At 39.8% G+C, this 224,577-nt stretch overlaps 8 protein-coding genes, 1 long non-coding RNA gene and 1 other non-coding gene across 15 annotated transcripts; 5 read left to right on the top strand and 5 right to left on the bottom strand.

The window, feature by feature from the left end:
* Positions 1 to 19,267: 19,267 nt before the first annotated feature.
* Osi17 (DUF1676 domain-containing protein Osi17) lies at positions 19,268 to 110,757 on the top strand. 3 transcript variants are annotated; one of them, XM_072299948.1, is made up of 8 exons: positions 19,268 to 19,687; positions 53,766 to 54,828; positions 74,499 to 74,728; positions 79,647 to 79,896; positions 80,665 to 80,936; positions 104,117 to 104,400; positions 106,530 to 106,676; positions 108,505 to 110,757. In XM_072299948.1, the coding sequence occupies exons 2-7, from the start codon at positions 53,799 to 53,801 to the stop codon at positions 106,669 to 106,671; spliced, it is 2,208 nt and encodes a 735-aa protein (XP_072156049.1). In that variant the 5' UTR covers positions 19,268 to 19,687; positions 53,766 to 53,798; the 3' UTR covers positions 106,672 to 106,676; positions 108,505 to 110,757. The 3 variants fall into 3 exon arrangements, with proteins under 3 accessions (XP_072156049.1, XP_072156048.1, XP_072156047.1); XM_072299947.1 differs by having other exon boundaries at positions 53,769 to 54,828; positions 74,499 to 74,734; XM_072299946.1 differs by having other exon boundaries at positions 19,269 to 19,687; positions 74,499 to 74,734.
* Positions 110,758 to 114,667: 3,910 nt separating this feature from the next.
* Positions 114,668 to 124,164, top strand: LOC109034993 (zinc finger Y-chromosomal protein 1-like). Its single transcript, XM_019048437.2, has 2 exons — positions 114,668 to 114,947; positions 120,787 to 124,164. Exons 1-2 carry the CDS (start codon positions 114,918 to 114,920, stop codon positions 122,143 to 122,145), a joined length of 1,389 nt encoding a protein of 462 aa, XP_018903982.2. The 5' UTR covers positions 114,668 to 114,917; the 3' UTR covers positions 122,146 to 124,164.
* A 122-nt stretch (positions 124,165 to 124,286) lies between these two features.
* On the bottom strand, positions 124,287 to 128,022 carry LOC140224515 (uncharacterized). Its single transcript, XM_072299952.1, has 3 exons — positions 127,819 to 128,022; positions 126,599 to 126,809; positions 124,287 to 125,147 (listed from the first exon to the last, which is right to left on the bottom strand). The coding sequence occupies exons 1-3, from the start codon at positions 128,019 to 128,021 to the stop codon at positions 124,545 to 124,547; spliced, it is 1,017 nt and encodes a 338-aa protein (XP_072156053.1). The 5' UTR covers position 128,022; the 3' UTR covers positions 124,287 to 124,544.
* A 754-nt stretch (positions 128,023 to 128,776) lies between these two features.
* LOC140224516 (uncharacterized) lies at positions 128,777 to 130,179 on the bottom strand. The gene is made up of 2 exons (XM_072299953.1): positions 129,437 to 130,179; positions 128,777 to 129,195 (listed from the first exon to the last, which is right to left on the bottom strand). Exons 1-2 carry the CDS (start codon positions 130,177 to 130,179, stop codon positions 128,781 to 128,783), a joined length of 1,158 nt encoding a protein of 385 aa, XP_072156054.1. The 3' UTR covers positions 128,777 to 128,780.
* Positions 130,180 to 130,188: 9 nt separating this feature from the next.
* Positions 130,189 to 141,882, bottom strand: LOC109035032 (uncharacterized). 3 transcript variants are annotated; one of them, XM_072299949.1, is made up of 7 exons: positions 141,565 to 141,875; positions 137,207 to 137,370; positions 135,810 to 136,082; positions 133,962 to 135,097; positions 133,019 to 133,132; positions 132,159 to 132,311; positions 130,189 to 130,328 (listed from the first exon to the last, which is right to left on the bottom strand). In XM_072299949.1, the coding sequence occupies exons 1-7, from the start codon at positions 141,689 to 141,691 to the stop codon at positions 130,313 to 130,315; spliced, it is 1,983 nt and encodes a 660-aa protein (XP_072156050.1). In that variant the 5' UTR covers positions 141,692 to 141,875; the 3' UTR covers positions 130,189 to 130,312. The 3 variants fall into 3 exon arrangements, with proteins under 3 accessions (XP_072156050.1, XP_072156051.1, XP_072156052.1); XM_072299950.1 differs by lacking the exon at positions 133,019 to 133,132 and having other exon boundaries at positions 141,565 to 141,882; XM_072299951.1 differs by lacking the exon at positions 135,810 to 136,082 and having other exon boundaries at positions 141,565 to 141,869.
* A 1,743-nt stretch (positions 141,883 to 143,625) lies between these two features.
* Positions 143,626 to 154,889, bottom strand: LOC109035029 (cytochrome P450 6k1). Of its 2 annotated transcripts, none has more exons than XM_072299954.1 (7): positions 154,588 to 154,889; positions 151,972 to 152,355; positions 150,575 to 150,804; positions 149,427 to 149,715; positions 146,202 to 146,429; positions 145,082 to 145,333; positions 143,626 to 143,849 (listed from the first exon to the last, which is right to left on the bottom strand). In XM_072299954.1, the coding sequence occupies exons 2-7, from the start codon at positions 152,345 to 152,347 to the stop codon at positions 143,686 to 143,688; spliced, it is 1,539 nt and encodes a 512-aa protein (XP_072156055.1). In that variant the 5' UTR covers positions 152,348 to 152,355; positions 154,588 to 154,889; the 3' UTR covers positions 143,626 to 143,685. The 2 variants fall into 2 exon arrangements, with proteins under 2 accessions (XP_072156055.1, XP_018904035.2); XM_019048490.2 differs by having other exon boundaries at positions 154,657 to 154,888.
* Positions 154,890 to 155,724: 835 nt separating this feature from the next.
* LOC109035036 (luciferin sulfotransferase) lies at positions 155,725 to 182,135 on the top strand. The gene is made up of 8 exons (XM_019048501.2): positions 155,725 to 156,052; positions 166,930 to 167,143; positions 172,612 to 172,711; positions 175,304 to 175,469; positions 176,981 to 177,101; positions 178,024 to 178,118; positions 178,925 to 179,264; positions 181,851 to 182,135. Exons 2-7 carry the CDS (start codon positions 166,936 to 166,938, stop codon positions 179,246 to 179,248), a joined length of 1,014 nt encoding a protein of 337 aa, XP_018904046.1. The 5' UTR covers positions 155,725 to 156,052; positions 166,930 to 166,935; the 3' UTR covers positions 179,249 to 179,264; positions 181,851 to 182,135.
* LOC140224518 (uncharacterized) lies at positions 160,559 to 175,173 on the bottom strand. Its single transcript, XR_011899786.1, has 4 exons — positions 173,976 to 175,173; positions 165,959 to 166,177; positions 163,185 to 163,260; positions 160,559 to 162,095 (listed from the first exon to the last, which is right to left on the bottom strand). It is a non-coding gene; the product is annotated as an uncharacterized lncRNA (long non-coding RNA).
* A 13,506-nt stretch (positions 182,136 to 195,641) lies between the features above and the next one.
* LOC140223774 (uncharacterized) lies at positions 195,642 to 209,573 on the top strand. Its single transcript, XM_072299633.1, has 3 exons — positions 195,642 to 196,869; positions 208,803 to 209,101; positions 209,470 to 209,573. The coding sequence occupies exons 2-3, from the start codon at positions 208,870 to 208,872 to the stop codon at positions 209,571 to 209,573; spliced, it is 336 nt and encodes a 111-aa protein (XP_072155734.1). The 5' UTR covers positions 195,642 to 196,869; positions 208,803 to 208,869.
* Positions 209,574 to 211,640: 2,067 nt separating this feature from the next.
* On the top strand, positions 211,641 to 219,155 carry LOC109034981 (uncharacterized). Its single transcript, XR_011899787.1, has 3 exons — positions 211,641 to 211,846; positions 213,646 to 213,873; positions 217,156 to 219,155. It is a non-coding gene; the product is annotated as an uncharacterized protein (transcript).
* The last annotated feature ends 5,422 nt before the right edge of the window (positions 219,156 to 224,577 follow it).

Raw genomic sequence — 224,577 nt, forward strand, 5'->3', positions numbered from 1 at the left:
TTTTACAACACTGGTAACGAATAAACTTACCCGTCGCCTCTGACAGGCAAGCCGTATCAATTAACCAGTCAACTCTCAAGTGACCTACGCCCCTCCCCGGATAAATCAGATTTTTCTGCACGATTTTACAACACTGGTAACGATACAGTCTACGCTAGTGTCGTCACACCATGGTTGTAAAAGTATATACTATACCCCAGCCCTCGCCGTAAATTAATTCCGATTTTTCTGCACAATTTTACAACACTGGTAACGATAGGTAGGCAACCCGCAACAATTAACCAGTCGCCAGTGACGTCACACCGTGGTTGGAAAATCATGCACCATACCCCAGCCCTCATCCTAAAAAAATTCAGATTTTTCCGCACAATTTTACAACACCTCGTAACATGATAACATTGTTGCCAGATTATCGCGGAATAATTCGGATTTTCCTGCACAATTTTACAACACTGGTAAGGATAGGTAGGCAACAGTCGCTAGTGACGACACATCATGGTTGCAAAATCATCCTAAAATAATCAACATTTTTCTGCACAATTTTACAACACTGTTAACGATAGGTAGGCAACCCGCAACAGTCGCTAGTGACGTCACACCCGGGTCACGTGACATAGGTCCCGTCTTAAAGGTCAAGTCCCGAAACGATAGGTAGGCAACCCGCAACCAGTGATCTCACACCGGGGTCACGTAGCTCCCGACTTAAAGGTCAAATTTGGCGCCATATCCTCATATATACACTACTTGTTTATTCTTTTAATGCAAAAAAGGAAACAATTCGCAATGAAGTTTAAAACCTTTGAAACTGAGTGCGCCCAAGCCTCTTCAATAGCTTGAAGTGCATTTGCGGAAAATAACCTTCAACACTGTCGCTGGTTCATAATCAATGATAAAAACAAAGCGTTGCTTGATTTTTGTGGGTGGAGTGTCCATTTACCCCTTTTTAGAGTCTACTGATATTGAGTGGCTACTGGCAACGCACGATCACCCAGTTATTATAGGGGACCACCAGCCTTTTGGGGGGAGGAGCAAGGAAAGGCCCTCGGGATCCCTCTCGCCTAAACGAAAGTTACGTTTCGATTATATCGGATTAAGTTTAAAATGAAATAGTCCACATAAAGACAAAACGTTCTTTGGAGGATTGAGTGTGACCGGTCGCCAGCGCAACTCACTATCAATGCGCTTTGGATAGCATCATGAGCAAGGAACAAAAAGGGGGAACGGAGTGAATGACTTGTCGGAAAGACCCGGCAAATTATGATAGTTCATTAGTCGTTTAATACGGATGAGGGGGCGGGAACTCGCCGTGTCGGTCAGTGTGTTGGTTGCTACTCGAGAGCGATTTTGATGGCTACTTTGTTTTCAGCCACCAGGTTGGCGTTCGCTCGCTGGGCAGGCTCTAACGGTCTCAACTCTTTCGCCTCACGCCAGCTCCGAGATGTTTCAATTTTTCTAGGCCTCACACGTCCCCTCCGGGCTATACAAGCAAAAGTTGCCATATATCCGGAAACAGATTCGTTGAAAGTCCCAATCTTCCAAAAAAAAAAAAAAAAAAAAAAAAAAAAAAAGCCCAGCAATTTACATTGAGAAAAAAATAATCATTGATCATGCAATGCCCTAGATGTCGGACCTATACTATTTTCCTAGTAGAAGTTACATTGTGATGACAATTATTTAAGTCCCGATTACATTGCAATATTGTTACCGATATCAGAAGTATTGTAATCACATAAGATACATCGAAACTACGACATGAAAAGAGGGGTACACTTGTAATTCACGATGAGCATTGTAAGAGCAACGAGTCTTTCATCTCGGTGTATACAATGAAATTATTGGCGAAAATATGACGAGTGGCACAAGAATGAAAAAAAGAAGAAAACACGCATTTTTGATGTATGGAATGAACTAATGTATTTGAATATTAAATAGAATGTTTTAGTCCCAAAGCATCTAAAATGCTGTAAGGCACTAAAGGGGTTTTTAGCTAAAAGGAGATGGAAGATTATTAGAAGATTTAGAGTGGACGGAAAACGGAAGGCACATACATTGACAGTATCAAGAAAGATGGGGTAATTTAGGTTTTAAAACATTTGAAAATTGGCTCAGTAATAATTAAATTACGTACATAAATAGATAAACGAGTAAACTCATGGACAAAAAAATTTCGTGCGTGGAGTTCAAAGTTCAGGTCATCGGGCTATACGAAGCGATAAAAAATTATGCAGCCGGGCTATAGTTCCTATCGCCGGGCTCTACACTTTATCGCCTGGCTGTTGCTTTTTCGCCATTTATAAAAGGCTATAAGAAATTGTGTAGAAATTCGTGTGCTTTGGAAATCATTAAGTTTGATACGGAACCACCTTAATATTTACAAAACACACATTATATTTTCCTTTAATACATATTTATTTTTCCTCAATTAAAATGAGAATAATTCATACAGGACGTGCAAACATTTCAAAATCATGAGTTGAATAACGCTGACTCCGCCAGATTAAATTTTAGAGCCCAACACAAAGCGGAGTGGCGACGCACTGGCGCCTACAAACCTAACAGGGATACCTCACGCATTGCGCAACGCGTGAAGTATCCCTGTTAGGTTTGTAGGCGCCAATGCGCGTTTCGAGCTGGCTGCCCGCCTGCCGCGCCGCGGCGCGCCGCAGCGTGCCATCCACGGCGCTTGAAGCAACTATTTCACACCAGAGATATTGCACAGTGTCATACGAAACTGAAGGCGCTCTAATATATTAGGAATGGCAGGCATCCATCAAAAGTACGGAGCTTTCCTCGCAAAATAAAGCAAGATTCTACGGCCCAAAAAGAGAGCAGTAGTCCAAAAACTCACCAAGTCCTAGCATCCGTAATTAGTAACGTTTAGCATACACTTTATCGCCTGGCTGTTGCTTAATCGCCATCGGCTATGAAAGGCTACAAGAAATTGTGTAGCCGGCTATAGAAGCTATTGGAAATCTTACAGCCGGCTGTGGGTCTATGGTATTTTGGAGCACAGATTCTACTGCCAATTTTTACCCGGGTACATCCGAAGTATTCCGGAATTTCGGTCGACTTCATAAAAGTTTCAACCAAAGTACCCGAAGTACTTCTGATGCGTTACCTGAACTGCGGTACCTGGATCTCAAGCTCTCGGATGCAGTGGCGTGGCGTGAATTGCGACATATCGATTATTGTGCCATTTAAACCTATGGAAAAGGATCGATTTACAGGGTGTTCGCAGCGAACACCTTAATAATCGATTATTTACCATAGGTTTAAATGGCATTACAATCGATACATCGCAACTCACGCCACGCCACTGCTCGGATGCACGATCAGAGGACCTCAGGAGATCCATATGACTGAACCATGAACCTCACGCACAGAGTTTTTTCTCCATGAAACACCTATGTGGATGGACACAAGTTTTGTGAGAGAACTAAACGATTGTTAGTATATAATAATATTTTTTCACTCCGCTGTAATGTCCTATGCTTTAATCTTTATCGTTAAATGCTCTGTCAGAGGGATTTTAGCAGGCGCACGAACAAAAAGAGATGCTGGCTTAACATCCTAGATTAAAAAAAATCCTACGAGACCTCCAAAATGCTGAAGAATCGATTTGCTGAAGTCCTTCACAACCTGTTACTGCTTCAATTTCAGGAGGTGAAATTAAATGCACTACGGAGATTAATTTAGCAAGTCTTGCACACCTTTCTAATATTTAGGATGTTAAAACAACACTTCACCTTGGTGTCGAAGTGCTTTGATTTGGCTTGAACTCGGCTGTGATTTGAAACTGAGCAAGGAGACTCTAACGAGTGATCAAGAAAGTAAGCTGCAGTAATTCGATGTGCATGTGAGGTTATTTTGTCGTTTTAACTCGTTCAATAAGGAGGTGCCCTATGAATTGTCTAATCCAAATGGCAATAATTTTCCATAACTTTTGCACTTAAAATCACCGATGAGCAAGGGAATAATTAGGTTATTACTTGATCGTGACTGATTGTGAACCGCCTTGTCTTTTGCCAACACATGCCTCTATGTTCCCTTCAAACAAGGGAGCATAGAGGCAGCGAAGAACTTTTCTAATTCTCTGATGACCCGGAATTCGTCGCATGGCTGACATACGGGCGTGACTACACACTGAGATGAGCCCAGAAAAGCATTGAGTTGTGTGGACGACAGGGTTCATTGCAGAGTGCAATTACGCCTTTATGTCAGCCAAGCTACAAATTAATCCCCGCCATCGGTACAAAACTTGTTAATGAACTTATCATAAAATCGGAGATAATGGCATAGGTCCCAATCGCCGAAAGTCGATACCAACGGAAATAGATTCGAGTGACTGATGAATAAGGCCCATTGACCTATTCCCAATCCTATCCGCGCGCGGTGCATCACGATGTAAATGGGGATTTGTGACTATGGCGAGTGACCTTGCTCAGCTGTCGCCGGATTGAGCGCTGAATTTCGGCTTGGATTAGGGACTGGATACGGAGACTTCAACGAGTGGGTAAGACAGCAAACTATACAGTAATGTGATGTGCGTGCGTCCGGTAATTTTCATATTACCGGTAAATTTCACATTTGAACGGTATAATGTAAACCGCAATGTTATCGTGTTATAATGTGTTACGAACGATTAATGATTCTGATAGTAACTTGTGCCTATCAGAAAGATATCCCACAATAATTATTGTAAAGAAGATATGAACTACTCGATCGTTTGTAAATATTTTCTTAATTAAACTGTTGTTTACAATGTGTATGTTTCGTATGTTGAAGAGGCTCAAAATAAACAATAGAATATTTTTTTAAAAAAAACGAAGAAGGAAAAGAAAGATATGTGAATTTATTTACCATTGCAACATAGTTAATCGGTGGGTTAACATTTTAGATGATTATTTTCATGCCTGGTTAGAATGGGAAATGGCTAATGAAAATTGCATCTAAAAAATTGAACATAAAAAATGCATGAACATGCAATGTCAGTTGAGAATAATGGACTGATTGAAACTTAGGAATTTCTGTTTAAAAACTGTTCACGCTGAAGAGTCCCGCACCAGTGAATGATCTAGAATGCGTTTGATTGATCATAGTTCTCCTTCCTTGTTATAATGAACCACTAGACAAGGTACGAATTCAAGCGTTCTAATACATGTTTATTAACCAGAATTTTACGTAGAACACGATTCGCGCAACGTAACACGCGTAACAACGCGCACTGAAATAAACTCCTGACGAAGATATTAACGTTTCTATTACACATTGGTTACGAGGAATTTGAACTGCCCGTTCACAAGAAACTCAAAACTCTACGTGAGTCAAATCGCGCACAACAACGGTTTCAGCAAGCTTATTAATCGAGCAATGTTCAGTTCCCATCATGTGTTATTCAAACTATAAGTAACTTGCCATAGCTGCCGCAAAGCGTCAAAGTTGAGGTCGCTAGATTTTTATATCGCAGAAAATTTCATGATAACGTTTAGCGCGCGATGTGAATCACGTAGAGCATTGAGTTTTCATGAGCGGGTGGTTTGAATTCACGCATCAAGAATCATTAAATATCTTCGTAAGGAGTCGATTTCGGTAATTTTTGTTGTGCGCATCGTGTTTTACGTGAAATTTTGATTAAGAACAATGTTTCAGAATGCTGAAATTCGTGCCTTGTCTAGTGGCCCATTAAGCAGAGTTTTATACGCCACTAACATAGGGCTTAAATGCGCCGTAAGAGATGCTCGACAGTGACACAATTACTCTGTCCACTTTCGGTCTTCAAAGTCCCCATTTTTATTTTCATCGTGGGTCAGCCTAATCGACATTGAGCCGCTGAAAATGAGCAAAAACTAGCCTCCTCCGTGTTGCAAACTCCTTTATCTAATTTGCAAGTTTTGCAGTGAGCATAATGGGATATCACTGATGTTTTCTTGGCGCCGAGTGACGCTGGCACAGCTTGCTCTGTCAATAATAGCGGCGAGGGAAGATAGCTAATGGCAGTGTCTGTTCTGTAGTCACCTCTTTTCTCTTGTTTGCAGAGAAAACAAGAAAATGCGGCACGCGATTTAGAGGTTTAGCTAGATTTGAGTGAACGATCGTTACCTTCTCTCAAATCATTCGTATTAAGTACGATTATTCTTGTTGAAATTTTGCAACGTTTAACTCAGCCTTAAAATCCATAATTTTTAGTTTTGTAGATTTAAAGAGCTCGGTCATGAGTACATGACACAATATTGGGCCAAGAGATTTTGATATGCTAATTGCTGAAAAGTCGCCACGATCTTGAAGAAATAAGGGTATGCCAACTCCCTAAAGGGTTTCGGGAGGATAGGGTACACTGCACTGAAAAAAAATTCTCGGAGTTTTTACCAAGGTCCGTTGGTACCTTTACCATCTCACATTTTTGCAAATTATCGGTAATTTTACCGAGGCAGACTGATAAGCTTACCTAAAAATCGGTATTTTTACTGTTTTTTTTCAGGTAAGAATACCACTTTTATTGGTAATCAATTTCCGGTAACTTTGCCATTTTATCCCGGTAATTCTACCACAGTCGATAAAAAATATTGGCGTTTTTACCGGGGTCCAGTAAAATTACCGAGAAAGTCAATAATTTTACCGAGATTTCTCGGTAAAATTACCAATTCCATAAATGGTAATTTTACCAAGAAAAAACTGGGATCAAATAGAATCCTGAATTCTTGGTAATTTTACCCTTTTCTCAGTAAATACACCGAGATTTGTTTTTTCAGTGTGGCGGCTTGGTGTCATAGAGCTCCAAAGAGCGCTATAAAAGCGGCTTCTATGTATTTATAAAATTTTTCTTCGCGAAAGACGAGAGATCTGACTTTTCTAAAACAGCTATCAGCATGAAAAAGAACGGATCTCGCTCGGATGAAAGTTTATAGCACCCGCGAGATGATGTGGCATGTCGGCGCGTGTTGACGGATGTGTGGTTTTCGGAATGAGTTCGACTGCAGAATTGAAGCGAGCGTTTGTTGTGGTTTACCTATGCCCCTGAAAGTTAAAAACGATGACAGTTGCGCGTTTGTAGAAAATCGATGAAGAGAAAATATCATTTGTGGATGGCGTCATGAACTCATGACCCAACCGGAGGTCGAGAAAGTCGTCATAAAATCGCAACCCGCCGTCGCAACGTCCAGAAAATCTCGGAGGCGCTCAACTTTCAACGGAATGAGATTAGTCGACTGTGGTGGTGAACTTTTCGGAATAGTCAGATTGTACGTCCTCGAGACTGCCAAGAAGTTTTTAATTCCCTATTTACGCGGGATGAGAATTTTAAAATTACCTGTAAATTATGAAAGATTTCTATACATGCATCTGTTGAAAATCGACTTAAAAATTAGTTTTTTAACCGAATGAGCCCAGTAAAGGCTAGCTTCATGAGCATTTAAAAATTATTTTTAGAATCTATAACCAAAAAACCAGACAACCTTACTTTTAGCACTATTTTACAGAACTATTTTCAGAGGGATCACAAGCTAAAAAGAAGGTCGTGATACTTTTGGTACGCTGATTCACGTCCTTCTTATATTCGCAATGCTCCAATCGTTCATTTATGAAATTTCGAACCTCATTGTTCCTTCCTTCAGTTTTAGGATTTACTAGCCGTTCTGGACGCGCTTTGCGCGTCCGTCACGGCCAGCCAAGGGGCTGCGCTCCCTGGACCCCCGATCACTCGCTACGCGAGTGACATTCGGCTCGCTCCGCGAGCCATTTTTCTCAGTGATTGGACATCTGATCACTAAGATGTATACATTTTGGAGACTCTGGAGGCAAAAATGATTTCGTCACAGAACCTTGTTGCCAGAGCGTGCCATCATTTGCACATGAATAGATGTGTGGAGATGAAGCGATGATGGGGATCGATCATTTCTTCAAAAACGCATTTGACTGGGACGTCATCCCTTCGGGTGGCGGAAAAAGACAATCCATGGATCTCCTTTCGTGATTTGACTCGCTGAAGTAGCAAAAGTTCATCTTTACCTCTTAAGAAGATTATCGGTGGCGTAGGGGTCTAAAAACTGCTCAACGATAGTATAGTTCGAGTTCCGAATCGCAATGAGCCCACTCGTGTTTTTTTTCTTATATTTTCATCGCATTTAAATTTCTCTGATGTTTTTGTTTTATTCTCTCTAATTGCATATTAGTTATCATATTCTCAGTTCATTTCCTTTCCCTTTCATTTTTCCTTTTCTGTAGCATCTTGGTCCATTTACAATTATTATTTTAAAATAGCTTTCCCCCAGTATACAATTGATGCTTCAAACGGAATCAATTGTTTTAATGACATTTCCGGCTAAATCATGGGTTTTCCCAGGAAGGCAGCCTCTTGTCCCTCCCGGACTCTACTCTCGCCAGATAAGTTGTTTTTTTAACACTTTTCCCAATTCAAATCCATGTAAAATATTCACATTTATCGCACAATCTGGCAACCTCTCGAGTGAAATAGAAAAAGGTAGAATCGCTGAAAGTCTGAATCCTTCGAAGTTTATATTAATGATAATGATATCGATAAGTCGGTAAAACGGACTCATTCTTTTGAAAGTAGCATACATATTTTTCCACAATTTTGGTGAAAGATGCGAAATTGGCAAGATCATGTAAGTAAATAAATACATTTCAACAGTAAAATGAATAAAATGTGAGGATGACTCAGTAGCTATGCTGAAACACTTGCTACTGAAGATGCGTTTGATACAAGATGAGTCTTAATTTTTCAAAATGAGTCCTAACATTCCTTTCCGAATATCACTTAAACGTCAGTCAATCCTGTATTCTAGTGCCGACTGTAAAATTTAGATTTGATAATATTCATTGCCTTTCTTTTTCCATGCGGCAACATCGCACAGCGCTAATAAAATCGATAGGAATATCAGTCCACATCAATTAAGACCGAAAATGAATAACTAGGACGATGGACAAGCTTGCTCCCAAAGCTAGATCGAGACAAACTGCGCTTGAAGAACAACCGGAGAGACCAGATGCCGGACAGGTTTTTGGTGAGTTCGGCGGATATTTTGTGAAGCCAAAATTTAATCTGGTTTATGCGTTCCTGGTCGCTAGGCGCTTCCGAAATAAATTCCTCGGACACATTTTAGCCCCCGGCGATGCCTCTTCGTTTCATCCTGTTTGTCGGAAAGGGGACCTGGTTCCGGCTTCGCACGGCCCTTACAGCTCGTCAGGAATGTCACCCGCAAATTGTGGGGGGAAAACGAAGAAGAGAAAGAAAAATTGTACGGTTTTACGCATGAAATAAATTGTGTGGTACAAAGCAATCGGGTTTACCACCCCTGGTAAAAATTGGCGATATGAGCTGCGTTTCAAAATACCGTAGGAGTTCTTATAGCCGACTGAAGAAGGCGATAGAAAATCATACAGCTGGCTGTAGAAAGTGGAAAAAATCATACGGCCGGGCTACACGAAGCGATAAAAAATCATACAGCCGGGCTATAGTTCCTATCGCCGGGCTATAGTTCCTATCGCCGGGCTTTACACTTTATCGCCTGGCTGTTGCTTTTTCGCCATCGGCTATAAAATGCTATAAGAAATTGTGTAGAAATTCGTGTGCTTTGTAAATCCTTAAGTTTGTATGGAGTCACCTTAATATTTACAAAACGCACATTATATTTTCCTTTACTACATACCTATTTTTTTTTTCATCAATTAAAATGAGAATAATCCATGCAGAGTGTGCAAAAATTTCAAAGTCATGAGTTGAGAAACGCTGACTCCACGAGATTAAATATTAGAGCCTAACACAAAGCGAAGCGGCGGCGCACTGGCGCCTTCAAACCTAACAGGGATACTTCACGCATTGCGCAATGTGTGAAGTTTCCCTGTTAGGTTTGAAGGCGCCAATGCGCGTTTTGCGCTGGCTGCCCGCCCGCCGCGCCGCGCCGCGCCGCAGCGTACCACGGCGCTTGAAGCAACTATTTCACACCAGAGGTACTGCACAGCATCATACAAAATTGCAGGCGCTCCAACATGTTATAGGGATGGCAGGCATCCTTCAAAAGTACGGAGATTTCCTCGCAAAGTAAATCAAGATACTACGGCCCAAAAAGAGAGCGGTAGTCCAAAAACTCACTAAGTCCTAGCATCCGTAATTAGGAACGTTTAGCATACACTTTATCGCCAGGCTGTTGCTTAATCGCCATCGGCTATAAAAGGCTATAAGAAATTGTGTTTCTAGGTATAAAAGCAATCGGAAATCTTACAGCCGGCTGTAGGTCTATGGTATTTTGGAACACAGATTCTACTGCCAATTTTTACCAGGGACACCAATTTCACGATTGGATTAAATTTTTGTGGTCTTGAATATAGACATGCGGACTTTGGTAACATGAGTAGCGAGGAGACTCGTATGATCAGTGGTTTACTCAGAATAGAGAAATCAGGACGAATTCCCTCATGGAGCCTTGTTGTATTATGATATGAAAGCAAAAAGAGAAAAATTAAAGGAACGGAGAAGAAAAAAGAAAACGTAGGAGGTATTATGTGCTGGCTCCCGAATTTATAGAATTTCCAAGGAAAAAAAAGGTCATGAGATACCTACTTGGATGTAGTACAAAACAAAGGCAAAAAAACCTCCCCCAAATTAGGGGTGATTCAAATGAATTTTTGACCGCTAAATATGAAGGTGGCCACACCTTTTTTTTTTTTCTTCTTTTTTTTTTCTTTTAACATATTAATTTCTCTCGAGACAGGGATTTTTTTTTCAAATAAAAATCCTAGTTTTAGAATTTTCCTACCTACTTTTTTTTTTGGAAGACACATTAATACTGGATCAAGATTGAAATTTTTGAAAATCATTTATGCTGAAAGAAAAAATGTAAAAATGAATACAATCAAAAGGAACAATGCACAGAGGATTTGCATACTTCATGATCCCTCGTGATTTAATTAATTTCTCTAATTGTCCTTTTTAGCACAAATGAATCTATTTACTAATCTGCAGAGATCAAGAAAAAGGCTCCGCAATACTTCCTCCTTTACACTGTGAAAGACGAGAAGTTTTTCGTAAGTTGGGAAACGACCTTCTTCGCATACTCGCACAAATTATTGAATTTTAAAAATTTACTCAACACAATATTCCTTAGAGAGACCCAATTTTTGGAAAAACCGTCGCGTTTGAAAGTAAAATAGAGAAAATTTGTGGCTGAGCCTGTCTGTACTAAAACAATGTTCTGTTGATCGAGAGGACTAAGAAATACGCTATTTTGCAACGGTGCTTGTGACATTAGTCCAGATCAATCGCAGCGATTCAAGGATAGCGGAAGTCGTGTCCTTTGAGATTAATTTTCTACCTGAAAAGTTCATCCTGAAACAAGATAAAAAATTAAAACTAACTCAACGGCACACAGGTCCGGCATTCTGGTGCCCGCTGGGTTGCAAGATTGATTGGGATTAATCTATGATTCCGTAGCTCAAGAAGCTACAATCAAATCTCCCTAGAGCTCCCTAAGTCCGGCGCCAATGCCTGTCCCTGCGCGGCACACATTTTGCGATCCCGCGGCGGTGCGCGACCCCCATGGAGGCGATCAAATTTATGACAGATTCCGATGGAGGATGGGGACTCGGGAGTGGCCAAGACCCCCTTTGCTTGAACCCGTAACCTCTGAATAGTTTGAGAGCTACGAGGTAATAGTTTTGGTGTGCTGACTAACATTCCTCCAAAAAAAGACGGGCACCCAGCGATATTACAGCAGATCTTTCTGAGGATTGGTGTCTACGCGCAGATTTTGGGAACCACCTTGGTTGACGCATAACCTAAAAAATAAATTTAAAAAAGGGGAAAGAAGAAGAAGAAAAAAAACAAGACGACGGTCCCAACGTTAAGACGTTGGAGAGCGTTCACCGTAGCACCTCGTCAATATGTAAAAGTGGTTTTGCGCGGACGGAAGAGAGCGCTGCAAGACGCTGTTGAACTAAACGTGGAGCGTAACCTAGGAAACATACATCTATAAAAGAAATGACTTGTCTTCATAGAGTAAAATATAGGGGTCATTAGTGAAGGGGTACTTAGTGCCCAACAATTTTTTTTAGATCTCCGACAACTATAAATTTGAACGATCCTTGAAAGAGTCATTAAAAAAAAGTACGCTGCAGAGTTTTAAAACGTAAAAATATTAATTTCTCAAAGACAAGCCGACAGACATTACATAAAGTGGAAAAAATAGGAGAAAAAAGGTAGAAATGATACATAAAAAAATTTGAGAAACTAGGTATTACTTTTCGCCACGAAAAGTGGCGCCGATCTCCATGGAGCAGTGCGGGCCTTTACCAATGGATGCATTAGTAAGATACCCGATGCAAAACGACGGGAAAGAGCGCACACTACTAACGTGGTGAACGCTCAAAAAGTAGTTTTGGAGTGCTATGGCTGCACGAAAAAAAAAGCATGGTAAGGTCCGTTAAGAGCTCTTTTTATTTTTGATACAGTGAATACAGAGGGGCCCCAATCTGGACTGGAAGTAATGTAGATGGTAAAAAACTACGTGAGGTCTTTCGAATTCCATCAAATTTTCCAGCTTATTGTCTCTGCTCGAAAGTAACAGTTTTGGCATGTGCTTTTTTGCTAGATGGTCCTTCATGCACGATCTCACGATCAAATCGTACCAGCAATATGGTCAAGAATTGTGATTGGTCCGAATCTATTTCGAGCAGAGGCGGATCCAGCAATTTGGCAACACCGGATTGCCTCCATTTATACCTATGCTAAATAATCGATTCTTGTCGGCGCACCTGGCTCGTCCTAGAATCGAGACATTTCCATAAGTTTAAATGGAGAAAATCCGGTGTTGCCAAATCGCTGGATCCGCCAATGATTTCGAGGAATAGATAGCCGTAGGAATAGATGAATATAGGTTCCTCCTGTCTATTTCGACCCCCTTTTATAATATGATTTTGACTTTCTCGCTCCCCCTGCGGATAGAGGAAGTATTTTTTCTTTGGAGAGAAGGGCGACTCGAAGATATTCGTCATTTTGACGTAAAACTTGCCTTTTTCAGCCTACACTGGCGGCTGAGGTCGAATAATTAGCTTAATGAGTGGCTGATTCTAAGATGCACTCTGCGCAGCGCCGTTGAGCGCCGTTCGGCCGGATTTGGCGCGGATCTGATGAGTGACGCTAGCATCATTCTCATAAAACGCTATTTGTGGAATAGAATCGTCATTGTTTTTGGCATTAGAATAGTTTCTGCGATGCGTTTGTAGTGTGTTAGTATGTTAGTAGTCAGTAATTAGACTCAGCGCCGACTTTTGAGTCAACTTTCCTCACACCAACGAGGAATGCCTTGTGCAGCTGAAATGCATCCTGATGTCTTACGATGTCACCTTGTCTACGATGTCACCTTACGATGTCTCACTGCGGAGGCTCAACTTCCATACTACAGAAAGTTCTTCTCCCAAAAAGATAAAGAGGGAGGATCAACAATATGGATGCAAGAGCGGAGATAGTACGTATTTCATACATTTAGTCGAAAAGTGCATCATACAGATTTTATTCTACCCAAAAACACTTTATATGATCTTTCTAAACGGTATTCGAGCGTTTTTAAGGAAAATGTTTTCATTCAGAGATGCTGTTTTTGCGATTAAAAGTTCGTTTCAAATTGGATCTTTAAGAGACATTCTTTTAAAGTCATGCAAAATTACATGGGACCGTCCATGGATTGCATAAAACACTCAGGGTGAAAAGGGGGTGCGGTTTGGTGGATGGATGGCCTCGATAGAACGTTGCACTCACACCATTTCTTCGCGGGGCATTTATTTAGATAAAGGACGTGGAAGCTTAGTTTTGGACCAATCTTACTAATAGTTTGTATCCGTAATCCTCAAACATCAAAACCCGACAATTGGCCTGGGCGAATGGAAAATTTGCATGCAAATTTTTCATTGCCTAATCTGAAAGTGCTTAAAGAGCTGAATTCACAGTATTTTTTATGATTTTTTTTCTGATATGGGAAATAGTATGAAAATAAATTCCAAAAATTGAGAACATGCACCGCCTATACACTGGAAAAAAAACACATTGGACCTAGAGTCCAGACTCTTAAAAACATCGACAAGAAAAAATACTTTCGATCCAATCGGATTTTTGCTTAGATCAAGAACCAAGCCTCTTAATTTGAGAGGATTTCTTTTTGATCTAAGCAAAAATCTGATTGAATCATTTTTTCTTGTCAATGTTTTCAAGAGTCTGGACTCTAGATCCAATGTGTTTTTTTCCAGTGTAATTACGTCATCTGGCGGCATTATCCCATTTAAACACATGTATTCTAGCAGATTAGATCATTTTGTCATATCTTCTTCAATAGTTGTGCAATTCATGAACCAAGGGTATCCTCGTGTTCAGTTCACTCAGTAGTTAAACACGAAATTCATCTTTCAGAAACCGGCAAATTCTCTATTGTAGTTCAGTGGTAAAGCCAGAAACGGGCGCCGGCCAGGGGCCTTGTCCTCTAGAATGCTCCTGGTCCCCTTCAAAAAGCTACAGTATTTTGCAAAATGACTGCGTGACATTTCTGTCATCCTTCCATTTTAATTTGAGTTGATTTTTTTATATGAAGAGCTCAAAATTATTCCTGAAACGATAACTTCACCATTTTCAAAATTCTCCAGGAACTCTTCCCGGACTTTCCTCAGAAGCTTCCTAAAAATTCGACAAATTCCTTGGTCCGCGCATGTTCCAGCCTGCATGCAACTCACGATTTACCCGTAACAAACATGCATTGGCCTCCGGCTTGTTGCTTCTGGCAGCTTCATTGTGAACGCATTCTGCTTTGGCATGCTATTTTCTTATCGATGATATGCAAGACATTGAATTCCCCCGTGGATCGAAGCTTGAAACTATTTGAAACTGCAACTCATCACGAAGCGCTGACTTTCCTCGAGATGATGCGTTTGGAAGATCAAGCTATTTCGACTCTGAAATTTGACCGACGCAAAGAGGCAGATGCATAAAATCTCTCTCTGGCGAGAACTTTTACACAGCGAATAACTCATTATTCGACAGAATAAGGCCCGGCTGGCGCTCGATGGATGTTTATATCTTCACAGCGCGGCCGCGAGTGTTGCCGAATTAGCTCCTAACCTGGGCTCATGATTTGAGCTCGAAAATTTTGATTAAAATTCATTTCAATACTAGTTCAAATTTTTCGTGGATACGTGTAACTTTACAATACTTTTACCTTATTCCTGCTAAAAACGAGCATGTTGGGGAGTAAAACATGGCACCATTTCGACGCCAACCTGGTATTAACATGTTATCCACATAATACTAGAATGGCACCAATATGGTCGAATTGCCCGCCTGTGACCAAACAAGGTATAATGTAGAGACCAAGTTGGCACCATGTTGAGACCATGTCGGTACAATGTTGATACAATGTTGGCATCAGCATGATTCCAGGTGCCATATTTTAGTCACTGACATGGTCCGAAATTGATCATGTTGGTAATAACATGATCTCAACACAGTACCAATGTGATTGTTTTTAGTAAAGGTATATAATGATTTTTAAAAGAAGGTGCATGTCTTCCTGACATCGGGATTTCTCCATTCATTTGTCAGTTTCTTCATGGAGTGTGGAAGTCCTGATTCGTCCTAAGTATTTTTCGTTATCAAGTCCCGCAAGTTCGATGTAAACGTTTTTTCAAAATAAAAATTGTTATCTTACATTTACTCTTATTACTTTTTTCATTGAAATTGATTTATGAGTCCTCTTGTGGTCTCTGGGTCGTGATCTTTCTCACATGTTTGACATTTCAACATCAGTCGTAGGATTGAAGTAGCTGTTGAAAAGATTACAGCAAGGGAACCAACATAATCGTGGCCAAAGCGACCATAACGTTATCGTGACCATATTCGTGAGCATTGCCCAAAATAAATTCCTATGCGATTAATTGTAAAATTGAATTGATTTAATCGCCCAGGAACAGAATCAACTTTTACTCCAAATGCAGGTATAGTTTAAGAATGAAGAACATCTACAGATGAAACTAGAAGTCGTGTTTTTACACGAAATGGAATTCAATAATTCTTTTCTTTAGAACCTCTGTCCCAAGTTTTCCATCCAAAATAAGTATTGGCAGTTTTCAATTCCGTCTCTGCAAGAATCATTTACATTGAGAATATAGAGGGTCTATTTTGGCTAAATACCGACGCTGCATCTGCGCTTTCACTCGATCATAATGCTCTGACAGTGAATCTCAATGCTTATATCACTGCTAAAACGCGTGGAGCAATGCACGTTAATTTACCAAAACTCGTGAAGCACAAGAAAGGGAATGAGATAAAGTAAATTGAGAACAGATTGAGCATGAAACACTCGCACTTTTACCAAGAAGAATGTACGTGCAAAGGTCATTATTCGTCACCTCTAATTTCTCTTCGTTTAATTACATCCGAAAGTGATTCATCTCATCCATTGTTGTCAAGCTCTGCATGAGAAAATCACTGTCAGACATTTTTATCACACCTTCTGAGTAAAAGCCCCAGTATTGTTAATGGTGACATTTTGATGTCAAATGAATGCGAACATTTGCATTGCATAACCATCAGTGCGCCCGCGGCGCACTATGGTCCAAAACTGAAGAATAGGAAGAAATATGTCGCATACTGACTGAGAGACCACGAAAGTTTCGTAACTGAGTTTTTTTTCAGTCGCTAATTTTCAATTAGATGTCAAATTGCCTACATTTTAAAACCATGACCTATTATTTGTGGGTATTTTTATAGCACGCTGCGGCGCGGCGTGCTGCCATCGCGGGACGCGCTCTGACGCCTTCAAACCTAAGTGGATACTTCAAGCGTTGGGCAATGCGTGAAGTATCCCTGTTGGGTTTGTAGGCGTCAGTGCGCGTTTCGAGCTGGCAGCACGCTGTGCCGGGCGGGTGGGAAACGATTTCTTGCGGGGAGAGCTCCCTGTCGGAGAAACTCGAGTATCGTGAAATTATTTATTTTTTTTTTTAAATTTTTTTTTTTTAATTTCGACTTTTATAATTGAACTCTCAACGCTAGATGAGGTGTAATAATGAAAGGCGGGTCGTTCACCATGCGCGTTGTGGACGACGCAGGGCGGCTCATAAAATTCTCCCCTGTGCTCTGTCGCACCTTGATTGACCTTGAACTCTCCTCGAATTACGCGTGGAACTGCGGAAGCATCGGCAATGATGAATATTGCCGACGATGGAGCGACTCCTCTAACAAGTTGTTCACCTGTGTCGTTTTTGAACCGGGAAGCTCAAAAAAACGCAAAAATCTTACGCAGATTATGAAGTTATGAGTGCATTCCAAACTTTGCCCATGCGCTCATCGTGATTTTTGAGGCATTATTTATAAAAAAACAACTCTTTTTTTTGCTCTGGCAAAATTTTGCAACATGCACATTAAACATAGAATGATTAAAATTTTAACGTTTAAATAAATGATAAGCAATTGAGGAGGAAAGAACAAAGAGAGTTTGTAGCTTTGATGATTAATTCCTTCCAAAATATTGAGAACTCGTGAGATCTTCGTCCTAAATTTACAAAATTTCGTAAACTGTCAGAAATTAAGCCAGGCATTTGACAAAATGCCTGCTTTGACTAATTGCCTGCGAAATATTCATTATCAGCTGAGAGCCACAGTCAGAAAAGGGGAATCGAAAAAATAAAGTATCGATCTGTTGTAAAATACCCCTTGAATGAGTTGATGATAAGCTGCAATAGAAATAATTTGCGTGCGATAAGTTGTATTTTTATCGTCTTAGACTTCAGTTTTCCTCTCTCAGTCACATAGTTCTCAGTTCCTCCTGCTTAAAACCACGCATGCATGCCGACACTATTGATTAGGAGCCAGAATATTCATAAAGTAAACTGAAAAATTGGTCACTCGAAAATATAAATTAATACAAAAAAATCCCCAAAAAACCGAGGAATGGTTTTGAACCATGCACACCCACTAAAAAATTCTGGCGGATGTGTAAATAAGTTGCTTTGGATACCTACAAATTTCGATTGATTCGATTAAGTCGCTCCCCAATTTCGATACGAAATTTGGAATTTCTTGAGTGGTTCAGACTTGTTATTCTTGAGGTTGCAAATTTACGTGAGTGGCATAGATCAGTGTTTCCTTGATGCAGGATTTCGGTCCATCTCCTCTCTTACGTGGAGTAAGTCATTAAGCAGCATTATCAGGTAGAATTAAGTGAAAGCTTTTTTGGTCTTTTCGGGTCAGACGGCTGAATTTAGGCAGGCGCGTTTTTTCACTCGTGCTGAAGCGGACTGCGCGAGAGAGACAGAAGGAGCGGCCAGCTCGTGGGGACAGAGGGGGAACGAGTTTGTTTACAATGACCGCGATTCACAATCTGGTACCTAATTCATTAGAGAGGAATGAGTTTACGCCGGATGAGTGTGCACTGCGGGTTGCCGATGAGGCCGGGGCACGCTCACTGGGTCGAGATGGAGATGGAGTCGTGTTAGACATAGTTGAATCGATCACTCTTAAAAAGACCTTTAAAATATACGAGAAAACACAATACAAAGAAACGTTAAAATCAAACCGTTTCAATTACCCGTTTTCTCATTTAAGAGCTTTTGTGGATTTCTTAGAACTTTTGCAGACAATTTTAGGAAAAATCATTTTATTGAATCTTTGGTGCATAATTCACCCTATAATTACGCAAATATAATAGATGATTTTAGGACGAAGGCACTTGCTTTAATAGAATCTATTTTTTATGCTTTTCGCCTTTTCAGGCATCCCCAAAGTCGTAGAACTTTTTAATTTAACATACACAGAATTAAAGTCCTTAGGTATCTGTATTTTGTGCATTTTAAGGTGAAGGTTTCCAAAGATCTGAAGATACCTGGTAAAGCGTCATGCATAAGTACAAATAATAAATTCAAGTACCTTTGGCTTGATATCATCCGTGTTTAAAAAGTGTTCGTTGAGAATTTTTTAAAAACAGTGAAAAAGAGCGAAAATTTGGAAAGTTGCAATAGGAGTTAAACATATTTTTTGACTGTAAATTTCGGAAAATTCCTGTTCGACTGTAAAATTCGGAAAAAGAGCCCCCAAACATAGTACAAAAAGACGTAATACTACGTAAAAAAAAAGAAATAAGAAAAACAAATTCGTACCTTGTCTCGTGCCTAATTCAAAGCGCCCTATTTTGTGAGATTTATCGTCCCGATCCACTTCGATTCAAACTCCGGCCCACCGGGTTCCGAGGGATGACCGGGGGGAGGGGGAGGGGGGCGCAAGCCCAGCTTTGGAAAGGAAGAGGCCGCAGCGGAAGGAAGCGCTCCTGGCGGCGGAGCTTGGAAGGACGGCGTGGCGGACCTCCGTTTCTTTTGGTCAATGCCCGCGCGCAGCACTCTCACTTTGGCACACCGGTTCCGTGCACCGATCACCCACCGCAACATCCTCAGTTCCGCGCTATCCGCATAGCCGCCGCCGGGAAACCCCCGATTCCAGAATCCCCCAGTGTCGGAATCCGCTCCCATCCCCCAGCAACCCCAGTGCCCGAGGTCTAGGGGGCAAGATGCGAGCCCTCCAACCCCCGCCCCCCGTGCGCGAGTGTTTGTGACAGTGATGGTGAAGTTCAGTGGAAATGGATTTTCTTAGGCCCCCACGGCCGTGTCTCCGCTGAATAGGATCAGGACGAGGATTTGCACTTTTGTACGTATCTATATTTTAGGTTGGTCTAATTTAAGTTCAAGGTTGAGAATTGAATCAGTGAGAACGAAAACACACCAACTCGAGAAAATGAAAATAATCAAAACGCACACAAAACTGCACAGTAGGTGATGAAGAGGTTAATCTAAGAAAAAAAGATTTTTGGCGCCGGAGGATAAGTACTTAGGGACACTTTAAAGGCTCATGTTGGCACAGATGCGCTAATTTCAATGACTTTTTTGAATATTGACTGTCTTTTATGAAAATAGAGTATTTTTGAGTTACCGAGTTGGTGTGTTTTCGTTCTCACCGATTCAATTGGGATTTTTTGCTCTACCTAAAAACGTGAATTTTTCGTGAAATCTGCAGGCTGATGAAAATTATGAGAAAATCTATGTAGCTCCAAAAAGGCAGATTATTATGTCGAATATCTGGAAATATTTTTAAATAGAACCTCAAAAGGGGTTAGAAATCACGAGGAATTTTATAGCAGCCCATGTTCCCTTATAATTTTGGGTAGAGCTGGGTTGCCTCGTTAGAAATTTTAAAAATTGTGACTTTTGAGAGAGAAATAAGCGTTTCATGCGCTCGTAAATCTAAAAGTTCTACTCAAAAAAAGTAAAGTCTGCGCAAGTCGAATTAAATCAATTAGCAAAAAAAAAATTAAAAAAATCAATTAAATCAAATCAATTTAAATCAATCAATTAAATCAATGCTGCTGCTATTATCAATTTAATCAATGCTGATGTACTTTCGCAGCAAAATAATTTTCTGAGTGGCCTGAAATTCCTTTGACAAGTCCATAAGTTCCTAAATTATAGTGGGAGCATATTTTGCGAAGTTAAACAGTGTATTCATGGATGTTTCTCATATTACATCATGAAGGATAAAAGGTAAGTTGCCTCTCAGAGAAGCAGAACGGTGCGATACTGAAAATTTTTTCGATTTTTTTGACAGATAAAGTGCTTCGAAACATGAGTTAACGGTTTACGGACAGTCCAGGGGTCACTTGGTGCGAGAGCTTTTATCACGTTATTTTAGGATTTGAGGGGATATTTTACTCAGTGATAGGAAAGATATTGTACGGTTTTTTGTTTAGTGGCATTATTATTGATATTCTTTCTATTATCATTCAAATTCAGATGAAATTACACGTGTTTTAAGCGCGAATACTGTTTGAACGATCCTCCCTCAGAGAAGTAAAATTCAAGTGGCATTTTTGTAGCTTGACGATTATTCATGGTACATTTACTTCTATTGGTTTGTTTATCTATATTGGCGTCCACCCGACTTAGGGGCGTATAACTACACTCAGCAATGAACCCTGTTATTCATACAATTCAATACTTTTCCGGTCTCATCTCAATAAATGTGTAGTTTACGCACTTATGTCAACCGGGCGACCACATGATCGCCCTTCACAAAAATTGGCTCATTAGGAATGTTTTCGATCGGACACGGAAATAAGCAACTTTTTGTGGATGAAACTAACACATTGGATATCCCAATTCGATCATTAAACAGTGTGAATAATGAAGGATTTTGTGCAACAAAACATAAATTATGTACGCACACTGCGACAGAAAATGTTCCAGACATTCTTGCTGAGGGAAAGCAGAAGGAATGGTAACAAAAAGCATTATTCAACTGACAGTGAGGAGTCAGTAATAATTCATTAAGCCAGGAGCTTAAGTTAAAATGAAAGTTCTTAATACATGCTTTCGTTTATCTTCTTTCCCTTTCAATTGGAGTTTCCGTCATCACTAAAACTCATTGGAAAGTTCCTTCACAAAGCCGAAAACCACAATAATAAGTGAATCCTGAGGAGAAATTGACACACGCATCCGAGTTAAATAACTCAACCGCAGTTTGGAAATTTTCCCGAGATCTCGTGAGTCTACCTCCGATACGGATAAACAGCACATCCCTGAAATCTCCAAATATAAATCTCACTGGAAAAAACACATTGGATCTAGAGTCCAGACTCTCAAAAACATCGACAAGGAAAAATACTCTTGATTCAATCAAATTTAAGCTTAAATCAAGAACCAAGCCTCTTAATTTGAGCGGATTTCCTTTCGATTTAAGCTTAAATCTGATTGAATCAAGAGTATTTTTTCTTGTCAATGTTTTCAAGAGTCTGGACTCTAGATCCAATGTGGTTTTTTTCCAATGCTTGAAATGGCTAAATGAATGATTTTTCTCAGAGGTGAACAACAGTTAGTATGAGTGGTGAGAAAAATGAAGGTTAACGTAGAATGCGAAGTTAGAGGCCGAAAACGGATGAATATACCGCTAATTAGCGGTTGCTGGATGCTTCTCGATCAAGTCGCGTGACGTCTTCATACTTATCCCGCCGCTGCGTTAATTGGATCGACCAGCAAAGGAACCGTCCTACACACCCAGATTCAAACTATTTGATTTGAAGAGCAATCGGAATAGGTATATTTAAAGGTCTGATCATTTGGGGGGGGGGGGACAAAAAAACCCTTTATGAGGAAAATCATCATAAAATTCCTGAAATCCGCTAGGAAAAGTTGTGCTGTTAAGGTCAGCTTTTAAAAATGTTTTGGTTTTTTCCCCATCTTGTGATACCATCGATATAGGTCAAAATAGATTTATTGTTCCCAGTCATAAGTACTACCTTCCCTAGAATAAAAATGTGCAACTCCAATTTTTTCGAAGCAGGTGTGATAGCTGAGTGGTGTCCTTATTTTCAGGTCTATTAATTATAATATACTCACATTTGAAACGAACTAATATAATTTCATACGAGGTTCTAGGTAGCTCTAAGCTGTTTACTGAGAGAAGATAAAAAACTGATCCTCGTGAAAGAATGGATGATTGAATAGTAAAATTATTTTGAGGTAGCGCACTTAAATGTGAAAAATCCAAGTGAAAAATCGATTGAAAATGAAAAGTAATTTATCAATATTCAGTCTTTTCAACCGTCTAAATTCAGTAATAATCCTGATATTACGGAATACGATCGGAGTTAGCCAAAAAGAGAAAACATTTTAGGTGATTAACTTTTATCACTGAATCAATTGGCCCTTGCTGGAATGTACGCTTTAGTATCCAAAAGTTCTACTGGAGTAATCTTTAACTGAATTTTCATAACAATACAAATTATCCGCGAATATTTTTACTTTTCTATCAAATCTCTCCTCGTGAATTTCTTGTATATTATTTCCGTTGTTCAGAGAGCATATAAAACCAGAATATGCTTCGAGACTAAAATTAGCCTTGAAAACAACTCTCTGTATTAAAGCAGTGATTGCTCTGGAGAAAGGAGTCAAATATCATTCTTCACAGTTAGCACAGTGTTACCACTTTCATCATGAAATCTTTTTTTGTCACATTTTTTCCTCCAGGAAAAAATCCAGAGTTCTACAGAAATTGGTATAATTGATCTCTCAAGCTCCGTGTGTCTTTTAGTGCACTTTCTTCCTTCGGTCACAAACCTACATAGTTTTTCATACCTCGAGGCGTGCGATGACCGGGTTTCGCACCAAATATCATGAACGCGTTTGACCAGTTTCTAATAAAATTCGACGGATGGAAGTCATTATCAAATTTCAACTTCCATCTCTGCGACTTTTTCGTTACCTTTGTCTCTTATTTGGATCAAATTCTAAAATTATTTGGATTTCCTCTCGGTTATTGCGAGTTATTAAAAGTTTAAATAAATAAATAAAACTGTTTTGGTTTAACTGATATAAACAGAAATGGTCTGCTGTAGAAAAGTCAGGAGAGATATCTGTAAAGCGATTAACGATAAGTGGAGAAACAATCGGATAGACAGCTTTGCGTCACATAGCCTAAAGCAACATTTTTCAGCTCTTTCAGAGCCTCAATTTCAGAGGTATAATCGAGCAAGTATTTTGGACTTCAACTGACTTTCAATTTCAATCTCAGCGGTGAAGATATTGAGCTTTTTGATGATTCAACTTTTCAGTGACCTCTCTAATTCATATCCTTAAAAATTATCATAATCGAAATAATGATGAAAATTCGCAGACATTTTTGAAAAAAACTTAGGCCATTTTTCAATATTGAATAGACTTTGGTAAAGCGCATAAAATTGAATAGAGTTAGGTAAAGCGCATAAAACTGAATTGCTGTAATTAACTCCCTTCTTTTTTATCAGAAGCGATAAATCTATGTAGAAAATGATCAAATTTGTTTTAATTCCATGCTATAAACCGTCTGCACACCGATGTCGGTCTCACTCAGACAAGCACCCGAGAAAGTATCAGACAATGCCTATGCCTGGACCAGCATGCGGGTTATTGTCCCTATGGTTCATAATATCTATATTTTTTTTTCAAATTTATTAATTGAAGGTAGCAATACTGCGTCAATTCCAGGAAATGCTCTCCGTCTCTTTTTCCCAAAAATCAATTAAATACGGGAAATGTTGTTATTCATATTACTGACGATATGGAATTATCTTCGGTTTTTAAGACCATTGATCTCACGAGTCAATTCTCAATGGCAATAGCGATACCTGGGTTATGACTATTTGAGTGGAGCCCCAGGCACGGTGCGGGACAATCGGAGACCGGCCCAGATAGACTCGTCTGCCATTAAAATCAATCACTCTCGCCTCATGCCGATTCGAATGTATTCCCGCTGATTGTTTTGTTCACGGCGATTCAAATTGCCGAGCAGCTGGCAGACGAATCCGGATGAAAGTTTTTTCTCTCAGGTTTTTTTCTTCTTCTGTTTCACTATTGTCATCTTAATTGCTCTCTAAAGGCATTTGACTCCGCGCGCCGGGCTCCGCGACGTCACTAATTGTTGCAAAAAATGGCCCCGGTTTTGCGAGCCGTTTCTCCGGTCGCATCGTCGGAGAGACGAAGACAAAGTTCATTCCAGAGATTTCGAGGAGAGTGATGTTTTAATCTAATGTTTTAAAGTATGAAAAGCACAAATCCGAATTTCCCCCATCAAATTTGCTACCGCACCATAAGGTGAAACCACTTATAAGCAGAAACCATCGGATTACTTATCTAATTTCTATCCCGTGCTTTATGAGAAAAAAAAAAAAAACGTCTGGAAATGATGAAATTTCAACTTTTTTTTCCCCCTTGCAGGATGACAATACTTCCTCTACCCTAGGGGAGCGAGAGAGTAAAACTTCGCAAATGTCTTGGTATGAACCCTCTCACCGATTGCCAGTTTGGGCATTCAATTCTTAGCGCTCAGCCAATGGGGATAGCGCTTTTTGATTTCAATCTGCCTCATGCAAGAATTCTAGTATACTAGTGGCAATGCGTTCAAATGGCGCATCGGCTCAACAACAAGATGGGGGGCAGGGGCCTCACATATTTAGAATAGATCTATCAGTTATACATTTATTTAATGCTTCTGATATCAAAAAGGGGAGGGCGATACTCGTTCATTTTTTTTTAAACGATAGTGCTCCTTTCTCAAAATCGATGGGTGAAATTTTGGTGAGGCGGGCTCTTTCACTAAACATTACTCATCTTCTGCGGGGAACTTAAAACAAGCCTACGTAGAAAACAGCTAAGTGCTTCTCTAATTGAACATATTAAAGCTTTCCCCCTTTTTTCCATTGACCCGCCGTAAAAACTCAAGGTGACTGAAAATTTCGAGAAAATACTGGATAAGAAAAAAAAAGATTTCTCGGGTTTTGCTCAGTATCAGCCGTCAACCTGTCATGAAGAATTTGACTGTTTTGACCCTCTCCGGGTTTTAAACTAAATGTATGTATAACAGAAATAACTCTAGGTTCATTCTTACTTCCATCGCATGCATATAGAACTGGTAAATTTAAAGCTCACGAGATTAAAGTATCACCATCAACAATTTACTATGAGAAAAAGAATTAAACACTAACGTGTTGATGCAACTATTCGTGCTCAAGGGATGTCCGCGTTGCATACGGAAAAAGATGAAGGCGCTCTGGTAGTTTTTGCCCTCGAACGCGCGGAGTCGCGCTCCGGCCTACTATTATTTTCACACATCGACGGTGTAAGTCGGCAACCACGTAACTCGGTTTGCGACTGCGGTCGTAGACTTCCTGTCATAATTTATTTTTTAAACGGAAAACCACTCAACGGCGATTCCTTAAAACTGCCGTGATTTTTCTTCTCTGTGCGAAGAAAATTCTTCAAAAACTTCAAGGAATGATGTCAATTTGTTCTCCTTTAAAATAAAAACATGGATGCGGAGGTTTTCAGGCACCGCAAACGAGTTGTGTGATTTCCGACTTACACCGTCGATATACCTCGCTTGTTAGATGCTTCTTGATAAAATAGGTCTCTAAATACTCTTCAAACTGCCCATCATTGTGCTTCAGTTTGTCACTCCACTTTCTTCCTCCGCTTTTTTTAGGGCGTTCCGATAGCGAACAGGTGAAAAGTCCTGCCGTTTTGAAAATATACTTTCTTTTAGAAGCATTTTACTTTCACGACCAAGAGATTCATTAGTGACAAAATTGATTGTACTGAAATTTTGAAGGAACGTTAGGAACGTTCGAGCTAGAATGAATGAAAAACCTCACACACGATGGATGTAGTTTCTGGCGAGGATACTGGATACTGTCTTCATTGTTGTGAGGCAGAGACCTGCTACCTAGGAAGAGCTCACCGGCACGGCTTTTTCTTTCTTCGCAAAGGAAGTTGTAAGCTCACGCGTCCGCTGTAAATCAGTCTGATTGGTTTATAGACGGCCAGCAGTTGTAAACCTAGAGTGGGAATCAATGCTTGAGGGTTCATTGTAAATTAGTTTTACAGCTCCTGAGTCTTTGCAATTCTATTAGATACCTCAATGGTAATAGTCATGCTGCACGACTTCAATTTACTTTGAAACTGCGAAGTTTAGGAATTTGAATGGAGGACTTTTACTTCTGCAAACTATTAACAATCCCCGTGTTTTGGCGTCTCGTGGTTGGTGAAGCTGCGTTTTAATAGTACTTAATGTATAACAGGAATCAGTAAACAAAATAGTTTTCAAACGGTAGGTTTATAAATTCGTAGTAATACATCGGCCAAAGCTGTATCCGACGATGCTTAAAATTCTCAAGAACGAAAATCCTGATGATTAAGACCAAAATCGTTTGTTTGAAAAATTACTGTGTACACAAATTCTTCGATGTCTGCCCATTTACAAATCGGCAAAAGAACATTTCTGGCAAAGATTAGAAGTTTTTCTTGTAAGAAAGGAAGCTACTCTTTCAAAGGGCAATCCAAGTGGCATGCTGTCAAAATTTCCACCAGTGACGTTGATAATTTTTGTCATATTTGAAACATTTTAGGGGAAGAGGAATAGCCTTTAGTCGCTTTTGATGAGCCCATTTTAGACCTGGACTCTTTGCCATTTTGTTATTAAACCTCACAGATTAAGAGCAGGAGTTCAATGATTGATTTGAGTAGACTCTTAGACAGCATGATGCGCTGCCTAATATTTTTGATTGATAAATTCAAGCAGCCTGACATCTTTGACAGCAAATTTTGTGGGATGAAAACGAAATCCAAGCGTGGAGGTAGGGACCTTAAAAAACGGAACCATGCCGAGATTTGAACCGGAAACGGCTAAAAAGCGAATTCAGAGTTCAGACACGTCGAGCGGAGATTAAAAGGGGGACCGGTTTACCAGGCACCGCTGAGATCACGGCTGGGGTCAACGGTTAAACTCACCATCACAATTCTTCGCTGACCGTCGTCGGAAGAAGCAAAACTGCATTTCTAGCTGAGCCAAGTTTTAAGTGGCTATCTATGCGGTCCAAGGTTCATGAAAAAATGTATCCAAGAATTCTGAACAGCTGGGGTAAAGAATTCCCATATAAAGTGTGGGATTTCAGACTTGATTTCATCAGACTCATCCTAGATTTTGCCCTGAGACAGCGATCTCTGACATGAATTTTAAAATTTTTTTAAGTGTATTCCAGCTAGTACAAAATCAATTCTAAAACAAAGGGGCTTTTAGGTTTAGGTGCAAATTTACTTGAATGAAAGATATGCTTTTTTCTGTTGTATTAGGTATAACTCTACAAAATTAGCACATGGCAAAATTGAGATAATGAAAATTATGGATATTTTGTAGATGGGAGGCCCAGAATTTTTTTGTTTGATTAAAAAACTAAAATGTCATTAAGTTGTAATCAGAGTTATTACTTCTTATTTTAGAGGCAAAATTATCACATCATTATTACAGAATGGAGGTCATAGCCACCTCTTAGCTATCGCGGCACAAACTCTCATTACCTGCTTTACTAATCAATCGGTGAAGAAATAACTCAGATTTTTAGAAAACACTTGGCAAATAAAATCTTCATTTTGAGCATGCATAAGCTCTTAAAATTGTAAAAGGCATAATAAATGTAACTTCATAGACAATGAGCTCATTTCATCAGGTGACTTTAACGCAACGTTAGAAAAAAAGGAAAGTTGGAAACACCCGACGAAAGTATTCGAATTACGTTATTAAAGGTTGATTCCATGTCATATGGCTATTTGATAGATCTTCAGAGCTAAATAAAAAACATAGAGATCCATCAAATGTTTTCGCGTTTGAGCGCATACCGTACAGAGCGCATACCGTACAGAGCGCATGACTTTTCAATTTAGACGCGCAGCCACAGACTAAAGATTTCAGAATTCTCGCACTGGTAATCCAGACATTGATCTAGGCAAAAGCTGCTCTCGGGTTACTCTCTGTATGGGAAACATAAATCAGTTTTGCCGACAATAACCAACGAATAGTTTTTCTTTCAGCAGTTTGGTGAGTGCATTCGTCAAGGCAGCTCACGTTTGCGAAACAAATTTCCTTAAATTCCACTCAAATTAATCATAACATCAACTTTTTATTATTAATTGATCGATAACCTGCAGAAAAATTTTAATTCCAACTTATTTCTGGTATAAGTGGGTTGAAAAAGATATTATATCCGTAATATTTCAGGTTATTTCAATCTCCTTGAGCATCTATGCAGTGTATTTTCTGCAGTTTTTATTACAGATTGAGCTGTTAATAGAACTTACTTTGGAACCCTCAAGTTTTTTTTTTGTGCCTCTTTTATATTCAGGCATACATTGATAAAATCTTCGAAAAAAATTTTTTATTTTCTTTAAATTGTAACGTATAAAATACTTCATCTCTGTCTAGAGCTTTAAAAAAAAGGCTGAAAATCTGGGTGTCTAACACCCAGATATTTCAGTTTAGACTCAGTTATTGTGAGGATAGCTTGAGTTCCAAATATTGCACGTGGGAGAAGGAGAGTGAATTGGCACAGGACTCGGATAGAGAAGGAGGGAGGAGGCATACTGGTATAATTCGATTTCAGAATAATGTCAGTGTGACGCGAGGATCCTGTTGGCGGATTCCTGCTTGGTTCGCCGTCCGTCACCCTTCCGCTAAGTGGAGTGTCTGACTACATTCCTGGATTTTATCCTATTGCTATCATTTTGAATAGATGCGAGCTCCAATCTGCCAAGCCAAGTTCAACAGCATTAAGCTTGTCTTTCCTTACACTTGTGTGTAAAACTGTTCGATGAAACTGTGTACAAGTGCTCATAAGACTAAAACAATTATTTCAATTATCTATTTTTCTATTCGGTAAATCACTGAACTTTTTGAAGGAGGTAGCTAAGGATGTAGTTTCTCAGAATAGTTTAACAGGAAAACAAGCATTTGGTCGAGAATAGCTACTGCATTATGAAAGAAAACTATTCAAAACCAATAAGTGACAAAAACTCATTAATAATCGCTAGAGAAAGGCTGTTCTTTGGTGCCTTCTTCCACCCATCGATACTGATGAGATAAATAGCGTGAACAATTACAGAATCTAAAATAGGTTCGAAGTGTTTGCCGAGTGCGTGGCATTGCATCCACCTGCGATGCATCCACCCCAAAGACATAAAGACGGAGGGCTAGAAGCAAAAAATGAAGCTTCTAGAGCTTCTTTTCAATCACCTCTACCTACTATTGGCTAGAGGATTGGCGGCGAAATCGGGACAAGTTTGAATTCAAATGTAGGGCGGGAACTAATAAATAAAATTGCGGAAACAAAGTATTTTAGGTTGATTTTTGCCCAAATTCAGGTACACACTCATATTTTTTTAACTTTAGGTTAGTTTTGGTCCGTCGTCGACCGATTAATTTCATTTGGGAGTAACGGTCATCTAGCACTGTAACGGCCTGTTTGAACCTGCAGAACCACCATGAGCAGAAGAAAAACTAACTTTATCTGAGATTACTGCCTGTTACTGAGCAGAAGTAGGTGTATTATATTAGGACGCAGACCGAACTTTCTTAATATAATCGTTTTAGGCATTTAAAACACGTTTAGAAGAAGAAATAAGGAAAAATCAAGAGGACAAGTTCAAATCAAATTTCCGTTTGCCGCCATGGATTCCCGCGCTCATTTACACACTCACACAAGCACCCAGCGCCAAACCAGGCTTCACTTTTTTCCCGTGCTTTTAGATACGAGCACTCCGTCTTTATGTCTTTGATCCACCCTCATCTAACTTCCTAACCTAACTTAACCCAATCTAACCTAACCTAACCTAACCTAACCTAACGGCTAGATGGATGCATCGCAGGTGGTTTTTGCGTTTGGCCCAGATATTCCAGACCAAATTCTCATCAAAGACCAAAAGCTGTCATCGGTGTCAAACTCGCTCCTAATGTAAACAAACAAACGGCGACATAGTCCGGACATAAACAAAGCGAAGCGATCGAGATGTTCCAGACTAATTTTCTCAGCGTTATCGTTTCTTCACCTCGACGAAAGAACTTTTGTCCGCATCCATCTATCCATTTCGTAAAATCTGATATCAGTTACCGCGTTGATCTGTTCATTGTGGTTTCAAGTGAAATTGCAGCGAGATACTCCGGACTCCTAACGTAAACAAAGCGGCCTGTACCTGGTCGAGATGTTCCGGACTCATTTCTTCATTTACGTTTCTTTTCTTCATCTCGACCAAAGAAGTTTCCTGCGCGTCTAAAGTAACATTTACCGGTTCCATTGTTAGAGAAGAAACAAGCCATTTTGCAGTGAGTTAGGATAATATTTGTGTTGATGAGTGGCATGAGCATTGGACTACCTGGCACCTGGCTGCACCTTGCCATGAGCATTGGACTACCTGGCTGCGCCTTGCATGGCAGCCTCTATCTCAAAATGATGGGGTGAAAAACTTATTGGTTGATGTGCAAATCTGAATCCTAAATCTCTAGTAACGGTAGTTGTGAAAACTAGATGGACGCACAATGATAGGTACCTTGCTCCTCACTTACTTTCTTATGGATGTTCTCTGGTCTCTCCAAGGTTCTGGTTTTGCGTTGCGCTGAAGCCAATGCTTCAAAAGTAGCTATAACAACCAGACTTCGGAGATACCAATTAACAATCCTAGCAGTCACCAACTTCTCCAGCAAACCTGCATAGTTGTCTATTAGCAGCTGAAGAAGGAATGGAAACCGTATTTACCTATGACAACAAAATTTTTTCCATCGGAACTCTGACAGTAAGTATGAGGGGGAACTATCACCTTTAAGGCATGTTTCTCCATGAATTTTCTTGTTGTTTGGCATTAAACTAATTAGAACTCAAGGAAAATGAAGCAAGACTTTACAAGTAAACATGTGAGGTTCGTCTGCTGAAAAAATAGAATAAGGTCTAAAATTCCTAATGAACATCACCAAGATGGTTCTGCCACCAGCAGCTCATTTTTTAAGGCACGGATCAAATTACTGTGGTTATCTATTATTCTCACGATGCCCATCAAATTATAGGTAAGAAACCTTGTCCTGTAATAATAATGGCATGGAATGGTGGGCTCTAATTGGTAACTTGACCATCCCCAATAAGTTATCGAAAGAATTTTCTTATTGTAAGATCCTTTGCGAATAAAGCCAAGTAAATAATATGCAGACAAAAGTCCCGTGTGATGTGTGAAGTGTATTTGTATTCAAAGGGAAGGGATGAAATGTTCAAAAGGTAACGTCCAAACTTGCAAAGTTGTAGAGGCTCTAGGCACAAATTGGACAAGGTGCCGCTAAGAAATGACTAGATGAATTTTTTATTGTTATTAATTACGGAAAAGAGGAAAAGAGAATCAGACCGAATGCCAAAATTTGGAAAGTGTAGGAGGGTGGTGTGGGGAGCCGAACCATCTTCGAGATTACGGGCGGCGAGCGGCAACCTGATTGGCTACGAAGATTGCCGAGCACGGCCGAAGGCCTACTCGCCGCTTGGTAGGTGTTGACGGCGGTTTGACAAACAGCAGTTTTTGGTGAAATGTGGTCCGGAATATCTGGGCCAATCTGTTCACTCATCGCAGGTGGATGCAACGTCCTGAGCCCGTGTTGCCCAATAGATGCCGTTTTTAAGATATTCATTAAACCTATCAACGTGTGTTTTAACTTGTTTTGGAATTCTGGAAACAATTTGCGCTTGTTAAAGAATTTCTCTTTAAAGAGCACGAGGAAACTAAATCACCCAACAGGAAGTCTATAACTTCTGAAGAAGCTATCAATGTTCCCGACTAACTTTGGACAAAAGAGGGAATACACATGACGTCATTTGTATTTTATAACGTCCATTTGACATCCGATTCGATTTCCGAACTCCCCGTTGTGTGAATCATTCACTCGAAAAAAAAAAACCACATTGGATCTAGAGTCTAGACTCTTGAAAACATTGACAAGAAAAAATACTCTTGATTCAATCAGATTTATGCTAAAACTAAAAGGAAATCCGCTCAAATTAAGAGGCTTGGTTCTTGATTTAAGCAAAAATCCGATTGAATCAAGAGTATTTTTTCTTGTCGATGTTTTTAAAAGTCTGGAATCTAGATCAAATGTGTTTTTTTTCTAGTGTTTTTAACGTGAGATTTCTATGAGTAGACGTGTTTGAGATTTTTTATCAGTTCAAACCTTGTCTAGTGGCCTTTTGCGTGCGTTAATTTTGCAAAATCCTCCTCTGTGCGCCGGAGCCTGCAACTCGCGTGGAGTTCGCGACACAACGGCGACGGTTTCAAGCAGCTTTGCGTCTGGCGGACTGGGTCACCGTTGCACTCGCGACGTTTGCTTAAACCGCGTTTGTCCCGTGGAAGATGAACAGTGAGAAAAGGCTCCTCGTATGAGGAGGTTATCGGATGGATTAGTGCGGGAAGGCGGCTGCCGATTGTGGTATCGCTTAGCTGAAAATATGCCGCCTCTCATACTCTCTTCTCGCGCACCCATCTGTAAACTCCACAGCCTGATCCTCTTTGCTCACTGCTCAAAATCTGGGACTTCATTTCATCACTATTTCTAGTTGGACCGCGCTAAACAGAAAGGAACCAAGCCACATCAGCTATTGCCAAATTTAATTGGGCAATTTAATTTTTTACATGAAAACGGTTGTGCGGATTTTCCTGCAAATCTCAGTGAAAATTCTCCATGGTACGAAGCAAATTCCTTAAAAATTTCAAAGAAATCCGAACAAACGTTCTCTCGTAAAAAATTTAATTGCCCAATTAAAGTTGGCGTTAGCTGATATGGTTTGGTTCCTTTATGTTAAACTCGGTCCAGTTTATAATCGCCCCATTCCATACGAATTGAAACAGTGCGTATTTCCAACCACTCGGAGTTACATGAATTCGAGATGGATTCACTCTTTATGGTCAAAAAGGGCCTTCTCCCGTCAACTGATCCACTTTTCTCATGAATTCTTGATTCCCTCAAATGTACAGGCGATATAACGATTCTTCGGCACTAATACATTTTACTTACACTGTTTAAGTTGTGGGAGTTCATAGATGTACTATACCCAGTGCTAATCAAAATAATGTGTGGCTTAAATTCTTCGAGGTTGAATGAAGTGAACCGAAAAAAAAGTTACGGGCTATATAGCAGTGCCATCCGTCCCGGGCTCAAAGGCTGAAAGTTCCGGGTGCTACGGAATTGTAGCTTCGACTGCTCCGGATGCTACACCCGGAACTTTCAGCCTTTAGATTTGCTTGAGCTCGGAACGTTGACGGCGTGTCTCTGTCTATATGCCAGGGTGGCAATTTACAGACGAGTCACCCCTCGTGGTGAAGAGAGCCCCCTCATTCCTGGCGGTACACTTGTCTTATGCGCTCATACTTCACTCGAATGCAGTGGATTTCACCGCAACTGGAGTCATTCACCTCGCCATGTATTCTTTTTTTAGGTGACATATTTAATTCCGTGTTGACAGTTCATTTGAAACAGTGTTAATACCCCTCTGAATAATGAAAATGCCTTCAAAATTGCATTCTGTAATGAGCGTCTCCAAGTAAGTCCAAAGAAAATAGCTTAACCGATTGACTCCCAACGCCATGGGTCCACTCGTGACAACCTCAAAGTTCTTCTGACTTTCTCCCGCCGTGAAGGTCCTTGGGTGGTGCGATATGGAAGGGACTATACCTTGACCGTTCGAGCTTCATCGGTGAGCATTCACCGATCCTCGACGCGGTTCATTACGCAACGGCCGATGGTCGGTGAGGGTCGAGATCAGAACTGAATTCGCTTCCGAACAGATGAGAACTGAACGGTTACTGGCCCACGATTGCCTAACCGCGGAAAACCACCACATACTCATACCCAGTAGCGATAGGCTTTCGAGCGACTTGGCAAGCGACTGGCACACTGCCTAGTAGGTAGGACTGGAAATTGCACGGTAGGGGGAAAGCTCCGGGCAGCCGGGCAAATCACAGATCGCACATCGCACTTGAGCACTGGACTTATGTAGGTTATTTGATAACATGCTTACTTGTGCAGTTTATGCTTCCGAGAGTGGACTAGCTCGGAAAAATTATCCAATGCATCGACTTCTAGCCCACGCGCAGATCACTTGAAAATTGTTTCTTGTCTTCTTATTGCGTATACAATAAATGAGACTCTCTAGTATTCCTAGATGCAAAAGACGAGGATATAGATTTTCATCGAATTGAATTGAAATCATGAGTATCTATTATTTATATGGTGTGGTCTGCACAATCCTGATTACTTTTTCGAGCTGAAGCTGTAGAGTATTCTTAGGTCAAATGGAATACTTTTTGGCAACTGCCAAAGTTTGGACAGGACTTTACGGCAAGGGAGGCACGGACTCCTCTGTTTTCAATATAAATCCCAAAAATATATATTTATAAATAAATTAAGATTTCTTTTAAACGCGGGGTGGCGGGATTCTCGATCCAAAACTTGACAGTGCTACCATTTCCCGGCAGGGCTGGATTTACGTACTTGCCGCCCAGGGGCCGCCTGTATTTTGCCGCCCCCTTCTCATTCGTTCTGAAACTTCAATAAAAATCATCAAGTAAACGTGCCGGAGGGGCGCATGTGACCCGTTTACTCGTGTTGGGCACATTTTTTGCGAAAGCCCTGTCAACACTACTAGCAAAAGTTCACGAAACTTGCACGAAAGTTAAGTTTCGTGAACCTATCTCTGTGTGGTCAAGACCTTCCATTTGTAAGAAATGAACGACAAAATTGTGAAACAACAAACATATATTTGGTTTAATAATTTTAACTTCCGCCGCCGCGCCGTGTCTGGCGCAATGCGTTAAGTATTCATGCAGTCTTGTAGGCGCTATACGTTTCACACCGACCGCTGCTGAACGCACTGTGTTTGACGCAGTGCGTGAAGTATTCGTGCAGTCTTGTAGGCGCTATGCGTTTCACGCCGACCGCTGCTGATCTCATTGTGTTTGACGCAATGCGTGAAGTATTCATGCAGTCTTGTAGGCCCTTACATGCCGACCGCCGCGCCAAGGGCTTCTCCTTTTCATCTCAAGTCCTCGTCATCATTTCTCTCTCAGTCGTGCCGTTCCTGGCCAAATTGCGTGTTTGGTTTCTCTCTTAACTCGACTAATTAAAGGTGCTGTCTCTTGTATCACTGAAAGACGACAAAATTAGAAATTACTATACTCTTAGGAAATGGGAGATTTTGTCGCCTTTTCTCGTTTATAATTGTTTTTCAAATCCAAATTTTTTTTGAACCTACATTTAAAAAAACTGCAAAATTTGCTCTAAATTTGCCCCCATGGGCCGCGGCCCATATGGCCACCCCCTAAATCCGGCCCTGTTTCCCAGAATGAATTCCAAATTTCAGAGCTCATGCAATATCTCGGAGCTACACCTGCTTGGAATCTTCAAAATTCCCGAAATATCCCGGAATTTCTAGCTATTTTTGGAAGTTTCTCGAAATTTCAGGGTTTTTCGTAAGTTTGACCGATTATCTGATCGAAGATGTTTTCATTTGTCTCTCAAATTAGACCATCTTTGGAACCGAATCCGGGGGTATCTCAGAATATTTTTCCGGAACTTTCGAAAAAATCGGAATTGCTCTCAGAAATTTTGGAAATCGGAATTATTTCCGGGAATATTTTTCCGAAACTTTTGAAAAAATCGGAATCGCCCTCAGAAATTTTGGAAATCGGAATTAATTCAAGGAACTCTGGAATCTTCGGTAAGATAAAAGGACAGCACTGAACTTGAATGAAGTTGGGAGTTCCAAGCTAGCTGAATCCCTTCTCAGGCCGGATCGGATCGTGCGCGGAGTGTGTGGTAGAAAGCGAAGTGAATCAGATCAGTGTGTCTGTGGGGCTGGGGGCCGGGGGCCGGGCGTCGCGGCGCGGTGCGGCGCGGTCGGGACATGAGAGAATTCACGGCCGCGGCCGCGCGCGGATACGGCGAAACGCGAGAACAATCGGGTTTCGACGCGGAGTGATGACGATTGACGATTGACGAGTGGCGTGTGGCCGACGCCTCCAGGAATGTCAATTACGACCCGCGCCTCTTCGGCCCTCCTTCGATCTCTTTCGCCGTAATTCTATTTCAATTCTATTTCCTAGCTCCGCAAGACGTCATCCCTGCGTCCGTGCCATTGCTCCCGACTCACTGCTCGAGATTATTTTTGCCATCGCTTGATCAGAAATCCCTCCGAGATCTGCTCCATTATGTACAATGGACCACTAGCCAAGGTACGAATTTAAGCATTCTGATACGTGTATCCCCGTTAGAATTTCACGTAAAGCACGATTCGCACAACGAAAATTACTGAAACCAACTCCTAACGAAGGTATTAACGTTTTTATTTCACATTGGTTACGAGGAATTTGAACTGCTCGCTCACAAGAAACTCAAAGCTCTACGTGAATCAAATCGCGCGCACTACAACGGTTTCAGCAAGGTTCTCAGTCGAGCAATGCTCATGTCCCACCATGTGTTGTTCAAACTATAAGCAATTTGCTACAGCTGAGCCAAAGCGTCAAGATTGAGGTTGCCAGATTTGTATATTGTAGAGATAGTGATGATAACGTTTAGCGCGCTATGTGAATTACGTAGAGCATTGAGTTTTTATGAGCGGGTGGTTTGAATTCACGCATCAAGAATCATTAAATATCTTTATAAGGAGTTGATTTCGGTAATTTTCGTTGTGTGCATCGTGGTTTACGTGAACTTTTGGATGAGAAACATGTATCAAAATGCTGAAGTTCGTACTTTGTCTGGTGGTCCATCGGATCGCATTTTGCAAAAAGGAACCAAGAGCGTTCTAATGTTGCTAGGATTGTGCGACTTACATTCTTTGCGATAAAATCAATGGATTCACGCAAAAAATTAAATTTACAAAGGTAATTTTTGGCTTGAATTTATGGTGTATTGATAGTAAAGATATAACGTATTTATAAGTAATCAGTTTTTATTGTGACAAAAGTTGCACAATCTAAGCGACATTGGAATGCTCGTGATTTCTTTGTAAAACGTAATCCAATTGGTCCTTAAAGCCTTAAAGGGCTTGTCGATGTATTTTAAAGCCCCTCTCATTGTTTTGGCCAGCTGTGTGATTCGAGGTATCGGCGAATTTTTTTGGTTGAACCTTTTTCAGGTGCTTTAAGGCTTGTTGTCGAGGAATTCAATTGAAGAATGGTGTATACCTTTTGATCAACAAATAACATGGTTAGAATTCGAACAATAATCCATCATCAGATGGTCTGACTACTGTTTGGAGCGGAGAAAATAATTGCCAGTGTCCGATCGGAATTTATTTTTTTTTTTTTTAAAGAAAACGGAAAAACAAATCGCTAAAGATGCGTAGATAGAGTAAGTTATATCCCATGCTTAGAACTCTTCTTAATGGTCTCTCATGGTATGAAACTCAAGTTTATAGCTTTACACTGATGATAGCCGAGCTATACTAGCCAACCATTTGTAGCTTAATGATATCTGATGAGAGTAATGCGAGGTTCTTGAAGCAATTTGTTTCACAAGCAAGTCATGAAACCATTACTCATCAATCTTTCGTATAGGTTCATTTAAAAGTTTATATGATATGTTACATCTGTAGTAATGAAAGGGTTACACTCAATCTCTCACTGACTCATCGATCGGCGTATTTCTGGCTGTCTCGGATGAGGAATCTGATTTTTGACGCAAGGTGCCGCTTCACCTGCAGAATTTTCTAGAAGTGACCATAAATGTATGCAACATTATGAGAAATAATCACGAATGACCTGATTTGACCTGAAATATCCATTACCAGAAAATTCCAGAATAATCCAGAACGTCCATATAAATTACCAGATTTAACCAGAATGTCCAAAAGTTCCCTACAATGACCAGACATGTCCAGAAGTTACCAAAATAACCAGAACGCATCAAGACGATTGGAAAGGACAAAAATGTCCTGAATGGCCAGAAATAGCAATGTAGCACATCAAATTTCTTCGACGATGACACGATGGTCTGTTGTGCGACACGGCGCGTTAGAAAGACTTGAACGCACGGATAGAAAAGCAATAGGTCCATAGGAAAGGCTGCCATCGGGCCAATCATTGAAATTTTGTGTATTGACTAAATATAGATGACAAAGGTGGAATTCCGTGGTGCGATTAACGTTGGCTGCGTCTATAGGATGCCGATAGGGTGAACAAACAAACCCCCTTAAGTGATATAAATCAGGGGTGAAATCCATCCCGTAAGAGCAAAGCTCACTTCGCAAAAGAGTAGATTTGACTCCGTACTCCGTATCACCCCGCGATCGTTTGGAAGCAATGAAGTCTCAAGAGTAAAATAATTTCCATGTTCCACTCAGAGGTGCACTGGAAAAAAAAAAAAAAAAACACATTGGATCTAGAGTCCAGACTCTTAAAAACATCGACAAGAAAAAATTCTCTTGATTCAATCAGATTTAAGCTTAAATCAAGAACCAAGCCTCTTAATTTCAGCGGATTTCCTTTTGATTTAAGCTTAAATCTGATCGAATCAAGAGTCCTTTTTCTTGTCAATGTTTTCAAGAGTCTGGACTCTAGATCCAATGTGTTTTTTTTCCAATGTTCGTATAATACTGCCGTAAGTTTACGATTTCAATCTCGTTTTTCTCGAAATCAGGAAAACGGCGCTTAAAAACCTCATCCATGATTACTCTCCTCATTCATCTCTCGAAATACCTCGAGGCATGAGAATGCTACACGCTTCAGTCTTATGAGATCCGATCGGAAACTGGATTTATTTCCTCACCGTGCGTTGGCACAGATCTGAGGCGTGCGGATTGGTCGAGGCAGCACAAATGAGTAAATGACGGATGTCAATTGGACGAGCGTCGACCGTGACGGATCAGGAGGATGAGCTAGCATCGCCACCTCGCACTCGCAGTTGCCACCACCGACTCTAGTGACCGACGGTATAGTAGCAACGGTTGTGGTTGTAAGCGCGTTAACAGCTCCTGCTTCACGCTCGGTCAAGGTCAAGCCACCAGCTCCTACACGCCTAATTGTACAGTGCACACTCATACTTCAAGCGATTATAATGACCTAACATTAATACTTGCTTCTGATGAGAATACACGTGTATACTCACACAAAGCCACACAATAAGAAAAAGTAACCGACATTTTGTGTTAATATGGGAAGTAGAACACAAAATAACCTAAGTGGGCGGTTGATTTTTTTTCGGGTTCGTTTTTCTTAGGGTTACATTGCCCAAATCTTTGAGTTGAAAACTTGCAGCCTCGTCATAGATCAGGCACGAGCCGCTAGGCTCAAACCAATGCAGGGATCGCATTGGCGATAGTCCACTGCACTATAGCATTGTTGCCAGATTGTGCTGAAAAATCAACAGTTTTCCCTAGATAATCCGATGTAAAATATCCGAATTCAATGACAATACCTGGCAACCTTGCGCTATAGCCACTCACGAGTCGTAATTCCTGCGTAACGACAAGAGGAGCAAAAGCACATTAGTTCAGTAGGACACGTTTTTCATCTCCAGACATGTCTCAAAGTTTCGTTTGTTTCGGTCGATTTAATAAAACATTTGATGGATCAACCAAGACCTTTTGATTTATCTGATCGAGGAAAAAGTATTTCCAAGTAATTCCAAGTAATCAAAAGTAATTTCCAACACATACATTTTTAAGTGTGCAGTGGCCCATTAAGTGGGTCTATTATAAAATTTTGCTAGAGCAAAAAGAAGAGGTGACTCTTATCGAAAGAGGCTTAAACGTCACGATGAGGACATTGAGATGATCTGAAATTCACTCCTAATTTCACGATCTGCGTGAAATGTTTGCGCGCATTTGAGCTTGTTGCTACAAGAAGTATATTCAGGCAGAGTTATGATAAGCGAAAGATGAGCAACTCTCATTTGACAACCCCTGGTAAAAATTGGCGATAAAAGCTGTGTTTCAAAATAACATCATAGAAATTCTTATAGTCGGCTAAAAAAGGCTACAGAAAATCATATAGCTGGCTGTAGAATGCGGCGAAAATCATACAGCCGGACTATACGAAGCGATAAAAATTTATCCAGCCGGGCTATAGTTCCTATCGGCGGGCTTTACACTTTATCGCCTGGATGTTGCTTTTTTGCCATCGATTATGAAAGACTATAAGAAATTGTGTAGAAATTCGTGTGCTTTGGAAATCATTAAGTTTGATACGGAACCATCTTAATATTTACAAAATACACGTTATATTTTCCTTTAATACATATTTTTTTTCATCAATTAAAACGAGAATAATCCATACAGGATGTGCAAACATTTCAAAATCATGAGTTGAATAACGCTGACTCCGCCAGATTAAATATTAGAGCCTAACACAAAGCGGAGCGGCGACGCACTGGCGCCTACAAACCTAACAGGGATACTTCACGCATTGCGCAACGCGTGAAGTATCCCTGTTAGGTTTGTAGGCGCCAATGCGCGTTTCTCGCTGGCTGCTTGCCTGCCGCACTGCAGCGTGCCAGGGCGCTTGGAGCAACTATTTCACACCAGAGGTATTGCACAGTATCATACGAAACTGAAGGCGCCCTAATATATTAGTAATGGCAGGCATCCATCAAAAGTACGGAGCTTTCGTCGCAAAATAAATCAAGATACTATACAGCCCAAAAAGAGAGCAGTGGTCCAAAAACTCACTAAGTCCTAGCATCCGTAATTAGTGACGTTTAGCATACACTTTATAGCCTGGCTGTGAGTTGCTTAGTCGCCATCGGCTATAAAAGGCTGTAAGAAATTGTGTAGCCGTCTACAGAAGCTATTGGAAATCTTACAGCCGGCCGTAGGTCTGTGGTATTTTGGAACACAGATTCTTCTGCCAATTTTCATCAGGGACTCCACGCAAAACTGGAAATGATCACCGTAATGTTTCGGCGTTTCTCAAAATCATGACAGGTGTCATTTTTCAACATCCTCTCTCTCCTACTCATCAAATTAAATGAAAGAAGTAGATGTTATTTTGTTGTTTGTATCTCTTAGTTGAGCCGTATCACATGACGGTGGCTATGTCTCGATTTGCATATGTATATTGGGGTGTGAAACCAACATGACTCATCCATACCACATCATGTTTTTGCCACCGGAATAAACTTTTTTAACTGGGAGATGCAAATATTTGGATTATTTTTATAAGCAGGTCGTGAAGTTAAGACTGGGTTTTAGACTTTTCCGACGCACTCATTGTGATATTTCGCAATTTGCGTTAGGAGTCAATTCTTCTTCTCGTTTCAACAAAAGTTTGCAGTCTTAGACAAATAATCCGAGATCAGGCAAAGATAGGCCACATCAAGCAAAAGGCACGATCCCAGCGGCTGTGCTTCATGATTTTATCCCCCATAGTCATGGTCTCTGCTTGCTTGCATTTGCATGTAGTGGTTTTCTTTTACTCGATTTTTCGAGGCGAACACCAAAATGAGGACATTTCGACTCTCTGGCTCGTAATCATGTAGCACTCAGACTTGCTGTTCCATATGACCGAGTCTGTATGACGTCATGCTCGATGCCATGCTTTAAGATAGAAACGGTAAATGCATTCGACAGAACTCATCCGAGAGTTATAACATCGCATACATTGACACATATATGGGCCAACCTGCGAACAGGTGATGATATTCAAATGACCGTTTCGTTTGGTATATTATGCGCATATTGGGGACAGTTTGAGTGTTTGATGGCGCCCTTGATAATCACCCGTGAACTCAAATTATTCCGCAGAGGAAATTCGAGCTAAAGTTTTTTTGGTAGCAGTCATAAAATTATGTAATTGTAGCAAAGGAAAGAGGGGATTCGCCAGGTACTATTTAATATAGTAGATCCCCTCACTGAAAAAAAAGTAGCTTGGATCAAGCATGTTGATTCTTGAATTTTTGAAGAATTTTTTTTTCTTGCTTGAAGCTGACTTTTTCTTGATACAAGAAAAATAATGCTTGGGTTAAGCAAGAAAGTTGCTTATATTAACCAGAAAAATGCTTGATTTAAGAAGAAATACTTCTTGGCGGCAAATTTAAGATTCTTTTTTTCCAGTGCTTTTGAAATAAAATAGTTGGTTTTTTTATTTACCTATATCAACCAGTGAGCTTTGAGTTTTGTCAGCATGTTTAATTATTGATCTAATCTTTAATCCTCATCAGTAAACCTGGATGAACCTCAACTTTTTTCATACGAATTTTTAAGTTCTTATCGTCTAGTGATCGTATCCGAAATCGCTGAATTTTACTCGTTGATATGGTTTACTTGAAAATGATCAGAGGATCTGACTTTTATAGATAAATTGATGAAATTCGAATAAAAAAGGGCTTTATCATAAGGCAATTTGGTTCTAGACCATCCCATGATTTGTCTGAACAAATTAAAATAAACTATAGAGAATACTTTTCGACGTGCCACAATGGAAAAAAAGTTAGCTGTAGAGATATTTAAATAGATTTAGAGCCACAGTTTAAATAGTATGTCTACTTTGCAAGATAAGAGACCGCACTTAATGATCAATTTGAAATTTGATAGTGCCGTAAGAGGTCTGCGTGGTCTTTGAATTTAAAGGACTCATTTACTCGCTTGATGTAAACTATATTCATTCTCTGTTGAATCAGATTGAAATAAAACCAAATGATCTGCCATACCCACAAAGTCATCGATTCCGGTTCTTGTTTCAAACGAGATTAGCGCTCGGTCAAATTGAGGGGATTTTTTGAGACGTCGGTCTTTGACAACTGCGAGTAAATTGGAACGAAAGGAAAATCGGAGAGGCAAAAATAATCGGCTAAATCTCATGCTTACACATTACGATCCCGTTATTTAAGCGAACGACAGAATATTTATATGCCCCGGTGAACAGAGGAGGGGGGCGCAAAAAAAAGAGGGCAGGAGGGTGATAAAAGAGCAGCTAACCGGGTCGTCTTCTTTTTTAACTCGTGGAAGCACAAAAAAGAACTTCCTGTTCTCACTTTCCGTAAACTTGGAAAGACAACTCTGCTAGAGCGTGTCGCGGAATCCCAATCAGTTATCAGCTTCGGGCTGTGTTTTACTCTCAATCCCGGTGCGATTGAGAGCAAGAGAGTGAGAAAACCTAATGAGAGTCCTTCCTTTCCTTATTTTATATGGATAAGTATACCCGAAACTTAAAAATTTAAAAGCAGATCAACAACAACATGCTTCGTCCTCCCAAAAGTTACATCCTTTGAATAGCATATAAGGAAAAACAAGATTTTGTGCGGCAAACAGACGTTAAGGTATGTGCTCTGAATTTGATGCAGCCATTCATTTCGCGTATCATTGTTTTACAACGAACATATTTTAGTGGTGTTTGGTACATGCGATAAATTTCCGGTAATTCATTCTGTCCATTAGGACACAAATAACCGGTCGGGTTAAGAAAAAATCATACGGGGCAAATATCATGATTTTACAATTATTTGCGTTTAAAATCGAATCGAGAAACACTTCGGACAACTTCGAGAGGACGTATCGAGTGAGTTTTGCAAATCGGGTTGTCCTCCGCTTTGGAATATTCTCGTGGGACGTCCTTTTTTGAATTATCCCAAAGCGTTCCTTAAAATTCAGAAATGATTAATTGATCGATTGAGTATCAAACTGTTTTGAAAAAAGTTGAAGAATTGAATCAGTGAGAACGAAAACACACCAACTCGGAAAAATGAAAATAGTCAAGACACACACAAAGCTGCACAGTATATGAAGAAATTAGGCCAAGAAAAAGATTTTTGGTGCCAAAAGACAAGCACTTACGGACATTTTATAGGTCCAAGTTGGAACAGTGGCGCTAACTTCAATAACCTTTATAAAAATTGACCGTCTTTAATGAAAGTTGCGCATTGTCGAGTTACCGAGTTTGTGTGTTTTCGATCTCACTGATTCAATTGGCTTCATTACCTCAGAAAAACTATAGGATCTCAGCTTGTGGTACCAAATCATCGAATCACCATTAGATGTAAATCGTGCCTCTGTCGACTGCGTTTAAAAAGATATGCTAATCTAAATGGACTTGACTCTAGGCAAACACTTCATATTGATCATGCATCAATCGCAAATTGCATTCATCACGGCGAAATCTCTACCTCCAGGTTTTATTGAATAATGATCCGAGTGGATGTAATTCTTGAGATAAGAGATGAGATAACTGTTCATAATTTCCTAACTTGCGGCAAAGCATCCTCTCATTTCCCTGTTTCGGCGACCGAAACGAAAGCATCATTCGACGACAGCCCGAAAAACGATCGTCAATGGCCTAACGAGCCTAACTGCTCGAACCCTGCTCGAGAAAGCAATGCGTTACACCTGGGGCTCGTAAGCGAAGGTGGCTTATGCTGATTTGGCGTAGCGTTCGACTATCTAAATTACAGCCGTCAACCACAAAAATCCGAGGCCTCTAACGCACTCCGTCGAAAAAGCGTTTGTTCAACTTCCGGCGTTGACTCGTGATCCAAGCTTGTTTGACACTGTTGCTAGACCTTTTAAACAACCTGCTTTTTTGGGGTAATTAAGCATGAAAATCCACGGTGCATTGCTACAGCGTTGCCAATTCGCAGAATAAATTAGTTTTTTCATGAAACGTCCCTTGATATTTAGTGCAGCTGTGTTCTACAGCTGTAAAAGGGGTACAGTTGAAAAAGAATACAAAACATTGACTCTCATTGTACTTCATTGTTAAAAATATTTTGCGGTGTGAAATACCGAGTAAATATTTCACTTCGAGGTATGGAAAAGCTTAATAAAATATAGCTACAAAAATCCCAAGTGATGAGAATGCGGGACATCAGCTATACTCCTTCGTGGAGTGAAATTTGCTTTTCGCTGAGTCCGATTCATTGCTCACAAAAGCAGACTCCACTCCGCATTTATACTTTAATCTAGATTCAGTAGCTTTACACTCGAGAGTGACACATACGCTCCGGATTTTACACAGAAATTTCTAACAGTGGTAACAATGGAAACATTGGTAAACAAAGCTCAGTATTGTTTAGACAAGTCACTTTGCACATTGTAAGTATGCTTCGTAATACCTCTCACGGAAGTTGACGTCATTTGAGTAAGTCCTTTTAACACACAACAAAGAGTCCATGAACGTAGCAGCATTGTCTAAGAGAATCTTGCTTTCAGGTTCTTAAGCTGCCACAAAGAGTCGTAGAGATTACCTATAGATTTTCAGTGGTCTCGAAGATGACGTACGTGGAATCAAGTAAAAAAGAAGGAAATGGGAGAGAATGAACAGAGAAAGAAATGGAGGAGTTGATCAAAAATTACTTACTTTCATGCAAACGATGAAATCATGCTCATTGGTTCGCGATTCCACAAACTCTCAAAAATTTACGCACTAAATTTTGCTTTTAATGTCAAATTTATTAAGACAATTAGAAGGACTTATGTGAGTACGCACATGTCTTATGGCTTGATTAGCTCTATGGCTCTCTTATGGAGCTCTTATGGCTTGATGAGACAATACTAGCACGAGCACGTGGCAATAACATGCCATTTTAATGATATCCCAAGTGAATAGTCAAATGTTTCACCCAAAGAGTCAGGAAATTGACAGTTTTGATGAGCCGTTGACCTATTCCCAAATTAGTCTTTACTAAAAAAGAAACAATGATTTCTCTGAGCTGGAATCTTTTCGCGGCTTCGAAGCGGGCTCGCGATCAATAAGTGGCACAAATTTCTCTGAACATCATCAATAAGTATCACTTCATTACTTGCAACTTGAGCTTTGTTCGGCTCTTATCTGATTGTGGTCAAAAGTGGGCGGGTAGTCAACTTGTCAGATATCAGGGCTGATTTTGATGGATGTTTCGGCCGAGACCGGCGCAGGATCCTCGAATTTCAGGTACGGCACGGTGAATAACGCGTCATGTCACGTCAATTAATCCCGAAAAATAATTTTTGCCTGCCTGAGAGATTCGCCAATTGAGCAAACATAGGAAGAGTCTTGGTTTTTTCTGCTCAAATAACATTTACAATCTCTCTTTTCAGAAGGGAAACTTGTTTTTTTCATCGCAGGAACAATAACTCTGGTGACAGTCCCTTTACACACAATACTAAACTGGAGAAAAAACATATTGGATCTAGAGTCCAGACTCTTAAAAAAACCGACAAGAAAAAGTACTCTTGATTCAATCAGAATCTAGCTTAAATCAAGAACCAAGCCTCTTAATTTAAGCGGATTTCCTTTTGATTCAAGCAAAAATCCGATTGAATCAAGAGTAGTTTTTCTTTTCAATGTTTTCAAGAGTCTGTACTCTAGATCCAATGTGTTTTTTTTCCGGTGTACTAACACCAGATGAAGGTTGATCTCCTTTTGCTATGCAGATATGAAACAACAAAACTAAATTTTCGACTGCTGCAACAAAAGTTTGAAATTGTGCTCCAGAACTTCAATTTCTAATAAAAAGAAGCATTTTGTAGAACGATTCAATTGTATATCGATTAATTAATATTACATTTACATTATTACATTAAGAATTTTTTTTTAAAATAATGAACCCTTGAAATTCACATGGTGCTGTGCTAAGTCAGGTACCTAGCTAGCACATGTCTGATCGAGGAACAATTTGAAATGACTCCAAAAACAAGCCCCGAGTGAATCTCGCAAATTGAAAGGTAGAACGACTCGCAATATTTACTCGGGACGTGATTTTGGATTTATATTTCTAAATATTCCTCGTTTGAAGCTTGTATGCGAGCGTCTAAATTAGCACAGCATGATGCGTACATAGAGATTTTTTTTTAAAAAAAATTCCTAAAATTCAGAAACTATCAGTAGATTGACTGCCTGTCAAATCATTCTCGTAAAAAATTGAAGATCCAACTAAACTAATTTTTAGGTTAAAAACCTGTGTGGTTGTTTTTCTTGGTCGATCGTTAAAGTCTCTCAATTATTGTTCCGCGGAAACGGCACTATAAAGGTAATATCTATACTATAAAGCTCCGAGACCTCCTAATTTTGCGAAACTGGTAACGCTTAGTTCCAGCGTTCTACCGGGCCGATTTTCATGATTTTTGCGGCTATCGACGGGCAATTGCCTCTAGATAAGCCAACTCTTTTCAGATTTTCAAAATATGGCCCAGGTTTTTTCATATTACGTGGTAAAGTTGCGAATTCTCCCATTTAAACAATGTAAATTTATACTTTTTGTCATAGTTCGTTTGAGCGTTCTACCGGGCCGATTTCCATGATTTTTGCGTAAATCGACAGGTAATAGGCTCTAGATGAGCCCGCTCTAATTAGATTTTGGAAAAAGGACCCAGGTTTTTTTAAAATCACGTTATTAAAGTGAGTGAATTTACAGAGTGCTCCGGGACTGCTACCGCTATGCGCGGGAGGATGCGCAGTGGTCGAGGAGGTTGCGCAGTAGGTGTGTAGCCTGCGCATCAGCTCTACACTTATCTACACAAGATTTCCGCCGATTACCTCAAGACGAGCAGTGGCCGAGTCGTCTACGACGTCGGAAGTGTTCACATTGATGAAGGTGTGGGTTCGATCCCCGCCTCCAGAGAAACTTAATAATTATCCGATTTAATCAGATCGTTGTTTTACTGTAATATTTCATCAAGCAGTTATTCCAAAACGCGTCCTTTTGACTTCAAAAATTTTTTTTTTCTTTATTCATCAAAACCAAAAATTATTTCATTCTATTAAGTATACCTCATATCGAATTTTTTTTAGGGGAAAAATAAAACTAATACTAATAGGAGGGTAAAAATAGGGCCGCGAAGCGGCCCATTGATGGCGCGGAGCGCCTTCGGGGGGTTGGGCCGCGTAGCGGCCAGGGGGCGTAGCCCCCTAGTACCCAACTAAACTAATTTTCAGGTTAAAAATCTATGTGGTTGTTTTTCTTGGTCGATCGTTAAAGTCTCTCAATTATTGTTCCGCGGAAACGGCACTATATAGATAAAAACATCGGAGACTTTGCTGCAGGGTAACTCGTGAGTGTAACGAGCACGGAGCGAAGAGCAAGTAGCGAACGACCAACCGGTAAAGCACACAGAGACTCAAGTAAAAGGGAATGGGAATCTGAATTGATGAGATCGACGTCGCCACATGAGCCGTAATGTTCCATTTATTTTTACTTTGATGGAATTTGGTCGAGCATAACAAATAAATGGGATTCGCTATTTTTATAAAGTTTTATCCCTCTATTGAAATGCATTCTTCTAATTCGGAACTCCACTCTTCAAGATAAATACAATGAACCAAAACCAACGCAAGTGTTGAATGTTGTGTGTAATTAATTAAGGTCTTATGATTCATTGAGAATGTTACAGATCATTTTATTTGACTTCTTTTTCATAACCCTGAATGAACTCAAGGGAACGGGTCAAACTAAATTGACAGCAACTCAACATTGATTCAATACTGCACCATTTGCCGAAGCATCGATAAGTGGTCGTTTACTTAAGTGTAGATAACTGGAGAAATTAAATCACATCAAATAGACCGCGAATTTTACGAAAAAAATAAATTTAACTATTTTAAAATTTGCTGAACAAGTCAACACCACCGATCTAGGAGGCCACTTAAATTTTTCATTGTTTGTGAGCTATAGAATCAAATTTAATTATTTAGAACGTCACTGGTTAGAGATGAATTTAATTCGTCGATACGTATCGATAGTGGGAGAGACTAGATAGTGCTCAAACTCAATGACACTTTAAATAAGATAACACAAGTTCCTTTTTTTTTTTTTTTTTTTTTTTTTTTTTTTATTTTTTTTTTGCTAAAACGAGAATGTCAAGAATAGTTTCAGTTAGCTACTTGGTTATTAACAGAATTAAACGGCAACAGAGATAAGTGTCCGTTCGCGATCAGATTAGTAGTTGGCATGGTTGCCATCCAATCAGTGATCTACATTGCAAGCCTACAATGCGGGAAGAGAGGGATACCATACGATATGTAGGAGTAACCAGTAGTATCTAACCAGTATTATGTGGTATAACGTAACCAGTTACCAGTAACAATATAAGAAATATATAGCCCTATTGCGCTTTCGGGAACGAAAAGATTCGTTGGACATCTGTTGGAAAATGAGAATGCATCAATACGGGTATAATGACAATGCCTACAATTTTTTAACGCATCGTTTAAGAATTTTTCTGATAACAAAAGACTTAGCCACCAGCAAAACTGAAACATAGCGTGTTCAAAAGAAAAGCGTGCCTATCGAGTAAGTATTTTCCTTTGACTAAATTAATGTATCGGCCCAGAGATTTTTGTCATGGTGGATGCTAAACAATTTTTTGAAAAATCACTCATAACCACGAATTGATGGTGCCGCTTTTTATCAAACTTTTCGGAAAAATATGGGCATTCATCGTAGGATCGACGTATAAGCTGCATTATTCAGTAACTGTGCAATGTTCCTCATACTGTATGCAAAACCAAATAAATACTCGTGTTATTAGTTTCTACAAAACATTTTAGTGGCGCCTCCAAATCGTTCAGCTGCAAGTGATGCACCAAGCTCCAAAATCTGCACTAGAAAAAAAAATACATTGTATATAGAGTTCAGACTCTTTAATATATCGACAAGAAAAAATACTCTTGACTCAATCGGATTTTGAACGCAAATCGGATTTTGAATCGGAGACTTGAACGCAAGGATATAAATGTTGTTGAACTTGTTTGAAAAGAAAACTGCTCGCGTAGGGCGTTTTAATATTTCTTCGGGTATTGTATTACATACCCTGTGAATATGATTTTCATTATTTGCTCAGTTTTACATAAATATGGGGGTGTGCCGGTCCCCTGGCCACTCCGCTACTGTTTGTCCTGTCTTATTCCTCGTAAGAGGGAAATTCAATGTATTTTGTCAATTTGCAAACCCTTCATTCCTCTCATGACGAAATGCAGACACTGGAAAAAAAACACATTGGATCTAGAGTCCAGACTCTTAAAAACATCGACAAGAAAAAATACTCTTAATTCAATTGGATTTTTGCTTACATCAAGAACTAAGCCTCTTAATTTGAGCGGATTTCCTTCTGATTTAAGCTTAAATCTGATTGAATCAAAAGTATTTTTTCTTGTCAATGTTTTCAAGAGTCTGGACTCTAGATCCAATGTGTTTTCTTTTCCAGTATGAGCAACACAGTAAAGCTTATCAGTCGTTTCCATGATTAATGACTCAATCACTAAATTACAATATGCATATGATTTCTTAGACATCACACCATTTAATCAGCCAGAGCATGTTCATAATTTACAGGTCAATTATGTGACGAGAGTCCAACCGCTTCCTCCCAGAATACCGGCCATCACCCATGCAAACCTCCCGTTGGCCGTTTCAGCGATTCGCCAAAGCGAAAGGGGATCTTGCCTGAAGAATGGGTGGTGGGGGCAGGGGGGGGGGGGGGGTTGCGTCTCGCCGCCGGTGCGGGCAACGTCCACGCTGAGCCGTGACCTTCTTAGCGAGCATGCAACTTGGCGTTGGACCCCGGCCATGGCCATAAACAGACGTGCTTTCCCCTCTTCCGACTCCGGTCGTCGCGCCGACTTGGACGCCGCCGACGCCGCGCGCCGCTTCCTGACTCATCAATTCAGCCTCTTTTGGCTCCTTTTACCTCATCCCTCAAACCCTTTGCACTTGTCCAATTGGACGTATTTCTGCCAAACAGAACTATGTGCACCATGGCGTGAGCCTTATTATGTGTATATTCTTAGAGATCTCAGGGCTCATGTCTTGTTGCACATAGTTCCGTTTGGCAGAAATAGGTCCAATTCAGGCTGGCAAAGCGGCAAACCGACAGGAACGCTCTTCGCGCATTGCGTGTCCACATTCCCAGACGATCAGATCAGTGGTGTGGCGTGAATTGCGATGCATCGATTGTTCTGCCATTTAAACCTATGGCAAAGAATCGATTATTAAGGTGTTCGCTGCGAACACCCTGTTGGTCGATCCTTTTCCATAGGTTTAGATGGCATAACAATCGATATATCGCAAAGCACGCCACGCCACTGGGTCAGATACCCAGGCTTTACCTTACGAATCTAATGATAAAGTTCCCTGTGTCCGAAACAGGACGATATATTTTATAATATTTTAATAATTGAGAGGTCCTTGTTGGGCTCTTCCTGGGAGAAGACGCAGAGGGCGCCCAATGAAAGGTTGGAGGGAGGGGATTGAAGCGGAAATGTTAAGGTGCTCAATGCCTCAAGATTTGTGGTTTGAAAGAGAGCAGTGGAGGTTAGGAGTCGTAGAGCGCGAGGGAGTGCTGTAAAACGACTTATATGACTTATATGTATGTAAGTTAATTGCCTTAGTTAATTGTTAGTTGCATTGAGCCCTATTCTGTCGTGCTAAGGAAAAACGCCGTATGAACATTAAAGAGTTGCCAAATTTCCTCCGGTTAAATGATTATTTTTGAGGAAAGTCATGAATATGTTTTTTTGAAATTTTCAGAAACTTCAGGTAAAATTGCGAGGAGAATTATCTGAAAAATTGGAAAAAAAATATCAATAAATTCACTAGGAAATTCGAGTTTTATGAAAGGAAATTTGGCAACGCCTGGAGGCTCATACGGCGTTTTTCCTTAGCACGGCAGTAATGTATCTTAGTGTAGATTCTCGAGACTTTGTCGACCCCGTGTTGAATAAGTTTACCTTTTTTCTTCCACTGGTTCAGATTCCGTAACTCCTTGTGCAGTGTGTACGCTAGCAGAAAATAGGAAAAATTAACAGATATCTGTTTACCTTGCAAAGCGGGGCATTAGACAATGTATGAATGTTTTTGTCGTTAAATTTCTCAGCTACGCAAACCCTGAGACACTTGTGATATTTAATTAGGTATCTGGTGCACTCAAATAACTGAATGAGAAAATCCCAATAAGAGCTTGGCAGCCAAGGATTCGCGAAATTCTAAAGTTAAATCGTAGAGTGCGTCCCTGCCCTCATCTAGGACGCAAGCGAGAACGCGCGTCCTTCTTGATTTCGGTCGTGCAACTGTTTACCCTCGAAAATTTTGAGACTAAAAGACATTTTACATGAAAATAATCATATTTTAATTGAAAGACAGCTCTCTCGGTTTCAAGAGTTAAAATAAATCTTGATTAAAAATTTACTCACTCTCAACTTCTAAAATTAATCAAATTTAAAAGTCAAAGGGTTTTGCTAATATATTCAAAACAACCAAAAAAAATGTTGATACCAAATCTTTTGGTGCAAAAAGAGGGGACAGAAAGGAAAAGAAGAAGAAGAATAAAATCAGATATTCGAACATTTGAATGAACAGCATTCGGCACCCGTGTCGCTTCGCTGATTCAACCTTATTTGGCAAAAAGTCAGAGATGTTCAGTGAATTGGAGTGACCTACTTAGCGGCCTCATGTTCACACGTAGCGGAGGCTACCTGCGGGCGAATCCTCCTCAAACAAGGCAGATAAGTTAATGAGCTATTTTAGCTCGTTTATCCGGACAAATTGACGGCATGCTAGAATCACCTACCGATAATAAACACGAATGACTTGTCATCTTCAGGTTTTGTTTTCGCCCTCTATTGAGTAGATTAACCCATTGACAGCCAGCGCGGCAACACATCTTAGGAAGTCGTAACATGGTATTTGCAAGTATGAATCCGGATCTAGAGGCTAAGGTGTGGTCACGCAATCACATTATTTGTGAGAGGAATGTGTTGAACTTTGCGGTTGACGTTGCATATCCTCTTGCAGAGTCAGAGGCCGGAGGCTGCTTGCCAATATTTCGCCCGCTTAACAAATTTTTCGTGCTCAAGATGAGTAATTATTGATAATTGGTTATCACACTGAATGCCTGGTTAATAATTTGTTGATCCAGTCAGCAAATCGAGAGACTCGGATTTTGAATTGAGGCGAATGACTCAGTTGAGTTAGTTGTCCAAAAATACAGGGTAGTCAACTCGAGTATTGACGAGGAGGAGTTAAAGATCCCTCCAAAACCGCAATGATGAAATGCCGCATCCAAGATTTCAACTGTCCACGCTAAAGTTTTAAGTGCACAAAGGAGCAATAGAAAATGACTGCCGTCGGTGCTCATCAGGGAGGAATGTAATTTCCGAACAAAATTGAAGTTTATCATGCATGATATTTTTTTTATTTTTTAAACTGCCAATAAACGACTAAGCGCATGCGTCCAAACGTCTGAAGTTAGTAACGGTGAGATAAACTACCATTGGATAATGACTCTCAAAGCGGAAATATCGTCAATTTAGAATTTTACACATGAATTATTTTCTTTAAAAAACGAAAGGCGTCAAAACTTTTCAGTCACTATTTCCGCTCAACTTTTTTTGTGTGTTTCAAGGTATAAAAACTAATTCGTTTTGTGTATTTTTCTCTCTTGTTTCAGAAGTCCACCCAGCATAAATGATATACTGAGACGATGCACTTGAAAAGACTGGTTAGGTTCGGACGAATCTATGAAATCTACTCGAAACATCTACACCTACTATTACTAATAATACTAGGCCTCATAAATGCTAGTTATAGTATATCTATGTCAACAATATTAGAAAGACTTGACACATTTGCTCAACGTAGATTTTCAAATTCCACAAGTAGTGGGAACCCACTGTGGAACGAACTGATAGATCGATGTGGGAGCACGACGTCCTTCTCCTGCGTTCAAAGTAGTATATTTAATTACCTAGACTCGAGAATACTGAGCTCTAATTTTTTCATCACCGACGGTATATACTTTGTTAGGAACTCAAACAAATATGGCGACCTCCTCGGTCCCCACCACCCTACCACCTCGCAATTTTATAGTGTTAATAGTAGTCTTAGTTTGTACAATAAATCGTCTCTACTTAGTCCGAAATCTAGTACCGCCAACCAGCTAACGACGAGTCCGTTCGTCGTGACGCCAAGCAATGTAGATAGTTATTTAGAATCGATACCAAAAACTAGTATGTTAAGTAATACGACTGTAGGAGACTCAAACGAAAGGGTAGAAAAACAAGCGGGTGACTTGAACGCGGGTGTAGAAAAGCAGGGGAGCACCGAACCTCTTCCGGATGTTGAATCGACGACGTTGCCCACGAATTTTGAGGAGGAAGAGAAGGAGGAGGAAGAGGAGGCAGACACATCATTTGGGGAGTTTGTCGATTCGGTTGAGGAGGCGGAGAACACGATAGGAGGAGAGAAGAGCCACAGAGAAGACCGATCTTTCACGCCTGACGGAGAGTCACATCGATCAATCCACGACCTGAGTGATGTTCTTTACGAGAAGGGGTTGAGCTACTTGATGACACATGATCTGCAAGTGCATCTCCCTCAGATGATGTTTGGTGGAGGTCGCGTCAAGATCTCGCCGAAAGGCTTCGATGAGGACGGCGGGGCCATCATCAAGCTCAACATCGACCCTGATCCAGAACAGCCTGCTGAGGGCCGAATCTTCAAGAAATTTATCCGTAAGTAATTTTTTTGATAGTGTAAGCTTTTTTCACGACTACTCTGAAATTTATTTAGCTCCCTTAAATTTATTATGGTCGACCGATCTTTTTCAACCCGAACCAAACGGGACAGTAACTCTGTACATGAAAAAAAACAAGGGAGGAAAACGGGGAACAAGGCTAAAAATACAACACTATAACGCGAGACGTTTCGAACTTGCGACTCAAAACGTCACGCGTTTTTAGTGTTGTATTTTTAGCTTTGTCTCTTGTTCGTGTTAAATTTACAAATTGAGAGCAGTTACAATGTTGGTAAAATTTTTAGACCCAAGTATATGTAAGCATTTAGTAATCTCGTGTTTCCTCGAGCGAGAATATTTGAACAGTACTATAGAACAAAATAAAGGGGGAACAGTGTTGGAATCATATAGATTGCTAAAATTGAAGAAGCGTGTCGGATCTCTTTTGCGATGTTTCAAAGCCTCCAAATACATTTTATTTTACTTTAAAAAAAACCAAGCATAATATCTCTTTGAATTTTTATGTGAATATATTTGAAAAAATGAAACCTTACAGAAGATCTCATGAAAAACTGCTTGTCACTTCTTTTTGAAAGTACAACTCGAGCGGGGCTAGATTTGCAGCGTCGCAATCGGAGCTACGCATTTTCGCACTTTCATCGTTGATACGGTTTTCTCTTGCCTTTTTTCATTCCAACACGGAAAAAAAAATTACTGATTTAGCCATTCAATTGCTAAAAGCAGTGAGTGCAATGTTTCAATGTAGATTTTAAAACACAAAAATGCTACTTTAACCACCCCCGTGGTTAAATTAGTTTACAATGTGGTTAAAGTAGCATTTTTGTGTTGTAAAATCTACATTGAAACATTGCACTCACTGCTTTTAGCAATTCAATTGCTGAATCAGCAATTCTTTTTTTTCCGTGAATCAGAATAATACGGCTTGCTGGTTAGTTCATTCATAAACGGGGCAAGGGACTCCGTCAAGATCTTGACATTGAGTTTGACAATGACCCTGACACTGACCGACTTTCATAAATGTTCGATAAACCCAAGAAGACTGACAACGTGTGGCAATATCACAGAACAGCAGCATCGGCGATAATGAACGTGACATTGACATTGACCGTGGCGTCGACATTGACATTGGAGCTTTATCCTCGTCCTCGCCCTCGCCCTTGCCCTTGCCATTGAGCTCACGGTCGATTTTTACACACGTGAGACGGTCACGTTTCGCGGATTTGTCGAGTGCCGATATTCTTGGGAGACTTGTCGGGTTGAAGAAACTTTTAGTCCAAGACCAGAGGTCAGCATGATCTCGCCTCCGCACAGATGCCGCTTCTCATCGGTATTGCCAAGAGACAAGAGACCCTCCACTCAGTGGCGTGGCGTGCTTTGCGATACATCGATTGTTATGCCATTTAAACCTATGGAAAAGGATCGATAAATAGGCTGTTCGCAGCGAACACCTTAATAATCGATTCTTTACCATAGGTCTAAATTACATAACAATCGATACATCGCAATTCACGCCACGCCACTGCCTCCACTTGTACCGATCGGCTATGGTGGAAGCTTTTTTAGCTTTAAGCTTTTTTTTTACTTTTGGGACTTCAACATTAAACTGTTGATCTACCTACTTGGTTGATGGTTAACACCGAGTGGGCAGTTTTGTTTTGCAAACAAGCCGACTTGGGAATCTTGTTTGGCTTATGACGTCACCCGAACTCTTCATCCACCATGTAGGTAGGTCAACAGCCGGAAACCTAGTGATGACTGTCGCTCCCTTTCTAATTGGATTGCATTTTACAAAAAGGAACCAGAAGCATTGCCATGTTGCCAAGATTGTGCCACTTCACCCTTTGCGATAAAATTACTGTAATCATGCAAAAATATGAAATTTACATGGTAATTTTGGTCTTAAATTTACAGATTTTAGCGTGTGAAATAGAAAATATTCATAGATGACCAGGTTTTTCTTCCAAGACAAGAGAAGTTGCACAATCTTAGCAACATCGTAATGCTCTTGGTTCCTTTTTGCAAAATTCAGTCCAATTTTCCATGAGGAAGTGTTGAATCCCCGAAAGTAAAAGCCTCCACCTGTCACCAAGAGGCCAGTGGAGGGTCTCTTGTCTCTCTGGTATTATACCTCAACACCCAGGAAACTTAATGCCGGAGGGAGGCTTCGGGACATTGGCGTTTTATTGTGGGCACGGAGTGAGTTAGAGTGCTTCATTAGAGATTAGGGGCACTAGGACCTACGAGGAGCCTTTAGACACACAAAAATGGAGGCAATCTTGGAAAGGATGCGGTCGCCAATTTTTAACGATTAGGGGTGTCGTCAGCTAAGTTGGCACTTGTTTACATTCCGTTTGCAAGCGAACGCGATGCAATCGTCCCAAAGTGATCGAGGATTGGCTGCGCTCACCATCGGTCGCGGTCAACCGTGGATCGCTATTGGACGATTGCATCGCCATCGCTCGCAAGCGGAATGTAAACAAGTGCCAAATGAGCTGACGACGCGCGGCGCCTTTGACATTTACTGTAGTTGCTGAAACAACACATTCAAATCATTTAATTAATGTGCTTACATCGTCCGTCATGTTTCGGCCCCTAGGCAGCTCCACGGCTGACTCAATTACAAATGGATCCCGCTCCGTATATCATCAATGATTCCATGAAAAAGTGACAAAAAATAATGTAATTTAAGTATCGAATGAAGGTGGTCAGCACGGCGAGTTCTGATCAAAATTTTATTTGGACCGCGTTTAACAGAAAGGAACCAAGCCACATCAGTTATGGCCAAAAACCGGGCTATTTAATTTTTTACGAGAGAAGGATTGTGCGGATTCGTTAGAATATTTTAAGAAATTTGCTTCGTACAATGGAGAAAATTCCTTGAAATTTACTCAAAAATCTGCACAACTGTTTTCATGTAAAATATCGAATTGCCCAGTTAAATTTGGCAATTGCTGATGTGACTTGGTTCCTTTCTGTTTAACGCGGTCCATCTAAACGTATTTGTGGAACGGTAATCGGAACTCAGCACTACCTGGAAACCCCCGCGTTGATGAAGAGTTTTGTAATAAAAACCAGAAACATTTACAATGTTGCAGTTTTAGTCTGGCATGATAACACAGAGATAGTAGACTGTCAAAACTTTAGAGAGGCAAACTGTACCTTATAGCCGCCAACAGCCAATAAGAAAATGAACGGCAATTTTAAAAATGGTATTCTTTTTTGGAAATTTTAGTTTAATTATCTCAATTCCTGTTACCATGTTTTTTTGTTTGCTTTCACTTTCTATTTTTTTAGAACGCTTGAATGCACACCTCACCTACAGATTATGACTGTCTCACGCGTCCCTTTTTAATAGTACATATAGGTTCCAGTGTTTTAAACTCTTTTAATAAGAATGAAAGTAATACATTCAAGCTTTCGGTAGCCCACCCACAAACTAGTGGTCATTAGTCATGCATCATCCTCCTTATTATCAATTCGCTTTCAATTAAGGCGCGGGCTACTTCACAGTAGTGACCGCAACGAATTCAAAAGACGGCGCTCAGCTTCCAACGCAATGCTGCCATAGTCGTATTTCAAAAGGATTTGCCTGCTATTAAACTGGCGGGCGCTCTAAAATTTTAATGCTAGGATTGCAACTACGGCAAGTGCTGATAAACGTGGTGAGTCTCCAGTTGAATGAAGAATAAAAGTTTCATGGCCCGTAAATAGTATAAAAAAGGAGCGTAATTCAATGAGAGTGGTCGTAAATGTGGCGAGGAGAAAATACGATTCCCAAAAGATGCTCGCGTGAAAGAGGGGCCGAGAGCAGAAAGTTTTGAACTAGGAGGATATGAGATGCAAAGCACAGCATTGCCAAAATTGAGTGAAAAAACCATCGAATTTTTTAAAACCGGGGCTGATGCTTGGGCTTTAGTTCGCAAGCTTAAGTAAAGATCCATACGTATTACAATTATGCAGATAAACTAGTTTAGTGACTAAAAATTCCATTTAGCCTGTTTGAAATTTCTCATGACTAAATGGACTATCTTATTTTAGCTTCCTCTACGCAGTGGAAGAAAGCAGCAATGCACGCAAGCTCTTCAGTCCCAGTAGGTCTCCCAAAGAAATAAATTGGAAAATGAGTTTCTCTACAAATATTTCACAGAAAGTAATAAAAGTATACCAGGCTTTCACGCCGTTCAAATTCTTGCGGAGACCTTTTGCATCCTTTACCTCGCGGTAAGAACATGGCTACCCGATGCCTCTTCTAAAGCTCTATGCCTCTAAAATACGATTACGACCAGGGCCGGATTTAGGGGGTGTGCACATGGGCCGCGGCCCATGGCGGCAAATTTAGGGGGCGGCAAATGTTGCAATTTTTTCAAATATAGGTCTCAAAGAAGAATCGGATTCAGAAAAAAATTATAAACAGGAAAAGGCGACAAAATCTCTCATTACCTGAGAGTTAAAGTATAAAGTAATTTCTAATTTGGTCGTATTTCGGTGGTGCAAGAGACATGCAGCGCCTTTCATTATATAATCTAGTTGAGAGAGAAACCAAACACGCAATTTGGCCTGGAGCGAGCGCAGAGAGCAATGATGCTGAGGACTTGAGATGAAAAGGAGAATCCCTCGCGCCCTCGAAGCGCCGGTCAGCATAAAACACATATTAGCGCCTACAAGACTGCATGAATACTTTACGCATTGCGTCAAACGTAGTGCCGTCAACAGCGGTTGGCGTAAAACTCATGGTGCCTACAAGACTGCATGAATACTTCACGCATTGCGTCAAAAACAGTGCGGTCAGCAGCAGTGGGCGTGAAACGCATATCGCCTACAGGGATACTTCACGCATTGCGCCAAACACAGTGCGGTTGGCGCGGAGGCGGAAATTAAAATTATTAAACCACATTCATGTTTACTCTTTCATAATTTTTTCGTTCATTTCTCATTACTGAAAGGCCTTGTCCACACAGAGATAGGTTTACGGAACTTGATTTCCGCGCAAAGTTTCGTGAACTTTTGCTAGTGTTGACAGGGCTTTCACAAAAATGTGCCCAACGCACGAGTAAACGCGTCTTAGGCACCCCACCTCCTCCGGCACGTTCACTTGATGGTTTGTATGGATGTTTCAAAACGAATGAGAAGGGGTGGCAAAATACAGGCGGCCCATGGGTGGCAAATAGGTAAATCTGGCCCTGATTACGACAACTTTTGAGCCTCTTTTAATTACAAACAAAAGACATGCGCAGTTGTAAGAGGTACATTCATCTAACTTGTATGAGCGTGTTATTGTAGTTTTACTGATTTTCGACTCCCTCCTTCCATGTTTCTCTTCCTAGGTACCTGAATTCATTTATGAAAGACCTTCCGTGTCTACATTACGAACATTTAGAAACATTACATACGTTACATACGTCACATGTTACATACGTAACATTTAGAAAATCTGCCAAACCTTAGAAAAATTTTCGAAAACAGCTTGCAAATTCCTATTTGTTTTCAAATTTTCCTAACTTATAGGTCTCTGTGATCGCTAAACAGACTGGAAGGTATTATTTTTCTGAAGAGGATGCTTTTATACATGCGTATAAATATTATAAAAGTTTGCAACCTCGGAATTGACCCCCGATAGACTGAAAATCGAACATATGAACCGGCAACGGCCATGTGCGCCACGAGTGGGCATCGGGCAGTTGGGCACTAGGCAAGTGGGCTATCAAGGTCGGCGATGAATGATCAGTGGGTCAGTGGACTATTCACAAACAGTCAAACCGGTCCGCATACTTGCAAGAAAGGAAACGGCCGCTACTACTGGCACTAGCGCTTTTGAGATGAAAACAACCGTGCTGAACTCACTTTCCATCACGGAAGGGGTGAGGGGGGGGGGGGGGGGGGGCTTGACCGGGGCTCAGGTCGGCCGTCCGTCTGCCAACCGGAAACACCCCGGTTTATCTAGACGTTGGCTAACAAGTTCAAGTTTAATAAACTCGCGGAATAATGACCATTGTTGTCAGCTACACATGGAAAACCTTATATTTTCACGGTTTGAGGTTGCTGCGTAGGTGCGGCAGCGTGAAATGTGGCAACACCGGGCCCGTGCGCGTGGCGAAGCTCCAGGAGTTGGATAATACGTCATAATAGCGGGCCCCTTGCCCGGTGGCTATGCGTGAATAAGTGATCTAGCGTGCGGCGAAGCAATTTCGACGTGGTAATTTCGAGTTCGACCGAAAGACACCCTGGAACATCCCGACTGTTGCGATTTTTGAAAGCATTCCGAAATCTTGACGTAAATGTAAATGAGTCCCATACTGCAGAAAGGACACTATTGCAAGGAGCTTAATTTTATCGGAAAAAATATGACAAAACTGATCAAAATTAAGCATGCTGAGTGTTCTTGTTTTTGGTTCTTTAGTGTGCAATGATTCGGCTAACATTTTCTGAAATTTTCATTTTTTTTTTTGAAGTAGTATAAGCATTTGAATATCAGGAATAGTGCTCTTTCTGTAATTTACGCTTTTTGAGAGAAAGTCTACAAGAGGTGATGAACTGTAGCTATAAAACTAGTCCAGCCTCTTAATTTTAAAATCATCATGAATCCAACCGTTGAATTTCTATTTCATCTTTACCTTTTTTTTTTAAAAAAAAATTGTATTAATATTCTTGAACTACCATGGGCAGAAGTTAAAAAAAATACACTAAAAGTATAAATAAGAACTCACCCAAAGTAAAGCTCGACTTGATGCCGTAATCGAGTCCTCGAAAAGTTTCCTAGTTTCTGAATTTTTAGCTGGGAATTCCCGGGAACTTCTTTGAGAAAGTTCCTGTTCTAAAGAACGGGCTAGTTCCCATTTTTGAATCCCTACTCATGAAGTTAGTTCTTCCTCATCAACAAAAAATATCCCATCAAATTTTCTATTTGTAATATATTCTATCAAATGCACGATGGTACGTTCGTTAATTGAATTGTATAATTATTTTAAGTGTAACTGAGGACCCTCCTCCTTCAGTCCAACCACGCCCTTCAATCACGAAGGCGTATACTGGGTAATGACAAAGAAACTGAATGAAAGCTGAGTCCAGTGCATTTTCTTCTCTTCGTACTGCAGTGTCCGGAACCGTGCTTTCTTGCCGGTCTATTCATCTCGCTACTCAAGCTCCCAGATGGTAGTAAATGGTCACCATCAAGGGAAGAATACATCTTGAAACTAGTGCGTGTAGGTGTGCGCACACGTGCCGCACTTGACTAGAAAAATCTTTTCGACTCTTCAACTTTTGAAGCATTGTATTTACCGGGAGAAAATCGTCTTTTCGATCATTGCATATAATTGCTGAAGTTACGAGAGATGCGTATATTCGGGGCGCAAAGATGGAACATTTCAAACAATTGTATGGGAAATTTCTCAATTCTTATTTCTCATGAAATTTTCCAAACATGTTTTTGAAATTTCAGACTATTTTTCATGAAATTTCAGAAACTTCAAGAAACTTCATTAAAACTCCGCGTGAGTTCCAAGTAAAAAAATTGCATGTTTTGAGCTAATGTTCAAAGCTGTTTTATAGAAAAATTAACCAAAATATCTCTTTCAGATGTTCCCTGGATGTTTTTGTGCAAAGGAAATTCTCAGCGAGGCTTAAGATAGTATTAAAAAAATAAAAATTGATCCAATATTTGCAACGCCACAGTTTGAGTTGCGCTTTGTCCGACTTTGGCCACGAATCTAGCACTTATCGCAGTATGACTATTAGCAACTCTGGTCCGATGATTCAGTTGTGCGCAGGGTTGGTGATAACACTTGGATGCAACGATTCGTTTTTAAGGGATGTCCTTGCTGCATACAAAATAAATGAAGGCGTTCTAGCTACCCACGAATGAACATATAGAGCGTCGAAATACTTTTCAAACTAAGTTTGGCTGGTAATAATTGGTAACTTTCGGCCGATGTACGATGACATGAGTCGAAAAACATGTATCTGAATTTGCATCGTTGCAGATTTTTTGCCACATTTTATTTTTTCAAAGGGGAGCCAATGGAGAAGACGAGGAAGAAAAAGAGAAATATGGAGAAGAGGAAAGTAAGAAGAGGATTATGATATCTCTTTTCTCTTCTTCTTCTCCTTCTCCCTCTTCCTCTCCTTTATCTTCATCTCCCTGTTTTTCTTTTTCTTCTTTTTCTTCTATCCTCTTCTATTTCTGAGTTTCCAATGATGCATTTTTCGAATTTTCCTTCTCCTCTCCCTCCTCCTCCTTCTCTTCTTCTTGTTCTTCTTCTTCTTCATCATCTTAATCTTCCTCTTCTTCTAGCTTCCTCCTCTCTTCTTTTTCTCCTCTCTCTTCTTATTCTTCCTGATATTCCTCTCTCTCATTCTCTCCTTTTCCTTCCGCTTATGTATTCTTACGTCCGACCACATTTTGTACTAAGGAACTACTTTTTCTAGCTCATCGTAGAAACAACGTATGTGCCATTAGTATACCAATGCCGACAAGTGCTTTCATCCGCGAGCTAGAAATTGTAGTTCCTTATTGTAAAATGCAGTCCAATTCTAATGCATCTTCCTATTGCACGTTAAAGATCCAAACCGTCAGACTAGGGTAACCGTTAATGACAGCGTGAAAAATGCATGATGAGGAGTTGCAACAGCATCGAAAGTAGTCAAAAATAGGCGGCGTATTTTATGGACGCCCCGGAGTAACCCAAGCAGGACTTTAGTCTAAATTTCATTGGCTCAACGTGGCAGCGGGTAGCGCGTAGCACGCGAAAGAAAATGATTGCGGGCTCTCGCATTTCCGTTTGATGATCTCGACTTAATCTTTATCATTAGCAGGAGCTTGACGCTTGATGGGCGCCACCACGGCCACGCTCCGAACGCATACTGCTCCTTGGCCTCAAGTGTCGACGGGATGCCTTAACAGCTTCCCTTTTAACACCTGATATTAAGAGAATGCGGCCGCGGGATGCTCACAGCCACTCAAGTATTCGTTGCATTTTCCTCCCGGCAGCGTTACCAGATTTCGGCCGGTGGCCTCTTTCATATGTGATGGAGATAGACGGAAAAAAATGAAAAAAAGGTGAAGAAAATGAAAAAAAAAAAAATGAAAAAAAAAATGAAAAAAAGGTGAAAAAAATGAAAAAAAGCAGGAAAAAATGATAAAAATGAAAAAAAATGAAAAAAATGAAAAAAAATGAAAAAAATGAAAAAAAATGAAAAAAATGAAGAAAATGAAAACAATGAAAACAATGAAAAAAAATGAAAAAATGAAAAAAAAAATGGAAAAAAATGACAAAAGGTGGAGCCTCAGCTGAGAGGGGCTAATGGGACCGCGTTGAACAGAAAGGAACCAAGTCACATCAGTTATTCCCAAATTTAACTGGGCAATTTAATTTTTTGCATGGAAACGGTTGTGCGGATTTTCGTGCAAATTTCAGTGAAAATTCTCCATGTTTCGAGGGAAATTTCTTAAAATTTTCAAAGAAATCCGAAGAAACGTTCTCTTGTAAAAAATTTAATGGCCCAATTACACTTGACTTTAGCTGATGTGGCTTGGTTCCTTTCTGTTAAACGCGGTCCAATTTTCCATCATTCTGCGACAAGAACACTTACGAATTCTAAAAAAGATCTGATAAAATGTCCCGACGGAGTAATAATTATTTATAATACATTGAAATAAATCACTAATATCTAGCCGAGGTACACATGTATCACCTTCGCCAGTTTTGATTAATTTTTCTTCAGTTTTGCCGTTCCTGCGGCATAAATATTGATCCTGCTGCATTTTTCAACTTTACATTCTACATTACGATGCGATATAAATCTTCCGTTATTCTATCAAAAATAGATGCATGCAGATAGTTCTGTTTCTGTATATTTTATTATTATAATTATAAGTTTGGTAAAAAAAAAATCAAGAAACTTGTAAAGAGACGAAAATATGTCTTCAGAGCTTTAGGAATAAGGAAATAACAACCTCACAGATTTTGAGGTTCAAAAATTGGTTCCGTAGTAAGAATGAGAACAAACATGGTGTTTTTTCTACGAGGTAGGAATGATGTTAAATGACTGATTGTGAGTTGAATGAACTTCCACATTTTATTATTCGATTTTTACAAGATATGTGAAAGCATTCTTTTCTATCTGTTTTTTACAAACTCTTTTCCATTTGTGTAGACGTTCTTAGGAGCAAACCAATGAAAGCCCATTTGTGAAATTTTTTTAAAATTGACCTCGCATGCAACAATGGCCATCATGCATTCGCTAAGGCTCGAGCACTTGAAGCATTAAATCACCGTACCATACCTAAGATGCTAAGAGACTTGTACGCTGGATATGCGATTTCAAAGCGACTGCATCGTGTTATCATCAGTTGGCCCAGACATAATGTAATGGTCCTTCTTGGCACGCAGGATTGAAAGAATTTCGAACACTTTTAACGGTATCTGAAAAGAGAACAAGAGGTCATCAAGAGGCTTGTGCATGTAGGATTCCGATGGTGCAATTCGAGAGAGAATTGTAATCCAATGATACTGTCTACGGCATTTTTGGCAGTTACTGCCGTACGCCAGTGCTCAATAAAATGAACGCGGGAAAAAGCATAGGTAGAAAAATGACATGCTGAATCCTCTTTTTGATAACAAGTTTTACAATTTGATGTAAATTTAAACTTAAATTAAAACTTTGAGAAATGCTGGCTCACGGGACAGGCAATAGTGATTTTTAGTGCGACCTATATGCTTTACTTGTGTGCCACTTAGTTACTCAATGCATCACTGCAGTCAATTTTAGTTGGTCTGTGAGTACTGATATCCACATTCCAGTTTCAGCAGTGCGCAAAAATATTTCAAGGCGTAAAAAATCATTTGCAAAAAAAAAGTTTTGTAGACTGTCAACGTCAACATCCGCGTGACTATACTTTCGTCGTTTTCGCGAATAATGTTCTCGAACTGTCACGAAAAAGACCATCGTTTTCTGTGACATTAGCCTACTTTAAGGATCTACTGTTAAACAAATTTGAGTTCTCTCGCCGAAGTAATAAAATGCTAGAAAATTATCAATGCTCAACTGTGCGGAAAAGTTAGTGACAAAACAGCGTAAATTAGATCACCTCCTTTCTTTCGAACCGAGGTGCGGTAGTCGCGTGAGGAGCTATACGAAAAGATCTTTATTTTTTATCGAGCTTTTAAATTTTCCGGTCACTCACTTCTCCCTTGCGCAAGATCAAAATTACCTGATGAGAAGAGGCACTTTCTCTGCTACATAGTAGATAATCTAAATGCCTCCATGAAATCATAAAAACTCACTTTATCGCCAAGTTTTTGACACGAATGACTTGGATAATCAAATTTTATAAAAATGAGGGACCACGAGGCGTGTAACTGTCCTTTGTTTGGAGCTTTTCTTTCTTGAGCGTGTCAAACGTCTTAATCGCGGAGCCGGGAGGGAGACATGAATCCTCGTAATTACAAGACACTTATCATTCGAGCATCTTTAGATGACGCTAACGGAACTCTCTATTTACTCGGTTGTTAGAATCCTTCACCGCGGCTTGCATCTTTACTCCTTCCCGCGTTAAAACAAAACAAACAGTAGCTTTGGGCAATCCGTTGCCAGACGGCGACTACTCTTAGGATTTTTGTCTTCGCTCTAGGGTTGCACAATTACGTAACAACCGGCTTGCACTGGAGGGATAACCTGAGGGCACACCTCAGTCCTGTTACTTATCTAGTCATTTTCTTCCGGGTTTTTTTTTTTTTTTTTTTTTTTTTTTTAAGGTTAAACGACAGGTATCCTCCCTCTACGAACATCGTGCCTGCAGAATATCAAAATGATTGCGGTCATTTTTAATCACACCTAATCCTCATCAGTAAGGGCAGTAATGCAACTATATGTATATCTGCTCATACATAATCGATTCCTTGGTTTCGTAGAGATCGGCACTTCAAACACAGGTCATCATTAGATGATAAGACATTTTCAATCCATTTCTTGCGGGCCACGAGATTTTGATGGAATCTACGGGAGAAAACGGCTGTACAGTACACGGGTAGATAGATTGCACAGCTACATTAATAGGCTGTATTGATGATATGACTGTCGTTAATATGGTATTGAAAAAAGGAAATGATATCAGTGTCTGCAAAAAGATCAAACGAACCATGATTGATATCGAACGGAAGAATGAGAGAGATACGGGATATCATGGATGGTAAACAGACCACCATTCGTGACAATATGACGAGATTTTATATGGCATGGTCATGTTCAGAAAATACCAGAGGACAGGTTGCCGAAGGAGGTCCCAGATTGGGTTCCTCCCGAGAAAAGGCACGCAGGGCACCAGGGCCGGATTTAAATACTTGCCGCCCAGGGGCCGCTTGTATTTTGCCGCCCCCATCTCATTCGTTTTGGAACATCAATAAAAATCATCAAGTAAACGTGTCGGAGGGGGAGGGATGCATAAGACGTGTTTACTCGTGTTGGGCACATTGCGAAATCTGCGAAAGCCCTGTCAACAAAACTACCAAAAGTTCACGGAACTTTGCGCAAAAGTTAAGTTCAGTCAACCTATCTCTATGTGGACAAGGCCTTTCATTTATAAGAAATAAACAAAAAAATTAAGAAAGAACAAAGATAAATGTGGTTTGATAATTTTAACCTCCGCCGCCGCGCCGCGCTGACCGCACTATGTTTGGCCCAATGCGTGAAGTATTCCTGCAGTCTTGTAGGCGCTATACATTTCACGCCGACTACTGCTGAACGCACTGTGTTTGGTGCAATGCGTGAAGTATTCCTGCAGTGTTGTAGGTGCTATGCATTTCACGCCGACTGCTGCTGAACGCACTGTGTTTGGCGCAATGTGTGAAGTATCTTGTAGGCGCTAATACATATTACATACCGACCGCTGCGCCGAGGGCTTCTCCTTTTTAAGTCCTTTGTCATCATTGCTCTCTGCCTTGCGCCGTTCCAGACCAAATTGCGTGATTGGTTTCTTTCTTAACTCGACTAATTAAAGGTGCTGCCTTTTGTATCACCGAAAGACGACAAAATGAGAAATTACTATTTTCTCAGGAAATAAGAGATTTTGTCGCCTTTCCTCGTTTGTATTTTTTCCTGAATCCGTTTTTGTATACCTACTTTTAAAAAAAATGCAAAATTTGCCGCCCCCCCCCCCACCCCTAAGTTTGCCGCCATGGGCTGCGGCCCATGTGGCCACCCCCTAAATCCGGCCCTGCAGGGCACACAAATGAAAAGGTGGAGATAGGGTCGAAAATGCTGAAGTAAGGGATATCCGATGAGTTGTAATTTGACAGGGAGCAGTGGAAATTAGGATTCGTAGAGCGCTTCAACATGAAAGTTGGTCGTCGATACCTTTCCGATTGAAGGTAGTAGATAGCACCATTTTTGTGTTCGTCGACAAGGATTTAGCACCGACGACACGGGACAACATTCGTCAGTATCAACCATATGAACACGATACTGAGAATCGTAATCGACTCTTTCGTGGAAGTTCCGATAAACTCTCAATTTGACCGTTAGCGTTCCGGAAAGTTCGAGCCGCGAGGTTATGAAAATGTTCCGACGGATCAGGAAGTAAGCTCCATGAAGTCGGGGCCCAAAAGCGGAGCTGAAAAAGCGAATCGAGGTCTTAATTGAAAAGAAGAAAAGAAGACGGCAAGCACACGCGGTGCACGCCCGGGCAGAGCGAAAGACAAAGAACCCGGCTCCGGATGCGGCCGGTGAAAGTGGGAGGGAGAGAGACAGAGGTGTAGAGAGACGGAGTGACGCAGTGACAGATCAATAATAATTTCGGTACGTGCACCGGAGGCATCGTTGAGCGATGAGCGTTGAGTATTGAGGTGCGCGGGACTCGGGATCGAGCATGGGCCTTGCTCTTCGATTACGTGATCTGTGATACACTATTGTCCATTCCACACGCAGCCACTATCGATACGCTTTGCGTCTCACACTAATCTTCACGCAGTTGTCGCCGTGAGCAGGGAAACTTTGAACAAGGAGCATAGCACCATGGTAGTTCAGGGGACTCGGAGACATTGTCCTGTTGAAAGATTTTCCCATCCTCTTTTCTTTGTCAAGAGCAAAATTCGAAAAAAAGGTCATCGTTCATTTTTTTCAAAAATTGGATACACTATCCAATTTGCTTAAGGGACACTAGCTCGGCCTCTTGGTCTCCTAATCGATCCTGACTATATGCTGGAGGACAGCATCACATCTCGCACGTTCGATCATCCGTCAAACTTTCATCAAAGTTTGTTCACAACGATAAAGCACAAAAACATAGCTCGAATATACGAATAGAGAAGGAGAGAATTAAAACATGATGGGTAAACAAGGCTAAAACATTAAAAACACTAAAAAGCAGGATGTTCCGAGCTGTCTGCCTCGGATGTTCGGTGCTGAATTCCAGTGGTTACGTGATAACGACTGCGGTCAGATCGCCACTCAATTTTTTACTTGTTTTTTGTGTTTTTTTGCAGCTGAAAATGAGTTGGTAACAGCTTGAAACGTCCTGCCTTTTAGTGTTTTTAATGTTTTAGCCTTGTTTATCCATGTTCCAATTCTCTCCTTCTTTATATGTTCATGACTTATTTCAAAAGTTGGAAAATAGAAAATCCATGAGAACCAGAAATGCGTCGACCAACCAGACAGAGGCACTTTTTTTTAAAGATAATGAAACGGCGATAATTTCCCTTCGTAGGTACTCTGTATTTCGAGAGCTACAACTAATGACAACTCCCGTGCTTCTCTGAAGAAGTCAGGAAGCGGAAGTGCCTTCAATTTTTGAGTGTGCAACACGCACATCCTCGGAGTGCGAATAGTTGCATCGGGGCGCCACGATCAACTCGGTCTAGTTTTTGTAAAGCGGAAGCGTCTTCAATGTTCGATTATGTATAACACGCAATCCAAAACTCTGAAGATAAAGGCAAAATCAGAAAAGACCAGCAAATTTTCATTAAAATTCGAAGAGAAATATAAAGAATGGTTGGTAAAAATTACTTACATAAATTCATATTTTAGGATTATCTAGACCATGCTGATCAAGTATGTAGCTATGCGTTAAACATAATTATTGACACTGAGAATATTTTCCTCTTTTCCTATCTTTTTAATTTAATATAAATATTTTGTCTTCAATCTACTCATAAACTCATCAAAGTTTTCCTACGCGCCATCTTCAACAACATAGTCTCTCTTATGATTACGCGTTACAATTTCCACAAACTAATTAGTTTCGGAGGTGCGGTCGCAATTAAATCGAGGGATTAAATTGTGAGGCCACATGTCGGAACATTCACATTTATTGCAAGTTCTATTCGCTCTTGAAATAGAGTCTTGAGTCCTAATACGAGTTCACCGGTCCTTGGAAAATCCCGTCACAATTGACAACACTTCGGCTCACGTGCCTGATTTAAGTACAACCACGGTGCACATCGCACTCGTACGAAAAAGGAGGCCCAACCCAAATCCAGTTCACGCCGTTCCTTTGACTGTAGACCTAGATTTTAGCTCCGTGTTTACAAAATCCCAGCCCACTCTTCTTTTCTAACCAGCAGTAATTCAATTTACCCTCTCTTCCCCCTCCCATCTCATGGGCTCAAGTCCAGCGTAATTGTCGAGACCGCGAAACCACAGACCAAACATATTTATTGATTGCGGTGTAACAGACCAGATTTGTGAGGTGCTGTTTTGTTGGTTCCGAGCCGCAGTTTATCGTGGGCACTAAACCGTCAGAGCTCCCATTTTTGTCAGCAGGAGTTTGGTTTAAAATAACGGCAGTATTGTAGAGTGCCTGGAACATAGCACAGTAAAAACTTCAATTTTTACTCAAAGAATAAAAGCTAATCTTCTTTTTGAAATTTTTGGCAAAGTTTCGTCAAGATTTAATAGAAATTTTTAAAACTTTCGATGGAAAATATTCATCTGTTCGTGTCATAGGAAGGTAATAAAATAGTGCTTGGTCCACACTATTTTGCGGGAAAAGCAGGGCCGAACTGGTACTCAATACAGCTGAAACTTTTGTGACTCTAATTGAAATTTTTGAGCTTTTTTGCCATGTTTTCCCTGCAAAATAGTGTGGACCCAGCACGATTTTGCCACCCTGATGTTACATACAGTTCGAACCACATTCCTCAGCGGTTTTTATGGTATAAGTTGTCAAGAGAAATTTTGGAATATTGCAATACAATTTAACTTCCCTGGCTCTGCATGGTCACCTTTTCCCTCTAAAGCTTTGAAAAATAAGTTATGCTATGTCATACCTGCTACTACTCGCGTTTACGAGTATAGATATTTTTCACTGCAAAACTTCAAGAAAAACGCTAATCTTACGCGCTTTATAACACAGGTTTCATCCGTTATAAATACATCGACAGGTGCCACTGGTGGATCAAATAAGGTACCTGTTAGCAGATTTGCCACGCCAAGAATAGGCGGTACTTAAGGATTTTGATCGGAGGACCATGAAATTGGTGGACAATGCAAATCAGCTTGATGCTCAACTGATTTGAGCCGCTTTGATCCTCTGATCGACGGCCGGCACACGTTTCACTGTTGCCGGTTTTTATTTAAATGTATCGAAAAATGGGCGGAATCAAAATTAATCCGATTGCCTAACAGCAGCACAATAAATATGACCTAAATCAGGGAAAACGTTATATGAAAATATAGATTTTGTTTTTGAGCGAGGCCCACTGTATCAAAAGTTGAGGCGTTGATGAACGTCCTATGTTTCTTCAAAGGTAATTACATATTTTGCGTTGAAATTTGCGTCGATCGATCTGCCCCTAGTGGTCTTGACAACCATTCAACTGGTCATTTTTCATGTTCGATGAATGTATTATCTTACCTCGCTAAATGCAGGGTTCATTCTACTCACCATCCGGCTCAATATCTTTTTAATATTTCACACTCAGATTTACAACTTTCTTCATTAGTTTGCATAACTGGTCCGTCCGACGGAAAGTAAAAGTTTATCTGAAGATATTAGCTCAGACTCCGATTAAAAGAGTATTTTGAGACTGACTTCCTCTCTACCTCATTCAATGGCTCCATAAATGAAATTTTCAAAAGACTGCATATAAGGAGAAGTGTAGGAAAGTACAAAAACCTCGGAATTTGACGACATAAAGCAAGTTAGGTTTGTGCAAATTCTGCTTCGTTCATTTATTGTAAATTTTTCATATTCATTAATCTGGCGCTGAAATAAGGGTAATATATTTGCAATGTATCGTTTCAGGAACTTCCATATGAGGTAATGTTAGTTTATTTGTGGTTTGTGATTTTCTGTGTGAATAAAGGATTAAACACTGCAGAACATACAAATGAGATTTTGCCACCATTTTTTAAGAAACTTTTCAGGGTAAGAAACACCAGAGAATATCAGTCAAGTCGAGTAAATATTACATTGAATTCGAGTTTCAATTAAAGAAACTTATATATATGTCATTGAAAAATGAGAAATGAAACAATTTCAAGTTTTACATTACCATATTTTGGTGTTTAGTGCAATTGGATTGAATCGCGCGCGCTAATATTAAAGCGCTTTAATCATGATAACGATACACTTAGAGCCACTCGGGGGTTGCAAAAATTGTACCAGCATAATGAGTCTATAACTTTCATGTATTGAGCTTGGACAAGTAGTTTTAAAAGTTGAGTAAAACGATTTAGTACAGAAGAAAAAAGCTAAAAATTGTCAGAATTTGCTCTGGAGACTTAAACGCAAAGCTAGAAAAGTTAGACAAGTAATTTCTGTTGCGAGGGGCCGCTCATAAGATACGTAACGATGAACTTCGATCTTTTCAACAAAAAGCACGCATGATGTAAATGCCTGCGCATGCGATACACATTATTAGCACTTTGCTAGAAACTTAAACGCAAGGCTAGAAAAGTTAGAGAAGTAATTTTTGTTTTACACGTATAAAAATATTTGTGTTCTTGTGTTACTTCTAGTTAATAAAGGACGTGAAATACAAGACAACTCAAATTTTGCATCAATTTTGGTACAATTTGCGGTGAATTTATCGCGGAAAACAATGGAGAGATCGAGACTCCCTGTAGTCAACCCAAGGCGTGGGTTATTTAGTGTTTTACTTCACGAACTAATCGAACTTTTATGTTGAGTTTTCTATCTGTTTGAGGGGCCGTTCATAAAAAAAAAAAAGTAATTTTCAATGGTAGAGGAAGAAACGACGATGGACATGTTCGTTAAACGGAAACTCTAGCTTTCCGAAAAAAGGATGGAAGGATTATGCTAGTTTACTGAATAAATAAGAGCCGTGTTGAATAATTGACTGCTTGAAGACGTGCGCGCGGCACGTGCGAACATGAATCGGCTTGTTCACTTGTCCCTCTTTACACGCTTTTGTTCGCTGCCAAGAGTGCAAGGCTTGACATTGAGTCAGATTCTCCCACGGTAAGAGGTTATACTGATCGGTGAATTAAGGATGCGCTAACGTAAGATGTTACACCGTGGGAACGTTTAGTCCGCAGTTGCACTGGTAACATCTATGTAGATCAAAAATTATTTCACAGCAGCGGACTGCAAGATTGTCGATCTGTGCATCGACCGATGATTAACTAATCGGGAATCTTGATAAATGATGGTTTCTTTTCTTTCTTTTTCAAAAGTTTTTCGGTCCTTTTTTGAATTGATGAGGTACTTATGCGTGAGCACATGACCCATCTTTATTCTCAATGCATTCATGCCGACATATGGAATGGTATAGGATTTTTAGACTTAAGGAAAGACGACCTAATTCTCAACCTCTACATGGAATCTTAGCGTTCGTCATGGGAAAAATATCATTTTTAAGATTTTTGATAAAATTTGATCCAAGCAAAAGAGATCCAGTTGATATGCAGAAAATATAAATATGAACAAGTTTAATTAAAAATTAAAAAAGTAAAATTTTTCACATGGGATATAGGGAGCATCGATATAAATAGTTAACTGCAGCACTTTAATCAAACTGTAAGAGTCAGCAAACACATTTTTTACATCCAAAACTCTGACAATTAGTCATAAATTTTCCCCCTACGTTATTTACTGTACTTTTAAAGAAAATTTCCCTGTACATTTATAGCTGAACTATGTAAAGGACATGTAGCTCAATTAGCTACAGCGTTATAAAATCTCCATTCTTCATTTATTCTTTTTAACGCATATCATGGCTACAATATTTTATGCAATAGCCATGATATGGATTTAAAAAAAAAATCCAAGAAATCGTCAAATATAATTTTTTCATTTGTATTTTGTGACACGTGTTCTCAGAGCTTAGCAGGCGGCACTTTTTTTTTTTTCTTTCTTTTTTCTTCAAGAGAAATTATTTATTCGATAGATAACAAGAGATTTTACAAAGATGAATGATAAGCTAAGCTTAGTGTTAATGTGTAAAAGTGTAGTAAGTAATATATAAAAGTATATTCTAGTATTTAGTGTAGTATTGTAAATGATTATACATACATAGTTAAGCAGGAGGCACTTTATATATGGCACTTCATAGTTGATGAAGACTCTTTGGTGATATGGATTTACCTGTTACGTTTGATGCGCAGACAAAACATCTATTTTAACCTGCTTCTTGATTTTTTCCAATTAAGGCTTGTATACGTTTGACACTAAAATTGGTTAATCTTTCTTTACAGAGAAGCTGTTCAAGAAGAAATTGATGTCGAGCTTCATGGCGCTGATGTTGATCATGAAACTTCTGAAGATCAAGATGATGTTCCTGCTGCCTTTGATCGTGGGCGTGGGCACGGCGAAAAAGATCCTCCTCAAAGTCCTTCTCTTCCTCTTCCCCGCCCTCTCCCACCTTTTCAAACTCTGCTCCTACTACCACCACCACGCCGCCAAGTTCCATCTGCACCATCACAAGGTAAAGGTAATTCGCCCCCCTGATTCACTCCAAATTACCGCGACACATGCGTTCATCACAAGCTACCGCAGAGCTCATAACCGTGCCCAGTAGCCAACTTCATAAACTCAAAGATGACCGCTGGATTTCAGAAGATCATTCATCGCACTTTCATACAATCCAAATTTCCTGCTATGGATTTAATCGTAATCGAACCGATATTTTTGACGCGGGGAATACCTTTATGCTCTGTAGTAGATACGGCCACTTACTTTATCATACTGCCGTGCTGAGGAAAAAAGCCGTATAAACATTGGAGAGTTGCCAAATTTCCTACAATTAAATACTTCTTTTTGAAGAAAATAATGATGATTTATTCTTGAAATTTTCAGGACCCTCGTCGATAAGATCAGGAATTTAGGGTCCGAATAAGGTAACGTGCACAGTCTACGTCATATGACATACAGAGCACTGAAAACTAGCAGCAGTCCAGCTTTAATTCTGATTACGCTCTTTAATTGTATTAAGTTGAGGAAGCTCATGACCTATATTTAGAATTTTCAAATCAATTGAAGACAATAGTTCAATTTTATCAATTTCATTACGTATCCGATGCATGTCATAAAGTCATAACAAACAGGGGGCGTTAGTTTTAAGCAAGCATGCACTTTTATCTTCAAAATCCAGCGGTCAGCTTTTTACCAGTAAATTTTGTGAGTAACTCAAATTAAACTCCAGCCATCTTATCGGCGATCTCCTTACACTAATAATTTTTTAATTTTCATGTCCTAATCGCACCGTCTGTTAACTTTCCTATTTGATGCACCTATGATGCACGCGCATCCCTTAAACTGTTTTAATTTTCGATTTCCACGCTAATGTTTACTCTCTTTGCACCTGCACGTTTGAGCTTGTTTGATGTATGCATAGCTGTCACTTCTTTGGAATGAATCTAAAATCACTAAACTTCGTTTTAGTCTAGGTGAAGCATGATCGGCAGAATGTGAGAGGATGTTTCTTCGTAAATGTTTAATGTCACTGAGAAAAAAATAATGTAGTAAACTAAATACTAATGTACAAGTTAATTCCAAAGATAAACATAGTGAATGCTAATGTTACTGGCAACATTTTAGTTCGTGTTAAAGGCATAGTCTTGGTAGGAAAGAGGTTCCAGAAAGCCTATTCGTCTTGAAAGTGATGGCGGAAAACGTTTCAGTAATTTATAAGTAGTTGCACACGGAAAATGAGATATAATCTAAAGTCACGAGGGAAGTGGGGTATGATCGATACATTTTCCTAGAGGAAAAATTCCTAGATATATCGTATTGCGCTTAAATGCCTTGAGCTTATTCTTCGGGTATACCATTTTACATTTGAGTATACAGGGTGAGCGAAAAGTCCCCGACCCCCCCCTCTAACTTTTGAACGAATTGAGCTAAAGAAATGAAACTTTGGGAATATTCCTATCTCAAAGGGGACCATCTTTTGAGGGGGTCAAAATTTTGGTCTCCCCCTCAAGGGGGGACAGGGGCCCCCCAACTTTTTTTTTTCAAATGGCAACCCCTATCTTGTGATACCTCATTCGAAAGAACATAAAAAACTAAGAATTTTTGCGCAAACTGCAGATCAATATCTCAATTTTTGACCGAGTTATGATAGGTCAAAGGTCAAATTTGACCTATTTTCAAAAAATCATAACTCCGGTTCAAATTATCGTAAAGAAAAAAATAAAACGGGAAAATTTACCAAATTGTGTTCGCTTTTACGTAAAAATTGCAGAAATCACTTCGATTTAATTTTAAGGGGGGGCTCGGACCCCCAAATACGTCAATTCAAAGGTCATTCAATTTTCCCGCGAAATAAGCCAATTTCCTCTGGATTTGCCTCCACATTATCTCAGTAAGGTCAAAATTAGTTCAACATTACGTTGGCAAGTCCCCAAATTTCGGGAAAAGTTTAAAAAACGAAATTTAAACGGTCAAATTTAATCACCTTAAATTTCGTTTTTTAAACTTTTCCCGAAATTTGGGGACTTGCCAACGTAATGTTGAACTGATTTTGACCTTACTGAGATAATGTGGAGGCAAATCCAGAGGAAATTGGCTTATTTCGCGGGAAAATTGAATGACCTTTGAATTGACGTATTTGGGGGTCCGAGCCCCCCCTTAAAATTAAATCGAAGTGATTTCTGCAATTTTTACGTAAAAGCGAACACAATTTGGTAAATTTTCCCGTTTTATTTTTTTCTTTACGATAATTTGAACCGGAGTTATGATTTTTTGAAAAAAGGTCAAATTTGACCTTTGACCTATCATAACTTGGTCAAAAATTGAGATATTGATCTGCGGTTTGCGCCAAAACTCTTAGTTTTTTATGTTCTTTCGAATGAGATATCACAAGATAGGGGTTGCCATTTGAAAAAAAACGTTGGGGGGCCCCTGTCCCCCCCTGAGGGGGGGGACCAAAATTTTGACCCCCTCAAAAGATGGTCCCCTTTGAGATAGGAACATTCCCAAAGTTTCATTTCCTTAGCTCAATTCGTTCAAAAGTTAGAGGGGGGGTCGGGGACTTTTCGCTCACCCTGTATAGTAACATTTACCTAGGTTATTCAGACAGATTCATTATCAATTATCAATTATGGAAAATTAAATGATACGATAAGATATTTCTTGAGAATGCTTTAGAATTAGAGAGGTCATTTACCAGCCTCTGGGGCATTGATCAGTCTTGATGCATTGAAACTTCGTTGAGATGAACGGAGGTATTACTGCGATCAGGGTCCTTTCATAAACTAAAAATTTACAAAAATGTCCGAAGAGTCTACCTGAGACTCCCTGAAGCGTATTTACCTGCACCCTTATACTTTGTAGTAAATACAAAATTGGTACATTCCCTCTTTCTGCGCGATCGTTCTTCTCATAGTCTGAAATGAAGTTTAGTGAATAGATTTTAAGTTTGAAACCCCTGTTTGTGTAAAACTCTACTTTCGCGAACTCGGTTACAACTTTTTTTGCTTTTTATGTGTTGGCATGATTTGAAATTTTATGATTTTTTAACAGGTGATACAGCAACAATCAACAGAGGCCGTGAATTACAAAATTATATAGTGCTTTCACATGAAACTAAAAATTAGATCCGGCCTCTCACTATAAAAATAATTCTGATATGTCGGAGCACCCTGTTAAGAGAGCAACTGACACACGCTAATAATACCTACTTTGTGAGTTTGGGCTGTGCTCGCGACAGAACGTTCGGTACCTGGATTAAAGTATTGACATTGGCTAAATTTTACAAATGAGAGGATGAGCACACAACTGGTAGAAAAACAAGGTTGAAAAGTATACTTGAATGATGCCATCGTGTGCTGATGTAGCGCAAACGTCAGTCTTTCACATATGAATTTTTTATTTCAGAGATTTTTGTTTTGTTTTCATGCATGTCACGTCGTACATGAATATTCAATAAGGGGACCTTTAAGTTCTTTAAGGGGACCCTATTCAATAAGTATACCTTCGTATAAAACTTATTAGGCCTTCAACCTGTCAATTTAGTGCTGCTCGGATAATTTTTTGTGTCGCAGCTTATTGGATTGCAATATATGTAGATCAAAGTACAGAAAATATTAAGCTCCGGGACTTACCGTTGCCCCTCTGACCTGCTTGTTCGTCTCCGTTTTTGCATCGAATTCTTCTCAAAGGACCTAGCTGTGTACCCTTCTCTAGAGCATGAATATAATTTAAAATAAACTTCGCACGCTTTTCTTGTAAAAAGAATCATAAACGATCTTGAGCCTCCCATAGTTAGGAGTAAAATATGTTTATGTAAAGCACAGTGTTTTTCGTACCATTTATCGTTGTTTGTAGATTCATCACATTGTTCTGTGAGCTGCAATGACAACACACAAAATTCATTCGCTGGCTGAGGGAAAGCTATCGTTGAAATTGAAGTAGAATGGGTCGGAGGTAAAAGAATCAAGGGGTATTGTTTGCGAAGTATCACTTGCATGTTACATGCAAATTCTTGAGCTTGGGCAGTTTAAAGCTGTCAATATTCTCACGCTAATTGAATACGAAGAAAATGAGACATTAATGCATCATTCTAGGGACCAACGAATTAATCACGTTTCAAAACGCTTTTGAACTATTCCATCATATTGGAAAAGTATTGACTTCCCACTCACGCAGCATGGTGAGATATGCTTGTATTTTCTGCACTCACATGGCTTATAATTCCTCTGTCAAAATATTAAAACCACAAAACTGTGTGCTATGTACTGTACATTAAATTGCGTACAACTGATGGTGGTTGTATTATTTTCTATTTGAGTTCTTGTGGCCGGATTTAGGATTTTCGGGATCTTAGAGGCACTCTGATTAGTACGTGCCCCTAAATGCAACTATCTTGGGGACAGGAAATAATAGTGGTTTCTTTGCAAAGTGCAGCTTTTTATGGGGGCCGCAGCGATGAAAAATCCCTGAAAATCACGATGAATCACGTATTTTGGTGAGAATTTCTCGGTTAAAAGAGTGCATACCTCCAATGATCACTACCCACGCCACTGAAAATGGAAAGGGGAAAAACTCTGTGGTTTAGGCCCCTACATACAGAGAAAACTCAACACAAAAATTTAGTTAAAACAGGAAGTAAGACTCAAAATAACCTAAGCCTTTGGTTGACTTAGGAATTTCCAAGTCTCTCCATTATTCTTTGCGCTAAATTCCCCACAAACTGTACCTATATCAACACAAAATTTGGGTTGGTTTGCGTTTCACTTCCTATGTTAACCACAAGTAACACAAGAATACTATGATTTTTCTCAATGTAAGGCTCTCCAAGTGCACTTATACATATGGTAAATTCGGCCTTGCGAGGGTTCATTTACATAGGAATTGAATAATATTTACTGGAGCAAAATTCTGAATCTGAACCTAATTTACAGGTTAAGCACCATCACCATCATATCCCGGTTCCGGTACCAGTGCCTGCACCGCCGAAGCACGTGTACCACCACCACCACTCGCCGCCACCGACGTACGAGGAACCAGAGTACCCGGGACCGCCGATCCATGGCAGCTTCCCTGGAGATTCACACGAAGTCGAGCCCCCTGGCCCCTACGACGCCGGTCCAGAAATCCACGGTCCTTCTGGACCCGGATCTGGGCCTTACTACCCTCGCAACGATGTAGCAGGTATGTGATCGAGAAAAACAGTTCTAGTTCTAAGCTCCATGCTCATGATTACATGTCAGACGTTTGAGTTGCCAACTTCTGTTTCGATGATTGATACCTGTAGATGAATGTGCAACGGTGTCATTTTCTGACTGATACTTACAGTGATTCTCCCGTTGAAGTGCTTATTTCAAATTAAGGCCAATTTTGCAACACAAAATCTTTTAGGAGACACAAAAACTAATGCAGAGAGCGAAAAAGCGAATACAGCAGCCCGATTATTGAAACTATGTCGGCCTGACAAGACAAGACAAGACATAGCCCTATCTTAACCATGAAATATATCGCAATTCGATGTCTTGTCGGGCTGCTTTAAACTTTCAATAATCGGCCCGCAGGTAAAATTTTACTGTTGTCAATAGGGCTTTTTTGATTTCTTCATTCTTAAATTATCTTGGTTCTCGTATGACGTTATTCTGTCTCTCCAAATGACGTGATATTCGCTATCTATTCGTTCTTAGTGGTCGATCAATTAACCAATCAGAGAACGTAATAAGTCATTCGGTAGAACCCCAGCAAACTATTCCCGATGCATTCGCGTGATTTGAACGCTTGAAAATGATCATAAGGACGTTTTTCAACTTAAATAATTTTTTTGATATTTCTGGCTCTGACATCCCTTAGAGAGACTCAATATTATTATGCTATCTCTAAAATATCCATATGATATAACGATTTGAAAAAAAAAGTAATCAAAAATTTACAATGCACTCTTGGTGATTTTTATAGCAAACACGATGCAGCAGCACAGCGATGAGTTCGCGAGTTGGGGTTTGAACGAGTTGTTCTCAAACACGGAGTCGCCAGGAGTCTACTCAGCGGTAGCACAGTCGTACGCCCACCTGTTCAACCCGCAGTACCCGCAGGCCTCTGCCGCCAACAACCCCAACGCCATCCCCACCGCGGCCCCCGTCCCACCCCACGCTCAATCACCCTCCCTCAACTCCTTCTACCAAGGCTCCAACGAGAAGAACTTCAACACCGGCTACAAAACCCAACAGGTGAGTCCATTTAAAGCAAATATTCAGGCGGTATTACTTGAACATTTTCGCAAACACTGGGAAAAAACACATTGGATCTGGAGTCCAGACTCTTGAAAAGATTGACAAGAAAAAATACTCTTGATTCAATCAGATTTTTGCTTAGATCAAAAGAAAATCTGCTCAAATTAAGAGGCTTGGTGCTTGATTTAAGCAACAATCCGATTGAATCAAGAGTATTTTTTCTTGTAAATGTTTTTAAGAGTCTGGACTCTAAATCCAATGTGTATTTTTTTCCAGTGAATAAATCCTAGGATGATACATTGAGCTCTTTTTAACTCTGCATTTCGTCATGAGAGGAATGAAGGGTTTGCAAATTGACAAAATACATTGAACTTCCCTCTTACGAGGAATAAGGCAGGACAAATAGTCGCGGAGTGGCCAGGGGACCGGCACACCCCCATATTTATGTAAAACTGAGCAAATAATGAAAATCATATTCACACGGTATGTAATACAATACACAAAAAAAATTTTAAACGCCCTACACGAGCAGTTTTCTTTTCAAACAATTTCAACAATATTTATATCCTTGCGTTCAAGTCTCCTAGCCAGGTGATAGAATTCTTGAAGGATATACCCTTTTTAGAGACTTCTTCATCAATATTTTTTCAGTTTATCCTGTGAACCCATGCACTTTTTCAAAGCGAGGTCCCTGTCACCTGGAGCTCTTTTCGAATACATCGAGATTTAACAATCAATAAGAGCTGGCTAAAGTCAGAAAGTGCGCACATTCATTATTATTAAAACCACACCGCCCGTGAATCACAGGATGTGTTCTGTGAGGAGAAATTGGAGAATCAGTGACTGAATGCAGGCGGTCGTAAATTGAATAGTTGGTGATTAATCTCCAATCAATCAATTTCATCGATTTTCACAATACTCGCTCAAGGCTTTGTCTCCGCGGGACGTTTCATGGGCTTTGTCTCAAGTTCGAATCGCAGGAATGAAAGATCTTGGCTCTTTCCCTATGAGAAAAAAACCAAAATTTCATTTTCTTCTTCCAGTTCTTGGGACTCCACAAGGACTCTTCTCGATATTTTTTCCAACTTCACAAGTGAGATTTTTCCGTGGGACAAATCCCATGAAACGCCCCTGGGACATGAGGTCCCTTCACGTGGCTGCTCACGTTCAATGGCCAATGGAGGTGTTGCATGTGTGAGGGATTTGCGATTTGACCATTATTTCTCATGTAAAAGTTCGCGAGAAACACGATGGTGCCACTGGTTTTCTCTGAAATCATTAGCGTTAGCGTGATGCCGTGTTTTCAGTTTTGGAGTCCCCGAATAAAGTGGCAGCCCTGTCAATGTATTTGCTCCCTATCTTTGCATGGAGAGTTTGTTTTGGTGTAGAGGTGGACTCTCAGGGTAGGGTGGGATATCCCCTCCATTTTGGCCTCTTTTTGAGAGCTTTTTTGAGCTTGGGAGATGATTTCAGAGAAAACCAGTGACACCATCGTGTTTCTCGCGAACTTTTACATAAGAATCATAGGTCAAATCGCAAATCCCTCACACATGCAACATCTCCATTCCCTGAAAAATATTGTCAAAGCACGAGACAGCTACTTAACATGATCGCCTTTCCGTATTTCAATAATTTTTTTTGTCGGATTCTTGATTTTTGGCCGTGGAGGATGAGAGTGGCCCAATTTCGGTTTCGAGGAGTGGCCTGCGGATGTGCGTCGCGGACGAGGACGAAGATGAGGCAAATTTACATGTGTCGTCGAAACGGAAACGGAGCCTGGGAGCCCCGACTGAGATTGAGAGTGAGATCAGGTTGAAGGATAAGGCGCGAAATTTGGCCTACTGTTGACAAAAATTTACTTTCTCCGCGGCCGCGCACTCCGACCTGCCTCCCGCACCGGTTTAGGCCAGGGCCATGGCCAGGGCCACGTCATGACTCCAGAGTTGCCACCTCGTTAGATTTTGATCATTTTTCCAGATTTTGGACGGTTATTTTGTAATTTGAAAAATCCAACTTCCAAACATGTCGGAAATTCCTAGGTTTTCAGTAGAGTCCTTTTATACCCAGAGTTACGACAACTCACCTTTGGTTGGGCTGAAAGTGGCCTAAAAAAATCCAATTCTGATTGGTTCTCACTCATGGAGTCACAAACGAGTGCACCAAGATGGCGGTGACTCGAATGTGAACAAAAATAATGGGAATATTACCTAATTGTGGTTTATCAAGAGTAAATTGTTATTTCCATCAGTCCAAAATGAAAATAGATCAAGAAATAATTCACAAACCAATCTCATTTCCTTTTTAATTGATCAATTTTGTTAATGTTGTCGTTTTTGGATGACAGACATCGCAGGATTCCTTATCCTTATCCCTCAATATCGTTCGTTTGGTTGCACTCGTTTGTGCCTCCATGGCCAGCCAAGGCCGGCTGCCAGTTAGCTGTTAATCGAGTTGTCTTAACTCTGGATATAAAGGGACTCTAGTTTTCAGAGTAGATTAAAGAACTGAAGGTGATTCGATGGACGCTATATTTTGTTTCAGAACGACTTGCGATGTATCGCATCGATCGATTCCATTTTTTCAGCTACTCGTCATATTTCTCGAATTTTGAGACTACAATTCTGTTGACAGGAGACCAAAGAATTCACTCACGAATTTTGACGAACAAATTCGACGTAATAAAGGCGTGGATTTTTTTAGAGAGAAAATATCTTATTCAAGTGCAGTTTCGATATCAGAATTGAATGCAATGTTTTCCTCTAAAAAAAATTACTCCTATATTACGTTGAATTTGTGGTGTCATAATTGGTAAGTGAATTATTTAGTCTCTTGACAACAAAATTGCGATCTCAATATTCGAGAAAAACGAAGAGTAGCTGAAAATATAGAACCAATCGATGCGGTATATTGCATGATGTTTTGACACAAAATACGGCGTCCATCAAATCACCTCGTAAGCCTCATCATTGCGGAGAGTCTGGCAAGGGGCACATCGGGCACAAGTTCCCCAGAAATACCGTGGATTAATCATTTTCTCGAGCATGGAACTCGCAAGTTGAAAGAAGTAAGAGCTGTTGAAAAATATATTTTAGGAACCTCTTTTTGTCCCTCTATCTCGCACAATCCTCACCTAGCAATTTAGCGAAGTTTTGATAGCTGAATTTGAAAATTATGAGTATTAACGAAAATTTTACGTAAATTTTTATGTATATGTGTTGCTAATTGATAGCCAAAGTACAAAACCACGCATCTTCGTTTTAGATGTTGTGGACTTCCCGCCATTGTTTAATTTTTCTTTGGAAAAGCATCTAACGTATAAATTCTTAAAAACATCTTTGATCGTTCTCCTCTGCTAGGAAAATATTCTGTACGAATTTCAAACTGTACAGTTGGCTTGTTTGTCTTAAAAAATAAAATAGGAGTGGAAAGTTTGAAATGCAGCAATAAAGATTCGTGATTTTGCTTTTTGGTCATGAATGTTTTTTAGGTTTTGTATCAATGTTAACAATTTTCAGTATAAATTTGAACAGTTTTTACAGTTTTATAAAATCCAATCTTAGTAGTCAATTTTTTTTGGACTGGTTTCTTTTTTGAAATGTAACCTTTTTAAACTAGTAATTAGAAAATATAGGTCAAAAAATCGACGAACGGCTTTTAGATTTGCAAAAAAAAAAAAAAAAAAAAAAAAAAAAAAAAAAAAGAGGCTCAGTTTGTATGTTTTTCACTTTCTATTCACTTTCTCATGTCAAATTTAAGAAGTCACAAGTATAATCCGAATATGAAAATATTTTGATATCTTCAAGTCCGAGACGCCAAGGGAACTGATTTAATATTACTTTCACCGCATTTCTTTTCGTGTCACATCAAAGACCTACTGTGCTTTACCGCCACAAAACGTCTTGCCCTAGTTTGCTACCGTTCCTACTTTTGAGGGAAAAACTTCTCTATTTGGATGCTGCGGTAATTGCCGGCTCTAAAAAAGGAGCAAGGAGATAAAGAGAAACAATAAAACGTGAAGCCGAAAAACACCTTGTTTAAATTCCTTGCAGCTCTCGCCTGGTTCTAAAGCACATTAGCTACCGCGTGGAGGCCATAATGGCATATTCAAACAGTAAACCACGGTTTTATGGAGAAAGATTAATTTGGCTAAGAAGCCACCAGACAATAAACTGTCTCATTTGTCAAACTGCCGTTTGACGAATCGATCAACTCTCGACTCAGGAAGATTATTCAAGTACTTGCGAACTAAAAAACGTTTCTTGCAAACATTCTTCTAATCCATCATTTTGTATTCTGAGGTGACAGATTGGTAAGATAATGGTAACATTAGCGGTGCACTTCGTACTAACCTTAAACAATCTGCGATCTGCGATCTCAATTCACGATTATGATACGTTAATTACACAACTAGGACTGCTAATTACAACATTGCAACCAGTCTATGACTTACATCGTAAATTTTTTTGATTATTTGCAACTGTTGCATGTGTTAGGGTATAACGTCACTCACAATCTGTTTTTATGAATGAAATATGAAGGACAGAATAATCGGAAATGTTGGATAGAAATAGGTTATTTGTGCGTGTCTATATTTTAATCATTGAATCATTTTCAGTAAACAGTTCAAAAGCAGGACTTTTCTATCCAATAGGGAACATGGCGTCATTCATTATGCATTATGATTTTCTCTTCATTTATCTAATTAAAAATTAATGCAATTTTCACTACATACACCTTGTTTCACGAGCGTTATTGTTCAAAACAAAGGCGCTAAAATTATGGTGACTGTGTAGTAGCGGTTTTGTTTAGTGTTTTTTTAAAGGAACCTACTAATTAAAATACAAAGACTTTGAGCCTCTATTATGAAACGTTCTTCAGCTAACGCTGAGGTAACAAGTTATTGTTTTATGATAATTACACAATCTTTTCTGTCAGTTTCCTGAAACGTGAACATCGTCCTTTCTTCCATGATGATGACTTTATTCAGATCCATAAGACTACAATAAAACGTAAGAATTATGCGTAGGGAGTATTTTTATTACTTTCAGCTAATAATATAAGGTTTAAAAAACAATCAAAAGGAAATTTTGTAACATTTGAGAGTGACTCACAATTGTCAGAATATCAGACTGGAGAAAATCATTTTTCTCCGAGTAAAGAGAAAGAAAACTCTTAGATTCTTAGCCACATTAAAAAAATACCCCCTTTTAGAACCAAAATCAGAGCCCATACCTAAATTATGGATCATTAGGATAGTCACGAATGCTCTAATAATACACTTAAACATAGCAAAGAGATGCACTCATCAATATGAACGAGACCTTACCGTACAAACCCCCCGCTCCCCCCCCCCCATCGGCGAGATGTAAACAAAGCCTGCTTTTCCCATCTATTACGTCGTACTTTCGATTTTTGAAGATCCAGTTTCGTCTTAATCCACGATCCGACGCATGTGCGTTTAACATGATAAACTGTCGGGTAAAAGTTTTGAATGAAATGAGGGAGAGGGAGAGAAGCCGGGGGAGAGAGGCGCTCTTCGTGACAATTAAAAACGAAATTCAGGCCCGAGTAAAGCTACGGGGACACATTACGGCCGGTTTTGTTTAACGAGGCTCCCGGCAAGAGCGTCACTTTCGTCTTTGATCGGGCTTTCACTTTTCCACGAGGAACTTGTAAATGATGCATGTTTAGGCTCGGTTCTTAGGTTGTTTTGGTGGTCAGTAGCGAACCTTTCTTTGCATCCCGAATGATATTCTAATGACTGAGTCGTAAATCTTTATTGATTTGTTTTAATAGCCCGAATCATAAAGTTGAAAAATGCGTGTCACCATCGGAACGTTTCAAAATCTCCGATATGTTTTTGTAAAAATAAACGTAGCAAAATTTCGAAAGAAAATACGACAAGAAAGTAGAGGGGAAAAGAAGGAAAGAAAACAGGTGAGCGAACACCCGCATTTTCGACTTTAGCCATCGATATTTCTTGATTGTATGGGTTTCTTCAATTCCGAGCACTTCTAACCTCCGAAATAATCTTTATCTTTTCTTATTGATTTCTTTAGTCGTAAAAGTAATTAATTATCCTCCGTATTTAAAATTCACGATGAGATGAGATTTTTGCTAGCAGTCATAATCCTTCAAATGGAGTACATTTTGCAATGAGGAACCACTATCTCTGGCTCTTCCATGAAGCTTCTTTCTGCATAAGTAAACCAATGACTTATATGCTGTTTTTAAAATGAGCCAGAAATGGTGGTTTCTCATTGCAAAATGTGGTCCAAATAAGCACCGTATTCAGCATCAGTAAAGACCAAGTGTACGTATTTGTGCCAAAAGGACCTATGTGCATAGTGATTGCGTGCGACATAGTTCCTTTTGGTAGAAATACGCCCAAGTATGTGAGTACGAGTACAGGGATGAATATTTTGACGACCAAGTTTAACAGAGTCGCACCAAGTTGCTACAAGTTTGAATCGAAAATAAAGAGATCACTCTATTATATATCAAAAAATTTTTCTCGATTTAGAATTTTTGATAGCAAAAATTCACGACTAGTTAATTTCAAGACAACTCTCAATTCATTTTTGCCCAAAAAATGCGACTTGGTGCATTTCCATTAAACTCGACCCAGTACTACCGAGCTAAGGAAGAGCACCTAATGAGCCTCCAGACGCTGCAAAACTTTCCTTCAATAAATACCGAATTTATTAGGAAAATCGTGAATATTTTTCCCCAAAATTTTCAGACAATTTTGTACGCAATTTAATCTAAAATATCTGAAAATTTCAAGGAAAAATATGCAAACATACATGTCTTATCAAGGGAAATTATGTAACTCTCGAATGTTCATATGGCGTTTTTCATTAGCACGACAGAGTAGTAGTATGAGTTTTGCGTATAAGATTTCTTCCTTCATTTATTTTCTGGGTTTAAAATTGGGCTTGAACCTGGCCGCATACCCTCAAGGAGAAGTTGGCTAATAGTCACAGAGCTTGATCACTAGTTTGAAGAACAGTCCGCATTTGACAGGCCCTCATTACAGCGGAAGCCTCAATAGTTGCTCCAGAAGGCCTGGTTTCCGGGTGCGATTTAAAAGTCTTCTTTGGCCCATCTCCGACCTCATCTGGTGCATTGGTCGAAGCGCGGGAGATCTGGTTTCTGATCGGTGGTCGTTGATCTACTGATCAGTAAACATTCTTCAACTCACACTATCGTCTGCGGACACGCCTAAGACAGGACCGGTTGGGACCCATCAATATAATAACAGTTATGTTCTCACCTGAGCTCGCAAAAATTCCTGCTCACGGAATTCTTGGGTCCAGGCAGTGGTCTCAGCCCACGATATCCGCAGACGTGGCTGAATTTTACTTTCTCGCTCCCATAGGGTAGAGAGGAAGTATTGTCATCCTCCAAAAAAAAAAAAAAAAAAAAAGTTGAAATTTCATCATTTCTAGACGTTTTAAGGTCCCAGGAGTAAAAATAACCATACTTGAAAAAATGTGTGTCCGCGTCCGTGTGGCGTCCCCCAAATCTGTCTACAGCGATATCTCAGAATCTATCTGTTCGATTTCATTCAAAATTGGCACAGGACACCATATCTATGGTCTCCTTATGCACGTTCAACGATTTTGAGGTACGCTAAAATTTGGGGGGGCTACGCTCAATTGTCCATTTTTAGCAAAATCACACGGAAAGCTCATTTTGAAAGACTGTAAATTTTGAAAAATGTCTTTAATTCTTTAACAATGGGCATCAAGCACATCACCTGGGTCATTAATTTAAGTTCCAAAAAGATCTTTGGACTAAACTCAAAATTCAAGAGATACGAGGCCCAAAAGTAGGGCACTTTGCTCCGCGAAACAGCTCATTTTCAAGGACTGTAAATTTGAAAAAAAATAAAATAAAATGCCTTCAATTCTTCGAAAGTTGGCATCAGAGCACCACCTGGTTCATTAATTTAAGTTCCTACGAGGTCTTTGGACTAAACTAAAAATTGAAGGGTTACGCGTCATATAGCGAGGAGAGCACTTCGGTCACACGGAGAGCTCATGGACTGTAGATTTTGAAAAAATGCCTTTAATTCTTTGAAAGTTGGCTCAAAAGCACCATCTGAGTCATTAATTTAAGTTCCTAAAGGATTCATGGACTAATCTCATAATTGCAGAGGGGCCGATAGGAAACGCTCAATTCTCTGATAAATGAGTCGGAGCGCTTCTAGATAATAGCAGCAAACGCTTTGAGTCAGGTGAAACCTAGGAATTCAAATGCATTATATAATGCATCATATACTATTTCCAAAATTACTCCGTAGGTAATCACAAAGCAAAATTAGACAACTAATTAGATACATACTCACATTACAAAGGTACTATGAATCATCAAGCTAACGCCAAGAACTCACACTTAGATCTTTATTAAAAACTAATATGTTTGTTGTTAATGAATTTAGAATCCCGGCAGATTCCATCTTTTGCGGTTCCTTTTTACGAGGTACTAAGCACAAATATAATGTAATAATTCGGCACAAATATGACTGATTTAATGCTTGTTAATAAAGGAGGTTATAATTGTTATAACGTGACGTTTGTTGACTTGTCTCTCGTTGACGTTTGTCGATGGCGCTCTCTATTGTTTTCGCTTTGAGTTACGGGGATACGCGGTAAGGAGATGGCGCTCCTGGCGGGCGTGTCGTGAACCTTCCAGCAGGTAGATTCGCCCGCCAAATTTAAAATTTGGGAGATGCTAAGCGAAAACCGTTTAGTTTTAAGACTATTTGAACATCGAATAGTCATTCTACCCATTCAAGTAGATATTTGATGGCTTTTGACCGTGCTTAAGGAGAGATTATAATATAAAATCGTATCTGAAGTATGATGTCAATGAATCTAATGGATCCTAATGAATCGTAGAAAAGCTAAGATTTTTACGGATCGCCATCTTTGACAGGAGACTTAGTTAATCAATTACATATTTAATTGAAGATGCCTCATAAAATCAACAAGTCGAGTCCGAATATATGAATTCACCACATATCGCGAAGACATTTACAATGAAGTTCAATGGTTTGAATAAAAATTTCATAACTATTATCCTGTGATCAAAATTCCAATCAAACTTTATGATTTTGTAAAATTGGCAGTATTTTTCTAAATATTCCAGTAAAAGTGTCTATGCCGGCGCGAAGCGCCGGCTCGAGCGAGAAAGTCCCGTGCGGTCCCCGCACCAATCCGCTAAGCGGATGGGGGGGCGAAGCCCCCCAAATGCCGGCGCGTAGCGCCGGTACGCGGCGCGAAGCGCCGCGCATAAATTGGCCGGAGGCCAATTTTTGTTAATGTTTTTCTTCTAAAAATTAAATAAAACTGGTAAACGATATAAGCTGGTAAGCATTTTTATAGCGATAAAGTATCTATTTCTACCAGTGGCGTGGCGTGAATGATCGATTATCGATAATTCTCCATTTGAAGATGTGTTGAAGAATTGATTATTAAGGTGTTCGTTAGGAACGTTTATCGATCCTTTTACATAGGTTTAAATAACAGATCAATCGATAAATCGCAAAGCACGCCAGGCCACTGATATTTTTACCTTTTAGCCATTTAAGTAGATAATAATGAATAATTAACTTCTCTACAAAAAATAAATGTACAACTTGATCACTCACTGCAACGTTTGTTTTTAGAAAATAAAGTTAAAACTGCAATGAAACATCAAAAGGAATTCTCGGAGTGCCTAAAATCAAAATTGGCAAAATCCGAAAGTCGATACGAGTACAAAGACAACTATACTGCCTTGCTAGGGAAAAACGCCGTATGAGCCTTCAGACGGTGCCATATTTCGTCGCTTGCATGGCTGACATACGGGCGTAACTGCACATTGAGATGAGCCCGGAAAAGTATTGAGCTGTATGGAGGACAGGGTTCATTGCAGAGTGTAGTTACGCCCTTGTGTCAGCAGGGCGACGATTTCATTCAATATACCAAACGAATTTACTGGGAAACTTCTGGATACTTTTCCTCCATTTTTTCGGACAATTTTGTTCACAATTAGATCCAAAACACCTGAAAATTTCAGGGGAAAATATGCAAAACTTTCCTAAAAAATAAACATTTTATCGAAGGAAAATTGGCAACTTTTGAACGTTCATACTACGTTCTTCCTTAGCACGACAGTATATAGCGTCCAGCCCACTTACAAACTGGGGCTCTCAAACTGGCACCAATTCTTCTATTTCTCAGCCATTTCTGCACGGAATTCCTTGAAAATTTCAAGATCTGATCTGTGATGTATCTCGAGCACATCGGTTACCTTCAACAGTCAACAGTCGCAGAACGGCAACAGTCAACAGTTCCATCGATGAGTCTCTTTGAAGCCCCTAGTTTGAAGGTGGGCTGGACGCTTATATCTACTGTACGACGCCGGCATAGGTCCATCAGCATGTTAGACAGCTGATGGGACCCTGTGCCACCCAGGTCCTCGGAGGCGGCTTCGTCTTCACATGAAAGAGGCCAATTTTCGCATCCGATGACACACGCACACACGTACGCGGGCGCGCACTGCTTTAACAAGGAGCACGTGCGCAGGTGCACTTCGTGCCAGTTTGGCACGAGAACCACGCCTTCCTCTGCGAAGAAAAATATCGTCATTTTATTAAGGTGCAGAAAGTGGGAGTTATAAGTTGGAAAAGAGTGAACTTGGGATTGAATTTTACGATAAGGGCCCGAATTTTGTTGGCAGAGTTACGGTCGGCCGCAAGTTCAGGCAAGGATGTTGACTTTTGTTATTCGGTCGCTGATGAATGATTTGCACCATTGGAAAACTGAGGATGGCTCTACCCTGCTGTAAAAAAAGCTCAACTTGCGCACAGCTTGAGTTTAGAGTATAATTATTGTAATTTAAAGTCGGATTTTGAGGAACCAACAAGATTTGGGCCAAGGAACTGATATTTGTGGCTCATTTCAGAAACAATACACGTGTTGTTAGTTTCTTTATGTAGATATGTATTTCTCTATGTATAATTGGTGCTTTACGGATGAACCAGAAATAGTAGTTATCTGCAAAAGGCAGTCTACTTGTGAGCGTGATTGGATTTAAAGCACGGTTTGCGTGAAAAATGCGACGAATTCAGTGAAACAGAGACGTTAGGAAAGGGGATTAAATTTTACCTAATTATCGAAAAGAAAAAGTAAAAAAAAATAGTATTCACATTGCAAAATTCGGAAATATTTGATTATTTTTATTTTTACTTTTCTTTGAGAAAACTAATCTCAGAAAATTGTTTGTGGATATTTTCAAATGACTAATGAAAATTGACCGAAAATTTTGAGAAAAAAATATGTCTTCTCTTTGAAAACTGTTTATCCTCTCACAGAATGATGGCCTTGCCACTGATATTTTCCTTTTCTGGCTAAAAATAAACCTGATGAAAGTGATAGACTGTCCAAAAACTTCACTATAAGTGACAAGTACAGATTCAATGTTAGGAGCCTTTCATGAACTTTGTGATGAAGCTCTGACAAATCGGTGGCACGATCGCGTTAGAGATTTTCGGAGAAATTTTAAGCAGACTAACTTAGTTTCAGAATCTCGAAGGAAACTATCAATCGGACTGCATTTTGCAATTTGGACCTATACATTCCGGCCCTGTTTAAAAACAACGTATGTACCATTAGTTTCCCTATGCACATAAGTGTTTTTACAGATGAGCCAGAATTTATACATCCCAATTGCAAAATGCAGTCCAATTGAGAGTCAGTTGTGTGATGCATCCTGTTAACGAAAAAAATTAAATTAAATTCCCATTTTTTCTCTCTACTCCTCTGAAATCCATCAAATAATCCAGTAATCGGCGCAGCTAGAGCTTGGAGGAACCCTATTGGAGGTCAGTGAGCCATTCAAAGGCAGAGGAACCCCATTGGAGGTCAGTGAGCCATTCAAAGGCAGCTGTGGACCACCTCGCTGGAGCGCTACGTGCGGAACGGAACAGGACGGCAAAGTTGTCGCGGAGAGTAAGAGTGGCCGGAGGCAGCGTAAGAAAAGTGAGAGAGGATGAGATTGAGAATGAGATTGAGACTGAAACTAAGACTGAGAATGAGAATGAGAATAGTCCCATTGAACTTGAAGCCGCGAGACCTAACACCGAGAGTGGCCGGCCCGCCAGCGAACTTGATCCTCGAGGAGCAGACGATCCGATGCCAGTTTCTTCGGTGCTAGGTCATTTTTCCTAATTTTTTTTTTCCTACATCAGGTTTTCCTAATACTTTTTTCCTACTCGTTTTTTGTCCCATTACAGTAAGTCCTACGAGTGAGAAGTCCCACTGGCTTTTTTCCTAAGGATGTTAGTCCTAATAATCCAATAATAATTGAAACGTAAACATGAGTAGAGTAGAGGGAAATGTTGCAGAAAGAGTAAAGTTTTCTCAGCGAGCCGAATATAAATAAGGAGGAGGATGAAGCTCCATTACTTACGGGTATGCGGCCACAACTTTAACTTGTAAGGTACCTATGTTGTTTTTTTACTTTCTCGCTCCCCCAGTTTTAAAATTGAATTTAGGACAAATGCCCCTAGGAAAAAAGCCAGTAGGATATCTCACTCGTAGGACTAATTGTGATGGGACAAAAAACGAGTAGGAAAAAAGTATTAGGAAAAATTGCAGTAGGAAAAAATGTTTTAGGAAAAATGACTTGCCACCGTTTCTTCAACTTAAACAGTTTTCCGTCGGAAGCCATCGAGCCAATCAGTATCAGAGGTTCAGTCTCGAAGCTTCTTTTACACGATCAATTTCTTTTTTTATAGGATGCAATCCGTTTAATTTCAACTTATAAAGTTGAATGAAAGATCAGCAACGATTGAAAAATCAGCAAGCGTAACCAATTACAAACACAGTAGGGCAGAAACTTAAATAAGAAGGCGCATCCTAGTTCTAACGCGAATGAAGTACAAACTCTGGAGAGTTGAGATGCGACAAGTGATTTTAGTCCCTTACCTGTTTATTTATTGTCATTATTTTTCAATTCGATTGAGTCAACAAAGAAAAACGAATAAGAGGCAATATTCCCAGAGACTTGAACGAAAGTGTAAGAAAAATACCTTCACATTTTTACAAAGCAGAATATTGTTAACGATAAATCTAATATATTTATCGATTTGATTCTAAGTTTAAAAAATTGGTAGCCGTCTAGTAGAAATTATCAAGCGCGAAATTTTAAGTTTGTAAACTTTCTTCATGAATTCATGGACTTGTATAATTGCTTAATGATGAATCTTTTGATGATGTGATGAATCCAGCACAGCCGTGTTACCAGAGAAAGCGATGAAATCGCAAAATGAAGTTTTGAGAGAAGGGACTTTGTAATGTCTGTAGGATATTTAGATCAGTAAATCTTCCGTTTTTTGAAAGTTTTCAATATTCATCCGTGAGAATCCTAGTTTGTATGAGTGCGATTCAGGATCAACAAATTCTGCCATTATCTAAAAACAAGAGTCTTAATTTTTTCATGCTACGTAAGATGTAGTATATCCATGTAGCATCCATCGATTCGCCTCACGTGGTCAAGTATCAGGCATTAACAAATAAAGTTAATGGTCGGCATACAGTCGGCAAAAAGCGTGCCAATTTGCACTGGACAGCGGTATGCACTGTTATCTCGCAAGATGATTTGGATTAAGTTCAAATTTGGCAAAAATGGCGGCAATTTTTGTGCTCTCGCTGCTCTCTCATAACTTTTGTTTTTTTAAAAATAAGACGAATCCTACAGTAACGAAATCTTTCAGCTCTTTCAGGTCGCTTGCTATTTTTTCTTTTTATTTAATTTTATATATTTATTTTTAAAAAAAGCTCGATTTCGAAAATTCAGACGTTTCTGCTCGCTTCGGTAAAAAGTCGGAGGATCGAATGAACTTTCTTTCATTTGAATGCGGCACCATGGCAATGAAGCCAAAGCTGGCAAAAGTTGCGGCCGGCTCGGAGCGAGATTACTAGCAGATGACGCGGCGGCAGTGGCGGCGCGGCGCGGCGTGGCGTGGCGTCCACTCCTGGTTCCTGCGCGAAGCTCGACAAACGAGGTGCACATCGCGCATGGCGCATCGCGCAGAAGGCAGCAAGCAGCGCGCCTCTGTGCCCATAACCTACTTCCGGCTCCAGCCCAGCGCCACTCCACCCATCCACGCCAGATCTCCCGATAAAATACCGCCAGGTCCTTTGCTGCTCACTAGGGGTAGAAATTCCATTGAGCGCTGGACGAGGTATTACAGAGATCCCTGAAAATAACCCTCTGCAGTGTGAAAGATACACATCCAGCATCAATACTAATTTTCACCTAATGATATATGATAAGAACGTGTCGAGCAGTTTGTATGAAACGTATCATCCAGTTTGACAAGCCCTATCGCAAAAGTACTCAACTCGACTTTCATCGGTCACCTTTATGTGAGGGTGAATAATCGGAAGTCTTTAACTAGCATAAAAATGAGCTGCATAATCTTTTCGCCCCTTATTTTTTCATTTTTTAATAGAAAACTACACACCGTAATACCCTGGGGCTATCTTGAAACGAACTCACAAAATTTCAAAGTGCAGCTCGGTTTTCTAATTCCCGACTCACTAATTTTTTTCGCGGATGGCTTTCTTCCAAGCAGTATGAAAACATACCTTCATGATGAAACGTAAGCTTTTCCCTACAGCCGGCAAATTGGGCAACGATGGAGTTGATTCCACAGCATGACGTAGTGTCAACTCACGCCGTACTTAAACCGCTAATTGTTGAAAGTGAATAATGCGACTGAAATTGAAATTTTCGCGAGTTGAGCCCGAGCCCAAGCATCCGCTAATCTGCCGATTTTCATTTTCACTATTTTCACTACTATTCTCTCCTTTTACTATTCCTACTACGATCATCTACAACTACCACGAGTAGTGCTCATGACTTGGCGGAAAATGGTTTTTCCGGATCAAAGTTGTGCGGAGTTTTATCACGAGAAATAATCGAAGGAGTCCCTGCAGACATCAACGCGTCATCTCTTCCTTTAGATGACCTTGGAAAGGTGCTGTTTGCTATGAAAATTGCCGATAAATATCGACCATTCCAGCGAGCTGATTGTTGAAATTGATAGACAAAACAATAGACAAAGAAGACATAAGGAGTATGAGCGATCCTATTAGTTGAAGTGGGTGGTTTTTATAGACTGAGGGAGCAAAATGATGGACTAACAAAATGGTTTCTCGTGGGTTGCCGTTGGTTAATCTATTACCTACCTCTTTGGGCCATTGCAGCCGCCCACATCTACCGATGGGATCCCTTCATATAGGTTTTGTCTTCCATGTCTATAGCTTTGTCTACCAATTTCAACGATCATCCCGCGGATGGGACCTGCCTTTTTCTTGTTGTAGAGAATGAAAGCAATAAGACTCCACCAATAACGTTTTATATTTATTACTGGCCTATGAACCCTGACCATTTCGGGGTCCAGGACATAACGTGAGGATTCTGAAATCACCTTTACATCCTATTCCATATGAGGATCCACTCCCCGGTCATCCATATGGGGCTTGACTAAATGTGCTCACTCGAAATAATCACTTAATCATTACATTCGCATCTCGGGAGCCTAGGTGTAGGCGGCGCCCATAGGTGTAGGTCTCATAGGCGCTGCGTCATCGAGGTTATTATACTGCACAAGTGCTGATTCCTTCAATTAGTCACCTCGCCTGCTCCGGCCCGGGTCCTGAATCGGGGCTTAATTAAAGTCGACGGCGAGAAGAAGAAAAAGAAGAGAAGCCGAAAGGGGCCATGGAAAAGCTGAATTGTCTCGGCCGCTAATGAGACTGCAGAGTCGAATGCAGTTGTCTTCCGAAAGTTTGTTCGAAACTTATCGCTTTCTCATTAAAAACGCAAAGTAGATGGGTTTATTTATTGATTTATTTTTTTTTGTTATTTTTTTAGAATAATTTACCATCTTCGTTTTGAAAAGTTTAATTGAAATGCGTCTCGATCGATGACACGTTATCGTTACGTTTCTGGAGAAGCAAATTTTGTGGTCGAAAACAAGGCCGGATTAAGGGGGTGGCCACATGGGCCGCGGCCTATGGCGGCAAATCTAGGGGGCGGCAAATTTTCCAAATTTTTTAAATGTAGGTATAAAAAAGTCGGATTTAGAAAAAAAAAAATTACAAACGAGAAAAGGCTACAAAATCTCTCATTTCCTGATAGTATAGTTATTTCTAATTTTGTCATCTTTCAGTGATACAAGAGACAGCACCTTCAATTAGTCGAGTTAAGAGAGAAACCAAACGTACAATTTGGTTTGGAACGGCGCGACTTAGGGAGAAATGATGACGAGGACTTGAGATGAAAAAGAGAAGCCCTCAGCGCAGCGATCAATCGGCATGTAACACATATTAGCGCTTACAAGACTACACGAATACTTCACGCATTGCATCAAACACAGTGCGGTTATTGTGGTTTGCGAGAAACGGATAGCGCCTACAAGACTTCACGAATACTTCACGCATTGCGCCAAACACAGTGCGGTCAGCGTGAAATGCATAGCGCCTACAAGACTGCGTCAATACTTCACGCATTGCGCCAAACACGGTGCGGTCGGCGCGGCGCGGCGGCGGAAGTTAAAATCATTAAACCAAATTTTGTGTCTGTTCTTTTCTTTCATAATTTTTTCGTTCCTTTCTTATGAATGGAAGGTCTTGTCCATAGAGATAGGTTTACGAAACTTAACTTTCGCGCAAAGTTCCGTGACCTTTTGCTAGTAGTGTTGACAGGGCTTTCCCAAAAAATGTGTTCAACACGAGTAAACGCGTCTTATGCACCCCTCCCCCGCTGGCATGTTCATTTGATGGTTTTTATTGATGTTTCAAAACGAATGAGAAGGGGCGGCAAAATACAGACGGCCCATGGGCGGAAAGTAGGAAAATCCGGCCCTGGTCGAAAATGAGAGTATTCACGAACGGTAAAATTGATAAAAATAAAATGTTTTCAAAGATCAGTTCTCAAAAGGAACATTATTTATGTACGGGTTGGAAGGATTTTATTTCCACTTATTTTCACTATATATTTATATATATTTCTCTTTAATATTTTTTATACATTTATCATTTTTTATAGTTTATTTTTTTATTTATGGTAAAAAATGACTGCAAGTAAACCACGTAACCCGCCTCTTTCTGCTCGAATCTAAAGCCCCAGCCTGTTCCCATATGAGACCTATGAGTGTTCTCGGGCATTCTCACGAGATTTTATCTATTCGCTGGTGCACAATTCGCACTTACAATTAAATGAAGAGATAAGTGGACCAGCTTTTGGAGGCCGGGCAATTTTAACGCGAATAAAGTTTTTACGAGAGAACGGGCAGCTAAGTGAATGAATGAATGGACGAATGAACGAACGAACGAAGAAGACATAAACCCCGTCGGGACTTTCTTCAGACACTCAACGCAACACCTTGCGCCCAGGAGCCGTCTCTGAGGTGTGCTAATGATGATGAAGCGTTGCAAAATTCTCTGAATTAATATCTCAGTTAAGAATAAGGATGAATTCGGGAAAAAATATCGATGCTCGAAGTTGCTGTTCATCCTCTTTTCATTCAAAAGGAAACACCAATTTAGATATATTCTTAGGAAAACAAGGAGAAATTTTAGATGGTTTCCTTCTATAAAGAAATGAAACATAATCGGAGATTTTGAAACGCTGCAATACACTTTTTAACTTTAGTCAAAAAGTCGCATAGTTGCAGAATAAAAATGCGTGAGATGCATAGTGAACTGAAATAGTAAAATATTCTCCTTATGATAAAGTCAAAATAGGAAAAAAAATGAGATGTTAAATTTTGCCATGGCTGACTTATGTTAGTTGCTAAAAACCCTGACGTTTGGCGAATAAAATATTGATGTTGGAAAACATTTCTATCATGAGGTTGTAGAGTTTAAATTTTCTTAGGCGAAAATATTGCCTATATCTTTCAGTTCCTTCAACCGCTTGCGTATTGTAACATGAAATTTTTCCGATTTCGCTTCAAAAGTTTTTAAGATAAATGTCCTACCAAGATTTCTGAAAAAAAAAAATCAAATTCGGCTCAAATTTTTTTAGAGTTGAGTTCAAGTTTTTTAAGAGTGAATCAAAGTAAAATTGGGAAAACATATTTTGAATTTTCACACCGATCCATACATTACCTTTTATGGAGCTTTCAGTGATTTTCGAATAAATATTCAGGCGGCACTCTATAATCCTATTGAATACTGTCCGCAAGCTGAATTTTTAACCCCGCAAATACTAAAATTTCATTTAAGCTTTAAAAAGTGACACTTATCTCAACCTCGAAATGTCGCGCATGCCAGCAAACAAGACACGGACAAAAATTAAATGTGCGAGAAGATTCAAATGCTGTTTTTACATGGAAAAAATGCTAACTTAACTACGACCACGGTTAAATTAACATATTCAAAAGTAAAGTTAACCTTTTTTTCATGTAAAATCAGCATTTGAAACATCTCGCACATTTTTCCAGGATTATAAATGCTAAATCAACATTTTATTTTTTTACATGAGCATTTGGGGTTACGCTTTGGCCGGACGTTTAAACAACAGCGAAAAGGTTCGGGCACTATGGAAACAAACCGCACATCCGAAGTTTTATTTCTGCTCTATCCAGACTTCATAAAATCGAACCTCGGGTGCGGGGGCTGAATGGCAAGTGCCTCTACCGATGGCAGAGAGGTCAGCAGCGTTGCCCATCGACGGGCCGCGTTCTCCAGATTCCGCAAGGAATGAATGGGGCAGATGCTCTTAAGACCCGAACCGACAGCCGAGAGGGTCATCAATTTTTTAGCGCTCGTTGAGCGTGCGCCTCAGAGAAAGCACACCGGCGCACAGTGGATCAAGTCCATAGGAGAGGTCAGACCAAATTTGGAGACTTTAACCGCTCAAAACACCGTTTATACAAAAATCTGAGGTTCTAAAAGTGGTTTCAATAGTTTTTTAGTGAAATTTTCTTCTAGAAGCACCCCTTAAAATGTAAAATATGACGAAATAAACATTAAAATTTGCAGTTTTAGTAAAAAATTTCATGTCCGACCCCTCTGATTGACTCGATACACTGTGCGACGCTCCGCGTCCCCCGCGCCACGGGTTAATTGCGTTCGGAATGTAACGCGTCCCTGTTTGAATCAGTACTCAAGAAGAGCGGGGTGCGGAAGTCCAATTTGTTTAGAACCCTCTTTTTTAAAATTTCTGGACCCTCCAGTTTGTTCTCACCCCACGTATCCGGAGGTAACATCTCCAGCGGCTGGGTCGCTTAAGGTGGAGTACCTATATACGGGAGAGTATTGCCATCTCTCGTCGTCTCCCTCACGAAAGAACGTTACTATATTTCAATGTTGCCAAATTTTCCGTCAGATATTGCATTTTTACTTGGAGAATCTTGGATATTTTATACTGAAAATTTCACTGATTTTTCCTCTGATCTTATTCAAAAATCAGAAAAATTTTGGACGAAAATCCCACAAGTACATTCTTGTAAACAAATTGATTGTTTGAGACAATTTGACAACCTTGGAATGGAGTTACGTTCTTCCGTCCGGGAGACGACGCTCTGTGTCGCTCTCTGATTGGTTCATCAGTTTTAGGCTATCATGGAGCTCCAAAGATGGCCCAATGTAAACAAACCCGACCTAGAGGAACACGTATTGTCGGCTGAGAAATGAATGATAATTACACTCAAATGTTAATTTTAGGCAAAAATATCCATCAAAGTTCGATCCAAACTCAACTCAGAAGTTGAATCTAAACGAATTTCTATCACATCCAAAATCACGTCTAGAACTTTGAAGAACTTTGTCGCCATCTTGTTTGTTTACATTGGGCCAAACTAGGAGCGGAGGGGCTGGGGTTTGTTCACATTGGTCCAACTTTGAGGCTCCATGATGGCCGCTCAATCAGAAAGCGGCACACTTTTCCGTAGCAAAAGGATTGAGATGGCAATACTCTCCCGTATACAGGTACTCTAGGTTAGGGGTCATCATGATGACCCTTCACCGGCTGATGACCGTTGTCGTAGGCACCGGTATTCGATGGGCCGGGTCGCCCTTCATGGGGGCAGTATTTCGGCACTCTTCCTTTTGGACGGTGCTTTTGGGCGAATTTTTTCCCTTAATAAAAAAAGAAGAAGAAAAAACAAATCCAGCAGATGTTCTTTAGTTAAACATGGAAGGAGCGGCATTCCTTACTTCGAGAAGCAAGCTGCTGCGGGTACTTGAAGGATGGAGACCCAATTGCTTCAGATTTTTTTCTCCCCGAATTTTTGAGCTCTCCGGTTTATTACCTCAGGAAGGAGTGGTAGTCCGTATTTTTCAAAACGAGCTGAGGACGCGTAGAAAATGTAAAGAGACTGCATACGGGCGCATAGGAAATATAGGTAGTTTTTTATTCCTCCCAAAAAAATTTCAATTTTTTTCGCCACCTCGAAAAAATTCTTTAAAAATTTCATACAAAAAGTCCATTAATTATTTTCCTCCCATTAAATATATGTATAAAGTAGTGATTGGAAATTTTGAAAAACCGCAATCCCCTGGTAAAAATTGGCGATAAGAGCTGCGTTTCAAAATACCATGGGAATTCTTATAGCCGGCTAAAGAAGGCTACAGAAAATCATATAGCTGGCTGTAGAATGCGGAGAAAATCATACGGCCGGGCTATACGAAGCGATAAAAAATTATGCAGCCGGGCTATAGTTCCTATCGCCGGGCTTTACACTTTATAGCCTGGCTGTTGCTTTTTCGCCATCGATTATAAAAGGCTATAAGAAATTGTGCAGAAATTCGTGGGCTTTGGAAATCATTAAGTTTGATACGGAACCACATTAATATTTACAAACCACACATTATATTTTCCTTTAATACAAATTTTTTTTCATCTGTTAAAATAAGAATAATCCATACATGTGCAAACATTTCAAAATCATGAGTTGAATAACGCTGACTCCACGAGATTAAATATTAGAGCCTCACACAACGCGGAGCGGCGACGCAATGGCGCCTACAAACCTAACAGGGATACTTCACGCATTGCGCAACGCGTGAAGTATCCCTGTTAGGTTTGTAGGCGCCAATGCGCGTTTCACGCTGGCTGCCCGTCTGCCGTGCCGCAGCAGCGTGCCACGGCGCTTGAAGCAACTATTTCACACCAGAGGTATTGCACAGTATCATACGAAACTGAAGGCGCTCTAATATATTAGTAATGGCAGGCATCCATCCAAAGTACGGAGCTTTCCTCGCAAAATAGATCAAGATACTACGGCCCAAAAAGAGAGCAGTATTCCAAAAACTCACTAAGTCCTAGAATCCGTAATTAGTAACGATTAGCATACACTTTATCGCCTGGATGTTGCTTAATCGCCATCGGCTATAAATGGCTATAAGAAATTGTGTAGCCGGCTATAGAAACTATTGGAAATCTTACAGCCGGCTGTAGGTCTATGGTATTTTGGAACACAGATTCTACTGCCAATTTTTACCGGGGTCGATATCCATGGCTCCGTGGTTTCACCTTCGATATGATATCTTTACACATATTTTGATAGCGCGAACCAACATCCAAAACCGGGATCTTCTGGATCTTAAAAAGTCTTTCCGATCAAATCGCTTGTCGATTGATAATTATTGAAAAAATACCATTAATTTAGCTAAAAATCAAGGGCGAAAACGGGTGCGATTACAAAGAGCACAACAATGAGTCAGAAAAATTATAGGGAGATGGTGAGTATACTGCTGCAGCTAAGGGAACTACGTCAACAATCAAAAGTGACGACTAGCGTGCCATGGAGCATTAGAGCTTTGAACCTCCCAGCAGCAAGAAATCAGAGAGCTCTTATTGATACTTTAAGGTCATCGCTGAGCTAATCAGGGAGCTTTTTTGTCATTGATACTTGAGACATGGTCTTAATGATACCGCCTTTCTGCAATGACTCAAAATTATGAGGCCACTTTCCCAGTCCATTGCTTGATTCAGAAAAGTGAGTTTTTCAGTTCGCTTTCTCCTTCCTCCTTCCGCAGGTCATTCTAAACCTCCATTATTATTTCACGCACTCATTTAGTGTCTACTTCAGAGAAAATTCCTTGCTAAAGTGTACATGAGGAGCTTGAAGGACACAGCGCATAAGCGCAGTTTTTCCTATTTCGAGATATACGTGTTTGAAGTTTCGAAATTACATAGATTTTTAAGACGGAAAGAAAGTTCAAATTAACTTTTTGATGCTTAAAAATTGGAATTTTGGAGCGAATTTTTAACAGAATATGCATTAAGACTAGTTTTACTTGGAATCATTAATATCTCAATTTTTCAAAAACTGCACTTATGCGCCTTGTCTTCCAAGCTTCTCACATTGACTTGACGTTTAATTCATATATTCTTGAGTGATTCTAAGTGATCTGGGGACGAAATCCGCATTTGAGAGCCAATGATAATCATATTGCACGAATTAGTGCAAGGAACTGATCCATAACGTTTAGAAGCACTGATACCTACTGAGTAGTGTGGCATCATATTTGTGAAGATTCATTGAAAATTTACGCTGAAAACTTCCATAATGGACGTAACGCATTGACTTGTCAATGTGTAAACGAGAGGTGTGTTGTTATAATATCCCCCTCTCACGCATTGAGTAAATAAGCGACGTCCATCATGGAAGTCTCCGAAATTATTCAATGAACCCTCAAAAATACTCTGGAAAAAAAACCTATTGGATCTAGAGTCCAGACTCTTGAAAACATCGACAAAAAAAATACTCTCGATTCAAACAGATTTAAGCTTAAATCAAGAACCCAGCCTCTTAATTTGAGCGGATTTTCTTTCGATTTAAGCTTAAATCTGATTGAATCAAGAGTAAATTTTCTTGTCCATGTTTACAAGAGTCTGGACTCTAGATCCAATGTGTTTTTTTTTTCCCAGTGTAGGATGTCATACTTCTCAGTATTAATGCTGCTACACATTCTGGATGAGGTCCTTACCTTAATTTGTACATTACAATGATCATTTTTGCTCCGCTAAGACGCGAGTACGCACAGCGAGGGTGTAGCGGATCTCGTCCTGAGATAACTCAGAATCACCTTAAAGGTAGTCTAGCCAACATCATAACATATGAAACTTACTAATTTTCCTTGTCTGTTCCTGATTCGCAGAGTAAAGGAAGCACGCTAGGCGTAAAAGGTGGCGGCCTTTCAACGTACTACAGCAGCAACGACTACCCGAACCGGTACGCAACGGCGACAGCAACGACGGCGAGTCCGGCTCTACAGCCCGTCTACGACTCTTTCTACAGCCCGATATTGGAGAGGATCGACGACGTTCTACTCGGCATGGGCGTCTCGGACGAGCCCTGCAAGGAGAGGGTTATCTGCAGCATGTACAAGACCCCCGCTCGATTCAGCCCGCACAGCAATCTCGTCTCAGCTGAGCTTAGCCGGTAATCATCTCTCTCTTGCAGTTTTATGTCGAAGAAAGAAAAAACAAACAAAAATAGTTAGTTTTTTTTTAAGTTTAAATAGTGACAACCGAAAAATTCATCGGGCGAAAAAGAAAGTAAGTAAGTCAATCACGTAGTTCCCGATAAAGAAAACAAAGGATTAGTAAACAAAAATAATCAAAATCCTTAAGTAATTTTTAATACAGGTGCCGTCCACGGCAAATAACTCTGGTCTGAGGAGGCGAATTTTTGGTAGAGCAACATTTTTCAAGCCGGCCAGGTTGGCCTAGTGGTCATCGCGTCTGACTCTAGGTCAATAGGTCCCGGGATCGAATCCCGGTGGGGGCGTCTAAATTTCACAGAATTGACGAGTAGATCTGCTGAAACAGATTCTCCTCGGCCCTAATCCCTGAAAATTGGAAAAGCCTGGAGCATGGAGATCCCACGATGTCTACGGACACTAAAAATTGTCTGAAGTTGGCTGAAGGTGCTAGACAGGAAGCCATTAAACCAGCAGAAAAAAAAAAAAAAAAAATTTCAAGTTAGGTCGAAAAATCAGGAGATTTTCGAGGGCAGATTCCCTCGATATTTTCAATGACAAGTTGCTCAGCGGTTTAGTTAATTTTCATACAGGTAGAAGATGCAAAATTGCATTGGAATCCGCCTTTGATGTGTCCTGATCATAAAGGGTCTGAATTTTTAAAATGTTCAAAACCCTGAGGTACGTTTTTTCAACTTTGAACCGCCAAATTTTCGATTTGGGCCAACATTTCTGGAAATTTTTGTCCCAAAGTGTGTATAGAACATACTGCATGTTTTGGTATCAATAACTTAATTTTGAATGTTCGCACATCTAAGTTTTAAATATTGAAAACTACCTCATCGTAATTTATATGGCTCAAACTTACAAAGTTTACATTATTTAGTACTAACAATACCTCATAATTTGCTAAAGAGTCGTACTTTGCATAGCTGTTCCACTATAATTAGCTATGAATCCAAACTAAATATTACGAGTGAGGCCATTCTCATCGTGAGGTTTCCTCACTAAACTCACTAAAAAGACCGCATCTCACTAAAATCCTCGCGTCGTTGCCTAAAATCGGTGCAACTTCTCGAGAGGTTCAATTTACGCTTATGACGCAGTCACTGAATGAGTCAAAGAAAAACTGCCAAAAATAATTAACATCTCCCATCTTCGTGCTGGTGAATATGCAGTATGCACGCAAAGTTCAGCAGACCCGACACGCTAGGTGAGCGAACGGAGACCCTGGTGGGACAGGAATGGAATGTCTCAGAATTAATTCATTTGCCGAAAGAGATAAGTTCGAAATTAAAACTTAAAAGAGCTTGACATTGTCAGTCATTATGCCGATGGTCCAGTTAGATAGGTCAAGGCGACCTGCGGAACGGTTTCCATGTTGCCACGTCGAGGTGCATCCTGAGTCTTCGTTCCCTTGTCCGATCTAATTAGTTCAGGATGCGAGAATGCCGCTCCTATATTCATGCAAGAGCTCTTTTTATTTAGTAAGACATCAATTGCCAATGGACTGCTTTTTATGTTTCCTTGTCCGTGGCTTCTGTCTCCGAGAACCAATTGAAAACTGGTGAACTGTTACTTTTGATCATTACGTTTTTTCACTTGAGAAGTTGCCGGCGACAGGACGTTGATATCAACTTTTGCCCGTTTGTTTCATATTGCTGAGACCATTAGTATAATGCGGGATCGCCAAAATATATTTTCCTGCGTTAGTAACAGTGCCAAGTAAACAGGGTAAATTGAGGCGCTGGGTACAGAGAGGGCATTTCTTGATTGCGGTGTCTTAGGAGCTCCGTTAACGCTTCATCCACTATAATTAAAGAATATGCATGAAATTCGTTAAAACTTTTATTGAATTTCCTTTATGATTTTATGATTCTGAAAGCTAAGAATTTCAGAAAATTCAACCGATAGTTTCCCCTCTAAAACATAAATTAGCAGTGGAGATTCTGAAACACCGCAACCAAGATGTGCCCTTTCTGCACTCAAACGCTTCAATTTCGACATTTATCAGAACGACCATTTTTATAATAAAGGGTGTTTCCAAGGATCGTTCATTGAATTATCATATTGTGTCACTGATTTTCAGAGATCCCACGGAGCTTCAAAGGCCATCTTACACAAACGCAGCAGTGGTGCGCTTCTACAAGTACGTTCAAGCTGCCCGAGATGGTCAAGACTTCAAAGACTGCTTGCGACTTTACCCGAGCTGCGCCATCAAAACAGAGTGAGACAGGTACGAAACTTCATTTATACAACATAGAATACGTCTGCAGCAGAAACCATCCCACCTGAAATATTACAATCACATCCGTTTTATGAAGGATGTATGACCTGGAAAGCAAGATAGTTGTTGAAACGCGCTGCCGCTGAATTTTGAAAGTTTCGAGTAGGAGCGATTTCTATAAGTGATGATTTAGTGACAAATCATTTTCGAATTTTTGTGTTTTTGAAGTTCACTCCAATAAACGTCAACCAGTTCAATGAATAATCAATCCTTGTTATGGCATTGCAATTTTTCTTTCAAACGACTCTGATCAGTTTAAGTCAAAGTTAAAGTTATAGTAATGGGTCAGTAAATTAATTCATCAAACGGTGCGTCTCAGAATTGTGTTCATGATTGCAATTCTTGAGGGAAAACGATAGAAGTTTGTTTATTGAATGACTTTTTTCCTAAGCAGTTGCATAGGAGTGCATTCTTTTTATTTGACGTATACTAATTTTTAAGAAGTACTCCAAAAGATTAGGCTTTTAAAAAGTACCCAAGAAGATAGTACGTGGTCAAGAATCACCCCAATTATGGGCAAGTAGGTAAAAAAAAAGTGACTTCACTAACATTGACAGCTTGACCCAACAGAGTTACATGTATTACTCCTTACATTAAGAGTTATCGAAATACTAATTTACTACACGTCTAATATGAATAAAGATATCGGCTTTCATCAAAATTGTGATTGAGGTGATGCCTTGGTGGTGCATATATAGAATGATTTGTTCCACCATGGTTTCAGCATATGCACGGTATAACTAGTCTAAATAAGTGTATCGCTGATCAATGAAACTTTATCAACGGTGAAACTACCACAGCATACGTATCTCGTTTGCGGAGTTTAAAAAACTCCGCTCATATTTTATTTTTTTGAATGTCAACAAAATACACAAACTGATTGCGGTGGATGCACGGGTCGTAAGACAGTATGTTGGAGTTTTTTTTGCCAACAAAAGCAAACAACTCCAATATACAGAATAAAATAAAATGATTTCTTGAAATTTTCACAGAGTTTTCTTTATAAAGAGAAGAAAAAATGAAGAAGTTTTCAATAATCGACTTTGAGTAGTTTTCCATTTAAAAAATAAAGTGTGACAGGAAATCTACAGCATCGCAAACCGAGATACGTGGTCTGGTACTTTCACCGTCGATATGGTGAAGAAGATTGTCGTGGTTCTGAAGCGGATTGATGCGTCTTGTCACGGAGGATGGGATCAAAAAATGTATTTTTCAAAGGGTGATATCTCAATTTATTTTGAAGCAAAACAGTAAAAATGAAGCGTAAATACGGGCTGCAACCCTTTAATGCAAGTCTGAGATTCGCATATCTGACCCATAGGACGTTTCTGAAGTTTTTATTTTTTGCGATTTTATGCACGAAAAGGGTATTTTGGCGAGAGAGGCCAGGGTAATATTCCGTGACAATTCGTTAATGATTCTCGTGTGCGAATTACAAGCGAGTTTGATGGAGAGTGAGTCAAAAATTTGTATTAAGAGCGGATCTGAACGGCTAAGTATGATTAAATGAATATTCTCGTTATGAATATGCTAAAGTATACATTACTAAATTTGTTGTTTTTTCTGAAATCAGCAAGCGTTGCTCAAAGTTTGAATACCTCTTTAAAGCACCATGTGCATTATGGAACCTATTTTTTGTTATGAATTACCAAAATCAAAATCCAGATGATCTGGCACACTGAGCAGATTCCTAGACATGCTCGTATTAACGATGGAGCTCTTTTGATTTCTTTTTCTTGAATTTCAATTGATTTCCTTTGTTTTATGAATTTTTCAGCCCATCTGAATCACAAGTCACCTCTATAACTCAGGGTAATTATCGTCATTGGGACGTCATCGCACTCCATTTTCAGGGAATTCTACGGAACTTCATTGAAATTTCCATGGAAGATATTTTAAAAAGAAGACTGTATCCCTCAAAATAATTTTAAAATGAAAAGGAATCTTCAAAAATTTTCTCAAATAACAATGAAAGCTATTCGCAATCGAAGGACAATTGTAGAGACCACAATAATGTTTATTGGGCTCTTTTTTTATTTTCTATTTTTCCATCAAAGAATGAGACCTTTTTCATTTCCGACAATGATGAGAAGCAGAAAAGCAACAACCTAAACCATCAAGAATAATATCTTTTCAAGCATTGATCGCAGAGAAAATTGAACATCAGTAGTAAACTGTTTTGTCTTTTTTTTCTTTTTGCTTGTTTAAGTATTTAAAAATTGGAATTCGACTGAAAATTTGACAATTTTGCAACCTGTCTACATGTTTTGCTCCTGTCCTGACTCATACGCACAGTCCAGTAATAGGTTTACTGTAACGAATTCCAAAGTCATCTTAAATAATATAATAAGACTGATTGGTGTCAATTGATAAAAAATGAGTAGGTAAGTGAAAAAGGCGTACTTCATTTCACAATTATTGGCATAGTAGTGTCGTAATTTTAGTACCTATGGTGTTTTCAAACAAGTTGATTATGCCCAGTGGCGTGGCGTGCTTTGCGATATATCGATTGTTATGTAATTTAAACCTATGGTAAAGAATCGATTATTAAGGTGTTCGCTGCGAACACCCGGTTTATCGATCCTTTTTCATAGGTTTAAATGACATAACAATCGATGTATCGCAATTCACGCCACGTCACTGTATGCCATCTGTGACCGTGCATAGTTTATGCATGAACAAATATCATAACTGACGCAATTAGATCACAAAATAATCAATCTGTCGCATAGGTAATCGATAGGATATACAAGGTCCCAGTAATGATAATAATTCCTTATACATATACTTTTTGCGTGAATCTACTCAGGGTCAAAAGTGTAAAAGATTTCGGACGATTTAGTATTATTTTTCAATTAATTTGTTCCAAATCTTAAAGGATTTTAAAAACTAAAGTAGTGACACTTTTAAATCTGTTCTGTTGTCGTGAAATCACCCGTATATATGAGACCCATCTTTCCCCACCGATATCATTCATTCTAGGCACTTAAAATGCAGCACGGACTGAGACGTTTTCGGTTTACACAATTTGAAAAAAAAAACGAATTGAGAAGGATCGGTATTTATATTTTATTTTGGAAATCAGATGCAGTTAAAGTGGGTTTATTTAATATCATCTAAGTAATCTGTATGCAGAAAGTGCTCATACGGCCAAAAATGGACTAACTACAAATGAATCGTATTTAAGGAATAATGTGGCCTTTATTCGAAATGTTGATCAAATTTTTAACTTTTATTGGTCTTCAGAATTTTGGTGTTTTAACTCTAGTTTTACAAAACTGTCACAAGAGGTATTGATAAGGGGGTTAAGAAATTCTGCTTGATGAATACTTACTTTCCTATCGGAGCGGTTTGTGCGATTTAGAGTAGGTCAGCCAAAAAGCAAGCGATCATAAAAAACTCGCTGCACAATGATCGAGTAATTTCATTTCGATAGAAAAGCATGCGTGAGTAACAGCTTCTGATTTGAGGCCCCTCTGATCTTGAGCATTGAGGTGTCCTCGAATGAAGCGTCACTGAAAAAGAAAAACAAGAAAGAAAGAAACAAATCAGCAACTTCGTGTTAGTATCAGAAAAGTATCCAAGAAATTTCATACCCTGGCATTTTTAGATTCAACTATGGTTCTTACGACGTCCATGTAAAACTTCCTTTGTCATGCCTTAAAACAGCACACTGAACTGTACTGAATAGTGTTTTGCTTCATTTTATCAAGTTATCTCCCATTTTTACCTGTTAAGTGTGGACTTTTGTCGATTCTCTCAGGAGATTTTTGTATAAAGTGTCAAATGATATTTATCGGCCGACATGTACTCATTCTTGAGGTGAGGTCCTCTTTTGACCGTAGCATCTGAAAATCAATGTAACATCAAATAGCATCAATCAATTAATCAATCTCTGATTAATACAATTACACCGCTGTTTGGTATTTTGTAATTTTTATTCGTGTGCCGTTGTCAAAATTAAGCCACGTATGTAGGCATTTTCAATGTATTAATTTATTGAATTTTACTAATTTATTTGTATATAGTGTAAATAAAACTTTATTTATTTACTCGATGATTTTTTGTTACCTTTACCTGCTCCTGAAAGGGCCCAAATTTGAATTTTAACCCAGCCGATGACAAATAACACAGACCAGCGGTAAATTCAGTGGCTACAAAAAATAGAGTAGGTAATGAATTTGATTTGAAGAACATCATTTGAAACCATTCTTCAATTTTTACAAGGATGAAGCAACTGAAAAGAGAGATTTTTCCCAAAAATATCGAACAATTGGCAAATCCATGTCTAAAATGCATACTGAAGTTGTTCTCACACTCTATTTTATATCAAAATTGACAGCGAAAATTATCCAACTTGCAGTTCGAAAGTTTTCGTCTCAATGAAAAAAAAATCTTTAATGCCCTTATATTTGACCGTCCTCAAGAAAAGGGACCTTCGAGACAAAACTTTCAGCGGAACGAATTATGACAAGTCGGGTCGGAAAATCAGATTCTGAGATTTCCAAAAGGAAAATTTACCGAAAATATAATTAGTTTCAAACGATTTGGTTCATTGTGTGATTTGTGCCCATGTATAACGTTTTACATCAAAACACTGCAATTGCATGTCGAGAACATGGACAATATTCGAATTTCATAAAACTATCCTGGAAACTGCGCTTTCTGAACTGCTATCTTTGAATCGTCATAACTCCAGTTCGGTTTAATAGTCTGGACTGCCATTACAATACATAATTTATTCCGCATAGATACTCCGTATGTTCTGGTATTAATATATGTTTCAGCTTTTAAGGACTTGAGGTCCGGGTCTAGGTGGGTTGCTGCAGATAGAGCGGGCTCATGTAAGGAAAAGGTGTATCCTATCGATAGCTGCAAGAATGATGAAAATCGGTCCGATAGATCTTCAGAACGAACTGTGACAAAAAATAAAATATACATTGTTTAAATGTGAAGATTCGTAACTTTATCATGTTGTATAAAGCAATCTGGGTCCTACCTCCAAAACTTGAACAGAATGGGCTTATACATATCGACGGTGAAACTACCAAACCACGTATCTCGGTTTGCGACGTCGCAGACTTCCTGTCATACTTTATTTTTTAAATGAAAAACTACTTAACATCCAGTCTTGAAAATTTCTGTGATTTTTCCTCTTTGTGCGGAGAAAATTCCGTGAAAATTTCAAGGAATGATATTGATTTGGTCTACTTCATAAAAATAAAGTGTGAGCGTAGATTTTTAAACGCCGCAAACGAGATACGTGGTTTGGTAGTTTCACCGTCGATATAGAATCTATCATCTGTTAATATACATGCAAAAATCATGAAAATAGACCCAGTAGAAAACAGTAGAAAGAGCTACGACAAAAATGAAAATTCTGCCAATTAGAGAGCTTATAGTAATAGTACAATGTAAAACATTCATTTCAGAAGCTGAGCATGCGATTCGCACTCGAAGACACAAAAATTCTTTGTTTTTCCAATTAATTTTCTTTGTTTGATTTCATCTCTCATTTATATGAAAGTGAAGGATTACAAATGAGTATGGACAGAATGATGTCTCCGGACAATATGGGTATTGACTTTCATCGTTTTGTAGCGTTCGGCTGACATTTCATCATTGGAAAAATATTTTTCAGCGTGTTCATATATTATGGAAATTTCCGGTAACATCCAACATAAAATTTCATGATTTTCAATTAAATAAATACAATTCTGCTGCCCCGGCCGCTTATTTTCATCACAGTACCCAAGAAAGTGAGGGGTTAAAGTTCCACAAACCTCCGCTTCCTCCCTCCCTCCCCCTTCAATCCACACAATGGACCACTAGACAAGGTACGAATTTCAGCATTCTGATACATGTTTCTCAACTAAAATTTCACGTAAAATACGACGCGCACAACGAAAATTACCGAAATCAACTCCTTCTAGAGATATTTAATGATTCTTGATGCGTGAATTCAAACCACCCGCTCATGAAAATTCAATGCTCTACGTAATTCACATCGTGGGTTAAACGTTATCATGACAGTCTCTGTGACATGGAAATCTGGCAACCTCAATCTTGACGCCTTGGCTCAGCTGCAGCAAATTGCTTATAGTTTGAACAACACATGGTGAGAAATGAACATTACTCGATTGAGAAGCTTGTTGAAACCGTTGTACACAGAAAAAAATGGATGGTGCTGGCGACAGAACCTTTTGTTCATACGGCTCCCACAGTTTCTTTGTTACACTTACAGAACTTTCTGTCGTGGGAACAGAGTACTCTGTTCCCACGACAGAAGTTCTGTTCTCACAACAGAAAAGTTCTGTAAGTGTAACAAAGAAACTGTGGGAGCCGTATGAACAAAAGGTTCTGTCGTCAGCACCATCCATTTTTTTCTGTGTAGTGCGCGATATGACTCACGTAGAGCTTTGAGTTTCTTGTGGGTGGGCAGTTCAAATTCCTCGTAACCAATGTGAAATAAAAACGTTAATATCTTCGTTTGGAGTTTGTTTCATTAGTTTTCGTTGCGCGAATCGTGCTCTACGTAAAATTCTAGTTAAGAAACATGTATCAAAATGCTTAAATTCGTACCTTGTCTAGTGGTCCATTGATCTTCGGTTACTTTTCTCTCTTCGACCACCGACTCCTTAAAGATTCCAGATAGATAACTTCGACGGAAAAAAGTATGCGTTGGGAAAGCCAAAAAGCAAACCTCAATATATAGAGTTCATATTGACATTGGTTAAATAGCAAAAATAAAAGGACGTCATTTTCGTTTAATGTATGTATAACTTCCAATTAGTCTGTGCTGAAAATACGTATACTCATTAATAAGTAAGTAAGTAAGTAAGGCCGGGCTGGCCGGCGAGGCGCCCTCAAGGGGCCAAGGCAACTGGCAACTGCCGTCGTGCACCCCGAAGTTGTACCGTACTCCTTAACTTATCTTCGTACTATTGACACATTGAGTATCAATTATATTCCCGCAAGGCTCAGCGGCCGTCTGATAGCCAACGGAAGGTCTTATCAAAGACTGTGGCAGACGCTGCAGAGCACGGACTTTCGGAGCACGGCCATGCTTCCACCGAGTTGGACTGTGTTGTTGCAATCTACACTGATAGGTAGCGCTGGCAGTCGCGCACACTACGAGTGATTACCGATTTTTCACAACCCAGTCGAACAGTGCAGACGGATTACTTACTGGGTGACTATGTCCCTCCCGCACCCTGTAACCTCGAAGGGTCAGGGTATTGGAGTGGCATAGTCATCCACAGTCACGATGACTGATATTTGAGTGTCCTCAAATATCAGTCACCTCCGGGGATTGAACCCGGGACCTCAGTGCTGGCAGCGAACTGCCTTGACCACTACACCACTGAGGCTGACTATACTCATTAATATTTCGTTCAGGAGAGGAGATAATTTTCAAGCCCCCGATTGTGTGGATCGGTTTCTCCAAATTATTTTGAAGAAAAATCACGTGACGTCTTTATCCAGCTTAAACTCTGTCTCGTGGCCCGTTGTATCACTTTTTTGGGAGGCAAGAGGAACACCTCATCCTATCTTTCCCCCTATACCGTATGAGGATGAAAGAGAGTCTCTTGATGTATCGTGGGGGAAAAACCAGGAAAATGCCCACCCTTTGTTATGTCACGCTCTAGCTAAGGGTCATAGAGGCAAGCACCGTTACATATACTGAACCGCCTGGTTTTTATGAATGCGAAGAGGTATGACGATATTGTCGATATCTCACTTTTCATCAACATGGGTAATTATTGTCGAGAAAGGCTGTCATGCCAGGCCTCAAAGGACAATATGCGACTGTCGGACGAATTCATAATCTTGAGGGGTGGTGAAAATCCGATCTAACTGTACATGTGTAATTCTGTTATCCTCAACCCTTACCGAGGAAAACCCTAGCGACAGTACTCAAAAGTCAACGAGAGGTAAAGTGTTAATTTATTGTGCGCTTGGTAGGTTTTCGCGCTTCAGGCTTTTCAAGTTACTTATGTCGTACGTGGTGATCTTCAATGTAATAAGTCATTTCTTTATAAAACTTTTGCTTATTAGTTTAATAAGCTTGTTTGACGTCATTTTTTCCCTACGATGGAACTAATCCTGTGCGGAGTGTCCTGTTATCGTGTATGAACTGTATGGTGTTTTTTTGGATATTCGATTTAATCGTTCTCTTTGATCGGAAAAATGAGTGATTCTTGGCGGCCTTGGACAAAGGTTAGTAAGCAACGTACTGTCTTTAGAGTTATGTATTCTTCCAATTAATTATGCAATCAATAAGTTTTATTTAGGGAAAAACTAACTCTGACCTTAATGAATGGGTATATAATTGTCTTGGAAAACCGACCTTTCCGGTGACGTATACACGGTGCTGATGGTGGCATTAAGGTGATTCGATGGACGCTGTATTTTGTGTCAGAACGGCATGCAATATACCGCATGTCGTTTTGACACAAAATATGTCCATCGAATCACCTTACTTAAATGAAGAACGGAAATTTAAAATCCGGTAGACACCATTAGGTATTTTTGAAATCATGCGCAGTATTCTTCGCTAAATGAATTTTCCCTTCGGACATTTTCCTCTTAATTCCAATTTTATTCACATAAAAATAATTCTTCTCAGGTCATTAGAATCTATTTACAAATAAAATTATGATCACTCGATTTTAGCAGCAAATTATTACGCTTACACGGTTTTGAGTTTTCACTCATCAAATGGACATATTCGTGATAGACATATCTTGGTAAGGACACCCATCAGCAAAGTAAGTAGGCGAACCGCTGAAAAATGAGATCAGTGTTAAAAACTCACAGGCACAAACGCGCCCAATGCGCCTAAGAAATCGGCCAGGGCACCTAAGAAATGAATGTTCAGCGCCAACGTGGCCCCCAAAAATGCCCCTCCCCCCCAAAAAAAAAGTTTTTCTCAGTAATTTTTCTGTTCGGTGATTCCTCGAATTTGCCCCAAGTTACAGCCACACGTTCTTTAACTAAAACATCGTGCGTAAAACTTTTCACTAAATGAACCGTGATTTAAAGGCAAATAGTCAGTTTGGCCCCTAAAAAATCTTCTATGGCACCTGAAAATCGAGCTTGATGCGCCACAAGGCTCCTAAAACTCAGAGGTGAGCTTCGAACACTGAAAGAGATAAACACATGAGTCAATTTCGGGAAAAATGAGCTTTTGCTTTTTTAATCTTAGGGAACTCAGCTTGAACTGCTCTTAAGTTTAAGATGCATTGCAGGAAAATAGATTTAAACGCAAAATCTTATTTTACGTAGGTATATATAAATGTGTAAAAGCCGCTTTTATAGCGCTCTTTGGCGCTCTGCGACACCTAGCCGCCAAAGTTTCCTATCCTTCCAAAGTTGGCACTCCCTCATTTCTTCTAAAACCCCCTGTCGCCACCCTTTCTACGTAGTTACCCTTTTTAAGTAGGCGATACGTAATGGTGATATTACTCTAGGGCTAGGGGTAAATAGATAGGACGTGCTCCAACATATACTCAATATCTACATGATTTCTCTAATTCGCGAAACCCCCCTAAAAACAGGATTGAAACTATCACTGTCTGAAGCTATATCGCTCTTTGACGATATCGGAGACAAATAGCCTTTTTTTTCTTCAAGACACTCTTATCATAGTTTTCAAATAACACGTAGCATATCGACGGCGCAACTCCTAAACCACGCATCTCATTTAAAAACCAATGAAACCACTTCTAAAACCTCTACGTTTCATAGTAACATTGATTCTCATTGACTCGCCCCGTAGAGCGCTGCTGCAGCTGGTGAGGCGGTCAGTGTCGGAAGCCAAAACGCCTTCATTTCCGTGCATATGCAACACGGACATTCATGGAGCCCGTTTAGTTGCATTAATCCAGGCGTTATAATAAAATTTGCTAAGTAGCTTACGATACTAACTGAAGCTTTATTTCTGTAACAAGTTAACTTACTTTTAGCGTTGCCTATTGCGCCGACGAAGTAAACCATTCCTAATTTTTATCATGACATTGTCAATTGTACAAAAAATGCATTACTCAAAAGTATTATAACATTGCCGCCCTTCGAAATAGCATAAGAATAGAGATGCTGCATGTGTGAGGAAATTACGATTTGACAGTTGATTCTTATGTAAAAGTTCGCGAGAAACACGATGGTAACAATGGTTTTCTCTAAAATCAACTCCCAAGCTCAAAAAAGCTCTTAAGTTGAGGCCATAATGGAGGGGATATCCCGCGCTATCCTAATAGTCCACCTTTACATTAAGACGAACTCTCCACGCAAAGATAGGGAGCAAATATATTAGCAGGGTTGCCGTGTTTTCAGTTTTTGAGTCCAATATAAAGTGGCAGCCCTGTCAATGTATTTGCTCCCTATCTTTGCATGGAGAATTTGTCTTGATGTAGATGTAGACCCTCAGAATAGCGCGGGATATCCTCTCCATTTTGGCCTCAACTTGAGAGCTTTTTTAGAGCTTGGGAGTTGATTTCAGAGAAAACCAGTGGCATCATCGTGTTTCTCGCAAACTTTTGCATAACCATCCACAGTCGAATTGCAAATCTCTCACACATCGATGGTGAAAGTGCAGAGGTGCGTATCTCGATTTTCGACAGTTTTGAGTTAGCATGCATAAACGTGTAGTTGAAGATGTCGTCTATCAGCCAGCAAGAGATTATAATCGAAAAAAATCGGGAAGTCACCTAAAACCGTAGAACTTTTTTCGCGTATCTCGGGCTTAAGTGCAGGAATGCGTATGTCGTTCAGGCCTGTTCATTTTTCGGCGCACTTTACGCACAACCAATCACAACGCGCACTCCTCAGCAGCGTTTCCCGCCAACACCTCACATCAGCTGATCAGCTGTTCTGTGTTTGTGTTCAATGGTTTTCTTTTATCTATCTAAAAGAAAAGTTGATGTGGATAAATGTGGATAATCAGGCAGTCCAGCATGCATAATATCAGTGAATGCTGGTGATAGGCCGATAGACGAGGGAAGGGGGGGATTAGGTAGTGTTACTTGTCATTAATGTTGCATACGCTTGTAATTGAAGGCGGATTATCACTCGAGGGCCCTCCAGTATCATTTCCTCATAGGTATCTACTACCTACTAGCAGCGCGCGGCGTTCATGTCCATTTTTACTCTTTGGGCCAATGCAATCATGAACTGATTAAACTGACGGTTCATCACAACGGTCAGTGTTATTAGAGTCAATCCGGTCGAACAATGCTTCATTTAGTGTATTGGGTCAACTAAAGCTTCTAAATAAGTTTTAAGGTTGAATAAATTCTATTTTTGATCTTAATGATCAAGAGTAGCTTCAGAACGGTAATTGCAGAAATGCGTATCTCGTAATCTAATGTCAGTTTCCAATCATACAATGCTTGATCCGGCCGTATGAGGTCAAACTAAAGCTTCTGATAAAGAATTGTAAGCATGAAACCCTTTTTTCAGTTTTTAAATGATCAAAATCCGCCAACAATAGGTTTAAAACACTAATTGCAGAAATGCGTATCTCGTGATAAAGTGTCAATTCTTAGTGCCGAAAACGCGAATCTCGGCATTTCGGCCGTATTTTCTAACAGCGCGAGAAATTATTCAAAATATTGATGAAGTCTGAAAAAGCATCTTGTTCTTGCTATCCTCAAGAATTATTACCCCTCTACTGACAATAAGGAGGAATGTAGACAGTATTTTTACTCTCCTGAAAAATCGTGTTTTCCGAGATACGCACTTCTGCACTTTCACCATCGACATGCAACATCTCCATTAGGTATCTATGCATGATAAGTAGTTTCCTGTAACCTACTTAAATGAATTTGATCCTGGATTTTTTGGCAAAAAATCCAGGACATTGAGGTGGGAAATCCATTTTAGAGAGCTCTGAAATTATTTAAGTTGTCAATTTGACAGAACTAGACTTCGGTTGTATGAGAAAAGGCGGAGAGTTTGAATGGATGACTATCGATTTATTAGGTATTGATGGCTCGAGTAAAAAAATACGCACCTTAGATTGCGACGTTATAAGTCTCCTCTCATATTTTGTTTCTTGAAAGGCAAATAACACGTTTTTCCGTTGAAAAGAACTATATTGTACGCAAACCCTATGCACATTCTTTTCAGGAAAATTACGTGTAACTAACGAACACTTCCTTTTTAAATTGTTTGTAAAATTTTCTTCACTCACACGGAAAATTTCATAGAAATTTGCGAGAAAAAATGCTGAATAGTTTTTCTTGAAAAAACTAAACATTGTTAGACGCAGCCCTCATGTAGAGATGGAGAAATTTTTGTAAGATTTAACATCTGTTGTTTGTCGAATGATTTTTAATATATCTGATTGGACATACAGTGGCTTAGGTTTACTCATGAGAGGGTAGTATGAATTTCTTGACTCTAGTCTATAATATAAACACTATTTCTTCATTTTTCCGTTAGTTTCATATTTTTAGCGAGGAAACATAATTGTATCTTGTGGTATTATGATTCTTACATTTTCATTGGTCTCATTGGATCACAAATATTTTTTGCTGGAAAAATTGAGAAAGTCAGTCAAATTAGTAAAAAAAGGAAGAAATAAAGGGAAAATGAAACACGCAAAATTTGGAAAATTAGTCATTTCAATAACTATAAGGATAACTTTAAAATTCACTAAATTTTACTAGAAATTGGCCAATTGGACACTTAGAGAATTAAACCATTAGTCGTATCCCGCACAAAAGAACTTGAAGTGATTCGATAGACGCCATATTTTGTGTCAGAACGGCATGCAATATATCGCATCAATTGATTCCATTTTTTCAGCTACTCGTCATTTTTCTCCAATTTTGAGATCGCAATTCTGTTGTCAGGAAACTAAATCACTCACTTACCAATTTTAACAAAGAAATTCAATGTAATAAAGGCGCCCTTTTTTTAGAGAGAAAACATCGCATTCGATACTGATATCGAAACTGCACTCGAATGCGATATTTTCTCCCTAAAAAAAGCACGCCTTTATTACGTCGAATTTCTTTTCTAGGAGCTCTTCTGGAGCCTGACTTCATCAGACGTTGCCCAATTTTTTCGCGGGTTTAAATTTTTAGACATGAAAATGAAGCAACATCGAAATTTGAAATTTTATGAGTTCTATACCTAAACTTAATAAGCCAAGAGAAATTCGCATACAATTTAAATGCGTCAAGTAATTTAGATTTCAGTTCGAAAAATAAATCAAGAGAGAAAAGTAGACAATGTGAAATGTTGTCAGGCTCATCTGATTAAATATTTCCTATTAGACTCTTTGCATTTAAGGTGATTCGATGGACGCCATATTTTGTGTCAGAACGGCATGCGATATATCGCATCAATTGGTTCCATTTTTTCAGCTACTTGTCACTTTCCTCCAATTTTGAAATCGCAATTCTGTTGTCAGGAGACTAAAGCACCCACTTACCAATTTTAGAAAAGAAATTTAACGTAATAAAGGCGTGGTTTTTTCAGAGAGAAAACATCGCATTCGATACTGATATCGAAACTGCTCTCGAATGCGATATTTTCTCTCTAAAAAAACCGCGCCTTTATTACGTTGAAATTTTTTGTTAAAATTGGTAAATGAGTGCTTTAGTCTCCTGACAACAGAATTGCGATCTCAAAATTGGAGAAAAATGACGAGTAGCTGAAAAAATGGAACCAATTGGACTGAGTTAAGCAGAAAGGAACCAACCCACATTTTGGAAAAAATTGAGTTATGGGTGGTTTTGAACTCAACCACTGCTCTACTATCTATCGCCAAAAATTCAAAGTTTTTGTTGGAGCAAATTTTGCAGAAATTGAACTCAAAGTTTATCTTTTACATTGAGTCTTATGCAGGAGCCAAACTTTAAAGCTCTTTTTCTCGGTTCGATCCCGATGTGGCTTGGTTCCTTTCTGTTTAACTCCGTCCAATTGATGCGATATATCGCATGCCGTTCTGACACAAAATATGGCGTCCATCGAATCACCTTAAATGAATTTTGATTGGGAGAGAACTTCATCTATTTCTCACGGTATCTATATCCGATCTCTGTTCCAGGCAAAAGGAGCCGACCCACGTACACCCCTTGATCAGTTACATCCAGATGGACATCAGCTGATGGAGAGAGAGCCTCTATTCGACAGTGATATACTTGCCCTGGAGTGGTCCTCGGACAACAGCTCTACGCCTGATTCGTGTGACTCGCCTGAAGGATGTTCTTGTCCCTCGCCTGGAGGATGTTCCTCACCTAAAGGATGCTTCTCTCCAGAAGGATGCCTCTCTCCTAAAGGATCCCTCTCTATTGTCTTAATGAAGGATGCTGCGACTCAAACAGACAGCGAAACCTATGAACTCGCCTTGCACGCATTTCCATACGTTTGCCGTCTCTGTCCGCGCCGGTTCGAGACTAAAATAAATTTGATCTTCCACGAAGCTATGCACACAGGTCCGGAAGAAAATACTGCCACTCAACCGGTGACGCATGGCGTTTGTGATGATACACCCAACAATCAAAAAGAGACGCAGACGAAAAAAATATGTTTTTCTCCTAAAGAATGCTCTGTAGTATTAGAAAGGGTTACTGAAAGTCCAAGTGATGCGCGAAGGGAAGAATCTAACTCCCCGCCCCAGCAATGTGTAGTAACAGTGGAAAGAATGAAAGTTCCAATGACCGTGGTGTCCTGTGGTAACAGGAGAATAACGTTGTCATGTAAGCAGTGTTCGGCATCATTTAGCGAGCAAGCTAAATTGCATTCTCATGTTTTGCAGGCGCATACGACCAAATCAGGTTACATGTGTGATCATTGCTCCAAGTGTTTTCGAAAAAAAAGTCTTTTGAGCAAGCACATCATATCGCACATGGATGTGAGGCCTTTTGTGTGTAATTTGTGCCCGGCTCAATATAAAGAAAACAGCAAGCTGCGCAGACACATCCGCAATATTCATGATATCAGGAGAGTACCGTTCTCGTGTAAGCAGTGTTCGGCATCATTTAGCGAGCAAGCTAAATTGCGTTCTCATGTTCTGCAGGCGCATACGATTAGATTAAGTTACACGTGTGATCATTGCTCCAAGTGTTTTCGAATAAAAAGTGATTTGAGCAAGCACATCATATCGCACATGGATGTGAGGCCGTTTGTGTGTAAATTGTGCCCTGCGCAATTTAAGAGGAACTACACTCTGCTAAGACACATCCGCAATACTCATGAAAGGAAGAACAACGTTAAAGCAGGTTACACGTGTGATCATTGCTCCAAGTGTTTTCGAATGAAACGCCGTTTGAGTGAGCACATCATATGGCATCACATGGATGTGTGGCCTTTTGCGTGTAATTTTTGTCCGGCGGATTTTAAAGTGAACAGCAATCTGCGGAGACACATCCGCAATGTTCATGAAAGGAAGAACAAAGTTAAGTGAACTCGGAACAAATCTTAATGCATTTTTCTTCCATTTAAGTATCCACGTAGTCGGATGATACATAACTAGTTTTTAGGCAGACTTTAGTATTTTAGTTATAACTTTCTTTAAAGAATGTTTGTGATTGTATGCTTATTTAGTGTGCTGTATTTGTAATTTGCATGTACCTATTTTTGTTTCATGTCATTTCTACTTTTACGTATTGTTTACGTAATTTTCTAGTATAATGTTGAGGCCAAGTATTACCGTGGTTTTATTTTTTTGTCACAATATACCCTCTCTTTTATGTTTTTTGGTAGCATCAAGGTAACCTATGTAAATATCGATTGTGATGGTGCTAAATAAAAATGTGCTTATAGTAAATAATAATCCTATATACATATTATGTATTAAAACACTAAGTTCCGAATCTTTGGACGTTAACTTTGAAAGAACCACCGGACCGATTTGCCTGATATTTTTTTTTAAATGAAAGCCCCTGAGCTGTAGATTTGCAGACTGTAGTTTGTTTTCCGATTTTCTCAAATTTTCTCCTGTAGTTTTCTCAAATGTATCCTATGTATTAAAACACAACGTTCCGAATCTCTGGACAAATCGTCCTTAAAACTTGCCGAGACATTCGGAGGACCAATACAGCCGTGCTAAGGAAGAACGCCGTATGAGCCCTCAGACGTTGCAAAATTTCCTTCGATAAAAACCGAATTTACTGCGAAAATTTATTTTGTTCCAAAATTTTTTAAGACAATATTGTACGCAATTTAATCTAAAATATCTGAGAATTTCAAGGAAAAATATGCATAAATTCCGTCAAAAATACATGTTGTATCAAGGGAAATCTGACAACTCTCGAATGTTCATACGACGTTCTTCCTTAGCATGGCAGGATACCTACTTCCTGATGGTTGAACTTTTTGAAACTTAAACTGATTTGAAACCCGATAAAACCAACCGCATGCGAGTTCGGTGTGGTTATGTGCTTCTCGGGGCGATGGAACAACCAGAGGTTCGATTGTTGAATCGATATCGAATGACCTTGATCGATAAAAATTATTGCTTGAATAGGAATTGTAGATCAGAATCATGCAATAGAAATTCAACAATCGACTCTTAGGCTCCTTTATCCTTGCCCCTATGGTTCTCTGCGTTGCGATATGTATTTCAGAATAATGGACCACTAGAAAAGATTTGACCGAGAACTAAACGTTACTTGTCCTTCCTTCAAAATTTTACGTACAAAACTATTCACATGCACAACTGGAAGCTCGGAGATCAACTTTTGAACGTGATATTAACAAATCGATGACCAAAGTGCAAAGCCACAGTTCTATTTTTGCGACGGTGCAGATTCCTGGCCATAAATTATGTTCTCTCATGAAAACTTCTCAACTTCATTAAAAACTGATATTATTTAAAATTATTAAAAACTATCTCAATTTTCCTCCTCCCTCAGCATAGTATACCTATTTCAAGCTGAGTTGGTCTCAGTAGTTTTCTGCGCAAATAGTGTTCTACGTAAAATTCTGGTGGAGAATTGTATAACAAAATGCTTAAATTCGTACTTTGTTTAATGGTCAATACAATCACAAAAAGCGAACAGAGAGAACTTTCCTAGCGTTACTCGGAAAATATATTTTATCGGGAGAAACGAGGCAACGTTTGAATGCTCATACGGCGTCGAAACATAGGCATTATAAGCCTTATTATTCGATGCCGCGCTCATGCTAATAACGCGAGTGCGAATAATCGCGCCAAATACAGTGCGGCCGGCGTCCAACGCACATTAGCGGCTAGCGCCTACAAGACTGCATTGATACTTCTCGCATTGCGCCGACCGCAGGACAGTCGGTCAGTCGGTGACTCGGCGTAAAGCGCGCATCAGCGCCTACAAGATTGTCGGAATACTTCACGCATTGCGCGCACAGCACGGAACGCGCTTTGGGTAATAGTTGGTATTTCTCGGTGTCATACGCACCACCCGCGGTGCGGTGGACAAAATATCCAACCGGATTCATGTTGCACTAGATAACTAACCAAAATATCTTTCTGAAGTTTTTGTGAATGATCTTGAATTAATGACGAAAATTAAAAAAAAAAAAAAAAAATTATTAATTTTTCGTGTGTAAAAATAACAATATGAACGGTAAGAGGCGACGCAGCAATCGTTTTATGGGTTTTTTTCTCACCTGAACCACCAATGTAATCGATTATGAGACGTTAACTACAAAATTTGTGGGTCAATTTCTTAACACATTTTTAAAATGTAAATTTTACGTACATAAAAAGGAAAACAAATTCCAGAAAAGACTGATAATTATTCAATTTTGATAGTACTCTCGCGTCTTTTGTTTTTTCATATTTTCAAATTAAAATTCAAAATAAATGCAACAATTCTGTTTTGCTTAGTTCCGCTGGTTTGCGCCTACATTTCTAGCCTTGTGGCGGGCTGAGAGTAGGGAAATCTGGACTAAGATATTGTCAAGACGATGATTGACGGGGAAAACACAGTTTGTCTGCGGGTCCGACGTTTCTCCACGGCCATTGTTCTCAAATAAATTCGACGAATGTAGCCATGTAGGTTCTTGGCCTTCGAACTCGCTTCCTTTCGTTCCAATCTGGCCGCCCTTTACGTTAATTTCATTGTCATACTGTGAGACATAGAAATCCCGGACCTTCTTGGTGCATATGGTGCATTCTGTCATGGTTCTTTTCTTCAAGAATAATGTTTCATCGTCCTCCCCGGCAGATTTTCTCCCTTCACGAAAACTGAACTCTTCAAGAAACCTGTCCTCTTCAGAAAAACTGCCCTCTTCAAGAAGGCTCTCATCTTCAAACAGGCTGTCCTCTTCACCAAGACTGTCTCCCTCTGCAAAACTGTCCTCCTCGAGAATGCTATCTTCTTCAGAATTAGGTTCCTCTTTGAAAATATCACGCCTTTCGATAGGGGCATTCGCATCGAGGTGGACATTCTCTTCGGCGTGGGCTCTATTTTCAGACGGTGATTCCTAGACAATACCATGAGCATGAGAATAGCACAAATTACAAAATTAGCCAAATACAACTGAGGTGATAGGTGCGAAAAGGCCCCTACATGGCTGCGAGGACCTTTTTAAGGAGAGTTGTTTTTCTAATTCCTCGCAATCTCATTAAACTATACGGCACAAAATCTTCAGGAGATATTCTGGATAGAAAGAGTGAAGGCAAATCAAACAAAATTTCTGGTAAAAACAATGATGAAGGCCGCCTTATGAAACTTTAGATCTGAGAAACTTGCACAATCGCAAAGCGAGATACAGTGTTTAGTAATTCACTAGGAAAAAAAAACACATTGGATCTAGAGTCCAGACTCTTGAAAACATTGACGAGAAAAAGGACTCTTGATTCAAGCAGATTTAAGCTTAGATCAAAAGGAAATCAGCTCTTAAGAGGCTTGGTTCTTGATTTAAGCTTAAATCTGATTGAATCAAGAGTATTTTTTCTCGTCGATGTTTTTAAGAGTCTGGACTCTAGATCCAATGTGTGTTTTTCCCCAGTGTTCGATGGGGAAACTGCATCTCGGTTTGCGGCGATGCAGACGTCATGTCATAGTTTATTTTCTACATGAAAAACTACCGGACGTCGTTTTTTGACAATTTCGGTGATTTTCTAAATTTTTATAAAGTACATTCCGTGAAAACTTCAAGTCATTGGATTGGTTGGATCTCCAGTTGAAAAATGAAAGAGTGGCGGAGATTTCGAAACACCGAAATCGAGTCATGAATTTTTGCAGTTTCACCGTCGAATTGCACCATCGATATAGTGCAGCAGTTGTGAATATAGCTCTTTATTAAAAGTAGCTTACAGCCAGGACATGGACCACTAGACAGGGTACGAATTAAAGGATTCTGATAGGTACATGTTTCTTAACCAAAATTTCACGTAGAACACGATTCGCGCGACGAAAATCACTGAAACCAACTCCTAACGAAGATATTTGCATTTTTATTTCACATTGGTTACGAGGAATTTGAACTGCCCGCTCACAAGAAACTCAAAGCTCTACGTGAGTCAAATCGCGCACTATAACGGTTTCAGCAAGCTGCTCCATCGAGCAATGTTCATTTCCCACCATGTGATGTTCAAACTATAAGTAATTTGCTATAGCTGAGCCAAAGCGTCAAGATCGAGGTTGCCAGATTTTTATATCGCGTCATGATAAACGTTTAGCGCGCGATGTGAATCACGTAAAGCACTGAGTTTTCATGAGCGGGAAGTTTGAATTTACACATCAAGAATCATTAAATATCTTCGTAAGGAGTTGATTTCGGTGATTTTCGTTGTGCGCATCGTGTTTTACGTGAAATTTTGGTTAAGGAACATGTATCAGAATGCTGAAATTCGTACCTTGTCTAGTGGTCCATTGTTAGTCGACTTCTCAAGATAAAAACTAATGCGTCCACTTTACCGAGTTACTTACTTGTTTATAGATATCATTCGCATCCTTTTCTCTGACATAACCACCCTCTTCGGTATCACCTCTTTCTTCAGAGAGCGCAGCTTCCTCTCGCGGGGTACCTGCCCTGTGGGAGCCATCCTGTACCTCAACCTTAATGGGGCAGGGCTCCTCCGTGCAGGCATCGGTGTCTCGAGCCGCAGGAGGCTCATCAGAGTGGAGAGCCCTCCTGAACCTGTTGGAGATGTTTGGTGGCATTACTTCAAGTCGTTGATCAGAGTTTGTTCTTAACAAAATACGAGTAAAAACAATCGATATTTATCGAAGCAAGCGGTCTTGCCAACGTACATCATGAAAGATATTTGCTCTTAGAGGTAGGCTCTTGCCATAAGGCTAATTTTGGACATGGACAGACCCTTGAGCAAGTTTTCAAACCTGGTCTCTCTGATGCAAGGGAGTAAGGGTCTGTGCGGATTATATTTTTTAATCGAAAACACCTTGTCATCAGAAGGAGCAGGGAAAATCTTATACTCATATTTGCATGCACATATTTAGCCGCTAAATCCGGAAACGGTTTTTCTCTATCATGCAGAGATTCCCAGATGATGCCGTAATTTGGGGATAATGGGCCTGGTGTGCGGGAAAGATACGGACGAGTAAATAGACGGGTTTTTACGGGTAAAATCGCACGAAAATCGTAATGACTACCAGCTAATGAAAAAAACTAAAATCTGAAAAAACTTGAGAGAGTAAATTGGAAGAAGCACACCAAACTATACAGATTGTGCGCTAAGTAGTGAATTTAAAACTTGTCGTATTTTTTGTGCAATTTTACCTGAAGGAAGCCCACTCACTTGCTGCACCTCTTGCTATTCCCGTATTTTCCCGGCCAAATTGAATTGATCGAGAAAAAGTAGATCATTTTCGGAATGAGCGCTGGAAATCTGCTCAGGAGCAGTTTTTATACCTTCCTCGATAACATTTTCTTCTTTTTTTTTGACTATTCTTTTATTATAACTATTATTATTATCAAAATATAAAGTGAACAAATGAGCATTAGCGGATCCAGCAAATTGGCAACATTGTTTTTCTCAATTTAAACCTATGAAAATGTACCGATTCTTGGAGGGGCCAGATTTCCTAATAAGCATCGATAATTTAACATAGATTTAACATAGGTCTCAACGGATGGAATCCGGTGTTGCCAAATTGCTGGATCCGCCTCTGCAAATGAGGAGACGAACCTTTCATAAGACGCGATCATCTTTTCAAATGCCCCCAGAATTCGGGCCACTTCACCCTGATGCAGCTTGGGCGGGAGGACGAAACTGAAGTTCGGCTTCCGGGTCAAGCTCCTGACGCAGTCTCGTTTCTTGCAGGTGATTATATGATTGAGCATGGCCGAAAAATAATTGAAAGATTTGATGAGCTCGTCGAATTCCCTCATCAACGCGTACACTTCATCAGCGGAGACGGGGGCACATCCTGAGTCGCATCTGGAGACGTTTCCGGGACTTTCGGTTCCAGAATCCTCTTTGCTGGGACTCTGTTCTCCAGGATTTGAGTTTCCAGGACTTGTAAGTTCAAGATTCTTGCTCCCGGAACTCTCGCTTCCGATGTTCCTGTTTCCGAGATTTTTGGTCCCGACATTCTTGTTCCTGGAGCTCTCAGTTGCGACACTCTTGACTCCAGGATTTGCTCTCCTCGGGACTTTCGTTCACGGGATTTTTGTTTCTCGGGATCCCGGTTCCAGGACTCTCATTCCTGGAACTCGCGGCTTCTTCATTCTTGATTTTGGAATTCTTGTTCCAGGGGCGTTCAGCTCCGTGATTTTTCTCTCCAGGACTCTCCATTCTATGATTTCTCTCCTCTGGACTCTCCATTCTATAATTTTTCTTCTCTGGACTCTCGATTCCATGATTTTTCTTTTCTGGACTCTCGATTCTATGATTTTTCTTCTCTGGACTCTCGATTCTATGATTCCTTCTCTCTGGACTCTCGATTCTATGATTCTTCTTCTCTGGACTCTCGATTCTATAATCCCTCTTCTCTGGACTCTCCATTCTATGATTCTTCTTTTCTGGACTCTCGATTCTAGATCTCTCAATTCCGGCATAATGGACCCTATGATTCCTGTACCCGGGGCTCTTAGTTCTAGAATTGTTATTCCAGGGACCCTCAGTTCTCTCACTTTTAATTTTGAAATTCAAGTGCCTGGGGCTCTGGGTTTCGGGATCTGTGCTCCGAGGAGCCTCGTTCCGGGATTTTCGATTTCTTCACTTTTGATTTTGAAATTTTGTTTCCTGGGGCTCTGGGTTTCGAGATTTTTATTCCTTACACTATCGGTTCCGGGATTCGTGTTCCCGCGCTTCTCGGTTCTTTCATTCTTGATTTCTGAATTTCCAGACCTGAGATTCTCGGTTCTGGGATTCTTTTCCACTGAACTCTCAACTTTGGGATTCTTGTCACCGAAACTTTCGGCTCTGGGACTCGCAACCTGATTGGTCCTTAGCTGCTCGTAGTGAAAATCGTAAGTTTTTTTCATATCTTCAAGTTGGCTGATGAACATCTCTACGACCTCGCTGTCCGTGAGTTTTTCCGGGCTTGTCCTCGAGATGTACCTGCGGGTAGAGTCAAAGAATTTTACACATTCTATAATGAAAATATACCAAAAAATGACACTGAACAATTTTAAGAACTATACCAAGCTCTGAATGTGTACAATCTTGCAAAAATAGTGTCAAGAATTGTAAAAGCAATTTTTAATTTGGAAAATTGTTCGTTTGGGTATACGATGCGGACACTTTAAATACTGATGGTCAGAAAAGATCTTAAACGATAGAACACACAAATTGAACCTACCTAGAAGACTTTACATCAGGGTATCGATTGTTTCTAGTCAATCCACTTTCTGGGAATCTCTGAACTTCCAAGGTCTTCTGATCTGGGAATGAAACTTTTCTTTTCTCTTTGTACCCTAAAGCATCATCATCAGATGGTCTACCAGGAGATCCTTTCATTAACAACCTTCTTGGTTTTAAAGACTGTCTCGTATCATTCTGAGAAGGCAAATCTTTAACGAATTCCTCGAAATCATAGTTTCTTTGGTACGAATCCATTCCGTCGAATTCTTTTTTTACCTTATACGGAGAAGACGAGTCTTTGACAGCTTCATTTTTAATAAGGATTCGATAAAATGGGTCCGTTTCGTGGAATTCTTTTTTTATCACATTCTTGGAAGGCGAGTCTGAAACAGATTTCTCAAAATCAATGTTCCTTTGGTATGGATCCATTCCGTCGGATCCTTTTTCAGGTTGCAAATCCCCAGAGGGTTTATCTTCTATGACTACCTTCCATCCCTCTCTAGGATAGAATGTAAATGTCCCCATAGAGGTCTTTTTGGAGGTTCCAGTACAAAGCGTCTCAGATGTCCACGTAAAAGCGTTCTCAGATGTCTCTTTAGAGGCTTTTTCAGAAGATTCCCTCGCCGATTCGGAGGACCGAATTCCATTCTTGAGTTTGGCCGTACTTCCACTCGACTTTAAGTGAAATTTTTCAGACTCATGAGTGTCAGTATCTTGAGAGCATGAATCCTCTAGATCCATTGAATCAGCTTCAGTACACGGGTCCGGCCCCTCACTGCCACCCCCATGGCGAACTTTTGGACAGAACTTAAGCTTATCTAAAAGGAGTGCGTCAATTTCCTTCGGATTTGAAGAGTCTTGATCCTTCACACATTCATGGGCTCCCCTCTCTGAAAGTAGACATGTTACCATCGTTAGTGATAAGAAAGTAATTCTAATATGGTTGTGTTACAAAGGAGTGGCTATTTGTGTTCCTGGTCTATGTTGAGAAATCTGTTTCTCTGGATAGTAATTTAATTCCAGAATCAAGGAAGAAATGAGAAGTTAATGGATATTTAAGTTAATTAAATATTCAATAATCCGGCACCGCCACTTGCGGTGTTTTTGATCAAACTAAGCAAGTACCTTTTAAAAAATAAAATAGAGAAAAATAGACCCCGATGTTTAAGGTGTGTGCGTATATACAGTCAAATGACTTTTTCACCCATACGCACCGTTAACGTGCCCGAATAATAGGTCCCTTCATTGTTATTGTAACCGGCATTTCTTGTAGTTTATCTAGGCTGTGAGCATTTAACCATTTAATAATATATGAAAGCACCATTTAGCTCTGGAGAGTATTTATTTCTGGTAAGTACGTCACAATTGCGCCTTCAAAATAGTTGATATGCAACTTCAATAATATCTGTAACAGTCTCACGAAAAAAAAGTATATCAATCCCAACTATCCTTCTAGCTGATTTTGGCGCCAGATATTAGAGTAGTTGCACAAGCCAGAGTTATGATTAAGTCAGCTGAGAGTGTGGTTGGATCAACCATACCTCTAGCTGGTGCCCTCATTGTCAGCATGCGTGTGGTTGGATTAACTATACCGCTAGCTAGTGCCTTTACACTTTTAGCTAGTGCAACTACTCTTATGGCTGGTGCCAAAATCAGCTGGAAGTATACATAGGTGAGATAGTGATAATTTTTTTTCAATGATGTTTCTAATCAATCATTGGTGACAAAGGAACAATCCGAAGTTTTCATCAATCACTTGACGATCGTTCCTTTCGGTAGGATGAGTATAATAACCACCGAGATAACGTTGAAAAATGATCTTCCGGTAAAACCGTATAAAAACAAGCATTTTGCTTGTGATGTTTCAAAATCTCTACTTTTTTAAAAATTTTAATAGATGTTATTGAGTTCTTGAGGGAGTGGAAGAAATCTCCCAAAATGTTGTCTATTCGTAACGATTGATTTGATTAACGATTCACTTCATTATCCTATAAAAAATTAAATGTGACTGAAAATTTGGAGCGCCACTAAACGAGAAACGTGGTTTGGTAGCTCAGTTAAATGCCAAACCCTCAAAAGCATTGTTGCAACATTTTTTGAGTAATTGAACAATTCAGTTGTGCCGTCGAGTGTAGAAATAACCTATCTCTGATAGAAATGAAACTGACAATTTTCATAAATTCAATGTTTTATTTTATTAATTGTATGTATAGTCTCAAAGAGATTGAATTGCGCGAATTTGAATACTGCAGGGACGTTTCAAGGCTTGACGAGCTATCTCTTTTATTTTGTAAAGCAGAAATCTATGGCCGCAGAAGAAAAATGCACACCTCCGACCGCAACGTTACATAAATATCCAAACAGATTTTACTTTTTCAAGAGAAAACCTACCAACTGTTCCGATTGAAATTTTCCGTGGATTTTAACCCTCTTCAAGTATTTCCGTTAGTTTTCTTTTTAAAAATAAAACATAAGCGAGAGTTTCGAAACGTTAAAATAGCAATGTACATTTCAATTTGAAATCATAAAACTCAAAACCTCCTTCATCGCGGCATTAAAGCCCTTATGATATCTTTGTTACATGGACACGTCGTAAACAAATTTCTCGTCGGTTTTGAATCTGTAGAGGGCAGTAGCGGTCGTAAAGATAGATTATTTTCTAACTCGACAGTCAAGTTATTTTAAAACGTTTTAGTCTCGCTGTAGGTTGAGATAGATACTTAATGTCATTTTCGCCAATATTTTTGGCATCCACATCGAAGACACGTTTCGGTTTCAGCATACATTCCACAGTGCACTTTGCCCTCTGACGTTCGAATTTCAAACATTCTTTATTCGTTTCTTCTTCTTTTTCTTTTGCAGTTGGCCCAGACCTAGATTAAATATAAAGAAGAAACTTTAACACTAATGCTTCCAACAGGTTGGCTTTGAGCCCAGACAATGGGGATCATTTTGGGCTTTCTAAAATTCTAAATAGATCCCATACATTTAGTGGATGAATTTGGCTTGCATTTGGTTGTACGGAGGTAGAATTTGTCGTCGCAAGCTCAAAAATTGAATGAACTATCATAGTTGTTTTGATGAAAGGGATAAAAAATGATGCAAAAATGCACTATAGACTTAAACCCTCGTCAGAAGCTAAATTTTTAAATGAACGCAGAAATCTACTCATTGTCAGATCGGAATACTTTTACAGACAGGGTAGTTCTGAGGTCCAAGGAAAATAAAACTTAGAAAAAAAAAGAAAAAAGTATGGAAATAAGTATGTGTTTCTTCTCAGCCTGCTTTTGAGCATTAACGGTTTTAGCCTCGGCAGATTTTGACGAATTACAAGTGCAAACTTGATAAAACCAGATCTTAATGTAAAAGCCCCACTTCACATTAAGATCAATTTAAAGCCAATGAGCCGTTTGGTGATTTGCCAAAATGCTCGTATTTCTTCTCCTTATGAATGAATCCTCATCTTTTGTGATAAGATCAACTGGACACCACAAAAAGTCATAAATCAGCGATTTTCTCATATTTAAGTATTTTATATCTTGTTTCAATTAATATTAAAATAATTTACAAGGATAGATACTTAATGTCATTTCCAACTTCATTGGCATCTTTTGCGGGCACAGTGTGAGTAGGACTTGATAACATTTTCATGGTGCTATCATGTAAGCTATTGTGGCCCGGCACGACTCTGCAACTAAGATCAAATCTTACTAGAAAATTCATTGCAGGATAAACCTTGAATTAAGTTTAAAATGAGTATGCACGTTTTAAAATAATCCAATTCTATATGGACTGTCCTAAAAGGTACATCATTCTAGGTGAAATAGTGTACGTTAACAGAAGCTTTACAAGATCCTTGAAAAGGAAAAACTGAAACAAATGTATCTGCATGCACAATTACTTACTTATGCGATCCTTACGTTAGAAAAGCTAAGACCTAACCGAAGTAGCAGTGCATTTCATGTCAGAATAAACATGTCGTATTAAGAATAGTAATAAGTGTAAAAGAATCTTCCTTTTTCAAAATTTTGAAAATTACTTAATTTTTTCCGATATAAGACGATTTGTCAAAATATTTCTGCAATTTTCCCTTAAAATGATTGAAGAATTTGATTTGTAATTACATGCGATTAAAAATTTTAAGGAAACATTTTATGTGTTCTTATCTTTTCTCACAACGGAACATACTTCAATACGAATGCCCATCTGAGGTTCTTTTCTAGCGTCAAAACTGCCGATTAGATACACTGAGATGACGGGATTCAATAGTAGCGCCTTAACCGATGCAACTATTCCTACTCATTGGATGTCCATGTTGCATGCAAACAAATTGAAGGGGTTTCAATTTTTGTAACGGTCATATATTAAAACTTAAGTAAGTGTGAATAAAAATTATTCACTGAGAAACATAACGATCTTTGGAATTTTCTCTATGTCCCACTCCTCTCTGTCTCTCTTTCGCCCCCCCCCCCCCCTCCTTCAGACTTATAAAACATAAAGAAGCATCAACAGCCATAACTTACTTGGCTCCAGGTTTGAGTTTGAGACCGTGGAATTTGTCGAACTCCAGGTGAATATCGACATGAATTGAAAGACTCTTGCCGATTTTCGTGTCGCTCACTGCGGCCTTTGACGTGACATAAGACTTGGATGCGATCAGTCTCGGACCGGTGCTCTTTCCAGCATCGTCTCCTTGTGCAGGTTGGGTCACCGCAACGCTCCCCAGGGAACTCTTTCTAGGACTCCTCTCATCCCTTTTCCGGTTTTTATCTTCCAAACTCTTCCCAGGTCTCTCTTTAGGGCTCTCCGCACTTTCATTTTCTGGAAGATCTCTAGACCTCTTTCCAGAGCTCTTCGCGGATACGTCTTCTTGACTCTTCCAAGGACTCTGCCCAGCTCCATCTTCTGGACTCTCTCCAGACCTCTTTCCAGGATTCCTCTCGACTCCATCCTCTGACTTCTTTCCGGGCCTTCTTCCAGGATTCTTAACAACTCTATCTTCCAGACTCTTCTCGGACCTCTTTCCTGAGCTCCTCGTGACATTATCATCCGGACTCCTGTCGGGCTTCTTCCCTGGGCTCCTAGCAACTATGTCTTCTGCTCTCCTCCTGGGACTCCTCCCGGTGCTCTTCGGGACTGCGTTCTCCAGATTCTTCATGGGGCTCGAGCCTTTTCCGGCCCTTTGCCGCCCACCGCTCTCAGGCCATTGCTCAAAGCTCTCCAAAGCTCTTCTTTTGAACTCTTTTTCAGGGTTCTCCTTGAGGCTCCCCACGACGCTCTTTCCTCGATTTTTCCATAGATTTTCTCCGCGGATCTCTTCAGGACTCTCTCCGCGGCTTTTTTCGGAGCCCTCCCTTGACTTTCTCCGAAAATAGTTTTTAAAGCCCTCCCCGAGGCTACCTGTAACACTCTTTTTGGTGGTTTCACGAGAGCGCTTTTCAGGGCTTTTATCTGAGCTCCTCCTGGAACTCGTCGAGACATTTCTTTTGGGGTGTTCTTCGGAGCACCTTACGACTTTTTTCTCGGGGATCTTTTCGGTGCTTTCCATGACGTCTTCCTCGGAGTTCTTCCTGGAGCTTTTCTCGCTCTTCTTAGCGGTTTTTCTATCGCCCCCATCGGGTTTCTTGCCAGAACATTTTGCGAGAGTCTCGGCGCAGTCCTGTCGAGGATTAAAAGATAAAATGGATAATTTCAAAAGATAATTCTACATAAATTGAATTGAAAATTTTTTAAACTTCATTTGTTTAACTTTAAAGGCAGTAACTAAATTAAAAATCGTTTTATCCTAACATCACTTTTCAATTATTCAACTTAATAGACCACCAGACATAGTACGAATTTAAGCATTCAGATACCTACATGTTTCTTGACCAAAAGTTCACGTTGAACACGATGCGCACAATAAAAATAGCTTATGTTCACTTTATGTTCATGTAAGTATATTCCGTAACAACGAGGTGAATCTATACCGGCGATAAAGATATATCGAGATATCAAACATACATTTGCTGTATTACTGGTTTCACTTTGATTCTTTTGCAAAAAACGGATCTATCACGCCCACAGACACATTGCAGCTGTTTTCTGTCAAAATGATCTATTTTGCAACCACCAGCAAAAGCTGCAAGTAAGTGAGCGGGATATATTGTATTCGATTATCCGAATCGAATGCTTAATATTTACGTTTTCATACTTACATCTTAAATTCAAGTTTCAGAAACGGGATATTTTACTGGGAATAAACAGCCAGATGAGCCTTTTGAGCGTAATAAATCCATTTCCTCCCAAGAAACCGGTTTTTTTAAACGCAGAATTTGTTAGATATCTCAATTTTTTCACTCGCATCATAGATTCACCTAAATGGTACCCACCCAATGAAGGAATTCTGCACCATGGCGGTGGAAACTACTCCCTCTGCGGGTCCGGGAAACGCGCTCCGTCGATCTCGACCGGTCATTTTGGAACTCGTGAAACGCGCCTTCATCTTTGCGTCTGCACTCATCACTTTCTTGCCTACTTCTGAATGTTGTAGCACGGACGAGACCCAACGGCGAGACCTCCTTGGTGTCCTTGTCCAGGCAGGGATGGCAGATGCGGCTAGGAGATTTTCTCCATCGCTCATAATACACGATCCATTCGTTGTCCTAAACAAGGAACCCCACGTGAGGGTGGCGTATCCTCATAGGGAGAATATGGACACTCGGCGCTCAGCCACGCGAAGACCCTCAGAACCCAGAAAAATAGCGGCAACTCTGAATGGGAAAGGGTTGTCACCAACACTTGTCGAATATCACATGCTTCACTTGGCTCGCATTTAACAGTGAGGAACTGACTCGATCATAGTGGCGTAAACATTGTACACATTTATTTTTAACTAAAAAAAAATGTCGTATAAGATAGCGAATACTTTTTGCTTTTTCTGCCAAAATATTGTTAATTTTCAAAGAGAGAAGATCGAGTAAATTTCATTACTGTATAAATATTTAGTTTAACCTTCTCAGGGTCATGGGTGGAACTGGAGGAACGGGGTACCTACACACCTCCACAGAAATCCACTCGGCTCCACCCGAGAAATGTACAAGATTTCAAGTGCGCGGCACGTCTTTGACCTTTGAAATTGTAATGCGATCAATTTTCTGGCAAAAACAGCTTAAAGTTGCTCCTGCTGATGACTCACTTTCTTCAAATTTTCCGAAGAAGGCTCCTCGGACCCCTCTTTAAAATCCTTAAAACCCGCTTTTAGAGCAAGGGAAGTCCCACGAATCCTCCTTGGTGACGCGTCATTTGGTGCCGCCCCCCCCCCCCCCCAAAAAAAAATATAATTTTGCCCATGCCCATAAGAGGGGTTTAATTTGGAAACATTTCTTGGAAGAAATGTTTTTGAAGAAATTTTAAGAGATGGCTCGTCGTATGACATAACTCTGATGGAATGATGACATCGACTGTGTTTTTGCTGCAGCGTGACATCATTGTGATGTCCACCGAGCTTTCTTGCTTCACTTGGTAAGAGTAACATCAGAGTGATTTTGAAGTGACATCATGTTGATTTTGTCCGCAAAAGAGTGTAACACAACATCGACGAGGATATCATGCCTCACTTTAATGAGGGTTTTTCTAATGGGACGCACAGGAGTGGTTTGAAACCGGGAGGCCCAGTGTCCGTATTCTTCCTATCTACACAATAATAGTACTCTAATGTTACCGATGGCGGTAGTTTTTTCATTTCTGAATGTTTCAATTTCAAAAGAAACACAGGCAAGTTATTTACATTACATATCCTGGGGAGCTTCCCATCCGGAGGGGGTCGATCGAAGGGACACGAGAGTTTCCCACGGTGGAGAGCGTAGAAGAGAAGCAAGACATACTGGATTCGGTAGACTTCGTTCTCGTCACTGTTGAGTTTGTTGAGCCACAACTGAGCAACCTCTTGATCTGCAAGAAGAAACGTCAAACCAACTGGACTGAATTCAAAGTAAAGGAATTATATCACATTTTGGGGTATTTTATGGGAGGGGGGGAGGGGAGTAGTAGTTTGAATCGAACCCTTATTCGCCCGCTATTCAGGTTATAAGAAAGAAGAAGAATCAGCCCTTATGACACCAGCAATGCAAAAAAAAAGAGAGAAAAACAAGCAGTGAACTCCAACACAATGTGTTGATAAGGCGCGTCATTAACTCGCACATATCAACCCCTTTAGTTTTCATTTACAGAGATTTCAAAATAGGCAAACAGCATAAAAAGAGAATTCACGATCCAACACTGCGAGGTCAAAGACGCACCTTGACGAGACCGTGTATTGTGAAAGTAGAAAGCTATTCGATCGAATTTAAGTTTTTTGATCTGCCTCAAGCAAAATCTTATCAGATTCTTGAAGAAAAGTGCTACGGAATAATTTAAGCGAAGAAAGGAAAAATTCTGTCGAACTCCTAGAAGATAAAGTCGATTTAAAGGTATTTTGGGGCTAAAATACCCAAATCACCGGTAGTAAAAATCCCGTTATATTATTGAAAAGAAATTGACTCGATATAAATGCAATTGCATTAAATACGTCTTGATTTTGTTATTTTAAACGTCTTTCCATGCAAAGAAGTTCAACCATGTCGTTGCTTTATTAATTCATGAATTGAAAGTAAGCAATCTACATCCCGAAAATCTACTGATTTGCCGTAAAAAATTGCAGAAACTTGATATACCAGGTCAATGCACCCACTCGTTGAATTTACCAACCAATTTTGTGAGTGCAAATGTGTAAGAATCAATATGCTATAGTCATTTTGGGTGCATTTATTTTTCATGAAACAATAATAATTTCAATCCCGAAAAACCATCAATTTTCCGTATAAAATCGAAAAAATCAAAGCATGTCAACTCCCCGACGTGAAAATTAGATTCTACGTATGTAAAATGTAAATACTTATGTATCGATATGCTGAACAGAACTATGTGTGGACAGTCAGAAGCCCGCGGCAACATTAATTCAACAGAAAAACTGTAAAAATTAGATAGGATTTTAGCCGCTTTGCCCGCCTCTCCTCGCTACTTACAACAAACCGTTCTTATACTCATCTCAAAATTTTTCTCAGAGCTTTGGGTTATTATCAGCTTCCATTTAAACTCCGGTTCGATGGCCGAATCGGCTGCCAAAAAAGCAAGCCACTGTTGAGGGGTTCTATGAGAAATTCGTGATATTATCGGCTCTCAGGAAATCACCCCATGGCTAAAATTGGTGGTATAAATGTTTAAGTGCTTAAAATAATCGTATTCAAGAAACTAAGGAATTAAACTATGGAGTCAATTTCTTTTTAATAATATAACGAATTTACTACCGGTGATTTAGCTATTATAGCCCCAGAATACTTTTAAAGCGCCTTTGCGTTCCAGAATCTCGACGGAATTTTTTTTTTTTTTTTTTTGCTTAAACGATTCAAGAAACATTGTAGTTAAAAATATAAAGATTTTTCGATTTGGACGTATGAAAAATGTTTAACTCGTTCAGGCACACCGTGTATTGTATGGAGTACTGCTGTTATTCGACCGTTGTCTTCAGGTCAAAATTCTTACAAAGAAGCCCCTTGCAAGAGGCAAATTTTTTGTAATTTCTCCCAGTTTTTTCAGCGTTAGGTATATAAATGAATTGTTTGTCAAATTTTGAGGTCAATTATATTTAATTGTAATTTATACTTTCTTTTTTTCCCCTTCATTTTATTTATCGTATCGAGGAGTCGAGGTTTTGTTGATTTCTTCGGATTTCGATTACTGTAACTTCTCTTCTATTCGGCCGATTTTTATGAATGAGGTCTCTTTTTATTTGTGTTTTAACGGAGAGTAAGGAAAAAATTGCTAAATACATGCGAAACAATTTTTTTTGAAAATTGGATGAATCCTAGCGTGACGGTGAAATGGTTAATGAAGCGTGAGTAATTGGGGTACGGGTATCGGCCGCGTTGGGACCCAAGGCCCATTGTTCTTCGTGACGCCGACGCAGTGATCAGGAGCGTGGGGACGAGAGGGCTTAGTGGACTCCTGTATGAGCCACGTTTAGCAAATGGTCTAATGAGTCTCGAGGCTCATCACAGATTGCACTTACCACTATCCTGGTGGCCCCGGCTATCAGAGCAAGGAGTACCAACTTTTGAAAAGGATAACAGTGTTGTGGAGATATGTCAAAGCAACGTTGTGAACAAAACGGAGTGAGTGAAATTCTCATTCAAGGAGTGCCGAACTGGTCAGCCATCCTCGAATCAGTTCGCTTGCTTCCGCTTATATATGCATATTTTAAATCAGCGCGCCCCATTCTAAGGTTTTTTTAAAAAAAACCAAGAAACGTAGACTCTTGGTATTCATTACACATAAACTAGCGAGCCCCAGAATGAGAAACAAATTTTAATCATTATTATTGACGGATTAGTAAACTTTTTACACGCTTTGGAAAATCTCAGAAGTTCGCGGTAGTCACTTTTCGGTAAGGAACTAGGGGACTCGGTTATTGTATCGAGGGGGGGGGTCGAAACGATCGCAAAGGCGGTATACTACGTATACGCGCCAAAAAAGTTAGAGGACAGGAGTGTAGGAGTCCTTCCAGCCGAAACCACGTAGGACAACAGGTAAGGGGGTTGGAGGACAAGGCGCATAAGTGCAGTTTTTGCCATTTGAGAAATACGTGTTTGAAGTATGAAGTTTCGAAATTACATAGATCCTTATGGTGAAAAGAAAGTTCAAACTGACATTTTGATGCTTGAAAAACCCTGGTAAAAATTGGCAGTAGAATCTGTGTTCCAAAATGCCATAGACCTACAGCCGGCTGTAAGATTTCCAATAGCTTCTGTGGCCGGCAACACAATTTCTTATAGCCTTTTATAGCCGATGGCGAGTAAGCAACAGCCAGGCGATAAAGTGTATGCTGAACGTTATGAACGTTATGTGTATGCTAACGTATGCTAACGACGGATGCTAGGACTTAGTGAGTTTTTGGACTACCGCTCTCTTTTTGGGCCGTAGTATCTTAATTTATTTTGCGAGGAAAGCTCCGTACTTTTGAAGGATGCCTGCCATTCCTAATATGTTGGAGCGCCCTCAATTTCGTATGATACGGTGCAATACCTCTGGTGTGAAATAGTTGCTTCAAGCGCCGTATAGTACGCTGCGGCGCGGCGCGGCGGGCGGGCAGCCAGCGAGAAACGCGCATTGGCGCCTACAAACCTGACAGGGATACTTCGCACATTGTGCAATGCGTGAAGTATCCCAGTTAGGTTTGTAGGCGCCAGTGCGCCGCCACTCCGCTTTATGTTAGGCTCAAATATTAAATCTCGTGGTGTCAGCGTTTTCAACTCATGACTTTGAAATGTTTGCACACTCTGTATAGTTTATTCTCACTTTAATTGATGACAAGAATATGTAGTAAAGGAAAATATAATGTGCGTTTTGTAAATATATTAAGGTGATTCCGTACAAACTTAAGGATTTACAAAGCACACGAATTTCTACACAATTTCTTATAGCCCATTATAGCCGATGACGAAAAAGCAACAGCCAGGCGATAAAGTGTAAAGCCCGGCGATAGGAACTATAGCCTGGCTGTATAATTTCTTATCGCTTCGTGTAGCCCGGTCGTATGATTTTTTCCACTTTCTACAGCCAACTATATGATTTTCTATCGCCTCCTTCAGTTGGCTATAAAAACTCCCATGGTATTTTGAAACGCAGCTCCTATCGCCAATTTTGAACAGGGGATGGAATTTGGGAGTGAATTTTTCAGAGAATATGCATTAGGACTGGTTTTACTTAAATTCATTAATATTTCAATTTTGTATAAAAAAAAAAAAAAAAAAAAAAAAAAAAAAAAAAGCGCCTCTTCCTCAAAGCCCCTCAAATATCCCATTGTGGAGGCAGTGACCTCATAATCCGTACACTGGCAATGCTGAAAATGCAATCGTGAAATCTTATAATCGCATTGATCTCGTGTCAAGGGTGTTGAATTATGCTAAAGTTTCTAATTCAGGAAGATCTTATTTACGGTTTAGTTTAGTTCAACTATTTTTGTTTTGTTCTCTGCTATTGTATTGATCCCTTTTTCTCTATTAGGTACAATACCTACACGGAGAGTAGTTGATGAGAAATTCACCTAACCTTTTTCCTTTGGCAGCAATTGGATCAAGGGGGCCACGAAGCCGGAGTAGAAGGCGTAGGTTTCACATCTCGATGAGGGTCTAGAGGCTCCGTGTACCGGTTCTCTCTTGGCATTTGCATTCTTCATCGTCGAACATTTTCAATCTATTGTAAACTGTGGCAAGAAGCGCCATTTTGAACCGAAACAAAACATTGCACATGTGTACAAACTACAAACGTATTTTTCAAACAGCTGACTGGGAACGTGGAAGTTACAGCTTTGCCACTCTGGCTAATAAATCTTCGATTAGGATCTATCTAAAGTTCCTACAATTGGACTACATTTTGCAATTAGGAACTATAATTTCTGGCTCAGTGTAGAGACAACGTATGTACCATTAGTTTCCTCATGCATATACGTGTTTTTACAGATAAGCCAGCTATTATAGTTCCGAATTGCATAAAATGTAGTCCAATCCTTTTTCCAACACTTGCCGTTCTGGATAGGATCAAGTTATTCAACTTGTAGAATTTTGAGTTTCATGAAATACGTATTACTAAATTTCGACCCCCCCCCCCTCCCCCCACCCTAACGCTAACCGCGCCACCGCAACGTAACGATTTTGTCCTATCGTCGTATTCTAGACCCTATCAATGCTCCTGAGAATATCTATCGCGGAAAGAGCCTTGTAATACTTTCTTATCAGCTCTGCTCCGCAGAATTGTATAATGTAACCAGGTAGCACATAGCTCCTTGTTATTGTGCGTTACATGAAGCAGACCACCAGTTGCAGCTTGCAGCTAACTGCAAATTTGGTTGTTGGAAGTATTTTAGTGCCAGCCCTCGTACTGAGGTAAAAATCTACTTGATTTACTTCTTTTTAAAACAAAAATATAATTAAGTACATTGTCATTTGTCTTGCAATATTAAAGTTAATATTTTGATTCAAACCAATGGAGGCTCTTTGGATGACAAATGCGCGCAGATGCATTTCTCTTTCTTTAAAATTTGAAGTTCCTTTTTCGAAGCGAATGATAGGTACTATGACAAGTAAAAATTAGGGATCACTTTTAAAATCAGTTTTTAAAAAATTCTCACCAAGGGTTCCTCAAGCACCCTGTCGGAGAATGTGCGATCTTCAAGGAATTCCAAAAACAATACTGCGCGGAGACGCCGGTAAGAATTCCTTCCGTTTGGCAACACATCTATACATTTTCGGTGAAACAACACAAGTGTAAATCTCAGTTTTTGATACTGCAAATTTTCTGTCGTGATTTATTTTCAAAGTGGAAAAATAATTTTTTGAAAACTTCCTTAATTTTTAATTCCTCGTGTGAGGAATAATCTACAACAATTTTAGCAACACTGTTGATTTAATCTCCGTCAATAAAATAAAATAAAATAAAATAGGCTCGGGGATTATTAGGCTCGCAAACGAGTTACACTTTTTTGCAGTTTCCACCAAGAGGATCGCTGTTATTTTTTTAATTCGATCAGAGTATTGGGATGAAGAAGCAACAATATTCCCAAAAATCCATCAGTAATTAAATCTGAAATTCTCCTCGCAATTAATAAAGATCAGGATTGATCGAGAAATCCTTCAATGTGAGCGCAAAGAGAAAATCATAATAAAATCGTAATCAAGGTGCTTCCTTTTCCGACGTTAAAAAAATCATGAAGTACATCAAGGTTGTGAAAACGTCATGAGTACAAACAAGACTATAATTAATACTTTAGATTCTCATCGAAGGAAAACTAAGAGATATAATGGCTTGAAATTTTTATGAACTCATTACTAGAAGAAAAATCGTTGAATATTTTAGGAAATATTAACGAATAAGTTTTATTATACAAAATAAAATACGAAAGGCTACGTCACACTTCGATACACTTGTTCTCAGTTTAGCTCCTACAAAAAAATGAGCTGCAACTATTCAAACTCGGCAATCATGCAAAGTTGCATATTCATTAGTCTGAAGGCGCTTCGTAAGCTTGTTTTGACTGAACATACTATCGCATTACCTTGGTCGCAGTTTCTCGAAGTGCGACAAGTGATCGCTACAAGAAAAAAAAAACTGAGCTTTAGTGTAAGGAACGAAACTATTTATTGAATTTTCAGTCTAAATATGTCTCAGATACGATTATCTTTTCCTCACGCCAATCCACAGACTACTTGCAGGATTTAAAGAGACCAATTTTTTGTCAAACTCCAGAATCCTTTGAGTTCTTGCGCATGGGTAGAGAGTGTAGTTGGATACCATTTTGATCAGCATCGTTTTGACATCCAGCAGAGCCAGCCGCATCGCTGGAATAACATGAAAAAAAATCGTCATATCTCATACTTACATACTGGACTGAACATGAAAAAACATGCAAGTATATTTTAGGGTATGAAATTCTTTAAGAATGCTTATAGACGGTTGAAAATTGGGATTAGCCAACAGTTTTCAGTTAGAGCTTTTTGATGATAATCGCAATTATCATAGCATCTGAAATCAGTTTGATTGGATTTACCTTCAGAAAGCAAAACAGTTATTGAAAGGAAACTTATTTGATAGATGAGAATACGCTAATGGAGATCAAAAGATTTCACATCATCGCTGTTACAAGTAAAATTTTACTGGCATAATTCAGCGTTTCCTACACATGATGGTATGGTTTTCAAGTGCAATGAAATATCGCGGATAAAAGGATTTCTTTGTAGGTAACACTATATGAATCGGGTTTTCAGATGTAACAAGTAAGGAACTTATTCAAGGTACTCATAAGACCGCGCGGTAGTGATGTGTAAATGTGAAACTTGGACCTTAAGAGAGGAGGACCAGAACATGTTGCGGGTCTTTGAAAGGACAATCTTCCGGAGGAACGATCGAAGGAAAGGACGTATACTGAGAGATTCTTGTGCCAAAATCTTGAGCATGAGGATATTGTCGGATTAATGACAGCTCAAAAAATCCAACGGTTTTATCATGTCAAAAAAATTGAGGATAGCAAAGGACCAAAAAGGATGATAAAATTTGAGTTTTAGTTCTAAAGAAGAGAATAATTTCACGATTAAGGTGTTCCGAAAGTGTTAAAAAGGATATGGATTCAGTCAAGGAAGTAAAATATTCAAGGACTCTATGAAAACTCGAGGATGAAAATGAAGTCGCTGGAAAGTGTTTTGGAATCACTGGAAAAAAAAACCGCTTGGATCTAGAGTCCAGACTCTTGAAAACAATAACAAGAAAAAATACCCTTGATTCAATCGGATTTTTACTGGAATCAAGAGGAAATCCGCTTAATTTAAGAGGCAGGGTTCTTTATCTAAGTAAAAATCCGATTGAATCAAGAGAATTTTTTCTTGTCATTGTTTTCAAGAGTCGGGACTCTAGATCCAAGCGGTTTTTTTCCCGTGTTAAACTAAAGTTCTTTTGGGACTGTATTACCAATAAAGAAGAGGTAGAAGAAGGGAAAAGAGAGAGAGAAAAAGTAAAAGGAGAAGGTGGAGAAGTAAAAGAAGAAAAGACGAGGGAGAAGAGCTATTCAAGGTTTTACCTATGCAAGACCTTGGGCCATCGCCAAAAGGCAAGTAGGTCCCGGGAACAATTTTCTGGATATTTTCTTCGGAGAACCGCTCTGGATCAAATCTGTCTGGCTCCGGGAAGTACTGAGGATCACGTTGAATGCTGAATAGTGGTACAAATACTCTCATCCCCTTTTCCACAACAACATCAGAGTCTGGTATTTTAAAGGGTTCCGTACAAATTCTGGCCATGATGCCGGCAACGGGATACTTCCGCAGCGTTTCTGGTAATTAGATGATAAAAAAGACACATAAGGAACCTAGAGCAGTAAATCGAAAAGAAATTCGGCAACATCGACTTTTTAATGTAAACTTAAGAAAATAAGGGGGAGAAACTCTTTGAATTAATGGTTCGGAAGCTATTTCTTGTACGTAGAATTTATGCCCTGCAGAAAAGGTAAGATCAAAATATTGCTCCTTTCTAAAAATCATTTATTTTAATGTAAAGCGCAAAATAAAATTTAATGTATGCAACACACAAAGCAAAGAATGGACGTTAAATTTTTAAATATATTTACTCATATAAATTGAACAAAAAAATTGTGGAAGACGTGACGTCCATACGTTAAAAACCCCAGAAAGGGTTTACTGCTTCGCATATTTTAATATATTTAAGAGAGTTTTTTCCTCCTGAAAACGAATTTATAATTTTCATTTTAAACAGTCTATGCCACTGGAACGTTTACCATAACGTAAGTTTATCATGACTTCTGTTATTCCTCGTAGGCAGAGGGTCCATGAATTTTTTGGTCTTACACTTTGAAATGTATCCTCGATTTAATTTAGTGTCTTAAGTAAAATTAATGAAAAATGTGGGGGGGGGGGGTACATAAAAGTATACAAAAACTTGTAAATTTCATTTTCATTTGCAGAAGAAAAGGAAATTACAGCTACAATGATCATTCCTACTAAAACTAGAAAATACGCTGCCTGATATCCACCATAAACACTGGGAAAGCTACAGTTCCTGTCTCTGCGTTTGATTCCATCCAAAGTTCAGCCTTCAAAACAAAATTCTGCAACCAGTGTAACTGACTCATTACATAGGGCAATATAAGGCATAAGTATGCATATTTGAATTTAAAGCATTACCGTTCATGACTTGTTCTGTATATCGGAGTTTTTTGAGGTCTTCGTAGCTTATGTCGTTGAGAGTTTGACCCTTGGTTTCCTTGATCTCCAGGTAAATTTTCTCCTGAATATCTGGATGCAAAGCTAACTCATACAGACAAAAAGTGAGCGTGGCCGCTACCGGCTCGAGACCGGCCGAGAGGAACGAACCGATTGCGCCCACCAGGATGTCTTCGCTGAAAACTGGCTCTGCATTGAATCAAAGAAATCATATCACCACCAATTACGTCACTTTTAAGGGCGCTGGCGTTCTTTTCGCAGGGTTGATTCAATTTTACAAGTATTACATATCTCTAGTAACGGTGACCTTTGAAGTATTTTTCAACAAATCATAAAAAATAACTGCATATATTAAAACGTTTGTTTTATGAACCAATTCTTTGTTCTTTTTTTTTTAGAGTTAAATTAACTCTCCGTGATGTGGACTTAAAAGTCTTTGGAAAAAAAATCATAAGTTCTTTCAACATTTTTTCAAAAAAATTTAGCGTTGCAAAACTGCACTTGATATTTTAAAAGTTTATAAACTCTTTCTTGCCTCAAATTTAATTAAAGTTTTATTTATCGCAGATTTTACTTTGTAAAATATACCATGTAACGAACATATAAAGCGTTTTATAAGGGTTATCTCTTCAAAATATACGAGTTTCTTTTTAAAAAAAAAAAAAAAAAAAAAAAAAAAAAATTGTTTTAAACAGTTGCTACTTCCAAGGATATGTTCATTCAGATTCCACTCACATAACTGAACTTATCTATACTTAAAGGAACAGTATAAAAATGAGTTAAGTCAGAAAGCAAATATTTGCTATAAATTGACTAAATTCTGGCCCGTTTAAAAACAACGCATGTATGTACCATTAGTTTCTCTATGCACATACCGGGTGTCCATAAAGTAACTGAAAAGTGGATATAACTTTTGAACAAAAAAAGATAGAAGGTCGCGGTTTGTGGCATTCTTCATCATCCAAAAGGGGAAATTTTTCGATGGGGGGGCTTTTCCTGGTGGACCCCCTGGGGGGGCCCCAGGGGGGGGCAACTTCAAAAATTCAAATGGCAACCCCCATTTTTTTAGACATGATTAAAAAGAACTTAAAAAGACAAGAAAAATGGCGCAAATAAAATTAAAATCGGTTATTTCGTTCAAAAGTTATAGCCGGTCAAAGTTTTAAATTGACCACTTTTCAAAAAATCGCCGATGAGCTCCAAATTATCGGAAAAACAAAAACAAACCGGGAATGAAAAGTTTGAAAAGTGCTTTTTAGGAAGAGGAAAAACAACTGACGTTGTCACAAGTCTGGATGGCATTGTTTCAAAATAAAATTTCGGAGAATTCAACATGGCGGCAAATTTGAGGAAACGCAAAAAATGAAAATTCCAGAAACTGTTATCTTTCAAATACCCTCTAGTTTAAGGAAATCAAAGGTATCAACTTTTATTCCTTTATTTGGCCACGTAAGAGCAAATTTGCTGACTTAGAAGTTGTCAAGCGGGGCGCCTTCAATCGTTGGAGTATGCGACATCACAGGATTAAGTGTGCTGTCGAAAAATGAAGCCGATGTGAAAAAGCGCTCCTCCTTTGGGATGCTTTAGAAATGTTTGAGGTCCTCCTCCTCAAATTTAACGAGAAAAAAGAAGAAAAGTAAAATTTAGCAATTTTTACCCACAAACTTGGCGAGCCAAAAAAACATGATTTATCCTGGCGGGGTAGGGGCGGTGGACATTTTTAACATTTCGCTCTCTGACAATTAAAAATCCAAGAATAATTTTAATTTTCTAACTCCTGGCACTCCAATTTGGCAAGGAGGATATCTGCTACGCTTCACCGTGTCACCGATCAGATAGTGCATCAGATGTTACCGAAAAGATTGGTGTCTCAAATCGTAAGGTTGAGACTGTCAATAAGATAATCTCAATTCAGATAATAATCAAGAGTAGAACGGCGTCTTCGGAATTACAAGCGTAGCAGATATCCTCCTTGCCGAACTGGAGTGCCAGGAGTTAGAGAATTAAAATTATTCTTGGATTTTTAATTTTCAGAGAGAGAAATGTCAAAAATGTCCACCGCCCCTACCCCACCAGGATAAATCATGTTTTTTTGGCTCGCCAAGTTTGTGGGTAAAAATTGCTAAATTTTACTTTTCTTCTTTTTTCTCGTTAAATTTGAGGAGGAGGACCTCAAACATTTCTAAAGCATCCCAAAGGAGGAGCGCTTTTTCACATCGGCTTCATTTTTCGACAGCACACTTAATCCTGTGATGTCGCATACTCCAACGATTGAAGGCGCCCCGCTTGACAACTTCTAAGTCAGCAAATTTGCTCTTACTTGGCCAAATAAAGGAATAAAAGTTGATACCTTTGATTTCCTTAAACTAGAGGGTATTTGAAAGATAACAGTATCTGGAATTTTCATTTTTTGCGTTTCCTCAAATTTGCCGCCATGTTGAATTCTCCGAAATTTTATTTTGAAACAATGCCATCCAGACTTGTGACAACGTCAGTTGTTTTTCCTCTTCCTAAAAAGCACTTTTCAAACTTTTCATTCCCGGTTTGTTTTTGTTTTTCCGATAATTTGGAGCTCATCGGCGATTTTTTGAAAAGTGGTCAATTTAAAACTTTGACCGGCTATAACTTTTGAACGAAATAACCGATTTTAATTTTATTTGCGCCATTTTTCTTGTCTTTTTAAGTTCTTTTTAATCATGTCTAAAAAAATGGGGGTTGCCATTTGAATTTTTAAAGTTGCCCCCCCCCTGGGGCCCCCCCAGGGGGTCCACCAGGAAAAGCCCCCCCATCGAAAAATTTCCCCTTTTGGATGATGAAGAATGCCACAAACCGCGACCTTCTATCTTTTTTTGTTCAAAAGTTATATCCACTTTTCAGTTACTTTATGGACACCCGGTAAGTGTTTTTTCAGATGAGCCAGAATTTATAGTTCCAAATCGCAAAATGCAGTCCAAATGAGGCGTGGATTGATCTGCTCTCTTGGATCGGGGTTCACTATGCACTCACATTACACTAATTTTCTTGGGAACGAAATTTTCTCTGGAGGGAAATGCACTCTGGATTTCACTCCGAGATTCATAACAATACTCTTTCAATAGGTACTTTAGTGTAACTTCGGGCACCATGCCCCAAATCTTGTCTGAACACCTCACAACACTCTAGAAAAAAGGGAGAAAAATACTATACCGTCGGGTTCCCCGCTCGGATTCTCATTTCTCTGCTGGAGCTCTTGGCTGCGAAGATTCATCAACATTTGGAGAAAATCTCTTCGGCTCGACGACTCACTGTCTGTCCTCATCTCGATGGCTTCCCTCGTGATCCCCAGCAGGTATTCCTCCTCCTCGGGGAGTTGAGATGTGAGTCCAAGTAATCGTGGGAGCTTGGGGTGGATCACCTCCAACGTGGCGAATATGGTTCTCCTTTGATCGAACTTGAACGTGGCCCGCACGATCTGCTTAAACTCGCTGTTCTCACCCTATCAACAACACATTTAGACGTATTTCTGTCAAACGGAACTAAGCGCCAATTTGAGTTCTTTTTAAGGAAATTAGAATGCCGGATAGCGCGTTCTGTCAAACGGAACTAAGCGACATGGAAAAACATTGCGAGTACAGGACGGAATGAGCCCGACGCCCGATTCCGCCGCCAATCCAAGCCCCCCTCTACCTTCCTCCCCCGATGGCGCTGCTTAGTTCCGTTTGACAGAAATACGTCCATTTGATGAAAAAAAATGCCGATATTATAAGTTAGTTTCAAAAAATGTGTATCTTCAATTGCGACGTTGCCATTTTCCGTTCATGTCACATATTTTTACACGAATAGCGTTTCTCGAATCGGTCAGATAAATCATTAAGTTGTTTTATAAACACGGTAGTGAATGCAGCGTCGACGGTGAAACTCCCAAACCACCTATGTCGTTTGCTGTGTTTAAAATCTCCGCCCCTCTTTTCTTTTTTAAAAGAAGAAAAAAATCACTCCTTAAAATTTTCTCAGAATTTACTAAGCAATAGAGAAGCATAGAGAAGAAAAATTACGGAAGTTTTTAAGAATGGACGTCGAGTAACGCCATTTAAAAAAATACAGTATAACAGGAAGTTTGCAACGTCGCAAACCGAGATGCGTGGTTTGGTAGTTCCACAATCGATATGCTAAACGAAAATTGTAGGTAAAATTTTGTGGAAATTAAGCTACTAAAAGTAAGCTGCGATGGACTCACGAACTATAGCTATCGATGAGAACTAAAACTGGTAAATTCAAATTTCGGAAAACCTTATGAGACTGACATTCCGCATGTGACTTGTGTTTGCATTTTATATTAGTGATGAAGATGTTACCTTAATGGAGTTGCACTTAATTCCCAAAGCGATGGCCCCGATGACATCCATGGTGTAGTCACTCATGAGCTCTTTGACGTCAATTTCTGTCTGCCCTGTTTCCGAGCAGAGCGTTTGCAAATGAGCATTAAGGTCCTCCGCACAGCCGCTCAGAGTCTGGTACATAATTTTCAGCTTTGCCGAGCTGAATGCCGGCGAGAGTTTATGCCGCACTGTCCGCCATTTTTCACCTGTAAATCTCTTTGAAAATTAAGGTAGTTGCACTCGAAAAAACATAGTAATCAAATTTTTAAAAAAAAACCTAATGGATCAGCAACGCAAAAAACCCAATATTTGATGGATTCGCTACCATGCATATGGACCTTTGAGATAAGAGCTCACATTCTAGGTGGCGGTATGCGGTACTCCTGCCTAATCCTTGAAAACTCCCCCTTAAAAGTGGGAGACGAAGGAGTGGCTGCTGCCAAACTAGTAATATACGAGAAAATTTTCAGGTAACTGATAAAAACCGATCTGAGGTGAGCAATTTTTAATTTTTTGTTTTCGAGGCTGAACGCTTTCCAGTACTCTTAAGAACACTGTGGCCAAGTTTCGAGTGATAATTTGAATTATTAACAAAGTCTTAGGCGCCAATTTCCTTAATCACTCCTAGGTCCGAAAAAAACGCACACCGACAAACTGTAATAAAACATCGGTTTTTTCTAACTCCTCGTTGTTCGTACTCAAACGGTGAATTGCTAGCAAAGGATGAATTTTGGGAATAGTTGGGTGTTCTTTGCGTGGAATGATATGCAAATAATTTTTCTCAGTTATGGTATAGTTATCTCCTTTATATTTCCGCATTTTTACATTTTTACTAAGACCGCACATTTTAACAAGTTTTGGCATTAATTCGATTTAAATTGCTAGTCTCAAAATTTGTGATTAAATACTCGGAGAGACACAATTTTAATCAATTTTATCTTAATTTAATGGAGGAAATGCGAAAGGTTTAGGAAATTTAGTTCAAATTCACATAAATTTGTTGAAGCTTAACTTGAGTACCTATCCGTGAAGAAAGGGCTAAGAAAACATAAATATTTAAGCGTTGTCAAATTTTTTCCAGTGAACTTTCTTCTGTAAAAAAAAAACTTATATAAATGTTTTTTTTAAATTTTCAAATACTTCAAATTAAATTGTAAGATTCTCTCAATTTCTCTTAAAACTTGAAAGCCAAATAATTACTTTGCGTGCAGATGCACATTTTATAAGAGGAAATTTGGCGACTTCCAAGGATTTGTGCGACGTTTTTCCTCAATAAGTCAGAATGTGGGTAAGTAGAGTATATCCAGGTGCTATCAGAATCAGTGCATGAATGTGACCGAGCAGCCTTTCCTAATCTAAGCATCAATTTTTACCTGTGAGTTGGAAGATTTGGGTCCTGTTGAAGACATCTCCTTTCTCGTCTTGTGGGGGGTTCCGATCGTAAAAGTTGGAGAAGGCTTTGATGAAGACGGTCTTGATGAGCTCCGGATCTCGTATGATGATTATAGGGTAGACTAGCTGGAAGGCGCCCCCGAATCTGTGCCCATCCAGGGCTTTGTAAAACACCTCGAAGAATTCGAAGATGTTTATCTTTTTCATCGCTGTGGAGGAGAGCAAGAAGCTCTCCCAGAAGGGGACGTACGGCACGCCACGTTTGCGCCAGTAGGTGAAATTGTTCTGCAGGTAACGCCAGACCAGGAGGACGGCCGTTATTGAAATCAGGATCAAACTTATCGTAAAAGGACCCATTTCGGAATCTGAAAAAAACGAAACAAACTTTCAGAGACGGAGGCTCCACACTCATCGATACACTCATCAAGTTGAGGAAATTGCCTGATCGGTAATTGAAGGCGTAATTGTATCGCTCATGCAGCAAGGAAGCTTACGCAAACCAGCGGACAAACTGAATTTTAGACCAAACCAAAACATCTAGGACCAAGTTAGTTTCCGGGAAAATAACTTCACTATCATTACCGAGGGTAAATATTTCTAATTGGGGAATAGTATAGAAATCCCTGAAAAGTTGAAGAAAAAACCACATCTGCAATTGCGTAGAAATTGAAAGAAACGAACTGAAAAAGCAAGCTATTTAGCAATAGGTCAAAAAGCATTGCAATAATTATTAAAAACGACAAATTAAACAACCTTATACTTACTGCATATAGAATTAATAGACTGCTTATTTAAGTTCTAAACTTAAAAAAATTATATACGTTAATATAGTTTTATTATTTTTACAAAAATCTTACTTTCCTAGATACTGTAACTTCCCTGTAACTTTGATTTGATAGCAGTCGGAAGAGTCTTGAAACTCATTCTCTCGAAATCATGCTCAGCACATCGCGAAATCAAAATTGAAGCACAGAAGATACTCACACCCTCCGTCTGTATGAAACTATTCGTGCCTAGGAGATATCTCTGTAGTATAAACGGCTAATTGGACCGCGTTACACAGAAAGGAACCAAGCCACATCAGCTATTGCCAAATTTAATTGGCTAGTTTAATTTTTTACATGGAAACGGTTGTGCGGATTTTCGCGCAAATTTCAGTGAATTTTCTCCATAGTACGAAGCAAATTCCTTAACATTTTCAAAGGGATCCGCACAAACGTTTTCTCGTAAAAAATTAAATTGCCCTGTTAAAATTGGCAACAGCTGATGTGGCTTGGTTCCTTTCTGTTAAACGCGGTCCAATTGAAAACACCCTGCAGTGTTGGATCTTTGACGCCGAGCCACAGACTGCGGGTGAGGTGAAGTGATGAGTGTTCGGACTGTCAAAATGCCTTCAATTCCGTGCGTATGCAACACGGACATCCAAAGAGCTCGAATAGTTGCATCCAGGAGTTCATAAACGTCTAGTGTTCGACGCGACATAAACTAGGAGCGTTTTCTTAATTCTCTTACACGGTAAATTAGCTCCAGCGCTGCCTATTTTGCCGATGAAGTAACCAATTATGATTTTTATCGCAGTACAGTTACTTTCCCGAGCGCGGCTTTGATTGTTTCAATGTATGACAACGTTACTGTCCTTAAATGTGAGCTGCGCCCCTGCCTTCTCTGATCTAGGAACAACGAATGCGGCAAGTCGTTTCATGGTCACTTCAGGAAGAATTCGAGTGCGCATCTCAATATACTCGAATTTGTATTTTTTCACAGGGGAGATGAAACAAAGTTCAGTCAGGAAAGTTAAAATCAACCTACGTTTAGTTCAGAGTTTAGTGTGACAGGACCTAAAGTCTGTTGAAAATATGTCTTACCTTACTGATTGCTTCAGAATCATCGAATCAGAGCACCAGTGGACTAATTTTATAAAAGATCGAAGTTATAAAGTTCTCGCATAAAGTCCTGGGTAAGGTGTTGCCAAAAATCAAGTAATTTGTCTTAATTCAGTAATTCGTGATTTCAAACACCCCTACTACGCCTATCTCTCTATAAAATAACTTATAGCCAAGCCTGAGGAATCCGTCCCTAGAAAATAGAATCGAGGGATAATTTGAATCTCTTATTGAAACCGCACATGGACTTCATGAGACAACAAAAATATTGGGAGGCGACCCGAGATATTTTTAAAACTTTGACGGCGGGAGCTGGAACTAAATGACCGTGCAAAGCAACAAGAGAAAACCAGACTGCAGCGCCTAAACATAAACGGTAATTTTTATTTATTTATTTTTTTAAAAAAAAAATCGAATAACAACAAAGGCTCGAATCCGATCACATTTGGCAAATCTTCAGACGCATCGCTACACTAGGAAAAAAAAAAAAAAAAAATTGACAATTGACCCTATGGATATTCAAATCTCTCTATTACAAAGAATCGCTTATTTCATTGAATGTGTAGATTCTGCAGTAATTAGCTTCATTGGCAAATTGTTGATCATCTCATAAAAAAATGTGGCAAAAATAAACCAAACAACCACAGAGGTTAATTCTGTTGAGCAACTTGCTAGACATTTAGGGAAGTTAAAGGTCTTCAAAAAAGGACCTACTGAAATGCAATTAGAGAAATTCGTTCTACTCAGCAAATCATTTAAATATGAAAATGATTGCCAACTTACTTTTGTTGAGTTGAACTGGGCCTACATATACAACCACTACGACTCCATCAATGGCGTGAGATCTCTACTCCTATTATATTAATTAGTTAATGGCTAGCTTTTCGAGATATATTATCAAGAGCAAGGGAGGAGGGTCCGGATGAAACAATAGGTATAAATAGCCGGAGAAAACAAATGCTATGAAACACGAACACGAAACTTCTGGATTTGGATCTTTGAGATAAGGCTCGATGTGCGGATTTCAAGTGCGCAACATTCTCGTTGCGTTTGAGCGCCCACTCCTGTGTGACGTAATCAATTTAACAAGTCTACGCTAACACCGACACGCAGTGACTTCGATGCTCAGATCGAACTTACAAGGCACAAAAAATGACGTACTCAAAGCTGCTGCACTCTTAACTATCCAATTGAGATGGTGAGAGTAAGCGTGGTTTGAGTGAGAATGAAGCTTTCAGAGATAAGTGATAACGCAAAACGTAGATTAGGTATAATCGATGCATCGTTAGGGGGGCTTTAAAAGATGCCTTCTAATTCTATCCCATTCCTACCCAAAATCTCATTATCTTCCAAATTTGACTAACCTAATGATAGTGGTGGGTAGTGGACTGAAACTGGGAGGGGGGGGGGGGCGAAAATCGGAAAAACAAGTTGCTCCGACGCCCCCCCCCCCGGTCGCAGGAGATTTGCAGATCCCCAAAGAATTTTGAAAATCAGTTACCCCCAGTCGTGGGTATTGCAATTTTTGGGTACCTTCATGGTAAAACGGATGTAAAAAAAAAACTCTGGAAAACGTTGAGGGGCGGCCATACCTTCTCGTTCCCCAACAAGCCACCACTGTTGAACTATTTGCACTCTCTTCTTTTCAAAATGCATGAATTAAAACTTACTGACCAGGCTAACTTCTCTGATATTCTCAAAAAAACTGCTCAAAAATTATTTAAAAAAACGAAAAAGCAAATAAAAAATACCAGAAGCAAATTTGAAAACATTCAAATTTCCATGCGGCGTTTTTCTTTAGGGCAGTGGCATAGCCCAATACGGTTCGATCAATGACTTGGCAACCGTGGGCAGGGCAAATGTTGCTTCATAGCAAATCAAAAGCTCCCTCCATGCTCCGTCCGCTCAGCGTGGCGCTCTGTAATCAGTATCACAATCAGATCAGTGGTCTGGTGGTATTCTTCCTGACCGCTTCTATTAGCGCACCTAACTATCGTGTAGTCCCAAAACTCCGCGCCGCACTCTCGCAACCCTACTCTCGCCTGATGTTCACATTGACGGTTACACGAATCACGCGTTAGTGGATCACGCTTGAAAACTTGTGTTGAAACGTCCATTCGGGCGTTTTTAGTGATTTTGTGAGGTTTTAGATTGTGCCTATTTCTCCACCGACTACCAGGTAAGAGCGTGTTTCTTTGAATTTCATTAAATACAGCCCGAAACTACAAGTGCTCTAAGCTGTATACAAAGATAATCTATGTACACTGATGATAAAAGTTCGGTCGCAGGGACCAAATTATTGAAAATCGAACTTTTTTGGCTTAAGAAACCGCACTTTTCGGTTCAGGTAGCCGAAGTTTCTGATCGTAGGAACCAAATTTCGGTAAGCTGAACCGAAGCTCGGAATCTGCGGTCAAATAAGCTCGAAGTTCAACTTGGGCCGAAATTTTTTTACAGAGCGTAGGTTGCAGAAACGGTTACATAATTTGTTTATACCATCACTTTCTACATGAGATGTAGAAAAAAATTATAAGCCGTGACTTTGTTCGGATTTTTCATCTCACGTAATAAAAATTTCGTGTTTTATTTTGATTAATGCTGAAAATTTGATTTCGAGTGCTGTAATGCAGTATTCCGATAGATCTCCATGCTCTAAAATAAATTTTTCTTGACAGCTTTTTTTCTAAAAATAGGATTATTTATGAAGTTATTGCAAAGATACCTATTTACGATCGATTGGAAATACTGTCAAGACCAAATCCTTGTATTTTGATCTTTTTGTAATGAACCGCTGGACGAGGTGCTCATTTAAGCATGTTGATAAATATTTCCTTATTAAAACTTCACGTAGATTATACGACTTGAGCACGGAGAAAAAAGTTCGTGCGTGGAACCCGAAGTTGAGGTCATATGGATATCTGAAGTTTTCTGATCACACATCGGAAAACTTGAGGTCGAGCTGCCGAAGTTTGGGTCAGACATCGAGGCACTTCGGCATGTATCGGAGTACTTCAGAAGTATGACCCGAACCCTTCAGTATATATCGAAGTACTTCAGATGTCCGACTCGAACTTCGGCAGCTCGACCTCAAGTTTTTAGATACGTGATCCGAAAACTTCAGAGATCCATATGACCTCAACTTCGGGTCCCACGCACGAAGTTTTTTTCTCCGCGAGTAAAGAAAATTACAGAATGCAACCTCCAACGTATAGTTATTAATGTTTCTAGTTTACATTGGTTAGGGGATTTGAACTTCATGCTCACAGAAAAAAGAGCTTAAAATAATATTAAAATAGTCTACTTGATTCAAATCTCGCACTACAACGGTTTTCGTAAGCTTCTTACTCAAGCAGCGTTCCTTCCGCGCGTACGCGCAACAGCTGAGCCGAAGCACATGAGATAGCGGTTAACATTTTCATACTGTGGAGGCTGTAATGAGTACGTTTAGTGCACGATTTGGCTTACTTTTGTTCCTTCACGCGCGGGAGGTTTCAATTAACGCACCGCAAAATTTTATATATCTTAGTCAGGTGTTTATTTCAGTACTTTTCAGTACTTTCAGTACTTTGCTCGAATCATGTGCTATGCACAATTCGATTGGAAAGCATTTATTAAAGAACTCAAATTTGCACCTTCTCTAGCGGTTCATTAAATTCTTAATCAAATCTTCCTTTAGGGTGTTTGACATCGAAATATCAACCCATTTCGATTTTCAAAATTTCAAATTATTTGGTAAAATGATCTGTATTTAAACTATACATTTATATATGTATTTTATTGACTTTTGGATGGATTAGAGAACACAGTGTCTCTTTTCCTTTCGCTTTTTCGCCAAGTGAGACATATTGCCGTAAACATGGGTCTGACAGTTTGACATGCGCATTTTTCATGTTTTCTCAAAAATGTTTTAATGATTTCTATCAAAGATTCAATGTTGTTTTTTGATCAAAGAGTAAGCTAGTATTTAGATGCAATGCAGATATGCCTTTTGCTGTACAAGGAAGGTCAATCGATGCAAAAAGTTACACGGGAAAAACAACTTAGCGATGAGCCCTAATACTTTAAGTATAAAATAGCGCCAACCACAGGCAGTTGTGCTGAGCCCTACCTACAGCTTTAGGGTCTAGCCCTACTGTCTGTATTTGGCGCTATTTTACCTGATATGAAAGGGCACAGCGCTCAGTTATTTTTTCCCTGCACCTTCTTACTTCATTGCGCCCTAGTCATAAAAGACGTCAGTCTTTAGAAAACTATGGTAAATTGCCTTTTTCGCTTCCAGATTTTTGTTTACGGAAATATATATTGGTGAAGGAATGATCGGCTGAAACCACATATTCTCATTCAAATACCGTAAAAACGCTGAAATCACAGAGATAATTTTGGCCCTAAATGGCACCCCTCTTTTTGCACCGATGACTATGAAGATCCTTTTTCGTGGGCGTTGACATTTGTTTTTCCTTCGCGCTGAAGAGCTGGTTGGGCTACAGCGGTGAAAAGTACCTGGATCCGATTAGCTGCTGATTAAAATTGCCACTCTTGATGGGATATTCCAAATTCTGACCTGGAAAATTGGTGGAAACTTGAGAGGATCCTGGGCGATGAGGCAACGTGGCTGGCGATGCTCAGCCTTAACTCACAGTTAAGAGGCATACGGCAAATTAGTTCGAGTTGGTTGCAATGGCATTTCTGTTGACGCGCGTCGCGATGCTCCCGCTGGAGTGCAACGAATAATCGTAGAATTTACATATTTGTAGCCGCGACGCGCCGCACAGGGGATCGTGTCAATGGAGATGTTGCATGTGTGAGGGATTTGCGATTTGACAATTGATTCTCATGTAAAAGTTCGCGAGAAACACGATGGTGCCACTGGTTTCCTCTGAAATCAACTCCCAAGCTCAAAAAAAGCTCTCAAGTTGAGGCCAAAATGGAGGGGATATCCCACGCTATCCTGAGAGTCCACCTCTACATCAAGACAAACTCTTCACGCAAAGATAGGAAGCGAATACATTGACAGGGCTCCCACTTTATTTGGGGACTCTAAAACTGAAAGTCCGGCATCCCTGCTAATGTATTTGCTCCCTATCTTTGCATGGAGAGTTCGTCCTCATGTAGAGGTGGACTCTCAGGATAGCACGGGATATCCTCTCCATTTTGGCTTCAACTTGAGAGCTTTTTTTGAGCTTGGGAGTTGATTTCAGAAAAAAAACTGTGGCATCATCGTGTTTCTCGCGAAGTTTTACCTAACAATCAATAGTCAAAGCGCAAATTCCTCACACATGCAACATTTTCATTGAGTCGATCCACTATCTTTGCATGGAGAGTTTGTCTTGATGTAGACGTGGACTCTCAGGATAGCGTGGGATATCCCCTCCATTTTGGCCTCAACTTCAGAGCTTTTTTTGAGCTTGGGAGTTGATTTCAGAGAAAACCAGTGGCACCATCGTGTTTCTCGCGAACTTTTACATGAGAATCAATTGACAAATCGCAAATCCCTCACACATGCAACATCTCCATTAAAGAGGTCGGACATGAAATTTTTGACTAAAATTGCAAATTTTGACGTTTATTCCGTCACATTTTAAATTTCAAGGGTGCCGGCAGTAGGAAATTTCACGAAAGAACCGATGGAACCACTCTTCGAACTTCAAAGTTGGGTATAAACAGGGTTAAAAGCGTTTAAAGTTTCAAAATTTTGTCCGACCTCTCCTATTGACTCGATACACTGCGCGCCGCGCCGACGCCACCGTGTGTCCTCTTCAAGGCTCAAATCGCACGCCGTCATCCTCGTCAGATTTTCGTGAATTCTCTACTTCTCTGAAGACAGATGCATTGAAAAAAAAGTTCGATTGTATGAGCCGAACGTTCGATGGTACAAACTGACTAAATTATTCGGTTTATCTAACTAGGTGAACTTTCGGCTTGTGTATAGGATCAAAATTTCGATTTGCAGGATCCAATTATTTATCCTCTCAGTTCGGTTGCATCAAAGAGTTGTTTCCATTTTGTGACCGGTCCTTTTCACATGGTGAAACAAGAGCTCCAAACCGGATTTTTGATGACCCTAGCTTTAAACACTTATAGGCTGATTATATCCCTGGTAAAAATTGGCAATAGAATCTGTGTTCCAAAACACCATAAACCCACAGCCGGCTGTAAGATTTCCAATAGCTTCTATAGCCGGCAACACACTTTCTTATAACCTTTTATAGCCGATGGCGATTAAGCAACAGCCTGGCGATAAAGTGTATGCTAAACGTTACTAATTATGGATGCTAGGACTTAGTGAGTTTTTGGACTACCGCTCTCTTTTTGGGAAGTAGTATCTTGATTTATTTTGCGAGGATAGCTTCGTACTTTTGAAGAATGCCTGCCATTCCTAACATGTTGAAGCGCCTGCAATTTCGTATGATACTGTGCAATACCTCTGGTGTGAAATAGTTGCTTCAAACGCCGTGGTACGCTGCGGCGCAGCGCGGCGCGGCAAGCGGGAAGCCAGCGCGGTACTCGCATTGGCGCCTACAAACCTAACAGGGATACTTCACGCATTGCGCAATGCGTGAAGTATCCCTTTGAACCGAATTTAGAGATTCCTGACCGGGAATTTTGTTACTCGTGCCAGAATATTTTGAACTGAATTGTTTTTCTCCGTCTGCTTTACACGTGTTACTCACAACAAAGAGATGATATAAGTATTAAGGGGCAGAATCCTCAGAGCAAAATCGTTGCATCGCCAAGAATTTAGCCATAATATAGAAAGAGAGGGTGCTTCTATTTATGATTGCCTGCACTTTGGTCCACGAGGACCCAAAAGTTGGCATATTGATACCAGAGCTGCATAGCTGAGAGTCTTCAAATATTTTGGACCAGTAAACGTCCAAGAATAGCGATCAAACTCGGTGTGACTGCAGTTCAAACTTTTCAATTCAAAAGTGTTAAAATTCTGATTAACCATGTTCATTGGTCGGATTATAATGCAAAATATACCGGAAATGACGGATTATACCGGATTATGATGCAAAAGGCCATATATTAAAGGATGTAAATTTGCATCACATGCTAATTAACGTTCGCTGGAAAGGAAACTCCCGAAATAAAACGTTCCCGCACAATAACCGTGACACAAGTGGTGGACCTCTTTTGATTTTTTCTTATTTTCCGCCTGCCCGCCTCTCTTCGTTTTTCTAAAAGCTTCGTCCGCGTGGACCAACTTGCCACAAAATCTCGGCCAAAAGTCGCTCATAGAAACAATGTTGACTTTTTCTAAAGTGAGGTCCCCTTCACTTAAAAAACTTGACACAATGTTTTGAATTACATTGAATAGTCTCGGTCTTACTTTCAGTAACCAGGTTGACTCGGTTTTGCCAGAGACTTATCTCAACATGGCATACCGCTTTTCCGAATACCTAAAAGCCCTCGAAAGTGTTGACGAAGGATTGATGAGCTACAAGGTTACTGCGTCTATCTTGAGACTTCTTAGTATTTTGTTTATTTTCCCTTCAGTCAACATTGCATCATTTCGATACACCTAAATAGATGTACTGTTGACAGTGGGGAAAATAAACGAAATGTCACGAAGTAGCCAGCTAGACGATGGCCCGGAGGCAAATCAAGTTTTTTTTAGCTATGTCTCTCTAGTAACATCGTCAATATCTTGTATAACCGTTTGAATAGGATCCATGGGAACCATCAATTATTTACCTCAGACATATTACTTTGAATCATCATAAAATTTTCCCAGATGATTGTGAAGGTGGGTGCATTTGTATCCATCCACTTTGCCTCAATTTTGGATGTGATCGTCATGGCTGCCAACATGAAACTCAAATGTTGTAGGCGTATCGTCGCTCGGAGGGATTCGTAACCGGAGGTTGGCAGTAAGTTAAAAATTTGAACTAAATCCAGTCGCAGAATTTCGCCTATCGATGGTGAAACTGCAAAAATGCGTACCTTAATTGCGGTGTTTCAAACTTTCCGCTCCCATTTTATTTTTTAAAGGAAGGCCGAACTGGCTCAAGGCTCTAGGTTTGAACATTTCACAGAATATTCTTCCCATAGAGGAAAATATCGCCGAAGTTTTCAAGAAATGATGATGTTGAGTAGTTTGTTGAGAAAAATAAGATATGGCAAGAAGTTTGCAACGTGGCAAACTGAGATACGTGTTTTTGCGGTCACGCCATGGATATTTCTCAGCAGAATCTCCTCTTTATGATCAGCTAATGAATCTGAAATAGAAAAAAAAAAATAAAAATAAAAATTCTGAATCACTATTGAAATACACTATAAACTCGGTCTTCGTGATGACTGAATACGTCTCACGGTGCGGGCACTCCAGTGTCAGTGAAAGGTGCCGAGAAACGGCGCAAGGTGTTAGAGTCAAGGTCCTTGTCCTAGACCTGTCAACTTTTTCCAAGCACAGATACGCTACCACGCGTGACCACTGGCTGCCCGCTAGCTGCCACCAATTGCCTTTAAGGTCCAACTTCCGCCAAGAATACTTTTTCCTTTGGTTTTTTCTCCCTTTTTTTCGCCGCAAACTTCCGTCTCCGCTGAGTGACAGCTGAGTGCTTACCGAGGTTGAACAACCGATAAATCGAGTGATAGCCTGAAGTATAGGGTGCTCCTAAAAGGACGCGTTCAACTGGACCGAATTGAACAGAAAGAGTCACGTCTCATTAGAGAGAAAATTAGTTAGGGGTTGCTTTGAGATAACTCTCCGCACATTTTCTGCAGTGAAAAAGTCAACGTTGAGAGGAAATGAATCGCTTGTCGTGAAAAGTGACACCCCTCCCCGACCCTCCCCACCGCCCCTCCCCTGAGAGCGAAAAATACTAAAATCAGCCGAGGAGTTTCGGTGTATGGAAAACATTTTTAGCGCATATTCGGTTCCAAAAAGAGCCGCGTAGCTAAAAATATTATGAAACTTTTTGGTCCTTTAATGGTGTCATATGACCGCTCTTAAACTAGACAAGTCCGCTCTTTTTAGACTAACTCAGGCGAAGCCCCCCCCCCCCCCGTGCCGCGAAGTACACCCTGTGGTTTAAAAATTTTTCATATGAAAAAAAGGCGTTGAACTTTAGCTCTGACATTGAGTATCATTGGGAAATAAAACTTGAAATCTCTCTTTCTCGGTTCGATCTTGATTAGGTTGCGGTTGATTAGGAGGCGTGCTTTGCGATATATTGATTGATCTGCCATTTAGACTACGAAAAAGGATTGATAAACAGGGTGTTCGCAACGAACAGCTTTATAATCGATTCTTTACCATAGCTTAAATTTGGGAATTATCGATAATCAATTTTTTCACGCCTTACCACTGATCTTGATTTGATTTGGTTCCTTCCTGTTAAATTCGGTCCAGATAATTGATTCTCGGAATTCTCGACGTACCTGCAATCATAAACCACGGTCGTGTTTGAGACGGGTCAGTTGCGGCCGTCAATCGAATGCATTGTTTTTTAATGGATTTAGCATCCAATTATTAAATCTTTCCAAATGTCAAGGTTTTATAAGTTCATCAGGATAAGCGTCAAAACCACAAAATTTGGTACACACGAAAATTATTAAACATCGATCGCTTGTGAGGCGTTTTAAAACGTGTTTAACGTGTGATTAATAAAAGTGCAGATAATTACTGAGATTCAGGACCATAAAATGTTGCCTCGGAGGATTTCAGCGCAGCGAGACACGTTGATTTTTCCAAAATTCATGTTAATCCACGATGTACCAATTTTGGGTTTCGCTTACGATTTGTGGGTGTGCCGTGACACGCCCTGGCCTCTTCTTGCACACGCCTATGGATCCTGAATTCTGGTTTAAACGGTGAGAACATACTATTTATGGAGGACTGAAATTAGTATCGCAATGTCTCAATTTTGCATCGAGTCTGATGCACGCGTGGACACATTCGTCTCAGAGTGAGAGAGAGGAAAATGGATATTTCAAACCGCTCAAAATTTTGCAGCTTCTCAAGGTTTTTTCTGAGGAGCTACGCCTTAAACTCGAAGTTACAGGAGGGACCTAATATAAAAATTGAATTGTGCTGTGACACTCCTTTTTCCGATTGATAAGCTCCTAGCTTCCTTCAGTATAAATCGAATTTTCAAAGAAACTTTCGAAAATTTTCCTCCAATTTTCACTCGCATTTTGATCTGAAGTATGTGGATATTCCAAGGGACATTATCCATGACTTTCCTCAATGATAAATGCTTCAAAAGGGAAAATGTAGGAACTTCTGGAAGCTCCTCCTTGGTAAAAATTGGCGATACGAGCTGCGTTTCAAAATACCATAGGAGTTCTTATAGCCGACTAAAGAAGGCTATTGAAAATCATATAGCTGGCTGTAGAAAGCGGAGCAAATCATATAGCCCGGCTATACGAAGCTATAAAAAAGTATACAGTCGGGCTATATTTCCTATCGCAGGGCTTTACACTTTATCGCCATTGGCTATAAAAGGCTATAAGAAATTTTATAGAAATTCGTGTGCTTTGGAAATCATTAAGTTTGATACGGAATCACCTTAATATTTACAAAACGCACATTATATTTTCCTTTACTACATATTTTTTTTTCATCAATTAAAATGAGAATAGTCCATACAGAGTGTGCAAACATTTCAAAATCATGAGCTGAAAAACGCTGACTCCGCGAGATTAAATATTAGAGCCTAGCACAAAGCGGAGCGGCGACGCACTGGCGCCTACAAACCTAACAGGGATACTTCACGCATTGCGCAATGCGTGAAGTATCCCTGTTAGGTTTGTAGGCGCCAATGCGCGTTTCGCGTTCTCTGCAGTCTGCGCGCCCGCCGCGCCGCAGCATGCCACGGCGTCTGAAGCAACTATTTCACACCAGAGGTATTGCACAGTATCATAAGAAATTGAAGGCGCTCCAACATATTAAGAATGACAGGCATCCTTCAAAAGTACGGAGCTTTCCTCGCAAAATAAATCAAGATGCTACGGCATAAAAAGAGAGCGGTAGTCCAAGAACTAACTAAGTCCTAGTATCCATATTTAGTAACGTTTAGCATAAACTTTATCGTCTGACTGTTGCTTAATCGCCATCGGCTATAAAAGGCTATAAGAAATTGTACAGCCGGCTGCAGGAGCTATTGGAACTCTTAAGCCGGCTGCAGGAGCTATTGGAACTCTTAAGCCGGCTTTAGGTCTATAGTATTTTTATATTTTGACTATAGTATGTATGAACACTCATTCTACTACTAATTTTTACCAGGGCTACGGTGTTCTTCCTTAACATGGACTACTCACTTTCCCCTTTTCTCCCGGCCCCTTTTCCCCGGTCAAATTTGAAGAGTAGAAATGAAAAACTTATCAGGCGTTGCTGATACTGCTCGCAATGTTGCTCACTGTGAAAGAACCGGAATGCCTTCGCTTCGTGAATTCATTATTGGAAAATGTTCCATAAAATTTGGGTCTCATTTTTATGACAAGAATAATTAAGGGATACTTGGAGGACATGACGCATGACGTTGCCCCTCTGACGTAAGGGCGTACCTCAATTTCCTTATGAGCCTTGTTTTACATATAAATCTATGATTTCTGGAGCTCATCCAGAAATCGAGATACGCCCTTACGCCAGAGGAACGACGATGAGTGCAGTTTTCGAAAAACATTGAGGTACGCGCTAGGGCGCTCTGCGACGCGTATCTGCCACAGGAGTCTGTCATGGTAGAGATCCTCCTCAAGCTGGTATCTCTCCATCTCTTCACAGTCTTAAAATGTATTCTGTGAAAAATTCACTGCTAAGATTCAATTTTCAAGCATAGAAGAGTGAGTTTAAACTCTCTTTCCGCCGTAAAGCTTCATGTTATTTTGAAACTTTAAACACGTGTTTCTCAAAATACTGAGAACTGTCCTAATACGCCTTGCTCCTAACACTCCTCCAAGCTCCTGAATCATGCTCGGGCCACTAAATTCCCCTTAAATTCCCCCTTAAAATTTTTTTCGGCGGTTGAAAAAGGGAATGTGAACCCCGAAACGTCCTGTCCAAATTACTTTTATTTACAGCCTGTACCCCGTGTTCCTCTCATTTCATTTACATATTTTGGGCTGATTAAATTGTTACCTATATTAAATTAGAGAGGTAGTTACTGGCATGCTGATTAACTTCTAACGGCTTATCAGATGTTCAGCCTCCACTCCTCGTTTTGTTTCCGTTGCTGGATAAGCGGCAACAGTGTATAATAAGCGCATGCTACTGATGAGGTCTCTAGCGGTGCGCGGTCGACGTCTCTCATTAGCGGACTCCGGCGTCCGGAGCTCCGTGCTCGGTTTCGCAACTAAACTGCAACAATTAAAACAAAATAAAAGCAAACAAATCGCACGCCGTGGCTGACCTCACCAGTCACCAGACACCGCACCGCGGCCACCAGCCAGCAATCACCAATCGCCGCTCGCACCTATTTTTATGATTCTTCGGCGGATGACCTCGCCCTCACCACATATCGCGCCATCTCGGTCGCCCTGGGGCGGCCGCGCGGTAGTCACCCGTGCTGACGAGGAAAGCTGTAAGAGCATCCGAATGTTGCCAAATTCCCGGCAATAAATTCAATAGACCGTATTCGATAACGGTTCGATGTATCGTGTGGTTCAAAACATCTTTCATTATCTTAGAATTTAAAATATCTATTGTGATATTTAAATAATCACTGATTTCGGAGTCGGATTTTAGCAGCGCGACGTGGTCGATTATTTCGGAACTACAGCTGAAGATTCACCTTAACAAAGTGATATCTACAATTCGGTTTATTATAAGGGTGTATATCCTTCTTATTATTGACTTTTTATTTTGGAATAAAAAGGGTCTCAAAGGGTCAATAGGGTCGTTTTTCGCGCCTTATATTAGGAGGCCCTACCACTCTTATAAAAATATTTGCGTTCTTGTGTTACTTTTGGTTAATTCAGGAAGTGAAACACAAACCACCACACATTTTTTTTTGATTTTGGTATAGTTTGTGAAGAAGTCAGTGCAGAATTTTAGGTTTTAGGTTTTTAGGAGTTGCACTGATTGGTTACGTTTGGATCTTTTTGTTTCAGGCGAGGATGGAGCCGATCTCGGTGGAGCCGCTGGACGACGAATTATCCGCGCGGATCCGGGGCGGATGTCGGCCGGGGTTGATGCCGGCGGCGGGCATCAAGGTTCAACCCTCCGGCTGCTGCCTCCCCAACGAGTACCAGCTCTACGCCGAGCGACTCCGCACCTTCCACGTCCGACACGACGATATCTGGTGCATCTCCTACCCAAAATGCGGTGAGTAGTCATCCATTTTGTTCATCTATTCTTGGTAGAACTAAAAATATTCCATCAGCAGCACTGGGAAAAAACACATTGGATTTAGAGTCCAGACTCTTAAAAACATCGACAAGAAAAAGTACTTTTGATTCAATCAGAATCTAGCTTAAATCAAGAACCAGGCCTCTTAATTTAAGCGGATTTCCTTTTGATTCCAGCAAAAATCCGATTGAATCAAGAATATTTTTTCTTGTCAATGTTTTCAAGAGTCTGGACTCTAGATCCAATGTGTTTTTTTTCCAGTGAGTTTGAAATCATGTCCAATAATGTTTCAAAAACACAATGAAAATATTTTTAAAAAAAATCCGGAAAAATTCGGAGAGCTCTTGAAATTCCGGATTTTTCCGAATCCCTCCGGCAAGTTTCAGGAAACGGAGAAGAGAGCATGAGGGAGGGAGGGAAAGGAGAAGTAGAGAGATGGTAAGGCAAGAGAAAAGGGGAGAGGAGGAGGAAAGAAAATAGCCGGTCAAATAAGGAGACTAAATTCTTTAACCATTTTAAATTATTTTACGATTGCTGTCATTAAAGATTGGCGGAGGGAAAGGTAAAAACTTAGTTCACTCTAAAATGTTTGAAAAGACATTGTGCCTGATAGGTCGAGCCCAGACAATGAATAGCGTGTTTTGAACTTTGATCCTATGGGCCTTCGAGATGGGGGCGATTCCCATTGGAGATAGGAGGCACGGGCTAAGGAGTGGAATTTGAATTTTGCGAAGTTGCCTTAAATAACTTGTAGATAGAAACAATCAAAATTTTAAATATAAATGCCAGAAACGAGCATTGCTGTTAAACTCTACCGGGTGTTTTTATCATATTGTGGGCAAAGCCTCCTTAAACCATTCTCACTTATAATTAGACTATACATTTTGCAGTGGGGAACTGCAATTTCTGGCTCATCCGTACAAACACGTATGTCTATAGGGGAAATTAATGGTACATACGTTGTTTCTAAATTGAGCTAGAATGTATAGTTTCTAATTGCAAAATGTGGTCCAATTTAAACTATATGAAGCATCCCGAAAGTAAGGGGGTGATCAGGGTTCAACTATGAAGACAGCCCTAAGCCCGCGGGCATGAAGTTGAAACATGCGGCGGTAGCAATAACGCAAGATGCAGTATCTATGGCACAGTCGAAGCCGAAATTGAAAGAGTGAAATCAGTCTAATCACCTCCGGGGGCTCCGGGACACGAGGTCAGTCACTCAGTGACGTCACTCAGTCACTCTTCATTGCAGCCGAATAGCCCGGTCTCATCACGTTACACTGTCAGGTCGCACACTGTATCCGATCGTGCAATCTAAAATCCATCGTAAAGGATAACCGTCTCCCTTTTCCACCAATTGTGGGGCTTGGAGGACAAGGCGCATAACTGCAGTTTTTGCTGTTTCGAGAACTACGTGTTTGAAATTTCGAAATTACACAGATCCTTGTGGCGGAAAGAAAGTTCAAACCTACTTTTTGATGCTTAAAAATTGGAACTTGGAAGCGAATTTTTCACAGGATTTGCATAACGACTAGTTTTACTTGAAATAATTAATATCTAAATTTTTTGAAAAAAAAAACTACACTTATGCGCCTTGTCCTCCAAGCCCCTCAATGGGACATTGAACAACGAGGAAATGTAAGAAAAAATAGGAAGAAGGAGAGGAAAAAGTATTTCTTCTCCTCCTCTTCTTTTTTCCTTCCTTTCATCTTCTTCGTCTATCTTTTCTATTTTTTATTCACCTTCTCCCAATCTCTATGATTTTCCGTTTACAGGAATCACTGCTTCCTGTCAGTTTATGAGTAACATTTCAATTGAGTTATGAATCATCATACGCTTGAATAGAAAAATACATCTAGTTTAAAAAGCGTAAAGTTATGTTATTTAGGATAGTTTGCTGAGGGGCAAAACCGCAAGATTCAGATAATTTAAGACGCGAATCCTCGAACAGATTTCTGCACAAGAGTATATTCTGGCCTACCTTAAAAATTGAAGGCGAAATCGGAGTGTACATGTAACAGGCATACTTCCTCTTTACTGTGTCTTCTTTACTTCTACCAAATATATTACGTCGGAAAACGCTGATATTTTTGATAGGTTTTTGACAAATGACCATGGGCTTTTATTCAACTGCTATGATGCTAAAAAAAAAACGCCTTTATACAATCGAAAGTTGCCAAAACCCTTATGATGAAATACGAATCACCAAAAACTTGTGAACATTTTATTAACACAATTATATTTGCATTTTTTCTAGCATATCTGAAAATTTAGGAGAAAATTATTGATTACGTACCCTCCTTAAGAATATATTTTTAAAGGTAAATTGGCAATATTCAATTGTTTGTACGGCGTTTTCTTTGGCCTGGCAGCACAGATCTCGTGTTCGGATACAGTCATCTTTCAATCTACTGTGCGCTGTGCGTCGGTGCACGCAAACGAAGCATCGACCCTCTCATCACTCAAACTATTTCCGATCAAACAACATCATTGCCAAGCTTCAAACTTTTAACGACATTCTCTGTGCGTTTAGAATTGAATGGACCAGTTCTCATCCATCACACATTGCAAATGAACGAAATTCAAAATTGCGGAGATCTCCCCGACCCCCCTTGGAGCTAGGGAAATTTCCTGAGCTCTCCTTTGGAACTTTGAGAGTCCTGTAGATCTCCCGTGGAAAGGTGCCTCTCTACCCCTCCCCCCCCCCCCACACGAAAAATGTCCAAGCTCTGCCAGTGCTTAACATTTATGAAACAACCATAAAATTTCGTGTAGTAACATTAGGAAAAGGGCCCGATGCAATTATAGTTCTTTGGAAAAATGAAGAAACCGCAGCACATAGCACCGTTTATTAACGTAGCCTCTCGTAGGGAGGACACCATTCATTTTAGAATAAGGTATCTTTACTATGCGATAGAAATAAAGAAAATCTCACGCAAATTCTATCCCTAAAGCTACGTCAAAAAATCTGGATCAAAAAGTTAAAAGATGTCTTCACTGGAAGTGGTATTTCTCAGTGAAAGGCTTTCAACAGTAAATTTTATTGAATGAAGAAATGTTTGCGAAAGAGATCAAAAATCTCCTTTCAACGGTGAAAAAATTGTCCAAAAAAAAATTATGCCGAAAAAATACGATTATTTCCTTTTTCTTACTATTATATTTCCTATTCACTTTATTCATTTTCATTTTCTGAGCCAGACATTTCTTTTATGTTGAATTTTCGTCCAAGTTCTGATTAAAATTATCAGGGATTAAGAAAAAATTCATCATTTGACAAGAACTCAAATCAAGTCCATGATTTTTAAAACGTATTCGTTATGACGAATAAGAGGTCTCCTGCATGAACTCAATAGTGATGCTTTAAATATCCATTTTTTATTGGACATATTTTTATAGAGAGGGTATAATCTTCAATTAAAACAGATAAATTGTTACAAAACAGGTGATAAAATCGTTTTAATTGGTGATGTGCACAGACGCTGCATGGCTCGCGTATTTATTGCAAGAAACTCCGGATTGGCACATTGGCCGACAAAGCGATGAACTTGAGAGTTTAAAATGAGCAATGTTGCCATAATGTGAACTCAAAATATTCCAGATCACAGATAGAACTTAACTCCCGAATCGATACTCTGCAATCCGTATTATGATTAAGTGAATTTGTATGGGTGTTGCGGTTTTACTCTTATAGTATAGTTGTGAGACATGTACCTCCATTACGTTTTTATATCAAGGATTTCTCCTCGTTTTCACGAGCACTTGACAAAATTGAAATCATGCCGGAAAAACAGTTTGCGCAATTGTTTACTTACCTAGTTTCGGATTTCTTATATCCATCTCTAGAAAAACCTGGCAACTGATTAAAAAAGAGAAATTCTCGCGATCTTGGTTTTGAAAATAAGTGATATGAAATCTGCTGATAGTATATTCAGGAGCGGATATTATACATTTTTAATGAGGTCATCAACGTGATTTTTTTACCATTCCACCATAAATATGTCCACTCATTCAGCTGTCTCTCTTACGCTCTGCAGGCTCTTTGCAAACAAAATCCTCCAATCCCCAAATTCTCCAAAAATTTCAAAAGAAAAAGTTCACAGGTTCACTTGAAGATTCGCGGTCTATGAGACATATAAGTTCGACAACATCCAAATTCTCGTTTGGGTTTTCCTTAGCACGACAGTTTTGGCACTACACACTAACTTATACGTAACTCGGAATTTGCGAAAAGTTGGTCGTGTGTAGTGACAACATGGGTGAAGGTCGCATCAAGGCATGCGTCATGTCGCACAAGGCGAGGCTAGTACGTAACGCGAATTCTGACGCCGCGCCGCCACGGTTACCACCTTACGGGCAATCCCTATTAATCCTCGTTGCCAGATTTAACTGAAAATCATCATTCTCGCCCCTTCACCTCGTAACTGAGCGAGAGTACACAAATTATGACGCAAAATTCGGCAACATTGCCATTGCTCTCAGCAACGCTGACAAACTGTGCGGATGGTATTCACGCCTGCAATTTAGACTTTTTCACGATACAGAATCAGACCCGGGTGAGCTTGATATTGCATTGCACTGTTGTAAAGTCCTACGTAAGACTTATTTGCTTACTCAAGGAAATTCACTTTTTTTTTCTTTAATTTTGGTGATATCCTCGGTGCTTTGACAAAAATTCCCTGAAACTGCCAATCTGGAACACACATTGATGAACCGATAAAGAAATAAGTTAGAAGGAAATTGTATCATTCGCTTCACAATTGAGCCTCCTTTATTTTAACCACTTCAAATTATAAATTATGAAACGAGTGAATTAAAAAATATAAAAGTAAAATTGATTTGCAGAGGGAAAAGGACTGTCAAAACAAGAGGTGAAAAGGAGGGTTCTAACGATGGTCGCGCGTTTTTTTTCTTTCTTTCTTTCTTTAAATGACAGACCAGCAAAAATGGGACTGATAGTTATAGCCTGCAGATAATCATGCGAAATTGTCAAAAGTATGACAGAAATTACAGATTTCAAATATTTCTGATAGAATTTTTGAAGTCCCAATGATTTGTGGTCCCTCTCCTGGGTTTTTGTCTCTAATTTCTCGCTATATAAGTCGATTTCAGAAAGGTAATAGAATATATCAGATGTTCTCTAAATGACACTTCATTTCGCTTTTCAAGCGTTCTAAACCGTGTTGAATTTTGATTCTGATCCTTCTTACCTCGAAATCTTTGACATCTTCAAATGTTTCAAAAACAACTCTTGCAAACCCTGCGCATTCATTATATAATGAAGTATCATCAGAGCGGCAGATTTAACCGATGCGTTAAAGTAAGGATTGTTCATTTTAATTTATCACTGGGAACTTTGTCAGTTTAATGAATTATATTGGACTGTCTTTGGTTTTTTTTTCTCTTTTTTTGGTATCATTATTTGAATGTTATTTTCTGAATTTCAGGAACCACCTGGACTCAAGAAATGGTTTGGTTGCTTGAAAACAATCTAGATTTCGAAACGGCCAAAGACAAATTACTTTTGGAGAGAGTGCCATTTTTCGAGTAAGTAATAACTTCGTTGAAAACATATTTTATTGAGTAGATAAAAACCTCACACTTCTCCTCCCCCCCCCCCCCCGGTTAAATTGGCAGTAGAATCTGGGTTCCAAAATACCATAGACCTACAGCCGGCTGAAAGATTTCCTAAAGCTTCTAAAGCCGGCAACACAATTTCTTATAGCCTTTTATAGCCGATGGCGACTAAGCAACAGCCTGGCGATAAAGTGTATGCTAAACTTTACTAATTACGGATACTAGGACTTAGTGAGTTTTTGGACTACCGCTCTCTTTTTGGGCCGTAGTATCTTGATTTATTTTGCGAGGAAAGCTCCGTACTTTTGAAGGATGCCTGCCATTCCTAACATGTTGGAGCGCTTGCACTTTTGTATGATACTGTGCAATACCCCTGGTGTGAAATAGTTGCTTCAAGCGCCGTGGTACGCTGCGGCGCGGCGCGGAACGCGCATTAACGCCTTCAAACCTAACAGGGATACTTCACGCATTGCGCAATGCGTGAAGTATCCCTGTTAGGTTTGTAGGCACCAGTGCGACGCCGCTCCGCTGTGTGTTAAGCTCTAATATTTAATCTCGCGGAGTCAGCGTTATTCAACTCATGACTTTGAAATGTTTGCACACTCTGTATGGATTATTCTCATTTTAATTGATGAAAAAAAAAATATGTAGTAAAGGAGAATATAATGTGCGTTTTGTAAATATTAAGGTGATTCCATACCAAACTTAATGATATCCAAAGCACACGAATTTCTACACAATTTCTTATAGCCTTTTATAGCCGATGGCGAAAAAGCAACAGCCAGGCGATAAAGTGTAAAGCCCGGCGACAGGAACTATAGCCCGGCTGTATAATTTTTTATCGCTTCGTGTAGCCCGGCCGTATAATTTTTTCCACTTTCTACAGCCAGCTACATGAATTTTCTGTAGCGCCTTCTTCAGTCGGCTATAAGAACTCCTATGGTACTTTGAAACGCAGCTCCTATCGCCAATTTTTACCAGGGCCCTGATGTTATATGTAACTGGAGCATTGCAGAGGACAAGAAGTTACATATACAATATATGATGGATAATTATCTCTAATCTATGAAATTCAACTACCCCTTTCCTTGCTCTTCTTTCATACTTTCATGCGAATAAATCCTAAACATATAAGTATCCTATAAGTGTCAAATTACAATTTGACACTTCATAGTAGAGAGCAGGCAAAAAAGTACCCCCCCCCCCCTCCAGGCAACGTATAACAAGCACCTACCTTCTTCACGAACATTAGAGATTAAACTGAAGAGATAACTAGCACTGACGCACATTTTAAAATAACTATTAAATCTAGTTTCACTTATGCTGAAAGCTGCGCGAAACGCAACATTTATCCGTCTAAAATGCCAACGAATCCTCTGGCAAAGAAACACGATTTTCGCAATTTTGTTTATCCTTGAGGTACCTTGCTAATCAGAGTTAAATCTCATCATTGATTAGTTAGCGAAACAGAAAAACGCGACAGCAAAGACGGCAATGAAAACAATCTCAAAGTGACGCGTTGCTCAACTGTCTCGACAGGCACGGAAAGAAAATCCGGAGCGCCTTCAAATTCGTGTGTATACAGCACGGACATCCGTTGAACACGAATAGTTGTATCCAAGAGTTTTCATCAAGAAACATCGCGTCTGCATCCGAAATACTGACCGATGACGCTTTTAGTGGCGGTTGATATTGGTAAACTCCCACCATAATCTTTTATAACATAAGTTGCGCAACTTATCAATTCCTCACAAGTTATGTATAACTTTTATCGAGAGCCTTAAAAAATTCGCTTTATTCAGATATGCCTGATTGCATTGAATATTAAATTTGGAATTTAGACCTAAATAAATGAGAATAAGTAAACTACGAACTAACACACTGTTGAAATGTGCGAATTAGAGAAACTCTTTTCGGATTTCTCACATGGAATGAATGTTGAGTTCACGTAAAGTCGTAAAAAAGTTGGCATCAAAATTTAGTCTTTATTTTAAAAATCGTTTATATCGATGCTAAATGGAAAGTAAAATGCAATAAATGCTTGGAATATGCAAAACTCACAATCTAGGTTGAATTTGTGTAAAAATTCATTGAAACTAGGGAACTATACTCCCTGAGGCGTGTTATGCGTCACTCAAATGATTATACATACATTATAGAATAAGATAAGAGAAGAAATGTATTGCGGGATTATTCTTTCGTGAAAAAAAACAAAGAATGTTTCGCTACTTGGTATTTATCACACTTTTTTTAAAAAATGTCTCTCTCCTTGAAATTGATGAGGTTTTTTTTTACCTTCTTAAACTATCAATTGGAAATCTTACATTTCTTCACATTCTTATTTCTAAAGAAGAATTAAAATCTTTTTTATAAATCTTAAATTTACTGCACGTATTTCTGCGCCAAACGGAACTGTGTACATTAAGACGTGAGCCCTGTTACGCATATATTCTCATGGGCTTCAGGACTCATGATGTCTTAATGCGCATAGTTCCGTTTGGCAGAAATACGTCCAATTCCACTAGAGGGCTTACAAGAACCCGAATTTTTTGTGTCCTTCAGAGCAGTAAGTTTAGTGACACAGGACTTTCTGGTAAAAGATGAGAACGAGAAAGACATATTCGGAGACACAATCGCCTTCACACATGAGCAGCCATCACCTCGTGTTATCAAGACCCACCTTCCCGCCAGACTTCTTCCTCTCGAAATCTGGACGAGAAAACCTAAGGTAAGTGATACATTCACTGATACATAGTAGCGGTCCCCTTAAGTTTGCAACAGCAGATTTTGTCCATTCAAATACATGTAAAACAATCTACATTTATCAAGACAGACTCACTGGGAAAAAAACACATTGGATTTAGAGTCCAGACTCTTAAAAACATCGACAAGAAAAAATACTCTTGATTCAATCGGATTTTTGCTCGATTCAAGAACCAAGCCTCTTAATTTGAGGGGATTTCCTTTTGATTTAAACAAAAATCTGATTGAATCAAGAGTATTTTTTCTTGTCTATGTTTTCAAGAGTCTGGACTCCAGATCCAATGTGTTTTTTTCCAGTGCTGTTTTAGTCAGACCGGATACTTTATGTTGGATTATAGATGATAAATGACGTTACCGGCTATCGAAAATGCTCTATAGTGGCAGGCGCCAAAGTTAGGCTGTATCATGCTAAAAGTTACAGTTCAAATTAAAAAGGATCTTTATGTATGTAGGACAATTTTTTGAAGTAAAACTTAGGCAAGTCGGATAGCATAATCGAAATTTAAATTCCTGATGGAATGAAACTCTAATCTCCTGAAGAGTGATTTTCGAACAGTTATATAGGCTAGAGAGCGTAAAGTTGTATTTTCATGCAGCAATTAACAGCCCAAAATATAACAGACTAATACTTTAATTATTTTTTCTCAAAGTAGTCAAAGCAAGGTTTTTGTAAAAAAAAAAAAAACCTCAATTTATCATTACTTGATTCCAGTTTGAACATTTTTGACAGTTTTTGGTTGTTTTGCTTTGACAATTTTTCGTGCCAAAAATTTTGTTCGTCACTTCTCCGAGCATTGATACCTACATATCGATTTGATGTTGTTTTGTATGAAGGCCTTTAAAGGCTCAGAAATGGCCAGTATACACTCCAAAGATATTCAATTTTCGGCCGGAGAGAAATAAGCTGAAACGGTTACATTCCACTAGATACAATCATTCAGGAATGAGGACAAAACTAAGATTTTTCACGCTAACCGGAATTGCTCTCCTGTCATTATTGCAATATTAAGGTATCGAGTAAACAAGTTTTGAAAGTTTGTACTTCATCATAGATCACAGTGTACTCTTCCAAGGGTTGCGTAACGTCAGCATTGCTTTCTATGACCGTGACCGAGTGACCTCCACCACCGTAAACGAAGATATCATCTAGTTTGTCTCGCTTCCCTATGTGTCGTCATCTCACTCCAATTTCAAAAGTGTAAAATAAGCATCATTTTTCACATTTCATTGCGGATATGGTTTCCTCAAACAGTCATAAAAAATTCTACAAAACAAGTTTCAATGCACGATGAAATTGGCGTATTTCGGCCAAACAGAACTATGTGCATTAAGACATGAGCCCTGAGGCCCATAAGAATATGTGCATAGCAGGGCTCATATCATAATGCACATAGTTCCGTTTGATACAAATACGTCCAAATGACTTACCTTTTCTCGGCAATGCCCTTCATTTTCTATTTGGTTTCTGTTGAATAGCTCATCTATGTCACACGAGACCCTAAAGACGTAGCCATTTCCTATTATCACCACCATCGTCTGTGGAACGGTTACTCCGGCTCGTACGAGGACTTCATCGAAGGATTCCTACAAGACAAATGTGAGTAATTTCTTAATTTACTATAGCAAGAGCAACCTGTGTGGTTCAGCAGGCTGGTCATTTATACTTGATCAGTTTTTTCAAGTATGGTTCGGTCGACGGTAGTAGACAACTTAATTCACAGTTTATAAATGTTCAAGTCGGGTTTTAAGATTTAGATAAGTGCCCTAAGAAACAAGGTGCTGGCATTTTAATTAATTTCACTGTTGATACAGGGAGTGAAGTTCCAGTATAATCCGGTATATTATCGCCTACTGAACATGTCAAGTATTTTCTCGAGACGACGTTTTACGGGCTGAAAACTTGAAAACATCATAACGCCGGCTTAACTTGGAATTTTTTGTTCCGAAATATTCTCATGTTGGTGTGCTTTGCTATGTTCAACTATCAAGAGCTTTAAGATTTTCCGTAAAAAAGTTCCATCTCCCTTGAACGGTCACATATCGATGGTGAATGGTGAAAAACACGTATACCTCGATTACGATGTTCCCAACTCCGCTGTTGAGTTCGAGTTTTTCAAAGTTTGATGAACGTCATTATTCAAAATTTTCTCATGCAGAATATTCTGCACAGGATGTATCAAAATCGGTAAATTCTCAAGTAATAATGTCCATCGGTTTTCCTTTGAAAAAATAATATTTCGCAAAAAGTCTGAAACGTTGACAATCGAGATCCTTGTTTTGTGACTTTTATCATCAATAAATGGTCAGTGGAACTGCAAAATTGCGTGTCTACGTTTGTGACGCAGCAGGCTTCCGTTATTCTATAAATTATTTTTTGAATTGAAAAATACTCATTAGTTCATTATTAGAAAATTTAAATACTTTTTTCAAAATTTCCTCGTGGAGAGGTGTTTCAAACTTAAAGCAGCTGAATGCTTCATTCATGTTAAAATCTCTCGATTTCATATTTTATGTTTCAGTGGTCTACAGCCCGTTCTGGGAGCATATTGCCGGTTATGTAAAATTATCTCATCTGCCTAATGTATTAATTAACTCCTATGAAGATATGACAAACGTAAGTGGACATTCTTCCTTCGTGAAGATTTTAGTTGAGGAGCCGTGTTAGTTATGTTGGAGCTATTTTCATGGAAGATATCTATAGAAATCTTTGACTCCCCCAATACTTTCGATATTTTCAATTTGCATAGATGTAACAAAACTCTGAATCATAAGCAGGATACATGTATGTATGTATAAGGCCGCTTTTATAGCGCTCTCTGGCGCTTTGCAACACCTTGCCGCCAAAGTCCCCTATCCTCTCAAAGCCCTTCAGGGAGTTGGCAAACCCTCATATCTTCTAAAACCCTCTGTCCCCACCCTTTCACTCAGGATACATGTACTTGTAAATTATAAATATGAATCAAAATTTTCGGTTTCAAATTTTAAAATTTAAAGTAAGCCATTTTATGCCCTAAGACTCCTCTATAAGCCTTTGCTATCATTTCCAAATACTTAGGGCCGTGTTCGAAGTCTCTGGTTCATCTGCTATTTTTTTTAGGGGAGCTCAAACAGTTTGAACCATGCCACACCAGCTATTGCCAAATTTAACTGGGCAATTTAATTTTTTACATAGACAGGGTGGTGCGAATTTTCTTTCAAATTTCGGTGAATTTTCTCCACAGTACGAAGCGAATTCCTTATAAAATTTTCAAAGAAATCCGCACAAATGTTCTCTCGTAAAAAATTAAATTGTTCAGTTAAATTTGGCAGTGGCTGATTTGGCTTGGTTCCTTTCTGTGAGACGCGGCCCATTTTAAAAGTCAGAAAGCGCGCATGTTTAAACCTACATGAGAACTGATACTTCGGCACTGTTTTGAATAGGACTTGGCTGGGGTGATCCGGCGAACAGCAGCATTCCTGGGGAGAGAGTACACGGAAAGTGAGGTAGCCAGGCTGGCTGAGCACCTCAAGTTCCCTTCGATGAAGAAAAACGCAGCCGTGAACGGCGAGGACTTCATCGTGGACCTGAAGGAGAAGCACGGCATGTGCAAGGAGGACCCGGACCTCTCCTTCGTCCGGAAGGGCAAGTCCGGCGGCTTCCGGGAGGCCATGCCCCAGCACCTCATCGACCGCTTCGACGAATGGAGTCGCACCAAGAAAATCGAACTCGGCATACAGGATCTCAACCTCTCCCAGCTCACCTGATCACGAAGCTCCCGAGGTAGATACTCCCCTGAATTTCCACCCCCTAGTCAAAGTTGGACATTGTGACATCACTCCGATGTCATATTCTGCCGTTCACAGCAATAACGCCGTAACTCCATTGAAAATGTTGTATTTTTCTTCCACACATACTGCTCTAATACAAGAAAATCCGAGTGTGATATGACTTCATTTTCACTGGAAAAAAAACACATTGGATCTAGAGTCCAGACTCTTGAAAACATTGACAAGAAAAAATACTCTTGATTCGATCGGATTTTTGCTTGACTCAAAACGAAATCCGCTTACATTAAGAGGCTTGGTTCTTGATCTAAGCTAGATTTTGATCGAATCAAGAGTACTTTTTCCTGTCGATGTTTTTAAGAAACTGGACTTTATAGATCCAATGTGTTTTTTTTCCATTGTTTATAATGGACCACTAGACAAGGTACGACTTTCAGCATTCTGATACATGCTTCTTCACCAAAATTTCACGTAAAACACGATGCGCACAACGAAAATTACCGAAATCAACTCCTTCCGAAGATATTCAATTATTCTTGGTGCGTGAATTGAAACCACCCGCTCATGAAAACTCAATGCTCGTACGCGATTCACATCGCGCGCTAAACGTTTATCATGAACATCTCTGCGATAAAAAAATCTGGCAACCTCAATCTAGACGCTTTGGCTCAGCTATAGCAAATTACTTATAGTTTGAAAAACGCATGGTGGGAAATGAACATTGCTCGATTGAGTAGCTTGCTGAAACCGTTATAGTGCGCGATTTGACTCATGTGGATCTTTGAGTTTCTTGTGAGCGGGCAGTTCAAATTCCTCGTAACCAATGTGAAATAAAAATGTTAATATCTCCGTTAGGAGTTGGTTTCAGTCATTTTCGTTGCGCGGATCTTGTTCTACGTGAAATTCTGGTTAAGAAAAATGTATCAGAATGCTTAAATTCGTACCTTGTATGGTGGTCCATTTTGAGTTCCAAATGGTATACCAAAATCGACCTGGAAATATGAAGGATTAATACTTGCTAGTTATCTTGTAAAATAGTATTTTGTCAGAAAAATAGCGGAAAAATGTCGAATGGAGATACTGCGTTTTTACGACATTGGAAACAATCACATCAGCAGTGCGTTCATACAATGGTCATCATATGAATGTTATGGAAACACCTATAATAGTCGTAAATAAACTAATGATTCTCGGTCTGTGAACCATACTAAGGTCTCTGTACCTAATTAAGGTACCCCGTACCATAACTAAGGTATATGTGCTATTATTATATGTAGAGGTACTACTATTAGTGGTGTTCCATATTTACCTCTAATAGGTTTATAAGCCATAGTTTTTTCTCAGTGTACATAAAAAAAACTGCTGGTGATTCGCAGTGAAATGAAATTGAGCAGAAATAATTAAATGATATGGTACGCATCAACTCGGGGTTGACTCTTCTGAAGACTTAAACGCTGTGTAAAAAAGTAGGCAAATTCACATTTTGGCTCAAGTTAGTTCGTGGTCTTATGGTGTAGTTCCTGAAAAAATATTCGTAGATTACGATTGTTATTATTGACTTTGAAAAATTTCGGCTGTGTAGGAGCGAAATGCGGTGGCGAATCTTGTCGCCTCCAGCGTCTAATTTACAGAATGGTCAGTACAATGTTCTATAGTATACAAAAGATTATGCGTATTTCATTTTTAATAGGACATGCTCTGTTGTATATAATAGCTACAACCGACATGCGTATATTTATTGTGGTTAAAATCACACAAAAATCTCCTGAGATATATAAAAAATGTCCAAAGTACACTCCAAAACGCCTCATTTCCTTACTCCGCTCCGCACATTTCCAAATTTTCTACTTTACCAACGATCAAAGGTTAAACCGTTTTTCAAAAATATTCTCACTCCAGATGCTTGGCAGCTAGACTACCAAAATATGGCAAAACTGCGGGCGGATAAAAAAGTATGCAGAAACGATGGGTCTCTTATTTTGACCTGCCTTAACTTGCATTATCACAAAAATGGAGATGTTGCATGTGTGAGGGATTTACGATTTGACCAATGATTCTTCAGTAAAAGTTTGCGAGGAACACGATGGTGCCATTGGTTTTCTCTGAAATCATCTCCCAAGCTCAAAAAAAGCTCTCAAGTTGAGGCCAAAATGGAGGGAATATCCCACCCTACCCTGAGAGTCCACCTCTACATCAAAACAAACTCTCCATGCAAAGATAGGGAGCAAATACATTAACAGGGATGCCGGGCTTTCAGTTTTGGAGTCCCCAAATAAAGTGGCAACCCTGCTAATGTATTTGCTCCCTATCTTCGCATGGAGAGTTTGTTTTGATGTAGAGGTGGACTCTCGGGGTAGGGCCCTTCCATTTTGGCCTCACTTTGAGAGTTTTTTCTGAGCTTGGGAGACGATTTCAGAGTAAACCAGTGGCACCATCGCGTTTCTCGCGAACTTTTACGTAAGAATCAATGGTCAAATCGCAAATCCCTCACACATGCAACATCTCCAATGCTTCAGCCGAACATATTTTCCTTTTAACTCTGCGGCATTATTTTTACCGTACCCCTGTTTTTTTTTTGCAGATGGTTTCCTGCCTGCTCACAAAAAACCAAGGAAAGAATAAAACTGACAAAACGTGCCTAAATTAAAATGTGCCGAAATACTTGTTGATTTAACTTAGGCATCATAATTATATTATACTATTTGTTTGTTTTGTGTAGTTGTGTTACCGTTACCCTTTGAGCCCTTCGGATGATGCCACTTTATCAACCATATCAAAAAGAAACAAAAAAAGGACTCTCTGAAGGGCGAACATCACTCATGACGACCTCATGGGAATCTATTCCAATAAAACCCTTTTTCAGTAATACAGGCTTAACTCTTTCTATTTTCTCCGATCGGTTCAACGATAGTAAAAGCCATGGGAACACTCCATGACGTCCGTTGTCCGCACTATTGTTACATTCTGGAAAAAGCTCAAAACCTAATCCAACTAAAAAGTAATGAACACAATAGACCTAATTATCGTTCTCCTTTAACAAAGAAAGCATAAACTATACTAGGGGATATGCCGGCATGCCCCCTGGCCGCTACGCGGCTCAACCCCCAGAAGAGGGCCCGCTTCGACACAAGAATGACCAAAAAAATGAACAGATTTTCATATTTGACTCTCATTTGTCCAATCTCCTTCTGGCCGGGAGCGATTGGACCGATAAGAATCGAATATAAAAATCGGCATTTATTCAAACTTCACGCCAAGGCTGAAACGAAACGGAACGGAGTGTTTCGTCGCTTTTGGACAGTCTGTAGAAAAGAAGCATACCTTCGATTCGCTTACCTTGCCAAACTAACATCAGACAAAGATTCAGCATTTCCGCTTTGTTCAATTTTCTGCTAAAGTTGAAATTCCCGCCATTTTTCATTGCTGGGATTTTCAAATGTTGCCTCCCTTTCTACGCTCCCTGGTCTACTCTTATATAAAAAAACGTGGGTCCTATTTCCAAAATCTGACTACAGCGGGCTCATCTAGGAACAATCGCCTGTCAATAGCCGCAAAATCATGGAAATCGTCCTAGTAGAAGGCTCAAACGAACTGTGACAAAAAATAAAAATTTACATTGTTTGAATGGGAAAATTCGCAACTTTACCACGTAGTATAAAAGAACATGGGTCATATTTTCTAAATATGAATAGAGCGAGCTCATTTAGAGACAATTGCCTGTCTATAGTCGCCAAAATCATGAAAATCGGCCCGGTAGAACTTTGGAACTGAGCGTTACCAGATGTCAACCCTGAAGTTTAATGAGTAATTTCAAAAATTTAGAGGAAAGAAATATTGACATTGCTTGAGAGTGCGTAAAGAGAGGAATGTAATTAGATCAATCAGACAGACCTTGCACACTCTCAGCCTAAAAGAGGAAAAAACTGATCGCGCGCAGTTCAAGAGTGATTTGTTGCATACCCAAGGAATTGAAGGCAAAATATGAGTTTATTTTCCCATCGCACGATCTGACCATTGCCATGCGCTGCTGTCTGCAGTGAGACAGCGGAGATCTGAAGACATTATGAGGTATGAAAAGTAATCGTCTGCTTGACCTTTTGGGTCATAATGTCAAGTTAACAAAAAGCCTTTTTGTCAGTGCTCAATCAGATCACATTAATTTTCTGCGGTTTGAGCGCTTTACTTTATGAATTGAATTAACTCAACTTTTACCTCGGTGTTTCCTTAATCTCATTTATTTTTATTCGTTGATATGGATTCTTAGAAATTACTTTACTACCGCAAAGTGTAAATAGAGCTATACGGATGAGCCTTATCTCCCAAGAATGAGCACTAAAATTACCAAGTTAGTATTTTAATATTATCACGTCAAGGTAAGCAAATAATACTTGGATGCTCTCTTTTTCGAAAGCTCAAAATTACACGTTGATGTCTATATTTAGAGGATGAGTGAAAATTCTTTGATTTTTAAATAGGAACGTGTTTAAAAATTAGGATGATCTCACTTCTTCCATATGGTTACTATCAAAAGAGTACCCCAATGACTCTCATCAAAATAGAAACGAAGTCGAACTGCACTATGTTTAAGATCATTTTCTGTCGAAACTGTTTTTAATTGATTTTAACTATGGTACGTATTTTGAAAAAACTATTTCCTTAGACAGTAAGATTCCACTTCACTGCTTGACTCATGAATATGTTAATTACTTATTCGGGAGAGTTCGATTCAATGGAGGCATTCTGAAACTAGCAGTGACATCATTGTCTTTGGAAAAACGTTCCTCTTGGTAGGTATATCTCTAGGAGTGAACGCACATAGTTTCGGTAGTCATGCTATGGTCTGGCAGGGTTCCTACATCCAACATTTTGTGTTGATGATAAAAACGAGTAAAACCTAGGCCCTTTACACTTCTGCCAAATTTACTCGAGTATGAGACGAAATTATTGTAAATTTTATTCTGTACTTCAGTGATCTTGGCAACAGTGCGAAGGGCTAAAAATAATTCTTAAAGGCTAAAAAAACTATTACATATTATTTTTTTAAATTTGTGATGTACTGTTGCCCTCTCAACCTCACAACACTTGTTTTGAGTTCGATGAGAAAGTGTCAAAATGCGATCATTTCGCTGCATGCGGCGCGGCGTGGCGCCTCAAAGCGGCTGAGGTGTGACCCTTTACCCCCGTCCATGGGTTAAAAGCGTAATTGTATCGTTCCAGATAGGTCTTTAGATACTTTACTAAGAGCTGGTCAGCTGGTCGATTTCATTCGAATGCATTTTATAGCCAAAAAACGCATTTCCACGGTTCAGCCCCCCTCCTTCATCTAAACCAATATATTTTTTTCTGGAATTCTGAATGCTCTGGAAGGTAATCTAAAAATTCTCTAAATTGGCTCAAATTTTAGGTTAATTCTTTCTTTCATGGATGGAACCAATTGTCACTCAGTGCGATTCCATGTCCCACATAATCGAGATAAATAAACCCCATACCCTAGACACCGCACTCACAATTGATTGCTTTGGAGACTTGAACGCAGCTGTAGAAAAGTTAGCAAATGTATCTTCTGGCCCATATTAGTTCAGAGGACCGTTGATCAGCTTTTTAGCGATAAATGTATTTCTGAGTTTTGCATCCCTCCTCCTATCTCCCAGAATTTGGACACTAAGGAAATATTTTGGCCAGAAATTCCGAAAAATTTCAATTTCCAGTTGCTACATAGATTCCGACTTTCACCTCTCCACTTTCGTGGGAGATTTACCACATATCTCCACTTTTGCGGGTAAGAAATTGTCTTCACGTAAATTAGTTCACCACCACAGTGGCTGCATGCAGCTTACTATTTGTAAATAGTTAAGTTTTAAATAGTTAATAGTTATAGTTTAGTTAATTGATACATCTTTCGACCAGTTTCATACAAGCTCACATTCGCATGAATGGGGGGCAGTTCGCGGATGGTCGGACTAACCACGCTGAGTGGCAGTCTTTGCAATTTGGCAACACTGAATTTTTTTCATTTAAATACACGTACATTTAAAATCGTTTTATGATGGCTTTAAATGGAAAAATCAGTGTTGCCAACTTGCAAGAATCGGCATCGGTACACTGTTCAGTCAAAATTCTTGCAAAATCATTCCACTTCTCAGGATATTGAAATTCTTACTTCCTGCACATGACATGATTACGCCTTTGTATGCTGTATGAGCCTCATGAAGTCAAACGCGAGAAAGAACATGTTTACTCTATAATAGAATGGGAAAAGGTGCTACGAAAATCCTAATGGAGAATCTCTTCGATCAAATTGCACGTTTGGATCAATGTTGGCGGCCAATGCAATGAAATTCTTTCTTTTGCACTAATTCATTGGGAGGCAGTCAGTATCAATGTGTCAGCGATTATTTTCTCATAAAGAGGCAAACCCATCATGCATGAATAAATCTACATTGTTTTAAACTATTTATTGTGGTATTATCATAGGGACTATCTAGGACATCGACTGATTCTATTAATAGCCGAGCAATTTGTGACGCGGATCAAATTACAAGTGTGTAAGTTAATCAGATTCTGGCGAAAAATAATTTTGATAATTTTTCAAATAATTTCGTCGTTGTTTTTCCATTTCCGATGGCTCTTGAGTTGAGCCAATTTTCTCTGGATCGTTTTCACGAGCTGTGAGTAGGATGCGACAAAAGAATCGTTGGAAAAGAGCCATTCTAGGAATTGAATTATAATGATTCGCAACCATAAAAAATGTGACATACAAAAGGGAAGACGTGGGTTGTACAATTTTTAGGTAAAGCCCAAGCTACCTCGAAATTAGTCTCAATTGAGGATTTTTTTTTTTTTTTTTTTTTTTTTTTTTTTTTTTTTTTTTTGTTATTGGTACCTATGATGTTTGTGGTGGCAAATCATGAAATTTTTCCTTTATCACTTCGTATGATCTTTAAAAAAGTCTAGTATTTAGTAAAAATCATTATTTTGATTGAATTGTGAATACTTGGCCCTCTTCTTCTTAATGTAAAATAGCAAAATCAAATGAGGGGCCGTCAAAGGAGGGGGGTCTTGAACAGCCTTACGGTGCCTTACGAGGGGGAGGGAGGATAGGGCTGAGCCTTACGTGAGCTTTCCAGCCTACATTTAAAGAAAATGCAAAAACTTATTTTTCGTCAGGTCGATAATAAAATTCAAGATGAAATAGAGGAAATCAGCACATCGCCGACTGCTGACCGATCGGATCTTGCTCCTATCATTACTCTTGATTCCCTCTTCTCCACTCCGTGGGATGATGAGTAGTGACTTCATCCTAATGTCAACTTGATACTTTTAACTATTCCGAAGACCAAAAAAATCTGCAATTTTGCTCCACGTTTTATAAAATTAATTGTATCATTAATATAACCTTCGAGCTTACTTCAAAAATTTAGTTTCACTAATAAAAATTTTGGACTGAAAATTTCATTGTATCTCTAAAAGCAAACGTTCTGCGTAGATTTGCGATAATTGAAAAAAAGGGGGAGTCAGTCGAGCCTTACGTAATTTTTAGAGGGGGGGAGGGTAAAGGGTGCCTTACGAGGGGAAGGGGGTCTAAAAAAGGGAAAAAATGCCTTACGTACTTTTTGGATGGCCTCTGAGTGAAAAAATTCAAGTGAACAGTAGGTTCCCTCTCAGATTTCCTATCGGTCAAATTAATTCAGAAAAAAATAAAACTGAATCGTAATGCTCACACTGAGAAAAAAAGCTTCGTAAAGGTTATTAAACTTTGGTTCCTATTGAAAACCGAACTTGTCTGGTTCAGGTAACTGAAGTTTTTGGTCATAAGAACCAAAATTCAGTTGTAGTGACCGAAAAATTTCGTTACCTGGTCCAAAAAAGTTCGTTGTTTGATACGAACTAAAGTTCAGTCTCTTTCACCGAACTTTTTTTCTTTCAGGAGGTTCATCCAAGCATCCAAAAAGTAGACCGTCGATTTCCGGGTAATTCGATCCCTCCCAACTGATCCACTTTTCTCTACCGGATCGGAAAAGGCACCGAGCGGCAACGGCGCGGGCTAAGCAAGCGGAACAGCTCGTATTTAGTTTTTGTGTAAGTTGATTGTCGCTTCGAAAAACGCCACCAAAGTTAGAGCCGGCACGATTGTCCCAATGGGCCAACGGGCCATGGCAAACGGGGTCTCGTTATCCTCCCCCGTCCCCCATCGTGCCCCCCGAGCCCCCCACCCCCGGCGAGTCCGATCTCCGATGGAGCGTTGCCCGTCGAGCCCAATTCGTCGTCCCCGGCGAGAAAGACCCCGGGTCGGCGTCGTCGTGGGCCTCACTCCGCGTCCGTCACGATTAGGTCGGCGGTTCGTGGTCGAGCGGGCTTGGGTTCCTCCGTCGAATTGCTCTGTCTCGGAATTGGGCCACTCGCCCCCCTTGGGCCCCCCCTTCCCGGAGTCGCACGCACGCGCTCCTGCCGCCGCGCCACCCACCCACCCTCCCGCCCCGTCCAAGACCTAATTTTTTACTTTCTTCGGCCGTTGAACCGAATAAGCGAAACTCGCTCTTTCTGCCCGCGCGCTCTTTGCGTCGCGCCGCGCCGCGCGGATAATGCCGTCCAGGTGGAAACTCCCGGCAAAACTCTCGACGTTTTCCTTCTTGTTCCGCCGGCCACGGAGCGGACCGTTCCCGATGGAGCCAACTTCTCGACTCAGTTCAGAGTTCCTTCATAGGTTGAATTGGACACTGTTGGACACATTTCTTGCTTCAGCCATCAAAGGCCTCGTGGGCTTTGTAGGATCCACAAAAATGAACCATGCAGATAATTCAAAATGATGAAAAATAAGATTTTGTTGGACACATTTCTTGCTTCAGCCATCAAAGGCCTCGTGGGCTTTGCAGGATCCACAAAAATGAACCATGCAGATAATTCAAAATGATAAAAAAATAAGATTTTGTTGGACACATTTCTTGCTTCAGCCATCAAAGGCTTCGTGGGTTTTGTAGGATCCACAAAAACGACCCATGCAGATATTCGAAATGATAAAAAATAAGATTTTGTTGGACACATTTCTTGCTTCAGCCATCAAAGGCTTCGTGGGCTTTGTAGGATCCACAAAAATGATCCATGCAGATAATTCAAAATGATCAAGAATGAGATTTTTTGTGCATGCACAAATTCCATATTTAGGCATTTTCACCGCCGTACCCAGAAATTTTTCATGAGGGCGGGGAGGGTATTTGATCAAAAATTGCTCATGGGGGAGGGGTCCGCTGGTAAGAAAGTTCCTAAAAATTACGAAAACTTACGTTTTTGTGACATTTTTCTGGTCATGGGTGGACCCCTCCATAAGCTCGCCACAAGGCGTATTCATGAAGTCTCTGTCGGAATTTTGACCATTTCATAAGAGACATTATTATTTTTAAGCTAAACCTCTATTTTGAACTACAACAATTAAAACAGGGCAAAACATCACAGATCGGCAACAGCCTCCTTCTTTTTATAGTCTTGGACATACTTTTGGATCCTAAGGGTTTTCATGGGCACCTGTGTCTTTGTGTGTGTTCTGCGGATCAACGGATTTCTCTCGGTTTCAATTTCTGAAAATTTGAAAACCCTAGAGCATGGATGTGCATATCCCTGATTTCTACGAACACTAAAATGGCGTCAATAGATGGCTACAATTTCCTAGCAGAATCTGAGCTAAATTTTTAACAGAAAAAAAAAAAAACAAAATTGAAGTGTTTACACACTTTGAATGATTTTTTTTTTTTTTTTTATTGTTTATTGTCGCAATAAATTACACAGTTATGAAATACACTTACAGTAAAAGTGCGTAATATATAGATATTAAAGAAAACAATAATGATTTGGACTATAATACAAATTAAGGGGAAAGTTTTGCTGAATAAATAAAATAGAATAAGAAATAAGTGGTAATGAAAATTACTGGAGTCAGCAAGGGTTATTGTTAGCGACGCCGGAATCCGCCAGTTGGCATGCATCAGCAAATATCTGTTTATCTATTATTTCTTACTTTGAATGATGAAACTCTAGTTAAATTTATCAAATTATGAATGAAGAAGACCCTTCAATGCTTCTTTTTCTTTATTACCTACCATGTATAGATCACAAATCATTGAGTCGTTTGTAATCCATAATTTTCAGATTAATTTAAACACAGTTATAAAATGTACAATCACTTTGGGTGCTTTTGAAAATATTTAAGGTAATGCCTTAAAGCCCTCTTTCAGGAGGGACCAACCCCTTTTAGTGCATTTCAATGAGATTGCCCTCGCGTCACGAATCAAGACTCAGATTCTTTAAATTTAATGACTGACGGGTAATGAGTCAGGTGATTTGCTAAGCAAGGAAGGCCCGGGTCAACGAACTCTCTCCGCTCCGTGAATTGCTCAACGACATTCGTTAGTCATCATTCGGCGAAGCCGATTGTGATATCTCCGATCTCCGTATCTCCGATTGCAACGTCGCAAATCTCCGATCTAGTTTCATCTTGTTGCAAAAAAATGGGAAAATGGGTTTGAATGGGGAAAGTGCTGATTTTCCAGCACTATCTTGCAACGATGATTCCCGTTAAATTTGCCGCAACACGTGAGTCTTATTGAAAAAAGAGAGAATCTCTTTGATTCAAACGGTATTCTTATTGCTTCAAAGCGACGTCTTGTCGCTGGAAAATGAAGTTTTGAGAAAAAGTCTGAGCGGGAAATTTGGGGAAAAAAGCCTCCGTTCTCGAAAAATTGCCACCAACCGACCGAAAGACTCTCAGAAATTGTTTCGATGCAATTGTTTCAGATTCTACGAATTTAATTTTTGACTGTGCAAAAAAAAAGGCCATTTTCATTTTAGGCCAGACAGCCGTAAATGTAATCCTCGGCATGCTTTTGTGGTCGGGTTCTGGACACATAATAGAAAAATCTCAAGATTTTTGGCAGGAAAAAAGAAATCGGCAAGAAAGGCACCATATTTTACTCATAAAGCACAGCTCTCTAAGGAAGAATATCCCTTACACGGTTGTGTTGTCAATTTTTGCGCACTTGCGACTTTCTCGAGTCTCGTCTCGGTGCGAATAAGACAAATTTTTCCTTACATATCTAAATCAGCGATGTCATCAAAATTAGATTAGACAAATTTTAGAGGGACTCGATCTCGAAACTTTGAGAATTCCAGATCTCTGTGCTATCACAACAGAACTATGGTCTTGCAGCACACTATAGCGGTGCATTTAATTTAAGCACTTTGAGATACCTAATCATCGGATTTTTCATTTGTGAAAAAAACTATTTTTCTAATCCTGCGTTCAAGTCTCCAAATATTACAATTGAAAGTGCGTCAGTTGCGGGAGTTAAAAAATCGTGTTTTGATTATTGAAACTCTTTGATTAGCATTTTGACTACTCTTTACGATTATAAACCTCTTTCACTCAGAAAATACAGCTCTCTGGCGGAATGATACCCCTAACGGCTGTTCGGTCTGAAACCACGTCAATTTTTGCGCACTTAAGGCTCTCTCATACGTCTCTTTTTGTACGAATGGGGCGGATTCCGCTGTTTTAGCTGAATCAGTAATTTCATTGAAATTAGAACAGACGAATATTGAAGGAGACTCTATATTTCGAAAATTTGAGCGTTATGCGGAACTCTTCAGTGATACGGCAGTGATAATAAGCGTCAGTAGTTGACAACAGCCCCCTCGCATCCAGAGTCTTAAACATTTTCTGGATCCTAAGGGTCATATTATAGTCGTTCAGAAAATAGTATTCATCGCTTTCCTAGTTCCTTTACTTAGGAAACCCTCACATGATTTCCATTGTGATTAATGGAGGATAGAAGAGATCCTTTATACGGTATTATAAAAATAACAATTTTTGCTCACCTTCAGCAGTAAAACTTTGGAAACAGACCCTTGCAAGGAATTCGCCTCTAAAATTTAAAATCAAAACGAGCATTTTTGGAAGTTTTGAAAAATTTTAAGGTATAAGTTCGCACCTACCTCATACTTTGTCATATTAAAAAAAAAATTGCATTTTCAATTTTTCCCAGTGGCAAATCCTTAAATTTTCTTGGAAGGATCCATCTTCAAAGTTACACTGATGAAATTTTCATGAGCTATGTTTGATGATCCTCAGCCCGTGACAAGATATTACGGAGAAAAAAAATTCGTACGTGGGACCCGAAGTTGAGGTCATATGGATCTATGAAGTTTTCGGGTCACGTATCTAAAAACTTGAAGTTCGGGTCACACATCTGAAGTACTCCGGTACATACCGAAGTGCCTCGATGTCTGAACTTCCGAACTTCGGCAGCTCTACCTCAAGTTTTCGGATGCGTGATCAGAAAACTTCAGAGATCCATATGACCTCAACTTCGGGTCCCTTGCAAGAAGTTTTTTTCCCCGCGTCCGTTTAATGACAATTTAAACAGCGAGTAACAAGGTTAATTTTCACTCAAATACCACCAAAACGTGTCGGCTGAAAACTCAGCCTTCCTCAGTTGGATAAAAACAGTGAACAATTGTAAAAATCTAAAAACTTAGTACTTGACTGTACCTTTCAGCGCGAAAAAAATTTTGTTATGAAAGGAATTTTTTGATAACACAGTCAACAAAAAACACCGCAAACAAGCATCGATGAAACCAATCCAGCGCTTAAAGTTTCAGTCGATAGATAGCGACATCAACCAGGCGTGTATTCAAAGGATGGTACACGAAATTCAAAATAGGCCGCGCTACTCCTTATTTCGCAAGGATTGGTGGTGCAGAGCATCAAGTCCGCTCACGTCCGCGCGGGAATTACAAACGGATCCACCATGCTTTGAATTTTCGGCAGAGCCCAGGGGAGAATTTCAAGAGCCGCCCTGCGCCGTCCGCAGCGCGCATGGCGCACGACCCGCCTTTCATTATTGCACCTCATCTAGCGTTGAGAGTTTACTAATTACTTCACACGACCAGTGTGTAATTTTAAAAGTCGAAAATTAAAAAAATAATTTACACGATACACGAGGTTCTCCGCTAGGGGGCTCTCTCCACAAGAAATCGTTCACCACCCGCCTGTTGGGTGCGCCGCGGCGTGCTGCCAGCGCAAAACGCGCACTGACCCCTACAAACCTAAGGGGATACTTCAAGCATTACGCAATGCGTGAAGTATCCCCTTAGGTTTGTAGGCGTCAGTGCGCGTTTCGAGCTGGCAGCGGCAGCACGCCTCTCCGGAGCGTGCCATAAACTTGCGCACAATTAATAGGTCAGGGTGATAAAATGTAGGCAATTTGACATCAAAATCGAAATTACCGACTCAAAAAAATACCGATTTTGGCACTTTCTTGATCTTTCAGTCATTTTCCGACTTATTTCTTCCTATTCTTGAGTTTTGAACCATGGTGCGCCGCGGATTGGCGGCTGCTCATGAAATTCCCCCCTGTGCTCAGCCGTTGAATTTTACTCGAGATTCGTTAATATTGTCCTTTTCATGGCACAATATTAGGACCTCCTCAAATCTCCCTTAGTCACAATGTAAACCAATAGGTGCCGCGCAGTGAAACGAGCCAATAGAAGAGGTCGGACTGGAAATTTTCGACCAAAACTGCAAATTTTGATATTTATTTCGTCACATTTTAAATTTTAAGAGGTGCTTCTTGAAGAAAACTTTGCAAGGAAACCAACGAAACCACTTTTAGAACCTCAAAATTGAATCAGTGAGAACGAAAACACACCAACTCGGTACCTCGAAAATGCTCACTTTTCACAAAGGACAGACAATTTTCATAAAGGTCATTGAAGTTACCGTACCTGTTCCAACTTGGACATTTAAAGTTTCCTTAAGTACTTCCTCATAGGCACCAAAAATATTTTTCTTATTGTTGGACTAACATTTTTCACCTAATATGCAGTTTTGTGTGTATCTTGATTACTTTCATTTTTTCGAGTTGGTGTGTTTTCGTTCTCACTGATTCAGTTGTGTACAAACGGAGTTATAAGCTCTTAAAGTTTCCAAATTTTGTCCGACCTCTCCTATCGAATCGATGCACTGTGTGCTGCCAGGAGGGAGGATCTCTTTAAGGAACAACTACACTGAAAATAAATTCTCGGCGTTTTTACCAAGGTCCGTTGGTACCTTTACCATCTCACTTTTTTTTACCAATTATTGGTAATTTTACCAAGACAGACTGGTAAGCTTACCTAAAAACCGGTATTTTTACTGGTTTTTCAGGTAAGAATACCACTTTTATTGGCAATCAATTCCCGGTAACTTTACCATTTTATCTCGGTAATTCTACCACAGTCGATAAAAAATATTGGCGTTTTTACCAAGGTCCAGTAAAATTACCGAGAAAGTTCAATAATTTTACCGAGATTTCTCGGTAAAATTACCAATTCCATTAATGGTAATTTTACTAAAAAAAACTGGGATCAAATAGAACCCTGAATTCTTGGTAATTTTACCCTTTTCTTAGTAAATACACCGAGATTTGTTCTCAGTGATAGTAATACGGCTTTTGGAAATTTTTCTGGATCCTAAGGGTTCTCCATGGAACCTGGTGTCCACACTCGCCCTATTAAGATTAAAGTTGATTACGGGGCAACTTGGAGCACGGCCGTATGAGTCGGTGCCGCAATGCCGGCTGCAGCGGCCGTGGACCCAGGGCGGCACGGGACACGGTCACCCGGTCATCGGTACCACGGGCCGAGGATCCCCCCTCCCCCCTCCTCCCCTCCCCCGTCATCTCGGCCCCGGCGTGTGGTGATGTCTGCGTTGGCAATCGACATGCGAGCATGTATGCCATTTCGCGTCTTTCGTCACCTGCTCCTGCTCCACCCTGCCTCCGCCTCCACCTCGGCCCGCGCGGCGCCCCACCCTCGTGAATTGCGATATATCGATTGTTATGCCGTTTAAACCTATGAAAAAAGATCGATTATCAGGGTGTTCGCAGCGAACACCTTAATAATCGATTCTTTTCCATGGGTTCAAATGGCATAACAATCGATATATCGCAAAGCACGCCACACCACAGGATCCCGGGTTGGCGTCTCGACGCTGCCGTTGCAGCAGGACGCCCCCGGACACCGTGCACCGGGGCGCAGCGCCAGCCTCACCTCCCGAGCAACGAATCTTGCCACAAACTATTCGTGACGTATGAGCCGGTGCCCGTCGCCAAATTTCTCCCGATTTCTTTTCTGTCACTTAACTTGCGAGAACTTGGACCGTCCACATTTTCAGGTCTTAAGTGGACTTCATTTGAGGGGCTTGGAGGACTTTTCAAGGAAATTGTTTACTTTTTTCAGATATTTCGAGGTAGAGTAGTATTTATACAAAGAGAGAAGAACGCCATCTATCAGCCTTAGAGCGGCGTCAGATTTCTCAGGGTAAATTATCTCTTTTTCAGGAAATTATTTACTTTTTTCAGATATTTCGAGGTAGAGTAGTATTTTTACAAAGAGAGAAGAACGTCATATATCAGCCTTAGAGTGTCGTCAGATTTCTTTGGGTAAATTATTTCTTTCTCAGGAAATTATTTGCTTTTTTCCGGATATTTCGAGGTGGAGCCGGATTTTGAAAAGGAGAGAAGAACGTCATATCAGCTTTAGAGTGTCATCAGATTTCTCCGGGTAAATAATTTCCTGAAAAAGAAATAATTTACCCAAAAAAATCTAACGAAACTCTGAGACTGATTTGACGTTCTTCTCTCTTTGTGAAAAAAACTACTCTACCTGAAAATATCTGGAAAAAGTAAATAATTTCCTGAAAAAGAGATAATTTACCCGGAAAAATCTGGCAAAACTCTAAGGCTGACATGACCTCTCTCTTTGTCAAAATCCTACTCCACCTCGAAATATCTGGAAAAAAATAAATAATTTTCTGGAAAACACTGGAAAAAAAACACATTGTATCTAGAGTCCAGACTCTTGAAAACATTGACTAGAAAAAATACTCTTGATTCAATCAGATTTTTGCCTAAATTAAGAGGGAATCCGCTCAGATTAAGAGGCTTGGTTCTTGATTTAAGTAAAAATCCGATTGAATCAAGAGTATTTTATCTTGTCGATGTTTTTAAGAGTCTGGACTCTAGATCCAATGTGTTTTTTTCCAGTGAAGAGATACTTTACCCGGAGAAATCTGACGACACTCTTCGGCTGATACGGCGTTCTTCCTCAAGACGACCCGACGGAGCGCGTGCGGCGCCTGTCGGGTCAGCTGGAGCACGGCAGGGCCCCGTGGGGGCAGGGGGGCAGGGGGGCAGGGGGCGCCGGAGCCGTAGGTTCAGCTCCAGAGGGCCCAAATCAGCTGAGCGCCACCCTCCACCATCCCAGTCCGCGGGGGGGTAGGCTGAGGGGGGGCGCTCTCTTTCTCCGGCCGATGCCGTGCCTTTCCGTCCTTCTCCTCTTCGGCGCGGCGGTCGTTGGCGGCGGCGCGTTTATTTTCATTCATTCATTTGCCTGGCTCCTTTCACTCGGCCCGTCGTGCCCGAACCGAACCCAATTCCGAGTCCAACTGGGCCGCGCGCGCGCCGCACCGTCGGTTCATTAGTCCGAAATCAGTGGTTCGCCCTTCGCCGTGGGAATATGTGCCCGTCCGCGTCCGAGCTCCGACCGCCACCGCCGACCGAGATCCGCTCATCGCTCCCTCCCCAAGCCTCCTGACACCCCCTCAACCGAGCCCTCTCAACCCCAACGGAGCCCACCCTCTCCCTCTTATCCGCCTATCGAGGTGTAAACTCTCCTCCTTACGCAGTTGATAACGCGAACGTTGTTCGTTGGTCATTCACCTCGGCGAGCGCCGGAAAATTTTGAATCCTTCAACCCCGATCCGATTTCTCATCCTTACATTCACTGCTACTCTACTTGCTCGCTTTATTTACTCTATCGAGTTTAACTTCAACGTTTTTTGTTGATAATTCGCCGCCGCCGGGAAAAAATTGAAAAATATTGAAAATCTGGCTCCTAAGAACCCAGACACCGCCCTCCCTTATCTTTACATTATTTTTCAAGTGTAGATTTTTTGCTAACCTTAGTTGAATAAGCTTAACTTAGACGTCGTTCGATAGTGTTATTTTTTTTTTTCTTTTTTCTTTTTTTTTTCATAAAGGTTTAAAAATTCGGTACCACACAAGACCCCCTATCACTATTCCTTATCCTCACGCAAGTGTAATCCTATACATTTTCGCTTTACTTAGTCGATAAGCTCAACATAAACATCGTTCGCTAGTGATTCACTTCGGTAAGTGTAATTCAAAATCTTTCAAACGCAGTACCATTATCATCAGATCGAATCGTAGCTCTGATCACGTCCTCGCCTTATTCAGTGCATAATCGTACTTTTTTGCTGGACAAAGTTGATTAACTCAACTTGAAAATTGTTCGTAAGTGGCCCGCTTTGGTGCGTGTTACAAATTTCGGATCCGAGGAAAGGAGGTTACAGCCGACTCGGTGTGCGGTGCCTTAAAGAGAGATTCTCTCGCCACGTCTCACGTCAAAGATTGTTCCTACCAACTGCTGAGATTTAATTCTGATTCGGCTCTGATCCTCCTCGTTTCAATAAATTTGTGATTGTGTGTCTGGGCCTCTGTATAGCGTGCTACCTTTGCACACAGAGCCAACGATCTCCTTTTCAGGCATCGGTAAGTTTTGCATCATCTGTCTTCATTCATCAGAAAAAGTGTCATGGTTCTAAAAAGTGTCTCGTAGCTCTTCCCTATTTCCAACCTTTGTGGGTGTAGTGAGGCGTCCATTTGGGCTAACTTAAGTAGAGAGAGATGAAGACATATTTTGAGAGAAATGAGTCGGGGGTTCTTTCGAATTTATAACCACTTGGCGTTGATTACTTGTAATGTTGAGTCTCCCTAAGGAATAATTCTTTTAACTTTTTTCTCGGTTCCATCTTGACATGACTTGGTTCTTTCCTATTGAACCTCGGCCCTGCCAGAATGTCTTGTGCCACTCGAAGAGACTCAAAACTTGTTAATTTTACCGGGAACACGAAATATTTAGTTGAGAATATAAGGAGAAATATTTCAAATCTAAAAATACAAATAAAGAAACCGAGTTGCGCATTTTTCAAACCAAAAATTTAAGTGAAGTTGCATCCACAGTGCTGTATTTTATTTCTTTTTTTCGAAAGTCTATCGATTAATTGATCATTTCCGATGTTTTTAGACATTTTTATCTAAAATTTCCAAAAGTATGATCATGCTGTGCTCACTGCGTCAAAGCACAATGCACACTATGTGTGTCAAAATGGGTAAAGCATAATTTGAGAGTTCAATAGTTTGAAATACCCGTAAATCGACGTCTTGAATGGAAATGGCACATTCATGGACAGAAAAAGTTGCAATGTACACCCGAGGACAACATTTGAAGTCATTTCAAAATATTTCTCGATAAAATTTTAGGACAAAGAAATAAATTCACTTGACGCTTAGCATAAAAAATGCTCAAGCAAAAAAGTTCAAGCATTCAGCAGGGTCTAGTCAGGGGTGAAAGGGTGGCTCAAGAGGCTCCGAACGGGGGTCGTGTAGGGGCCCCCAAAAACTTGAAAAATCCGCATTAAGGCGGACTTTTGGTTAAATAGGGGGCCCCCGAAAACGTATCAGCACCCTAAGAATTTTTAAGCAAGAGCGACAAAGGGCATTCAGTGGACATTTTTGGCAGAGGCGAGGCGTGAATGATCCACATTGAAACTATGGTAAAGAATCGATTATTGAAATGTTCATAGCGAACACCCTTGTTGTCGATTCTTTTTCATAGGTTTAAATGGCAGGTCAATCGATATATCGCAAAGCACGCCACGCCACTGATTTCCGGCTAATCAACTAGGTAAATTTGAATAAAATTTCGTAAGGCACAGTCGTACAACTGGTTTTCATCGAAAATCAATTTACCAACTCAAGAGGAATTCTTAAAGGTATGTCCTCGTTGAAGGGGCATTCCTGCATGTGTAAGGAGATCCACCTCTATATTCCGTAAATAAATCCGAGCAGGGGTATAATCGGCTACAGGGTTGCCATGCATGGTCGCCACTGGGTAAAAAGATTATATCTTGACACTTCGATTTCCCACTTGGAGTACCGAATGTACCAACGTATTTATTCGATTGATTATAGGCGTGAACCATTTGGAGTTCATTTTGAATGCTTATGAGAAACGACTCTGTGGGGCTCACTCATAAAAGCATCCATCTGCACAGAAAAACAAATGAAACTTAACTTGGCCTCAACTTGGCGAACATTCGTAAGCTTGAAATATAATTTCAGAGAAAATCAATGGCACCATCTTGTTTTGCATTTTACGTAGGATGAGGAACTTACATCGCAAATCCAAGTAGAGCTTTACTAAGAAAAAAGTGGGGCCTCTTAAATTTCCTCCGCACACAACACGCACTGCTGTCGAGAACTATAATATTTGTATCCGCAGTCATTAATTTCACCGTCAAGTTGTGTCCGCCCATGCTCAGTTCAAATATTAAATTGCACCCGTTTGCGCAAAAATGAACCTCAAGAATTAAACTGGAACTTTAAACCTTGAAGGCATTGACACTAAAGTAATGAAATGTGTATGTTTTTTTATAAAAATGAAGTTCTGCTCTGGATATATTTATGTAAATGTTTAAAACACAATTAAGTATTACATTTTTGAGGGTTGAAACCGCGGTGAGAATTCAAAAAAAAGTCTCTGCGATCCTGATCTAATGCAGTTTTTACCGGAAATAATCGCCTTAGAAACTAGATCAGGGATTAGAATTAAACGCCAGGATGAATAAGTAGAGATGCTATTTCACAGAATGAAATCCCTTGTTTTGCACCGATGTACCCACGATGTTCCAAAGAAAAGCGTTTTTACGCTTGGCGTTAAAAGAAGACACATGCACTGCATGCGTATCTACTTGAATCACACAAAACGCATCCTCCAGGGACTTAAACGCCAGGATGAACAAGAAGGGATGCCATTTCAAAATATAAAAGCCCATTTCACACCAATTTCCCCTGCAGCCTTGACTGTCAGCCTTGTTGACAAGTGTTAGTCGGGTAAACATAGATGACAATGGTTAAAAGGCGGAGCGTGATTGGTCGGCGATAAGACATATCCGACCAATTATGCTCCAACTTTTAACCTATGTCATCTGTGTCTACTCGACAAACATAAAATTTCTACGATCAGGCTGCGATGCTCCAGGGAAAAGAGTTGCGCTGTTTGATACAAAAAGATTGAACAAATAGTGGATGCTCAGAGACTCAAACGCACGGGTAGGAAAGTAAACGTGTCGATTTCGACTATAAAATCCCTGAATTTGGCGCTAAATTGACAAGAAAACATTGATATTATAATTTGTCCGGTAGCCATAAGCAGAAAACTGCCGTGCTAAGGAAAAACACCGTACGAAAATTCAAATGTTGCCAAATTTTCTCAAGATAAAATATAATGAGGGAAAATGATAAATTATTGGATTTGAAAACCTTTACTGACCCCCAATACTTAACACAGATGGTGTTGAGTAGATCTTTGTCAGGTTTATAGGGCGGTGAATGGTCTGAAAAAGTGTTTACGGCGGTAGAATCGCCTTCAACAAGATGATTATGCAACCCTACGATGGCGGAGTTTGAATAGTTATCTCACGAAAATCCAGGAGCTTGCTACCAAACGCCCGCCGCTGCCCTGTCCGCTATCAAGACTGACGTAGGATTAAAAAATGATACTTGAAATCTTGACTACGATTTTACCATGAAAGGACTGATGTTCCGATTACTAAAGTTGCTCCTGTCTTGACAATTTACATGTGTATATTCCGGCTTAGAGGAAGGGCAGGGACAGAAGTTAAATATGGAAGCTCAAATTTCTGAACATTTTAGTTCCTGAGAGTGCGGGACGAGAATTAGTTATTGAAATAGTATAGCTTGAGGTATATAAGAATTATTGATTATTCAAGGGACACATTTTTATCACTGATTTTTATTCCTAAACGAGCAGAAAAAATGCTTTAAAACAATTGAAATTTTATGCGAGATTTGTGAATAGCGTTTTGTGATATAGGTATTTCGTTTTTTAAGATCAGGCTCTCCTACATCGCTTTCCAGACAAAAATGTGATGACCTGCAAATGTAAGAAAGTGCGCTGAGAAGCGTAAAATTTGAAAATGAATGTTCAAATTTTTGGAAAAATTTCAAAATGTCAAAAATGCGGAAAATTGTTCGCCTTTTTACGGAGTTGATCTTAGAGAAAACCAGAGAAACAAACGTGTTTACTTTTGTATTTGACATTGTGAGACATTGTGAAAATAATAATAGGAATAGAATTCAATGAAACTGACTTTTTATTTTGCTAAAAAGAAAAAATGATACCTCTGGTTGATCCTTAGTAGGACATTGCAGAGAGAAACTAGAACTAGCGGCACACACCTTGTTTTGTGAACAATCCAAAAATTCTGGCTCCTTGTTGTAAAATGTATAGTCCAAATATCTTCGATGTGTCAATGACCTTTTATCAGGGAAACGGAACTTATCTATGCCGGAAAAAACAAAGCCGGGTTTGTTATTTCTCGGTTGACGACAGGAGGAAGTGTTTTCGTCCTCCTGTTTGTCGTTTTGTTTCTTTTACATTTTATTCCGTTGACATGTAGTTCCGTCCGTTCCGTTCTGAGTTTCATTATTTCCTTTTACACCAAAACGTCTCCCAGTTTTCATTTCGTTATTGACTCTAGCCTCATATTTGTATTTTGTTTTTGTTTTTTGGAGATTTTTCCGTATTCTTTCTCTTTGGACTTTCCTCTTTCGTCACTTATTGCTTTTAATCGGAACCACGTGTATTACACAGCAAACTTCAAAATGCTATAATTCCAGTTTGGTTTGGCGTTTTTCAGGGATTTTTAGTTTCAAATCTTTCTTGAACACTCAGTCTTCATGCTGTGGACTAAATAACTCAAAGAGCGTTCATGCACCACGTTCTCTTTTACCATTACCCGATACAAGAAGATGGGCTTTTGGTAACCAATGAATGTACTTTTTAGTTGCTTAGAAGAACCCTATTTGCACCATTATGCAGTTGGCTTTTTGCAACCCTCAGAACCTCGTCGTTGAGTTGCTCAAAGAACTGATCCTTCAGATTGACGGGAGCATCATCATTCACACCATATACTCCTATCAGGACCACTTGATGACCATGCAGTATAAGATGCATTTTGATGATCCGCTGGTCTACTGGTTCCCAAGTAGTTACAGACGGACGCAAACTTTTCCGAATAAGTATGGCGACTCCTTGTTGTGCGCGTTGATCTTTACTGACTCCACTATAGAACAGATCATAGCATCCCAAGTTTTCTGATCCTGTGCCTTTTTTTTCGTTTCTGTTAACACGTAGACATCGATATTATACTTTTTTACCTCCGATACAACCCCTGTCAATTTATTAGAAATGCCCTGTACATTCCATGTCCCAAAAACCATTGCCCGTTTTCTTAGTTTGTGTCGTAAAATCCTCTTTTTTTCCATGTTCATCGAGGCTATCTTTATTAGGCTTCTTAACATTAAGATTTTTCCAAGTATCGGGGAGTTAGCCCGATGCCCCAACCCCCAACCTGGAGGACCAGGGTTTGATTTTGGAGTACCGTCTCCTAGACATGCAGGCTGCCTCCACCACAGCTATGAGTCCTGTCTGCCCCTCTGATGGGTGGTTCATACGCCAAGAAGCCGGGGACCATCTCCCCCCCCCCCCCCCTTGAGGCAGGGGCTACCGCCTGGGGTCCGCAGGATTGCTAAACCTGTGACAGTACCGAGTACAGTATCCCACACGGCCGGTATTAAATAACTTTGTTCTTTCTAGCTAGACTGAGGCGAATTTTAATGCAGATTCCTGAGTAGGGTTGACTGTTGAAGGACTTTAAATAAATGTAAGAAAATTGTCAAAAAGTACGAATCTGGAAGATTTTTTGCTCTTTCTATGTGAAATAAAATTTGGGGGAAAAAATCGTATTGAAATGGTCTAATTTAAGACCTAGGCTAGTCTAGACTCAGAATTTACTAAGAATCACTCATATTGATATTGTACACAGAATAAACTGCTAAACATGCGACTTAAATAACTAAAATTTTCTGTCGAATTTGAGCAAAATTGTTTTAAAGTTAACTAGAATAAAAACTTTTCAAAGTGCGAGGATGCATTTTTACATAAAAAAACAAACTGATAAGGTTTTCTAATCCGGATGCTCCGACAGTTTTTCTCAAGAGTATCGACCTTGAAATTTACAAGTTACACTGGGAAAAAAACACATTGGATCTAGAGTCCAGACTCTTAAAAACATCTACAAGAAAAAATACTCTTGATTCAGTCAGATTTAAGCTTAAATCAAGAATCAAGCCTCTTAATTTGAGCGGATTTCCTTTCGATTTAAGCTTAAATCCGATTGAATCAAGAGTCTTTTTTCTTGTCAGTGTTTTCAAGAGTCTGGACTCTACATCCAATGTGTTTTTTTCCAGTGATTTTTTTAATTTTTTTCAACAGCCAATCCTGCTGGAGGCCCCCTTCGCTCGGTTCCGACCGGCTCCGTTCTCCTGGACATTGAGTCGTCCTCCGTGCGCGCGAGGAGCAAAGCTATGCGAGGGAAAGGAGAGGACTTGGAGCCGGTCAACGTAATAATATCCGGTGAAGCACTCGTGCCGGCTTCGGCCCCGGCGCCGGAGCCGGCGAAATGGGAACACGAGTTATCTTTGTAGGGCTCGTTCCAGAGTCCAACAATGAGTTTGGAGAGCCATTCCCATTGCCCCCCCCCCCCCCTCCCGCCTCCTCCCCGGCCGCTGCCCGCCTCACCGAGTTTTTTTGGAGGCAGGAAGAGGAGGTTAGCACGGAGAGGAGGTTAGCAGAACAGCTGAGCGGTGGCTTCGGGAGGAGCCCAAGCAAGCGCGGCTCCGAGCCGGAGACTTGAACTTGCGAATAGGAAAGCGCACGCTTCACTTCCTCCATGTCATGCCGCGTCTGGGACCCAAGCACGTTGCCCAATCGTCCCACCTTCGTGTAGAATTATTCCATCGAGTTTAACAGAGAGGGGTCTCAAAGTTTTTTTGGTTTCTAATTTTCTCATCAATTACCTCGAACGTCTCCACGAGTCTCACTAAGAGCCGTTTTTATAATCGTTCCTTCACTGGAAAAAAAAACACATTGGATCTAGAGTCCAGACTCTTAAAAACATCGACAAGAAAAAGTACTCTTGATTCAATCAGAATCTAACTTAAATTAGGAACTAAGCCTCTTAATTTAAGCGGATTTCCTTTTGATTCAAGCAAAAATCCGATTGAATCAAGAGTATTTTTTCTTGTCAATGTTTTCAAGAGTCTGGACTCTAAATCCAGTGTGTTTTTTTTCCCAGTGTTAATCAAGTCCTCTAGCTCATTAGGATGCCCTATTGGGTTTACATTCTGACTAAGGGAGGTTTGAGAAGACCCTTAATAAAGCATCATGAAAAACCCATTTTTTCGAACCCGGAGTAAAATTCAAGAGCATAACTTTGGAAATAGATCCTTGTGAGGGAGTAAAATGATTCGCCACTGAAAAAAGTGCAAGGTAGAAGAGAATAAATCTTTTGATTATGATAAAACAGAGAAGGGTCTCAAAGTTTTTTGGTATCTAATTTTCTCATCAATTACCTGGAACATCTCCACGAGTTTCATTAAGAGCCGTTTTTATAATCGTTCCTTAATCAGGTACTTTCATTAGGATGCCCTATTGGGTTTACATTCTGACTGAGGAAGGTTTGAGAAGACCCTTAATATAGCATCATGAAAAAAACCATTTTTTCGAACCCGGAGTAAAATTCAAGAGCATAACTTTGGAAATAGACCCTTGTGAGGGAGTAAAATGATTCGCCACTGAAAAAAGTGCAAGGCAGAAGAGAACAAATCATATGATTATGATAAAGGTTAAGGTATAGGTACGGAACTATGTCAAAGTTTGTGAAACTTATGGAATTTTACCCTCAAATTTGATATTTTTTATAGTGGTGAATCATTTTAATCCCTTGTGAGAACCTATCAATTCCTCGGAATAAGAACCCCACACGCATCACAACGCAATTGGTTCCTGTCAGAATGGTTTTCAATTGACAATGTACGTGACCATCCAGGGGTAAAGGAGCTCTTCTCCATGGGCGCAAGATTTTCAGTACACCAATTTCATTGAATCGAAGGCTTAGTTCGATTTTCAAAGCTTTAGGTCGTAATTATCGTCTTCTCTTAAGAGTTGAAGCCCCATCGACTAAACTGATTCTCGTGGTTTTAAGAGGGCCCGAAGTTTGAGGCACGATTTTACATGCGACGATTAGAACATGTTCCACACTGACCAAAAGTGTTCCGGTTCGTTGAACTGAGCCTCGGTTCAACGAACCGAGGTTCGGTTCGCCCATCGAAAACCGTCTACCGTTTTTGTTACCATCTCGATTCACTGAAAAAAAATTCTCGCCGTTTTTACCAAGGTCCGTTGGTACCTTTCACTTTTTTACCAATTATTGGTAATTTTACCAAGACAGACTGGTAAGCTTACCTAAAAACCGGTATTTTTACTGTTTTTCTTTTCAGGTAAGAATACCACTTTTATTGGTAATCAATTCCCGGTAACTTTGCCATTTTATCTCGGTAATTCTACCACAGTCGATAAAAAATAATGGCGTTTTTACCAAGATCCAGTACCGAAATAACAGAATTACCGAGAAAGTTCAATAATTTTACCGAGATTTCTCGGTAAAATTAACAATTCCATAAATGGTAATTTTACCAAGAAAAAACTGGGATCAAATAGAATCCTGAAATCTTGGTAATTTTACCCTTTTCTTAGTAAATACACCGAGATTTTTTTTTCAGTGTTGTATGATCGAATTTTTCCTCTCCAGGAACTGAAATTCGGGATCCCTCGCAATTTTTTTCGGTGGACCGACACCTCGGGTGAAAGTGAGGATTGGGTGATGGACGTGGCAACGGAGGCGCGGGACGGCGTGTTGGATGCCGGACCTTGGGCTTCTGCGGCGCGCGGTGCCGCACGCCTCACGCCTCGCGCCGCGCCGCGGATCCGAGCCGGGCTCCGCGCTCCTCGCGGTGAAAGTCGTCGCGTATTCCCCTGCGCGGCTGCGGCGCGGAGCGGGCACTGTCACCCGTTTTTGGTGCGCCTTGGGTCCGGGTAACTTTCAACCGGAGCCGCCGAGCCGCTCCGTGCGAGCGCCCTTGGTAGACCGGCCGCGGCAGCACCGTCTTGTCATCCTCCACCTCCAGTCCTCGCTTTCCGCATGCCGATTCCCCACCGCCACCCCCCGCAGACTCTAGAGTACCTATAAGGGGAGGCTATTGCCATGTCTCTGCTGCTTTCTGCAGAGGCGGAGCCAGAAATTTGGCAACACCAGATTTCCTCCATTTAAACCTTTGCTAAATAATCGATTCTTGTCGGAGCACCTGGCCCCTCCAAAAATCGATACATTTCCAAAGGTTTAAATGGAGAAAAGACAATACTGCCAAGTTGCTGGAACCGCCAATGTTTCTGATTGCTTCATTGGTTTTAGGCTGCACATAGGACTCTATGAGGACCAATCTAGAGTGACTTGGGACATGCCGGTAATTTTGGAGGTTAGGTCATTGAGCTTTTAGGACCTAAAAGCAACGAACTAAACGTTCAGAATGGCCGCCAGATTAGAGTACCTTTATAGGGAGAGTATGGACAACTCGAAAATTTGGAGATTAGGTTTGATCAGGTCATGTAGCTCGTGGGGCTCAAAAAGGCAGCCAACCTATGAACTCGAATTATCCAGTGGTGCTAATTTTCAAATTTCAACTACTTACACTGATCAAAAATGATAAAAGCATACGACTCGTCGTTTGTAATGCACGCATTTGACTTAGTTTAAACATAAATATAGTCTGAACTTAATTTTTTTCGTGGTTATGAGGTTTTCCCACTTTTCCCATAAGGAGGAACCGCTGTGCGGCGGGCGTTTGCTAACAAGCTCCTGGATTTTCGTGAGATAACTATTCGAACTCCACCGTCGTGGGGTTGCATACTTATCTCGTTGAAGGAGATACTACCGCCGTAAACTATTTTTCGGACCATTCACCGCCCTATAAACCTGTAAAGATCTCAACACCTTCTGTTTTAAGTATTAGGAGTCAGTAAAGGTTTTCAAATCCAAGAATTTATAATTTTCCCTCATTATACTTTATCTCGAGAAAATTTGGCGACATTTGAATTTTCGTACGGTGTTTTTCCTTAGCACGGCAGTTTTCTGAATACGGCTGGCTGGACAAATTATCATATCAATGTTTTCTAGTCAATTTAGCGCCAAATTCAGGGATTTTATAGTCGAAATCGGCACGTTTACTTTCCTACCCGTGCGTTTGAGTCTCCGAGCATCCACTGTTTGTTCAATCGTTTTGTATCAAACAGCGCAACTCTTTTCCTTGGAGCATCGCAACCTGATCGTAGGAATTTGATGTTTGCCGGGTAGACATAGATGACATAGGTTAAAAGGTGGAGCATAATTGATCGGATAAGTCTCATCGCTACTTTGTCGTGCTTATGTCGGGTGGAACTCATGACAAGCTTTCATTTTCTTATATACCCGACGAAGATCTGCTCAACACCCTCTGTCCTAAGTATTGGGGGTCAGTAATGCTTTTTGAAGCAAAGAGATTATAACTTTCCTTCATTTTATTTTATCTCCGTGTTTTTCACAGCAGTTTTCTGCATACGGCTATCAGTGTCAGATCAATTTCACTCTCTATATTTTCTAGTCACTTAAAGGATGCTTTTTGTGTGATTCCAGTATAGATACGCATGCGGTGCAGGTTCCTTTTCGGCACATTGAGATTATACTTCAATTTTTGCGCGACCATTGAAGTTTTTTCCCCGCAAAGTCTGCTACCTTAATTCAGTTTTATCATTCCACATGAAATCAAACTCCCTGAGCTAATTTCTAAGAAGATTATTTCCGGTAAAACTATATTAAATTAGGATGGCAGAGACCTAAATTTTCACCGCAATTTTAATAACAGTAATATTTTTTTTCTTGGCATTTAATAATAATATAATTTACAGGATTATCCAGAGTAGAGCTCTTTATTCAATAACTTAACGATTGTGCACCCATACAAAACCATTAAACTAAAAACCTTTATGTTATAATACATTTAAGAAAGAAGGCAGAGAATTTACAATTCCTGTTCTTTTAGATAATCATAGTATTATCTAACGTTAACATATAAAATTAATGCAGTTTGTTAAGTTTTAGTTTTAAGCCACGTAGATAGATACAAGAAACACTTGTAGTAGTTACGATATATTTAAATAAAATTTCTTTTTTAAAAAAAAAAAAAAAAAAAATTGTGCACCCATTCAGTGAAAATACTATGTAGTCACCTCCTGTATGCTCCGTAAATTCTCCATGTAACCGCATTGCTGCCGTGCTAAGAAAACAAATTTGAAATAACTTTCAACTTTCCAAGCAGCATTCTATAATGCCCATGCAAGTGCTCATACGTCGTTTTTATCTTGGCATGCCATCTAAAACATCACAAAGACATGCCATTACTGATGAGACCAGGGGTAGCAGGAATCATTATACCCTTAGTCTCTATATCAAACGATCAGACTGAATAATTCCCGTTAGAAGGCAATTTTAGAGATTTCCTCAGTCAATAAAACTGACTCAGACCACGCTAAAATCGATCAAAAATGGAAATATTGACAAGCTATCGGAAAATCTTTTGGTCACTAAATTAGCCTACAGTATCAAAAGAAGGGAATTGCAAAACTATCGAAACTTATGCTAGGGGTAAAGTATGGGACTCGAACCACGCTGATCGAATAGATCAAATGGACAAGATCATGTAAAAAGGCACCTCAGTTCCCGCCTCATATTTTATGAGCAAAGTACGTGCCACTGGTTTCTAAGAGCAGATAGGTGGTTTACATGGATGAACTAAAGAGAACTGTTCCTTATTGCAAAATCGAGTCCACAGACGTGTGGTATAATAACAACACAGGGGCGGGAAAACAAGATGATGCGGTGCAGGAGAAATTGCGTCGTCGTGGATTGAAGGAGAGGCATTGAGAGCAAAGAAACGTGTGTCCATATTAAGGCGTGAAAAGATTGGAGCCAAAGAAGCTTAACTGCGCTGTAAAATTGCAAATTGTAAAGGAAAATGATTACAGATTTTTATTTTAATTTTTGGTTAATTTCTTGACAAGTATAAATGAAGGAGAAAGATGAAGCTAGAGCCTCGGAATGGTATAAATCTGAAATATTACGAGTTTCTCAATCAACGCATTTTCTCAGATTTCACATTTTGAGGGAACAGAAGAAGTGCCTACCATTTCATAATGCATTTTCTGTTAAAACCTCGATGAATTGTCCTCTAAACTCGCACGAAACTGAATGAAAATTCACTTACTTTTCTACCACTACGTTTAAGGCATCAAAATCGTCAATTGTAACTGCATGTGCCATATTCTTTATTCTTTTTCTGTTAGAAGCTCGCTGAATGGTCCTATAAACTCGAAAGTTTGAGCTATAATTTATTGTTTTGTGTTGTAGATCTGAGGGGCAGCTGACTTGAATCAATCGGTGGTGGACGGCGGTTGGTCGGTTGGGACGGCCCAAGATGCCCGATGGTTGTCCGCTGACGAGCGACATCAACAACAACAACCGGAGTGGAAGCGGCCACGGCAACTGCAGCCGCTGTGCCAGCAACGCTTGCGGCAACACCAAGTGCAACAGCGGGGCCTGCTATGGCCAAACGCCCGGCGCCGCCCATCAAAACGGCGGCGGCTCAGCTTACGCCGGTGCCGCCTCGCAGGGAGGCAAGTCTACAACTCAATGGACTACTAGACAAGGTGCGAATCTAAGCATTATGATATATGACACCTCACTGGAAAAAAACACATTGGATCTAGAGTCCAGACTCTTGAAAACATTGACAAGAAAAAATACTCTTGATTCAATCAGATTTAAGCTTAAATCAAAAGGAAATCCGCTCAAATTAAGGGGCTTGGTTCTTGATCTAAGCAAAAGTCCGATTGAATCAAGAGTATTTTTTCTTGTCGATGTTTTTAAGAGTCTGGACTCTAGATCCAATGTGTTTTTTTTTTTCCAGTGCTCGTAAAAATTTCGCGTGGAACACGATTTGTGCGACGAAAATTATTGAAAGTTACTCCCAACCAAGAAATTTACGTTTTTTGACAGGTACATTCATACCTTGCAGATGAATCTCTAGGGGAGGTCGGGTCCTGTGTTCCCAGGTGCTCCGTGTGCGAGATCTGTACGCTCTACCTCCGTTCTGCTATTGCCTGCTGCGTCATTCTTTGACGTCACGCGTACGGATATTTTAAGATAGGGAAGCGTTTTTCAATAAGGTTTTTGTCCGCACGCGGTCCGTGTCGGTATAGGAAATGTCCGCGCGGCACGGATAAATCCGTACACTTGAGATCACGGGTCGGGTCCGAAATGATAGAGTGCGTCAGATTATGGAAGTCGGAAATGACATCGTATTTGACGTTATGGCCAAACAGCTTGTCTAGTACAGTCATGTTAACAATATGACAGAAGAGAGGCTGCCAAAGAAGATGCTTGATGGGTTCCTTCTGCACTGAGAAAAAGCTATGGCTTAAACCTATTAGTGGTTCATATGGAACACCATTAATAGTTTTATATAAACTAATGATTATCGGTCTGTGAACCATACTGTGGTAGCTCGTGCCATAGTATGGTATATATACCATAACTAAGGTATATGCACTATTATTATATGTTACCTTCACTACTATTAGCGGTGTTTCATATAAACCACTAATTGGTTTATAAGCCATAGATTTTCCTCAATGTGTGTGACGAAGGGGACGCCTAGTGAAAGGGTGGCGACCGGGGGTTTTAAATGAAATGAAGGAGTGCCTAAATCCCTTAAGGATTGTGGGAGCGCAGAGAACTGTGGCAGTTAGGCGTCGCAGAGGGCTAGAGAGCGCTGCAGAAGCGACTTTCATGTACGTAAAATCATACCTCCCGCTCAATGAAAAAAACCATTCTGTACTTGAAATCGCACACAAAGCGTTATCGTAACAGTCTCTACGGTATGAAAATATAGCAATCTCAACCTCGACGCCTCGGCTTAGCTGTTGCAAATTAAACGACACATGATGGGAGAAGGACAACACTGCTCGATTGAGGGGCGTGCCAAAACCATTGTATTGCGCGGTTTGCATTACGTAGACTCTTGATTTTTTCGTGAGCGGAAATTTCAAATTTTTTCTAACCATCGGGCCGATTATTGAAAGTTTAAAGCAGCACTATAAGACATCATTTCATGGTTAAGATGTATGCCATGTCTTGTCGTATGTCGACAAAGATTCAATAATCGGACCGCAGTGCTAAGTAAAGACGTTAATATCTTGGTGAGGAGTTTATGTCAATAATTTTCATTGTGCGAATCGTGCTTTACATGAAAGTTCGAAGAGGAAATATATATCAGAATGCTTAAACTCATACCTTGTCCAATTTTCCATTTCACTTATGTTACAATATGGAGCCACCATTTCTGCCTCATTCTTTAAATGGCACGTGTGCCATAATTTTCTTCATACCGATGGATGTTTTTATGGATAAATCAGAGAAGTGATTCCGCATTTCAAAATGTGGTCTAGTTTATTATCTCTTATCTTTCTGTGTCATGAGCATTTTTAAGGGCAAACTTGATAGAAATGTTTAACGTATAATTTTCACGTAAAATTGTTCATGTCACTCATCACTGTAAAAATCCGTCAATCTCTTTGCTCACGAACTTTAAATCAGAAAATGTCCTCCAAATTTCGTTCCCAATTTCATGACATTAACTGCCAATCCCAGGACCCCGTTAAATGAGAGAATCCGTTGCACAATCTTAGAGAGACCTGATGGCGCTTACGCGGTTTTGAAATTCCACGCTCATGAACATATATGGCCCTACAAACATAGGGGCCGTCCACAAATTATTTGCGGCTTTTTTTCGATTTTTAGACCCCCCCCCTCCCCCGTAAGGCACTCGCAAGGCTAGCTTGGACCCCCCCCCCCCCCTAAATGCCTCACGTAATTATTGGACGGCCCCATATACCATAAACACCACAAATAAACAATAAACCATGCGAGTTTAGGCAATACTACTAGTTTAATTTTAACCTAATTGATTTCATGCAAAATATACGTTTTTCGCAATTAAATATGATCCTGTTTCTTAGTTTTATTCAGTCACAGCAAGCATCGGGTCTAAAGGACTTAACTTGGTCAGCCCAGGGTTGAGTCCCAATGTGCCTTGCTCGATTCAATTCCGTCTTCATCCACGGGTCACACTTGTCCAATTGTCCATCGTGAATGTCGCTGACAGATTGTTTTGTTTTCAAATTTTACAGGGGGCGTGGGGGGTCGCAACAACGCATGCGGCGGTGCCGGGTCCGGTATGGGATCTTCGGGCAAGAGAGTCCAGGTCACGGCGAAAATCCTCTTCGGCTCTGTCTCGGCGATATCCAACATGAAGCATTCGGAGAAGCTCCACAGAAAGAGGTCCCAGTAACTTCCAAGCATCGCCAAACCACCCAAAACTTTCAGCGAAACAGGTACAAAAATAGTCCATACTTCCTCATTTTCTCAACCAATTTATAAAATGAAACAAACACTGATGCATACATATATACTGTATCTTTTAGAGAACCTACGTTGAAAAAACGCGTGGACGTAAATTACTGGAAAAAGCAGGTGTGCGGACAAAAAAACGTTGACGAAATGTCCTATAACCATCTTTCCCAGCGATTAATTTTTTTTTTATTATTTATTTATTTATTTCCGGAAATCAACGATTTTCGCCATTTCGTCAACGATTTTTTGTCCGCGCACCTGTTTTTTCCAGTAATTTGGTCCACGCGTTTTTTCGGCACGGGAGTTTTGGTCCACGTACCAGTTGAAACCCAAAGTTAATTTGCCCACTTGTAAATACAAACGACAATTGCTCACAACGTTTTTGGATGAAAATATATAATCTCTTGGAAGAATGAAGGTTTGCTTGTTTTTTTGTTTTGTCTATTTGGTCCAACGGAGAAATATATATAGTTGAGAGTTTTGGTCAAAATGGGGGAGCGTCAATTCCATGAGACAAAATTCACTAAAACTCTCTACACCTCTTTGGTGTAACAGGACTTAATTATCTTTCAAGAAATTCTCACCTTGTTATACCTGAACCGGATATACCTCTATATTTGCCTCAGCTAAAGACTCTTAGATTTTTCCTGTGCACGATAAGTATCTTGATTTATTTTGCGAGGAAAGATCTGTACTTTTAAAGGATGCCTGTCATTCTTAATACTTTAAATTTCGTATAATACTGTGCAACACCTCTGTTGTGAAATAGTTGCTTCAGGCGCCGCCGCACGGCAGGCGGGCGGCCAGCGCGACACGCGCATTGGCGCCTACAAACCTAAGTGGATACTTCAAGCATTGTGCAATGCGTGAAGTTTCCACTTAGGTTTGTAGGCGCCAGTGAGCCTCCCACGCTAGCAGCACGCCGCTCCGCTCTGTTAGGCTTTAATATTTAGACTCGCATAGTCAGCGTTTTTTAACTCATAATTTTGAAATGTTTGCACACTCTGCATTGATTATTCTCATTTAAATTGATGGGGAAAAAATGTGTATCAATTTATCAAAGAAGAATAATAATATAATGTGTGTTTTTTAAATATTGGTGGTTCCGTGTCAAATTTCATGATCTCCAAAGCACTTTAATTTTTTCTTTTACATTTTGTGCTTTTATTGTGCTGCAGCGAGGTGTACGCGCAACCAAACGCTCACAATTTGACGTAATTGACTCTAAAAGATCGATGCACAAATGGGTTAAAACTAAAGATTGCGTGCTTCTTGGTTTTTCCCCTCTTTTATTCATTTTTGCAGTTTCTGTCGGCACAACTGCGGCTCATTGAGATTAATGTCGCTTGGAAAAGGTTTTACAAATATTTGTCACGTTTTAAAAATATAAATGTTTTCAAAATGAGGTAATAATTTCGTAAAGAAAAAATTAAAAAATAAAAAAAATTACCTATACATATATAAGGTATATTGTACATCAAATATTTTAAGGATAGAAATAAAACCAAATATTCACCAATGACAATTTGAAAAGATGATTCAAAAGGAGAAAGTGATAGCATTTCATTTAGAAAAAGAGCAACCATAACAACACCTCCTTCTCTCTCAATTTCTCTTTTCCATATTGTCAATATAATGTTTCATACCGACTAAAATATAACGCTTGGACCAAGTCACTTTTGCTTATTTTACGTGTGCGCATGAGTGGGAGGGGGGGGGGCAGAGTACCCTTAATTTTATCCCGCACTTGTGCTAAAGTGAGGTCTGCTTTCGGCTTCAGGGTCCGTGGCGAATGGTGCGAAGGTTCTGGAGATCTGCTTTAGCTTCTGCCGCTTGGTGACGCTCCGAGCGTCTCTCACTCCGCTTAGCACTCACTCTCACTCCCTGGCAGCGGCAGCCCCCTCTAGCTCCCTCTAACCGTCGTCGGATGATTCTACCTCGTCGGCACTGCTAAATCGGCTTCACCCACGTCCAGGTCCACGGGCCTCTCCGTCAAATAAGGACACAGGTATGACCCAAAGACTTCTCGATGATTCACTTAGAGAGTAACAATGACCAAGCTCTAAGATGAAAGTGCAGGAGACGTAGATTTGGACTGCGTTGAGCAGAAAGGAACCAAGCCACATCAGCTATTGCCGAATTTCATCGGGAATTGAATTTTTCACATTAAAACGGTTGTGCGGATTTTTGTGCAAATTTCAGTGAATTTTCTGCATAGTACGAAGCGAATTCTTCAAAAGTTTTAAAGGAATCCGCACAAACGTTCTCTTGTAAAAAATCAAATTGTCCAGTAAATTTGGCAATAGCTGATATGGCTCGGTTCTTTTCTGCTTAACGCGGTCCATTTGACATCTTTGATTTCAGCATCGTGGTATTGGGTGGACCAAGTTGTTTAGTTATCATAAATCTTGAGAGGACATTCAAAAATCATGCTTTCATACTGCAATCGTTTGACTGAAACTCGACAACCTACTCTATTTGGAACGAAAAGATGAAAATAATGGAAGCTTTGTTGAATCGCGATGTTGCAATTTTTTTTTTTGGAAAATGCATTTGTTCCCTCGAAATCAGTTTCAAATTTTCGTCAGAGCCCCTATCTCTCATTCCTCAAAATAAACTGCTCTGAGTAGAAAAGGATCAAGTCGCATCAAAAATTGCGAAACTTCATTGAACAATCAATTATTGAAGGAAGAGGGTTTCATGGAAAATTTCATGGAATATTTTACGTCACAAATGAAATCCCCTGAAATTTTCAAAAGATTCCACACCAAGCCGTTTTTCAGTGATAGATTTCATCCAGTAAAATATAGCAATGACTGATGTGACTTAGTTCTTTTCTGCTTAAAGCAATCCAATTGAATATTAAGAACACATAAGCAAAGAAGTATTCGATCTCACTCAGAGAAGCTGGTGCGTACTTTACCGTCCGAGTAATCGCGATTTAACGCTAACCTTTGGCTATTCTCACAGTTGGCAACACTATTATTTCACCATTTAAATTCATTAGGTGCAATATAGTGAAACCTGAAACCTGTTCATAACGGACCCTGCTCAGAGCGGAATACCGATCTTAACGGAAATTTTATTTTATTTTATTTATTTTATTTTTATTTTTATTTTTACATAACATACATAAAGCCACCATATGGGGCTATTGTACTAGTCAACATTGTATTTACTCACAAAAAAGACGTTAAAACAAATTTATCTTATAATAAATTTATAACCTGCAATAACAGCAAGTTGGAAAACAGAGAGAGTGAATACCGTGAGTTATCAATACTAGAACATTAAGTTAGGAAGTTAAGCAGTGGTGAAAAACTCAGAGAGATCTTGAAAGGATTCAGCCAAAAGAAACGATTTCAAATGTGAAAAAAATTTGCTGATCTCTGAGTTCTTAAAGTGAAGTCTAATATTTAGAGGGAGAGCATTGAACAGCTGAATAGAAGCAAACTTAACACTGTTTTCAGAAATTTTGTACTTGGTGGAATTGTTGGGGATGAAGAAGTGTCTGCTGTTGTAGTTGCGTGTGGGAAATAGATCAGCCGGCTTTATTATTTCTCCTTCTACTGCATATTTAATACATTCATAGATGTATAAAGAGGTCACTGTAAACAGTCTCTCTGATGACATTATTTCTTTACAGTCCCTTCCATATGGTTTGTTGTACATAATTCTAATGATCTTGAGGTGTTCTTTGGAAACACGTTTTGTAAAGCTACTCCTGCCCCATACAGCGATTCCATAGCGGATGTGAGACATTACATTAGCATGGTAATATAGGAGAGCAGAACTGAGAGAGGCAACTTTCACAAGATTTCTTATTGCCCATTTGCTTTTACATCTGCATTTTACAGATCCCGTGGTATATAAATGCATTTAAAGAAACCTGATGTGAAAATTTATCGGTCCCATGGATATTCCGTCATGAACAGGTTTCACTGTGATTGATTTAAAGCATTGAAAATTCCTGTAACTCGCAACCCTGTTCTTTTATTTAAACCCATTAAATATATCAATTCTAGACGGACCAGAAGAATCGATTCTTTCACATAGGTACATTTAAATAGATCAAAAGGCAACCTTGAAAGGGCCAACTTGAAAAAATATCATGAATGGACATACATAGATCACAAAGAGTTGATCATAAATTGATTGTTTTACAATCGTTTCAATGAGAAAAGCTCAGCTTGCTAACGTGCAAAAATTACCACTGACTCGCCCTGTCTCGAGATACGAGAGGGCATCGCGTTTGAAATGAGGCGCGCGCACGGACTCTAAAACTTAGGATAATCATACCTGTCTTCTCTGCATCATGACCAAGTCTGCAAGTCCTCAGGCAGTATCGGTCTGATCTGCACAGTTTACGCCCTGTCTAACATGAGCAAATCACTTTCATCGATTGACCCCTTTGCTCGCGATTTACGGCCGATCTGCCTTCTCTGATGACCAATATCTGGACGGATTCAACTATAATTAACCTAGGTGCATTGCACGTAGATCATTTTCCTCGCGTGTTTTATTTGTTTGGCGGAATATTAAACAAACAATGTTCTTGAGCTTCTGTTGGATTATATAAAGCATATTCATGAAATTTTAAGTTAGGACGCTGTTTAGTTTTCTGTTTTAAAAAAAAAAAATAAAGCATGATGAGAAATTAGGCTACATCTAATATCAGGATGATTCTGATTATATCCGTTCAATGTCTACTGCGGGTACTTCCAGTTACACGGAGAAACGGACCATACCTTTGATAAAAATCGATCATCCTGAACTTTTCGTTACCTGTCACAGTGAAAAAAAAATCGAAAAACATCGTATGTGAGATTTGCATGATTATTGTTGCATTCGGTAATTTTTTTTTACACAGTTTCTTTTAACATAAATACGCCCATGTAGTGTGAGCTGTGATAAGTGTGTCGAAAAACACTCTTTTAGGTGGTGAATTCTTCAAACTAAAAAATCTAAATTGTATCAAATTTAAAAAAAAAAATTTGAGGAGAGGGGGAAAAAGAAGGACCGAAGCAGCCACGGTCTGGTCATGGTCCTTGCTCTAAAATCCTTCGCAATGTACGATGTAAGTACATAAAGTACTGCTGATGACCTACAACTGAGCTACTCCGAGGATAAGAACACTGAAAAGCCTTCAGTTTCTTACAAGTAACTCAAGCATTCGTTGAGCAATGGTAGTTGTATCCTGCAAGGCGTTGAATGATATAAATGTACCACTTTTACCACAGATTTGTATCACTTTCATACATGGATTCTAATGATATGATTCATATTTCAGACTTTACCCGCAGCGAAGAAGAGGAGGCATTTAAGATATTGATTTACTCATTGATGATCCTCTCAAGATCCAGCTTAGTGCAACAATTGGTGCTCTGATATTTTTTTCCAACTCACACACGAACAACGAAAGAAAAAGTTCATTGAAAGCAACTAAGGAGGAATACTGTGTTGCGACAATATATGAATTTGTTCAGCAATTAATAAAAAAACACTGATGGATGATTTTTTATACGGATTTATTATAATTGTTAAAATTACCATCTTTTAAAGTAGCCTCTGATGTATATTTATACTTTCATTTTCGACACGAAAATAAACATTTAGGGTGATATTTGTAGAGCTAAAATTAGGCTGTGCTCGTTCAAGTTTGGTTGTTTTTCGTGCTCTCCTGGTTTTACATTGTGTACACGCAAATTTACGGCAGAGACCACGATTGGTAGTGATTTTGATGAAAATATAAAAACTTTCCCAAAAAAAAGGACCAATGAAAACAGCTCCTCGAAACTTATTGTTTGCTGGTCTATATTCACTCTCACTGTTAACTTTTACACTCAAATTAGATTGCTTTGACTGTGACCTGTCGAGTGAAGTCAAGACAACTAATCAGTGGCGTTATCCGACTGAATTTCTAGACACAGAAGTGGCAGAATTGGAGAGAATTTGACGGAAACGCGCCAAGTCACATCAAATTTGGAAAATAGGGTTGAAGTCGTATTTCCTCGTGGGACTCGTCAATGTTAGGGACAAAGTTTAACAACCATTCTCGCGTTCAAAATATTTTTTCTCGAATTTGAGATTTTGACAGGAGAAAATTTACAACTATTTGTGTAATGTATTCAAAACCAATCCCAACTGATTGTTCGCCAAACTGCGACTTGATGCGCTCTGCTAAACTTTATTTTGTTGACATGGAAGGGATTTTGGAAGTTAGGCATATTCTCGAGGTAGACCAGAAAACATCCTCCATGCAGCAAAAGTTATTCATTCGAGGATATCTAGACTATTTATTTTGCAATGAGGAACTAATGTTTCTGACTCATCTGTAAAAGCACCTATCTGCATAAGGAAAACTAAAGCACATGCTTTGGTTCTAAAATAAGCTGGTAATAGTAGTTCCTCATTGCAAAATGCAATCCATCTGTCTTACTCTGCAACGTTTCTGTCTGCCTATCTTACCGCGCAGTAAATTGTGTAAGGCTATACAACCTGCTGAGTAAGTCGTTTTTCTTTACTCTGTTTTTGTTTTGTTACAAATTTATCAGTAATGGTAAATGGAAAATATAAAATCAAGAATTTACTGCCAAATTTCTTTAAGAGGCTATATTTCCCAGGCGTGTACTCAAAAACATCCCCTCAGTCGATATCGGAATGTTTTTAAGAAAAAATTATGTTAAAGCATCCTGGCGTCAAGCCAACTCATTTCACTTTTAGAATGCGTTTTGAAAAATAACACCCTCACCTCCTAAGAAAGAATATGAAACATCGCATCTGCTGCAGTAAGGAGTTGGTTCTGCGTTGTTTGAAAAGACTGCAATTCCAAATCTGCTTACAACACGAGCGAAAATCGAAGCTTTCGGTAGGATTACCGTTTTGTTTTCAAACAGATATTTGGTACAAACTTCTTGTCGTTTAATTGATTGTATAGCCATTTAGAAAAACAGTTTCATTCGTTCACTGTCGAAAACTGACGTTATTATCGAATAAAAACAACGCCTAAGGGTAGTTTTTCCGGAGCGCATATAGTGTATATAATTATGTGATTATCAAAACAAAACAAGTTGTGGGTTATAATTGATCGCATGCTTTTATAGATCTTGCCCCTTCTTATCCTATGAAATTGCAAATTTAATTGTTAAAACTACTTATGAAAAGCTTTTTCACCAAAATTGTATTCATTTAGAAAATGAATTCCTGTAACTCTATGTTAATTCCTGTTCTTTATGTGATTGTTAAATTATTAATTCTGTTATTACGTAAATAAATCTGCACATACTAAAACTCTGGTGAGGCTAGAAAATACTTACTTTTTTATCTTGTCAGCTTTTTTGTAAAAAAAAAGTTGAATCCAAATTATTAAGGAGGCAAAATAAGTTAATTCACATGACTAAGCAAGACTTGCTCGGAAATTGCAGAATACCCTGGTTTGATGAGCATCAGCTCGAGTTCGTGCTTCAACAATTGAACCACACTCTGTAGCAGGGCCGGAATAAGGGGGTGACCACATGGGCCACGGCCCATGGTGGCAAAATTAGGGGGAGGCAAATTTTGCAATTTTTTTAAATGCAGGTACAAAAATATCGGATTCAGAATAAAATTACAAACAAGAAAATGTGACAAAATCTCATTTCCTGAAAGTTCATTAATTTCTAACTGTGTCGTATTTCGGTCATACCAAAGACTGCGCACCTTTAATTACTTGAGTTAAGAGAGAAACCAAACACGTAATTTGGCCTGGAGCGGCGCGGCGCAGAGAGAAATGATGACGAGGACTTGAGATGAAAAGGAGAAGCCCTCGGCACGGCGGTCGGCATGTAACACATATTAGCGCCTACGAGACTGCATGAATACTTCACGCATTGCGTCAAACGCAGTACGGTCAACAGCGGTCGGCGCGGCGTGAAACGCACAGTGCCTACAAGACTACATGAATACTTCACGCATAACGCCAAACACAGTGTGGTCAGCGCGGCACGGCGCGGCGGTGGAAGTTAAAATTATTAAACCACATTTATGTTTGTTCTTTCTTAATTTTTTAGTTCATTTCTTACAAATGAAAGGCCTTGTCCATACAGAGATAGGTTTACGGAACTGAACTTTCGCGCGAAGTTCAGTGAACTTTTGCTAGTAGTGTTGACAGGGCTTACGCAAAAAATGTGTCCAACACGAGTGAACGCGTCTTATGCACCCTTCTCCCTCCGGCACGTTCACTTGGTGGTTTTTATTGATGTTTCAAAATGAATGAGAAGAGGGCGGCAAAATACAGGCGGCCCATTGGCGGCAAGTAGGTAAATCCGGCCATGCTCTGTAATGAGGAACAGTCAGGTATTTCTGGCTCATCCACAAAAGAAATCTGCATTTGAAATGACACAATTATGGTGTAATGGTACCTAAAGTGGCATTTTATATTAGCCACGAATGAAGGGTACTTTATTGCATGATTTATTTCAATTGCAGTTTAAATACTGGCAGCATCAATGATATAAGATCTCTTCAAATGCTAATAGTCCGAGAGCCAGACGACTTTGAGTGACAAACTCGGGATACGTGTTTTGACCCCTAAATCGATAGCCTTGCATGCACTGAAACGGAAAATTTTTGTCTGCCGCCCTCTAGCCTGTGCCATCACCCTCATCTAGGCCCTCAAAGTGGTCCAAAAAACACCATCTGGTGACAAACTCCTGACGCTCGGCAGACAAGTCTATTATTAAAGATCATACCCAGGGTGACTAGAAAAACTTTGTCTGCCGCCTTCTAGCCTGTGCCATCACCCTCATCTAGGCCCTCAAAGTGGTCCAAAAAACACCATCTGGTGACAAACTCCTGACGCTCAGCAGACAAGTCTATTATTAAAGATCATACCCAGGGTGACTAGAAAAACTTTGTCTGCCGCCTTCTAGCCTGTGCCATCACCCTCATCTAGGCCCTCAAAGTGGTCCAAAAAACACCATCTGGTGACAAACTCCTGACGCCTAGTGTGGTTGCAGATGTACTCCTGTGAGCAGCTTGTGTAATAAAGTTTGAATGATACATCATTCTCTTCGTTTTTTCGTGTAGAATCCGATTTTCGATGTTGTCAAGTCCAAAAATGATGCTGGTGCCCCCAATTCAAGATGGCGCCCAAAATGGCCGCCCCGGGGGTCAAAATTCCAAAATTTGAGAATATTGTCGAGTTTGGTATCCATTTATATGTAATTTTGGTCGTAGAATTCATATCTGGTGTCGAAAAATAATTTCAACCCCTTAGGCCGCTTAGGCGGCCAAAATTTCAACTTTAATGATAATTACCCAAGATGCACCTTTCACTGTCGAATGACGTGTCTTCATTTATGTTAATTAGGTCAGAAAACCTACAAGGGAGGTCTACAATGCCACTGCACCCTATGGAGGGCCAGGGTTCACCCCCTCCTACCCCCAATATGGTCGCCGCGGAGGGCATAAATAGTGACATTCTCTCAGAACGTCATAGTAGGTGTCCATTCCTATGTAATTTGAGGCGTAAATTCCAAATTTCAAGACATAAATCGCAAATGTGAGACTTGCAATGGCTTATACCCTATAAGGGACCAGGGGAACCCCCTCAACCCCCTCTTCTTTCTAATATGGCTGCCATGGGGGGCATAAATAGTGAAATTCTCTCAGGACGTCATGTGAGGTGTCGATTCTTATGTAAGTAGAGGCTTATATTCCGAATTCCAAGTTGAAAATCGCAAATTAGAGGTCTGGAATGCCATTTCACCCTACGCGGGGCCAGGAGCAGCCCCCTACCCTCTTCAAAACGGTCGCCGGGGGGGGGGGGCATAGTTGCAGTGAAATTCTCTCAAAGCGGCATGTGAGGTGTCGATTCTAATGTAAATAGAGGTGTAGATTCGGAATTCCAAGTCGGAAATCGCAAATTAGAGGTCTGGAATGCCATTACCCCTACGAGGGGCCAGGAGCAACCCCGTACCCTCTTCAAAACGGCCGCCGGGGGGACATAGTTGCAGTGAAATTCTCTCAAAGCGGCATGTGAGGTGTCGATTCTCATGTAAGTTGAGGCCATTTCACCCCACGCGGGGCCAGGAGCAGCCCCGTACCCTCTTCAAAACGGCCGCCGGGGGGACATAGTTGCAGTGAAATTCTCTCAAAGCGGCATGTGAGGTGTCGATTCTCATGTAAGTTGAGGCGTAGATTCCGAATTTTAAGTCAGAAATCGTCAATATCTCAAAGTGACAAAAACACTTAAGCATGGCAATCGCTCTGGCCTTCATCTTGGAATAAAGAATGCATCTTGGGTTGGGTTCAGTTATGTCGAAAGAGCTGGAAATGAATCGGATAATTTAATGGTGATTGACATATTTCACCGGTGTTCTTTTTCAAATGTACACAAAGGATTCATATTGGTTTCTGGTTCTTTCATTATTAGATAACTGGATAATAGATGGTTCTTTTTGTAATCGATTTTCTTCTAGCAGGAGCGTGCGTTTTGTTGCAGATAACGCAGGAAACTGTAGGTGTCGCTTCTACTAGGAGACGAAACCCTGCGCTACAAAAAGCACTCAATTATCCAGTTGTTTTAATTGCAATTAAACTGAGTGCGTTCATAAACAATAACATAGGAACTCTGAATGCAGATACATACTTCGTCGGCAAAAAAATTATATTTTTGTGGGAATTTTTAAAAATGAAAAAAACAGACGCCCATCTGAGTCCTTTGCGTACATAGAAAAAGAATACGCGTGAAATTTGTCAATTACCATTAAAATCACCAATTCATTTCCAGCTCTTTCGACAAAAATGAACCCAAGCAGCATTTTTAGTCCAAAATGTAGGCCAAAGCGGTTGCCATATATAAGTATTTTCGTCACTATGGGATATTTACATGTTTTGACTTGTGATTCGAAATCCACGCCTCAGATTAAAAACAAATCGACACCTACTATGCCGCTTTGAGAGAATTTCACTGTTCCTATGTGGGCGAATATTGGAATAGCGGACATTTCAGGGTGAAAAAAGTCGATAAATCAAGTTCATAATTTCCCTTGGAAGTTATGTGTTTTCTTAATTCTGGACGATTTCTGGGATCTGAAAACGTATATGGTCCCAATGTTATGAATCGACACCTCACATGACGTCCTGAGAGAATTTCACTATTTATGCCCCCCATGGCAGCCATATTAGAAAGAAGAGGGGGTTGAGGGGTTCCCCTGGCCCCTTATAGGGTATAAGCCATTGCAAGTCTCACATTTGCGATTTATGTCTTGAAATTTGGAATTTACGCCTCAAATTACATAGGAATGGACACCTACTATGACGTTCTGAGAGAATGTCACTATTTATGCCCTCCGCGGCGACCATATTGGGGGTAGGAGGGGGTGAACCCTGGCCCTCCATAGGGTGCAGTGGCATTGTAGACCTCCCTTGTAGGTTTTCTGACCTAATTAACATAAATGAAGACACGTCATTCGACAGTGAAAGGTGCATCTTGGGTAATTATCATTAAAGTTGAAATTTTGGCCGCCTAAGCGGCCTAAGGGGTTGAAATTATTTTTCGACACCAGATATGAATTCTACGACCAAAATTACATATAAATGGATACCAAACTCGACAATATTCTCAAATTTTGGAATTTTGACCCCCGGGGCGGCCATTTTGGGCGCCATCTTGAATTGGGGGCACCAGCATCATTTTTGGACTTGACAACATCGAAAATCGGATTCTACACGAAAAAACGAAGAGAATGATGTATCATTCAAACTTTATTACACAAGCTGCTCACAGGAGTACATCTGCAACCACACTAGGCGTCAGGAGTTTGTCACCAGATGGTGTTTTTTGGACCACTTTGAGGGCCTAGATGAGGGTGATGGCACAGGCTAGAAGGCGGCAGACAAAGTTTTTCTAGTCACCCTGGGTATGATCTTTAATAATAGACTTGTCTGCTGAGCGTCAGGAGTTTGTCACCAGATGGTGTTTTTTGGACCACTTTGAGGGCCTAGATGAGGGTGATGGCACAGGCTAGAAGGCGGCAGACAAAGTTTTTCTAGTCACCCTGGGTATGATCTTTAATAATAGACTTGTCTGCCGAGCGTCAGGAGTTTGTCACCAGATGGTGTTTTTTGGACCACTTTGAGGGCCTAGATGAGGGTGATGGCACAGGCTAGAGGGCGGCAGACAAAAATTTTCCGTTTCAGTGCATGCAAGGCTATCGATTTAGGGGGTCAAAACACGTATCCCGAGTTTGTCACTCAAAGTCGTCTGGCTCTCGGACTATAAGTTTCTGTACTCGGCACGAATAGAAATACTTCCTATCGCAAAACACGTAGGAATTGACGATATAAGCACCTTTATTGACATTTGGAAGCCATTTCCGAAAATTAAGGAGGCAAACTCTTTGCCTTACGTAATTTTTAACGAATAAGGTCCTCTTCATCTAGGTGCTTGTCATGTGCCTGATAAGAGAGATCAAAATAAAAAAACTTATAAAAGTGCCTGCGTCACTTAATTTAGAGTAATCTGTTTTGACGATTAAAAATTTAAGACTGAGAATATCAACTGCCTACCTTTCACCTCATATGAATCAATAATTTTTCAACCTCAGATCCCCGACCCCCCCCCCTTACCCCCATTTATCTCCCTATTTACTAGGACTGGATTTTAACCTTAACCTCCTTGTGAAATTGCTCAGTTTATCAAAGAATCTAAATTCTATGGTCCCGAAGC

Source organism: Bemisia tabaci, chromosome 4 (assembly GCF_918797505.1).
Source record: "Bemisia tabaci chromosome 4, PGI_BMITA_v3".
Taxonomy (NCBI): domain Eukaryota; kingdom Metazoa; phylum Arthropoda; class Insecta; order Hemiptera; family Aleyrodidae; genus Bemisia; species Bemisia tabaci.

What these genes read in the sequence shown, in the direction of transcription:
- Osi17 (XM_072299947.1), top strand. Translation starts at nt 53,799, where the DNA reads ATGCACTTGAAAAGACTGGTTAGGTTCGGACGAATCTATGAAATCTAC. An exon ending in TGCACCATCACAAGGTAAAG is followed by an intron (nt 74,735 to 79,646) that starts GTAATTCGCCCC and finishes CCTAATTTACAG; the next exon opens with GTTAAGCACCATCACCATCA. An exon ending in CCCTCGCAACGATGTAGCAG is followed by an intron (nt 79,897 to 80,664) that starts GTATGTGATCGA and finishes TGATTTTTATAG; the next exon opens with CAAACACGATGCAGCAGCAC.
- LOC109034993 (XM_019048437.2), top strand. Translation starts at nt 114,918, where the DNA reads ATGAGTGATTCTTGGCGGCCTTGGACAAAG. An exon ending in CTTGGCGGCCTTGGACAAAG is followed by an intron (nt 114,948 to 120,786) that starts GTTAGTAAGCAA and finishes TCTCTGTTCCAG; the next exon opens with GCAAAAGGAGCCGACCCACG.
- LOC140224515 (XM_072299952.1), bottom strand. Translation starts at nt 128,021, where the DNA reads ATGAGGGAATTCGACGAGCTCATCAAATCTTTCAATTATTTTTCGGCC. An exon ending in ATGATCGCGTCTTATGAAAG is followed by an intron (nt 126,810 to 127,818) that starts GTTCGTCTCCTC and finishes CATCTCCAACAG; the next exon opens with GTTCAGGAGGGCTCTCCACT. An exon ending in CGAATGATATCTATAAACAA is followed by an intron (nt 125,148 to 126,598) that starts GTAAGTAACTCG and finishes GGTATTGTCTAG; the next exon opens with GAATCACCGTCTGAAAATAG.
- LOC140224516 (XM_072299953.1), bottom strand. Translation starts at nt 130,179, where the DNA reads ATGGATCTAGAGGATTCATGCTCTCAAGATACTGACACTCATGAGTCT. An exon ending in CCTGATGTAAAGTCTTCTAG is followed by an intron (nt 129,196 to 129,436) that starts GTAGGTTCAATT and finishes CTCTACCCGCAG; the next exon opens with GTACATCTCGAGGACAAGCC.
- LOC109035032 (XM_072299949.1), bottom strand. Translation starts at nt 141,691, where the DNA reads ATGAAGAATGCAAATGCCAAGAGAGAACCGGTACACGGAGCCTCTAGA. An exon ending in ATTGCTGCCAAAGGAAAAAG is followed by an intron (nt 137,371 to 141,564) that starts GTTAGGTGAATT and finishes TTCTTCTTGCAG; the next exon opens with ATCAAGAGGTTGCTCAGTTG. An exon ending in AAACTCAAACCTGGAGCCAA is followed by an intron (nt 133,133 to 133,961) that starts GTAAGTTATGGC and finishes ATTTGATCTTAG; the next exon opens with TTGCAGAGTCGTGCCGGGCC.
- LOC109035029 (XM_072299954.1), bottom strand. Translation starts at nt 152,347, where the DNA reads ATGGGTCCTTTTACGATAAGTTTGATCCTGATTTCAATAACGGCCGTC. An exon ending in CCAAATCTTCCAACTCACAG is followed by an intron (nt 150,805 to 151,971) that starts GTAAAAATTGAT and finishes AGAGATTTACAG; the next exon opens with GTGAAAAATGGCGGACAGTG. An exon ending in TCCGAGCGGGGAACCCGACG is followed by an intron (nt 146,430 to 149,426) that starts GTATAGTATTTT and finishes GATTCAATGCAG; the next exon opens with AGCCAGTTTTCAGCGAAGAC.
- LOC109035036 (XM_019048501.2), top strand. Translation starts at nt 166,936, where the DNA reads ATGGAGCCGATCTCGGTGGAGCCGCTGGACGACGAATTATCCGCGCGG. An exon ending in GAGAGAGTGCCATTTTTCGA is followed by an intron (nt 172,712 to 175,303) that starts GTAAGTAATAAC and finishes TGTGTCCTTCAG; the next exon opens with AGCAGTAAGTTTAGTGACAC. An exon ending in AGGATTCCTACAAGACAAAT is followed by an intron (nt 177,102 to 178,023) that starts GTGAGTAATTTC and finishes TTTATGTTTCAG; the next exon opens with TGGTCTACAGCCCGTTCTGG.
- LOC140223774 (XM_072299633.1), top strand. Translation starts at nt 208,870, where the DNA reads ATGCCCGATGGTTGTCCGCTGACGAGCGACATCAACAACAACAACCGG. An exon ending in TCAATGGACTACTAGACAAG is followed by an intron (nt 209,102 to 209,469) that starts GTGCGAATCTAA and finishes CATACCTTGCAG; the next exon opens with ATGAATCTCTAGGGGAGGTC.